The sequence below is a fragment of the Pleurodeles waltl genome, chromosome 4_2 (genome assembly GCF_031143425.1).
Source record: "Pleurodeles waltl isolate 20211129_DDA chromosome 4_2, aPleWal1.hap1.20221129, whole genome shotgun sequence".
In the NCBI taxonomy this organism is placed as follows: domain Eukaryota; kingdom Metazoa; phylum Chordata; class Amphibia; order Caudata; family Salamandridae; genus Pleurodeles; species Pleurodeles waltl.
In genome coordinates, this window is record NC_090443.1 from 626,571,826 (window position 1) to 626,860,183 (window position 288,358).

The window sequence follows — 288,358 nt, forward strand, 5'->3', positions numbered from 1 at the left end:
ATACATAGAAATAAAGTATAAATACATACTAATAAAGTGCCAGATGCATGTTGAGGACAAAAACAATAAAGTACTGAGTGCACCTTACTTTCTCAAATCACAGAAAGGTATTAAAAACCGGAGACCACAGGTAATATAATACACAATACAATAAGCTGCTCAATGCATACAATCAATACAAAGAGTGTTTAGTGCAACTTAATGGCCCTGATTGCAATGAACCATTTGAGCAAAAGCTCATCTATCCATCTGTATCACTTCATGCCTACCAATATATCCAAAATGCATACAGTAAAGTAATAACAGTTCTTAAATATTAAACAACAGCTCCAACAGGAAATTGTAGGCAATAAAGTGCTTAATACCGTAAAATATTTGATACATCCTAATGACCATGATCTCAATTAGACAGTGGAACTGAAGACAAAACTCGTCTATACTTCAGTATCTCTCATTCCCCCTTGTATAGCCATAGTCCACACAGTGAAATACTGGCCTGTTTTTATAAATTGAAAAAAAAATCTAACATTGCATTCTTTCTGTAGTCACACTGCCCATTCCCTCTGAAAAAGACCCAGGCCAATGCTATTTAAACACTCAATCCACACCCCCTTTATAGCATAGAAGATACATAATCTATATGATGAAACCCTCATTAATCACAGCCTAAAGAAAAAGAAACAGAAATAAGGGAGAGAGTGCAAGCTCCCCTCTTCTTTCGTTACAAACATCAAGATTCTATAATCCATCCTTCCACATTATTCCTGCTTGTTAAGTGTCTCCAAGGGCTTAGACTGAGCTTGTCTCCTGTTTTGAAGTCTCAGGGCCATCAAAGACTTCCTCTTCCAGCACTTGGACTCTCTGCTGAGACTCCTGCCCTGCCAAGTGGTGCCCTATCCAGTCCTTGGGCCCTTGAAAGGTGAAGCTGGTAGAACCAAGGTGGAAATCCAAGCACAGGAGACATGCAGGGAAAATGTCAATGCACCAACTGTATCGCAGCTGAAGAAACGACACAACACCTGCTTGCAGCTGCTCAAATCGGCGTAAACCCCCATGCAGCCAGTTTTCCATCACTGTGAATTTTTGCATGCATTATCGTGTGGCGTCAAAATCAGAGTGAACCGGCACAGAACAGAGGTGCCATTCTGGAGATCTACACATTGCTCTCTTGAGGGAGAGAAAAACAATGCATTGCCTACCTGACTCATTTCGATGTATCCCTGACTTTTCTGGTGCATGCTCACCCGTGCAGCTTTAGTTTTGATGCAAACAAGGTACTTTGTGTACCAACGTTTCCATTGACTTCTATGGAGTAAGATTCTATTATTTTATAAATTCATAACTTTACTTGTGAATGTTGGATTTTTGACATTTTGGTCTTGTTTGATTTAGAAAAATATTGGCTTTTTCCCTAAACTGGTGTGGTGTCCATTTTGCAGTGTTTTCACTGTATTTCTGTGTGTGCTGGTACAAATACTTTACACATTGCCATATGAGATAAGCCTGACTGCTTGTGCCAAGCTACCAAGGGTGTGAGCAGGGGTTGTCTTGGGAGTGTAACACCCTTTCCTTGACTAGATCAAGGATCCCTGCTTGGACGGAGTGCAAACTGACTGCCAACAAGAGATCCCATTTCTCACAATTGTTCTCTCAAAGAGGGAGCTGCTTTAGCAGCTCTCTCTCTGTGACAGCATTGCTGGCTCCCACAGGAGGTGGGGAGCCAGATTGGTCTGGGGGACCTTCAGGCTTCCCCATGATTTCCAACATTGTGACTGGCCCCCCTATGGGAACCCAGGTCACATGGCCAGGTCAAGGGGATGGGATCCCAGGGTTAAGATCGGCTTTGGGAGGGGAGCTGCATGGATCCCCTCTTCCCCCAAAAAGGTGATAATTAGGCCACACCTGGGAGGTGAGGTCCATGGGGCTAGGATCGGATGGGTTGCTATAGGAGTTGGGAACAGGGCCTGGCCACAGGGCCAACTGCCACCATGCACGGCCTTCAGCTGCAAGGGATGAGGTCCCTGGGGGTGGGATTAGCATGTGGGGTGCATGAGGGATTGGTTGGTATAGGGGTTGGGTGCAGGCACTAGCCATATGCCTACTGTGCACGGCAGAAGGCCGAGCGCAGTGCAGGGTTGGATGCTTATCCCCTTCTGTGCCCAGGACGTAATGGTTACGTCCTGAGGCACAGTGCTTGTGTGTGTGCCCAGGACGTAACCATTACGTCCTGGGCACAGAGCCCAGGGTTCCCCCCCAGTGCCCCAAGGCAGGGATGGAAGGGGAAGCCCTTCCTCTTCCACCCCAACCCCACCCAAGAAGTCAGCGCGCGATCGCACGCTGATTGCCACAAGGCCTCCTCCCATCGTGCTGGAAGCTCAGCTTCCAGAGCGATCGGAAGAGAAATGCTTTGCATTTCTCTTCCAATCACGTGGAGGAGGCCCGGAGAGGCTTCAAAGGGAAGGAAATGTATTTCCTTCCATTTGAATGCTCTCTCAGCGTTTTAGAAGCCGGATTGCAAGCAATCGGGCAGCTAAAACGCCCACTTTTTTGTTGTTGAAATTGGCATGAGGGAGCGACCCCTTGGGCAAGGGTCGCTCCCAGGGGGGGCATTTTTTTGTAAAGGCCTTTTCTGCCACCCCTGGGGGCAGATCGGCCTATAATTAGGCCGATCGGGCAGAAACCTCTAGGCACCAGGGAGCATTTTTTTTTTGTTTTTGTTTTCTTTTGTATTTTTGAGGTGGGGAGCGACCCCTTAGGCAAGGGATGCTCCCTTAGGGGGCAAATTATATTTAGGCCATTTCTGCCCCCCTTGGGGCCGGCTGAGCTAGAGGCCAAAATCCACAGGTAGGCACTTTGCAAAAAACACCTCTGTTTTCTGTGAAAAAATGTGATGTGTCCACGTTGTGTTTTGGCCCATTTCCTTTCGTGGGCGCTAGGCCTACCCACACAAGTGAGGTATAATTTTTGTCGGAAGACTTGGGGGAACGCTGGGTGGAAGGAAATTTGTGGCTCCTCTCAGATTCCAGAACTTTCTGTCACCGAAATTTGAGGAAAACGTGTTTTTTTAGCCAAATGTTGAGGTTTGCAAAGAATTCTGGGTAACAGAACCTGGTCAGAGCCCCACAAGTCAACCCATCTTGGATTTCCCTAGGTGTCTAGTTTTCAAAAATGCGATGGTTTGCTAGGTTTCCCCAAGTGCTGGCTGAGCTAGAGGCCAAAATCCACAGGTAGGCACTTTGCAAAAAACACCTCTGTTTTCTGTGAAAAAATGTGACTTGTCCATGTTGTGTTTTGGGCCATTTCCTTATGTGGGCGCTAGGCCTACTCATACAAGTAAGGTACCATTTTTATCGAGAGACTTGGGGGAATGCTGGGTGGAAGACAATTTGTGGCTCCTCTCAGATTCCAGAACTTCCTGTTACCAAAATTAGAGGAAAAAGTGTTTTTTTGGTCAAAATTTAAGGTTTGCAAAGGATTCTGGGTAACAGAACCTGGTCAGAGCCGCACAAGTCACCCCATCTTGGATTCCCCTAGGTGTCTAGTTTTCAAAAATGTGCTGGTTTGCTAGGTTTCCCCAGGTGCCGGCTTAGCTAGAGGCCAAAATCCACAGGTAGGAACTTTGCAAAAAACACCTCTGTTTTCTGTGAAAAAATGTGATGTGCCCACTTTGTGTTTTGGGCCATTTCCTTTCGTGGGCGCTAGGCCTACCCACACAAGTGAGGTACCATTTTTATCGGGAGACTTGGGGGAACACAGAATAGCAAAACAAGTGTTATTGCCCCTTGTCTTTCTCTACATTTTTTCCTTCCAAATGTAAGGCAGTATGTAAAAAAGACGTCTAATTGAGAAATGCCATGTAATTCACATGCTAGTATGGGCACCCCGGGATTCAGAGATTTGCAAATAACCACTGCTTCTCAACACCTTATCTTGTGGCCATTTTGGAAATACAAACGTTTTCTTGATACCTATTTTTCACTTTTTATATTTCAGCAAATGAATTGCTGTATACCCAGTATAGAATGAAAACCCATTGCAAGGTGCAGCTGATTTATTGGCTCTGGGTACCTAGAGTTCTTGATGAACCTACAAGCCCTACATATCCCCGCAACCAGAAGAGTCCAGCTGACTTAACGGTATATTGCTTAAAATAATCTGACATTGCAGGAAAAAGTTACAGAGTAAAATGTGGAGAAAAATTGCTGTTTTTTTCACCTCAATTTCAATATTTTTTTATTTCAGCTGTTATTTTCTGTAGGAAACACTTGTAGGATGTACACAAATGACCCCTTGCTGAATTCAGTATTTTGTCTACTTTTCAGAAAGGTTTAGCTTTCTGGGATCCAGCATTGGTTTTATACCCATTTTGGTCACTAACTGAAAGGAGGCTGAAAGCACAAAAAATAGTAAAAATGGGGTATGTCCCAGTAAAATGTCAAAATTGTATTGAAAGATTGAGTTTTCCAATTCAAGTCTGCCTGTTGCTGAACGCTGGGAAGATGGTGATCTTGCCACCGCAAACCCTTTGCTGATGTTATTTTCAGGGAAAAAACCACGAGCTGCCTTCTGCAGCCCTTTTTTCCCATTTTTTTGAAAAAAACTAAATTTTCACTGTATTTTGGCTAATTTCTTGGTTTCCTTCAGGGGAACCCACAAAGTCTGGGTACCTCTAGAATCCATAGGATGTTGGAAAAAAAGGACGCAAATTTGACGTGGGTAGCTAATGTGAACAAAACGTTATGAGGGCCTAAGCGTGAACTTCCCCAAATAGCCCAAAAAAGGCTCATCACAGGAGGGGGAAAAGGCCTGGCAGCGAAGGGGTTATAGGGGTTTCCCACAGGGCCTGGCCACAGGCCAGCATGGGGTTAGGTTTTGATAGGGGTTGGCCGTAGTTCCTGGCTGCAGGACTAACTGCCCCCGTGCACAGCTGAAGACTGCACAGTGGTGGCTGAACTACCATATGGTAATGACAATTTTTTTATGTTTAAAAAAACATAGAAATTCACTGAAAAAAACAAAGGCCACAGATATGTTATAGTTAGGAAATAGAATTAAAAAGAACACAGAAATGTATTTAAAAAAAACAAGGGTTACAGGAACATTAAAGTTAGGCTCACATTTCAAACTTTCCAATCCATAGAAATTTTCCAGTTATAGTTAGAGGTATCTCAGGAAACTATAACTCTTGCCCTAAGTAAACTATAACTCATGCCCTCGCAATGCACTGCTAATTACCGCACAAATTACAGCACTCATGACATCTTCAATAGCATTACTGATAATATCAATGTAATATTTGCAGTAAAAAATAATTACAGAAATACTATGCATAGCAGGGACCCACGTTATAAGTTATACTTACTTGCGATAACTCCAACTATAACAGGTGAATTTCCATGGTTTGGTACGTTTAAAATGTGAGCCTAACTATAACGTCCCTGTAACCTTTGTTTTTTAAGTGAATTTCTATGTTTTTTTAATTCTGTTTCCTAACTATAACATCCCTGTAACCTTTATTTTTTCCAATGATATTAATATATATCTTTACTGCTTGGTTTCTACCATGCCTTGAAGCACCACATTGCCGGTGGTGCTGTCTTACCGCTTTGCCACTTTGACTTGTATAAACCACTTTCTTCCCACTGTCTTGAAAGGAAGACAGCACTCTGGATGCAAAAAATTGAGTTTTAATCCTAGAGCAAGGTACATGAACTTGTTTCGGCAAAAAATGCCTTTCTCATGAGTTGGAAATTACTTAGGTGAAAGTATAAGAAGTTGGCAGCATTGATGACAGCCCAGTTTTGGATTAAAAAAGAGGATAAATCATGCTGAGTGTGTAAGTGCGCTCAAATTTCTATGAGTCCATTTTGGCAGGAAAGTTCTGTCTGCGCTCAGCCGCAGTGGAGAGTATGACAACCAGTTGTGGGCTGTTGAGTGCTTAAAACAAGCAAAAGAAGAATGCACAGCCTGCTTACCTCTGCCTTCATAAAGCTTTTGCTCCCATTTGGTAAAGCAGTTTTTTTTCTCCGGTCAGGAAAACATGCCAAAGACTGGACAGGGGAGAGGGAGCTCGGTTAAACAGCGGCCATGTTGTACACGTCCAGCCATGCGCCTCCCTCAGGTATATAATTGTAATACCTCGAATGTTCACTCTCCAGATAATAAAAAAAATCTAGTGTTACCTTGATTCTTATGGACGGTAAAGAAGGTATGGACAGTGTTACCTATAAGCCATTTTCATTAAAAATGAGGACTTCAAAATTGCGATTGGGATCTGTAAGCTAGATCCCAATGTCTAAACAGGTTTCTAACATGGATGGGTTGGTTATGCAAACATTAAGCAGTTTATAAACATTATACAATTCGACAGATGCTCATAATGTACGATACACAGTTCAGAGACGTTTTAAGTCATGCGCAAATTGGTCAGTTGCCCAAAGCCCCCAACCTTCCAAGGACGACACCCCCAATACTCCCCCGGACACCCCTCCCCCCCCACCCCCTGAGAAGGTGAACTTCCTAATTGACCTCTGTCTCTTCTAGTTCGCTTTCACAATCTCTCTCCTTCTTTCTGCCTGCCTTTACCCCTGACTGCCTACCTTCTCCCTTGACTCTGTCGCTCTCTAACCACTGTTGCCTTAAAAGATTTTGGAGCGCAAGAAATGACAGATTTCAACTGGTTTTTTGTGATCCTGTTTCTGGAATTTCAGCCTACATTCAATATTGTTTGGTATCATGTAAACTTGAAAAAGCAGGAAATTGGTAATACAATTCAAAGTTGTTCTGAAAAGGAGCCCTCAAAATATTTCTTGTCCTCGGCTACCGGAAACTTTAGAATAGCACGGACTCTGTTTAGTTGCACACAAAGCATTTGACAATTGTAACGTAAATTATGTGTTTTGAATTCTTAATCGGATGAAGTTAGGCCCTCCGCTTCATAACCAGTGCTTAATTTGTGCTTGTGTTTCCGGTGCTGAGCACCTGCACTTATTTTTGGGGGCCAGCGCTTATTCTTCTGCCTCAAGCATTTGCTGCGAGCAAACGATACATATGGGAAAGACGGAGGAAGAGAAAAACGAAAAAGCGTCACAAAGGGAGAAAGTAGAAAAGCTGCAAGAGTGAGCTGAAGGGGTAGGGAGTGGCTTTATATGTATTGAAGATGCCAGAGATGGCTTCAGGATTACGCCGCCTCAGTATTCCGTGTTCAAACATTTAATTGCTTTGGGCACCTGCACCTTTTTATTTACAAATTAAGCACTGTTCATAACACTTAACAAGTACTGCATGAAGACTGAACTTTAATGATCTCCATCGATGGTGTTAAGTCAGGGGTTTTTACTCAGCACAAGAAGTGACTATACAGGAATGTACAATATTCCCCATCTGATATCTCTAAACTGTGAAGCGATGTTTTTGCAGATGACACACTCGAATACTTACCCTGGCACCTCTATGCTGACAGCACTGTTGACAACTTTGGGTCATTTGCTGTTTTACAATCAAAGCCTTGCTTCTGTCCAAAAAAACAAATAAAAATTGTAAGGAAATGCCTCCTTGGCATGGTTACCCCCTGACTTTTTGCCTTTGCTGATGCCAAGTTATGATTTGAAAGTGTGCTGAGGGCTGCTAACCAGGCCCCAGCGCCAGTGTTCCTTCCCTAACCTGTACTTTTGTTTCCACAATTGGCACACCCAGGCATCCAGGTAAGTCCCTTGTAACTGGTACCCCTGGTACCAAGGGCCCTGATGCCAGGGAAGGTCTCTAAGGGCTGCAGCATGTCTTATGCCACCCTGGAGACCCCTCAATCAGCACAGACACACTGCTTGCCAGCTTGTGTGTGCTGGTGGGGATAGAAAGACTAAGTCGACATGGCACTCCCCTCAGGGTGCCATGCCAACCTCACACTGCCTACAGGTATAGGTAAGTCACCCCTCTAGCAGGCCTTACAGCCCTAAGGCAGGGTGCACTATACCATAGGTGAGGGCATAAGTGCATGAGCACTATGCCCCTACAGTGTCTAAGCAAAACCTTAGACATTGTATGTGCAGGGTAGCCATAAGAGTATATGGTCTGGGAGTCTGTCATGCACGAACTCCACAGCACCATAATGGCTACACTGAAAACTGTGAAGTTTGGTATCAAACTTCTCAGCACAATAAATGCACACTGATGCCAGTGTACATTTTATTGTGAAATACACCCCAGAGGGCATCTTAGAGATGTCCCCTGAAACCATACCGACTACCAGTGTGGGCTGACTAGTTTTAGCAGCCTGCCCCACACCAGAAATGTTGCTGGCCACATGGGGAGAGTGCCTTTGTCACTCTGTGGCTAGTAACAAAGCCTGTACTGGGTGGAAGTGCTTCTCACCTCCCCCTTCAGGATCTGTAACACCTGGCGGTGAGCCTCAAAGGCTCACCCCCTTTGTTACAGCACCCCAGGGCACTCCAGCTAGTGGAGTTACCCACCCCCTCCGGCCACGGCCCCACTTTTGGCAGCAAGGCCGGAGGAGATAATGAGAAAAACAAGGAGGAGCCACTGGCCAGTCAGGACAGCTCCTAAGGTGTCCTAAGCTGAGGTGACTCTGACTTTTAGAAATCCTCCATCTTGCAGATGGAGGATTCCCCCAATAGGATTAGGGATGTGCCCCCCTCCCCTCAGGGAGGAGGCACAGAGAGGGTGTAGCCACCCTCAGGGCTAGTAGCCAATGGCTACTAACCCCCCAGACCTAAACACACCCCTAAATCGAGTATTTAGGGGCTCCCAGAACACAGCAAGATAGATTCCTGCAACCTAAGATGAAGAAGGACTGCTGAGCTAAAAAACCTGCAGAGAAGACGGAGACACCAACTGCTTTGGCCTCAGCTCTACCGGCCTGTCCCCCCACTTCAAAAGAACTGCTCCAGCGACGCGTTCCACAGGGTCCAGCGACCTCTGAAGCCTCAGAGGACTACCCTGCATCTAAAAGGACCAAGAACTCCCGAGGACAGCGGCTCTGCTCCAAGGAAGAAGCATCTTTGCAACAAAGAAGCAACTTTGAAAGAACACACGTTTCCCTCCGGAAGCATGAGACTTTGCACTCTGCCCCTGGCTCGACTTGTGGAGAACAAACACTACAGGGAGGACTCCCCGGCGACTGCGAGCCCGTGAGTAGCCAGAGTTGACCCCCCTGAGCCCCACAGCGACGCCTGCAGAGGGAATCCAGAGGCTTCCCCTGACCGCGACTGCCTGCTTCAAAGACCCGACGCCTGGTAAGGACACTGCACCCGCAGCCCCCAGGACCTGAAGGATCCGATCTCCAGTGCAGGAGCGACCCCCAGGTGGCCCTCTCCCTTGCCCAGGTGGTGGCTACCCTGAGGAGCCCCCCCCCTTGCCTGCCTGCATTGCTGAAGAGACCCCTTGGTCTCCCATTGAACTCCATTGCAAACCAGACGCCTGTTTGCACACTGCACCCGGCCGCCCCCGTGCAGCTGAGGGTATACTTTTTGTGCTGACTTGTGTCCCTCCCGGTGCCCTACAAAACCCCCCTGGTCTGCCCTCCGAAGACGCAGGTACTTGCCTGCTGGCAGACTGGAACCGGGGCACCCCCTTCTCCATTGAAGCCTATGTGTTTTGGGCACCACTTTGACCTCTGCACCTGAACGGCCCTGAGCTGCAGGTGTGGTAACTTTGGGGTTGATTGCTCTGAACCCCCAACAGTGGGCTACCTTGGACCCAAATTTGAACCCTGCAGGCGGTTTACTTACCTGCAAAACTAACAAACACTTACCTCCACCAGGAACTGTTGAAAATTGCACAGTGTCCAGTTTTAAAATAGCTTATTGCCATTTGTGTGAAAACTGTATATGCTATTTTGCTAATTCAAAGTTCCTAAAGTTCCTAAGTGAAATTCCTTTCATTTAAAGTATTGTTTGTAAATCTTGAACCTGTGGTTCTTAAAATAAACTAAGAAAATATATTTTTCTATATAAAAACCTATTGGCCTGCAATTGTCTTTGAGTGTGTGTTCCTCATTTATTGCCTGTGTGTGTACAACAAATGGTTAACACTACCCTCTGATAAGTCTACTGCTCGACCACACTACCACAAAATAGAGCATTAGAATTATCTCTTTTTGCCACTATCTTACCTCTAAGGGGAACCCTTGGACTCTGTGCATGCTATTTCTTACTTTGAAATAGTACATAGAGGGCCAACTTCCTAGAAACATGTTTTGATACTAGGAATTTTGTGTGGCCTAAGGGCAATATCCATTATTTATGTGTTTTTTTAATAGCAGAATTGACTACTTGATTTCATTTAACCTTAGCTCAATGCTGAATAAGTCAAAAGAAGCAACGACTAGTAGTGAAAATTAAATATTTCCTTTTGTGCTAAATTTAATTTCATGAAAATGTACCTTTGCCCAAATATGACTTATCAAAACCTCAGATTAAGGGCCTGATTACGATCTTGGCTGATGGAAAAACTCCATCACAAACATGAGGGAAATTCCCTCCACTGTATTACGACTTCCATAAGATATAATGGAATCATAATGCAGCGGAAGGGATGTCCTCCACGTTTGTGACAGATTAACCCCATACACCAAGATTGTTTTCAGGCCCTAAATGTCTTGAATGGGCACATTCTACTTTTGACTCAAAGTTAATGTCAAATCAGCTAAAATGCTTTTCGAAAAATAACAACATAGAATAAGTGCAAAATGTGCAGGTGTGTAAACGCTTCAAATTAATATAAAGCTTTTTAAAATCCAAAATAAACATTTTCATTGGTATTATTGAAGAGATCTAGTCATTGTTTATTTCAATCAAATAAGAATAAAAGATCATAAGAAACGTAAACCTTGCTAAAAATGTAATTTGGAATTCCCTTCAATTAAAATCTATACTTTCAGCAGTGTTAGTGCTTACTAACAAATGTCTTCATGCTTTATCAAGCTTCTTCTTAATGACACTGAATATTGAATGAACCTTCCCACATCTATTGAAAGTTTGGAAACACCACTAAGGGGGTCATTCCGACCCTGGCAGTAAAAATCGCCAGGGCCGTGACCGACGGAAAGCACCGCCAACAGGCTGGCGGTGCTTTCCTGCCCATTCTGACCGCGGCGGTAAAGCCGCGGTCAGAAAAGGGGATCCGGCGGTTTCCCGCCGGATTACCCCTGGCTGGGCTGAATCTCCATGGCGGCGCTGCTTGCAGCGCCACCATGGAGATTCTGACCCCCTTCCCGCCATCCTGTTTCTGGCGGTTTTTACCGCCAGGAACAGGATGGCGGGAACGGGTGTCGTGGGGCCCCTGGGGGCCCCTGCACTGCCCATGCCACTGGCATGGGCAGTGCAGGGGCCCCCTAACAGGGCCCCGCCATGATTTTCACTGTCTGCTTAGCAGACAGTGAAAATCGCGACGGGTGCAACTGCACCCGTCGCACCCCTGCAACACCGCCGGCTCCATTCGGAGCCGGCTCCTGTGTTGCAGGGCCTTTCCCACTGGGCCGGTGGGCGCTCCTTTGGCGGGTGCCCGCCGGCCCAGCGGGAAAGCCAGAATGGCCTCCGCGGTCTTTTGACCACGGAGCGGCCAAATGGCGGTGACCGCATGGCGGGCGGCTACCGTCGCCCGCCGCGGTCCGAATGACCGCCTAAATTGTGTTATGGGGCTTCACACCGAGAGAATGAGCACTGCAGGCTGCTGCTGTTGGTATCCTGTATCATTTAGGCCAATATTTATACTTTTTGACGCAAACCAGCGCTGGTGCTGGTTTGCGTCAAAACTTTTACCACCAGCTAACGCCATTCCTAAGCGTCATGCGGGCGCCATATTTAAGGATTGACGTTAGCCGGCGCTGTGGGCTGGTCAGATTAAAAAAAAAAGACTCAAACCAGGCAGCGTCGGCATAGGGGAAAATGGTGCAAATCAGGTTTGAGTAAAAAATCATGGCTCTAACCGGACTTGCCCCTTTTTTTTACGCCCAACCCCCATTGAAATTACTCCCGTCTTAGCAAAGACAGGAGTCATGCCCCCTTGCCCTGTGGCCATGCCCAGGGGACTTCTGTGCCCTGGGAATGGCCATTGGGCACACGTGGTATGCAAGGGAGGCAAATTAGGGCCCCCTATGCCACTTAAAAAAAAAAAAATACATACCTGAACTTACCTGTACTTACCTGGGATCGGTCCCCCCATCCATGGGAGTCCTCCAGGGGTGGGCGAGGGTGGCAGGGGTTGTCCCTGGGGGCAGGGAAGAGCACCTCTGGACTGCTTCCATGGTCAGAGACCATGGAAGTGAGCCCACAGGTCCCTTAACGCCAGCCCTCACCCAGGTGTTAAAAAATGGCACATATCAGGCTTGGCGCTATTTTTTAAGGCCCACCTCCTCCTGTGCGTCAAAATGACATGGGAGTATAAATAAGGCGCACAGGCCTTAAAGTCATTTTTTGGGCGGGAACACCTACCTTGCATGTCATTAACACAAGGCGGTTTCCCGCATCCCAAAAATTACGCACACAGAGGAATTTTTACGTCCGCGGGGTCGGGCGTCAAAGTTTAAATATGGGGCAAGGTTTGCGCTGAATGTGCGACACAATTTTTGACACACATTCGGCGCAAACAGAGTATATATATGCCCCTTAATCTGGGGGGCATTTAGCAGTAAGAAAATCTTGCTAAATGCTTGATTACACTTCTCACATAATTACGAGTAATTTTGCTGTAGAGATGAGTAATTACTCAAGAGTGAATTACACAAATTACGCCATTTACACATTCCTCTAGAAAATATATATTGTGGTTTTATATAAACTTTGTCCAGATCTCAAGCTCCCCATAATGCACCACAAAATCATTCTGAGAGTGTGTTGGACTCTACTGATGCTTCATAAACTGCATCAAAAAGGATAATTTAAGCCAGTGGAGATGCAATAATGAGTCCTAAGTACATATGCTTATTGCATGTCACTGCATGCTACACTAGTGGAAAAAGAACCTTGTCAGATTTTTTTTTCAAGAAATGCTTCCTATAGTATCCTGCATTTATTTATACACTGCGCCTGTTTAGAATAATGTATGCATTCAATCATCTCATCCTCCTTCCTCAAACCCAATTAGAGCCTCTGCATTATTATCACTATTGTTGTGTGCCTTCATGCTACATGAATGTTAATGTAAGGTATTGTTTTGCAACTAATAAAGATTTCATAATGGAAAAAGAACACAGGGAAGGCCCAGTGAAGTCACAGGCACATACGCAACACAGGGACCGCCCAGCACAATCTCCCACATGTACCAAAATGCAGCAGCAGAACAAAAAAGACATAAGCTAGGGAAGACAGCTAAGCAGGATTCCACAAGATCACTAAAGCACAAGGTACAATACAATGCCAAACCCTGAACATTACGAACGAAAGGAAGGGAAGGAAGGCTAAACATCCCAGCCAGCCAATGATGAAACTAAACCACACATCCCACAGAGCAACAGCCCAAATGCATCCTAAAAGCCAGAAAAAAGAGAGGAGCAACTCAACAGTACTGCAACAGAGGAGCTCCAATGGCAGACAAGGAGCCAGAAGGGAACCGTGGAAAGGCAGTCAATGCATTAGAAACCGTAGTGAGGAGCTCACAATAAGCCTTGCAGGGCAATAATGAACTAAACAAGATGCCATGAAAGTGGAGAAAGGGCACAGATCCTAGAATTTGCACCATGGCAGGGAGCAGAGTGAAGTACTTCAAGTTTGCCCACACCCCAGAAAAAAATGGGTGGCACTCATTAGTCATTCAATTGATTGGTGACCAGCATCACACTAAGAGCAGGTACACTCCTGGCCTAAACCCAGGAAAGATCAAAGAAGGAGGTCCAATTCCCTACTTCACAGCTGATGGTGAAGTTCACACATTCAATGAAAAAAGTGCACAGCATCATCAACGAGTAGCCACAAGCCAGCTGCTGCTATTACTCCTTTGCACAATCACCTTGTAAACTGTGGCATTTACATCAGTTCTAATATGATAAATTTATTATTTTATTCCTGAAGATTGACACCGCTTCCCAATTTCTCTATCTTGAGAGACAACAGAAGACTTTACGGCTCCAACATGACGTCATGGCATGGCTCACCTACTATTACTGTTCATTTTCCATCTAATACAGTTCACATCTTGCAGACCTAAGCTGCTTTAAAAGAAGGGTGTTTGTACAAAGGGTAGACAACTCTCAATTCGCAGAACGGCTACAGCGTGGGTGATGGATGCTCTACCTTTCAACCCATACAGGGAAGGCCTCGGAACTGGAAGTAAATCTTGTCAGTAAGGCATCCGTTGTGTCCCCCATGTAAAGGCCATAGATGTCATATTATCCCACAATGATGCTTTCAATATCATCGACAGTAATGAAATAGTTTCCTTTTGAGACAGGTAAATGCAAACACAGTGCACGGATGCAATATTTAGCACACTTTGTTCAGAAGGGATTTGAAATTTCTGTAATCTATTGTTATGTGATGGCATTGTTGCACGTTTGGGATTTTAGAACACCGACTTTTTTTGGTCTCAACTGCAGTTACACTCCTCCTTTCCATTATGTACTTGCTAATAAAGAACGGCTTGGGTCATTGAAATGGGAACCTTCATATAAAACCATCCAACACCTTCTTGCCAGGTGATGCTGGGAAGCCCCAATCAGACCCATACCAGTAAATATGTGAGAGTTATGGGAGACGCGGGGTCCCCTCATCACAGTCTGCAGACGGCCCCATCACTTTGCGTTACACCACAGTACTTGCAATGGTAGAAGCAGAGCTATCTCTTTGGTCATGCTAGTTACAGTGAAGAAACATTTCACTCTTTGAAATTAAGATGTTAATATTCTAGTGACGCCATCATTTATTTGCTTTTCCTTTGCTACTTCCATAAGGCACTCCCTTCCTGTCCGAACTCGAGAACTTCGTTTTTTAATTATAATTATCTGGGGCAAAGCAGCATTGTAACACAGGAAAGGAAATACTGTCGGATGTATCTAAAACTAAGTGATGACTAGAAAACTGTTCACACCATGCTTTCTCAAGTGACAATCAGGGAAGGTGATTTGTACTCACAAGATTGCATGAGACATTTACAATTTATATCACTTTCTTTCCAACCCCATTGCCGTTCCTTTCCCCTAACACGAAAGTCCCTGTGGGCGTAGAATAAGAAATATGAGTAATGTATCGTGTTGCATTATTTTTCATACCTGCCTTGACAGTGTGGCTGTCTGCATGAAATACGGCTACCAAATCTTTATGATTTGCATAATGTGTGCTCTGGCTCCACCCAGAAAATGTAGTAGTATAAAAAGTGTATTTACACTCTTGTCTATAAAACAGAATAAATACACCGCATATAAAATATTGAAATCCTATGGCCCTCAACCTTTTGCAGCCTTTACAAAGCATGATTTAAAAACTCGACCCATTACACGGGTCAGCTCTTCAAACACCACACTAAATATACGGAAATTCTTCTTTACAATTAGGGCCCGTATTTATACTTTTTGACGCTAAACTGCGCTAACGCAGTTTAGCGTCAAAAAATTTTGCGCCGGCTAACGCCATTCTGAAGCACCATGCGGGCGCCGTATTTATTGAATGGCGTTAGCCGGCGCAAGCAGACCGGTGCTGCCTGGTGTGCGTGGAAAAAAACCACGTACACCAGGCAGCGCCGGCGTTGGGAAAAATGGCGTTAGGGCGTCTTAAAAATGGTGCAAGTCAGGTTGACGCTAAAAAATCGTCTTAACCCGATTTGCGCCATTTTAAACGACGCCCAGACGCCATTTACATGACTCCTGTCTTAGTAAAGACAGGAGTCATGCCCCCTTGCCCAATGGCCATGCCCAGGGGACTTATGTCCCCTGGGCATGGTCATTGGGCATAGTGGCATGTAGGGGGGCACAAATAAGGCCCCCCTATGCCACCCAAAAAAAAAATATATATAAGACATTTATACTTACCTGAACTTACCTGAATGTCCCTGGGATGGGTCCCTCCATCCTTGGGTGTCCTCCTGGGGTGGGCAAGGGTGGCAGGGGGGGTCCCTGGGGGCAGGGGAGGGCACCTGTGGGCTCATTTTGAGCCCACAGGCCCCTTAAAGCCTACCCTGACCCAGGCGTTAAAAAGTGGCGCAAATGCGGGGTTTTTTGACCCGACCACTCCCGGGCGTGATTTTTGCCCGGGAGTATAAATACGACGCATTTGCGTCGCCGTCATTTTTTTAGACGGGAACGCCTTCCTTGCATCTCATTAACGCAAGGAAGGCGTTCACGCAAAAAAATGACGCTATTTGCCCATACTTTGGCGCTAGACGCGTCTAACGCCAAAGTATAAATATGACGTTAGTTTTGCGCCGAATTTGCGGCGAAAAAAACGACGCTAATTTGGCGCAAACGGAGTATAAATATGCCCCTAGGTTTCTTACATGGCGCAAAATAATTAGCAAACAGCTTCTATCACGGCGCAAAATCAGGCAGATTACTAACATGGAATTTAGTAGAATTAAATCAGATCCACAGATACAATGGACATTCTTATGCCAAGTTTGTTTTTAAAAATTCTCCCAAAGCACAGGTAATGTCTAAAAACTCCATGTATAGAAGTAGGGATAGCACCTCAATTTGATGATGAATGCTTTATTTTAAAAAGGTGGTTTCAAAATCAGACATCTAATTTTACGAAAATGCAGACATACTACTGATAAATGGACATTAAAACTGATGGACCATAAACCACAAGTACAGTTATTATCCATGTTTGAAAAGGCTACACAATTTCTCATACTTTAAAAACCGAAGATTAAAGGCTACACGAAATTTCAATAGCAATTAGCATAAACGGGAATTAGGAAACAATATACATATGGACATACCTGCTGATAATCCCAAATCTCCAATTTATAATTTGCTGAAGGTTTCATAAATAAGTAGCGTAAGTCAGCAATCCTTCCTTGCAGGCATTTTTGAAAACCCCCTTCAAAAGATGAAGGAGCTCCATGACCTTGAACTTCCTAATTTTCAGTTCCAAGATATATTTCCTAATCTGTTTCTAACCCCCTCTGTCAAATGAAACTCACTAATTGCTACTTCTTTGACACAGAGGGATGAATTATTTTGTTCATCTGCATCACAAAGTTTATGCTAAAAAATCCAAGGCCCGTAAATCCCCTTCAAATCTCCTGGCTGCACTCTTTGCACCCTTGCGTAACCCCAACAATTTTTTCAGGCATTTGCATTCACACTAATCCCCCTATAAATCGCAGCTAAGGCACAGTAGTTCGGCCCTATAAATACATTGTGTAGGTACCATAGCCTTATATGCATTAAGTATAGGGCTAATGGACGGCCCTCCAAATGCGTTTTTAAATTTGACCATCCCTCTAATTGTGGGCGCTACCTGAGCATCCACAATTTCTCTGTGAAGGAACAAATATGGATTATCTTTAAACATCATCCCCTAATTCTTGTAGGAGGTTACTAACTCCACATATTTATCCCCCAATAACCACTTATAAGGTTGCAATTTCTTCCCGAAGTTTATTATTTTTGTCTTATCCATATTAATGATATTAATGATAAGCTTATTTGAAGAAAATTTCCAATTTTCTTTAGAGTTCCACCTAGTTCATGTCAATAATTGCCAGGTCATCCGCTTAGAGGAGGCAGGCTTTACATGTGTCTTCTCCCCATTTCTGGTGAATAGGATTTAGATTTTTAAAGGACGTGTGGCAAACAGAGAAAACAACATGGGAGCTCATGCACATACCTATGTCAGCCCATTTTACAAGTGGGATTCTCCTTGATAAGGCACAGCTTAAGTCTAATTCCCCTCAAGCCTAATTCTCTCAATGTAATTCTTCTAGGATGCCAAGGAGGTTTTGAGGAATATCCATATTTTGCATCTTCGACCACAGGATTCTACTATTGACAAGGTCGAAGCTAGAACTAAAATCTACAAAACAACAGAAAGGATTCCCTGAAGTTTCCCTGGCCTTCTGACTTATGGCCCACAAGGTAAAGCAGTGGTCTACTGTTGAATCACCCTGCTTGAAGCCTCCTTCTGTAAACTACATTAAGGAGGGGGGCACCGACCCCCCCCCCAGACACAGTCAGGAGCTCTCAGGCCAGGGGCCTGCTGCCTGTACACAGTGGTGGATTTGCTGAGGCCCCCCCTGGAGCTCAGAGCCCCCATAGTGGGGGCTGTGGGACTAATGTTATGCCACTACTTGTTCCATAGGCACAAGCTTCTAGGCCTCTATCCATTCCTTCATGGACAATAAAACGGCTTTGGACTACAATTTTGCTAAAACATCACGCAAGGTTATCAAACAAAAATATCAGTTTATCAAACAAAAATTACTGGGATTGTCTAGATCCTTTTTATTTTGTTTGGGATTAATTTGTGCACCCTTCCAGCTAGCTGTGTAACAAAAACAAAAACGTTTGAAAAGAAGCTAGCCCACCATTTGGGAATGGATGTTAAAATAATTGCTGGTAGATTATCTGAACTGGCCACCTTTGCTAGCTTGATAAAGGATATTAATTTAGCCAAGGACTGTTCTGAAAATAACTTCAGTAACTCCTCCTGCGGGGATATCCACATTCTTCTATCCATTACCTCCTGGGCCATATAGATATTGCTTAAATAGGCTACCCATATGTCTTCCAGGACAATCTTTTTCCTTATTGCACCCATCCTGAAGTTCCTTCCAATATGTTTTCATATCTGTGGCAAGGAAGGTGCTAACCAACAGTTGCCAATTCACGTTGGAAAATCGTGTATCTTTAATCAGGGCCTCATATTCCTTCTTTGCTACATTATATATTTCTCTCTCCCACATACCCACAGGAAACTCCTTTTTGGTTCTAACTTTCATCAACTTTTTATCCCTAGGCATTGATTATCACACCTGGGCAGATTGTATAACAAGGAGGATTTCTTTTTTTTAGCAACAAAATTACACTTTCTTTTCTCAGCAATGGTTTGGTTATACCAATTGAACACATCAACATTTGTAACCACCCCCCATCAAAAAGTGCCAAGATGCTTGATATTGTGCTAACTGTATAATGTACTTATCATCAACCCTAGTTGTCAACAATTTTAGGAAAGTCACTTCCAAAGGAATCACAATTTTCTTTTGGAGGGGGACTGAATCAAAAGACATTTTGCAGCCCCAATGATCGCTACCCATGATTCTTACCAGAGTAAAAAGTTTTTACATACCTCAAAATACCCAATTGTATAAGCATACAGTCTATGGGGCAACTCTGATTACTATGTACAAATGTTTGAGCAACCAGGGTATCCTCCTTAAAATGCCCATTTAGACAGATAAACCCTAACTTGGAAATGTGCTTAATTAACCTAATGTCTTGCTTTGTCTGGAAGCATTTGGGAAATATTGCATGTGGGATTTGGGAAATATTGCATGTTGGATCCCATAACTCTCAAGCACCTCTCTGCATATCAAATCTGCCTGGACTGGAGACGAACAATGGCTAAGTCGCCCACCAAAAGGATTTCCTCAACTGATGCCAAAGTCTCTTATAAAGAGTTCCCATTGCCAGAACTCCTTTCGCGCCTCCCCTTGAATCACGAACATTCACAACTATTAGAAGATTTGATGAGAGATAACCATCAAACAGGTCTAAGAGACATGCCAGTACCGAATCACAATTTGTCTGAATCACACTTGCTTCTTTTATACGTTTTGTTGAGATCATTGTCAACAACCCCCCTTTTAAGTGTCCTGCCCCCCATTTAGATGCCTGTATTAAAAACTGCTTAAAAACATAAATTAGATGTTTCACCTATTAATTAGGTCTTCTGGAAGCAGACCGTCTCATAATATCCTCTCAAGCATTTGTAAGATCAACTGCCCTTGCCAAATGCTCTAACCAATGTACATTCCAGGAGAAAACACCAAGGTTAGCCCTGGGGCCCTCTATCTAATCCACCTGCCCATCCCATGAAGAGACACTCTCTTGACCAGCTCTTAAATTAACAAATATGTTACCTAGAGGGTGAGAGTCCGCTACCCTATCTCTTGAGGAGGAGGCTCTGATTACTTATAGGCTTTCCTACCTATATCCCGCTTAGAGACAGAGAACACACCATTCCAAATGCCAGATGTAACTGCTCTAAGTTGAAGCTAGCATATTTCTTTAATAGGGGGTTATTAGGCTGATAGATCACCAGTTCCAATTCAGGCACCATACATAATTCAACCTCTTTAAGTTCACGTTCACCTTTTAAGATCAATTTAACAAACACAGGGAGCTGAAACTAACTTTTGTGATATAGGTTTATCATTTCGGTCTTCAGATGTTTTCTGCTCTGACTCATCTTGAGTAGTAACTGTGGTGCATAAGGGATATTTGTACTGAGAGCTATCTAACCAGGACAGAGAGAAGTTCCTACAAGACAGACAGGCAGTTCTCCCAACTGTAGGTGAATTACACTTGCTTTTAGCAACAGACATATTCAGTTATAAGACCAGCCCTCCCCAGACCTTATTGCCTTATGTCTTCCCTTTTCTCCTGTATTTTCTCTTTTATTTCTCCCCACCTTTACTTCTACCCAAGGTGCCTCATCCTCAACCAGTTCTTTGGCAGGACTAACCTTCTTAGACCCCTGAGTGAACTTCCTAGCACCTTTTTTTCCTGGAAGATTTTTCCTCTCCCTCTGAGGCAGAAAACGTGCCTATTCTCTAGCCATCTCTTTACCAACATTGGCCATCTGGACACATATGCAGAGGGGCTTTTCCTCAAACTCCCAGGATCAGCTCCTCCCTCCCTCCTCCCAGGGCTCAGGATCTTAAGGGGACACAGGCCTTACTAATAAGAGCATACATGATTTTTTTTACTTAATGCCTGATTTAGAGTTTGGCGGATGAGGTTACTTTATCACAAAGGTGATGGATATCCTGTTCACCATATTACAATGCCATTATATCCTATGGTAATCATAGTACGGCAGCTGGGATATTCACCACATTTGTGACAAAGTAGCCCATCCACTAAACTTTAAATCAGACCCTTAGTTCATAAAGAATCTCCTTTAAAATGGAAGCCTCAGAATTCAAATACTTTTTTTGTTGTAACTGCTGATTCCAGAAGGCCATTTAGCATCTTGAGAATTAGTAGAAGGATATCCAACATTGGCCAAGGGCCAGAGACAGAGGATCATAAGTTTGAGGAAGAAAGAACTGAATTTCTTCCCCCCCACGACCCCCCGGGGGACTCTGTCCTATTCAACCAGTGTCCCTAATTATCATTCCAAGAGAAATATTTGTATTTGTGATATCAGTTACAGACATTTCCTCCTCCATCTCACACCCCTTTTCCTACCCCACACTACTCCAGACTCGTCCTCAAAAACAGCAAAATTTAGAAGAGAAGGGCAGATCAAACAAGGGAGTGAAGATAGGCAGGGATTCATTATAGCAATGCCCTCTACCTTAAAGGCTCCTCCCTCTCATTCACAACCTGCTCCTTCATTTTCTATGCTGTATTATTTAAGTGTTTCCCCACAAAATCCTTTATAGAGGCAGGTGATGCCTTGACAGAGAATGTTTCATAGTTGATAGATTGCCAGAAAACTAACGAAAATGTGGGAAACTCGAATCAATGTAATTCATGAAAAAATAAAGATTCTCCAGTCCATGGACTTCAGACTCCTTCACACTAACTGCTCCTTTTACTGTCTTAGAGGTAGCATGAGACTGGCCCCACTTTTTCTTTGTGGAGGCATCTCTTCGCCCTTTCCTGCAAGTAGTAGTACTCTTCACCACACCAACTACCGGGGAATCAGAGAAAATAAATGCCTTCATAAAGGCTCTAATCTTCTTGGGTCAGATGGCTAGAATAATGAGAAGTAAAACACACTCAGAAATAGTAATTGTACGAGGATGGCCCGGCTTATAGTAGGTAACTTGTGGTACTTACACCTTGTGCCAGGTCCAGTTATCCCTTATTAGTAGATTAGAGGTGTTCTAGCAGCTTAGACTGATAGAGGTAGCTATAGCAGAGCAGCTTAGGCTGAACTAGGAGACATGAAAAGCTCCTACTGTACCACTTATATCACTTAGCACTATATCAAAGAAAACACAAAACTCGGAGTTACTAAAAATAAAGGTACTTTATTTTAGTGACGATATGCCAAAAGTATCTCAGAGGATATACTCCCTTAGGAGGTAAGTAATATACACAAAATATACACACACAAACCAAATCAGGTAAGTAAACAGTTAGAAAAGTAGTGCAAACACTGTAGAACACAATAGAATGCAATAGGGAGAAATAGGCCTAGGGGCAACACAAATCATATACTCCAAAAGTAGAATGCAAACCACGAATGGACCCCAGGCCTAGTGTAGTGTGTAGAGGGTCACTTGGAGTGTAAGAAAACACTAAGGGTGTCCAAGATACCCCACCCCAAGACCCTGAAAAGTAGGAGTAAAGTTACCCTACTACCCCAGAAAGACAGTTAAGTCGAGATAGGGGATTCTGCAAGGACAACACTGACTGCAAAACACTGAAGACAGATTCCTGGACCTGAGGACCTGTAAATGAAGGGGACCAAGTCCAAGAGTCACGCAAGTGTACAGGGGGGGCAGGAGCCCACTAAACTCCAGAGGAAGGTGCAAAAGGGCTGACTCTGGGTGGAAGAAGACGAAGATTCTGCAACAAATTAAGGTGCCAGGAACTTCTCCTTTAGTCAGAAGATGTCCTACGGCGTGCTGGGAGATGCAGAGTTGTTTCCACGCAGAAAGACTACAAACAAGCCTTGCTAACTGCAAGAGTCACGGTTAAGGATTTTGGGTGCTGCTAGGGCCCAGGAAGGACCAGAAGGTCGCCCCTTGGAGGAGGAGACAGAGGGGGCGCTCAGCCACACAAAAAGCCCATGCAGAAGCATGCAGCACCCGCAGAAGCACCTGAAGCGGCACTTAGAAGATCTGAGGATGACAGTCGACTCAGAGCAACAAAAGAGGGTCCCACAATGTGGGAATCCAACTCAGTGAGTTGGGCACTGCAGGACGCAGTGCTGGGGACCTGGGCTAGGCTGTGCACAAACGAAGCCTTGCAAAAGTGCACAGAAGCCCGAGCAGCTGCAGTTTACGCAGAACACAGGTTTACTGTCTGGCGTGGGGAAGCAAGGACTTACCTCCACCAAATTTGGACAGAAGGGCCACTGGACTGTCGGGGACACTGAGATCCAGCTCTTGTGTTCAGGGACCACCCTCGTCAAGATGAGAGGGGCCCCAGAGGACTGGTGATGCAGAAGTTTGGTGCCTGCGTTGGCAGGGGGAAGATTCCGTCGACCCACAGGAGATTTCTTCTTGGCTTCCAGTGCAGGGTGAAGGCAGACAGCCCTCAGAGCATGCACCACCAAGAAACAGTAGAGAAAGATGGCAGGATGAGGCGCTACGATGTTGCTGGTAGTCTTCTTGCTACTTTGTTGCGGTTATGCAGGCGTCCTGGAGCAGTCAGTCCTTGGCAGAAGTCAAAGAGGGAAGTGCAGAGGAACTCTGGTGAACTCTTGCATTCGTTATCTAGTGAGATACCCACAGGAGAGACCCTAAATAGCCCTCAGAGGAGGTTTGCCTACAGAGGAAGGTAAGCACCTATCAGGAGGGGTCTCTGATGTCACCTGCTAGCACTGGCCAATCAGAGCTGTCCATTGTGCCCTCACACCTCTACATCAAAGATGGCAGAGGTCTGGGGCGGACTGGAGGAGCTCTGGGCACCACCCCTGGGAGGTGCTGGTCAGGGGAGTGGTCACTCCCCTTTCCTTTGTCCAGTTTCCTGCCAGAGCAGGGCTGGGGGGATCCCTGAACCAGTGTAGACTGGCTTATGCAAGGAGGGCACCATCTGTGCCCTTCAAAGCACTTCCAGAGGCCGGGAGAGGCTACTCCTCCCAGACCCTAACACCCTCTCTCAGAGGAAATCCAAGGTTCTGCCTTCCTGGGACCAGGCTGCCAAGGCCCCAGGGGGTCAGAAACTTGTCTGAAGGTTGGCAGCAGTGGTAGCTGCAGAGAAAACCCCGGGAAGTTAGTTTGGCAGTACCTGGGCTCTATGCTGGAGCCCCGGGGATGCATGGAATTTACAATTCCATGATCCTAGACATGTTGCATGTCCATGTTCGGAGTTACCATTGTGACGCTACATATAGGTATCGACCTAGATGTAGTGCACGCGTGTAATGGTGTTCCCGCACTCACAAAGTCCAGGGAATTTGCCCTGAACAATATGGGAGCACCTTGGCTAGTGCCAGGGTGCCCTCACACTAAGTAACTTTGCACCTAACCTTCACTAAGTGAGGATTAGACATACAGGTGACTTATAAGTTAAGTGCAGTGTAAAATGGCTGTGAAATAACGTGGACGTTATTTCACTCAGGCTGCAGTGGCAGTCCTGTGTAAGAATTGTCTGAGCTCCCTATGGGTGGCAAAAGAAATGCTGAAGCCCATAGGGATCTCCTGGAACCCCAATACCCTGGGTACCAAGGTACCATATACTAGGGAATTGTAAGGGTGTTCCAATGTGCCAATCAGAATTGGTAAAATTAGTCAATAGCTTGCAGTGACAATGTTAAAAGCAGAAAGTGCATAAACACTAAGGTCCTGGTTAGCAGAGCCTCAGTGATACAGTTAGGCACCACACAGGGAACACATATAGGCCACAAACATATGAGCACTTGGGTCCTGGCTAGCAGGATCCCAGTGACACATATCAAACATAGTGACAACATAGGGTTTTCAATATGAGCAACGGGCCCTAGCTTGCAGGATCCTAGTGAGACAGTAAAAACACCCTGACACATACTCACAAACAGGCCAAAAGTGGGGTTAACAAGGCTAGAAAGAGGCTACCTTCCTACAGTAATTGTGACTGTTTCAGCACATACTTTCTCCTCCAGTCCGCTACAGTGATCGCTTTTTGAAGCAACCGCCATCAACCATAAGTAATAATGCTTAAGGTTTCAGACACGTTCCGTAGATTAGACTCAACCCCACAGTGTGATTGACCTCCCTCTCACTAACAGCTGCACACTGCATTCTCCCACCTCCCAGGAGAACAGCTGGTACACAAGAGAGGAGTGGTGAGGGTTCCCAGGTTCTGGGGGCCACCAAAAACAACAGCGATCAGCCACTGACAGGCTGAAACCGCAAGACACAATGGATCAGAAGACACCTTCACCAGGTCAAGCAAGGCTCTCTAATAACACCGGAAGCTGGCGACCAACTTTCCCATATTGGCTTGGAAATGATCTGCATATCCACTGGAGAGTAATGAGCTTTCAGCATTTCAGACTGTTCCAGGCCAAGAAAAGCAGAGGGTTTGGTAGCTCGGGAGTTCAGCAGTCAGCAGCACAGCGGGTGGGCAAGCGGGCTGGCATGAGCACAGCCACTGAGCATCCACAGGGCTGCGTCAGATATCTGAGCGCGCAAAGGAGAAGGAGAGTTGTCAATCAGTTTTCCTGTGTAATACACAGACAGAGAAGTTATACTCTCCCACCTCATGCTATTAACTATAAGGTGTATTATTCCATCTTCCAGCAATGTTTCCATTCAAATGCATGAGAGACTATTTTAAATGTGAATAGTACACTCAATCATCAATCTGTCATGGTCACTTTATCCCCACCGGCATTCAATACCGAAAGCTATCCCTTTCAGCTACCTTGCTTCTGCAGCACTGGCAAAATGAATAGGGTGCAGGCTTTCATGTAAAGAATAGGATGTGGGTTTACAACACAAGTAAACTTTATTTGTGAATGCCTTTGTTTAACTGTGCTCCGGGGTATAGCTGAGTCAGTGAGATTCGTGGGGGGTGTATCAAAAATTACCCAACTAAAAAACTGTATACAGAAGGGTGGAGGGTTGAACACGGTTTGGAACAGGTTTGATGCTGATTTAGGTCCAGGCCCGTGTCTCAGTTCCTGATTAAATAAAATAACAAGTTAAAACCTTTTATTTAAGTGAGGGCAATAAGATCAAGCATTTGTTATACAATAGGTCTTGCATTTACCTGAGTTAGAGCTATTGGCATTGTAAATTCATAACTGGACTTTTCTTGCCACATAAATTGGTCAACCCTGCCTCCTAATTTCGTCGGTTTCCTGAATATAACTAAAGCACTTCCATTTACCTTCTTCCTCTTTCTGCAACAAAAAATGAAAATGTTGCCATTTAACATCCTAATTTAAACCACCTGCCAAAACAACACCTACTGGCTTGCATAACTCAATAATGTATTTAATTTGTTTTACAAACACAAAATACGTTTGCACAATATTAATGTACATTTGAAGTACATCTTTATTGTGTAAGCAATAATGAACATTGTTCACACACTCTGTAAACCAAACTTCTCTCACCAGAATTTAAGGAGGCCTGAATTGGTCTCTCCTTCCTTTGCCTTATGTGCTGTTGTTGTTGCTCCACCTACCAAAACACAGATGAATGAAGTAGATGTTGTTTGGTTTAAAATAGGAATGTTCTATGGTTTAAGAATGTTGGGGTTGAATGTTCTAAAATTTGTTATGGTTTCATGAAATGGATTGGGAGACATCCAGTGAGATGGTTTGTGTAGCAGAAGGATGGGACGTGCAATGCCTGTGGGTTTGAGCTCCATGAAAAAACTTGTACAAAGAGCAGCGGTTTCAGAGTTGTCTGTGTATTTACCCGACACAACAGCAATATGCTGGTTCCAATGTAAATGCATGTTCCTCACACACAAACAGCTGAGATTCGGTGAAAGGTGATAACTGAGAGTGCCACACAGCTTAGAAATTGCCTTAGTGCGGGAAAGACCTATATAAAGCAAGATTTTCCCTTTCCCTCAGTTCTTACAACACAATCCTGTTACTTCATTTTCTGGGCTTGCTATATTACTTTATAAAGCGCTGGTGTATACTCATTGTTAGGAGCTAACAGGCATGTTTACAAGGAAACGGAGTAGCTGTAAATGATCATATGACAGAGATTCAGATCAGCCGCAGATATAATCAATGGCTTTCCCAAGGCAATCAGGAGATCAACATTAAGTTCAGGTTCACTTTAATTGGATTTCTGTCAGAAACTGTTTTGATAAAAGTCCTTCTACGAAGTGGGGAAAATGAACTAGATGTAATTTACTGGTATGCATGATGTTTATCAATCACGTACACACCTAACTTCAAAAGGAGATGTTAGAGAAACAATCTCTATAGCACCATTGTCTGTTCTCCTTTATAGTGCAAGCTTGGTAGATGGGAGGGCCAGAGGGGGCGTTGGGGGTATGGGACAGCATTCGGTGGAGTAAGGCAGAACAGGGAAGCAATACTATAGGGGGATTGAAGGAGGAAGGATCGGGAAAAACTAGAGGTGGTGGGAGGGTGTCTGGAAAAGCACAGACAGTGGTCTTGGGTGGAAGGACTGTTAGAGAGTGCATTTATAAAAGTAAAAACAAGCAACTTAATGTAGTATCTGATTGTTAAGTAGCATTAAACCAGATGATATGAAACAGCAACCCAGTGAATTCCTTTCTGTTGTTCTGCACACTTTCAGGCGGCCAGAATACCTCACCATAAACTTCATACTAACAACTGTCCCCTAGTAAAAAAAAGAAAAAAAACTTTATTTGGAACTTCTGGCATAGAGGTCTGCAGTACTTAAACACCTGCTGACCCTATGTCCAAAAAAAGCAACTGTTTATAACCGCCCACTTAAGTACAGTATCGACTGCTGGCTGTGCCGTGGAGCTCCTGCTATCGCCTCTAAAGTGGATGGAATGTATTCTACAGTGAGGCTGTGTAAATTATTAAACATTCCATTGCATCTGAAAGCCTCTTCCTTTGGCATGTTGAAAGTTGCATCCCGTTTTCAGCGATTCTGGATGCCAGAGGCTTTACTTCAAAAGACCATTAGATGGTGCTGTTTGATCTATGTCCAAGCAATTATTTGCAGCTTTCCATGTGACCTTGTGAACGAGGTGCATCAAAAGTATACAACAAGAACATAAAAATAAAAAAAACAGACCAGCTCACTTCCTGATAAGGAAAGGTGGCCTGGTGCCGCCTCCTGACATAGAAACGAACCTGACACTGCCTCTGCTGGTCACTTCTCAAACTACTCACCTGCTGGCACCACCGGAAAATAGGGATGAGTAATAGCGAGAGAAAGGCAGGGTGAAGAAGTGTGAAAAACATGCAGTCAACAAGGGTACCTGCTGTGTGTGAGACAGGGATACTCAGGATATCTGTAAATTAGTGCCAAAACACCATAGTTGGTGGCACTGTGTTGTAGTTGGACTCTAGCTCCTAGGTGAGACTGCTGGTTTAGGGATGATAGCATTTTTTTTTTGCAGGTGACCAAGCCATTCCTACAACAAGTCACAACTGTTGGCCCAACCCTCCCTGCTCACAAGAAGTACCTCATCAAAACCTAAACATAAAAGGTGATTTCTGGCAGCCATACGCATGGCCTCTAGATTGCGACATCTCAGGGAAGTCGTGATGGAACAGATATTTACCCTTTTCCTTCATTACCAATAAGTCTTAGTCATACACAGGCAATGAAGTAGATGCAGGAAAGGTTTCAATGGGTTTATTGAAAAGACTGCAATCTACGATAAAATGCATGAGCTGCAATGATTAGAATAGCAAACAATAAAAGAAGCGTAATTGTAAAGAGGAGAGTTGTGAATACAAAGACCCCCACCAGCTTGCAATAAACATGAAATGTAAAATCCACAGCATGGAGATCCTAATCTCTAACCTATTGAGAGCTAGGTATGATAAACCTAATCTGCCAGTATTCTTTCCATAAGAAGCGACCCCATAACCCTCATTACCGTGGAATGAGGTCTTAAGGTCAGACTCCTTGGTGACACAAAGGCTGATTTCTGCAGCTAGGTGATGAGCAGTGTAGATGGCATCTGGAAGGAATCCTTCTAATGACCTTGTCCATGTGAGATGTATTTATACAGATCATGTAGGACCTGTGATGCAGGTATGTTCCCAAACAATTGATAAGGAGGCAGACTTGTGGCAGCAATTATACAAACAATTCCCAACTAGTTTAAATTATGTTCTTGTCGCACGTAAGTGGAAAAGGGACATCACTTGATGCTGACATGAATGAGGCATCAGCGCACAAGCTTTAAAAGAAACAAGAGAAAGCATGGAATATAAAACTAAAAGGAATCAGTGCTCTGAAGGGAGATGATATTAAGGTAAAGTATCTGGTACTCATGCAAAGCGCTCCAAAACTGCCAGTTCGCACTGTGTAATAATTGAAAGCGACATGGAGCACGAAGAGGAGAGGCAAGAGAGAAACTCAAACTAAAATTTTTGAAAAAGTAGCCAAGAAACCATGCATAAAACACAGATGTTAACAGTAGTTTGCCGGTGCTCTCTAGGAGGGTCAAACACTGGAAAAGGAATGGCGTATGCATGCCTTTGATCTATGAAATCAAGGGAGTTCTAAAAGGCAAGCCCACAAATGAATGAAAGTGATGGGCATGACATGAATGTGATTAAAGCCCACAGAATAGATCACAACAGGTTGAATGCGCTTGAATGCCTGACATGAAAACCAATAATGACATAGGAGAACCAACTAAAAACTCCCACAGCCGACTCTCAAGTCAAGAATGCATTTATTTGTGAGGATTTCACACTCCAACTGAATCCCTTCTCGAAGCTACACCCCTGCCTGTGCTGCTACATTTGAACCAAATGTATTGGCTTTGACAATGCTTGTTTATATGCTACTTTACCTGCGGATTAAAGCGATGCATGCAGCTTGTTTTCCAATCCTTCGATACGACTGCACATTACTTTAATTTTTCTGCAAACATCCTAAATACTAGCATTGAAGGCTGACTGGCGCAACTGGCACCATAAAAATGCCCTCTGTGCTTTTTTAACCACTGGACACTTTTTCAATGTGACCGGTAACTTCTGCTGCACCGCTGCTCCTGTCAAGAAACTTTTGGAAAGACTTAAGAGTAAATCATACATATATTTTTTTAGTTTGAATCCCATTTACAGTATACCTTCAAGAATCATCTTTCTCAAACAGCTCATGCGCATTCACCTGGGACTTCCAGTCACTGCCCCAAACATACTATCGGTGGAAATGCACTTCAGACGTCATCTGCTGAAAATGGACGTTAAGTAGTTCTGCTGATTAGGGCCGGATAGTCCATAAGGTAATGTTTTGTGTTGCAGCTTTCCATAGCTCTTGCCGAGGTCCTAGAGCGCATAGTCCAGAAAAGTACTTTCCTCCAAATGGCCCCAAAAGGCCTTATGGCGCCATCAACAGATGGCAGCAAAAAGGGGGGTATTGCAACTGGTTGCCCAGAAATAAAATGACTGAGGCAGATTTCTTCTCAGCAAAATTGAATGATTCACAGACTAGTAAAACAGTAATCTAGTCTCATCCTACATAGGAGAAAAATCGCATTTACTAATTGTGAACCTGAATGGACCACAGTGTAAATACATCTACCTAACGTACATTCAAGGCTAGATCACGTTGAATATTTATGCATATTGCATAGTCTATTATTTTGTACACACTTTTCATCTTATGAAGTTAGTAGTAAGAACAACACCATCCAGTCTTATCTATTGCGCTATTCCCTGTAAACAAAACTAGTAATGTATTTTAATTAGATATCGCTTGGTTGTGGCCACGGGTCATTATTTAGAATTGTGGCCGTTCTTACTCAGCCCTTTACTCTTCAGAGGTTGACACTTTAAGTTTCATTAAGTTGGATAATAGTAACTTCTCTTACACAGATCTACAGCTCTGCATCAGTGTCGAAGCAACCGTTACATAAAGAGTAAGTTATTTTTATATTTCGCGGAGGCTGTGCTACTTTTTTACCGACTATATATATAAAAAACTACTCTGCTGCAGTTTTTTTTTTTGTTTTAAACCTCAGAGCTATATTGTTCTGATGGTAATAATGAACTGTCCACAGGCAGCCCCTGTGCAAGTTTGTTGCAAGGAATATGAATTGAGCCTTGATTCAAACATTTCTAGACAGAAGGAAATGTAAAACCTTGCCAATTGAATTTTGCTCCAGGCATTATGGAAGAAGTGCTGTAACTAATGCGCATAGGTGGTACCACCATTTAATGTATGGCTTCTGTTGATTTCACCCTCCGTTTGTTGACAATTTGTTTGACATATATGTTCAAATAAAAAAATGCCAGCCCACATTGCATGCTTATTAAAATACCTAAAGTGCTCCAAGGCATAGGAACATTTCTCCATTTAATATTGTAGGTTGTCAAGGCGTGTTATCAGCATGCCTCTTTTTTCTTACATGGCTGTTGTTTGTCCTATTGAGAGGCTTGACGTTGTCAGGATTTTTAAAACTTTGCTTGTTTGTGTGTGGAAAAACTAGATGGAAATGGTAGGGTTGTGGAGCTCTATATTGCTGAAATAAAAATCTACAAATTGCCTGAGCAACACTCATTTTTAACAAGGCATCATTATATTCTGAAAGTCAAGGACTCCACAAAGTAAATGACCACAGTGTATGAACATTAGTGATGTGATTTCATTTCCTACATCATACTGATTTTTCGCCTTACAGGTCTTATAAAATTGAGGGGCTCAGTTACAAAGAAATGATGCAGCATGGTGTTGACGATGCATCCCTATACTTTCCTCTGTGCTGGTGCACAATTGGCAGTCTAGCACCAACGCTGGCACCCTTGTGCATGGTGCAAAGCTATCTGCGCGCAGGGATGATTGTTTATGTGCAGAAAGGGATACCTTCCTGCATATAAATAACCATTAATGGTGTTTTCCTCTTTCTGAGTGTGCTGCACAAAGCACCACACATAGATGAAAAAACAAGAATAAATGATGTTATTTCTCCTTGTTGCTCCACTTTAACTCCACCCCTGAGGTGGCATAGGAATCTGGCGCATTCCCAACCTTGTAAATCTGCGAATGCACCAGACTCCTTAGGTGTTGTGTGGGAACACCCATAGCAACACCCTTGACCGTCCCTTTCATGCAGAGTTGTGCGCGAAAGGGGGCTATATTTACAAAGCATTGCATTGCCTTATAAATATGTGCGGACACACTACATCACAGGTGGCACAGTGTGCCATAGGGGCATGTAGATGAAGCCCTGAGGGCTTGATTCATGAATCTAGTTGAAAGTACAGTACAGCCCTGAGGTTGGGATTGGTTGGTACTGCAATTCTCAAGAAATATTTCACAGTCCCCAGCCAAACCTGCATATCCTTGGGCCTGCCTTGAAAGACATTTCTCCTTGGGAAATATACATGTTAGAGTTAGCTGTGCTGGCTGGCCCAGCAGTCATCCAGACAACCAGCCATTGACTGGTCCTGTGGTTGGCCAACCCAGTGCCTACATGTCTAGGGCTGACTTGGTGACCAAAGTTTCCAGGAGACAACCACTCAGGATTCTCCTTTCTAGAGCCACCCACCAGGTTCTTACCTCCAGGTGACTCGATTGGTACACATTCCAGCCATCTTGTCATTCTGATTACTTGTGAGAGATTTTGCCCCCATTGCTGTATCCTACGATGCAGAGTGAGAGGTGTTGGCCCCTTGCCACCCTGCGTGTGGGGTAGGCAGCCTACTTAGAACCTGTACCCATTTGCTCAATCTGCCCTGGTAACAGAGGGCACCCAAGAGGGACATGGGCACTCAGAGATGGAGGCAAAAGCCTGAACTGTCCCAGATAATTAGTAAATCTATGAATGATTTAGTACCAAGTGCCCCTATGATCATGCAGTGCATGAAGGGAAATGGAGGCAGACCCCTTCCGTCCTGCTCCAGTTCTTGAATAAGTGACTCTATGCACAAACCCAGAAGCTGGCTTTCCCAGGTCAACCAAGGTTCTGCGACACTGTGGTATTTTCAGGGTTTAGAGAGAATTCTGATTCTCACTCCATTTGCTCCTCGTTGAAGCACATACAACATGTCTAAACCTGCTGTTCTTCTTGTTCTCAGCAGGATTACTACTGCAACAAAACATCATCAGTATGGTGAAACTAACCTGTCTCACAATGGTCTAATTACAGCTCATATTCCCTATTAATGTGTGAACAATCGATTGCTTGATAATCTACACTTAACAATGATATGAAGAGCTGACATTGAAGTATCAAAAAGTTATTTTACTATGAACGCTTGGCTGCCACTATTGTGAGCTTATTCTAGCATCATTTTATGGGCGCAGTATTTTAGCAATAGGACTGCAGCGTGTGTCCTTTAGCTTAGAAACAATTATTTTCATTAATTTAGCAGAAGCTTCTTTCTGTAGTGTTGTTTTTTATTCTCTTATCTATTACACTTTTAGCCTAGAAACTATTTTCATTTCTTAGCATGACATCTTCACCTTGTGCTTGCTCAAGGCTGTAAACGATAATGTTATTGGTACAAAATAAAATGTCATAGTCCCTGTCATTTCATGGAAACATGCATGTTTTTACATCAGGACAGTTTTCGTAGAACACCAGCTGTTTTATCATTAAAAAAAATCTCTCTTTCCCCTGTACGTTGAAGGGAAATTCCAACAAAAATTTGCCACCACATGCTGTGGCTTCATTGCAGCTGTCTGCTGAGACTAATCATCTTTTCCCCTACATAGAAGAAGACTTTTGGTAGACCAACAGCCCTCTTCACTACTACCATATTCAGGTATGGGGGTAATAGGTATGTGTCTTCCCAGAGGTCCTAAAGGGCAGATTATGGGTAACACTGCTGTGATCTAGTATAGAACCTTAGTGGTGTAGGTTGGAATTTTGACACTTAACACTGCAACACTATAGTGGGACTTTTCTTATGTCTCACTTTCTTGGTTACTGCTCTGCTAATATTATGGTTCATTACCTTATTATTGCATTCTATTCCTTTTTATCTAGGATGCAGTTGTTTCACTAAAATTCATTGAACCAATTCCTGCTTCTGTTTGTCTTTGCATGTGTGAGACAAATGTAACTGAGCAAAATCGGTAAGATGCATTCCACCATGATTTCCCTGAGAAATCAGAATGTCATGTGCATTGCTGCCACAAATCACCTCTACTATTGGTAATAGTGAAGTACTGCTAGCTGGCCAGAGGGGTAGGGCCAGGAGCTGTCACACAGTGTGAGATTGGACTCAGTTCCCCCAATCCGGTGGTGCTGCCACCCCAATTCAGCATTGTCATGGGTACAATGAGAGTCAACATGAAATGGCACCGCCAACGCTTAGTCAGGCACTGAATTACAGATCTGCCTCAGTATCTCAGTCTCACTATGTGATAAAGGCATCCCAATACTATATACCGAGATGCCCGTGGTATTGAAGATTTCCTCCTCAGCTTGATAGATAGTACCTATTTAAGACTGTAGGATGTTCAAGCTTGAACCTTAAAAGGATTAATCTCCAATTGGTGTCCTTATATCTGAATAAGTGCATTCAACATAGCAAACTCACAACAGGTGATAATTGCAGTAAATATGAGGCCCCTTTCACTAATTATTTATTAAATAATGGCCTCACAGCTCAGGGGGTAGATGTTACATTTTTGATTGAGGCACATCCAGCTGATAAAACAAATTCTTTTACTCTTGGGTTAATTTTCCAACAGTTGATGGGAATACTAAAACATTTCATCATCATACATATGCGAATGCACTATACAGAGCATACACATACATAGAGATACCTCTATCATTTCAAGACCACCAGAACTTGCTTGATGGCACCCTATCACAAACAACACTTCATACAAGGCTATGTCTTTTGAACAATGAAGGTCCTATCTGGCCCCAATTGGCCACATCCACACCACATTCTGATACAGGCATCTTGGTGGTAGCTGAGATTCACCGCTTATTTATAGAGCTTGTAACAATATATAGCCTACTAGTAAAATTTGTAATGCAAACCTTAAATGCTAAGACAGCACAGACTACTCCAGCACAAGTGCATGTATTCACACCAGGCATTAACCCTGTGACAGTGCATTCGATTATGGGTAAGGTACATGCAAAACATGAAGAAATTTCATTTTTGTTAGCTCAAAAAACAACCTGAAAGCAATGTTTACTCAGATAGGACCTGAAGATAAACTCTGAATTTTCACAATGTGCTTGCCGTTTGGGATGGTTCCCTCGGTGGAGAACTGCACCACCTGGGACATGGTATTTGTCTTGCTCTACACTACTACACATGGTACACTAGCACATGTCAATCTTAAGGAAGTGTTAAAACAAATTCAAGATGAATACGGGATTGCCCTGGATTCAGGGATGCATCTAATGGGTAGTTTTGCTACAGTGTCCTCAAAAACATTGAGTAAGCTGGCACTGTAAGTGCACATGCAGCTCCGGGATGTTCCTCCACAGGATCAAGACCGTGAGTGGCCTAAGATTATTGCTGAAACCTAATCAAGTATATGTCAGGTTAGTTTAGGAGCCAGACCTAGTAAACCACAATTACAAGGTGTTAGAATCAGAGTATCTAGTTGGCAGAGGTATACACCTTTGGCGAAGTACAGACCACAATCCTAGTCAGGGTGAGACACACAACCCAAATTATCCTCTGCCCACCTCTGGTAGCTTGGCACTGAGCAGTCAAGCATAACTTAGAAGACAATGTGTAAAATAGTTGTGTGAAAATGCCACAAAAATACACAAATAGATAATATTTATCTGATTAAAATAAGGTCAAAATGACAAAGATCGAAAAGCATAAGTTGAAATATCATTTTTAAAAGGTTAAAAAGAGTCCTAATCCTTAGAAATAAACAGTTACCTCTTTGTTATACACAGTACCTGGTATGCGTCAAAACATAACAACGCACAGAGACCACAGAGGTGAAGACGAATGGAAAAACTGGGTGTTGTGTAAAATTTTCCAATGTGACACAGACAATGTGTGGTTTCTTTTCAGGCTGCAAGAGGTTTGTGTCATTTTTTGGCGTGCTGTCTTGGTTCCTGTAGGAAGGTAGCTCTTTCTAGCCTTGTTAGCCCCTCTTTTGGCCCGTTTGAGAGTATATGTCAGGGTGTTTTTACTGTCTCACTGGGATCCTGCTAGCCAGGCCCCAGTGCTCATAGTGAAAACCCTATGTTGTCAGTATGTTTGATATGTGTCACTGGGATCCTGCTAGCCAGGACTCCAGTGCTCATACGTTTGTGGCCTATATGTGTTCCCTGTGTGGTGCCTAGCTGTATCACTGAGGCTCTTCTAACCAGAACCTCAGTGTTTATGCTCTCTCTGCTTTCAAAATTATCACTGTAGCCTAGTGACTAATTTTACCAATTCACTGGACAAAGGAAAGGGGAGTGACCACTCCCCTGACCAGCACCTCCCAAGGGGAGGTGCCCAGATCTCCTCCAGTGTGTTCCAGACCTCTGCCATCTTGGATGCAGAGGTGTGAGGGGACAATGGACACCTCTGAGTGGCCAGTGCCAGCAGGTGACGTCAGAGACCCCTCCTGATAGGTGCTTACCTTTCTCTGTAGCCAATCCTCCTCTGAGGGCTATTTAGGGTCTCCCCTGTGTTTTTCTCATCAGATAACGAATGCAAGAGCTCACCAGAGTTCCTCTGCACTTCCCTCTTCGACTTCTGCCAAGAATCGACTGCTGACTGCTCCAGGACGCCTGCAAAACCTCAACAAAGTAGCAAGAAGACTACCAGCAACATCGCAGCGCCTCATCCTGACGGCTTTCTCAACTGTTTCCTGGTGGTGCATGCTCTGAGGGCTGTCTGCCTTCACCCTGCACTGGAAGCAAAGAAGAAATCTCCTGTGGGTCAACGGAATCTTCCCCCTGCCAACGCAGGCACCAAACTTCCGCATCACTGGTCCTCTGGCTAAATCCAAGTCTCCCCAACAGTCCAGTTGCCCTTCTGTCCAAATTCGGTGGAAGTAAGTCCTTGCCTCCCCATGCCAGACAGTAATCCTGTGTACTGCATGAACTTCAGCTGCTAGGGCTTCTGTGTACTTTTGCAAGACTTCCTTTGTGCACAGCCTAGCCCAGGTCCCCAGCACTCTGCCCTGCATTGCCCAACTCTCTGAGTTGGACTCCGCCTTTGTGGGACCCTCTTTTGTTGTGCTGAGTCGACCATTGTGCTCAGATCTTCTTAATGCCTGTTCAGGTGCTTCTGTGAGTGCTGCCTGCTTCTGCATGCACTCACCATATTGCTGAGTGCCCCCTTTGTCTCCTCCTCCAAAAGGCGATCTCCTGGTCCTTCCTGGGCCCTGGCAGCACCCAAAAGCTTTAACCGCGACTCTTGCAGCTAGCAAGGCTTGTTTGTGGTATTTATGCGTGGAAACAACTCTGCATCCTCCAGCACGCCGTGGGACATCTTCTGACCAATGGAGAAGTTCCTGGCACCTTCCGTTGTTGCTGGATATTTTGCTTCTTCCAGCCAGAAGCAGCCCTTTTGCCCCTTCATCTGGGGTTTAGTGGGCTCCTGCCCCCCCGGACACTTGTGTGACTCTTGGACTTGGTCCCCCTCCTTTACAGGTCCTCAGGTCCAGGAATCTGTCTTCAGTGCTTTTCAGTCAATTGTTGTCTTTGCAGAATCCCCTATCTTGACTTTACTGTCTTTCTGGGGTAGTAGGGTAACTTTACTCCTACTTTTCAGGGCCTTGGGGTTAGGTATCTTGGACACCCTTAGTGTTTTCTTACACTCCCAGCAACCCTCTACACACTACACTAGACCTGGGGTCCATTTGTGGTTCGCGTTCCACTTTTGGAGTACAGGATTTGTGTCACCCCTAGGCCTATTGTCTCCTATTGCATTCTATTGTGTACTACTTTTCTAACTGTTTACTTACCTGATGTTGGTCTGTGTGTATATTTTGTTTATTTTACTTACCTCCTAAGGGAGTATATCCTCTGATATACTTTTGGCATATGGTCACTAAAATAAAGTACCTTTATTTTTAGTAACTCTCAGTATTGCGTTTCTTATGATAGAGTGCTAAGTGATATAAGTGGTATAGTAGGAGCTTTGCATGTCTCCTAGTTCAGCCAAAGCTGCTCTGCTATAGCTACCTCTTTCAGCCTAAGCTGCTAGAACACTACTAATCTACTAATAAGGGATAACTGGACCTGGCACAAGGTGTAAGTACCATCAGGTACCCACTATAAGCCAGGCCAGCCTCCTACAGTTCCTCACTGCAATGCTGGGATATTTTGATGCCCTGGGATGATGCGTGAAAATCCTTGATGCGCTGGAAGAAGCCACGGAGCTGCGTCGATCCGGTAGTCAATGCGTCTAATTTTCCCATCGCAAGGCAGACGCTGCGTCAAATTTCCACTCAGGAAGTTGGGCTTCGTTGTTCCGGTCAGCTGTGCGGGGATTCCTCCATGGCAAGGCAGGCTTCACTTCATTTTCAGCAGGTGTTGCACCGATTTTCAATGCACAAGGAATTTCCTGAAGAGATAAAGGCCCTCATTACAACCCTGCAGAAGACTGCCAACATACTGCTGCGGCCGCGGAATTCCGCTACAGCTATTACGACCCACAGCTCGTAATCCACCATAATACAGACACCCACACAAATCCGCCACACCAAAGGTCAGTGATAAACTGGCAATAACACAACCGACACGGTCATGCCAACAGGAATATGCCCACACTATCATGACCCATGAATCAATGCGGCGGTCTTTCAACTGCGGTATTCCATTGGCGGTACACACTGCCGCACTCAAAATACACACACATTTACAAAACACAACCACATTGGACAAATCAAAATACACATACCTGACACAAATAGATACACCACACCCACACTCCCAATCCAATATAAAACACACACCCACAAACCCTTACTACCAGAATTCTGAAACCACGCCAGAGAGAGACACCACCATAATCAACACCAGCATCACCAGACACACAACACCATCACATACACAACATGCTTGCACCTCAAACAACACACACCAACACATCTCCTCACACATCACAACACACACACCTTACGGATCACCCACACCACTTCATGGAACCTCAATGACACCCCAGGTTCTCTGAAGAGGAGCTCAGGGTCATGGTGGAGGAAATCATCTGGGTAGAGCCACAGCTATTCGGATCACAGGTGCAGCACACCTCCATTGCAAGGAAGATGGAGCTATGGCGAAGGATTGTCGACATGGTCAACACAGTGGGACAGCATCCAAGAACTAGGGATGACATCAGGGAGAGGTGGAACGACCTGGGGGGAAGGTGCATTCCGTGGTCTCAAGACACCAGATTGCTGTACAGAGGGCTGACGGTGGACCCCCACCTCTTCTGCCACAACTAACAACATGGGAGGAGCACGTCTTGGCAATACTGCATTCTAAGGGCCTCGCAGGAGTAGCAGGAGGACTGGACTCTGGTAAATCAACTCTTTACTACCTTATCCCCCCACCCTACCTGCATGCCATCACATACTCCCACCCTCACCCCATCACTCCAACACCTCACATATGCCCCACTATCACAACCCACCCATCCCAATACCAAGCCCTGCATGCAACACCAAAGCATGGACACCCATCACCAAAGCATGTCCACTACAGATACCCACACAGACCCCAAACCAAATATCACACAAGGACCAAGCCAAGAATGCGAGCACTGGAGTACAGGGTCACTCACCCATCGCACACAATGGCACACACAGATGCAATAATCATGCATTTACACCCCTGCAGGACCCCTACCTAACGTCACCGGACAAGAGGTACCAGACATATCCAGTCCCCCCACAGAAGAGACCCATAGTGATGACAGCAGCTCAGCACAACTGGATCAAGATGACCAGCCCGGCCCATCAGGGACCTGGGGACAGTCGGTTCCCCTGACACTGGCACAAGCCACCACAGAGCCTCCCTCCTCAGGAAACACCACCACAGCACCCACCCAGCGGGCCCATGCCTCTGTCCCCAGGACACGGCAATCAGCAGTGTGTCCACCACTACAGGGAACCCAGGCAAACCCACCAACCCAAGAAAATCAGGGACCTGGGGGCAGTGGCAGTGGGCACACGGTTCAGGGGACAGAGGCACAGGATAACAGGGAAGCTGGGAGAACTGGTGTGCGACAGGGGGAGGACAGGCCCAGGAAGTCCACTATCCACAAGGCACTCTCCAACATCATGGGAGCTTACCAGTATTCCCAGGAGACAATGGCAACAGTACTGGCCAAGTTTCTTGAGACCCAGCGGCTGCAGGAGGAACACTATCTGGGGATCAGAGAGGACCTGAAGTCCATTAACAACACCCTGGTATCCATTGCAGGGGTGCTGCAAGACCTTGTCAACACCAGGAGGGACACTGTGGCACAACAAGGGGCCCCTGACACTAGCCTGGATGATGAACAGCCCTCCACCTCTGCCGGCGCTAGTGGACAAAAGGCACCGCCACAGGAACACGACACCAGCACCCCACGCCCTGCAGATGGAGAACCACCCTGCAAACGGTCCCTGAGATCCAGGAACAAGACAGAGAACATTGCCAAGACCCCACCAGGAAATGAGACCCCCCTGAATGTCTCCCTTCTGTCCCACTTTGTCACCCTGTCCATCTTCCAACTCCCATTGCTCCACTTCCTATGCCCCTTTGCACAATGCACCTGTGAAACAAATAGACTGGACTCTGCCATGGACATTCCTCCACCATCCCCCTGCCCATTATACAACCCCCTCCACTTATTTGCACAGAAATAAACACACTTCAATCACAAAACAATCTGGAGTCAGTCTGTGCTTTCACAAACGTGTAATTGCAATAACCATGGAATATAGGAATGTCAATTTACTTGTGCACATACTGATGTAACACAGCTGTAGGCCTGGAGGAAATATAGCAGAGGGTACAAAGTGGGACCCACATCTGTGAAATGGAAAGGCAAAGTTACGCGTTAGGGTCCATAAACTGAGTGTAAAAGACAGACTTATGCTAGCTCCAATAATAGTATGAGAAATGGGAGGCAGTGACATCTTCTTATCTGTGTCTCACTGGACGTATTGCATGATTATGTTGTTTCTGTTGTCAATCTCCTCTTCTTCTGCCTCCTCTTCTTCACTGTCCAATCAATCAATCAATCTCTGCATTTCTAAAGCGCGCTACATACCCGTGAGGGTTTCAAGGCGCTGGGAGGGGGGGCTACTACTGATCGAAGAGCCAGGTCTTGAGAAGTCTTCTGAAGGCCAGCAGGTCCTGAGTCTGTCGTAGGTTGGTAGGGAGAGTGTTCCAGGTCTTGGCGGCGAGGTAGGAGAACGATCTGACGCTGGTGGTGGTTTTCCGGATACGGGGAATTGTGGCGAGGGTGAGGTTGGCTGAGCGGAGGCTTCGGGTCGGGGTGTGGAAACTGAGTCGGTTGTTGAGGTATGTAGGTCCGGTGTTGTGTAGTGCTTTGTGTGCGTGGGTGAGGAGTTTGAAGGTGATCCTCTTGTCGACGGGGAGCCAGTGCAGGCCTCTTAGGTGGGGTGTGATGTGGCTGCATCGGGGGACGTTGAGGATTAGTCGTGCCGAGGCATTCTGGATTCGTTGTAGTCGTCTCAGGACCTTGGTAGTTGTTCCTGAGTAGAGGGTGTTCCCGTAGTCGAGTCTGCTGGTGATGAGGGCCTGGGTGACAGTTTTCCTCGTGTCAGGGGGAATCCATTTGCAGATCCTGCGGAGCATCCGCAGGGTGTTGAAGCAGGACGCAGAGACGTCGTTGACTTGCCTGGTCATGGAGAGGGTGGAGTCGAGGATGACCCCCAGGTTGCGAGTGTGGTCTGTGGGTTCCGGGGCTGTCCCTAGCGATGTGGGCCACCAAGAGTCGTAACATGCGGATGGGGTGGGTCCGGGAATAAGGATCTCCGTTTTATCTGAGTTCAGCTTCAGTCTGCTTTCCTTCATCCAGTCGGTTACGGCCTTCATTCCTCTGTGGAGGTTGGCTTTGGCGGTGTGGGGGTCTTCGGTGAGGGATATGATCAGTTGGGTGTCATCGGCGTAAGAGATGATGTTGAGGTTATGTTGTCGTGCGACGTGGGCGATCGGTGCCATGTGGATATTGAACAGCGTCGGGCTGAGGGAGGATCCCTGTGGGACGCCGCAGATGCTCTTGGTGGTTTTTGAGCGAAAGTGTGGGAGGCTGACGCTCTGGGTTTTGCCGGAGAGGAAGGATTTGGTCCAGGCCAGGGCCTTCTCTTGAATTCCGGCATCATGGAGGCGTGCTGATAGGGTGCGGTGGCAGACTGTGTCCACAGGCTCCACATCTGCCACAAGACCACCATCTGGCCCATCCTCCTGCAGAAAAGGCACCTGGCGTCGCAAAGCCAGGTTGTGCAGCATACAGAGGGCCACGATGATCTGGCACACCTTCATTGGTGAGTAGTAGAGAGAACCACCTGTCATATGGAGGCACCAGAATCTGGCCTTCAGGAGGTCGAAGGTTCGTTCAATCACCCTCTTAGTTCCCCCATGTGCCTCATTGTAGTGTTCCTCTGCCTTTGTCCTGGGATTCCTCACTGGGGTCAGTAGCCATGACAGGTTGTGGTAACCAGAGTCACCTGCAAATATCGAGGGCCAACTGCTAAACACACGCTAACCCTTAGGGACAACCCCATCCAAGACACCTATTCACACTGTATAGGGTCCTTGTCTTCACCTATAAGCCACACTGGAGTTTCCCCACCACATAAGGTATGCTGCTATTTCTCAAAATGTAAGCATCATGCACTGAGCCAGGAAACTTGGCATTCACATGGGAGATGTACTGATCTGCCAAACACACCATCTGCACATTCATAGAATGGTAGCTCTTCCGGTTTCTCTACACCTGTTCACTCCTGCGTGGGGGTACCAATGCCACATGTGTCCCTTCAATGGCACCAATGGTGTTGGGGATAAGTACCGGGGCATAGAAGTCACCTTTCATTGTGGGCAAATCCTCCACCTGAGGGAACACGATGTAGCTGCGCATGTGTTTCAGCAGGACCGACAACACTCTGGACAACCCGTTAGAGAACATAGGCTGGGACATCCCTGATGCAATGGCCACTGTTCTTTGAAAGGAACCACTTGCCAGGATATGGAATAATGACAGGACCTGCACTGGAGGGGGTATCCCTGTGGGATGGCGGATAGCTGACATCAGGTCTGGTTCCAACTGGGCACACAGTTTCTGGATTGTTGCACGATCAAGTCTGTAGGTGACTATGATGTGTCTCTCTTCCATTGTCAACAGGTCCACCAGCAGTCTGTACACTGGGGGATGCCGCCATCTCATCACCTGCCTCAGCAGATGTGCCCTATGGAGGAGAACAGCGAGCAGAGAGTCAGCCAACACTGAGGAATCACAAATGTAATTTGCACACATTAATTAATCCGCAATGTGCCTGTAACTGTGTGTATTGAAGGCCTACATTGGTATGACGCAGTTATTATTAATGACATGTGGCCCTCTGAAATTGCGACTGCCTGACCTCTAAGGTGGGACAAGAGGATATGAGGTAACTGCTCTGGCGTTGTACACCGTCGCAGTGGGTGGTCGAAGACCGCGGCGCAATTCTGCATTGGTTAACATTCAACCCTATGGGTCTGAGAAGCCAATGATGATGTACTCTGGTGGTGACGGTATGCAGTGCCGCAGACGTGCCAAGGTACGCACCGCCGCGGACGTGACCACCATTTTCTGTCTGTTCACTCACTTGATACCTGACCTTCAACAGGAGCGGACCTACACTGCAAGTGCTGCTGTGACCTGTGTCTGGGAGCGACGATGGCTCATGTGTCTGGAGAAAGGGCCCCTGCCTTCACTTCAGAGGAGTTGGAGAAATTAGTGGATGGGGTCCTCCCCCAGTACACACAACTGTACGTTCCTCCAGACAAACAGGTGAGTACACTGTGAGCATGCTGCATGGGCAATGCCTGTTTGGAGTGGTGTGGATGGAAGATACATGGGGGGGGCTGAGGCCTGCATGTGCGGACGGTGAGTGCATGTGCGTCAGGGCAAGGGTTGGAACGGGGGCAAATGAGTATGACGGTCCAGACAGGTAAAGAATTTCCTTTCCCCCTGTACCATTCTTCTAGGTCAGCGCCCACCAGAAGAAGGCTATTTGACGTGCCATTGCCAAAGATGTCTGGACCCTGGGGGTCCACCACAGACGGAGCACCCACTGCCGTAAAAGATGGGAGGACCTGCGCCACTGGAGCAAGAAGACGGCGGAGGCCCAGCTGAGGATGGCCTCCCAATGTGGGAGGGGTGCCCGTCGCACCATGACCTCCCTGATGTTCTAGATCCTGGTGGTTTACATATCCGAAGTTGGATGGGCACTTGAGGGCATCACAGCAGCCACAAGGGGGTGAGTACACTCTCTTTCAGCTGACTCTACGCGCATTACGAGGGGGAGCTTGGTAGGCAATGTCCCTTGTGAGGCAGGCTATGTGGCACCCCAACACCACTAGTGGTTAGTGACATCTACACCTAGTCAGTCTCCTTTGACTTCCAGGTGTGCAGCAATCAGGCTTAGGCCTTGTACCCCATGGGCAAGTGATTAATCTAGGAACTATGGGCCAGATGTACCATCACGGCCCATTGCGATTCGGTAATAGAGATTTTTAAGAAATCGCTATTACCGACTCGCAAAGGGCCATGTATCACATTTGCGAATCGGTAATAGCGATTTCTGAAAAATCGCAAATGCTATTACCGAATCGCAAATTGCGATACCGGCCCCATTCGCAGCTATGGGCCTGTTGGCCCATAGATGCGAATATTTAGCATTTCCAAAATTGCGATTTCTGAACCAGGAATCGCAATTTTGGAAATGCAAAAGGCCAGGGTGCTGGGGGCCTAAGGCCCCCTCTCCTGCACCCCAAAAACTTTTTTTTCAACATGTAAGGTACACACATGCCACACATGCCAAAAGGACATGTGTGCTTTACATGTTGAAGTTAAAAATGCAGTTTGACTGCATTTTTAAATTTTGCACCAGGTTACCACCTGGTTGCAAAGCATGGTATTTTGCAAGTGCAAAATGCCAGTTTTGGAAAAATCGCAATTTGCGATTTTTTCCAGAATAGCCTTGCGACCTGGAAATTGCAAATCGCAAATTGCGATTCGCAATTTCCAGAACGCAAGAAATCGCTATTTTTGCGATTTCTTAGTTGTGGTCTGCGAATGCATTTCATGCATCACAGACCACGGATTTGCACTCGCAAGCCGACGATTTTGCCGTTTGCGAGTGTAAAATAATTTCATACATCTGGCCCTATAAGTGCATGGCATAGTGCAGAGGGCTGCTGTGTCTGTTGTGTCCACCAACGGTATTGGTATTGCATGCAATGAACATGTCTTTACTGGTCACCCCCCCCTTTTTGTGGTCTCCCTGTTCTTGTTTGCAATAGCATCATCAGGCGGAGGAGCGTTGGTTGGAGGAGCATTGGTTGGCTCAGCGGAGGCTTCGGGTCGGGGTGTGGAAACTGAGTCGGTTGTTGAGGTATGTAGGTCCGGTGTTGTGTAGTGCTTTGTGTGCGTGGGTGAGGAGTTTGAAGGTGATCCTCTTGTCGACGGGGAGCCAGTGCAGGCCTCTTAGGTGGGGTGTGATGTGGCTGCATCGGGGGACGTTGAGGATTAGTCGTGCCGAGGCATTCTGGATTCGTTGTAGTCGTCTCAGGACCTTGGTAGTTGTTCCTGAGTAGAGGGTGTTCCCGTAGTCGAGTCTGCTGGTGATGAGGGCCTGGGTGACGGTTTTCCTCGTGTCAGGGGGAATCCATTTGCAGATCCTGCGGAGCATCCGCAGGGTGTTGAAGCAGGACGCAGAGACGTCGTTGACTTGCCTGGTCATGGAGAGGGTGGAGTCGAGGATGACCCCCAGGTTGCGAGTGTGGTCTGTGGGTTCCGGGGCTGTGCCTAGCGATGTGGGCCACCAAGGGTCGTCCCATGCTGATGGGGTGGGTCCGAGAATAAGGATCTCCGTTTTATCTGAGTTCAGCTTCAGTCTGCTTTCCTTCATCCAGTCGGCTACGGCCTTCATTCCTCTGTGGAGGTTGGCTTTGGCGGTGTGGGGGTCTTCAGTGAGGGATATGATCAGTTGGGTGTCATCGGCGTAAGAGATGATGTTGAGGTTATGTTGTCGTGCGACGTGGGCGATCGGTGCCATGTAGATATTGAACAGCGTCGGGCTGAGGGAGGATCCCTGTGGGACGACGCCGATGATCTTGGTGGATTTTGAGCAAAAGGGTGGGAGGCTGACGCCCTGGGTTTTGCCGGAGAGGAAGGATTTGGTCCAGGCCAGGGCCTTCTCTTGAATTCCGGCATCATGGAGGCGTGCTGATAGGGTGCGGTGGCAGACTGTGTCCACAGGCTCCACATCTGCCACAAGACCACCATCTGGCCCATCCTCCTGCAGAAAAGGCACCTGGCGTCGCAAAGCCAGGTTGTGCAGCATACAGAAGGCCACGATGATCTGGCACACCTTCATGGGTGAGTAGTAGAGAGAACCACCTGTCATATGGAGGCACCAGAATCTGGCCTTCAGGAGGTCGAAGGTTCGTTCAATCACCCTCCTAGTTCCCCCATGTGCCTCATTGTAGTGTTCCTCTGCCCTTGTCCTGGGATTCCTCACTGGGGTCAGTAGCCATGACAGGTTGGGGTAACCAGAGTCACCTGCAAATATCGAGGGCCAACTGCTAAACACACGCTAACCCTTAGGGACAACCCCATCCAAGACACCTATTCACACTGTATAGGGTCCTTGTCTTCACCTATAAGCCACACTGGAGTTTCCCCACCACATAAGGTATGCTGCTATTTCTCAAAATGTAAGCATCATGCACTGAGCCAGGAAACTTGGCATTCACATGGGAGATGTACTGATCTGCCAAACACACCATCTGCACATTCATAGAATGGTAGCTCTTCCAGTTTCTCTGCACCTGTTCACTCCTGCGTGGGGGTACCAATGCCACATGTGTCCCTTCAATGGCACCGATGGTGTTGGGGATAAGTCCCGGGGCATAGAAGTCACCTTTCATTGTGGGCAAATCCTCCACCTGAGGGAACACGATGTAGCTGCGCATGTGTTTCAGCAGGACCGACAACACTCTGGACAACCCGTTAGAGAACATAGGCTGGGACATCCCTGATGCAATGGCCACTGTTCTTTGAAAGGAACCACTTGCCAGGATATGGAATAATGACAGGACCTGCACTGGAGGGGGTATCCCTGTGGGATGGCGGATAGCTGACATCAGGTCTGGTTCCAACTGGGCACACAGTTTCTGGATTGTTGCACGATCAAGTCTGTAGGTGACTATGATGTGTCTCTCTTCCATTGTCAACAGGTCCACCAGCAGTCTGTACACTGGGGGATGCCGCCATCTCATCACCTGCCTCAGCAGACGTGCCCTATGGAGGAGAACAGCGAGCAGAGAGTCAGCCAACACTGAGGAATCACAAATGTAATTTGCACACATTAATTAATCCGCAATGTGCCTGTAACTGTGTGTATTGAAGGCCTACATTGGTATGACGCAGTTATTATTAATGACATGTGGCCCTCTGAAATTGCGACTGCCTGACCTCTAAGGTGGGACAAGGGGATATGAGGTAACTGCTCTGGCGTTGTACACTGTCGCAGTGGGTGGTCGAAGACCGCGGCGCAATTCTGCATTGGTTAACATTCAACCCTATGGGTCTGAGAAGCCAATTATGATGTACTCTGGCGGTGACGGTATGCAGTGCCGCAGACGTGACCAGGTACGCACCGCCGCGGACGTGACCACCATTTTCTGTCTGTTCACTCACTTGATACCTTACCTTCAACAGGAGCGGACTTACACTGCAAGTGCTGCTGTGACCTGTGTCTGGGAGCGACGATGGCTCATGTGTCTGGAGAAAGGGCCCCTGCCTTCACTTCAGAGGAGTTGGAGAAATTAGTGGATGGGGTCCTCCCCCAGTACACACAACTGTACGTTCCTCCAGACAAACAGGTGAGTACACTGTAAGCATGCTGCATGGGCAATGCCTGTTTGGAGTGGTGTGGATGGAAGATACATGGGGGGGCTGAGGCCTGCATGTGCGGACGGTGAGTGCATGTGCGTCAGGGCAAGGGTTGGAACGGGGGCAAATGAGTATGACGGTCCAGACGGGTAAAGAATTTCCTTTCCCCCTGTACCATTCTTCTAGGTCAGCGCCCACCAGAAGAAGGCTATTTGACGTGCCATTGCCAAAGATGTCTGGACCCTGGGGGTCCACCACAGACGGAGCACCCACTGCCGTAAAAGATGGGAGGACCTGCGCCACTGGAGCAAGAAGACGGTGGAGGCCCAGCTGAGGATGGCCTCCCAATGTGGGAGGGGTGCCCGTCGCACCATGACCTCCCTGATGTTCTAGATCCTGGTGGTTTACATATCCGAAGTTGGATGGGCACTTGAGGGCATCACAGCAGCCACAAGGGGGTGAGTACACTCTCTTTCAGCTGACTCTACGCGCATTACGAGGGGGAGCTTGGTAGGCAATGTCCCTTGTGAGGCAGGCTATGTGGCACCCCAACACCACTAGTGGTTAGTGACATCTACACCTAGTCAGTCTCCTTTGACTTCCAGGTGTGCAGCAATCAGGCTTAGGCCTTGTACCCCATGGGCAAGTGATTAATCTAGGAACTATGGGCCAGATGTACCATCACGGCCCATTGCGATTCGGTAATAGAGATTTTTAAGAAATCGCTATTACAGACTCGCAAAGGGCCATGTATCACATTTGCGAATCGGTAATAGCGATTTCTGAAAAATCGCAAATGCTATTACCGAATCGCAAATTGCGATACCGGCCCCATTCGCAGCTATGGGCCTGTTGGCCCATAGATGCGAATATTTAGCATTTCCAAAATTGCGATTTCTGAACCAGGAATCGCAATTTTGGAAATGCAAAAGGCCAGGGTGCTGGGGGCCTAAGGCCCCCTCTCCTGCACCCCAAAAACTTTTTTTTCAACATGTAAGGTACACACATGCCAAAAGGGCATGTGTGCTTTACATGTTGAAGTTAAAAATGCAGTTTGACTGCATTTTTAAATTTTGCACCAGGTTACCACCTGGTTGCAAAGCATGGTTTTTTGCAAGTGCAAAATGCCAGTTTTGGAAAAATCGCAATTTGCGATTTTTTCCAGAATAGCCTTGCGACCTGGAAATTGCAAATCGCAAATTGCGATTCGCAATTTCCAGAACGCAAGAAATCGCTATTTTAGCGATTTCTTAGTTGTGGTCTGCGAATGCATTTCATGTATCGCAGACCACGGATTTGCACTCGCAAACGGCCGATTTTGCCGTTTGCGAGTGCAAAATAATTTCATACATCTGGCCCTATAAGTGCATGGCATAGTGCAGAGGGCTGCTGTGTCTGTTGTGTCCACCAACGGTATTGGTATTGCATGCACTGAACATGTCTTTACCTATCACCCCCCTCTTTTTGTGGTCTCCCTGTTCTTGTTTGCAATAGCATCATCAGGCGGAGGAGCATTGGCACCTGAGCAGGGGTGAGATGCATCTCACTTGGCCCTGGGGGGTGAAACAACGGAGTCTGAAGCTACCAGTGGAACAGAGGGCGAGGGGAGCTCCACGGTGGGAAAAGGAGCAGAGACCAGCGACAGCTACTCCTCCTCTGATGGGAGCTCCCTTGCGGTGGCGGGCCCCTATGTGCCCACTGCATCAACAGGTACAGCCACCACCCCCCACCAGCACTGCCCTCCCAGCAGCCCCTCATCGTATGCCACGTGCCCGCTCACCCAGGAGGGTGGGCATCTCTTTCGCCCCAGGCACCTCAGGCCCTGCCTCAGTCAGCCCTGCTGCCCTCAGTGAGAAGGCTATTGACCTCCTGAGATACCTCACTGTTGGGCAGACTACCGTTCTGAATGCCATCCAGGGTGTTGAGAGGCATTTGCAACAAACAAATGCATACCTGGAGGGCATTCATTCTGGCCAGGCAGCCCAACAGAAAGCATTTCACGCTCTGGCCTCAGCACTGATGGCAGCCATTGTCCCTGTGTCCAGCCTCCCGCCTCCAACCTCCTCCACCCAGTCCCAATCCCCAGTACCTCAGCCTATCCCAAGCACACCACCAGACCTGCATGCACACACATCAACACACAAGAGTGGCTCAGGCAAACATAAGCTCCACACATCCCACAGGCACTCACACAAGCATCATACCCATGCACACATACAAACATCCACTCCCCCCACTGTGTCCCCCTCCTCCACGTCTCCCTCCTCCCTCCCAGTCTCGATTCCACTCACACCTGCATGCACTACATCCTCAGCCACTACCTCCATCACCAGCACGCCCATCACCACACACCGCTCACATGCACTCACCACCACCACTACCATTCACACTTCCCCAGTGTCCTCTCCCAGTGTGTCTGTGAGCCCTCCTCCCATAGTACACAAACGCAGGCACACACCCACCCAACAGCCATCCACCTCACAACAGCCTCCAGCCCATGCACCTTCACCCAAATTCAGCAGACGTACACCTCCTACAACCACTACCTCTTCCTCCACTCCCAAACCCCCTCCATCTACCCATCCCAGTGTGTTTATAAAACATTTCCTGGCTAACATTGACCTCTTCCCTACACCTCCTCCTCCGTCCTTCCCCTAGGGCCAGGCTATCCAGGTCCCAGCCCAGCACCTCAGCCACCACATCCCCAGGCACAGTGGTGCCAGCAACTGTGGGGTCATGGAGTGTGCCAACCATCAGGGCTGCCAGTCTGCCATGGAGCGAGGGCAAGGACATTCCACCACCTGCCAAGGTTAAAAAGGTGCCCACATCCCAGAGGGAGAAGCTGAAAACACCTGCCACCAAGGGTCAGCGAAAAGGAAAGGGGATAGTGGCAAGACAACTGCGCCACCATCAAAGGTGGGGAAGGGCCAAGAACAGAAGGACAGGTCAGGAGAGGGCATGGTTGCACAGACTGAGGGACCAGTGTGACACCTTCTGTCCACGTCCACGCCAACCTGTACGGCAGAGAACACCGCCACCTGCACCGCCACCAGCACCGCTACCTGCACCTCCTCCGGCCCGTCTACAGCTGCTACGACAGCCCCCAGCCTCTTCCCCGGTGGGCAGCTGTCCGAGGCTGCAGGAGACATCCTCCACCGCCACAGACCCCGCCGCCAGCACCGCCACCACAGACCCCGCAGCCAGCACCGCAGCCACAGACCCCACCGCCAGCACTGCCACCACAGACCCCGCTGCCAGCACTGCCGCCACAGACCCCGCAGCCAGCACTGCAGCCACAGACCCCGCAGCCAGCACCGTCGCCACAGACCCCACAGCCAGCACCGCCATGACTGACACCGCCGCAAGCACCACGAGTGGCCCGTGACGTCCTCAGACAGTGGCACTACCGCAGACATGGCTACCATCCCCAATGGTCAGTCGTCCGAGGCTGGTGGTGAGTTCAAGGACCCTGGGCAGCTTCCATGAAGCATCACTGTCATCACAGTTGTCACCTGCATATGGAATGCGAAGCCGCAGCAGTGTGGGGTATGTCTATGCCTCCATGGCATATCATGCAACCAGTACCTCGGCAATATCGTGGCACACACACCCAGGAGAGTGTATTGTTCCAGCCACACTGCACATGGAGCACTCTGGGCACCATGCCCCGTCCAGAACCAGCAGAGAGATACATTCACTACCCCAGTCCTTGGCAGGATGAAGCACTCTGGGCACCATGCCCCCTCCAGAACCAGTGGAGAGATACATCCACTACCCCAGTCCTTGGCAGGATAAAGCACTCTGGGCACAAAGCCCCCTCCAGAACCAGTGGAGAGATACATCCACTACCTCAGTCCTTGGCAGGATGAAGCACTCTGGGCACCATGCCCCCTCCAGAACCAGTGGATAGATACATCGAATACCCCAGTCCTTGGCTGGATGAAGCACTCTGGGCATCATGCCCCCTCCAGAACCAGTGGAGAGATACATCCACTACCTCAGTCCTTGGCAGGATGAAGAACTCTGGGCACCATGCCCCCTCCAGAACCAGTGGAGAGATACATCCACTACCTAAGTCCTTGGCAGGATGAAGCACTCTGGGCACAAAGCCCCCTCCAGAACCAGTGGAGACTGTTATCCACTTGAGAGACTGTGGCTTTGGACTCCCCAGGATACAGCAGTGGACAAACTACCCACTGGAAAGACTTGAGAGACTGTGGATTTGCACTTCCCAGGATACAGCAGTGGGCAAACTACCCACTGGAAAGACTTGAGAGACTGTGGCTTTGCACTCCCCAGGACCAAACTGTGGGCATGGAGCCCCCTCGCGGAGCAGTGGTATAGTGCGTTCATCAGGCTGAGGTGCCCCCCCTCCCCCTGAGGTGCCTGTATATTTTCTATCTGATGCCCCTCCAGTGTTCTCTCAGTTTGGAGTCGGGTATCATGTGTGGGCCTCGGCCATGCATTTTGGGCCCAGTGGTCCACGGACAATGATTGGTGCACTATCCGGACTTGTGTAGTTGGTGTACATAATTGTATATACTGGAGTCAGAATTTTGATGATGATATTTCACATGATTGCAGTCGTTCAAATCAATTCCTTTTGTCCTTGCGTTCTTCTAGGGGGTGGAAGGGTGTATATGTAATGTTGTAGCATGTATTTGTGTGTGGTGTTGTGGGTGGGGGTGGGGATGTTGCGTGTTGCATGTGTATGTCACTCTCTTTTCCCTCCCCCTCCCCTGTGTTGTAGGTGCAGTACTCACCGTGGTCATCGCCGCCGTCGTTGGAGCTCCTGATAGAGGAGCAGGAAGACCATCATCGGCAGTATCTGCAATTCGGGCTCCATGGCGTACTGGTTCCTCGTGGGGTGTGGAAAAGGTGAGTGTTTTCCCTTCTGTGTACTGTTTCCGCCGTGTTTTTGTTTGCGTTGGTTCTGCCCCGGAAAAGGTGGCGGATAGGCCTGTTGTGATAGGGTGGGCGGTACATTGTCTTCAGCCTGTCTGTTGGCGGTGTCCGCCGCGCTGTTTGTTTCTACCGCCTGGGCACATGTAGTGTACTTTACTAGGGGCTTATAATTAAATCAAATATGCCAATTTGGGATGAATCAATGTTATCATGCTTAAGTGGAGAGCATCTGCACTTTAGCACTGGGTGGCAGTGGTAAAGTGCACAGTCTCAAAACCAGCAAAAACAGTGTCAGAAAAGTAGAGAGAAGCAGGCAACAAATTGGGGGAAGACCACCCTAAGGCTGTCATGTCTAACACAAGGTAAATCCAATAAGGATTCTACCAAGCAAGCAGCTGAGGGTTCTAAAGAACGCTGCTTTAAACAAAAACAAACATCTAAAAAAGACAATGGATAATCTCCACATTTGGAGACCCCTAAGAAATGCTATAATTGAAGAAATAAGGATAAAATGAAAACTCTTGATAGATTACAATATATTAATACACGCCAATCTTGTTCCTTTCAAGACTCACTGGACAATTGTAGGGAGTGAGGTGGGCAATCAGAATAATGAACAGAGTACATGAAATCGGAAAAAGATTTACAGTGCTTACTAGAATTTTCAATTCAAAAAGAAGAGAAACTTCAATAACAAATGTAAAAAGAAGAAGGTGGCAGCTATTTTTACAAGAAATATCATGCAAGATGAGGGTTTTATTGAAGAACAGGAGCGGGGCACTGGCTCTGCTAAACAGCACAGCAGAGGTCACAATAGTTCACCGGAGTCTTCAAGAGCATCTGGTGGTGATATCAACTGACGACTTTTTAGAAGTCGAAACTGTGGACATGAGTATCTCCCCTCCCAATAGGGTATATAAAATGAAAATATAATTAGAGGGATACATTGCGCGCATGATTGATAACATATTCAGGAAACAACTAACTGGCATTTATGAAACTTTATTGCCCAAAAACGATTGACCACCAGAATTTGTCCATAATGTTTTATGGGTGGAAGAGATCATTAAACCCGCTTTCTCAGCCCTGGCTCCTGTAGAATTAAGAGAGGCTTAAGCATTTAATTGAGTATTTACACATGCCCCACGCTGTATTGCAATCATGTGTGGTGGGATAGAGATTCTTCCTGCCACATAATACCAGTTAGGTCCCAATGACAGCCTCAAACTCAATATCCTATTACACATAAAACTAAAGCACCTGTGAGCGAGATTCTCACACAGCTAGAGTACCATGGTGTAATTGAGTCCTGCGTCTCAAAATCTGAATGATCCCCTATTTCCCGTTGCTAAATCGGACGCGGCTTTCCACTCTGACCAGGGAGCTGCCTTTGCCTCAAAGGTATTCAGGGACACCAATGCTTTGTGTAGAATAGTCTTAGATTACAGGCATTTTAACAGTCATACAGGCACATTCGCTATCCAAAATACACAGAGCACAGCACTCGTTAACATTATAGCGCACCAAAATACAAAATAAAGTTGGATATTTTGAACTTTTTCTTCTGCCAAAATATAGGGCCTGAAAGTAGGGATCTAACAACATTTAGCACTTTAGGCTCCCACAAGGATATGGGCTGTTCTCAGCATGTCTAACATCCATTTTACATGACATTTACCCTGTGGCGTTGTCCCATGTAGATAACATGTACCTTATGGATGATCTTGTTCAACATCTAAGATGGATGGCCCACATTGTTGTGGGATTTTCCAAAATCGGCTACAAATTCAATTTTAAGTAAACAAAAATTGCCTTTGTCAGTGTCCAATTTTTAAGATATGAGTTATCAGATGAAGGAAAGATCCCACTTTCTAGAAAAATGCACACAATTGCAACCACCAAATGCCATAAAAAAACTATAGTCCTTAGTGGGTTATTAAACTTTGACAGCACCTACATTCCAGATTATACACAATGCATTAAACCATTAGGATTTAATACGTCCTGACTTTTCAAGAAAATATTGCACAGTTAAACACACACCCATTCTTACAGCATTGCCACAAGACATGCGTGCAGCAAAACATTTACACACAAGGTACAACAAAACACATTTGGTCAACAGACTAATGGCTGGTGCATTGGCTTCGCCTGTAACATTTAATGAGGGTGATACCTTTACTATTGCATACAAATCGCATTTGTATTCCGCAGTGGAAAAACACTTTGCTCCCACTGGAAGGTTTTTGACTGATGTTCAGGTGGCTATCATTAAAGAGAGACCTCTGGCTCAGGGGAAACGCATCATTGTTGTGTCCCCGATCTCAGCCCTTGAGGCTGTCACAAAGGCCAGCGAAAGCATTACATCCATGCTGGATCAAATGGGCAATGCCTCCGACAGCCGTTGATGTAGATTATATTTTTGACTCAAATTTAGAATCTCAAGAATTCCTTTAATACAAAATGGAATATCCACTACCAGCAAACACTTTGCCTATTGATCAACATCAAACAATTATTTACACTGACGGCTCAGTCCAACCAGCCGTAGGCACGAAACACCAATACTCTGTCGCTTGAGTAGCTGTGACTAGCTACATGAGAGATGGTGATTTCGATCCAGAAGATACTTACACTCAGTCCTTAGGGGAGTGTACTGCTCAACTAGCAAAGCTCAAGGCTCTGGTGATGGCACTGAAGCACACAGATTCAGAAGAACTGTCCTTTAATGAATATATGCATTATTGGTATCAAAATGGCTTCAAACACAGATTACTGTGGGTGAGAGTAGTAGACCTGAAAGAAACATTACCCAATGCTCATGTAGTTCATACATTGGGACATCAACATGTAGGAATACACGTCGCAGGCAATAGCTTCACTGACAAAACAGCCAAGTCAGCAGTAAGTATGGTTTCTGTTGCTGCAATTAATTGTTCATGAATGAGGCTGTATGATGAAACACAGACTGCTGTAAAAACTTCGACCATGCCAGCAAAACACTGCCTACTGTATCATGTTCCATGATACGGCCTGGCAGTGTTTTGCTAGCGGACTCTGCTGCTGACAGCAGCCCACGTCCCATCTCCTGCCGGAGGACCCCCTGCAAGCAGGTAAGTCAGGTTCTCCGACAGGACAGGGGGGTGGAGAGTGTTGTGCGCATGTGTGGGGGTGTGTGTGACTGTGTTTGAATGCGTGCATGCGTGGGTAATGTGTGTGTCCAAGTGTGGATATGTGTGTACGTGCATGTTGTGTCCTGTGATTGCGTGTGTGCCTGGATATATGTTCGTGAGTGCTGCTGTGAGTGTGAATGAATGTATGCATGTGTGGGTGAATGTGTGTATGCATGTGTGTATGGGTGTGTATGTATGTGTATGTGTGTGTGTAAATGTGGGTGGGTGCAAGGGGGAGGACTCTGGGAAGGGGGCAGGGGAGACCCCTATCAGTGCCAGGGAAGGAATTCCCTGGCACTGATAGTTCCTACCGCCATGGATTCCGTGGCTGAACAGAAACCACAGAAACCATGGAGGTGGCCTAGTGACGGCCCTTACCGCCGTGGCGGTCGGGTTGTTGACATGGCAGTTTGGCTTTGACCAAACCACCAGTGTCATAATAGTGGAGGTATGTACCGCCAGCCTGTTGGTGGTAATACCCCACTATTACACCGACCTCGGGGTCGTAATGACCCCCTATGTCCTTTGCTGTGACATGTGTCATCAAATAAAAGGGTCCACCATCAAATGCCCATCACAGACACACCTTCTTATTTCAAACAAACCACTGCAATGTGTGTACCAGGACCATTGCGGCCCTCTGACTCCTGATAGTGCATACAAATGCATTTTAGTTGCTGTTGTCTCATTCTTTAGATTTCTATGGGCATGGCCACAAGGGTCAGCTGACACTTGAACTGTTATTAAAGATTTGTGAGTCTTTATCAGTGCATATGCAGTTGTGGCTTTCCACTCCAACCAGGGCCCTGCCTTTGCCTCAAGGGTATTCAGGGGCACCATGACTTAGTTAGGGTCCAACTACATTTCTCATCCCCCTACCATTCTACAGTGTAGTGGAACGGAAGAACCAAGACTTAAGCACTTCCTAAGAGCAGGAGAATTAGGCATGGGTTGTAGTTGGCTTAATCACCTGTATGGAGTCCAGAGAGCACATAATAATCTAATTGGAAGGTCCCACGTAGGGCGCACCCCATATGAGGTGCTGTTTGGAACTCAAATGTAGTTTTTTAGATATTGGTTGCCCTGTACGGAGGCCGCTGACACACCTTTTGACATAAATGAATATGTCACTGTCTTGCAGGAACTACAACAGTTCTGTGATGAAAGCACATCTGCCTGTGCCGTCTCCTAGGGAATAAGGGATGTACCAATAACATTTATGGGCTGGATTCCAAATGTTGGGGATCTAGTGTAAGAAAAGATTGCTGTGAAAAAGGAGTTGGGTCCTTCAGATGGTGCACCAATTCCAGTCCTGGGAATACACAATACCAGAACTGTTATTCTACCACCGCTGCCTGGGTCAAAAGAAAACTTCTTTGTCTCCATGATAATGTCAAGTTACACCATGTGCACCACACAGCATACCTAGAGGACTTCCGGCTAGTTCCTGAATCACTCTCAATACAGACCAAGAAGTTCCTCTACAGGTTTTGAGCAGAGATGCTGACACTTCCTCGGCTTGGAGAGGTTGGAAAATTATCTTTCATTAGTACCACTATCTTTATCTGTGACAAGAAACGGCCAAAATAACAAGCAATACTACTTAAATTCATGTCAAACTGATGGAATATTTTACTACGAACCGCCAAGGGAGACTTATGCCAGTTCTCCACTTCCTCACACAGCTCCAGCTTTCACATGAAGTGCTTCTGGATATTTTTCTGACATCTATGAGTCTTTCAACGACTCACCTGCTTCTTCTGCAACACCATTGTCAAGACCACGTAAGCTGCTAAATTGAGTAAAAATTAACTGATTAACTATTTTTTTGTCCACGGAACTATCAATGGGTATAACTAACTGTACTTGCTTTTCTCCTTTGAATTGGTCTTGTCATCGTCTTTTTCTTACTCATACATGATCTTCACTATCTTCCTGAATCCTTTGCAGTCAAACTGGGGGATGAGATCCTAAAACTGCATCGTTCCTCACATAAGGTCCATCAAGACTTGTCCCTAGTAAACAAGTAAACATTTCAGATATACCAATTCCTGATGGGCTTGTTTGGGATAAGGTATCTTTTGATAAATTTGGCCCAAAGGAGTTTCTTCAAATTTCATACTTTTTAAAAATGTAATTGAATGATGTGATAACACCTGTGGTTGTTTCTTATGACTGGGATATAAAAACAGTTGATTCTACGCTTTCTGAGGTAGAGTATTTTACTGTAGTTGAAAGTGAAGATATTTACCAAAAGAAAACTATGGTGATATGCTATGTTATAATTATCATGGACATCATTTCATTCATAGAGTCAGCATCCCTGAAAGACTGTTTTTAATTAAACACAGAGGGAGCATTTTCCTACCCCACCAGTGGGGAGTTCTAAAACATATATGGAAAAAGTTGCATATTTTTCTGGTATAATGTCAAAAATGCGGCATCCAATTACTTTAAATTCTTTCTAATTTACATGAACAACGTACTACTAATGGATATAAAATTGATTTATTTTGATTCCTTTGTTGGATATAGAAGGCTATGAATTTTGGATAGCGTTGACTGACTTAAAGAGTGTTTGGGGAAAGAAAAATTGGGAAATACAGGGAAGAGAAGCTTTATTTAGAGCATGCCTGATACCTTTTTTAGAAATGATATTTTTTAAATGAAACAGTGCAGCAGATAGGTTGTCTAGGCTTGGCAACAATGAAATAGTTTAATGTAGCAAGTATTTCCACTCCTGCAAACTTTTACAATTGACATAAATATATTAATGCAACTGAATAACAGCTCGATGGGTGGGTCCACAATGAAAATTTAACACAACCCTTACAAGTCCTGGTGGGTGGTATTTGTAGCCAATGGACACAAATGGTTGTCATGCCTGTTTTGTAAACTCAATGGGAGTTTTAGAGTGATCAGAACAGACCCTGGTTATGTGTTGTCAGATCATTCAGTATTATGACAACATACAGTGTAGGAAAATTATGCCACCAATGGTTAAAAAGTCCCTCACTAGATGCTGTAACAGAACACCTCAGTCTCCTGTCAAATAACACAGATTAACAAGATTTCCTATTAGGCCTCAGAAAACAATGTAAAAAGCGCTTCTTCTTAGCAATTTACAACAAAATTTGGAAAACTTTCACAAGCAAATGCTGCCAGGTTAAGGCAAAAAGATCAGGAAAACATACAGAAAGCATTAGCTGTTGTAGATAATGTGATTAATACCTTTTCTGACCGCATATACATTCCTAACAACATGATTTCTTTTGCAATTGACATTATGCAAACTGAAATGTTATCTTTACCATATTGGCAGAGTCAACTTTTGTCCATTATGCAGTTAGGTTGGACACTTCAGACATTAAAAAGTGGTCGAGTCCCATGGCAATACCTTAGAACAAAAGACCTGTTTGCCTCATTTAATTTGACATGTAAGCAAGAAAGAAGGGCCAGATGTAGGTAAGTTGAAAATTGCGACTTGCAATTTGCGAGTCATAGCGACTCGCAAATTGCAACTCGCAATCCGAGGTGCAGAAAGGTGTCTCAGATACCTTCTGCGACTCGCTATAGGGTCGCAAAGACCCACCTCATGAATATTAATGAGGTGGGTCGCAGTTTGCGACCCCATAGCGAGTCTAGACACTCACAGGGATGATGGCCTGCTGGAGACAGCAGACCACCATGTCCGTGACTGCTTTTTTTAATAAAGCAGTTTTTTTTTCTTTTTGCAGCCTGTTTTCCTTAAAGGAAAACGAGCTGCAAAAAGAAAAAATACCAAAACCATTTAGGACCACTGTCTGATCTGAAAAAATATTTTTGTGGCCATTCACAAAGGGGAAGGGGTCCCATGGGGACCCCTTCCCTTTTGCGAATGAGTTACCATCCACTTCAAGTGGATGGTAACTGCGAGTTGGTTTGCGACCGCTTTCGCGGTCCCAAAGCAACTCTGCATCGCGATGCGCTCGCAAATAGGAAGGGAACACCTCTTCCTATTTGCGAGTCGGAATCACATTTTGCGAGTCGGTACCGTATCGCGTAAGGCCTTTTGCGCCTCGCAAACAGCGTTTTTCGCCGTTTGCGAGGCGCAAAAGGCTTACTACATCTGGCCCGAAGTGACTTATGTTATGTTGAACATTGAAAAGTTACCTTTTACTATGGCAGAAATTCCATCCTTGTATGGTTAATTCATGGGGTTATCCGCCTATTTCAACAATACAGTTTACATCTTGTTTGAAACACATTCCCACGGGCAGATATGAAAGGCTAGAAGATAGCTAAATTAATGAGATGTGGGAGCTACCCTTCTTGTGCAAATGTTTCAGTGGCATGAAAGAGGTCTTTCTTAGTGGCAGCGAATGCGAGACCTCTGTGAGGCATTTAATGGTTTGCAAACAGCTGTCCCTACACAGAGCATGTAATGCTCTTGTAGCAAATTCAGCATGTTATCTGAAGGGAGTTCCTGTCACCTTGGTTTGACCAGCGTTCTAGGTACCCTCAAATGTATATTATGTACTTCTAAACAGTGAGAGCTGTTGTGGTATGCGAGCCAGAATTGCCTATGTTGTTTTGGTCTCCAACAGTAACATGCTTCCCCCCCCACACAACAGACTAAAGTAGCAGACATTTGGCCGGATATTGCTCCTTCTAATGTACATTTTGGGAAGCTAATCACAGTAAAAGCTCTGTTGTTTCAGAAACATGTAGCTCTGACATCTGCCTGCAAGGCCTATGCACTCCAAGTAGCAAAGTCATCTGCAGAGATACATTCCCTTTTAAATACAAACTTTTCGAGACACTTCGATGAACTTGTGAGATTAAGTTTTAACACGTCCGGTACAGCTGGGATTGTGCATTTCTTAAAGGCTGTTGGTTCTGGGTTCATTAGCACCTTTTCTTCTATATTTTCTATAATACCTTCAGCAATACACTCAATATTTTCAGGCATTTTTTGGAGATTCCCAAATACCTTGGCCTTATTTGGTGGTATTTTGCTGTTACTATTTTTTATTCGTAATGGCTTGCTCCTCTCAGCAATGAGGACTGATGGCGCTTCCACCAGCACAACTCTGTCATGAACGCATGATGCAGTATTTCGGAGCACCATTCCTTGAGAAACTGGAGTGCAACTGGTCTTTATCATTTACACCAGTCCTAGACTGAGTGCTGTACCATGTTTCGTTGCTTTTGGTCCCTTTTCGAATGTATACTGAAATTGTGTCTTTCTACGTGGCGCTTACTTTCATTGGACGCTGATCTGTTGATATTCTCGCTGAGGGCTCATTAACAAACATGTGCATTGAGGGTGTGTTTGCTACAGGAAGAGTACTATGAGTTGCCCTTTGTGGGATCAAGTGGTTTTTGGTACTTTAACATCTGGAACTACATGGAATGCTGCTGCCTTGGGTGGAGATGATGCTTTGGAACACAAGTGCTCTTTGGTTTTTCTTGGCACGGATTTGGCAACATTAACACCTGCCAAAGTGGGATCTTTCCTTGATTCAATTGTCATGGATACAATTGGCGATTTTCTAAATGACAATGACTTTTGATATCATTTTGACATTTGGATTTTCCACAAGAATGCTAAACTCTAAATTGAACATTTCATTTGGCCTGCTTCAGTCTGTTTCGCTTGTCGATTTGGACTTTATGTACATATTAAGCTTATTTTTTAACATATTACACTTAGGCTAATCTCTACACTTTGAACCGACAAGGGGAGAGTGTCATGAAGTTATTTTAGCATAATTTTATTTGCATGTTATTTTAGCCATAGGCCTGCAGCTTGTGCTCTTTAGCCTTGAAACAATTAATTTTATGCTTTTAGCAGAATCTTCATTCTGTGGTGATGTTTTTTATTCTTTTATCTATTGCACTTTGAGCCTAGAAGTTTTTATTTCTCAGCACAACATATTCACTCTGTTCTTGCTCAAGGCTGTTTACAACAATACTGTTGCTAGAACATCATATTCCCTGTCATTTCATGGAAACATGCATATTTTTACATTAGTGCAAAAAAAAGGGAATTATTACTGTGGCAGAAACCGCCAACAAAGACAGCCACTTTAACACTCCGACCGCCACGGCGGTACAGACAAACAGCGCGGCGGTCACCGCCAACAGACAGGCCGGAGAAAAAGTACCGCCCACAGTATCCCAACCTATCAATCCGCCACCTTTTCTGGGGCGGATTCACCGTGGATAAAAACACGGCGGAAACAGCCATTTCAATGGAAAAATGCTCACCTCTACACACTCCATGAGGAACGACTACACCATGGAGCCGGAACTCCAAATACTCTCTGCGATTGTCTTCCTGCTCCTGTATGATCATCATCAACGCCAGTGCCGAAGACAACGGTGACTACTGCACCTACGACATAGGGGGGGTGGGAAGCAAAAGTCAGGGACACACACACGCAACACCCCCACCCCGACCCTCACCCACTACAACACACACACCAATTCATATCCAAACATAACAGTAACAACCCCAATACCCCCCGGAAGAATGCAAAGCCAAAAGGAAATGATTGCAACCATTGTAATGTATCAAAATACAGTGAGCAAATATATACAGATATAATTTCACATTCAACAAAATAAACATCATGATTAGTAGTGCAGGTATGCACCAATCAATGTCCGTGGACCACTGGGCCCAAAATGCATGGGCGAGGACCACACACGATGCCTGAGCAAAACGGAGAGAACACTGCAGGGGCATCAGATCGAAATACAACAGGCACCTCAGGGGTAAGGGAAGGGGGGGCACCTCAGCCGGATGAGAGCACCACGCCAGATCCACGAGGGGGCTCCATGCCCATTGATGTATCCTGGGGAGTGCAAAGCCACAGTCTCTCAAGTCTCTACAGTGGGTGGTTTCCCCACTGTACCATCCTGGGGAGTGCAAAGCCACAGTCTCTCAAGTCTCTACAGTGGGTGGGTTGCCCACTGTACCATCCTGGAGAGTGCAAAGCCACAGTCTCTCAAGTCTCTACAGTGGGTGGGTTGCCCACTGTTCAATCTTGGGGAGTGCAAAGCCACAGTCTCTCAAGTCTCTACAGTGGGTGGCTTGCCCACTGTACCATCCTGGGGAGTGCAAAGCCACAGTCTCTCAAGTCTCTACAGTGGGTGGGTTGCCTACTGTACCATCCTGGGGAGTGCAAAGCCACAGTCTCTCAAGTCTCTACAGTGGGTGGGTTGCCCACTGTACCATCCTGGGGAGTGCAAAGCCACAGTCTCTCAAGTCTCTACAGTGGGTGGCTTGCCCGCTGTTCAATCCTGGGGAGTGCAAAGCCACAGTCTCTCAAGTCGATAACAGTCTCCACTGGTTCTGGAGGGGGACTGGTGCCCAGAGTGCTTCATCCTGTTAAGGACTGAGGTAGTGGATGCTGTTCTCCACTGGTTCTGGAGGGGGACTGGTGCACAGAGTGCTTCATCCTGTTAAGGACTGAGGTAGTGGATGCTGTTCTCCACTGGTTCTGGAGGGGGACTGGTGCCCAGAGTGCATCACTCTCCCCTTGACGGTCCCAGTTCCGTCACCACCCCTGCCGCACATGGGCTAGCGGTGCTTGAGTCGGCGGTGCTTGCCCTGTTCAGCGGTGCTTGACTTTGCTGTCCCTGACCTGTTCAGCTGTGCTTGCCATGGCGGTCTTTGCCCTGTTCAGCGGTGCTTGCCCTGTTCAACGGTGCTTGACTTTGCTGTCTCTGACCTGTTCAGCGGTGCTTGCCATGGCAGCCTTTGCCCTGTTCAGCAGTGCATGCCATGGCGGTCTTTGCCCTGTTCAGTGGTAATTGCCCTGTTCAGCGGTGCTTGACTTTGCTGTCTCTGACCTGTTCAGCCGTGCTTGCCATGGCAGTCTTTGCCCTCTTCAGCGGTGCATGCTATGGCGGTCTTTGCCCTCTTCAGCGGTGCTTGCCCTGTTCAGCGGTGCTTGACTTTGCTGTCTCTGACCTGTTCAGCAGTGCATGCCATGGCGGTCTTTGCCCTGTTCAGCAGTGCTTGCCCTGTTCAGCGGTGCTTGACTTTGCTGTCTCTGACCTGTGCAGCGGTGTTTGCCATGGCGGTCCCTCATTGCCCAGCGAGGCAGTGGCTGCCGGGGCCCTCCTGGGCACTGACTCTGGCGGTGGCCTCCTGGCCAGTGACGATGGGACTGCCCTCCTGGGCACTGACTCTGGCGGTGGCCTCCTGGCCAGTGACGATGGGGCTGGCGGTGGCATCCTGGGCAGCCGGGATGATGGCGGGCTTCTCCGCCGTGCTGCTCTTCCCAGACTTTGGTGCTGTCTTCTGCCCCTTCCCCACCTTGGGAGGAGTCACAGCTGAGTGGACAGTCCCCCCGGGACCCTTGTGAGCGGCTTTGCCAGCTGGAGTCTTCCCCCTATCCCGTCTGGCACTGTCCAACTTCTGGTGCTTCACGGGGGGGACTGGCTGTGCTGTGGCTCCATGTCACACTGGCTGCCCTGGTGCCCGGTGCACTCCACATACCTCTAACAGGCACCACTGGTACCGGAGATTTTTTGACTGAGGTGCTAGTACGGGACCTATGAATCGGAGGGGGGGTGGTGGGAAAGAGGTCAAGATTGCTCAGGAAAAGTTTCTGACAAACACTGGGACGGATAGCTGGAGGGGGTCTGGGAGTGGAGGAAGAGGAGGTGGTTGTAGGAGGTGTAACTTTTGTTGATTTGGGTGCAAGTACATGCGCTGGAGGCTGTCGTGAGGTGGGTGGCTGTTGGGTGGGTATGTGGCTGCGTTTGTGTACTTTGGGAGGGGGCGTCACAGACACACTGGGAGAGGACACAGGGGACGTGTAAATGGTAGTGAGGGTGGTGAGTGCAGATGAGCGGGGTGTGGTGGTGGGTGTGCTGGTGCGGGACGTAGTGGCTATAGTGGTAGTGCATGCAGGTGAGAGTGTAGACGATACTGGGAGGGAGGAGGGAGACGACGAGGAGGGGGACACAGTGGAGGCAGTGGATGTTGCTGTGTCTGTGTGTGGGTGATGCTTGTGGGAGTGCCTGTAGGATGTGTGGTGCTTATGTTTGCCTGAGCTTCCCTTGTGTGTTGACGTGTGTGCAGGCTGGTCTGATGGTGTGCTTGGGATAGGCTGGGGTACAGGGGATTGGGTCTGGGTGGAGGAAGTTGGAGGGGGAGGCTAGAGACAGGGACAATGGCTGCCATCAGTGCTGAGGCCAGAGATTGCAGGGTTCGATGATGGGCAGCCTGACCAGAATGAATGCCCTCCAGGAATGCATTAGTTTGTTGCATCTCCCTTTCTACACCCTGGATGGCATTCACAATGGTAGACTGCCCAACAGTGAGTGACCTGAGGAGGTCAATGGCCTCCTCACTGAGGGCAGCAGAGGTGACAGGGGCAGGGGCTGAGGTGCCTGGGGGGAAGGTGATGCCCACCCTCCTGGGTGAGCGGGCACGGGGCAAAGGCTGAGGGGCTACTGGGAGGGTGGTGCTGATAGTGGGGGTGGCGGCTGTACCTGTAGAAGTGGGGGGCACAGATTTTGCCGCCACCACAAGGGAGCTCCCATCGGAGGACGAGTCCGTGTCGCTGGTTGCTGATCCTGTGACCGCCGTGAAGCTCCCCTCGCCCTCCGTCCCACTGATGTATTCAGAGTCCGTGGTGTGGCCCTCCATGGCCATGTGGGATGCAGCTCCCTCGTGCTCCGGTGCCACTGTACCTCCCCCTGATGATGCTGATGCACAAAAGAACAGGGAAAGCACAAAAAGGGGGGGGGAACGACAGAAGAAAGGCAGGTTGAATGCATGGCTTACCGCTACCGTTGGCGGACAATACAGACACAGCAGCCCCCTGCACTACGCCGCACTGTTGGGCTCTACTGATGCAGATCCTGGGATATGGCCTACATGGCTATGGTGGACATCAGCACACATAGATGACAGAGGGGCATGTATACCTCTACTTGGCACTTTACAGAGGTGGGGTGGAGTGCCACATGGCCTGCATTACGGAGGGGCAAAGCCTACGGAACTCGCCCTGGCCTAGGGAAACCCACAGCCCTCCTCCCCCACCCAGACACCTTCACTGCGTGCAAAGTCCACTGCATGAGAGTGTACTCACCCCCTTGTGTCTGCTGTGATGCCCTCAAGCGCCCATCCAACTCAGGGTAGGCCACTGCCAGGATCCGGAACATCAGGGGGGTCATGGTGCGACGGGCACCCCTCCCACGTTGGGAGGCCATCCCCAGCTGAGCCGCCACTGTCTTCTTGCTCCAGCAGCGAATGTCCTCCCATCTTTTACGGCAGTGGGTGCTCCGTCTCTGGTGGACCCCCAGGGTCCAGACGTCCTTGGCGATGGCACGCCAAATCTCCTTCTTCTGGTGGGCGCTGACCTACATGAAATGTACAGGGGAAGAAGAGAAGTCAATACCAACTGCACCGTCGAAGTGAGTGGCCCACATCCTTACCCTTGCCATGTGGCACATGCATTCACAGTCCTTCATGCTCGCAGAACTCTGCCCCCTTCCTTCTTACAACCAGCCCTCTCCACCCAGGCATAGCCCATACAACTTGCTCCCTGTGTACTCACCTGTTGGTTTGGAGGACCGTAGAGTAGCGTGTACTGAGGGAGGACCCCGTCCACGAGCTTCTCCAACTCCTGTGCAGTGAAGGCAGGGGCCCTTTCCCCAGACGCACGAGCCATTGATTCTTTCAGACTGAGGTCACAGCAGCACTTGCAGTATAGGTCCTCTCCTGTCGAAGATCAGGTATCGAGTGATTCAACAGATAGAAAATGGCGGTGACGTCCGTGGCAGTGACGTCCGCGGCGGTGCGTATCATCACCGCCGGCGCACTTCGTCATTGGCTCCTGGGACCCATAGGGTCCAAAGTTGACCAATGCAGCATTGCGCAGCGGTCTTCGACCGCCTACCGCGACGGTGTACAACGCCAGCACAGTTACCTCACATCCCATTGTCCCAGTTTAGAGGTCAGGCAACCGCCATTTCAGGGGCCCACATGGCTTCATTTTCAACTGCGTCACACATACCTAGGCCTGGACTCAACACACATACAGACAACTTTTTGGATTATGTTTCGTGTTCTGTCCAGCTGTGGGTACATACCTCTGAGTTGTTTGACTCTGTGGTCGCTGATGTCCTTCCTAGGCACCGTCAGCTGGGACATGTGAGGAGGTGGCGGAATCCTCTGGTGTACCGTCCGCTGGTAGACTTGTTGACCATGGAGGAGCGACATTTAATCATCACTTACAGGTTTGACCGTGCCACAATCCAGGAACTGTGTACCCAGTTGGAGTCTGACCTGATGTCAGCAATCCGCCATCCCACAGGAATCCCCCCTCAAGTGCAGGTGCTATCAGTGCTCCATTTCCTTGTAAGTGGGTCATTTCAAACAACAGTGGCCATGGCATCAGGGATGTCCCAGCCTATGTTTTCCAACGTGTTGTCCAGAGTGTTGTCTGCCCTGCTGAAACACATGAGGAGCTACATCGTTTTCCCTCAGGTGGAGGATTTGGCTACTGTTAAAGGTGACTTCTATGCTCTTGGACATATCCCTAACATCATAGGTGCCATTGATGGGACCCATGTGGCTTTGGTCCCCCCCCACAGGAGTGAACAGGTGTACAGGAACCGGAAGAGTTATCATTCCATGAATGTACAGATGGTATGTTTGGCAGACTAGTACATCTCCCAGGTAAATGCTATGGTCCCTGGCTCTGTGCATGATGCCTACATCCTGCGGAATAGCAGCATCCCATATGTGATGGGTCAACTCCAGAGGCACCATGTGTGGCTATTAGGGGACTCTGGTTACCCCATCCTGTCATGGCTATTGACCCCAGTGAGGACTCCCAGGACCAAGGCAGAGGAATGCTACAATGAGGTCCATGGGCGGACTAGGAGGGTGATGGAATGCACCTTCGGCCTCCTGAAGGCCAGGTTCAGGTGCCTCCATATGACAGGTGGTTCCCTATTCTACTCACCAAGGAAGGTGTGCCAGATCATCATCGCCTGCTGTATGCTTCACAATCTGGCTTTGCGACGCCAGGTGCCTTTTCTGCCGGAGGATGGTCCAGATGATGGTGTTGTGGCAGCTGTGGAGCCTGTGGACAGTGATGAGGAGGAAGCAGAGGAAGAAGACATTGACAACAGGGACTCAGTCATCCAGCAATATTTCCAGTGACACACAGGTGAGAACACTTTCACACTTCTACCTCTATCCTGTCTGTCAATTTCAAGCAGTATTTGGTAACTGAGTTGTACATTTCCGCTACAGTTTCACAGGTGTGGTTACCAACGTGTGTCATCTGCTTGCATTCTTCATGGACTTGTGATGTGTGACATAGGTATGTTGACATTACATTTGAGTATGGATTTTGTCACTGTCATAGCTAATACACATTTTCTAAATCACAGACTGACTCCAGATTGTTTTGTGCTTCAAGGGTGTTTATTGAAGTGCTAATTATTGGAGAGGGTGGTAAAATGGTGAGGGGAGATGGTGGAGGAATGTCCTTTGCAGAGTCCAGTCTATTAGTCTCACAGGTGCACTGCCCATATGGGCATAGGAAGTGGAGCTGGGGCAGTTCCAATATGGACAGGGTTACAAAGTGGGACAGTGGGATGACAATCAGGGTGGTTTCATTTCTTGGCGGGCTCTGTCCTGTTCCTGGATCTCAGGGACCGCTTGCGGGGTGGTTCTCCGTCTGCAGGGGGTTGGGTGCTGGTGTGGTGGTCCTGTGGCGGGGCGTCCTGTCCACTAGCGCCAGCGGAGGTGGTGGGCAGTTCATTGTCCATGCTAGTGTCAGGGGCCCCTTGGAGTTTCACTGTGTCCCTCATGGTGTTTTGTATGTCCTTCAGCACCCCTACGATGGTGCCCAGGGCGGAGCTGATGGTTCTGAGTTCCTCCCTGAACTCCAAATACTGTTCCTCCTGCAGGCGCTGGGTCTCCTGAAACTTGGCCAGGACCGTAGCCATCGTCTCCTGGGAGTGGTGGTATGCTCCCATGATGGAGGAGAGGGCCTCGTTGAGACTGGGTTCCCTTGGCCTGTCCGCCCCCTGTCGCACAGCAGCCCTCCCAGTTCCCCTGTGTTCCTGTGCCTCCATCCCCTGGACCGTGTGCCCACTACCACTGCCCCCAGGTCCCTGTTGTTGTTGGGGTGGTGGGTTATCCTGGGTTCCCTGTAGTGGTGGACACACAGCTGATTGACGTGTCCTGGGTATGGAGGTATGGGCCTGCTGGGTGGGTGCTGCGCTAGTGTTTCCAGAGGGTGGAAGGTCTGTGTTGGGCTGTGCCTGTGCGAGGGGAACCGACTGTCCCGAGGCCCACGATGGTCCGGGCTGGTCATCTGGATCCAGTTGGCCAGAGCTGCTGTCATCACTGTGTGCCTCTTCTGTGGGTGGGGTAGAGATGTCTGGACCCTCCTGTCTGGTGACATTGGGTAGTGGTCCTACAGGGGTGTAAAAGCATGATTATTGCATCTGTGTGTGTCATGGTGTGCAATGGGTGGGTGAGCGTGTACCCCAGTGCTAGCCCCCTGTGTGGGGGTTTGGGTGATGATGGTTGGGGGGTGTTATGGGTATGTGCAGTGGGCATGCTTTAATGAGGGGTGTCCATGTTTTGTTGTGTCATGCAGGGCTTGGTGTTGGGATGGGTGGTTTGTGTTATTAGTTCATCAGTGAGGAGTTGGAGTGATAGGGGAGGGGGTAAGGGTGGGGGTCTGTGATAGCATGCAGGTAGGGTGGGGAATATGATAGTTAAGATTTGACTTACCAGAGTCAATTCCTCCACCGACTCCTCCGAGGCCCTCAGGATGCATAATGGTCAAGACCTGCTCCTCCCATGTTGTTAGTTGTGGGGGAGGAGGTGGAGGTCCACCGCCAGTCCGCTGTACCGCGATGTTGTGTCTGGAGACCACGGAACGCACCTTTCCCCGTAGTTCGTTCCACCTCTTCCTGATGTCCTCCCGATTTCTTGGGTGCTGTCCCACTGCATGTACCCTATCAACTATTCTTCGCCATAGCTCCATCTTCCTAGCTATGGAGGTGTGCTGCACCTGTGATCCAAATAGCTGTGGCTCTACCCGTACGATTTCTTCCACCATGACCCTGAGCTCCTCCTCGGAGAACCTGGGGTGTCTTTGCTGTGCCATGGGGTGGTGTAGGTGATGTGTGGGGTGGTGTATGTGGTGATGAGTGTGGTGATGTGTAGTGGTGTGTGGTGTTTTGTGCGTGGATGTTGTGTGGGTTATGGTGTTGTGTGCCTCTGTGTGGTGGGGTTGTCTATGCTGTGCTGTCTCTCGTCTAAATTTTTGGTCGTAGGGGTTTGTGGGTGATGTGGGTGGGTGTTTTATATAGTACTGATTGTGTGGGAGTGGTGTGTGTATGTGTATCAGGTATGTGTATTTGGAACTGTCCAATGTGGTGGTGTTTTGGAGATGTATGTGTATTTTGAGCGCTGCGGTGTGTACCGCCAATGGAATACCGCGGTTAAAAGACCGCTGCGTGGATTCGTGGGTCGTGATAGCATGGGCGTATTTCTGTTGGCGTGACGGTGGAGGTATTGTTTTCGCCAGTTTATCACTGACCTTTGGTGTGGCGGACTTGTGTGGGTGTCTGAATTTCGGCGGATTCCGAGATGTGGATCATAATAGCTGTGGCGGATTTCCGCGGCCGTGGCGGTGTATTGGCGGTCTTCTGCACGGCGGTAAGCGGCTTTTACCACTAATGTTGTAATGACCCCCTAGCTGTTTTACTACAAAACACCTGTCTGCCTCTATACGTTAGAGGGAAATTACAGCCAGAAGTTGCACACTGCATGCTGTTGCTTCTTTGCACCTATCTGATGAGACTAAACATCTTTTCCACCTACATTGGAGAAGGCTCTTGGTAGGCCAACAGCCCACTTCCCTATTATCAGATTCAGGTCTGAAAGGTGATTTAGGGTTACCACTGCTGTGCTGTAATATAAGACCTTAGTGGTGTGGTTTTGAATTCTGACACTTAGCACTGTGACACCATGGTGGGACTTTTCTTGTGTTTCACTTTCTTTGTCACTGCTTTTCTATTATTATGTTTCATTATCTTTATTATTGCAGTAGATGCCTTTTTATCTAGGATGCAGTTGATTCAATAAAATTCATTGAACCAAGGTCTCCTTCTGTTTGCCTTTGCATGTGTTAAAAGAATGTAACTGAGAAAAACATGTAAGATCTGTTCAACCACAATTTCCCTGAGAACTCAGAATGGCATGCACATGGTTGACATAAATCACCTCTATTCTTGGGCACTGGTGAGGTACTGCTAGCTGCTCTTAAAGTTTAGACCAACAGTTATCACACTGTATGGGATTGGACTCAGTTTCCCACAATACGGTGGTGCTGCTGCCCGAATTCCGCAGTCTCATTGGTACAATGAGAGCCAACATGACACCAAAGGCTGATTATCCCTGTGGTAACTATTCTGACAACTCCTGCTTGAATCTCAACAAAGATTGTGAGGCCCTACTTTCATAGTCTGTATTCATACTGATAATCAAGTTTCTGTCCTGCCCAAACTCACCCTAGGACTTGCATTATCATTTGACAGGTGTATCGCTCAACTCAAACTCCCTACCTGCCACTGTCCCCAGAGCAGTTTGTGTCCAGTGGGCGATGGGGCCTTGGAGCTAGAAGCAAGCGCCCCATAGGGTTTGCTCTCTGCCTCAGCTGGTAAGTGAAACAAGGGCCTACCACTTATCCAACATTTTCCATGTCTTATCAAAGTAGTAGGCTAGAGTCAAGCTTAAAAGGGACTCCTTTCCTTGCTGATTCTGCCAAGCCCATTCCCTTGGCTACTACTTCACTAGATTGTAATTAGAGACAGAAATCACATTGGCGGTCATTACAACATTGTCGGTAAAAGCCGCTTACGTCCGTGCAGAAGACCGCCAACACACCGCCGCGGCAGCGGAATTCCGCCATGGTCATTATGACCCACAGCACGGAATCTGCCAAAATTCAGACACCCACAGAAGTCCGCCACACCAAAGGTCAGTGATAAACTGGCGAAAACAAAACCTTCACCATCACGGCAACAGAAATACGCCCACACTATCATGACCCATGAATCCATGCGGCGGTCTTTTAACCGTGGTATTCCATTGGCGGTACACACCACCACGCTCAAAATACACACACTCTTACAAAACACAGCCACAATGGACAAATCGAAATACACACACCTGATACACATACACACACCACTCCCACACACCCAATACAATATAAAACACACACCCACATCACCCACAAACCCCTACAACAACAATTACTGAGAGAAGGCCAGAGAGATATACCACCATCAACAATACTAGCATCCACAGGCACACAACACCATCACCCACATAACTTCTACGTACCTCACACTACACACCACTACATATCAGCACACTTATCACCACACACACCACCCCACACATCACCTACACCACCCCATGGCACAGCAAAGGCACCCCATCTTCTCGGAGGAGGAGCTCAGGGTCATGGTAGAGGAAATCATCCGGGTAGAGCCACAGCTATTCGGATCACAGGTGCAGCACACCTCAATTGCAAGGAAGATAGAGCTATGGCGAAGAATAGTGGACAGGGTCAACGCAGTGGGACAGCACCCAAGAAATCACGACCTAAGGGGGAAGGTGCGTTCCGTGGTCTCAAAACACCACCTTGCGGTTCAGCGGACTGGCGGCGGACCCCCACCTCCTCCCCCACAACTAACAACATGGGAGGAGCAGGTCTTGGCGATTCTGCATCCTGACGGCCTCACAGGAGTAGGTGGAGGAATGGACTCTGGTAAGTCAAATCTTAACTATTACATCCCCCACCCTATCTGCATGCCATCACATACCCCCACCCTCACCTTCACCCCCATCACTCCAACTCCTCACAAATGTCCCAACATCACAAACCACACATCCTAACAGCAAGCCCTGCATTCAACAACAAAGCATGGACACCCAGCACTAAAGCATGGCCACTGCACATAACCATACACCCCCTAAACCATCATCACACAAGGTCCCACACACGAATGCAAGCCCTGGGGTACACAGTCACCCACCCATTGCACACCATGCCACAAACGAATGTAATAAACATCCTTTTATACCCCTGCAGGACCCCTACCCAACATCACCGGACAGGAGGGTCCACACGTGTCCACACCACCAACAGAAGAGGCCCACAGTGATGACAGCACCTCTGTCCAACTGGATCTAGATGACCAGCCCGGCCCATCGGGGACCACGGGACAGTTGGTTCCCCTCACCCAGTCACAGGCCATCACAGAGCTTCCACCCTCTGGAAACACCAGCACAGCACCCACCCAGCGGGCCCATACCTCCATCCCCAGGACACGTCAATCAGCAGTGTGTCCACCACTGCAGGGAACACAGGCTAACCCACCACCCCAACAACAACAGGGACCTGGGGGCACTGGTAGTGGGCACACGGTCCTGGGGACGGAGGCCCAAGAACACAGGGGAACTGGGAGGGCTGCTGTGCGACAGGGGTCGGACAGGCCCAGGGAACCCACTCTCCACGAGGCCCTCTCCAACATCATGGGAGCCTACCACCACTCCCAGGAGACGATGGAAACAGTACTGGCCAAGTTTCAGGAGACCCAGCGCCTGCAGGAGTAACAGTATTTGGGCTTCAGTGAGGAACTCAGAGCCATCAATTCCACCCTGGGCACCATCATAAGGGTGCTGAAGGAAGTACTCAACACCAGGAGGGACACTGTGGCACTACTAGGGGCCCCTGACACTAACCTGGACGATAAAATGCCCACCACCTCCACCGGCACTATTGGACAGGAGGCACCGCCACAGGACCACCACACCAGCACTCCACCCCTGCAGAGGGAGAACCAACGCGCAAACGGTCCCTGAGATCCAGGACAAAGACAGAGAACGATGCCAAGACCCCCGCCAAGAAATGAGACCACTCTGATTGTCATCCTACTGTCCCACTTTGTCACCCTGTCCATCCTTAAACTGCCCCAGCTCCACTTCCTATGCCCATTTGGGCAATGCACCTGTGAGTCTAATAGACTGGACTCTGCCATGGACATTCCTCCACCATCACCCATATCCATTTTGCTCCCCTCTCCAATATTGAGCACTAAAATAAACACCCTTAAAGCACAAAACAAACTGGAGTCAGTCTGTGATTTCGGAATTCTGTATTAGCAATTACTGTGGCAAAAAGCTCTTTCATTTGTAATATCAACATACCTATGTCAAACAGCTCTAGTCCAGAGGAATCAAAGCAGATGTCACACATTGGGACCCACATCTGTGAAATCATAAGGGAAAGTGACAACTCAGTGACCATACACTGGGTGAAAACGACAGACAGTAGAGAGGTAGCCGTGTTTAAGTACATGTAGTAGGCAGGTTTGTATTCTTACCTGTTTTTCACTGGAAACATTGCTGGATCACTGAGTCCCTGTTGTCCATGTCTGCTTCCTCATCTTCACTGTCCACAGGCTCCACAGCTGCAACAACACCGCCTTCTGGACCATCCTCCTGCAGAAAAGGCACCTGTCGTCGCAAAGCCAAGTTGTGAAGCATACAGCAGGCCACGATGATCTGGCACACCTTCTTTGGTGGGTAGAATAGGGATCCACCTGTCATATGGAGGCACCGGAACCTGGCCTTCAGGAGGCCAAAGGTCTGTTCGATCACCCTCCTAGTTCGCCCATATGCCTCATTGTAGCGTTCCTCTGCCCTTGTCCTGGAATTCCTCACTGGGGTCAGTAGCCGTGACAGGTTGGGGTAACCAGAGCCACCTGCAAATGGCGAGGGACAACTGTTAGACACACACTAACCTGTAGGGATATCCCCAGACCCAGACAACCATTCCCAATGTCTTCCTTCCAGGTGCTCACCTAATAGCCACACACTGTGCCTCTGGAGTTGACCCATCACATAAGGGATGCTGCTATTCCGCAGGATGGAGGCGTCATGCACTGAGCCAGGGAACTTGGCCTTCACATGGGAGATGTACTGGTCGGCCAAACATACCATCTGTACATTCATCGAATGATAACTCTTCTGGTTTCTGTACACCTATTAACTCCTGTGGGGGGGGACCATAGCCACATGGGTCCCATCAATGGCACCTATGGTGTTGGGGATATGTCCCAGGGCATAGAAATCACCTTTCACTGTAGGCAATTCCTCTACCTGAGGGAAAACGATGTAGCTCCGCATGTGTTTCAGCAGGGCAGACAACACTCTGGACAACACGTTGGAAAACATAGGCTGGGACATCCCTGATGCTATGGCCATTGTTGTTTAAAATGACCCACTTGCAAGGAAATGGAGAACTGACAGCACCTGCACTTGAGGGGGGATTCCTGTGGGATGGCAGATAGCTGACATTAGGTCTGGCTCCAGCTGGGTACACAGTTCCTGGATTGTGGCACGGTCAAACCTGTAGGTGATGATCACATGTCTTTCCTCCATTGTCGACAGGTCCACCAACGGTCGGTACACCGGAAGATGCTGCCATCTCCTCACAATTCCCAGCAGACGGTGCCTATGAAGGACAACAACGAGCACAGAGTCAAACAACTCAGAGGTACGTACCTACAGCTTACACAGAACACGATTCCTAATCCAAAAAGTGTCCTGAATGTGTGTTGAGTCTAGGCCTAGGTATGTGTGACGCAGTTAAGAATTAAGCCATGTGGGCCCTTGAAATGGCGGCTGCCTGACCTGTAAAGTGGGACAATGGGATGTGAGGTAACTGCGCTGGCGTTGTACACCGTCGTGGTACGCGGTCGAAGACCACAGCGCAATGCTGCATTGGTTAACATTGGACTCTATGGGTCCCAGGAGCCAATGACGATGTACGCCGGCGGTGACGGTACGCACCGCCGCGGACGTGACCGCCATTTTCTATCTGTTCAATCACTCGATACCTGATCTTCGACAGAAGAGGACCTACACTGCAAGTGCTGCTGTGACCTCAGTCTGGAAGAGACAATGGCTCGAGTGTCTGGTGAAAGGGCCCCTGCCTTCAAATCGGAGGAGTTGGTGAAACTCGTGGATGAGGTCCTCCCCCAGTACACGCTACTCTACAGTCCTCCAGACAAACAGGTAAGTACACTGGGAGCATGCTGTATGGGCTATGCCTGTGTGTAGAGGGGTGGATGTGAGAAGGAAGGGGGGAGAGTGCTGCGTGCATGAAACAACGGTGAGCGCATGTGCCACATGTCAAGGGTAGGGATGGGGGCCAATGACTGTGACGGTGCAGTTGGTAATAAGTTTCTCTTCCCCCGGTACAAATCATGTAGGTCAGTACCCACCAGAAAAAAGATATTTGGCGTGCCATCGCCAAGGACGTCCGGACCCTGGGGGTCTACCACAGACAGAGCACCCACTGCTGGAAAAGATGGGAGGACATTCGCCGCTAGAGCAAGAAGACGGCGGAGGCTCAGCTGGGGATGGCGTCCCAACGTGGGAGGGGTGCCCATCGCACCATGACACCCCTGATGTTCAGGATTCTGGTGGTGGCGTACCCGGAGTTGGATGGGCACTTGAGGGCATCACAGCAGCCACAAGGGGGTGAGTACACTCTCATTCTGCTGATATTGCGCGCAGTGGAGCGGTCTGGGTGGTGGAGGTGGGCTGTGGGTTTCCCTAGGCCAGGGCGAGTTCCGTAGCTAAGGTCCCTCCATAAGGCAGGCCATGTGGCATCCCACCGCACCTCTGTAGAGTGCCAAGTACACCTAGTCATGCCCCTGTGTCATCCATGTGTGCAGATGTCGTCCATAGCCTAGTAGGCCATTTCCCAGGAATTGAACAGTGGAGCCCAAGAGCGCGGAGTAGTGCAGGGGGCTTGTGTGTCTGTCATGTCCGCTAACGGTAGCGGTAATGCATGCACTCAACATGTCTTTCTTCTTTCTCCACCCCCCCCTTTTTGTGGTCTCCCTGTTCTTGTGTGCATTAGCATCATCAGGCGGAGGAGCAGTGGCACTGGTGCATGAGGGGGTTGAATCCCACATGGCCATGGAGGGCCACACTACGGAATCGGACTTAACCAGTGGGACGGAGGGCGAGGGGAGCTCCACGGCGGGCACAGGAGCTGAGACCAGCGACACGGACTCGTCCTCTGATGGGTGCTCCCTTGTGGTGGCGGCAACATTTGTGCCCCCCCATCTACAGGTACAGCCGATACCCCCCCTTCCAGCACCGCCCTCCCAGCAGCCCCTAACCCCTTGCCCCGTGCCCCCTCACCCTGAGGGTGGGCATCCCCTTCGCCCCAGGCACCTCAGGCCCTGCCCCAGTCACCCCTGCTGCCCTCAGTGAGGAGGCCATTGACCTCCTCAGGTCCCTCACTGTTGGGCACTCTAGCATTTTGAATGCCATCCAGGTTGCAGAAAGGCAGGTGCAACAAACCAATGCATTCCTGGAGGGCATTCATTCTGGCCAGGCGGCCCTTCAGAGAGCTTTTCCGACTCTGGCCTCAGCACTGATGGCAGCCATTGTCCCTGTGCCTAGCCTCCCCCCTCCAATTTCCTCCACCCAGACCCAATCCCCTGTACCCCAGCCTATCCCAAGCACACCATCAGACCAGCATGCACACACGTCAACACACAAGGGAAGCTCTGGCAAACATAAGCACCACACATCCCACAGGCACTCACGCAAGCATCAGATACATGCAGACACACCAACTCGACTCCCTCCTCCCTCCCAGTCTCGTCTACACTCACACCTGCATGTGCTACCTCTACAGCCACTGCTGCCATCACCAGCACACCCACCACCACACCCCGCTCACATGCAGTCACCACCCCCACTACCATTCACACGTCCCCTGTGTCCTCTCCCAGTGTGTCTGTGACGCCACCTCCCAAGATACACAAACGCAGGCACACACCCACCCAACAGCCATCCACCTCACGACAGCTTCCAGCGCATGCACCTTCACCCAAGTCAGCAAACGAACACCTCCTACAACCACAACCTCTTCCTCCACTCCCAAAACCCCTCCAACTACCTGTCCCAGTGTTTCCCAAAAACTGTTGCTGTCCAACCTTGACCTCTTTCCCACACCTCCCCCACCCCGTCTGTCTCCTAGGTCCTGAACTAGCACCTCAGCCACAACATCTCTGGGACTAGTGGTGCCTGAAGTCAACAGAATCTGGAGTGCACTAGCCACTAGGGCAGCCAGTGTGGCACGGAGCCACAGCACACACAGTCCACCACCTGTGAAGCATCAGAAGTTGGCCAGTGCCTGGCGGGAGAGGGGGAAGACTCCAGCCACCAAAGCGTCTCCCAGGGGTCCCGGTAGGAGTGTGGAATCAGCTGCCAAACCTTCCAAGGTGGGGAAGGGCCACAAGAAACCAGGAAAGTCTGGGAAGAGCAGCACGGCGGAGGACACCCCCATCATCCCCGCTGCCCATGAGGCCACAGAGGTCATCCCTGCTGCCCAGGAGGCCACAGCCATCATCCCCGCTGACCAGGAGGCCACAACCATCATCCCTGCTGACCGGGAGGCCACAGCCATCATCCCCGCTGGGACAGAGAGAACTGCCAGCACAAGCCCCGCTGGGCTAGAGAGGACCGCCAGCACAAGCCCCGCTGGGCTAGCGAGGACCGCCAGCACAAGCCCCGCTGGGACAGAGAGGACCGCCAGCACAAGCCCCGCTGGGCTAGAGAGGACCGCCAGCACAAGCCCCGCTGGGCCATGAAGGACCGCCAGCACAAGCCCCGCTGGGCCATGAAGGACCGCCAGCAGCTGAGTCACTGCAAAGGAGCCCGCCGCTCCAAGCACCGCTGATCAGGGCATCGCCGTCTCAAACACCGGTGAACAGGGCACCGCCGTCTCAAGCACCGCTGAACAGGGCACCACCGTCTCAAGAACCTCTGGACAAGGCACCGCCGTCTCAAGCACCGCTGAACAGGGCACCGCCACTCCAAGCATCGCTGAACAGGGCACCGACGTCTCAAGTACCGCTGAACAGGGCACCGCCGTCTCAAGCAACGCTGAACTGGGCACCGCCACCTCAAGCAACGCTGAACAGGGCACCGCCACCTCAAGCAACGCTGAACAGGGCACCGCCATCTCAAGCACTGCTGAACAGGGCACTGCCACTCCAAGCACCGCTGAACAGGGCACCGCCAACTCTAGCACCGCTGAACAGGGCACCGCTAACTCAAGCACCGCTGGCCCATGAGCGCCAAGGGCACTGACGCTGCTGAGTCCGTCACGGGAAGAATGAAGCACTCTGGGCACCATGCCCCCTCCAGAACCAGTGGAGAGATCCATCCACTACCTCTGTCCTTAGCAGGATGAAGCACTCTGGGCACCATGCCCCCTCCAGAACCAGTAGAGAGATCCATCTACTACCTCTCTCCTTAGCAGGATGAAGCACTCTGGGCACAATGCCCTCTCCAGAAGCAGTGGCGAGATCGATCCACTACCTCTGTCCTTGGCAGGATGAAGCACTTTGGGAACAATGCCCCCTCCAGAACGAGTGGAGACTGTTATCCACTTGAGTGACTGTGGCTTTGCACTCCGCAGGATGGAACAGTGGGCAACCCACCCACTATAGAGACTTGAGAGACTGTGGCTTTGCACTCCCAAGGATTGAACAGTAGGCAACCCACCCACTGTAGAGACTAGAGACTTGAGAGACTGTGGCTTTGCACTCCCCAGGATTGAACAGTGGGCAACCCACCCACTGTAGAGACTTGAGAGACTGTGGATTTGCACTCCCCAGGATTGAACAGTGGGCATGTGGCCCTCTCGTGGATTTGGCGTTGTGCACTCAACCAGCTGTGGTTCCCCCCCCCTTAACTCCCCCTGAGGTGCCTGTTTTCTTGCTCTCTGATGCCCCTGCAGTGTTCTCTCTGTCATGGTCGGGGCCCTTGTGTGGGCCTCACCCATACCGTGTGGGCCCAGTGTTCCACGGATTTAATTGGAGTACTACCTGGACTACTATGCTTGGTGTATATTTTGTTAATGGTGTATATATATATATATATATATATATATATATATATATATATATATTTGCATACTTGCTTTTAATACATTACAATGGTTACAATCATTTCCTTTTGTCTTTGCATTCTTCCGGGCGGGTTGAGGGGTGTGCCGATCATGTATTAATATGTATTAGTGTGTGTTGTAGTGGGTGAGGGTGGGGGTGGGGGTGTTGCATGTGTGTGTCCCTGTTTTTCCCTCCCCCTTCCCCTGTGTTGTAGGTGCAGTACTCACCGTGGTCTTCGCCGCCGGCGTTCGTGCTCCTGGTAGAGTATGGCAGGGAGAATTTGGAGTTCCGGCTCCATGGTGTCCTCGTTCCTCGTGGGGTGTGTAGAGGTGAGCGTTTTCCCTTCGGAATCCTGTTTCCGCCGTGAGAGCTAGTTTGGCAGTAGCCGGGGTCCATGCTGGAGCCCGTGTATGCTTGGGATTGGCACCCCAATACCAGATTTGGCATGGAGGGACAATTCCATGATCTTAGACATGTTACATGGCCATATTCGGAGTTACCATTGTGAAGCAACATATAGGTATTGACCTATATGCATTGCACACGAGTAATTGTGTCCCCACACACACAAAGTCCAGCGAAATTGCCCTGAACAATGTGGGGGTACCTTGACTAACTTTGCACCTGACCTTCACCAAGTGAGGGTTAGACATATAGGTGACTTATAAGTTACTTAAGTGCAGTGTAAAATGGCTGTGAAATAACGTGGACGTTATTTCACTCAGGCTGCAGTGGCAGTCCCGTGTAAGAATTGTCTGAGCTCCCTATGGGTGGCAAAAGAAATGCTGCAGCCCATAGGGATCTCCTGGAACCCCAATACCCTTGGTGCCTAGGTACCATATACTAGGGGATTATAAGGGTGTTCCAGTGTGAGAATCAGAATTGGTAAAAATGGTCACTAGCCTGGCAGGATGAAATCACAGGAGATGCATCTATCCGGTGGGCGTTGCGTCAAATTTTCTACAGCACAAAAGGCGCTGCATTGATTCCTCTCTGGAAGTCGGGCTGCATCGTTCCGGATCGCCTGAGCGTAGATCCAGTGGGCAGTGCGTCGAATTTCCGCTCGCTACGCTGGTGCTGTGTCGATCTTCTAGTTGTGAAGATTGGGCTACATCATTCCGGTTCGGCGTGCAGTGAATTTTTCACTGCGGTGCAGGCTGTGCGTCATTTCTGACAGGCTGTGCATCGAATTTCATCACACAAGGAGTCCTTCTTGAAGAGATGAAAGTGCTCAGAGTCTTAAAACCAGCAAAAACAGTGTCTAAAAAGTGGAGGGAGGCAGGCAAAAAGTTAGGGGTGACCACCCTAAGGCTGTCAGGTCTAACATGTGTCCCCCCAGCTGAAAGTGGGGAGAGCTACCCAACCTCCTGGGAGCTCCCATCACTAAGGCGGAAGTATCTGGAGAGACCATCAGCGTTGGCGTGGTCAATCCCCGGGTGATGCTCCATTGTAAAGTCCATCCCCTGTAGGGAAATGAACCACCTCAATAGTTTTGGATTCTCACCCCTCATCTGCATGAGCCATCTGAGGGGCCTGTCATCTGTCTGAACCCGGAAGTGAGTCCCAAACTGGTATGGTCGCTGCTTCTTCAATGCCCAGACCACAGCCCAGACCACAGCAAATGCTTCTCTCTCAATAGCACTCCACCTCTGTTCCTGTGGTAATAGTTTTCTGCTAATATAGACTACTGGTTGGTCTGAACCCCTCTCATTTTGCTGCCCCTATGCAATGCTCTGAAGCGTCTATCTGCACAATAAATTCCTGGGAGTAGTCAGAGGCCTTGATCACAGGGCCGTGCACAGGGCTTCCTTCAGAGAATCAAAGGCTTTCTGACAAGCCTCTGTCCAATTCACCAACCTAGGTTGCTTTTTGGAAATAAGTTCTGTTAAGAGTGACACAATGGTACCATAGCACTTGACAAATCTGTGGTAGTATCCAGTGAGGCCTAAAAAGGTTCTCACTTCAGTCTGTGTTCTAGGTGGTTGCCAGGCCTTGATAGTCTCAGTCTTGGCCTTGAGTGGCTGCACCTTGCCACCACCTACTAGATGCCACAAGTACACCACGGAACCCTGCCCAATCTGGCACTTACTAGCCTTGATGGTCAGGCTTGACTGTTGCAGAGCCAGAAGCACCTCCTTGAGGTGGAGCAGGTGTTCCTCCCAGCTGGAACTATAGACAGCTATGTCATCTATGTAGGCATCCTTGCCAGCTAAGGCTCCGTTAACCAACCGTTAGAAGGTAGAAGGGGCATTTTTCAACCCAAAGGGCATCACCCGGAACTGGTAATGGCCATCAGATGTGGAGAATGCAGATCTCTCATTAGCCCCCTCAGTCAGGGCGATCTGCCAGTACCCTGATGTAAGATCAAACGTACTCAGGAACTTGGCAGTGCCTAGCCTGTCAACGAGCTTATCAGCTCAGGGGATGGGGTGAGCATCAGTCTGTGTGACTGAGTTGAGACCCCAGTAGTCCACACAGAACTGGAGCTCTGGCTTCGCAACAGGGGCAGCAGCCTTAGGAACCAGCACCGCAGGGCTGGCCCAGGGCTACTGGATTTCTCAATAACCCCTAAGGTCAACATCTTGGAGACCTCCTCCTTGATGCGCGCCTTTACCTTATCCGACAACCTGTACATTTTATTCTTCACAGGGGGACTGTCTCCTATGTCAATATCATGGACACACAGATGGGTAAGTCCAGGAGTAAAGGAAGAGAACTGCTCTAACAACTCATAGTAGTCTCCTCTCTGGTCTAGAGTCAGGGAATCAGAGAGAATGACACCCTCCACTGACTCATCACCTTCATTGGCAGAGAGGAAGTCGGGGAGAGGTTCACTCTCCTCTTCCATGCCCTCATCTGTGACTAGGATACTTCTGACCTCAGACCTCTCAAAGTAAAGTTTGAGTCGGTTGTGATGGAGGACCCTTAGGGGGTGCCTAGGGGTCTTGAGGCCCACTAGGTAAGTGGCCTCTCCCTTACGCTCCTTAATCTCAAATGGGCCAGTCCAGCGGTCCTGGAGTGCCCTAGGCTCTACTAGCTCCATCACCCAAACCTTTTCTCCAGGTGAGAACTCAACCAGAGTGGTCTTCCAGTCCTTCATCACCTCTTGACTGGCCTCAAGGTTACTTTACGCCTGCTTCCAGAAGCGTTGGGTTTAGTTGCGGAGGGCCAGCATGTAGCTGACCACATCCTGGCGAGGTGTCTTTGGAGCTTTCTCCCAGCCTTCTTTAACTATGCTCAGTGGTCCCCTGACAGGGTGACCATAGAGAAGTTCAAAGGGTCTGAACCCCACCCCTTTCTGTGGCACCTTCCTGTAGCAAACAACAGGCATGGTAAGAGGACGTCCCACTTACGCCTCATGTCTTCAGTCAGGCACTAATCATGCCAGTAAGGGTCTTGTTGAATGTCTCAACAAGCCCATTGGATTGAGAATGATAAGGGGTGGTAAACCGGTAGGTCATCCCACACTCTTCCCACATGGACTCCATGTACGCTGACATGAAGTTTGTGCCCCTGTCAGATGCAACTTCCTTAGGGAATCCCACACGGGTAAATATTCCCAGCAGGGCTCTGGTCACAACCAGTGCAGTCAATGTTCTCAGGGGGATTGCCTCTGGATAGTGGAGTGGCATGGTCCACCAAACCCAGGATAAACCTGTTGCCCAAGGCAGGTTTTTGGGTCCAAGGGACCAACAATGTTGATGCCCACTCTTTCAAAGGGGGTGCCAACGATGGGTAGAGGGATCAGGGGAGCTTTAAGCTTTTTCCCTGCCTTCCTACTAGCCTTGCAGGTGGGCAATCTCTGCAGAAATTATCCAAGGCTAACCTCATTCTGGGCCAATGGAAGTGGGTGACAAGCCTGTTAAAGTTCTTGTCTTGGCCCAGATGTCTTGCCAGGGGAATTTCGTGAGCCAGACCCAGTAGGAAGGCTCAGTAATACCGGGGACCACCAGCACACGTGCTGCCCTATGGCCCGGAACCTTAGGCTCACTGTAAAGGAGATCATTCTCCCACTAAATATGGTGAGTGCCAGAGGCTTCACCTGCTGCTTGGGCTGTGGCCTCTTGCCTCAGACCCTCAAGGGTGGGGCATTCTTTCTGCACCTTGCAGAATTCTGCCCTGGTTGGCCCACCCTCTACTTGCCAGCCAGCAAGTTCAGGTAGGTTGCCCAGGTCAGCTATGTCCTCTCCAGTTGGCTCAGGGGCCTTCTCCTCTTCATGGGCCCCGTCCACCACCATATGAACTTCTGAGGCGGGTTTCCTGTGACTCTTGCCCTTCCTCTTCACAGCTGTCTGGGCCATTGTTCCAGGATCCAGACGCCCTTGACTCCCTTCCCGGGCAGCCATGGACCTTGTGGTCATGTAGACCCACTCAGGCAAACCTAACATCTCCAGGTGGGATCTGAGTTCTACCTCCTTCCAGGCAGTATGCGCAAGATCACTGCCTAACAGACAATCTACAGGCATGGCAGGAATCACAGCTACTTTCAGAGTACCAGAGAACCTCCCTCACTCAAAGGGAACCAAGAGCCGCCGGTAGGTGACTATCACGATTGTCAGTGACTATGACCTGGTGGAATGTATTTGGGACTATCTGGTCTGCTGACCCCAGCTCACTCTTGACAGTAGTCATACTGGCTCCTGTGTCACACAGTGCCTCCACCCTTTGCCCATCAATGGTAACCCACTGTCTATACTTTGACGTATTTTCTGGCATGTGGGCTTTAGGCACCATCTCTCTTTCTCCCAGGGATACTAGGGAAACCTCTGCTTGCCCCCCCAAAGCTAACCGGGACTGTCTCCCCCCGAGCGCTACACTAGCCAACCCAGGTATCTGTCCAGTGGTGGACTGTGCTCTTTTGGAACACTGGGAGATGCCTTTAGAGTGTTCATGTTGGTAGCACTCTAAGCATTTGGGGATGAATTTCCCTAATGTTCTATCAAAGTACCCTGGCTTCTTCCCAAATCTGGAAGAGGAATGGTTACCACCCACCCCTTGGGAATTCTTTTGGTGGCCTTTTGAGAACTCCTTATCTTTAAGTTTTTCTCCCCCCTCTTTCTTCTGTTAGGAACCCTAACCACCTTTGTGGGTGTTCTCCTCAGGTGCCTTCTTGGACACTCTGGTTCTAACCCAGAGGTCCGCCTCCTCAGCAAGCTACCTGGGATCAGTCAGCTTACTATCTACTAAGTGCTGGCACAACTCTGTACAAGAAATACTGAGCATATGCTCTCTCAGAATCAAGTCATATAACCCTTTGTAATCATCTACTTTGCTGCCCCGCACCCATCCATTCAGTGACTTATTGGAGAAACCAAAACAATCTACCCAAGTTTGTGTGAACGTTTGTAGCTGTCCCTAAACCTCTGACGGTATTTCTCAGGGGTCAGCCCAAACTTGGCCAACAAAGCGGCTTTGATGAGTACATAGACATTCTGATCACTTAGAGCTAGTGTAAGAAGTGTGTCCCTCCCCACTGCTGGTACATAAAACCACAAGGCCACCCCCCATTGCTCCTCAGAGGTCCCATGGGCCCTTAGTGCAACTTCATAGGCAGCCATCAACTTGTCAATGTCATCTCCCACCACAGAACTTGGCACCACATTCTTGAGTATACAAACCTTTTTCTCCCCAACAGGTACTGCATGTATGCTGCCAACATCACTGCTGGACTCAGACAGTCTCGCCTTGATGTCCAGCTTCTTGAGACTCAGTTCATGAGCCAACAACTTTGTTTTCTCAGCCAAGGCTCTCTCAGCTGCAGTTTCAGCTCTCTCAGCTTCAATCTCTTTGGCTGCCCTTTCAGACTCAGCTTAATTGGCTTCTCTCTCTGCTCTCCTTTCCTCCTGTTGAACCTCAATTTTTAGCCTTGCCATATGCAATTGAAACTCTCTCTCCTTTCCTCTGCGGTCAGGCCTTGTTCAGAGACACTGCTCCCTGGTTTGACAGAGGGCACAATTGCAGTGGTAACATCATCCACTGATGGCAAAAAATCTTCTGGGATGGCATCTTCTGGCTCCTCCTCCACAGCATCCTCCTCTGAATGGGCTTCTTCCCAGGCCCCTCAGCGCCATTTGAAATTCCTCCTTTCTGGAGGCACCTTGGGTAGGTACTTCCATATCCCTGCAGAACTCTGTCAGCTGTTTGACAGTATATGTCTCCAACAGGGCCAGGTCAAAATCTCCTCCTTGAGACCCAGGCTGAGACACGTTGAGTGAGGATGTTAGTCAAACATTAACAAAAAAAATAAAAATTGCAAAAAAGAGATACAAATCAAGTTGACCTTCAATTGTGGGTAGGTAGTGAAATACTTAGCTACTGTATGTCACTGTAGAAATACAAGCCCTATCCTCACCACTGATCACCAATGTTAGAAATGGGGTCTTTGGATGGCAGTCCCGTTATCCCCTGTCCAAGCAAGGACCCACATTCTAGACAGGGTAAGTTACTCACAATCCAAATTATCTTGTGCCCACCCTTTGGTAGCTTGGCACTGAGCAGTCAGGCTTAACTTAGAAGGCAATGTGTAAAGTATTTGTACAATAAATCACACACTAACACCATATAGCTCCACAAAAATACACCACATAGTGTTCAGAAAAAATATATAATATTTATCTGGATAAATGTATGTCAAAACGATAAAAAATGCAATAAGTAAATGTAGAGATATCACTGAAAAGTGATATAAAGGTGGTCATTACAACCCTGGTGGACGGTGTTAAAGCGGCGGTAAGACCGCCAACAGGCCGGCGGTAAAGAAATTGCAATTACGACTGTGCCGGAAACCGCCAACAAAGACAGCCACTTTAACACTCCGACCGCCACGGCGGTACAAACAGCGCGGTGGTCACCGCCAACTAACAGGTGGGAGACAATGTACCGCCCACACTATAATGACAGGCCAATCCGCCACCTTTTCCGGGGTGGATTCACTGCGGATAAAAACACGGCGGAAACAGGAATTTCGAAGGAAAAACGCTCACCTCTACACACTCCACGAGGAACGAGGACACCATGGAACCGGAACTCCAAATTCTACCTGCGATAGTCTTCCTGCTCCTCTACCTGGAGCACAAAAGCCGGCGGCGAAGACCACGGTGAGTACTGCACCTACGACACAGGGGAGGGGGAGGCAAAAAACAGGGACACACACACGCAACACCCCACACCCACCCCCACCCTCACCCACTACAACACACACACTAATGCATATCAATACATCACAGTTACACCACCCCAGATCCCCCCCGGAAGAATGCAAAGACCAAAGAAAATGAGTGTAACCATCGGAATATATTACAAACAAGTAGGCAGAAATATATATATATATACACCATGTACAAAATATATACCAGGCATAGTAGTCCAGGTACTGCACATAGAAAGTCCGTGGAACACTGGGACCACACGGTATGGGCGAGGCCCACATAAGATCCCCGACCATGACGGAGAGAACACTGCAGGGGCATCAGACAGCAACTAAACAGGCAACTCAGGGGGAGGGAAAGGGGGGGGACCTCAGCCGCTTGAGTGCACGACGCCAAATCCACGAGAGGGCCACATGCCCACTGTTCAATCCTGGGGAGTGCAAAGCCACAGTCTCTCAAGTCTCTACAGTGGGTGGTTTGCCCACTGTTCCATCCTGGGGAGTGCAAACCACAGTCTCTCAAGTCTCTACAGTGGGTGGGTTGCCCACTGTTCCATCCTGGGGAGTGCAAAGCCACAGTCTCTCAAGTCTCTACAGTGGGTGGGTTGCCCACTGCTGCATCCTGGGGAGTGCAAAGCCACAGTCTCTCAAGTGGATAACAGACTCCACTGGTTCTGGAGGGGGACTGGTGCCCAGAGTGCATCATCCTGTGCAGGACAGAGGTAATGGATGGATGTCTCCACTGGTTCTGGAGGGGGACTGGTGCCCAGAGTGCTTCATCCTGTGAAGGACAGAGGTAGTGGATGGATGTCTCCACTGGTTCTGGAGGGGGACTGGTGCCCAGAGTGCTTCATCCTGTGAAGGACAGAGGTAGTGGATGGATGTCTCCACTGGTTCTGGAGGGGGACTGGTGCCCAGAGTGCTTCATCCTGTGTAGGACAGAGGTAGTGGATGGATGTCTCCACTGGTTCTGGAGGGGGAATGGTGCCCAGAGTGCATCACTCACCCCGTGACGGACCCAGTTGCGTCAGTGCCCCTGCCGCTCATGGGCTAGCGGTGCTTGAGATGGCAGTACCCTGTGCAGCTGTGCTTGAATTGGCGGTGCCCTGTGCAGTGGTGCTTGAGTTGGCGGTGCCCTGTGCAGTGGTGCTTGAGTTGGCGGTGTCCTGTTCAGCTGTGCTTGAGTTGGCTGTGCCCTGTGCAGCGGTGCTTGAGTTGGCGGTGCCCTGTTCAGCGGTGCTTGAGTTGGCGGTGTCCTGTGCAGCGGTGCTTGGAAAGGCGGTGCCCTGTGCAGCGGTGCTTGAGTTGGCGGTGCCCTGTTCAGCGGTGCTTGAGTTGGCTGGGTCCTGTGCAGCGGTGCTTGAGTTGGCGGTGCTCTGTTCAGCGGTGCTTGAGTTGGCGGTGCCGTGTGCAGCGGTGCTTGAGTTGGTGGTGCCCTGTTCAGCGGTGCTTGAGTTAGCGGTGCCCTGTTCAGCGGTGCTTGAGTTGGCGGTGCTCTGTTCAGCCGTGCTTGAGATGGCGGTGCCCTGTTCAGCGGTGCTTGTGCTGGCGGTGCCCTGTTCAGCGGTGCATGTGCTGGCGGTCCTTCATGGCCCAGCGGGGCTTGTCCTGGCGGTCCTTCATGGCCCAGCGGGGCTGGTGCTGGCGGTCCTTCATGGCCCAGCGGGGCTTGTGCTGGCGGTCCTTCATGGATCAGCGGGGCTGGGGCTGGCAGTGGCCTCCTGGGCAGCTGGGCTGGGACTGGCGGTGGCCTCCTGGGCAGCTGGGCTCGGGCTGGCGGTGGCCTCCTGGGCAGCAGGGCAGGGGCTGGCGGTGGCCTCCTGGCCAGCGGGGATGATGGTGGTCTTCTCCGCCGTGCAGCTCTTCCCAGACTTGCCGGGTTTCTTTTGGCCCTTCCCCACCTTGGAAGGTGTCACAGCTGACTCCACACTCCCAACGGGAACCCTGGGAGTGGCTTTGGTGACTGGAGTCTTCCCCCTCTCCTGCTGGACACTGGCCAACTTCTGATGCTTCACAGGTGGGGGACTGTCTGTGCTGTGGCTCCGTGCCATACTGGCTGTCCTGGTGGCCGGTGCACTCCACATACCGGTGACTACAGGCACCACTGGTCCCGGAGATGTTGTGGCTGAGGTGTTAGTTTGGGACCTATGAGATGGACGGGGTGGGGGACGCGTGGGAAAAAGGTCAAGGCTGGACAGGAAAAGTTTTTGGGACACACTGGGACGGGTAGCTGGAGCGGGTTTGGGAGTGGAGGAAGAGGTTGTGGTAGTAGGAGGTGTACGTTTGGAGTCTTTGGGTACAGGTGCAGGTGCATGCGCTGGAGGCTGTCGTGAGGTGGATGGCTGTTGGGTGGATGTGTGCCTGCGTTTGTGTATCTTGGAAGGGGGCGTCACAGACACTGGGAGAGGACACAGGAGATGTGTGAATGGTAGTGGGGGTGGTGACTGCACGTGAGTGGGGTGTGCTGGTGGGTGTGCTGGTGAGGAACGTAGTGGCTGTAGAGGTAGTGCATGAAGGTGTGAGTGTAGACGAGACTGGGAGGGAGGAGGGAGACGAGGAGGAGGGGTACACAGTGGAGGCAGTAGATCTTGGTGTGTCTGCATATGTGTATTGCTTGCGTGAGTGCCTGTGGGGTGTGTGGTGCTTATGTTTGCCTGAGCTTCCCTTGCGTGTTGACGTGTGTGCATGCTGGTCTGATGGTGTGCTTGGGATAGGCAGAGGTACAGAGGATTGGGTCTGGGTGGAGGTAGTTGGAGTGGGGAGGCTAGAGACGGGGACAATGCCTGCCATCAGTGCTGTGGCCAGAGTTTGAAAAGCTCAGTAAAGGGCTGCCTGACCAGAATGAATGCCCTCCAGGAATGCATTAGTTTGTTGCAACTGCCTTTCTGCACCCTGGATGGCATTCAAAATGGTAGACTGCCCAACAGTGAGGGACCTGAGGAGGTCAATGGCCTCCTCACTGAGGGCAGCAGGGGTGACTGGGGCAGGGCCTGAGGTGCCTGGGACGAAGGTGATGCCCACCCTCCTGGGTGAGCAGGCACGGGGCGAAGGCTGAGGGGTTGCTGGGAGGGCGGTGCTGATAGGGGGGGTGGGCGGCTGTACCTGTAGATGCGGGGGCACAGATGTTGCTGCCACCACAAGGGAGCTCCCATCAGAGGACGTGTCTGTGTCGCTGGTCTCAGCTCCTGTCCCGCCGTGAAGCTCCCCTCACCCTCCGTCCCACTGGTGAATTCCAAGTCCGTGGTCTCACCCTCCAGGGCCATGTGGGATGCAGCTCCCTCGTGCTCCGGTGCCACTGCTCCTCCGCCTGATGATGCTAATGCAGAGAAGAACAGGGAGACCACAAAAAGGGGGGGGGGGGACAGAAGAAAGACATGTTGAGTGCATGGATTACCGCTACTGTTGGCGGACAAGACAGACACAGAAGCCCCCTGCACTACCCCGCGCCCTTGGGCTCCACTGTTCAATTCCTGGGAAATGGCCTACAAGGCTATGGACAACATCTGCAGACACAGAGGCATGAATAGCTGTACTTGGCAGTCTACAGAGGTGGGCTGGGGTGCCACATGGCCTGCCTTATGGAGGGGCCTTGCCTACGGAACTCGCCCTGGCCTAGGGAAGCCCACAGCCCTCCTCCCCCACCCAGACAACTCCACTGCGCGCAAAGTCAGCAGAATGAGAGTGTACTCACCCCCTTGTGTCTGCTGTGATGCCCTCATTCGCCCATCCAACTCCGGGTAGGCCACCGCCAGGATCCTGAACATCAGGGGGGTCATGGTGCGATGGGCACCCCTCCCACGTTGGGAGGCCATCCCCAGCTGAGCCTCCGCCATCTCCTTGCTCCCTCGGCGAATGTCCTCCCATCTTTTCCGGCAGTGGGTGCTCCGTCTGTGGTATACCCCAGGGTCCGGACGTCCTTGGCGATGGCACGCCAAATATCTTTCTTCTGGTGGGCGCTGACCTACATGAAATGTACAGGGTAAAAAGAGAAGTCATTACCAACTGCACCGTCAAAGTGATTGGCCCCATCCCTACCCTTGCCATGTGGAACATGCATTCACCGTCTATCATGCACGCAGCACTAGGCCCCCTTCCTTCTTACATCCAGCCCTCTCCACACAGGCATAGCCCATACAACATGCTCCCTGTGTACTTACCTGTTTGTCTGGAGGACCGTAGAGTAGCGTTTACTAGGGGAGGACCCCATCCAGGAGCTTCTCCAACCCCTCCGATGTGAAGGCAGGGGCCCTATCCCCATAAGTACGAGCCATTGTATCTTCCAGACTGAGGTCACAGCAGCACTTACAGTGTAGGTCCTCTCCTGTCGAAGTTCAGGTATTGAGTGATGGAACAGATAGAAAATGGCGGTCACGTCTGCGGCGGTGCGTACCGTCACCGCCGGCGTACATCGTCATTTGCTCCTGGGACCCATAGGGTCCAATGTTAACCAATGCAGCATTGCGCCGCGGTCTTCGACCACCTACTACGACGGTGTACAGCGCCAGTGCAGTTACCTCACATCCCATTGTCCCACTTTACAGGTCAGGCAGCCGCCATTTCAGGGGCCCACATGGCTTCATTTTCAACTGCGTCACACATACCTAGGCCTAGTCTCAACACACATACAGGCCACCTTTTGTGTATGATTGGTGTTCTGGGTAAACTGTGGGTACGTACCTCTGAGTTGTTTGACTCTGTGCTTGCTGTTGTCCTTCATAGGCAATGTCCGCTGGGACATGTGAGGAGATGGCAGCATCCTCCAGTGTACCGACCGTTGGTGGACCTGTCAACAATGGAGGTGCGACATTTGATAATCACCGACAGGTTTGGCCATGCCACAATCCAGGAACTGTGTACCCAGTTAGAGCCAGACCTGATGTCAGCAATCCGCCATCCCACAGGAATCCCCCTCAAGTGCAGGTGCTGTCAGTGCTCCATTTCCTTGCAAGTGGCTCTTTTCAAACAACTGTGGCCATGGCATCAGGGATGTCCCAGCCTATGTTTTCCAACGTATTGTCCAGAGTGTTGTCTGCCCTTCTGAAACACATGCGGAGCTACATCGTTTTCCCTCAGGTGGAGGATTTGCCTACAGTGAAAGGTGATTTCTATGCCCAGGGACATATCCCCAACATCATAGGGGCCATTGATGGGACCCATGTGGCTTTGGTCCCCCCCCCACAGGAGTGAACAGGTGTACAGAAACCAGAAGAGTTATCATTCTATGAATGTACAGATGGTATGTTTGGCAGATCAGTACATCTCCCACGTGAATGCCATGTTCCCTGGCTCAGTGCATGATGCCTACATCCTGTGGAATAGCAGCATCCCTTATGTGATGGGTCAACTCCAGAGGCACCGTGTGTGGCTATTAGGTGAGCACCTGGAAGCAAGTCAGTGGGAATGGTTGTCTGGGTCTGGGGTTATCGCTACAGGTTAGTGTGTGTCTAATAGTTGCCCCTCACCATTTGCAGGTGACTCTGGTTACCCCAACCTGTCATGGCTACTGATGAATCCCAGGACCAGGGCAGAGGAACGCTACATGAGGCCCATGGCCGAACTAGGAGGGTGATCGAGCGGACCTTTGGCCTCCTGAAGGCCAGGTTCAGGTGCCTCCATCCAGGTGGATCCCTATTCAACTCACCAAAGAAGGTGTGCCAGATCATCGTGGCCCGCTGTATGCTTCACAACTTGGCTTTGCGACGCCAGGTGCCTTTTCTGCAGGAGGATGGTCCAGATGGCGGTGTTGTTGAGCTGTGGAGCCTGTGGACAGTGATGAGGAGGAAGCAGAGGAAGAAGACATGCACAACAGGGACTCAGTGATCCAGCAATATTTCCAGTGAGACACAGGTAAGAATACAATCCTGCCTACTACATGTACTTTAACACTACTACTTCTCTCCTGTCTGTTGTTTTCACCCAGTGTATGGTCACTGAGTTGTCACTTTCACTTACGGTTTCAAAGATGTGGGTCACACTGTGTGACATCTGTTTAGATTCCTCACAGACTAGAGCTGTGTGACATAGGTATGTTGACATTACTATTTCAAAAACATTTTGTCAATGTAATTGCTAATACACTATTTCAAAATCACAGACAGACTCCAGATCATTTTGTGCTTTAGGTGTGTTTATTTAAAGGCTCAAAATTGGAGGGGGTAGAGAAATGGTGAGGGGTGATGGCGAAGGAGTGTCCATGGCAGAGTCCAGTCCATTAGTCTCACAGATGCATTGCCCACATGGGCATTGGAAGTGGAGCTGGGGCAGTTTAATTATGGACAGGGTGACAAAGTGGGACAGTAGGATGACAATCAGGGTGGTCTCATTTCTTGGCGGGGTCTTGGCATCATTCTCTGCCTTGTTCCTGGATCTCAGGGACCCTTTGCGGGGTGGTACTCCCTCTGCAGGGGGTGGGGTGCTGGTGTGGTGGTCCTGTGGCGGGGCGTCCTGTCCACTAGCGCTGGCGGAGGTGGTGGGCAGTTCATCGTCCATGCTAGTGTCAGGGGCCCCTTGTAGTGCCACAGTGTTCCTCCTGGTGTTGAGTACTTCCTTCAGCACCCCTACGATGGTGCCCAGGGTGGAGCTGATGGTTCTGAGTTCCTCCCTGAAGCCCATATACTGTTCCTCCTGCATGCGCTGGGTCTCCTGAAACATGGCCAATACCGTTGCCATCGTCTCCTGGGAGTGGTGGTATGCTTCCATGATGGAGGAGAGGGCCTCGTGGAGAGTGGGTTCCCTTGTCCTGTCTACCCTCTGTCTCACAGCAGCCCTCACAGTTCCCCTGTGTTCCAGTGCCTCTGTCCCCTGGACCGTGTGCCCACTACCACTGCCCCCAGGTCCCTGTTGTTGTTGGGGTGGTGGGTTATCCTGGGTTCCCTGTAGTGGTGGACACACAGCTGATTGACGTGTCCTGGGGATGGAGGTATGGGCCCGCTGGGTGGGTGCTGTGCTGGTGTTTCCAGAGGGGGGAAGGTCTGTGGTGGCCTGTGCCTGTGTGAGGGGAACCGACTGTCCAGAGGTCCCCGATGGTCCGAGCTGGTCATCTAGATCCAGGTGGACAGAGGTGCTGTCATCACTGTGGGCCTCTTCTGTTGGTGGTGTGGACATGTGTGTACCCTCCAGTCCGGTGACATTGGATAGGGGTCTTTCAGGGGTATAAAAGGATGTTTGTTAAATCTGTGTGGGTAATGGTGTGCAATGGGTGGGTGACCGTGTACCCCAGTGCTAGCATTCCTGTGTGGGAGCTTGTGTGATGGTGGTTTAGGGGGGTGTATGGGTATATGCAGTGGCCATGCTTTTGTGATGGATGTCCATGCTTTGTAGTTGAATGCAAAGCTTGGTGTTGGGATGTGTGGTTTATGATGTTGAGACATTTGTGAGGAGTTGGGGTGCTGGGGGTTAGGGTGAGGGTGGGGGTATGTGACAGCATGCAGGTAGGGTGGGGGATGTAATAGTAAAGCTTTGACTTACCAGAGTCCATTCCTCCAGCTACTCCTGCGAGGCCCTCAGGTTGCAGAATCGCCAAGACCTGCTCCTCCCATGTTGTTAGTTGTAGGGAGGAGGTGGGGGTCCGCCACCAGTCCGCTGAACCGCCAGGTGGTGTTTTGAGACCACGGAACGCACCTTCCCCCGTAGGTCGTTCCACCTCTTCCTGATGTCCTCCCGATTTCTTGGGAGTTGTCCCACTGCGTTGACCCTGTCCACTATTCTGCGCCATAGCTCCATCTTCCTAGCTATGGAGGTGTGCTGCACCTGTGCTCTGAATAGCTGTGGCTATACCCGGACCATTTCCTCCACCATGACCCTGAGCTCCTCCTCCGAGAACCTGGGGTGTCTTTGCCATGCCATGGGGTGGTGTAGGTGATGTGTGGGGTGGAGTGTGTGGTGATAAGTGTGGTGATATGTAGTGGTGTGTTGTGTGAGGTGCGTGGAAGTTGTGTGGGTGATGGTGTTGTGTGCCTGTGGATGCTGTTGTTCTTGCTGGTGGTGTCTCTCTCTGGCCTTCTTTCTGAATTTTATGTTGTGGGAGTTTGTGGGTGATGTGGGTGTGTGTTTTATATTGTATTGGGTGTGTGGGAGTGGTGTGTGTATGTGTCTCAGTTGTGTGTATTTTGAATTGTCCAATGTGGGGATGTTTTGTAAGAGTGTGTGTATTGTGAGCGCGGCCAATGGAGTACCGCGGATGAAAGACCGCCGAGTGGATTCGTGTGTCGTGATAGTGTGGGCGTATTTCTGTTGCTGTGACGGTGGAGGTTTTGTTTTCGCCAGTTTATCACTGACCTTTGTTGTGGCGGACTTGTGTGGGTGTCTGACTTTTGGCAGATTCCGAGATGTGGGTCATAATAGCTCTGGCGGAATTCCGCGGCGGCGTGTTGGTGGTCTTCTGCACGGCAGTAAGCGGCTTTTACCGCCAATGTTGTAATGAGGGCCAAAGTGTCTTAAGTCTTTTTAAAGCAAACAAAGGGCCTGATTACAACTTTGGAGGAGGTGTAAATCCGTCCCAAAAGTGACGGTAAAGTGACGGATATACCACCAGCCGTATTACGAGTCCATTATATCCTATGGAACTCGTAATACGGCTGGTGGTATATCCGTCACATTTGGGATGGATTAACACCTCCTCCAAAGTTGTAATCAGGCCCAAAGTCTCTTTCAAGCACAAAGAACCTGGTTCATGTGAAAAATGTCAGCAAAGGGTCGCAGAGAAGAAGCGTTGAAACAAAGGAGTCTGCGCCAATTTCTTGGGCACACATGGCTATTTGTCATTCAGTTTCCATGCAGGGATGGGTGTGCGTCGATTTCTGGTGCTCGGTTGTGGATCCTCTTCGGGATGCAGGGTTTTCAGATGACCCGGGGACGGTGCATGAATTTCCTCTGCTGGCAGGACGAAGTCACAGGAGGTGCATCAATCTGGTGTGCGTTGCGTCAAATTGTCTACCGCACGCCAGGCGCTGCGTTGATTCCTCTCTGGAAGTCGTGTTGCGTCGTTCCAGCTCGGCTGTGCGTCGATCCAGTGGCCCGTGCGTCGAATTTCTAGTCGCTACACTGGCGCTGCGTCGATCTTCTCGTTGGGAAGTTGGGCTGCGTCGTTCCGGTTTCAACGCAGTGCAGGCTGTGCATCATTTCTGGCAGGCTGTGCATCGAATTTGGCCGCACAAGGAATCCTTCTTGAAGACATGAAGGCGGTCATTCCGACCCCGGCGGGCGGCGGGCGCTGCCCGCCGGGCGGAGACCACCAAAAGACCGTACCGCGGTCAAATGACCGCGACGGTCATTCTGACTTTCCTGCTGGGCGGGCGGGCGACCGCCAAAAGGCCACCTGCCGACCCAGCGGGAAAGCCCCAGCAACGATGAAGCGGGCTCCGAATGGAGCCGGCGGAGTTGCTGATGTGCGACGGGTGCAGTGGCACCCGTTGCGATTTTCAGTGTCTGCTTTGCAGACACTGAAAATCTGAATGGGGCCCTGTTAGGGGGCCCCTGCAGTGCCCATGCCAGTGGCATGGGCACTGCAGGGGCCCCCAGGGGCCCCACGACACCCGTTCCTGCCAGCCTCTTCCTGGCGGTGTAAACCACCAGGAACAGGCTGGCGGGAAGGGGGTCGAAATCCCCACGGCGGCGCTGCTTGCAGCACCGCCGTGGAGGATTCCCTGGGGCAGGGGAAAACTGGCAGGAAACCGCTGGTTTCCCTTTTCTGACGCGGCTTTACCGCCGCGGTCAGAATTGCCCCAGAAGCACCGCCAGCCTGTTGGCAGTGCTTCCTCCCTCCCCGGCCCTGGTGGTCCATGACCGCCAGGGTCGGAATGACCCCCGAAGTCTTTTTGGTCCTGAGACTTCAGGGAACAGGAGGCAAGCTCTATCCAAACACTTGGAGAGCACTTCTTCACCTCAACAAGAGAGCAGCAAGGCAGCAAGGCAGCAGGGAAACAGCAAAGCAACAGTCCTTAACAGAAAGCAGTCGGTGAGTCCTTTGGGCAGCCAGGCAGTTCTTCTAAGCAGGATGCAGGTTCTGGTTACAAGTTTCTTCTCCAGGAAGTGTCTGAGTTGGTAGGGGTAGAGGCCCTGTCTATATACCCAAATGTGCCTTTGAAGTGGGGGATACTCTAAAGTGTGGCTTAGAAGTGCACCAGATCCCCTTTCAGTTGAATCCTGTCTGCCAGGGTCCTAGTAGGGGGAGTGGCAGTCCTGTGTGTGAGAGCAGACCCTCCACCCTCTCAGCCCAGGAAGACACATTCAAAATGCAGATGTATGCAAGTGAGGCTGAGTATCCTGTATTTGAGGTGTGTCTGAGTAAATGCACGAGGAGCTGTCAACTAGACCCAGCCAGACGTGGATTGTAAGGCACAGAAAGATTTAAGTGCAGAGAAATGCTCACTTTCTAAAAGTGGCATTTCTAAAATAGTAATATTAAGTCCAACTTTACCAGTCAGCAGGATTTTATGTCACCATTCTGGCCATACTAAATATGAACTTCCTACTCCTTTCAGATCAGCAGCTACCACTCAAACAGTGTGTTAGGGCAGCCCCAATGTTAGCCTATGAAGGGAGCAGGCCCCACAGCAGTGTAAAAACAAATTTAGCAGTTTTACACTACCAGGACATGTAAACTACATAGGTACATGTCCTGCCTTTTGCCTACACAGCACCCTGTCCTATGAGTTACCTAGGGCATACCTTAGGGGTGTCTTATATGTAGAAAAAGGGGAGTTTTAGGCTTGGCAAGTACATTTAAATGCCAAGTCGAATTGGCAGTGAAACTGCACACACAGGTCTTGCAAAGGCAGGCCTGAGACAAGGTTCAGGGGCTACGTAAGTGGGTGGCACAATCAGTGCTGCAGGCCACTAGTAGCATTTAATCTACAGGCCCTGGACATACATAGTGCACTCTACTAGGGACTTATAAGTCAATTAAATAGTCCAAGTGGGTATGATCCAATGTTACCATGTTTAAAGGGAGGGAGCATATGCACTTTAGCACTGGTTAGCAGTGATAAAGTGCACAGAGTCTTAAAACCAGCAAAAACATGGCTAAAAAGTGGAGGGATGGAAGCAAAAAGTTAGGGATGACCATCATGAGGCTCTCAGGTCTAACAGTCGTCATCGAGTCGCACAGGCTCAGAATCCACTATCATCGAGTAGCCTCTGCTTCAGCATCGAGTAAGTGATGCATCTGAATTTTTTCCACACTTAAGGCGATGCATCGGTTTTTGCTCAAATCAGCTGCAAAACCAACTTCTTAGGCCCAGGACTGAACAGGGGCACAGAAGGCGAAAGGTAAGACTTACAGATTGCAGAGTCCAGCAGCACCAGGAGAGTTGCAGGCAGTCTTTGATGTCTCTGAGACAGCAGGAGAACAAGGGGCAATCCAACAAGCCCTTGGAGAATCGTGGGTTCAAGGGTGTAGATAGCAGGTCCAGTCCTTCTCAGTGCAGGCAAGAAGTAGTAGGTAGAAAACACATCAAAGCAAGTAGCAAATTGGTAGTCCCTCCTACAGCAAAGCACACAGCAAGCAGTATGCCAACATGGCAATGTAGTTATGGAGTGGCAGTCCCTCCTGCCATCACAGCAGTCCTTCTTCTTGGTCAAATTTCATTGGTTCCAGTAGAGTTCTGATTCGGTGGGGTTTTGAGTCCAGTACTTATACCCAAATGTGCTTTTGAAGTGGGGGAGACTTCAAAGGGGCCTGTGAAAATCACAAGGTCCCAGCCCTTCCTTCTCTGGCTCCAGACAATCTAGAGGGGGCTATGCAGTCCTTTGTGTGGGGAGAGGCACAAAGCTATTAAGGTGTGAGCGTCAGCTCCTCCAACCCATCTGAATGAATGAATTAATAATTGTGTTGTACAGATAATAAAATCCAATATAATTAAAACAGGAAAAAGAAGACGAATAAGAATACAAGTGCAATCAAAAGCTGAGTTCATCCTAAAAACACACCATTATTTAAACACATATGCCATAATAAAAGAGAGACATTCCTGCCTAGCAGTATAAATCCATTGATGAATATAAAAATAGAGCCAAACTGCCAAAGCCGAGAACCCCACATAATACATAAAAACAAAAGTTGTCGCAATATACGGGCCCTAAAGTGCTTTAGTGCATTGAATTACCATTAAGTTAAATACCAATGGTGGTTGGAGTCCTACATACGACGTTAGGGTTTCACAATCTAACCAATAACGGGCAGTAGGGCAAGAGCAGGAGAGAATTCCAATTATGCTTATCCATTGCTCGCAGTGCCACTAAATTTAGTTTGGGCAATTTTGATATATGTAGTTATTAACACATTCAGCATTGAATTCGCTGGGTCCAGAGACTGAATGATAGCCTGTTGGCAGGACTGAATTCCCAGTTCACTCCATTTGCTCCAAAGCAGAAATCTACATTCCTTAAGTAAAGCTGGGCACAGACAGACCACATGTTCAATAGTTTAATCCGCATTGCCACATCCTCTGCACATCACGCCCTCCCCGGGAGTTAACTGCCATAGGGCTAGATGTTTCAGAAAACCCCAATCACCCATCCTTAAGGCCATGAAGGCCTTTTTCAACCGGAACCCATAAGAATAAGAGAGATAGCTTGAGGGCATACCTGACTTAAAGGATTTGATTACTAACCAGGCATGCTTACGTTTAGCAAGGAGGGAGCAATCAGAGTGATCCGAGTATAGTTGTATGATCTTCTTCACATCTAGGTTAAACTGGGAATGGGGGGTTGCTTGCCCAGAGATCGTCAGCTTCCAGTCGTCGTTTACATTCAACCAAAAATTGGGCGTAAGATCCCTTTGTTTTTTACTCACTGATTTCTTTCCACAAAACTGCCTTCAGGCAACCATCTGTAGCTCGACGTAGCTTATGACAAAGCTTCAAAAAAGCGCCGGCACCGACTGCCAGCTGATCCGGAAACCCAAATTCCAACTGTACTGGTGCGGGTGAAGCAAGGCGTGGTACATGGAAGAGTCTCTTGTAGATTTTATTTACCAGCCTATTTCATAGTCAGGAGCCTTGCCCAACAACATTTCTTGACCATAGGCCAGTGAAGGGATAATGTTTGCTCTTATAACTTCCATTAGGAGAAGAAGGTTCAGACCCTTTAAAACTTTGGATATTTTAGAAAAGGCTACCTGCAGTGCCACAGCTTTGAATTCAATCTCCTTCTTATGCTTAACAAAGCTTCCCCTAGAATCAAATTGCGCCCTAAATATTTATAAGACTGGTCTGAAATGAGTTTACAGCTTTTGTAATACCAACTGGATCCCAAATGTTTTTACCTTCAGAAGGACACCACTTTGGTTTTAAGCAAATTAACTTCCATTGATTTGCTGGAGTATAAGATGCAAGTTGGTTAAGCAGCCATTGAAGGTCAATCTTAGTGTAACTGAACAATGCAAGATCATCAGTGTAAAGGCCACCAATCTTAGGGGGGTGGGAATTAACAGTGTCAAAGGGTACATTGACATATCTGCAATGAACAGATTAAAAAGAAGGGGTGCAAGCACACAACCCTCTTTCACACCACAACTGGTAGGAATTTTTCTAGAAAGAGAACGCTTGTCGCCAAGCTTAATACGGACCCAAGTATTTGTGTCTAGTTCTAAGATGGCACCCAGGAGAACTGGAGGAATACCCCAGTTTTGTAGTTTGGCACACAGGGCACTCCGGGGGATCCAGTCAAATGCTTCCCTAAAGACCACAAAACAACAATGCAGCATCAAGCTAGACAAAATCGCCCTGTCAATCATAATAGAAAGAGCTAATACATTTGTTGATATGCCTGAACCAGCTGAGAACCATGTTTGAACCATGTTTGAACAATAGGGATTAATGCCTTTGATTTAGCCCAGGCACAAAGATCTTGCAACAAAAGACTAGCATGAAACTTGGCCTCATTATCAAGCAGGGCTGTCATCCTAAATTGGCAGGTCTGACCTTGACCCACTTTTATATAGCAGATAAAGGATGGCACCACACCAGGACTTGGGAATTGTTGAAGTCAGGAGGCAGTGCTCAAACAGATTGGCAGGATGATTAGCCCAAAAGGGGGAATCCTGTTTGAACAGCGTCTGTGGAAGACCGTTGGGACCGGGGGCTCCATATTCCTTAGTCCTTTAGATGATGTGAGGGAGACATAGCTGAAAGGACTTCTTCACTCCCTGAGAGGGAATCGAAAACCCAATGAGCAGGTGGCACGACTTAGACAAAACAGCGGTGGGGCAATAAGCCCCCTCATCCAACAGTTTCCCATCCTGCTCCCTTATGGAAAAGTGGGTAGTCAAGTAACATGTCGAAACTCCTTCTAGAGTATTGACATTGCCAATGCCCCTTTGATTGCTATTTAGATTGTTAATAAGGGACCACAATTTCTTAGGATCTTTACTCGCACTTAGAAGTTTAGCCCACAACTGATCCAACCCATTTTGCCCAGAAAGACCCATCAGCCTTGTGATGGACCATCAGGATATAAATGTCACCCTTAAGCTTCCTTTGTGTGTGACTGTCCAGAGGGGATGCACAAAGTCCAGCTGTCATCTACCCCAGACGTATAATGAGAGACTGGCAGATGCACTGAACGGTTAAAGTAAGAAAATGGCAACTTTCTTAAAGTGTTATTTTCAGACTTACAATTAAAATTCAGACTCCAACATAAGTTGTGATTTTAAGTTGTACATACAGAGACACCAAACTCCACATTTCTATTTTTTCTCAATTGAAAGTTACACTTCAAAGATGGTTTAAGTTAATCCCAATGTTATCCCATGGGAGAGATAGGCATTGAAATAGTAAAAAATGAATGTAAGAGTCCAACCTTTTAAATACACTGCACCCTGGCCTTGGGGTCAGCTAGGGCCAATCTTAGCTGTGACTTCGATTTAATAAAAGGGAAGGTTGCCAGGTCGAAATGGTTGTTGAACCTGCATACACAGGCTCTGCAGTGAGAGGCCTGAGACATGTTTGAAAAACTACTGTAGTGGGTGGCACAATCAGTGCTGCAGGCCCACTAGCAGCATTTAATTTCAAAGCTCTGGCAGATATAGCACACTTTACTAGGGACTTATAAGTAAATTATGTATGCCAACTGTGGAGAAATAAATGTTACCATGTTTAGTGTACAGAGCACCTGCCCTTTAGCACTGGTCAGTAGTGGTAAAGTGCCCAGAATCTTAAAGGCCAGCAATATTGAGTCAGAAAAGGAGATCAGAGAGCAAAATGTAAGGGGAAACAGTGCCAAGAATGCCTGTTCTAGCAGGAGGATATGAGCTGGAGGTCAGATGCATCATTCAATTAATAGAGTGAGAGCCCTCCTGGGGCCTGCAGGACTGCGGGATGGAGCCTTACCAGAGAAGGGAGTTCAACGCCTGGGGCCTTTCACCTCAGGGCCATCCAGAACTCTGACCCATGAACAGGTTAGAGCTTCTGAACTCAGACAATGGGAAACCTTCTGGTGTCTGCAGGATCCTATCCAATGTACCTTAGAGAAGGGAGCCCAAGGCTTAGGCCTTTCACCATGGGCCAGCCAGAGCTCTGACCCAGGTATGGTAAGATCTTCAGAACCCAGACGAATTTAGGATTCCCCATCCTGGATACTTTGTACAATATGGCTGGCCAGAAATGAGAGCCCAAGATCAAAGACACCCACGATGGGGCCAGCCGGAGCTCTGACTCATGGAACAGTCAGAACTTGTAGGAGGCTGGACTGGCTTGTAGTGAGTACCAAGGGGTACTTGCACCTTGCACCAGGCCCAGTTATCCCTTATTAGTGTATAGGGTGTCTAGCAGCTTAGGCTGATAGATAATGGTAGCTTAGCAGAGCAGCTTAGGCTGAACTAGGAGACGTGTGAAGCTACTACAGTACCACTTAGTGTCATATGCACAATATCATAAGAAAACACAATACACAGTTATACTAAAAATAAAGGTACTTTATTTTTATGACAATATGCCAAAGTATCTTAGAGTGTACCCTCAGTGAGAGGATAGGAAATATACACAAGATATATATACACAATAGCAAAAATATGCAGTATAGTCTTAGAAAACAGTGCAAACAATGTATAGTTACAATAGGATGCAATGGGGAAACATAGGGATAGGGGCAACACAAACCATATACTCCAGAAGTGGAATGCGAACCACGAATGGACCCCAAACCTATGTGACCTTGTAGAGGGTCGCTGGGACTATTGGAAAATAGTGAGAGTTAGAAAAATAACCCTCCCCAAGACCCTGAAAAGTGAGTGCAAAGTGCACTAAAGTTCCCCTAAGGACAAAATAGTCGTGTTAGAGGGAGAATGCAAGGAAAACACAAATCAGCAATGCAACCACGATGGATTCCTGTCTGAAGGTACCTGTGGAACAAGGGGACCAAGTCCAAAAGTCACAAGCAGCTCGGAGATGGGCAGATGCCCAAGAAATGCCAGCGGTTGGTGCAAAGAAGCTCTTACTAGGCTGAAGAACTGTGAATACTGCAGGAACGACAAGGGCTAGAGACTTCCCTTTTGGAGGATGGATCCCCCACGCCTTGGAAAGTTGTGCAGAAGTGTTTTCCCGCCGGATGGACGCCAACAAGCCTTGCTACATGCAAATCGTGCGTTTGGCGTATTTGGACGCTGCTGGGGCCCAGGAGGGACCAGAAGGTCGCAAATTGGACCTGCAGAGAGAGGGGACGTCGAGCAAGACAAAGAGCCCTCACTGAAGCAGGTAGCACCCGGAGAAATGCCAGAAACAGGCACTACGAGGATGCGTGAAACGGTGCTCGCCGAAGTTGCACAAAGGAGTCCCACGTCGCCGGAGACCAACTTAGAAAGTCGTGCAATGCAGGTTAGAGTGCCGTGGACGCAGGCTTGGCTGTGCACACAGGATTTCCGCCGGAAGTGCACAGGGGCCGGAGAAGCTTGCAAAGTCGCGGTTCCCAGCAATGCAGCCCAGCGAGGTGAGGCAAGGACTTACCTCCACCAAACTTGGGCTGAAGAGTCACTGGACTGTGGGGGTCACTTGGACGGTGTCGCTGGATTCGAGGGACCTCGCTCGTCGTGCTGAGAGGAGACCCAAGGGACCGGTAATGCAGCTTTTTGGTGCCTGCGGTTGCAGGGGGAAGATTCCGTCGACCCACGGGAGATTTCTTCGGAGCTTCTGGTGCAGAGAGGAGGCAGACTACCCCCACAGCATGCACAAGCAGGAAAACAGTCGAGAAGGCGGCAGGATCAGCGTTACAGAGTTGCAGTAGTCGTCTTTGCTACTATGTTGCAGGTTTGCAGGCTTCCAGCGCGGTCAGCGGTCGATTCCTTATCAGAAGGTGAAGAGGGAGATGCAGAGGAACTCGGCTGAGCTCATGCATTCGTTATCTAAAGTTTCCCCAGAGACAGAGACCCTAAATAGCCAGAAAAGAGGGTTTGGCTACTTAGGAGAGAGGAAAGGCTACTAACACCTGAAGGAGCCTATCAGCAGGAGTCTCTGACGTCACCTGGTGGCACTGGCCACTCAGAGCAGTCCAGTGTGCCAGCAGCACCTCTGTTTCCAAGATGGCAGAGGTCTGGAGCACACTGGAGGAGCTCTGGACACCTCCCAGGGGAGGTGCAGGTCAGGGGAGTGGTCACTCCCCTTTCCTTTGTCCAGTTTCGCGCCAGAGCAGGGGCTAAGGGGTCCCTGAACCGGTGTAGACTGGCTTATGCAGAATTGGGCACATCTGTGCCCAACAAAGCATTTCCAGAGGCTGGGGGAGGCTACTCCTCCCCTGCCTTCACACCATTTTCCAAAGGGAGAGGGTGTCACACCCTCTCTCAGAGGAAGTTCTTTGTTCTGCCATCCTGGGCCAGGCCTGGCTGGACCCCAGGAGGGCAGCTGCCTGTCTGAGGGGTTGGCAGCAGCAGCAGCTGCAGTGAAACCCCAGGAAGGGCAGTTTGGCAGTACCAGGGTCTGTGCTACAGACCACTGGGATCATGGGATTGTGCCAACTATGCCAGGATGGTATAGAGGGGGCAATTCCATGATCATAGACATGTTACATGGCCATATTCGGAGTTACCATGGTGAAGCTACATATAGGTAGTGACCTATATGTAGTGCACGCGTGTAATGGTGTCCCCGCACTCACAAAGTTCAGGGAATTGGTTCTGAACAATGTGGGGGCACCTTGGCTAGTGCCAGGGTGCCCTCACACTAAGTAACTTTGCACCTAACCTTTACCAGGTAAAGGTTAGACATATAGGTGACTTATAAGTTACTTAAGTGCAGTGTAAAATGGCTGTGAAATAACGTGGACGTTATTTCACTCAGGCTGCAGTGGCAGGCCTGTGTAAGAATTGTCAGAGCTCCCTATGGGTGGCAAAAGAAATGCTGCAGCCCATAGGGATCTCCTGGAACCCCAATACCCTGGGTACCTCAGTACCATATACTAGGGAATTATAAGGGTGTTCCAGTAAGCCAATGTAAATTGGTAAAATTGGTCACTAGCCTGTTAGTGACAATTTGAAAGTAATGAGAGAGCATAACCACTGAGGTTCTGGTTAGCAGGGCCTCAGTGAGACAGTTAGGCACCACACAGGGAACATATACATGCACACCTATGAGCACTGGGGCCCTGTGTGACAGGGTCCCAGTGACACATACATATAGGCCACAAACCTATGAGCACTGGGGTCCTGACCAGCAGGATCCCAGTGACACATAACAAACATACTGAAAACATAGTGTTTTCACTATGAGCACTGAGGCCTGGCTATCAGGATCCCAGTGAGACAGTGAAAACAGTGACAAACACCCTGACATACACTCACAAACAGGCCAAAAGTGGGGGTAACAAGGCTAGAAAGAGGCTACCTTCTCACAGAACTTCTGAACCCAGACAAGCAGAGGAGACCTCCCGGGACAGCAAGCCCATGTGCCTGGCACTTTGAGACACCTCAGGCTGGGCAATAGGGCTCAAGGCCGGAGTCTTCCACCACAACAAAAGCCCTGACCCGGTGCCCAGTAACAGCTCTTTCATTGGGGCAAGCAGGGGATCCCTCCACAGGCATGTGGGCCCTCATTCCAGGCACTTTGGAACATGGCAAGAAAGCACCCAGAAACCAGGTCCCCAGGGTCCTCACTCTTGGCCTGCCAAAGCACTACTCATTCATGTAATCTGTGCACACTGAGTTACAGAGGGGGAGCTTTTGAGAGAATGTGACCAACCTCCCTGAGTCCTGGCTAGGCTTGAATCTTCAAATGAGCGATCATAGTGAATTCTAGGGTAGCTACACATTCTGTGACAGGAATTAAGTTTTCTATTTACATATGTTAAGTACAAAATCTCATCAATAACATTTGCGTGCACACTTTGCACCCCCCAAGTAGGCTTGTAAAGTAACGATAATTTTAATTATGCCCAGGCCTTTAACAAAAAAGGCTCATTTGTGAAATGATGTTGTATGTTTACAATGATCTAATCAAAGCAATGTTTCTGTTAGACAGCATATAAATAAGGCCTAAATATATACCACAATTTGGGTTGGAGTGACACCTCATTCCAAATCATTGAGGACACTGTATTGATTTGTGATAGCCAAACACATTCTAGTTCTTTTGTTCTGGTTTTGCTTCCATTGAACTTATTAGACTAACACACCTAAAATCAATGATGTGTACGAGTTAATTTCAGGATTCAAGACAGCATCTGTCATGACCTGCAGTGAGGTGGTCACCTTGTGTCGTGGCCAAGAGGAAACTTTAGCATACAGGTAGATTTGTCTAAAAAAACACATTCAAAGGATAGATTGTGAATATTTTTTTAGTTTTTAAGTATGTGATTTTGAAGAGCTCATATTTTTCTTGTGATACCTTTAGCATATAGGTAACATTGATAGAACAAAAATCAGATTTTAAATATTTGTTTCAGTTTCAAGAGAATGGATTTGCAGCATTTGATATTTTTCTAAGCCAGAGATGAATTGCAGTGATATTTGAATCACCTTGGCTGCGGAAATTTCTAGCTGGCTTCTCGTAACACCCTTGTTGTTAGGCCTGCCTGCCCTGAGTTCAAAGACAAACACAAACTTGTTTGTTTCAAAATCACTGTGACATTCATATGTCAGGGAGACAATTGTGTCACACATGACTGGAGACACACTGGCCCAACATGCTTATCACACACATATTCAACTGTAATTGTGGTGTCATCATTCATTGCCAAATTAATGCGGGCAATGCAATGACGGTACACTCACACTGGACAACGGTGTTCATGTGTGCGCATTTCAAGAGACCTGTATGGGTAGGTGTGTGCTATCTGTTGTGTTTGTGAGTCAGAACATGTGTGTGTGTGTGTGTGTGTGTGTGTGTATATGTGTGTGTATGTGTGTTTGTGTGTGTGGATTGGCTGGTTGAGGTGGAGGGACCTGGAGTAGGTGATGTGATTGTGTCTGTATGTGTGCCACTTGTATGTGAGACTGATGTTGTTGTGTGTGTTGTGTTGCCATGTGACACGTTGAGGTGAGTGACGTTATGTGGCATATGTTGTACTGATGTATATACTAGTGCTTCTGTGTGTGTTTGTGTAGGTCAGTGTGTAGTTGTGTTCGTTGTTATGGCTGTGCCGCATGTGGGTGCAGTGTCAATGGTGTGTGTGTGTTGTGCCTTGGATGTGTGTCAATGTGTGTTTTCTGCATGTATGGGTTGTTTTGTGTTGGAATTATAATCAATAATGGGGTTTATGTAGTGTGTTGTGTAGTGTGTAGTGCAGGAGAACATGTATGGCTAAGGTATAGTGTGGGTCACTTATCTCTGTTCCATAGCCACTGCTGTTGTACAAAGTCTATTGGGTCCCGCTGACATCTCCCTCTGTCAGAAAGCCTCCACCAATACACCGCCTGCAGGACTGTAACATCTAGATGCGACAGGCGGAATACGGTCAACTTGGCGATCTTATCGGGATCACCGTCGACCAGGCTTGGCAATAACACCGCCGAGATCTAAATCAGGCCCTTAGTCTACTCTAGAAGTGGGGAAGCAATTTTCCCAATTTGGCATGATTAAATAATGATGCTGAAATTTGAGGTAGACAGTCTAATTTGTTTTTTAGGCAACTAGCTCCTAGAAGCTGTGTGCTTGGAAAATGTTCTGTGAAAACGGATGCAGCTGCTTGCCTGGTGAGGATTTCCAGCTAGCTGGAAGTGTTTAGGATACTTAGTAGATCTGTGAAGTTTGTACAGGCAGCAGGGCTCTGCTGTGACACTTAATTCATGAGGCTTGATATACGAGGTGCAATTCCTGTTTTTGCATGACAACCTGTAAGTATTTGAACTGATGCTGCTGGTTTTTCTACACTGAATTGCACTGAATCCTGCTAAACAGGCCTCACTGCAAGTGCTCCGGCACTTTAAGAGGATTATGTCTAATTGTCTCAACCACAATTGGTTGAAGCTAGCTTACTTATTAGTCTCTAGTACATGGTATCAGGAGCTGCCAGGGTCCGTAAGTTAAAGTATCCCTTGTAGACTGCAGCACTTCTTGTGTCACAATGTGTGTAACAATGCAAAGCATGGCTTCCAGCCCAGCATTGCAGGCTGGGGAAGTGGTTTCATAATGCTCACCTGACGTTGCCATTTAAAGTAATTGAAAGCCTAAACCTTCCTTTTCAATATATATGTTGCTCCTAAGGCAGGCCTAAGAAACCCCCATGGCAGGGTGTTGTATATTAGAAAGACGTGTTTTTACATGTCCCAACAGTAAAAACCCCACATTGACGTTTTTGTTGCAGAAAGGCTAGTAGCCCTGTTGGCAAGTACAGGGTTCCATGCTGGCAACTCAGCATTGCTAACTTCTGAATGGGATTACTAAATATTGTACTTCAAGATATCAGATGAATCATTGCAGGTAAACCCGAATTGTTGCTCATGAAGAATTTAACCATTTGACAAATGGAGACTTTAAATAGTTGCTACTTTGTTGCCCAAAGCTTTCCAGTGACTTCTTACCATTACACACAAGCTGTTGTTCTTGAGACAGCCTTTTCTCCTTCTGGAGAGAGATGTGAACGGCTCTCAGGAAAGGATACAGAGGATCTGCCCTAAAAAGATGTGTGACCTGGCAGGATGTCAAAAAAAGGGTCTGAGCCTAAAAGGCGAGCTTCAAAGAGGAAGCTGCCTTTGGAGGGCAAATGGTAGTTACACAAGAGAGAGGCTGCTCTTTTGTTGTAGCAATCAGGTCGGCATCTCAGACAGAGAGGGGGAAACCATTGGCAAATTGTTTTTCCCATCAGCATGTAACCTCCCAGGAGATCACACCTCTGGGATGGGAAAAGGAGCACCACACACCAAGTCCAGGGTTCTCCTATGTCGGGAAGTGGGCAGAATGGTGCATTCCAGGCTAGATGACACACTTCACAGAAAGTCATCACTAGACGGGGGAGTACCTGTTACGCCATTGGCTAGTAGTGTCCATATTCACTGGCCATGGACTCCTTGTGCCCAGACTTCAAATAACCTCTGGTACTGGAGAGAAGACTGAGGAAGGACTGCCCTTCTATTCTCTGGACTGAGCAAAGAGATGCTGTACCAAAGACTGGACTGCACCTACTTCACCTTGGGCTAGCAAAGAATGGACTGTGTTTCTAGTGTCCTTCTCAAGGTAAAAGTCGTCCTTAAGCCTCAGGCAGAGACGATATCTCCAAAAGTCAGTTGGAAAATAACTATTTTATGGATAATGAATGCACTTATAGACAGATTTGAGGGACCTGCGTTGAAGCCACATTTTCTCCCGGTATAGCTAGTCTGTATGTTGGTGCCTATAAGGAGAAACACATTTATAATGTGCTTGCCCTTTCTATAAGATTACATTCTTCTGGTCATGTTACATCAATTACATTTTTTTTAAGTTGAAGGAAAGAAAGGGAAATTCAGCAAGAATTGATACAATGGTTGAATTTGGACAATGTGAGTCTGAAATTCTTTGCTAATTTCAGTGAACAGTAGAATTCTTAGACATGTCTTTTTCTTATGAGGGCCCAATACAAGAGGGATTATTCACCAACTCTACTGCAAGAAATACCCTACTTTATTTCACAAGCTGTCATCCTAAAAGTCAGTGACAATCATTACCAGTTAGCATTATCTGGCTGGAGATGGGTGATGCCTTAAAACCGGTCCCAGGATGCTTGTTTTTCAGTCCAGAGAGGAGCTAGCCTGGCAGTTCGGGCTGGACGTTTCCCATGGGGAGCAGAGTCAAGACTGATTTGCATGTGGCTGGGTCCAAACTGGGGTGGCAAGGTGGGCAAAAGAACAATGGATCAAATCCAGATCTGTGATTGGGGTTGAATGTTTTAAAGGTTTTACCAGTTAGTCCGTTCAAGTGTTTAAGTAGGAACTGTCCCAAATTTCACTGATGTTTGACAAACATTTGGCTGTTCTGAAAAATAAACTCAAAATGAGATGCCATCCAAAGAGGTTGATCAGCCACTTGTACAAATGGCACAATTCTATAATCGAGAGTGCAAGTTTGAACCGGCTGTCCTACAAAGGTAGATGGATAAAATTGCTTGTCCTGCTAATATCAGTAACATTTCAAATCAGGTAAAAAACCTAATAATGTCAAAATGGCATAACTTTAACATAGATTCAGATAAAATCATTGAACAGTCCATGTTTGCCTTCCACAGGAACAAGAAATTAAGAGATCAACTTGTGCATGCTCTCCTGCCAAGCAGTATAAGTAGACAAACTACCTCAACAAGTGAGGATAACCTGAGAGGAAATTACCGGTGTGACACATGTCATGCATACTTAACACCCTTACTGACTGATTGCTTTCTTTATCAGAACAAGGAGAAAGTAATCTTAGATGTACTAATATAACAAACAAACAATTGGCGAAAGAGATGTTCAATCTGAAAACATATGAGCCAGGTCTCAATCAAAAATATATAACGGGAAAAACTATTTCCTAATAGTAGTGCCTTCGATCTAGGTTCCTGTGTGATCTATTAGGGAGCAGCCCTCTTTCTCGTGTGGCATTTGAGGGATGATGTGTTGTTTTCTATTGCTTCATCGATTAGCTAATTTTTGTTTTCTTCATTCTTTTATCTTTTTTAATTTTGAGGTGAATCATGTTTATACTTTAAGTCATATTCATTTTGGCCAATGGTGAGTTTTTAATACTTAATCTATTTTCCAGGTTTAGTTTGAAGTTTCATTAATGCATCAAGATGTTAGCATTCGAGCTACCATTCTTGTTGCTGTGACATATGCATGCGTGTATGTTTGAATGTTATGAGTGTTAATGGATGTGTGTGCGTAAGAATGAGTGTGTGTGATGTTTTAAAATGAATGTTTGGTGCGTGCTTGCATGTTTGAATGCTATGAGTGTTGGTAATGGATGTGCGTGTGTGAGAATGAGTGTGTGTGTGTGCTTCCCGATGCCCCCTCCCTCCTAGCCCTGACAACAGGTCTCTCCACCACCACCACAGCAACCCCAAACACCACCACAGAAGCTACAAAGTCAGCACAGAAGGCAGGAGAGGCTCTTTCGATGGTGTACAACCATCCTTGGGTACAGGGAAAAAGATGTCATCAGGACTTACCGTCTGAACCTAAAGTAAGTTGTACGCCTGCTGGACAACATTGTGGCAGACATCACTACAAGGGTGGCAATACCACCCATGACCAAACTCCTCACTGTCCTCCATATGCTGAGGTCAGGATCTTTTCAAACAATGGGTACACAAGTGGCTGGTATCTCCCAGCCATCCTTCTTGGTCTTCCTTCCAAAGGTTCTGGAGGCAATTATATACCTCCTCCACATCTGCTTCCCTAACATCCAGCAACTGCAGAAGGAGACCAAGCAAGATTTCTATATAATTGCTGGGTACCCGCATGTGCTGGGTGCAATGGACTGCACCCGTTGGACCTGGCCCTTTTGGTGGGTTCATCCCCTGACTTTTTTTACTCCTTTCTCTTATTTTTTCTGACCCCATGCCATTGGCGCTAGGACTCTGAGCACTTTCTTGCTGCTGATCATTGCTGAAGTGCAGATGCTCTCCCTTCCAAAGTTGGTATAATTGGCATATACTTAATTGGTATATTTAATTTACCTGTAAATCTCTTGTAGAGTGGTATCCCTATAACCATGGCCTGTAAATTAAATGCTACTAATGGGCCTGCAGCGCTGCTTGGGCCACCCACTGAGGGAGCCTTTCAAACCTGTCTCAGGCCTGCTAGCGCAGGGCCTTCGTGCACAATTGTCTGCCACAGGGACCTGGCATCTAAATTTACTTGCCAGGCCCAGAACTCCCCTTTTACTACACGTAAGTCATCCCTAAGGTAGGCCCTAGCTAGCCCTCTGGGTAGGGTGCTATGTATGTAGAAGGCAGGACAGGTGCCTGGTTGCGTAGCATGTCCTAGTAGTGACAAGCAGCCTATTTGGTTTCTCACTGCTGTGAGTGCTGCCTTCTCATAAGAATGCATTGGAAATGCCTTGCCTTGTGTGTCGGGGATATTGTCTGATTTATGAGTGGTAGCGTAGGAATGTTTGGTACGGTTGTAATGGTAGTAAGAAATGCTGCTTTCTGGTGTAGGTGGATTTTTTATTATCATTACAGAAATGCCACTTCTCTGTGCTCATGACTGTTGTTTTGCAGCTTGACTCCAATCCTTGTCTGGGCACAGTGACAGTTGGGCTTCGTGCATACTTTTCAGACAGCCTGTACCCAGGGAGAGTGGAGGTGTCACAGCGGTGCCTCTGCAGTTTGAATAGTCTTCCTGGGCTAAGGAAGGGGGAGGCGGGCCAAACCTGCATCTGTAAAGGTTGTGCATGGCCTCACACAAAAGGGTAATATACCCCCAAATGATGTTTGGAGCCTGTGCTGGAGGAGAGAAAGGACACTCCCATGACCAGTTGGAACTGGTTGGAACTGGTTGGAACTGGTTGGAACCTCCTCTCCCCTTCTTTGTTAAACCTTTGCAAAACTGAGTATATGTACAGGGGGGTTTGCCCTACAATTTGGAGACACTTTGAACTTACTTTAAACTGGACACAGAATGCTGCTGGAGGGGCTCACCAGGAACTGCCTTCGACTGCTGCTGCTGTGCTGAACTGTGACCTGCCTGGTCACTTAGAGGAACTGTCAACTGCCTGCATCCACCTTTTGCTGCCTTTTGCCCTGTGCTCCATTGTGCTTTCTCCCCCAGAGGCTGTGTGCTGTGGACCCTGACTCTGGCAACTGTATGCTCAAGCACAAGAGAAGCGCCTCTTCACTTTGAAATAATGAAGTGCCTGGAGAGTGCTTTACTTGTTCCCCCAAGCGCCTTGTGAGTGCTTTACTTTTATGCCCTTTGTGCTTTTATAGCGCTCTGCCAACATGGGAATCACAGACGCAGCCCGAGTGGGCTATTTCTGCTAAATGCTAGTGGATCGCACTTCTTGGTGCCTCCAGGGCATGAACAAAGGGAATTCAGAGCAAGCGTGCTTCTATCTGTATCCCCGGGGCGAGGTACTCTCCGAGCATTGCCCCTGGAGCAACAGAAGGCCATTACTTAGGCCCGATCACCGTCGCAGCCCAGGCAAGCCTTCTCTCCCTTGTTTTGGGATCGGGTGGGGAAGGAAGCCCCATTGGAGGCTCCCCACCTCACCGGGCCCCTCAAGTGTCTTAAGATGGGCAGGGGAAGGAAGCCTCATTGGAGACTTCCCACTGCCCCACCGGGGCCCTTTGCTGTGTGTTGCAAGACGGGTGGGGACGGAAGCCTCACAGAGGCTCCCCGCCCCACTAGAGACTTAATTGTGTTTTTGGAGACCACAGGTGGGGTGGAAGCCTCACCAGAGCCCCCCACACTGCAAGGTCCCCCCTTTTGGCCCCAAATTGCTGATTTGCCCACCCTTCTGGAGGGCCAGTTGCGGTCTGGGGGGGCCCCCAGAGATCACGGGCCCCAGGAGGGGTCCGATATAAAACCCAGAGGGTGTGGGTGCCAGACCCCTCTCCCTAACATCAGCCCAAGGCACCACTTTTGCACAGAAGAGTGCCAGGCCCCCTTATTTTACATCATGGCGCTGGAAGTACCCTCTCCTCAAAATACAGGTACTCTTTTGGTAATACACGATTTCTAATGTTCCTGGTATGGACATTATAAACTGGTATGCTAACCTGTTTCCATTATGATGTGACATTTGTGCTGATGTTCCTTTTCTGGACATTCTTTGCTAATGTGTTTTTATGACTTGCCATATGTTTGCTAATGTTCCTGGTATGGGCATTTATGATATTGTTATGATAAGTGCAATTCTTTAATAATGTTTTCCTGGCTACTGCTTATGTTGCAGAATAATAAGTAAATTATGTGTTATGTGTGACTACTGTTCGTTTCTGCAGAGTAACTATTGTGAAACGTTCTGACAACTGCTTGGGTAGCAGGGTATTATTGACATTTTGTGTTTGGTCTAATTATGTTGTGTACAACACAGTTTATTTTAATAAACTTGGTGTTGTGTTTCCTTTCTGGTGGGGATAGTGCGACACGTGTGTTGTGTGTGTTGTATGAACGCTTTACACATTGCCTCTGGGACTGGCCTGAGTGCTCGTGCCAAGCTACCAAGAGGGTAAGTAGGGGTTATCTCGGACTTGTAACTTCCTTGCCCTGTCTAAAGTGGATGGGATCTGCCTGACTTAGGTACATAACCTAGCCAACCAGACACCCCATTTCTAACACACCCATGTTCAATTTGTGCCATGTTCAACAACCGAAAAACTATACAGGAACCATAAGCACATCCATTCTATAAATGTGCAGGCCATTGTGCACCACCGTGGGCTTTGCTAAAAGATCCTTGCCAAATACCAGGGCAGCGTCCATGAGGCCTACATATTCCAGGATTCCGCCATCAACAAAGCGTTTCAGGATGACCAATATGGCAATGGCCTACTCGTAGGTAAGCCACCATGCCTAACAGTAGGCAGACAACACACCCACCATGTAGAACAACCAAGACATACACCACACTAAACACACATAGGTAGGGGAATACAGATGTACAGGCAACAACACATATGCCACATGCCATTATACCACAATCATTGCACATCACAAACACATGGACACCTACATGTACATAATATAGCCACAACCTGACTGGCACACCACATGAGGACAGGTGGAGCTATGTCCCCTTTGCATACAGAAGCTGGGCACAAACCACTAAAGTGTCCACTGGTTGGCAACTAAATACAGATTCCACACACATTACACCTAATAATGTTTAGTTCAGCAGTGTGAATGGCATGGGTCATGTCAATGTAAAGAAAGTCACAGATAGGCACAGCCCCACATCAGTCATGGGGTTGAAGCATCAATATTAAATGTCACCCAAGTGTTGCCATGACCACCTACATATTACCTGCACATACCTGACAAACCTTCTGTATGTACATTCACATAGGAATACAACATTACCTGTCATGAAAGACCATGGGGCAAAATGATGAAAGGTCATGCAGCACCTAGTGCAGTGCCACCTGACATGCACTCCTTAATGCCCCCTAATAACACCATGTGTGTGCAGTATACAAGAACATGTCCACCATTGGACAGAGTTTGTGCAATACTGTAAAGATGCCCTTGAAGGGCTCTGTAGAGTATAGTGGGCACACTTGACCGTTCATACACCGTACATAGGGACCCATGCAAAATAATGGTTTTCACCCTCCCAATGCCAGAACTGTGCATGTGTTGAAAGTGTCAGTAATAACTCATGTATAGGAATTTTGGAGCTTCCACTGTACCAACTTTTGATCATCCTACAAATGTGTGATTCACACCCTAGTACACTTAATGACTGGCACACTCATCACCTGCCACAGAGGGCCACTAATGTGTTGCACTGCATGAGTAGTGCCACATGGTAAAATGGAGTCCAAAGTTTGGCTTTGTAGGGCTACCATAGTGCCTCATCATATAACACCACTTTGGTGCAAGGAGGTGGAACTTTCCACCACTAATAGGGCACTGGCACAATTATGGACAACACAACACATATTTGCAAGGGCACAACCATCTGTTTAGATTGAATATTACAATCCCCTGGTCCCTGAGCCTCAACCCAAGATTGTCATGTCCTTTAATACAGACCTATGAAACTATTCACAAAACAAGAACATCCGCTACACCAGAAGCAAGTCTGAGTCACTACTCCACCTCAAACTAATAACTGCCAAGATATATACCAGACCACTATCAACATTTACCAACAGATCATCTCTAATTCCTTTGCAGCCGACCAAAGTTACAGCATACAGCCATGGGTCATGACTCAATTTGGCAATCCCACAATGGTGGAAGAGCGTGCATACAATGAAGGGCACAGAAGAACACGCAATATGGATGAGAGGGCATTTGGGCTTCTGAAGTAAAGGTTAAGGTGGCTGGCCCTGACAGAAGGAAGCCTGTTGTTTGCTCCACCACTGGTATGTAAGATGATACTGGTATGTGCAATCCTACATAAAATATGTATATGGACCAGTAATCCCTGGGATGAACAGGTAGATATTCGCAACAAGGAGGAGGATGACAATGGTGCAGCACATTTGGAGGGGGAACTACAAAACACTGCTGCAGGAGTTTTGCGGGAGACTACAAATTGTACAGAACTTCCACACATAGTCACTGTACAAATATAATCACTTCGTAAATATCACCAATAAATTACTTTTTACCTAAATCTCCTTGGTCTACTCATTCTCCACCACATATACCATTGGAATGTAACTCATACTTCAGAGAGCAGGAAATAAACACAGCAGTTACAAGTATGCTAGCAACATGGTTTGAGATGTAATAGGGTCTAGTGCTTCCATGTGGCATATCGGTGTCACTTGCCTCATGGGCATGTGGCTCTTGAAGGCATATATCCATGCACCACAACATATAACGTGCCGTCCAGTGGGCAACATGCAAATTCCTAGCCCTTTCCCCACATCATCACCACGCTTGGCAGGATGTATGCAAGGGTGGCATGCATAAGGTAGTGGCTGCTATAAAATGGTGTTTAAGTAATGAAGGAACAGAACAGTGTCACATCCCAGGCGAATTGCTGCTTCACCGGCATTGTGCACGTCTGACAGGAATGGGACATCATTGGTAACTATGGACATTCAGTTACTGCACAGGGTTTGTATCCAATGTTATATGCAGAGCCTGCGCTGTGTATCCATGGGCTTCTTTCATGGCACTGCCATAGGACACAACCCTAACACATGAAGCGCTGTACCTCACTTATGACACACACACGTTGGCTGTGGAATGCGCTAGGGGTTGCCAGACAAATTAATAAATGGGACAATGTACCACCAAATTATTGTCTGGTGGGTTCCACTCCCTTGTATGTTATATACACACTTGTCACACAAACCTACTGTCTTGACACATGCCTACAGTAAATCCAGATATACATGTGAAGACTGATGTACGGGTGGATGGCCTAGGTAGCAAACGGTTTGCAAATACCAACAATGGTTGACATTTGTCAGCATGGTAACCTACTATGGTCTGTAATACACCATAACACAGCACATAGCAAGACACGCCACTCATTGTCACTCACATGCCAGACCAAGAGCAAGGTACCAACAGTGATAATTTCCCTAATATGTTTCGGTCATGCCAATCAGGTGTGGGATATGCAAGTATGTTCAGCAATGCCCAAACATATCACAGAGTTAGAAATGGGGTCTTTGGTTGACAGTCAGGTTACCCCCTGTTCAAGGAAGGACCCTCACTCTAGTCAGGATAAAAGAGAATCACCCTAAGCTAACCCCTGCTTACCCCCTGGGTAGCTTGGCAGAGCAGTAGTCTTAACTTCAGAGTGCGAGGTGTAAATAATTTGTACCGACACACAAAGTAACTCAATGAAAACACTACAAAATGACACAACACCAGTTTAGAAATTAGGAAATATTCATCTAAACAAAACAAGACCAAAACAACAAAATCTACAATGCACAAGTCAAGTTATCAATGAAAAAATCAAAAAGAGTCTTTCAGTAGTTTCAAACGCACACTAACGCTGTCAGCGTGAAAAAGTAACATGGGCGCATCAAAAATAACCCAGCACGTACGAGTGCGCGTCAAAAAGGGCTTGTGATGCGTTGATTCCACTCACGAGCTGGACCGTGCGTCGTTTCTCCTTTCGCCGGGTCGGGCGCTTAATTTCTTCTCTCCGCATGAGAGCGATGCACCGATCCGGCCAGCACTCTCGGGTCCGGGCAGGCCTTGCGTTGTTTTTCCAAGCCCAGCAGTACTTGAGTCGGAAATCCTGCTGCACGATGATCCGAAAACACTGTAGTGTGGGTTGTGGTCTCCAAGCCTCCGTCAGCGATGCTGCACGTTGTTTCTCCTGCTCTGTGCATCAATTCTTCGGTCACGTTTCCTGCGAGTGTCGTTTCTCAGCTGTTGAGCTGGCAGAGCATAATTTCTTTAGCCGCAGATTGGAGTCGCGTTGATCTTTTCCCCACACGGTGCTCTGTGCGTGGATTCCTTGTCTTTAGGCTGCCAGCTTCTCCTTTCAGGGTCCCAGGAACTGGATGGGCACCACAGGGCAGAGTCGGAGTCTCTCCAGAGACTCCAGGTGCTGGCAGTGAGAAGTCGTTGCTGTCCCTGAATCTTCAAACAACAGGAGGCAAGCTCTACATCAAGCCATTGGAGATTTCTTCTCAAGATGGAAGGTACACAAAGTTCAGTTTTTGCCCTCTTACTCTGGCAGAAGCAGCAACTGCAGGATAGCTCCACAAAGCACAGTCACAGGCAGGGCAGCTCTTCTTCCTCAACTCTTCAGCTCTTCTCAGGAAGAGGTTCCTCTTGTTTCCAGAAGGGTTTCTAAAGTCTGTGGTTTTGGGTGCCTGTCTTATACCCAATTTCTCCTTTGAAGTAGACCTACTTCAAAGCTAAGTCTCTTGAATGTGAAATCCTGCCTTGCCCAGGCCAGGCCCCAGACACTCACCAGGGGGTTGGAGACTGCATTGTGTGAGGACAGGCACAGCCCTTTCAGGTGCAAGTGACCACTCCTCCCCTCCCTCCTAGCACAGATGGCTCATCAGGATATGCAGGCTACACTCCAGCTCCCTTTGTGTCACTGTCTAGTATGAGGTGCAACCAGCCCAACTGTCAAACTGACCCAGACAGGGAATCCACGAACAGGCAGAGTGACAGAAATGGTATAGGCAAGAAAAAACACCCACTTTCTAAAAGTGGCATTTTCAAACACACAATCTTAAAATCAACTTTACTAAAAGATGTATTTTTAAATTGTGAGCTCAGAGACCCCAAACTCCACATGTCCATCCACTCCCAAAGGGAATCTACACTTTAATCTGATTTGAAGGTAGCCCCTATGTTAACCTATGAGAGGGACAGGTCTTGCAACAGTGAAAAAATGAAATTAGCAGTATTTCACTGTCAGGACATATAAAACACATCACTATGGGGGTCATTACAACCCTGGTGGATGGCGGAGAACCAGCGGTAAGACCGCCAACAGGCTGGCGGTTTTACCTAGGTGAATTATGGTCATCCGGCGGTTCTCCGTCCCACCCGCCAGGGTGGAAACGACCACCGGGCTGGAGACCTGGGTCTCCAGCCCTGCGGCCATCAGTATACCGCCGGCGGTATTTGGACCCGGCTTACCGCCGTGGATTTCCAGCGGTTTGAACCGCCATGAAATCCATGGCGGTAAGCACTATCAGTGCCAGGGAATTCCTTCCCTGGCATTGATAGGGGTCTCCCCCACCCCACACCCCACCCCGATCCCTCCCCTACAACCCCCACCACCCCTGCCACCCCCCAAAGGTGGCAGGGCCCCCCTCCCCACCCCTCCCCCCAACATAACATTACTGACACACACCCGACATGCATGCAGGCACCACCAACGCACACACGCACACACCCCGACATACATGCCCACAGCCACACACACTGTCAGGCACGCACATCCACATTCAAACATACACGCACACATCCACACAGACATACCCACAGACATACACGCACTCATTCCCATACACACAACACCCCGCAAGCATACACGCACTCACACACCCCCTCTACATACAGACATGCACACCCCCATGCACGCACACAACACACAAAACACCCCCACCCCCATCCCCTAACGGACGATCGACTTACCTGTTCCGTCGATTCTCCGGGAGGGGACGGGAGCCATGGGGGCAGCTCCGCCGACACCGCCACGCCAACAGAACACCGCCACAGCGAATCACAGGACGTGATTCGCTGGGCGGTGTTCTGTTGGCGTGGCGGTGGAGGTGGAGCAACCTCCACTTCCCCGCCGCCCGCAAGTAAGGCTGTTGGCGGCTCTCCGTCGGAATAACGACGGAGAGCAGCCAACAGTCATAATACGCCGAGCGTCAAACCGCCGGTCCCTCGGCGGTCTTGCAAAAAGACCGCCAAGGTCGTAATGACCCCCTATATGTCCTACCTTAACCATACACTGCACCCTGCGCTTGGGGCTACATAGGGCCTACCTCAGGGGTGCCTTACATGTAAGAAAAGGGAAGGTTTAGGCCTGGCAAGTGGGTACACTTGCCAAGTCGAATTTACAGTTAAACCTGCACACACAGACACTGCAATGGCAGGTCTGAGACATGATTAAAGAGTACTTATGTGGGTGGCACAACCAGTGCTGCAAGCCCACTAGTAGCATTTGATTTACAGGCCTTGGCACCTCCAGTGCACTTTACTAGGGACTTACTAGTAAATCAAATATGGCAATCATGGAGAAGCCAATTACATACACATTTTGTAAAGGAACACTTGCACTTTAGCACTGGTTAGCAGTGGTAAAGTGCCCAGAGTAACAAAAACAGAAATATTTGAGTCCAGCACACATCAACAACCTGGGGAACAGAGGCAAAAAGTTAAGGGAGACTAAGCCAAGGATGAAAAGTCTAACACACAGACCCATTAAAATATGAATGGAAGTAGAAGTAGACAAATATGTTGCATGTGACTAATGAAAAAAGCAGTACTCAGATGATTTCACACATCAACATCATATAGTCATGGCAAGAGTGACATACGTTGTGGAATGCAGGAATAAATGCATACTCATGTTCAACGAAGGATGTGGATGGGCAGCTAAGAGATACCCACAGATACTTGGAAATACAAAATGGGAGGTCACTTGGAGATGGCACTAGTGCTGTGGCAGGTGTAATATCATGTGTTTGTGGCACTCATTAAATCTCGTAAAGCCAAACAATGGGACGTCACTTTTCATGTAGCCAGTAGTAGAAGATGTGTACATCTACAATCTACACTAATCACACACTGCATGTTGTCAGTGTATGACCTGACAATGTTGCTGTAGAAGATGTGTACAAAGTGTAGTCAGCCAAAAGAATGGCAGCAGTGTGGAACACCAAATATTCCTAAGAAGTAATGGGGTAAAATGTGGAGAAGAAACACACATAGACCAATACTGACTTTTCAACAGATTAATGTCTGCATGTGATCACCCAACATATGTACAGAGAGGGTGGCTAGGTCAGTACATAACCCAGTCATGTATGCCACTACTATAACCCGACAGTTTCCCATCGCATACCAACATGACAGGAGGCAGTGACAGGTAACACCTCCAGTCCCATGGCACGTTCTCAAAATAGAAGTCACAACAGAGATAAAATCCTTAACCAAGCTGCCTATAGAAATTACTAAGGACATCAAATCATGTCTGTGAGATCATGCCAAATGATGAGACATGTCCTGCATGTGCAAGTAGCCAGTCCTCAGTAAATGATAGGGGAAGGCTGACATCAAGTACTCAGATGAAAAATGTATGTCCCAGTCTGTTCAATCACAATTGTGCACGTGTCTGTCTGCAGGGGGCTGTGTATTGCACTGCTGATTAGCAATCATGAAGAGGCTAGATCCCCCTCTAAAACACCCTAACACCACTGCTCTGGCTATATAGACTATTGACATTGTCAGGGGCCGGATGCATGTACACAGTGGACTGAGTAGTCTGAAGCTCCATATACCTGCGCTTTCACATGCAAACATGGGTCTCTGATGGCACAAAAACTCCCACAGTAGAGAAGAAGTGTAGGCTACCATCTTTACCAGACTGCAACACTGCTACACAGTGGTATGCCATTGTATGCGACAGTCATATCCAACATGCTGTGGACAATTGTGAGTACACAAGTTGGTGGCATGCACACATATGCCAGATATCTCAGCACACATGTACCACTTAAATGGCACATGCCTGGTATTGTGTATTGGAGTCTGAACAAAAGGCAACTTACCACAAATGTAAGTGCATATGTTTCACAAGATCATTGACAGAAATAAATGACCTTCACATGTGTTCCGACATTCGGAAACATAGGTGGCACTGAAATTACTGCACAGGGATTTGTCAAATTCCAACATGTCTCCATGCAGGAAGATAGATATGTGAGGTTTCATATCCCATGAACACATTGCTGTGGTCATATGTTACTGAAATGACTTTACACATATATTTACACACATACGACGCATAGCAAACTTCATTGACACATGTATACACACCATCTTCGGGAACTAAGATGCATGGGAACTATTTGTCACAAATGTAGCAGACCATCATGAAGGTGAAACCAACAACATCCACAGAGAGGACACACATGCAAACACATTGCCAGGGGTAATGTGATTTCAACTCAGCTATACTCCACTGCATCCACTGAGTACAATTTTTGTATGCCTTACCATTTATTGGACATTGGCCATCATATCTATTGTGTTGTGGGTATGTGTACATTTATATATCAGACATAACAATGTGGTACACCCACAAATATGTGTTAGAACACATATGTACACTCATAATACACATGTGCTAACATGTATGTGGACACAGTCTAGCTACACATGTACAGATGCAAAAAGTATTAGTCATCACATGCATCATACACATAAAAAAACATATAGGTTGAACATACCAATGTCACCGTCAAGATATGAACAGACATGCATACACATGTAGCCATACCATACTGACAACATATTTGCATAGCCCCTGTGACATGGTATGTTTATCTGGGTGCACTTAAATTTAGGCCCATCTAATCAATTTCGATGCATTCCCATCATGCGTCAAACTTTTGATTCAAACCAGTAAATTCCATATTCTGCAAGCCAAGGAAAATGACGCCTGGCCCTTGCACGTCAAACGCACAACCACAGGCATTGTCAGCCAGTATGGGAAAGAATACTACGCATGACTGTCATGTGTCAAAAATCTAGACAGAAATGACTCAACTTCATACTTTCCTATGTAGAAAAAAGAATCCTGCCCCCTGAGCGTCTATCGCAAGTCTACAGCCTTGTCACGCACAATGGAACAAAATTGATGCATGACCCTCATGTGGCAAAAAAATGACGCATAACTGAAAAAATTATGCACAGGCCCAAAAAGTGATGAAACAGGACATCCTGCCTGAGGTGGGGCAAGGTGATCCCCCAACTGACAAGAATATTTGTTGCGTACGCAATGACCACCAACTTAAACACCATTTGACTGATCTGATCTGAAGAGAGCAATATCTACTGGATCACCTGGGGATTGAGATTGGTGGAGCAGTTGGTAAGTATCCCATTGCATAATAACACCATTATTTGGATGTGCATGACAGGTGTCAGCTTGTTTTGTTAAAGGATCTGGACATGTAGTATTGTGCCTGTATTAAAAGCCCCTGCACCACCTTAGGGCTGCCATTGTAATTAACATTTATAAAGCAGAGCCAGAGCAGAAGTGTTATCTTCCCTACACAATCATAACAAAGTGGTGCAGCGCATGCATAGTGCCACTCTGTTTAGACCAGCACAACATGAGACCTGCAACAGGCATCATGAATGGGAGGGGGGCCCTACGCTTGCTTGAGGAGCTAAAGTACATACCTCTCAGAAGTATGTCCTAGTGCCACATTTCCTGCACTTTGAAAGGCTGCTCAGAGCAGGTGTTAAAAGGGGGCATATAATTGTATATGATGGCCCCTATGTATTGAGCAGAAGTCGTGCTAATCTTTTTGTTGCTACACCTGCTGAGTACATCATTTACGTCCATATAAATAGATGCAGTTTCCTCCTACCTGCACCATGCTGTGCTGTATTTCTCATAAGGCACACACATGGTGGGAAAAAGGGTACACTAAGGGCCACATGGACCGTAGTGATGCACTTGGTACAGCACCACTTTCCTTTAATCAACCCCTTTGTGCCATTGGCCAATGCTATTTAAGAGAGCTTGACTATGCACTGAGTCCAGACTACTAGCACTTTCTTCTTCCTGTCCATTGTGTATCACATATACCCCAAACTTTGTCTATTTCCCCACACATATGTGCTGATTTTGTACCACAGGCCTACTGCGTCTTACTGACAGTATGGGAAAAGCCTGCATCTGCACCAGCAGTAGCACATTAATCAAGAACCTGCACCCACAAAGGCATCCTTGGACCACAGAGCAAGCGTGTATGTGTTGAGGCATACGTCTATGCACATGTTGGTATCCCTTCCTGGACAAATAATTTAATATCATGGCAACAATATCTGGCCACACAGTATTGGTAAGGCATCTATAATTTCAATCAGATAATGTGCAGGTAGAAACAACTTAATAAACATATGTAAACTGCCATGGCATTATTGCTCGCATGTGTGTACCTTGTAATGGCACACACATAGTAGTAACTAGAAGTAAGGATGTATCACAGCATTCCTCAATACTTTGGAATACTCACAAAACCCCTGGGCAGTTCTCCGTCTGTTTGTGGTGACAATGAGTTAGATGTCTTTAATATCTGGGGCAGGGTCAAAAGCTAAAGGGATCACAATGGGGTGGTCACTGCAACAACCATTGAATGCCCCTTAGATGCAGACTACAGTGTCATGTAGCCCCATATGGTCATGGAGGTATAGAGCTACAAAACATGTGCATGACCCATGTACATAGGGTGCAGTGAAATGCACCACAGGAGTGTCATAGAAAGTGATAATTTGTAGGTACCAGGGTCTCCATTAATTGAGACTATGGCCCTCATTCCAACCCTGGCGGTGTCCGACGGCCAGGGCGGAGGGCAGGGGAAGCACCGCCAACAGGCTGGCGGTGCTTCCAGGGCTATTCTGACCGCGGCGGTAAAGCCGCGGTCAGAAAAGGGGAACCGGCGGTTTCCCGCCGGTTTTCCCCTGGCCCAGGGAATCCAGCGCCGCCATGGGGATTCCGACCCCCTTCCCGCCAGCCTGTTTCTGGCGGTTTTCACCGCCAGAACCAGGATGGCAGGAACGGGTGTCGTGGGGCCCTTGTGGGCCCCTGCACTGCCCATGCCACTGGCATGGGCAGTGCAGGGGCCCCCTAACAGACAGTTTTGTCTGTCAGCTTTGCAGACAGTGAAAATCGCGACGGGTGCCACTGCACCCGTCGCACCCCTGCAACTCCGCTGGCTCCATTCGGAGCCGGCTTCCTTGTTGCAGGGTCTTTCCCGCTGGGCCGGCGGGCGGCCTTTTGGCAGTCGCCCGCCGGCTCAGCGGGAAAGCCAGAATGGCATCCGCGGTCTCCTGACCGCGGAGCGGCCATTTGGCGGTGACCGCATGGCGGGTGGCGACCGCCGCCCGCCGCGGTCAGAATGACCGCCTATGTGTGATTGACTGACCATAGATGTTTGAGAGCTGGTCTAATCTACCACTTGGTTTACTTGCTCACTCTGCCTTACAGGTTGATTTTTAACAATGTGAACCATGCACAGAAATGTCCAAATATCACAAAGCTATGTTTTCCTTTTATGTATTGCAGGTGGACCTCCACCCTACACCAGTGGAGAGGTGTCCAGATTTGAAGACCCCAATGCTGCCAGTAAGTGTCACCTTGTGCATCATGTGTGGCAATCCAGGGTTTGGTGTAATACAGCACGATGTGTGCAATGCAATAAATAAAAGTTTTGCGTGACCAATGCTATGATATCATTGGAGTTAGGATGGTGACATCATGTCTGTTGTAAATTTGAGCATTGAGAATGGCTTGATTGTTGCACAAGTGGCAATATGTGCTGGTATGGAATTGTGCGTGTTAGGAAATGGAAAGCATGGCCACGTATACATTGATGTCAATCATGATAGGTGTCAAAGCAGCTGTTTATGTAATTAGCATGCCTGTTGACAACAACTTTGTCACAGCACTTTTGACAGCACTGTGTGCCAGACATAGCTGACAGTTACTCACGAAACTGTACAGATGAAGGAAATGTAAAGGGGTCTCTAGGGGGCTTATGTAGGAGATACTTGCACCACTGTTGCCTCAGTACCCTTCAGATATAAATTGAGGCTGCAGTTGTGCAAGGAACAAGATTGTGCTGGGCAACAGTCAGTAGAGTACACAATTAGTGTATACCTCAACTCGAGATGGTTGTGGGAAATGTTTATGGATTGTCCCAATCTAGATCTCAGCAGAATTACTAACATAATCTTGCTATCATGATATTTGTGAGTCATCTTGATCATATCACATATGCAAATGATGTGAATGCTGAGTGTGTACCTGGTACTTTGGTGATGTCTGACATGCATGCCAGTTACCAGAGGATGGAGAGGAGGTTCTGGAAGGAAAAGGCCCCAGGGGTATGGTGTGATTTCCCACATGGGGGCCCTCCGCAGCAATGTCAAAAAAAGAAGGCCACATTGGGGAAAACATCAGGGGTTCAAGGGGCCTCTGCGCGTCAGACCCCCTCCATATCAGCTCCACCTGTCACAAGCCAGGCACCCGTACAGCCACCTGCTGCAGCCATGACACCTAACTTTGAAAGTGACATGAGACGGGACATGGCTGCCATAATGGCCAGATTGGAACATTTAGAGAAGGAGAGTGCTGAGAGCCACAAGATGTTGAAGTACATAAAGAAATTGAAGAAGATGTGAATTGGCAGTGCCACAACTTCTCAGTTCCTTCCTTCCCTCTCCCTTTTACAACTGATATTTTATTTAGGTTGGGTTTATATTATATATTATATATTTACCCTAACATAACCCCAACCAAACCGCCCCAATTAAAAAAAAAGAACTAAAACCCACCCCCAACTATACTTACTTTAACCTATGAGTACCCTAACTATCACTATTTCGCTAACCTCACCCTACCCATCTTAAACCCAACCTATATATAATATATATATTAATAGGTACCCTATATGCACAAAAACAATTTCCTCCTCAATGCATTCATCCTAGCACTATGGTGCAAGGCTTGCTGCTTTTGCCCACATCAGTTAATTTAGGCCCGGAATAGGGAGTGACACAGAGGTGCTCCGTATTCTAGTGAATACTGGCCGTCAGAGAGTTTTGAAAATGACAGTGTGCAACCCTGCCAAATCTGGGGTAGAGTGCTGCACCATCATTTTCTATTGCATCTGGCCCTTTGTGATTTTATCCCACAACTCTGACTTCCTTGCAGGCTCCTTGTCCCTGCCACTGACACCATGGTTGCATGTAATTAGACTTCCTATTCACCATGGTGGACATTGCCACTGTAGTGTAATGTGTTCTGCCACTCCTTTGGTGCAATGATCCATTGGCACCATGAATGATGGGGCTAGTGCAGAATAGCACAGGTAAGTCAATTGCATACAATGCTTTTGTTACATTCTCATCTGCCTGTAGCAGGCCCCACACATGTGCTAATTGGAAGGGGCAGTGAAATCATTATGGATTTTCTGCACCATTAGAATGTCCCTCCCTAAATTTTGAACAATTCCTTGCACACAAGATATCAGCAACAGGCATGTGCTTGTGTAAGGATGTTGAATGTAGATCAGTGCATGCATTTTGTGACTTTGTAGATGTGGCACAAGGGGAATGTGCAGCTTGGTTCCACATGGGCTATTATTAGAATGATGATACAGTTGCATATGGGCTAGTGACATTTAGTTGGTAGTGCTACATTGATGCCACCTGTGCCAGTTCTTTGATTGTTCCATTAAGTAGTAGACCAACCTTTCACACAAGACTCTCTGGCCCTCATTACAACCCTGGTAGTCGGTGATAAAGTGTTGGTAATACCACCTACAGGTGGGTAGTAAATAATGCCAAATTATGACCATGGCGTAAAGATCTCAGACAGACAGACACTTTACCAGACCGACCACCAGGGTGGAAACAGCAGGCACCACAGTGGTAGCCACCTACAGCCAGGTGGAAGTCAATGTTCCGCCTACCATATTAAGACCCTGGAAAACGCCACCTTTTCCGGGATGGTACCAACGACATCAAAAGCTTGCCAGAAACACTGCACAGAAGGGAAACCACTTACCTATGGAGACTCATGGAAGAACCATGCTTCCATGGAGCCTGAACTGTACATATTCCCAATGCTGTTCTACGTCCTGCTCAACCAAGAACACTAACAGCGGCGAAGATATACCACGGTGAGCACAGCCGCCTAGCACACAGGGGAGAGGGAGAAAAAATTAGAGTGACACACCCACACACACACAACATACACCCCACACACACACACACACTATACACACAAGCAGATGCACTAAGAAAACAAATACACCCTGTACCCCTCTGGAAAAATGCACGGACAACAGGAATAGATAAAAGTGACTGTAATAAGATAAATAAAGTAGTAATACGTGCATCCAATCTACAAGTATATACATATTTACAAATCAAGGAACACTGCCCAGTCCTCAATGTTCGTTGGCCACTGGGCCACATCACAAAGTCCAGTGCACCACTTGACTCCTGCAACAACACGGAGAGAACACTTCAGGGGCATCAGTTCGAAAATAGGCAGGCACCTCAGGGGGACTGGGAATGGGGGGGCACCTCAGCCGACAGATGGAACAACATGACTGGTCCTAGAGTGGGCAACATGCTCTGTGTTTGGTCCTGGGGAGTGTAAGGCTACAGTCTCTCAAGTGGGTGACTTGTCCACATGCTCTGGAGGGGGCAACATGCTTTGTGCTTGGTCCTGGGGAGCACAAGGCCACAGTCTCTCAAGTGGGTGACTTGCCCACATGCTCTGAAGGGGGCAGCATGCCCTGTGCTTGGTCTTGGGGAGTGCAAGGCCACAGTCTCTCAAGTGGGTGACTCGCCCACATGCTCTGGAGGGGGCAACATGCCCTTCGCTCTTCATCCTGGGGAGGATGGGGTGAGTGGGTGGCTTACCCACTGGTTCTGGAGGGGCATTGTGCCCTGTGATCTTCATCCTGGGGAGGATGGTGTGAGTGGGTGGCTTACCCACTGGTTCTTTAGCAGGCATTGTGCCCTGTGATCTTCATCCCGGGTAGGATTGAGTGAGTGGATGGCTTCTCCACTAGTTCTGGAGGGGGCATCGTGCCCTGTGAGCTTCATCCTGGGGAGGATGGGGTGACTGGGTGGCTTACCCACTGGTTCTGGAGGGGGCATCATGCCCTGTGCTCTTCATCCTGGGGAGAATGGAGTGAGTGGATGGCTTCTCCACTGGTTCTGGAGGGAGCATCATGCCCTGTGCTGCAGGTTTTGGGAGTGCAAGGTCATAGTCTCTCAGCTGGGTGTCAATCCCACAGGATTTCCAAGGGCAGCCCACACAACAGCCAATGGATGCAGGACTACACAATGTCCGCTGGCGGTGATGACTGCTCAGTGGTGGTGATGGTTATGTTGCCTCTGGTGGCGGGGGGAAACACCAGCCCATCCCCTGCAGCCTAGGACGGCTGCCCACTGGGGCTGGTGGTGGTGCTGCTGCTGCTAGTGGTTGTGGGGGGAAGCACCTGCCCATCCCCTGCAGCCTCGGACGGCTGCCCACTGCTGGTGGTGGTGCTGCTACTGGTGGTTGTGGGGGGAAGATCCTGCCCATCCCCTGCAGCCTCGGACAGCTGCACCATCATGGTGGGTGGTGGGGGCTCTGACTGAGTCCCTGCACCAGGCCCATTGTCCTTTCTACCTGCTGGTGCAGGGCCCTTGCCCTTCCTGGCAGCAGCTGCGGATGGCTGCTTGGTCCTCTTGGCAGCAGCTGGGGATAGCTCCTTGCTCCTCTTGGCAGCATCTGGGGATGGCTCCTTGCTCCTCTTGGCAGTAGCTGGGGGTGGCACCTTTACCTTCATAGTAGCAGCTGGGGGTGGCACCTTGACCTTCATGGTAGCAGTTGGGGGTGGCACCTTGACCTTCCTGGCAGCACTTGGGGCAGGCACCCTTTCCGTGTGGCTGCCTGGTGCCCCAGAATCTCTGTTTGGCCTCCAAGCCAGTGTGAATGCCCTCCAGAAATGCATTGGACTGTTGCATTTGGGCCACCAGCCCCTGGATGGCATTCACAATGGTTGACTGCCAAACAGAGATGGATTGCAGGAGGTCAACAGCCTCCTAATTCAGGGCAGCAGGGCTAACTGGGGCAGGGCCTGAGGTGCCTGGGGCGAAGGAGATGCCCACCCGTCTGGGTGAGCGGCACCAGCAACTCGCTGAGGGGCTGCTGGGAGGGCAGTGCTGGTATGGGGGTGGCGGCTGTACCTGTTGCTGGGGTGGTCACAAAGGTGTCCGCCACCACCAGGGACCTTCCATCGGAGGAGGTATCCATGTCCGAACTGTCCCCTCCTGTCACCGCCGTGGTGTTCCCCTCGCCCTCCATCCCACTGGTGCCCTCACGGTCGGTGGACTCTGACTCGTGGGCCCTGTGGGATGCAGCTCCCTCCGTCACCGGTGCCTCTGCTTCTGCACCAGATGATGCTAATGCACAAAAGGACAGGATGACAAAACAAAACGGGGGGGAAGAGACAAAGGATACACTTGTTCAATGGCTGCACCAATGCCACCGTTAGCGTACACAGCATCCTCAAACACAGGGAACTGCCCTAGGCACTATGCAATCCACTACCAGTAACAATGCTAGTCACCAGGGCATGGGGAGAGACACATACCACCAACTGCAGCATACCTGGGTCCCACACCCCTGCCCAGTAGCGGATGCCTACTAGCTAGGTTGGAGGAATATCACATCAGAACCCTGCCCAACATGGGACTTACACTGCAATGTCAGCCCTGGCCTAGGGGCACCCATAGGCACACTTCCCCCACCCGGTTAACCACCCCACCAGGTGTAAGTAGTAATGATGGGCACTGTACTCACCCCCTTGTTGATGCTGTGATGCCCCCAAGTGCCCATCCAGTTAGGCCACCACCAGTAGGTGGGCCATCAGGGGGCTCGGGGTTCGACAGGCACCCCTTTGTCTTTGGGAGGCCATCCCAAGCTGGCCCTCCGGCATCTTCGGCGCCCAGCGACTCAGGTTCTCCCACCATTTCTGACAATGGGTGCTCCACCTGCCGTAGACCCCCAGGGTCCTCACGTCCTTGGCAATGGCACGCCATATACCCTTCTTTCGATGAGTGCTGAGCTGCAGAGGAAATATACACAGGGAAAGGTATTATTTAGACCATCCTGCCTGTTGCACTCATGGCCCACCATAGCCCTCCCATCCCCTTACGCACAGACATGGCCCAGCATACATGCTGCACGCTGCACCAGCCCCACTACCCGAGGCCTTCATACACAGCACTCCATGCATTCATGCCCCATGCATCGTGCTCACAGTGTACTCACCTGTTGGTCTGGAGGCCCATACAGCAGTCCGTACTGGGGTAGGACCCCATCCACTGGTCTCTCCAACTCTGCAGAGGTGAAGGCAGGGGCCCTTTCCACATTAACTCAGGGCATGGTAAGTTCCAGACACAGGTCACAGCAGCACATGCAGTGTCGGTCCTTTCCTGTTGTGGGTCAGGTAGCAAGTGAGTAAACAGATAGAAAATGGCGGTGACGTCCACGGCAGTGCATACCGTCACCACCAGCATACATCACCATTGGCCTCAGTACCAAATAGGGCCCAAGAATAACCAATCAGGAGTTGCATGGCGGTTCCCGACCACTTCCCCCAACAGCGCACAACGTCATTGGAATTACCTCACTTTCACCTGTCCCTTTATACAGGACAGGCGGATGCCATTTCAGGGGAGTGGACCATGGATTATAACTGTGTCACAGAACACAATTGTACATTCAAGACATATGCCACTAATACATTAAAAAATCACATCATGCATTGAACTGTAGTGGCTACAATGTACAGATTATGACTGGCTCCTCACTCTTTTGCCCCATAGATTGCAACAGCTGCGGAAAAATAGGAGATGGATACATCCCCCCGTGTACAGACCCCTGGTGGACTTGGCAACAATGGAGGACAGGTACATTATTCTCATCTACAGATTTGACAAGGCTACAATCCCGGATCTGTGTGCCCAACTGGAGCCTGACCTGATATCTGCTATCCATCACCCCACTGGGATCCCCCCTCTTGTGCAAGTGTAGCAGTGCTCCATTTCTTGGCAACTGGTTCTTTCCAAGTGACAATGGGCTTGGCAGCAAGAATGTCACAGCCAATGTTCTCAATATTGCTGACCAGAGTTTTGGCTGCCCTGATTTAACACTTGTACAGCTACATTGTTTTCCACCCAAATGGAGGATTTGGCCACACTGAAGGCTGACTTCTATGCAATGGGACATATCCCCAACATCATTAGGGTGATTGATGGAACACATATTGCACTAGTCCCCCTGGGCAAAATGAACAGGTCTTCAGAAATCGAAAAAGTTTTCACTCGATGAATGTGCAGATGGTGTGTTTGGCGTGCCAATACACCTGCCATGTCAATGCTAAGTATCCAGGCTTGGTGCATGATGCTTTTATTCTGAGGAATAGCAGCATCCCAAATGTGATGGCCAACCTATTAGTGGCTAATAGGTGAGCCTTGGTTCCCACCCAGTGGAAGTTGGTGTATGGGTATGGTCTGGGACATATAGCATAGTGTGTGGCTAACAGTTGTCCCTCGATATTTGGAGGTGACTCTGGTTATCCCAACCTCTCATGGCTACTGACCCCTGTGAGGAATGCCAGGAAAAGGACAGAGGAACGTTACAATGAGGCACAATGGTGAACACGAAGGTCAATAGAATGTACCTTTGGCCTCCTGAAGGCCAGGTTTCAATGCCTCCATCCTGAAGGTGGATCCTTGTGCTACTCACCCAAGATGGTCTGCCAGATAATCATGGCATGCTGCATGTTGCACAACCTTGCCTTGTGACGCCATGTGCCTTTTCTGCAGGAGGAGGAGGCTGGAAATGGCTGTGTGGCAGCTGTGGACCCTGTGGACAGTGAAGATGAGGAGACAGAGGATGAGGACAACAGAGCTGCATTAATACATCAATACTTCCAAAGACACACAAGTAAGACAGTGTAACTTCACATTTCAATGACAGTTTTGTGTTTGACATTGTCACTGACAGGCTGTGAATTCCCACTTCTAAGGTCACTCACTTTACCCTTTGGCAACTCCTTTTGCAGATGTTGCTACCTCACTATCGCTCCTGGTGTGTTCACTGCAGCCAACCACATGTCTTTCCTATGTATACATTACTGTACAGTTGAATTGCAATGTTTAACCTTGTTAAATGAATACATACTTAAATCATTTGACATGTTCCATAGTTGTATTTTTTCAAAGTGTGTTTATTGCAGTGCTCTGAAGAAAAGTGGGAAGTGCAATGGGCTGGGGTGATGATGGAAGAAAGTCCAGGGTTGAGTCCAGTCTATTGGTAGCACAGGTGCATTGTCCAAGGGGGCGTAGGAAGGGGAGCAATGGCAGTACAAGGTGGACAGGGTGACAGAGTGGGACACAAGGGTGACAATCAGGAGAGTCTTATTTCGTGGTGGGGGCCTTGGTAATAGTCTCTGGCTTCTGACTGGATCGCAGGGAATGCTTGCGGGGTGGTTCTCCTTCTGCAGGAGAAGGGTGCTGGTGGCCTGTTGGTCCTGTGGTGGGGCCTCCTATCCACTAGCGGCAGCGGAGGTGGAGGGCTGTTCAGTAGTCTGGCTAGTGGCAGGGGCCCGCTGGTGTGAGACCAGGGTGGTGTTAATGGACTTTAAGTCCTCCCTGATCCCCTGGTACTGTCCCTCCTGCAGCCGCATGTTCTCCTGCAACTTGTCCAGGATCTGGTCCAGCGTATCCTGGGAATGTTGGTATGCTCCCAGGATTGTGGTAAGTGCCTCCTGGAAAGTCGGTTCCCTGGGCCTGTCCTCCCCCTGGTGCACAGCAGTCCTCCCAGCTTTCCTGTTGTCCTGCGCCTCTGTCCCCTGAACAATGTGCCCACTGTCACTGACCCCAGGTCCCTGATTGTCTTGGGTTTGTGGTGTGCCCTGGGGTCCCTATAGTGGTGGCCATACTGCTGATTGATGTGTCCTGGGGACAGACGAATGGGCATGCTGGGTGGGTGCGTTGGCGATGTTTCCTGAGGTGGGAGGCTCTGTGGTGGTGTGGGACTGTGCCTGGGTAACCGACTGTCCGGAGGTCCCTGAAGGGCTAGGTTAGTCATCCAGATCCAAGCGAGTAGAGCCGCTGTTATCACTGTGGGCCTCTTCTATCGGGTGACTGGATGTTGCTGGCACCTCTTTTCCAGTGACATTGGCTGGGATACTTGTGGGGATGTATATGCATTGTTATTATTTCTGTGTGTGACATATTGTGCATTGGTGGGTTGCCCTCTATGGATGTTATTGCCCTGCAGCTTTTCCTTGTGTGAGTTGTTATGTGGTGGGCTAGGTAATTCTCTAGTGTGCATGCTTTATTGATAAGTGTCCATGCAGGGCTGTGAGTGGTCTCCATGCATTGGTGGTGCATGCTGGGCTTGGCATTGGGATAAGTGGGTTGTGATGGTGGAGTGTGTGGGAGGTGGTGGAGTGATGGGAGTGAGGGTGGGGTAGGGGTATGTGATGGCATGCAGGTGGGGGGTGAGAGTAATAGAGAGTTGACTTACCAGAGTCCAGTCCTCCTGCTACTCCTGCCAGGCCCTCAGGATGCATGATTGCCAAGACTTGCTCCTCCCATGTTGTTAGTTGTGGGGTAGGAGGTAGAGGTCCTCCGCCAGTCCCCCAAGCTGGTGTCTTGCTGCAATGGAACGCACATTCCCCCGTAGGTCATTCCACCTCTTCCTGATGTCATCCCTTGTTCTGGGGTGCTGTACCACGGCGTTGACCCTGTCCACGATCCTTCGTTATAGCTCCATCTTCTTAGCAATGAATATCTGCTGCACCTGTGATCCAAATAGCGGTGGTTCTACCTGGATGATTTCCTCCACCATGACCCTTAGCTCCTCCTCAGAGAATCTGGGGTGTTGTTGTGGTGCCATGAGTGTAGTGTGAGTGGTGTGGGTGAGGGTGTGTAGGGTGAGGTGTTGGGGTGTGCGATGTAAGGTGCGTGGGTGGTGTATAGGTGATGGTGGTATGTGGCTCTGGTTGTGTGAGTGCTCTTGCTGTCTCTCTCTGTTGGCAATGGTTTGTAGTCGTAAAGGGTTGTGGGTAGTGTGGGTGTGTGTTTTATAGTGTTGTGGGTGTGGTGTGTGTATGGGTGTCAGGTGTATGTAGTTCAAATTGTCCAATATGGTGTTGTTTTGTATGTGTGTGTATATTTTCAGCTCAGTGGTATGTACCGCCAATGGTTTATAGCCATTAAATGTCTGCTGTGGTAATTCGTGGGTCATAATGTTGTGGGTGTTGTTCTGTTGACGTAATGGTGTGGTTTTGGATACCGACAGTTTATCACTGACCTTTGGTGTGGTGGACTTGTGTGTGTGGCTGAATAGTGACGGATTGGTGTGTGCGTGTCATAAAATTGTGAATGGATATCCGCCGCCGCAGCGGTATGTTGGTGGCAGTCAGCATGGCGGTAAGTGGGATTTACCGTCAATGTCATAATGAGGGCCTCTATCTTGTCAGATAGTGAGATTGCAGCTATTTGTACAGCTGCACACATGATGTTCACAGACATGCTCATGTGTTGTATGTGTTTGATTTTGTGGGCATTCCTACATGACGCATGTGTAGTTGTGTGTGAGTTGTTGTGGGTTCATCCTGTATTGTTTGCGTTCCACAGGTTGCACACTTTAGAACAGATTTTTTTCTCAAGTGGCACAGCTCAGTACAACAACATTATGTGTTGCACAATGCTGCATCAGTTTAGAAATGAAGGGATGTTGCATTGTTTCTTGAAATACGGTATACCTCAGCAATTCTCCCTGAACCTGCACAGATTTGTTTCCCTGCACCAACACAGGCATCGTTGCAGCATGATGAAGGGGTGCCTGTCTTGATGGGATGCATTGTTATGTGAAGGGAGGTGTCCCTTCTTGCACATGTGCTGCAAGATGCAGTTCACATGAGAAGGGCAATGAGACAAGGAGGAAGGGAAGAATGTTGGCCTGTTACACCACCCTGACACCACTCTTGGGGTGGTATTGACTTCAGTCCTAGTCTCTGATGTGCAATTTATGTAGGACCAGGGGCTCTGACAATATGCAATGGGTGTTGTTGTGGCACAGCCACAGCCACACCAATTGCACATCACTGGTGGAGTATAGCCATAGTGAGTGGCTTATGTCCACGTTGTGTATATGTTGGAGTGCATTGTGCAACCAAAGCATCAGTGCATGTGTGGCTTGGGTGGTGATGGAGGGTTTTGACCCAGGGCCCACGTGTCCCTTTGCTAACCTTTATCATGTATTGAGTGTATTCCATGTGCCATTTGTGGATTTCCAGATATTCTCCCACTGCAACTTACCCTGCATTTGGGGTAGTCCTTGGTAGTCTGTGCTGTCCTGCAATTTCAGTGACAAGCTTCTCAGAGATGACTGCTGCAACAATCTCCTATCGCTCATCCAAGTCCTCCTGTGGTGTTTGACTTCCACCTCTAGTCTGCAGTGCTGCCTTTTAGTTCCTGGCCAATTTCTCCTTAGTTCTGCGCTTGCAATCGTGCCAGCCATTCTTGCAATCAGTGACATTCTTCCTCACCTCTGCCAAGCTGTTGACTTTGACTTCTGTTGCCTGCCATATTGCGTCTCTCCTACCGACTTGCAATATGGAGGTGGCGAAGAGATGGTGTTGGTGCTTCGTCACATCTCTGACTAGGATGTCATGCTACTCCGCACTAAAGCAACACTTGTGCTTCCTCTTCTCTTTCTCATGGGACTTTGCTGGACCCTCCTGGCTGGTACATGGGTGATTGGGGTCTCCCTGGAGTCTCTGCTGGCCTGCAAGCTCCATCTTGTCTTCCAATTTGCTTTTTTCTTGCTTGTGTTTTTTGTTTACGCTAATGCAGTAAAAAATGGTGCTAACCCATTTGCATCAAAAATACGTGCTGCAAAACTGTCTAGCTCTACTTTTACAGCATTAGCGTAATGTTTCCTTACAGCATGCCAAAATGGTTAGCATCACGGTGTTTGGTGCTAGCTATTCCTTAGCGCCATTGTGCATCATTTTTTAAATATGGTGCATGGATAGTGCAAGGGAATGACAGTAGCCCACGTTAGAAATTTTGACACATAACTGCGCTAGCGCATTTGTGCATCATTTTTCATTAACATGGGCCAATGTGTTTACAATTTGTATTAGCACCTTGTGAGAATTTTTCTGGTTAATTTCTATTGATGACAATCACAGGGTCATCACAACCCTGGCGGTCGGTGTTAAAGCGGCGGTAAAACTGCCAACAGGCCAGCAGTAAAAATCACGACCTTGGCGGAAACCGCCAACATAGACAGCCACTTTAACACTCCGACCGCCGCGGCGGTACAAACAAACACCGTGGCGGTAACCGCCAACAGACAGACCGAAGACAAGGTTCTGCCCACTGTATTACAACAGGCCAATCTGCCACCTTTTCCGGGACGGATTCACCGCAAACAAAAACATGGTAGAAACAGGACTTGGAAGGGAAAACACTCACCTCTACACACCCCACGTGGAACCAGGACTCCATGGAACCCGAGCTCCAGATACTCTCAGCCTTTATCTTCCTGCTCCTCTACCAGGAACAACAAAGACGGTGGCGAAGACCACGGTGAGTACTGCACCTACGACACAGGGGAGGGGGGAGGGAAAAAAGAGTGACACACACACACGCAACACTCCCACCCCCACCCTCACCCATTACAACACACACACAAGTACATGTAGATACATTACATTTACAACCCCCAAACCCCCCTGGAAGAATGCAAGGACAAAAGGAAATGACTCTAACGTTTGTAATCTATTCAAATACAGTAATCAAAAATATATATATAAATATTTACACTATAAACAAATATATACACCAAGAATACAAGTCCAAGGTAATCCACCATCATAGTCTGTGGACCACTGGGCCCGAAATGCATGGGCGAGGCCCACACTCAGTACCCGATCAAAACGGAGAGAACACTGCTGGGGCATCAGATAGAAATAAAACAGGCACCTCAGGGGGAAGGGAAGGGGGGGCACCACAGCCGGATGAGTGCACGACGCCAGATCCACGAGGGGGATCCATGCCCACTGCTGTATCCTGGGGAGTGCAAAGCCACAGTCTCACAAGTCTTTCCAGTGGGTGGGTTGCCCACTGCTTCATCCTGGGGAGTGCAAAGCCACAGTCTCACAAGTCTCTCAAGTGGGTGGTTTGCCCACTGCTTTATCCTGGGGAGGCAAAGCCACAGTCTCACAAGTCTTTCCAGTGGGTGGGTTGCCCACTGCTGCATCCTGGGGAGTGCAAAGCCACAGTCTCTCAAGTCTTTCCAGTGGGTGTGTTGCCCACTGCTTTATCCTGGGGAGTGCAAAGCCACAGTCTCACAAGTCTTTCCAGTGGGTGGGTTGCCCACTGCTGCATCCTGGGGAGTGCAAAGCCACAGTCTCACAAGTCTTTATAGAGGGTGGGTTGCCCACTGCTGCATCCTGGGGATTGCAAAGCCACAGCCTCTCAAGTGGATGCCTTACTCCACTGATTCTGGAGGGGGCTTTCTGCCCAGAGTGCTTCATCCTGCCAAGGACTAAGGTAGTGGATGGGAAACTACACTGGTTCTGGAGGGGGCTTTGTGCCCAGAGTGCTTCATCCTGCCAAGGACTGAGGTAATGGATGGGATACTCCACTGGTTCTGGAGGGGGCTTTGTGCCCAGAGTGCTTCATCATGCCAAGGACTGAGGTAGTGGATGGGATACTCCGCTGGTTCTGGAGAGGGCTTTGTGCCCAGAGTGCTTCATCCTGCCAAGGACTAAGGTAGTGGATGCCTTTCTCCACTGGTTCTGGAGGGGGCTTTGTGCCCAGAGTGCTTCATCCTGCCAAGGACTGAGGTAGTGGCTGCCTTTCTCCACTGGTTCTGGAGGGGGATTTGTGCCCAGAGTGCTTCATCCTGCCAAGGACTGAGTTAGTGAATGGGATACTCCACTGATTCTGAAGGGGGCCTTGTGCCCAGCGTGATTCATCCTGCTCGTGGTGGCCTCAGTAGCGTCGGAAGCTTTGGCGCTCATTGGCCTGCGGTGCTGGTGGTGGCGGTGTCCTTTTCAGCGGTGCTGGTGGCGGCGGTGTCCTATTCAGCGGTGCTGGTGGTGGCGGTGTCCTGTTCAGCGGTGCTGGTGGCGGCCGTGTCCTGTTCAGCGGTGCTGGTGGTGGCGGTGTCCTGTTCAGCGGTGCTGGTGGCGGCGGTTTCCTTGGCAGCGGTGCTGGTGGCGGCGGTGTCCTATTCAGCGGTGCTGGTGGCGGCGGTGTCCTTGGCAGCGGTGCTGGTGGCGGCAGTGTCCTTGGCAGCGGTGCTGGTGGCGGCGGTGTCCTTGGAAGCGGTGCTGGTGGTGGTCTTGTCCGCCATGCAGGTTTTTGCCGACTTGCCTGTTTTTCTGTGCCCCTTGCCCACCTTGGATGGTGGCACAGCTGTCTTCCCACTCCCAACTGTACCCCTGGGAGAGGCTTTGGTGGTAGATGTTTTACCTTTCTCCCATCGGGCACTGGCCAACTTTTTGTGCTTTTGAGGTGGGGGACTGTCCGTGGTCTGGCTCCTTGGCACACTGGCTGCCCTGCTGTTTGGTGCACTCCAGAATCCGGTTACTACTAGCACCACTATTCCCGCAGATGTTGTGGCTGAGGTGCTGGGTTGGGACCTGGAGAGGAGGGCCCTAGGAGACTGAAGGGGTGGGGGAGGTGAGGGGAAGAAGTCAAGGTTGGACAGAAAAAGTTTTTTGGACACACTGGGACGGGTAGATGGAGGGGGTTTGGGAGTGGAGGAAGAGGTAGTGGTTGTAGGAGGTGTACCTTTGCTGACTTTGGGTGAAGGTGCATGGGCTGGAGGCTGACGTGAGGTGGATGTCTGTTGGGTGGGTGTGTGGCTGCGTTTGTGTACCTTGGGAGGCTGGCTCACAGACACACTGGATGAGGACACAGGTGATGTGTGAATGGTGGTGGGGGTGGTGACTGCACGTGAGCGGGGTGTGGTGGTGGGTGTGCTGGTGATGGAGGTAGTGGCTGAAGATGTAGTGCATGCAGTTGTGAGTGGAGATGAGACTGGGAGGGAGGAGGGAGACGAGGAGGAGGGGGACAGAGTGGAGGCAGTGGATGTTGGTATGTCTGCATGTGTATGATGCTTGCGTGAGTGCCTGTGGGGTGTGTGGTGCTTCTGTTTTCCTGAGCTTCCCTTGTGTGTTGACGTGTGTGCATGCTGGTCTGGTGGTGTGCTTGGGATAGGCTGAGTTACAGGGGTTTGGGTCTGGGTGGAGGAAGTTGGAGGGGGGAGGCTAGAGACAGGGACAATGGCTGCCATTGGTGCTGAGGCCAGAGTCTGAAAAGCTCGCTGTTGGGCTGCCTGACCGAAATGAATGCCCTCCAGGTATGCATTGGTCTGTTGCAACTGCCTCTCCACACCCTGGATGGCATTCTAAATGGTAGACAGCCCAACAGTGAGGGACCTGAGGAGGTCAATGGCCTACTCACTGAGGGCAGCAGGGCTGACTGGGGCAGGGCCTGAGGGGCCTGAGGTGCCTGGGGCAAAGGAGATGCCCACCCTCCTGGGTGAGCGGCCATGGGCACATGCTGAGGGGCTGCTGGGAGGGCGGTGCTGGTGGGGGGTGGCGGCTGTACCTGTAGATGTGGTAGGCACAGAGGGGCCCGCCACCACAAGGGAGCTCCCATCAGAGTAGGAGTCCGTGTCGCTGGTCTCAGCTCCTGTCCCCGCCGTGGAGCTCCCCTCACCCTCCGTCCCACTGGTGGCTTCTGACTCCATTGTGTCGCCCTCCAGGGCCATGTGGGATGCAGCTCCCGCCTGCTCCGCTGGCACTGCTTCTCCGCCTGATGATGCTAATGCACACAAGAACAGGGAGACCATAAAAAGGGGGGGAAGACAGAAGAAAGACATGTTGAGTGCATCCAATACCGCTACCGTTGGCGGACACTACAGAAACAGAAGCCCCCTGCACTACGCCGTGCACTTAGAGTTTTCTAATTAATCACAGGGACACGGGTTACAAGGCCTATGCCCGATTGCTGCACACATGGAAGTCACAGGAGCCTGACTAGGTGTAGTTGGCTCTGAACACATGTGGGGTGGGGTGCCACAGGGCCTGCCTTAAGAAGGGACCTTGCCTACTAAACTCGCCCTGGCCTAGGGGAACCCACAGCCCACCTCTCCCACCCAGACACCTACAATGCGCGCTGAATCAGCAGAATGAAAGTGTACTCACCCCCTTGGGGCTGCTGTGATGCCTTCAAGCACCCATCCAACTCCGGATACGCCACTGCCAGGATCGTGAACATCAGGGGGGTCATGGTGTGATGGGCACCCCTCCTACGATGGGAGGCCATCCCCAGCTGGGCCTCTGCCGTCTTCTTGCTCCAGCGGCGAATGTCCTCCCATCTTTTACAGCAGTGGGTGCTCCGTCTGTGGTGGACCCCCAGGGTCCGGACTTCCTTGACGATGGCACGTCAAATATCCTTCTTCTGGTGGACGCTGACCTACATGAATAGTACAGGGGAAAAGGAGAAGATATAACCGTCCCTACCATCACAGTCATTGGCCTGCATCCCTACCCTTGCCATGACGCATATGCACTCACCGTCGTATCATGCACACCTCATTCTCCACCCCCCTATCTTTCATCAACACCACTCCACACAGGCATTGCCCATTCGGCATGCACACAGTGTACTTACCTGTTTGTCTGGAGGACTGTATCGTATCGTGTACTGGGGGAGGACCCCATCCAATAGTTTCTCCAACCTCTCCATGCTGAAGGCAGGAGCCCTTTCCCCAGACACATGAGCCATTGTCTCTTCCAGACTGAGGTCACAGCAGCACTTGCAGTGTAGGTCTTCTCCTGTCGAAGATCAGGTATCAAGTGATTGAACAGAGAGAAAATGGCGGTGACGTCCGCGGCGGAGCATGCCGTCACCGCCGGCGTACATCGTCATTGGCTCCTGGAACCCATAGGGTCCAATGATAACCAATGCAGGATTGCACCGCGGTCTTCGACCACCTACTGCGACGGTGTACAACGCCAGCGCAGTTACCTCATATCCCCTTGTCCCACATTCCAGGTCAGGCAGCCGCCATTTCAGGGGGCCACATGGCATTAATTTTGACTGTGTCACACATATCTATGCCTTGCTTAAACACTAATACAGCCATAGATCGATTTTCAAACATTTTGCTATAAAGTTGTGTCTACGTACCTAAGTGTTGGTTGACTCTGTGCTCGCTGTTCTCCTCCATAGAGCACGTTCGCTGGGGCAGGTGAGGAGATGGTGGCATCCTCTGGTGTACAGAGCGCTGGTGGACCTGTCGACAATGGAGGAGCGACATGTAATTGTCAGATACAGACTTGATTGTACCACAATCCTGGAACTGTGTGCCCAGTAGGAGCGAGACCTGATGTCAGCTATCCGCCATCTCACAGGAATCCCCCCTCTAGTGCAGGTCCTGTCAGTTCTCCATTTCCTAGCAAGTGGGCCTTTTCAAATAACAGTGGCCATTGCATCAGTGATGTCCCAGCCTATGTTCTCCAACGTGTTGTCCAGAGTGTTGTCTGCCCAGCTGAAACACATGCGCAGCTATATCGTATTCCCTCAGGTGGAGGATTTGCCTACAGTGACTTCTATGCCCTGGGACATATCCCCAACATCATAGGTGCCGTTGATGGGACACATGTGGCCTTGGTCCCCCGCCCGCAGGAGTGAACAGGTGTAAAGAAACCGGAAGAGTTACCATTCTATGAATGTGCAGATGGTGTGTTTGGCCGACCAGTACATCTCCCATGTAAATGCCAAGTTTCCTGGCTCAGTGCATGACACTTACATTCTGCGGAATAGCAACATCCCTTATGTGATGGGGCAACTCCAGAGGCACCGTGTGTGGCTATTAGGTGAGGACATGGCCCCAATACAGTGTGACTAGGTGTCTGGGTCTGGGGATGTCCCTAAGAGTTAGTAGGTGTCTAACAGTTGTCCGTCGCCATTTGAAGGTGACTCTGGTTACCTCAACCTGTCATGGCTACTGACCCCAGTGTGGAATCTCAGGACAAGGGCAGAGGAAGGCTACAATGAGGCCCATGGGTGAACTAGGTCGATTATAGAAAGGACCTTCGGCCTCCTGAAGGCCAGGTTCCGGTGCCTCCATATTACAGGTGGTTCCCTATTCTACTCACCAAAGAAGGTGTGCCAGATCATTGTGGCCTGCTGTATGCTTCACAACTTGGCTTTGCGACGACAGGTGCCTTTTCTGCAGGAGGATGGTCCAGATGGAGGTGTTTTGGCAGCTGTGGAGCCTGTGGACAGTGAAGATGAGGAAGCAGAAGAAGAGGACCTAGACAACAGGAACACGATGATCCAGCAATACTTCCAGTGAGACACAGGTAAGAAGACAACACTGCCTGCTACATCTGATTTAATTCTTCTACCTCTAATCTGTCTGTCATTTTCACCCAGTGTATGGACACTGAGTTGTCACTTTCCCTTTCGATTTCACAGATGTGGGTCCCACTGTGTGACCTCTGCTTTGTTTCCGAATGGACTAGAGCTGTGTGACATAGGTATGTTGACATTACATTGAATATAGCATTTTTCCACAGTTATTGCAAATACACATTTTCGAAAGCACAGACTGACTCCAGATTGTTTTGTGATTTAAGGGTGTTTATTTAAGTGCTAAATAGTGGAGGGGGTTCTAAAATGGTCAGGGGTGATGGTAGAGGAATGTCCATGGCAGAGTCCAGTCTATTAGTCTCACAGGTGCATTGTCCAAAGGGGCATAGGAAGTGGAGCTAGGGCAGTTTAAGTATGGACAGGGTGACAAAGTGGGACAGAAGGATGACAATCAGGGTGGTCTCATTTCTCTTGGCATTGTTCTCTGTCTTTTTCCTGGATCTCAGGGACCGCTTGTGGGGTGGTTCTCCATCTGCATGGTATGGGGTGCTGGTGTTGTGGTCCTGTAGTGGTGCCTTCTGTCCACTAGCGCCAGCTGAGGTGGTGGGAAGTTCATCGTCCAGGCTAGTGTCAGGGGCCCTTTGTTGTGCCACAGTGTGCCTCCTGGTGTTGACGAGTTCCTTCAGCACCACTACAATGGTGCCCATGGTGGAATTGATGGATTTGAGTTCCTCCCTGAACCCCAAATACTGTTCCTCCTGCAGCCGCTGGGTCTCCTGAAACTTGGCCAGTACCGTTGCCATTGTCTCCTGGGAATGGTGGTAGGCTCCCATTATGTTGGAGAGGGCTTCGTGGAGAGTGGGTTCCATGGGCTTGTTCTCCACCTGTCGCACAGCAGCCCTCCCAGTTCCCCTGTGTTCCTGGGCCTCTGTCCCCTGAACCGTGTGCCCACTACCACTGCCCCCAGGTCCCTGGTGTTGTTGTGGTGGTGGGTTAGCCTGGGTTCCCTGTAGTGGTGGACACACTACTGCTTGACTTGTCCTGGGGACAGAGGGATGGGCCCGCTGGGTGGGTGCTGTGCTGGTGTTTCCAGAGGGGGAAAGCTCTGTAGTGGCCTGTGCCAGTGTGAAGGGAACCGACTGTCCTGAGGTCCCAGATGGGCCGTGCTGGTCATCTTGATCCAGTTGGACACAGCTGCTGTCATCACTGTGGGCCTCTTCTGTGGGTGGAGTGGACATGTCTGGACTCTCCTGTTCGGTGACGTTGGGTAGGGGTCCTGCAGGGGTGTAAAGGCATGATTATTGCATTTGTGTGTGCCATGGTGTGCAGTGGGTGGGTCACCCTGTACCCCAGTGCTTTCATTCTTGTGTGGGACCTTAGGTGATAATGGTTTAGGGGGGTGTATGCGTATGTGCAGTGGCCATGCTTTGGTGATGGGTGTCCATGCTTTGGTGTTGCATGCAGGGCTTGAGTTTGTGATGTGTGGTTTGTGATAGTGGGACATGTGTGAGGAGTTGGAGTGATAGGGGTGAGGGCGAGGGTGGGGGTATGTGATAGCATGCAGGTAGGGTGGGGGATATGGTAGTTATAGGTTTGACTTATCAGAGTACATTCCTCCAGCTACTCCTGTGAGGCCCTCAGGATGCAGTATAGCCAAGACCTGCTCCTCCCAAGTTGTTAGTTCTAGGGGAGGAGGTAGGGGTCCGCCGCCAGTCATCTGAACCGCTATCTGGTGTCTTGAGACCACGGAATACACCTTCCCCCGTAGGTCATTCCATCTCTTCCTGATGTCATCCCTAGTTCTTGGGTGCTGTCCCACTGCGTTGACCCTGTCCACGATTCTGCGCCATAGCTCCATCTTCCTAGCTATGGTGGTATGCTGCACCGGTGGAGAAGTGTGGCACAATGGTTAGAGCGGCAGACCCTGATGCAGAGATCTGGCCCAGGACCAGGGTTCAATTCCTACATTGGTAGGTCTTGGGCTCAATTCCCTCAGACCAGATAATTCTCGCCTCAGTGCCTAATCTAATTAATGGGTCCCACTCTGTAACTCTGGGCAATAGCTTGCTTAATCTCCACAATGGCCCTCACAGCACTTGGATGCCTGGCTTCACCCTGGGGGTGCCTAGGAGTGGGTGCCTCACAGGGAAAAGCCAGGTTCCACAGCGGTATGTGTACAATGCCTTGAGACCCTAACAGGTGATGAGTGTGCTATGCAAGTGTGAAGTTTACAGTTTTTTTAATCCAAATAGCTGTGGCTCTACCCGGGTGATTTCCTCCACCATGACCCTGAGCTCCTCCTCAGAAAACCTGGGGTGTCTTTGTGGTGCCATGGGTTGGTGTGGGTGATGTGTGGGGTGGTGTGTGTTGTGATGTGTGGAGTGATATTGAGAGATGTGTTGTGTGAGGTGCGTGTATGTTGTGTGAGTGATGGTGTTGAGTGCTTGTGGATGCTAGTGTTGTTTCTGGTGGTGTCTCTCTCTGGCCTTCTGTCGCAATTGTTGTCGTAGGGGTTTGTGGGTGATGTGGGTGTGTGTTTTATATTGTATTGGGTGTGTGGGAGTGGTTTGTGTATGTGTATCGTGTGTGATTATTTTGATTTGTCCAATGTGGTTATGTTTTGTAAATGTGTGTGTATTTTGAGTGCAGCGGTGTGTACCGTCAGTGGAATACCGCGGTTGAAAGACTGCTGCGTGGGTTTGTGGGCCGTAATAGTCTGGGCGTATTCCTGTTTGCGTGACAGTGGACGTTTTGTTATCGCCAGTTTATCACTGACCTTTGGTGTGGCAGACTTGTGTGGGTGTCTAGATTTTGGCGGATTCCGAGCTGTGGGTCATAATAGCTGTGGCGGAATTCCGCTGCTGCGGTGGTGTGTTGGCGGTCTTCTGCACGGCGGTAAGTGGCTTTTACCACCAATGTTGTAATGACCCCCCTAGTGCCAGATCGATGGGCTTCCTTCATTAGACTGCTGGCGTGAAGCTTTTAAATGACTCTTATTGTGGGCAGAGGACCCTTTTTTAAATTTCCTACCAACTGTGGTTTATCTTTTTTTGAGTTTTCATTTAGGACTTTGGGGTATGCCAGTATGCTAGCTTGCTAACGCTCTTTGTTAGTACGCTGGAGTTCAGGTGTTTTGTAACAGTGAGGTTACACTATATGAGCTGTGTTATTCTAATTTTAGGTTTGTTGTTTCTTATTATAGGTTATTAGCTCAATAACGATTTTAAATTTTACCTCAATGGAGTGTAATAAATAGTAAATGTGTTCTGTCGTTTTTGAAAATAAGGATTTTATCACTCCTTTTGTGATGTGGGATTTGTTCAATAACATAATATTGATGCATACAATATTGATATACAAAAATATCTGAACTTAAATAACGTTTCCAAAAATATTGCCCTCCCATATTTGAATACAAAGAACACACAAAATGAGACACAAATATCTCATTAAAAAAACACAAAAAATGAGACACAAATATCTCTGTTAAAAATGATGTTTTTCACTAATCCTGAAAATAAAAAAATTGAAAACAAAAATATTGTTACCTTTAAATAAACATATAAATAGTCAAAAATATAGCCTCACACATCTTCAACTACAAAATATTAAAATAAAAAATGAAAAAAATCATATTACCAAAGTAATTATAAATCATCCAGAGTAAACACATAACTCAATAGATAACAACAGGAGTTAAAAATATTTACATAACTTACAAACTTATAAACAATTATACATATATATATGTGTGTGTGTAACATACAGCTCTAAATTATGAAACAACATATTGTTGTGTAGCCATTTTAGAAATAGCTCCATGCACGTTAGTGACACATTAGGCCGCTGTCCACTTTAACCTAGATATATTTTATTCAGGTTTGCATTGTTATTTTTACAATAACCAGTTTTACAGTCTTGTTTTATTTTCATCTATCTAACTGTTTTTGCTTAATTCAGCACTGTGTTCTCAAACAAGACATTCTTTATCACTCTGTGCTTCATTCAAGGCTACAGTTTGGTACATTGCCGGTGAACATGGTAGAAGTTTAGTCTCCAACATTCGTAGAAAACACACATCCTTAGGTAGGGACATTGTCTTAGAACATCAGCTGTGTTATTATAAAAACACTTCCTAGTCCCATTACATGTTAAGAAGGAGATTCCAACCAGGGAACCACGACTGTATGCTGATTGCTGAATGCTTTGCTACAGATGCTAACGCAGACTACAGGCCTTTGCTCAGGTATGAGGGTTAATGTCCTCCCCGGGGAACCTGAAAGGCAGAATTAGAGCTTAACATGCTGTGCTCAGATTATGACTTAGATAGGAAATAGTCCATCAATCCTAGTGACAATATGATAGCGTTATTCTTATGCCTCACTCTTCTCATCACTATTTTAATATTGTCATGTTGTGTCGTCCTGGTTATTGCAGCTCACGCTTTGCTATCTAAGATGCAGTCGTTTTATTAAACCTGTTATTGAAACATATACTGCTTCTGTCTATCATTTGTAAATGAGACTGTATTGTGAATGAGAGAACCGGATGTGACCTGAGTGACCACGACTTCCCTGAGAAGCCTAATATGTCATGCTCTCGGCTGCCCAATTGTCCCTGTCTTCAGGCAGAGATAAGGCACTGCTAGTTAGCCAGAGCAAAACCTGGATTTGGAGCAACAGGTGTCACCCACCGTGGGTCAGACTCAGTCTCCCACACCGTGGACGATCTTGCTGCTCAAAATCCAGTAGTCTCATTAGAATAATGAGAGCCTGTGGGTCAATATTAAACATTAGAAATAAAAAGTAAATTAGTATTTACTATTGATGGAACTAACCGAAACAAAAATTCAACCAAAACAGAACTAACCAATAAAATGAAACCATAATCAACCTTCACTAATAAAAATCATACAAGCAATTAAACCACCAATCTTGAAGGCACACAAGTCTTATCAACTTATTACTACAAAACAGACAAAAGCTGCAATAAGAGGAAACTCTCAAGGATCCTCTGAGAAGACCAAAAAACAGAAGTTTATATATATTGTCAACTATCTTACAAAGTAAGTAAAACTTATAATTCAAATAAATCTTATTTTTTAATTAAAATAGTAAAATAACAAATAATTAACAAAACACTCTACTACTTCTATCTCTTCACATGTACGTACTAAAAGAAAATACTACAGTATTGAGAACAAAAAAACATCACTGTTCACAAACCAGGAAAAGACATAAAAAGGTAAGTGAATGTAAACTACTATTCAAAAGCAAGTCACCCTAAAACTGAAAACAAACAAAACCTAGCAACCTCAACCTCCACAAACTACAAACAAATAAACATTTGCAATGAAACAAGTGTTATTTTTTCTACTAACAGAAAGAAAACACCTACTCCACATTACAACACCCCAAAGGAAAAGGTACAAATAAAGTGTGAAACTTCTAAGAAGAACATACATGTAAGTATAAATGAGAAAACTAGTTGCATAATTGTATATGTAAATAACAAATGATTAAACATTTAAAATGTTCAGACATAATGAGAGAAAAAGCAAGATATATAACATCACAGAAAGGAAAGCAATTATTAAGTCACATGGACTACATCTACAACCAAGAAAGTGTATTGATGGAAATTGTGAATTGGAAATATACTGAATATTACTCTAATGCATGGCATGGGAGGGCTATTATAAAAACTGATGTTATAGTTAATGTAAGGGAACATTACCACCCCCAAATGTGACAGAAATAGAAGTAAGAGAGGCATTGCAGTATTTAAGAGAGGCAAGCTCTAGCACCCAGGAGCACCACAACAACATTTTTTAAAGTTATACTCCCTCAAGTCCCCGAACACATGAGAGGCCAACTACCACCTATATCCACCTTAAAATGTTTAATTGCATGAACTAAAAAGCAAACATTGATACACCACCTGCCTGTAATAGATACTGAGATATCGAATTACATGAACACCTAAAAATACCACATAATGAGGTACCCTTCCTAATATGTGAAAACCTAAACAGTGATAAACGAATCCTAATAATTTCTACAGCAACTAACGTAATAACACTAAGCCACTTCTGCACCTGGTGAAGGATGGGATTTTCAAAATGTGCCTCAAAGAATTCACTCAGATATATATCATATATGGTGAATGTCACAGCTGAAACATCTGATTTACATATATGACCTACTACAAATTCACAAAGCAACACTTACTGCAAACTCTTAAACCATAATGAACATAAAATAAATAATACTACCTGTACAAAATAACCATGGACTTTGAACAACCCATGATTCAAACCATATTAAAAGTTTATCCAAATACACCCTTGAAAGAGTGTTGATACCATTTTATTTAAAGCATGAGGAGGCCTCTACAACAATCTACACTAAGTGTGAAGTATGCTACAAACAATCAATTTACCTTTGGACTGAAAAAGATGGCAGCACTAGCCTATGTCCCTCTCACAGAAGTATCTACCCACTACAATTTACTAATAGAAAGCCCTTTCTACCAAAAAAATGAACACACTAAGCCCATAATAGATTATTTGAAGATACTTGGGGTGGAAGAGTACATCTCTCCTAACAGTGGTGCTAGCCCAAATTCCAAATACCAGGGTGGAATGTCTATGAGAGAACTTAGGCACAGGAAGCCAAAACAAACACAATGGAAGGAAGGCACAAAATATGAAAACAAATTACAACACCATATAACAATCACATAACCACCGAAAACAAATACATTAAATATAACTTACTGTTCTGTAGCAGCAGATCATCCTCTGTATCCATGTAGCCAAAATGTAAAATCCATCATAAACTGTAAAAATAATCTTGAAAAAACTGAAAAAAGGTGAAAATAAAACCAATCCAATAGAGATCCATGAAGCAACCCAAAGTATCCAGAAACCACAAAAAACAGCAAAAGTTTCTAAAAAAAAGAAATACTCCTGGAAGCCCAAAAAAGTAATACGTGTAAAAAATATTGGTTTATTAGAAATCTAAGCAGATTTCCTTTAACTTTAAAAAAAAAAACACTAAATCCAAATGTTCACAGGACACATTTATAAAGAAAAATCTACAAAGTATAGCAGAATACTAACCTTCAAACAAATTACATAACCATTACTTAGGGCCGGATTACGAGTTTGGTGGTCCCTACATACCATGGTGGTGGCGGAAGTTCAACAGCCATCAGCTTTGCGGTTGGATCACTGTATTATGATGCTGGCGGGTGTATAGAGCAAAGACCCCACGGTCCTGCCAGAACTGCCAGACAGCACAGAACGCTTCAATGATGAGGCAAGATAAACACAGTGACATAACATCTACAAATACAACTGACACCCCCACATTGCACACATGCCATGAAATATAGTCAGATTGAATAAACATATGTATGGATGTGTCATAGAAAACAAACACCCCTTCCATGAAGCAGCCCTGCAATATACCCACACATCACCCACATTGCAACACATGGAACAAATATCCAAAGCTCACTATGCAAACAATGCCTACAAAATATGGATGTGGGGCATCAGGAGCACTCAGGGAAGGATGCCACACTAGGACACATTACACTTTGCACACACCCCTAAAACAACATTTGCATAGGAGCTGGCCCTGAGTGTATCTCAGGGACAAACAAATAGTAATACTAAGTGACATGCCTAGCAGCAGAATGTGGAGGTGCAAGCCAGGAAAGCAAGCACAACTGCAACAGCATGAGACATACATCTAGATGTAGTGGCTGCAAGGTACACACATCAAAAAGGACACATGCATAGTCAAATTCAAAGAAAGGTAGCACAATTGAACACTCTCCATGTGTGGGCAAGCAAAACTCTAGCTTCCACACATGAGACAAATGTACAATCCATATCAGGAGGACAAGTCTTACACCATACATGCTGACATTGGACAACACAAGATAAAATACTTACCATACCAAACAGAACACAGAGCAACAACAACCCAATTAGATGAACACCCGCAAAAGCATACAGTCAACATCTACCCTTGTCCTGGGTGACACCAGCACTGCCCACAAATTCAGCTTTTGCAAACCACAGCAAATGTATCAGCAATCAGAGTGAAACACACCCAACTGTGGGCATACAACTCAAGTTACTCAGTAAGTAACTCCATGATACATGCCAAGAGTCAGGTAACAAACCTTCCCCATTACATATGTGTAGTGACGTTTCCACATGCTGCCAAATCAATGGTATGAAAGTGCACATTGTGGGTATAAACCTTAGTCCTACCCTATATGTGCCTCATTGCTACTACAGTTGTACATGCCAAATTACATGTTATGATGGTAAGGGCATATGTGAGCCAAAAATCAATGGTGATACACTCCTGTCTGTGGTACCACATTAATGGGGTCATTCTGACCCTGGCGGTCAGTGTTAAAGCGGCGGCCAACCCGCCAACAGGCTGGCGGCCAAAAAAATTGAATTCTGACCCTGGCGGGAACCGCCAACACAGGCCGCCGCATTAACACTCCGACCGCCACGGCGGTACAAACAAACAGCGCGGCGGTCACCGCCAACAGGCAGGCGGCAGACAATGTACCGCCCACCCTATCACGACTCACCAATCCGCCACCTTTTCCGGGGAGGGAGCCCCGCCGATAAAAACACGGCGGAAACAGACATCTCCAATGGAAAACGCTTACCTCAACACACTCCACGCGGAATCGGAACAACATGGAACCCGAACTCCACATCCTCCCAGCCATTGCCTTCCTGCTCTTCTTCCAGGATCACGAACCTCGCCGCAGACGACAACGGTGAGTACTGCACCTACGACACAGGGGAGGGGGGGAGGAGGAAATGTTATGGGCACACACATACGCCACACACCCACCCCCACCCTCACCCCCACCGAAATACCTACACACCTATGCAGATAAAAAAGTCAGAGTGACACCCCCAAACCCCTCCCCAAAAAAGCAAAGACAAAAGGCAATGAATGTAAAAGTAGAACTATATTATTGCAACAATAAAGTATAGCGACCTTAGCAATATATGAAGAATTAATACACATCTAGAACTATATCCATACAAGTAGCAAAAGTCCGGCCCAGTCTTTCAAAGTCCAAATGTCCGTTGGCCAATGTGCAGCAACACATGGGCAAAGCCCACACACGAGATCGAGTCCATTGGAGAGAACACTGCTGGGGCATCACAAAAATAAAAAACAGGCACCTCAGGGGGAAGGGAAGGGGGGGCACCTCAGCCACATGAGTCCACGACGCCAGATCCACGAAGGCCCTCCATGCCCACTGTGCCATCCTGGGGAGTGCAAAGCCACAGTCTCACAAGTCTCTACAGTGGGTGGATTGCCCACTGTGCCATCCTGGGGAGTGCAAAGCCACAGTCCATCAGGTGGATTACAGAGACCATTGGTCATGGAGGAGGCATGGTGGGCAGAGTGCGTCGTGAAGGCCTGCCCGACACAGAACCGGGACTGCCAATGGGCCAGCGGTGCTTGACAGGGAGGGCCCAGCAGAGCGGTGCTTGAGACGGCGGTGCCCAGCGGAGCGGTGCTTGACAGGAAGGGCCCAGCGGAGCGGTGCTTAACAGGAAGGGCCCAGCGGAGCGGTGCTTGACAGGAAGGGCCCAGCGGAGCGCTGCTTGACAGGAAGGGCCCAGCGGAGCGGTGCTTGACAGGAAGGGCCCAGCGGAGCGGTGCTTGAGACGGCGGTGCCCAGCGGAGCGGTGCTTGACAGGAAGGGCCCAGCGGAGCGGTGATTGACAGGAAGGGCCCAGCGGAGCGGTGCTTGAGACGGCAGTGCCCAGCGGAGCGGTGCTTGACAGGAAGGGCCCAGCAGAGCGGTGCTTGAGACGGCGGTGCCCAGCGGAGCGGTGCTTGACAGGAAGGGCCCAGCGGAGCGGTGCTTGACAGGAAGGGCCCAGCGGAGCGGTGCTTGAGACGGCGGTGCCCAGCGGAGCGGTGCTTGACAGGAAGGGCCCAGTGGAGCGGTACTTGACAGGAAGGGCCCAGCGGAGCGGTGCTTGACAGGAAGGGCCCAGCGGAGCGGTGCTTGAGACGGCGGTGCCCAGCGGAGCGGTGCTTGACAGGAAGGGCCCAGCGGAGCGGTGCTTGAGACGGCGGTGCCCAGCAAAGCGGTGCTTGACAGGAAGGGCCCAGCAGAGCGGTGCTTGACAGGAAGGGCCCAGCGGAGCGGTGCTTGAGACGGCGGTGCCCAGCGGAGCGGTGCTTGACAGGAAGGGCCCAGCGGAGCGGTGCTTGAGACGGCGGTGCCCAGCGGAGCGGTGCTTGACAGGAAGGGCCCAGCGGAGCGGTGCTTAACAGGAAGGGCCCAGCGGAGCGGTGCTTGACAGGAAGGGCCCAGCGGAGCGGTGCTTGACAGGAAGGGCCCAGCGGAGCGGTGCTTGACAGGAAGGGCCCAGCGGAGCGGTGCTTGACAGGAAGGGCCCAGCGGAGCGGTGCTTGAGACGGCGGTGCCCAGCGGAGCGGTGCTTGACAGGAAGGGCCCAGCGGAGCGGTGATTGACAGGAAGGGCCCAGCGGAGCGGTGCTTGAGACGGCAGTGCCCAGCGGAGCGGTGCTTGACAGGAAGGGCCCAGCGGAGCGGTGCTTGAGACGGCGGTGCCCAGCGGAGCGGTGCTTGACAGGAAGGGCCCAGCGGAGCGGTGCTTGAGACGGCGGTGCCCAGCGGAGCGGTGCTTGACAGGAAGGGCCCAGTGGAGCGGTACTTGACAGGAAGGGCCCAGCGGAGCGGTGCTTGACAGGAAGGGCCCAGCGGAGCGGTGCTTGAGACGGCGGTGCCCAGCGGAGCGGTGCTTGACAGGAAGGGCCCAGCGGAGCGGTGCTTGAGACGGCGGTGCCCAGCAAAGCGGTGCTTGACAGGAAGGGCCCAGCAGAGCGGTGCTTGACAGGAAGGGCCCAGCGGAGCGGTGCTTGAGACGGCGGTGCCCAGCGGAGCGGTGCTTGACAGGAAGGGCCCAGCGGAGCGGTGCTTGAGACGGCGGTGCCCAGTGGAGCGGTGCTTGACAGGAAGGGCCCAGCGGAGCGGTGCTTGAGACGGCGGTGCCCAGCGGAGCGGTGCTTGACAGGAAGGGCCCAGCGGAGCAGTGCTTGACAGGAAGGACACAGCGGAGCAGTGCTTGACAGGAAGGGCCCAGCGGAGCGGTGCTTGACAGGAAGGGCTCAGCGGAGCGGTGCTTGAGACGGCGGTGCCCAGCGGAGTGGTGCTTGACAGGAAGGGCCCAGCGGAGCGGTGCTTGACAGGAAGCGCCCAGCGGAGCGGTGCTTGACAGGAAGGGCCCAGCGGAGCGGTGCTTGAGACGGCGGGCCCTGTTCAGCGGTGCCTGTCTTGGCTGGCCCCTGTTCAGCGGTGCTTCTCACGGCGGGGCCCTGTTCAGCGGTGCTTGAGATGGCGGGGCCCTGTTCAGCGGTGCCTGTCTTGGCTGGCCCTTGTTCAGCGGTGCTTCTCACGGCGGGGCCCTGTTCAGCGGTGCTTGAGACAGTGGGGCCCTGTTCAGCGGTGCTTCTCATGGCGGGGCCCTGTTCAGCGGTGCTTGAGACGGCGGGGCCCTGTTCAGCGGTGCTTCTCACGGCGGGGCCCTGTTCAGCGGTGCCTGTCTTGGCTGGCCCTTGTTCAGCGGTGCTTCTCACGGCGGGGCCCTGTTCAGCGGTGCTTGAGACGGCGGGGCCCTGTTCAGCGGTGCTTCTCACGGCGGGGCCCTGTTCACCGGTGCCTGTCTTGGCTGGCCCTTGTTCAGCGGTGCTTCTCACGGCGGGGCCCTGTTCAGCGGTGCCTGTCTTGGCTGGCCCTTGTTCAGCGGTGCTTCTCACGGGTGGGCCCTGTTCAGCAGTGCTTGATACGGCGGGGCCCTGTTCAGCGGTGCCTGTCTTGTGTTTCCAGTGAACCACACCTGGCCAATACTTGCCGCTCAGTCTGCATCGGACCTTTCCGTTGCGGGGCCCTCCTGTGATGGAGTCCTGGGGCCCTGGGTCTCCTCCGATACCCCCGGAATGGAGCTGGTGGGGCCCTCATGTCCAGGTCGGCTGCTCCCTGCCTTTTGCTCCTTGCTGCCCTTGCCCTCCTTGGCAGACTGTCCGTGGCCCTTGGCTCCCTTACCCGATGTGGCAGGTGACGGTGCAAGGCTCCCCTCCTTGGGGGCAGGCGTATCAGGCCTGTTGCGCCTGCCCTTCAGTTTTTTGCTCCTCTTCCGGGGGGGGGCTGGCTGTGCCTTTGCTGCTGGACGATGTCCCAGCCCAAGGAAAGGGCGGACTCCAAAAACCAGGCACGACGTTCTTGGGAGTTGCTGGGCTGGTGGTGGCTGAGGTGTTTGTGGAACTCTTACGGGATGGAGGGGGTGGGTCAGGTGAGGAAAAGAGGTCAAGTTTAGAGAGGAACATTTTCTTTGGAGCCATGGGAAGGGTAGCTGGAGTGGGTATGGGAGTGGAGGAAGAGGATGTGGTTGTAGGAGAGTCAAGTGTGCTGTCTTTTGGTGCAGGTGCTTGGGCAGGAGGCTGACGTGAGGTGGATGGCTGTTGTTTGGGTGCCTGCCTGCGTTTGTGTGGTTGGGAAGCGGGGGTGACAGACACACTGGGAGAGGACACAGGGGACGTGTACATGGCAGTGGGGGTGGTGACTGCACGTGTGCGGACTGGTCTGGAGGGTGTGCTGGTGATGGGTGCAATGGCTGATGGTGGTGTGCTTGCAGGTGTGTGTGGAGACGTCACAGGGAGGGAGGAGGGAGACGAGGAGGTGGGGGACACAGAGGAGGTAGTGACTGTTGGCATGTCTGCATCTGGATGTTGCTTGGGTGAATGCTTTTGTGTCCTGTGGTGCTTATGTCTGGATGAGCTGCCCTTGGGTGTTGAGGTGTGTGCAGGCTGGTCTGTAGGTGTGGATGGGATAGGCAGAGGAACAGGGGAGTGGGACTGGGTGGAGGGAGTCAGAAGAGGGAGGCTGGAGACAGGGACAATCGCTGCCGTCAGTGCTGAGGCCAGAGCGTTGAACGATCGTTGATGGGCAGCCTGACCCGAATGAAGGCCCTCCAGGTATGCATTGCTTTGATGCACCTCCCTCTCCACACCCTGGATGGCATTCAAAAGGGTAGACTGCCCAACAATGATGGTCCTCAGGAGGTCAATGACCTCCTCACTGAGGGCAGCAGGGGTGACTGGGGCAGGGCCTGAGGTGCCTGGGGCGAAGGAGATGGCCGGCTTCCTGGTCTTGCGGGCACGGGCCGAAGGCCGAGGGGCTGCTGGGAGGGCAGAGCTGGTGCGCTGGGTGGCGGCTGTACCTGTAGGATTGGTGGGCACGGATGTTGCTGCCACCGCAAGGGAGCTCCCTTCTGAGGACGTGTCGGTGTCGCTGACGTCTCCACGGGTCCCCGTGGTGGAGCCCCCCTCGCCCTCCGTCTCACTGGTCATGTCGGAGTCCGTTGCATGGCCCTCCGGGGCCATGTGAGATGCAGCTCCCTCTTGCGCCGATGCCACTTCTCCTCCGCCTGATGATGCTAATGCACACATTCCCAGAAAAACAAAGCAAATGGGGGGGGTTGGAAAACATAAAGACAAGTTGAGTGCATGCATTGGGGACACCGTTGGCGGAGAGGACAGACACAGAAGCCCCCTGCACTACGCTGCGCACTTGGGGTACACTACTCATTCACTGGGACATGCCCTACAAGCCTATGGGCGACAACTGCCCACACAGTATACACTGGTCCATGAATCGCGTTACTAGGCACCCTACAGAGGTGGGGGGCGGGGCACAGGACCATACCTCACGGACGGGCCTATCCTACAGAAATCGCCTTGGCCTAGGGATACCCACAGCCCTCCTCCCCCACCCAGGCACCTCCACCGGCGCAAAATAGCAGAATGTGCTGGTACTCACCCCCTTGTGTCTGCTGTGATGTCCTCAAGCGCCCATCTAAATCGGGGTAGGCCACCGCCAGGATCCGGGGTATCAGGGGGGTCAAGGTACGACTGGCACCCCTCCTATGTTGGGAGGCCATCCCCAGCAGAGCCTCCGCGGTCTTCCTGCTCCCGCGGCGGATGTCCTCCCACCTCTTGCGGCAGTGGGTGCCCCTTCTGTTGTGGACCCCCAGGGCCTGGACGTCCTTGGCGATGGAACGCCAAATGTCAATCTTCTGATGGGCGCTGACCTATGTGACATGTACAGGGGGGAAGAGAAACATCATCACTTTTCTGCATGCTCGATGTGAGTGGCCCCCCCTCCCCAACCTTGCCATGTGGCACATGCTCTCATCTGTCGTGCCATGCATTCGTCATTCGCTGCCCTCCCCTCCATCGTACATCCTCCCCACTCAACCCAGGCATTGGGCACTATGCATTGCCCCCCGTGTACTCACCTGTTGGTCTGGAGGCCCGTAGAGTAGCGCATACTGGGGGAGGACCCCGTCCACGAGCTTCTCCAACTCCTCGGAACTGAAGGCGGGGGCCCTTTCCCCAGTCGCAGCAGCCATTGTCACTTCCAGACCGAGGTCACAGCAGCACTTGCAGTATAGGTTCTCTCCTGTGGATGCTCAGGTCTCGTGTGATCAAGCAGAGAGAAAATGGCGGTTACGGCCGCAGCGGTGCGTACCGCGGCGGTGCGTACCGCGACCGCCGGCGCTCACCGCCATTGGCTCCTGAAACCCATATGGTTCAATGTTGTCCAATGCGCCTTTGCGCCGCGGACTGCGACCGCCTACCGCCACGGTGTGCCACGCTTGCGCAATGACCTCACTTCACATTGTCACACTTCACAGGTCAGGCAGCCGCCATTTCATGGGCCCACATGGCTTAATTCCTACTGCGTCACACATGGCTAGGCCTTGCACTGACAATCATACTAGCAATTCAATCCCGAGAGATTTGTGTACTGTGCATGCTGTGGGCACTTACCTGTGGGTTGCTTGACTCTGTGCTCCATGTTGTCCTTCCTAGGCATCGTCCGCTGGGACTTGCGAGGAGACGGAGGAATCTTCCTGTGTACAGACCGCTGGTGGACCTGTCGACAATGGAAGAAAGACACGTCATACTCACCTACAGACTCAACCGTGCCACTATACAGGAACTGTGTGCCCAGCTGGAGCCAGACCTGATGTCACCCATCCGCCAACCCACAGGGATTCCGCCTCTAGGGCAGGTGCTGTCAGTACTGCATTTTTTTGCCAGTGGATCATTTCAAACTACCGTGGCCATTTCATCTGGGATGTCTCAGCCTATGTTTTCAAAGGTGTTGTCCAGAGTGTTGTCTGCCCTGATGAAATACATGCGGAGCTACATCATTTTCCCTGAGGTGGGTGACTTGCCTACAGTGAAGGGTGATTTCTATGCCCTTGGACACATTCCCAATATCATTGGTGCCATTGATGGTACCCATGTGGCTTTGGTTCCCCCAAAAGACGATGAGCAGGTGTACAGGAACCGAAAAAATTATCATTCGATGAATGTCCAGGTGGTCTGTTTGGCTGACCAGTACATCTCCTATTTAAATGCCAAGTTCCCAAGGTCAGTGCATGACGTCTACATCATGCGAAATAGCAGCATCCCTTATGTGATGGAACAGCTACAGAGACACCGTGTGTGGCTAATTGGTGACTCTGGTTACCCAAACCTGCCTTGGCTATTGACCCCAGTAGGGAATCCCAGGACCAGGGCAGAGGAACGGTACAATGAGGCCCATGGGCGTACCAGGAGGGTGATTGAGCGGACCTTCGGCCTCCTGAAGGCCAGGTTTAGGTGCCTGCATATGACTGGTGGATCCCTAATGTACTCACCAAGGAAGGTGTGTCATATCATCGTGGCCTGCTGCATGCTTCACAACCTGGCTTTGCGACGCCAGGTGCCTTTCCTGCAGGAGGATGGTCCAGATGGTGGTGTTGTGGCCGCTGTGGAGCCTGCGGAGAGTGAAGAGGAGGAAGACGAAGAAGACGACACAGACAACAGGGACAGAGTGATACTGCAGTATTTCCTGTGACACACAGGTAATAATCTACTCCTGCATTGTATTATATCTGTGACTCTAGTGGCTCTCTACTGTCTGACCTTTCACCCCAATGAATGGTAACTTAGTTGTGTATATCACTTCCTATTACAGTGATCTGATCCCCACGGAGTGCCCTCTGGTTTTTTTCCCCATGGACTACCGCTGTGTGACACTGGTATGTTGTCATCACAATGTAACTAGAAATGTTTTGTTGGTTCTATCGAATACATTTGGTTTAAATAAATAGATAGCAGAATCCAGTTGGTTTTTGTGCAATAATTGTGTTTATTGAAGTTTTCAAATAGGTGTATAGTTCAAAAAGGGTGATGGGGGATGGTGGAGGCATGTCCATGGCAGTGTCCAGACTGTCGTTCCTACAGGTCCATTGTCCATATGCCTGTGGAAGGTGGAGCAGGGGCAGTTCAAGGTTGGACAGGGTGAACAAGTGGGACAGTGGGATGGCATCCGTGGGTTTCCGTGCATGGCGGGGGTCTTGACATCCTACTCTGTCTTCTTCCTAGATCTCAGGCCTTTCTTGCGGGGTGGTTCTTGTTCTGCAGGGGGTGGGGTCCGGGTGGGCCGTTGCTGTTGTGTCGGGGCCTCCTGAACACTAGCGCCGGCGGAGGTGGTGGGCTGTTCTTCCTCCATGCTAGTGGCAGGGGCCCTTTGGGGGGCCACATGGTCCCGCAATGTGGTGACAATCTGGTTGAGTGCCACCACGATTGTACCCATTGCGGAACTGATGCTGCGCAGTTCTTCCCGGAACCCCATGTACTGGCCCTCCTGCATGGCCTGGATCTCCTGGAACCTGGCCAGGACCGTCGCCATCGTCTCTTGGGAGTGGTGGTATGCTCCCATGATGGTGGTGAGGGCCTCTTGGACAGTGGGTTCCCTAGGCCTGTCCTCCCTCTGTCGCACAGCAGCCCTCCCAGTTCCTCTTTGTTCCTGGGCCTCTGTCCTCTGGACGGTGTGCCCACTACCAGTGCCCCCAGGTCCCTGTTGTTGTTGGGGCTGTGGGTTACCCTGGGTGCCCTGTACTGGTAGACACACCGCTGCTTGACCTGTCCTGGAGACAGAAGCATGGGTGGGTGCTGTGCTGGTGTTTCCAGAGGGGGGTAGGTCTGCTGTGGCCTGTGGCTGACTGAGGGTAACCGACTGTCCAGAGGTCCTTGATGGTCCGGGCTGGTCATCAGGTTCTAGGTCGACAGAGCTGCTGTCATCACTGGGGGCCTGTTCTGGGGGTGGGATTGACAAATCTGGACCCTCCTGGCCGGTGTGTTGGCGTTCGGGCCCTGCAGGGGCAAAATAGTATGGTTATTGATTTTGTGTGTGCCATGGCGTGCGATTTGTGGGTGCCCTTGTCCCCCAGTGCTGGCAGTCCCATGTGGGAGGAGTTGTGAGGGTGGTTTGTGGGGGGGGATGGATATGTGCAGTGGTCATGCTTAGGTGATGGGTGTCCATGGTTTGTGTTGGCATTCAGGGGTTGGGGTTGGGTTGGGTGGGTTGTGCTGGTGAGACATTAACAGGGAGTATGTGTGCTTGGGGGGTTAGGGGTGAGGGTGGGGGTGTGGGTTGGCATGCTGGTGGTTGTGGGGGGTGAAGTAGTTGAGATTAGACTTACCAGAGTCCATTCCTCCACCTACTCCAGCGAGGCCCTCAGGATGCAGGATGTTCAAGACCTCTTGCTCCCATGCTGTGAATTCGGGTGGAGTGGGTGGGGGTCCGCCACCAGTCTTCTGCACAGCGATGTTGTGTCTTGACACCATCAACCGCACCTTCCCCCGTAGGTCGTTCCAGCGCTTTCGGATGTCTTCCCGATTTCTGGGATGCTGTCCCACAGCGTTGACCCTGTCGACGATCCTTTGCCATAGCTCCGCCTTCCTGGCTATTGTGGTGTGCTGCACCTGTGTGCCGAAGAGCTGGGGCTCTACCCTAATTATTTCCTCCACCATGACCCTGAGTTCTTGGTCCGAGAACCTGGGGTGTCTTTGGGGTGCCATGGGGTGGTGTGGATGAGGTGTGGGGTGGTGTTTGTGGTGATGAGTGTGGTGGTGTTTGGTGTTTTGTGCGTAGATGTGGTGTGGGTGATGATGTTGGGTTCCTGTGTGTGTTGCGTTCCCTGTGCTCTCTCTCTGTGTATGGCGCCTTGTCTCTGAATTTCGATTTGTGGGGGTTTGTGGGTGATGTGGGTGTGTGTTTTATATGGTGATGGGTGTGTGGGTGTGTTGTTTGTATGTGTATCAGGTGTGTGTATTTAGAATTGTCCAATGTGGCTGTGTTTTGTAAAGGTGTGTGTATTTTGAGCGCGGCGGTGTGTACCGCCAATGGAATACCGCGGTTGAAAGACCGCCGCGTGGATTCGTGGGTCGTAATGGCATGGGCGTGTTTGTGTTGGCGTGACGGTGGAGGTTTGGTCATCTCCAGTTTATCGCTGACCGCTGATGAGGCGGCCTTCAGTGGATGTCGGGTTTTTGGCGGTTTGGCAGTTGTGGGTCAGAATGACCGTGGCGGTTTACCGCGGCCGTGGCGGTATGATGGCGGTCTTCTGACCGGCGGTAAGAGCCTTTTACCGCCGAGGTCAGAATGACCCCCTAAATGTAGTCCCATTGCAAATATCCTATTCCAAACACAGGTTGGCATGCACATGTATGTGAGGGAATACAGAAATTATACCATTAACACAGGTTGACAATGCATGAAACAACAGTGTACACATTCTGTCAAAAGAGTAAGGGTGACATTTTAACAAATAGGCACAAAGAATTTTGGCAATAGTGTTGGCATATAAATCATGTCAATGGACATTCCCCACTTACCAAGGGAAAGTTCTGATCTGTAGCTCACCCAAAGAACAATGTATGCTCAGTCACATGCATGATGACCACATTCACATAACAGATAGTAGTCACACATGGCCCATCTCTAATCATAAGGGGGGATGTCAGAACCTAACACATTAACTTGACTATGTGACAGTCAGGAATATGCCCTGTACTCACCACCTTGTGGCTTCTGTGTTCCTGTCAAACGCCCATCAAGGTTCTGGTACACCATCCCCAGAATGTGGGCCATTAGTTGTGTATGGTCTGATGTGCGCCCTGCCCACGATGGGATGACAGCCTCAGCTGGACCTCCGCGATCTTCCAGACTCAGTATCTCAGGTACTCCCATCTCATGTGAAAGTGGGTGCTCTGTCGGCTATGGATCCCTAGGGTCTGCACCTTACAGGCAATGGCTCTCCATATCTCCTTCTTCTGATGGACATTTACCTCTATGGAAGCAAGAGACAAATCAAGTGATTACAATTACACATTTTTGCCAAAATATTTGTGTCATATACATGTCAGCAACACCAAGCAAACAATGGGCCATTTGTCAACACACCACAAGTGTAAAGCACACATGCTGATAGATACAGGGGCATGACTACACACTTTCGTATCCATCTGCAAACTAACGTAATACCCTGCTCATGGCCTCCAATGACCAAGCAAGTCTGCTCACATCAGGTAGCCCAGGCTCCAGTAACATGTGTTATGATGTGAGCCTCAATGAAACACTGCACACATATGTGGCTTTGGAAGAGTAAACTCCCTAGGCCTGACTGGACAAACACATTTACACTCTGAGAGGTTGACTCACTTCATAAGTCCCTATAGGGAACTCCCATAGTACAGACTCCCCCCTTTCACTTGAGTGAAAATGAAGGGGCTGGCATGGTGGGTACAGAACTTGTCTTCCCTGTGCATGTGTGGCCATGTGGGCTACCCAAATGCTGAATCAGACCACTTAAGGGGGGAAGTTTCTGTGGTTTGTGCCAATAGCGCAAAACATTCCTTTGGACAAATGTGTCTAAGCTACAGAGATGGCATCCAACCTACAAAGGTACGCATTGTACAATTTCTGCTATTTGCCCAAGCTATTGAGTCACATGGCATGAACTCCCAGGAATCTTCACACTGTCTGCACTGTAGGTCTGTAATTTGTGCAATAAGCCTGTACAGGATAATTATGACTTATGTGAGTGTGTCACTAGAGCTCTGGGAGTAACGGACCTGTCATGAGACACACATTGACAATGATGGAAAATGCACATAGGGATTAGTTCAATAATGTATCTCTGTATCCATTCCTCATCTAGTCAATGTACTGCGGCATTCGGGGCAAGTTTTGCCACTAGAGCATCATATTGGCCACATGACAGGATCTACTGGTGTACAAGGAGTGGGGACAGTGCCACAGCTGCATGGCCACAGTGACTCGCCCACAGTCTGGACTACGTCCCATACTTGGAGATACATTTGACAGGCCTTGGTCTCTACAAGCTGAGCATACAGAACCTACATGACATTCACATTTCCATCACTTCCATTTATGACTGTACATCATGTGGCCATCATCAATGTGGCTTGTGGTTTGTGTGACAACCTGAAGGGCAGAGAGAGTCATGGTATGCCTTGCTGACAACAGTATTGCAAGGCCAGATGTAGGTTGAAGGTTCTGTGACACTATACACATTGTTTACAAGATCCTCAAATGTCTCAGGCAAGATGTGTACACAGCTCATGCTATCATGCACATACATGTTATCTAACATTTACAACCTTAATAGAGAAAGAAATGTCATTGGATGGCAGGAAAGTCTCTTTGCCTAGCAATGTCCATCCAACACTAGGAGGACCTAGGACCTCACACATTACACAACACAATGTTAATGAACACAACATCTAGGGCCAGATGTTCGACCCAGAGTTTTGCGACTTGCAATTTTCTACTCATTTGCGAGTCACAAATTGGGAATCGCAAACCCATATGTACAACAGTGCACCTCACACTGTTTGCGATTTCCAATGGGGTCGCAAATGACCTTCCTCATTACTATCCATGAGGTAGGTCGTAATTTGCGACCCCATTGGGAATGGCTGCACTCACAAGGATGGTGGCCTACTGGGAACAGCAGACCACCATGTCTGTGACTGCTTTTAATTTTGCTTTTAAATGCAGCCCGTTTTCCTTGAAGGAAAATGGGATGCATTTCAAAAACAAAAATGAAAAACGTTATTTTCATTTTTTCACTGCTCTGAAAAAATATCTTCGCTACGATTCACAAAGGGGAAGGGGTCCCTTGGGGAACCCTTCCCGTTTGAGAATGGGTTAGCACCAATTTGAAGTTGGTGCTAACTGCAATTGTTTTGTGACCGCATTCACAAAAAAATCATACATCGCACTGTGACTGTGCATCTTCCAAATTGCAACACGCAAACCCTATTTGCCATTCGGTAAAGAGCTTACTGAATTGCAAAATTTGGTTTGTACATCACCAAATGCTTTTTTCTTGTTGCAAACTGCCCAATTCTGCAAATCGGGCTGTTTGCAAGGAGAAAAAAGCTTTGTACATGTGGCCCATAGTACTGTTCACCAGTACCTGCACCATGTGCATGCCGTTGATGCCAGACAGACTGCAACTACAGGCACACAGGAAGTCCAACTGAAACACAAGGGGACATTGTAGCCAGTGAGGGGGGAAGGGTTGTGTTTTGCAGAGTCAATTGTGCATATGAGGTACTGACCTGCTCCTCTGGTGAGCCTTAGAGCTGTCCATACAAGGAAAGGACCTGATTTAGAAGCCTCTCCAGCTCTTGAAAGAAGGATGGGGCCCTATCACCTCCTGGGTATGGCATGATTGCTCCCAGAGGCGACACACTGCAGCTCAAGTAGTAGAGCTGTTGCTGACAGCAGTGTCAGGAGTCAAGTGAGTGAATTTGCACAACATGGTGATCACATCTGCCATGTAGGTGGCCATCAATCAATCAATCAAACAAACAATGGTTCCTACATGGTCTCAAAGCATGGGGGGGGTGCAGTTCAGTCAAAGAACCAGGTCTTGAGGTCCTTCCTAAATTGATACAGTGAGGGTGATTGCCTGAGATGTAGTGGTAGAGACATCCAGGTCTGTGCAGCGAGGTAGGAGAAGGATCTTCCTTCGGCTGAGATCTTGCAGATCCTTGAGATAGTGGACAGGGCCAAGTTGGCGGAGCATAGATGTCTGGGGGGTGTGTAGAAGGAGAGGCGGTGAAAGGTATGCAGGTTCGATGTTCTGGAGGGCCTTGTAGGCATGCGTGAGGGGCTTGAAAATGATTCTTTTGTTGATTGAGAGCCAGAGAAAGTCTCTCAAATTACCAGAGATGTGGCTGTGACTGGGGATGTCCAGGATGACTGAGGTGTTCTGTATTCTCTGCAATTTCTTTTTCAGTCTTTGGGTGGTGCCAGCGTAGAGTGTGTTTCTGTAATCGAGCTTGTTGCTGACGAGCGGATGGGTGACTGTTGTCCTGGACTTGGTGGGTATCCACTTGAAAATCTTCCAAAGCAGGTGGAGCTTACAAAAGCAGGAGGATGAGGCTGTCTTGATTTGTTGGTTCATTGAGACTGAGCAGGAGGGTGAGACATCCTTGATTTGGAGGTTCATTGAGAGTGAAGAGTCAAGGAAGTTACATGCGTGGTCAGTGGGTGTGTGGGGGGTTCCGTGTGCTGCAGGCCACCAGGGGTTGTCCCAGGCAGAGGGGGTGGTGCCCAGGATGAGGACTTCAGTTTTGTCGGAGTTGAGTTTGAGGCAGCTGTCCTTCATCTCAGTGGCAAATGCCTTCATTCTGTTGTGAAAGTTGCTCTTAGCGGCTGTAGATTCGTTGGTGAAGGAGAGAATCAGCTTGGTGTTCTCAGCGTAGGAGACAATCTTGAGGTTGTGTCTCTTGATCATGTCTGCAAGCGAGGCCATGTTGAAGAGGGTGGGGCTCAGAAAGGAGACCTGAGGAACTCCGCAGCTGATCTCTATAGGTTGTGAGGAGAACGGTGGGAGCTTGAGTCTCTGGGGGTGGCCGGTGAGAAAGGACAGGATCCATTCAAAGGCTTTGCTGTGGATGCCAGAGTCGTGGAGTCTTGTGCAGAGGGTGTAGTGGGGGATGGTGTCAAAGGTGGCAGAAAGGTCCAGGAGGATGAGGGATGTGGTTTCACCCCAGTCGAGGAGAATTCAAATGTCCTCTGATGCGGCGAGTAGTGCAGTCTCAGTGCTATGGTTTCTTCTGAAGCCTGATTGGGAGGGATCCAGTGTGTGGCTAGTTTTTATGAATTTGGTGATTTAGGCGTAGATGGCCTTCTCAATGACTTTTGCTGGGAAGGGGAGAAGAAGAATAGGTCTGTAATTTGTGAGGTCTGTCGGGTAGGCAGAGGGTTTTTTCAGCAGGGGGTTGATTTCTGCATGTTTCCGGTCTTCAGAGGAGGTGTTGGACTTGATAGTACAGTAGATGGTGTGGCAGAGTTCAGGGGCAATGTTGGCGCCGGCTCAGTTGAAGATGTGGTGGCGGCAGGAGATCGAGGGGGGCTTGGGAGTGAATGGTTTTCATGATCCTTAGGGTGTTGTCAGTGGTGAGGGTGCTCCATTTGCCAGTTGAGCAGGGTCGGCTGAGAACTAGAGTATTTGGGTGTAGTGGTTACAGGTGGAGTAGGTGGATCCTGGGTTGTAAAGCTCTCATAGATGTCTATGATCTTGCGGTGGAAGAAGGTGGTGAGTTTGTCACAGAGGTCGTGGGAGGGAGGACGTATGTGGTATTCGTGCTGGGTTTGGCGAATTCTTTGATCACAGTGAAGAGTTCTTTGCTGTTGTGTACGTTGGTGTTGATATGGTCCTGTATGACAGTTTTCTTAGTGGCTCTGATCAGATGGTGGTGTGTGGTGATGGCAGTTTTGAAGGCTGGGTCATCAGCTGGGACCTTGCTGCTCCTCCATTTTCTCTTGACCGTCTGCAGATACGCTTGGGCTCTTGAAGGGTGGAGGAGAACGAGCTGGCTTTATCGGAGGGTTGTTTGCCAGAGGGTTTCTTGAGGGGTGCTAGTGTGTTGGCACTTTTGGAGATCAATAGGTGGAGCTGACGTGCTGATTTGTTGACGTCCGTGGAGGTCGGCATGGTGTTTTGCAGAGGCTGATAGCGAGTTAATCTTCGGAAACCTTGTTCCAGATTCTGCACGGGTTGTAGTGGGTGCAGTGGTATTCCATGGGTTTGGTGCAGAAGAAGTGGACTCAGAAGGGGTCGGTCCAATATAGTTCAGAGGTGTGGGTGAAGGAGATGTTGTAACTAGTGGAGGAGATGGGGTCAAATGTGTGTCCTGCTGAGTGGGTTGGGGAGATGGGCAGTTGTTTGAGTCCGATGGTGGTGTGGTTCTCCAGTAGGGATGATGTGTTGTAGTCTTTGAGGTTGTCCAGGTGAAAATTGAGGTCGCCAAGGAGGATGTAGTCAATTGAGGTGAGAGCATGGTGTGCAAAGACATCGACTATGGATTCCCTGAAAGGGGGACGTGGTCCTCTAGGTCTGTAGGGCGCTATGGAGGGTGGCATTCAGGTTGGTCTGGACCTGGAATTGGAGGTGCTCCATGTCGGTGACATCACTGCCAACAGACACAGCCATTGACTCATGACTGGCACAGGCAACAACGTTAGCTTATTGCTGTGTATGCTGTGGTTGGAACTGCCTACCCCATGGACGACTTCCGCCGGTAGTCACGGACAGTGGAACTGGGTCATGCATCTGCCATTCTGGCAGCTTAAAATAGTGGGAATGGCTGGCTAAACTACATCCCAAACAGAATATGTGTAGAAGCATCACAAACATCCTCATGTGGTCTTGTTATGTAGATCCAACTACACAACCACAAGTGTAGTGTGTTGCAGGACACAAATGGCAAATAACAGCGGTGCACAGGCCACAACCACCAACTGTAGTTTTGACAGTCGGAAAATGCAGTAAACATTTCAAGGGGCAAATGTGTAGCAAATAGTTGGGCATTGCCAAAATCCATGTAGTGGACTCGTGAGGACAGTGATGGGATCACATATTACCCTTGTGTAGTTGCCAGCTGGGATGTGTACTGTGTGTCATGTCTATCCCATCAGAAATGATTTGTCACATGATATATTTGGCATACATCCCTCATTGTTGCTGTGGACACACTGACTAATGTTACAAATCATGTTTTGTCACACATAGGTACCCCTGGAGAGGGAGAATCTAACAACCTCATGTCTACTATCCACTGCCAGACCTTCAGACCATGGAAGAATGCCACATATACAGTTGTATCATGTGAAGAGGCAAAAAATAGGGGACTTATGCTGTCAATTTGAGCCAGTTCTGATGTCAGCTAACAGTAATCCAACATGCCACCCATTGTACAAGTCATGTCAGCATTGCACTTCCTACCCACAGGTTCCTTTAAACATACAGTGGGCCTATCTGGTGGTATGTCCCAAACGATGTTCTTTTGAGTGTTGAAGGATTTTAGCTCAGCAATGTTGAAACACATTGACAGCTATAGCATGTCCCCCCGATATAAAGATTTAGCCAAGGTGAAGTCTGACTTCTATGGTTTTGCCCATCTCCATCATGTGGTGGGGGCCATTGATGGCACACATGTTGGCTTGGTGCCACCACAGGCCATTGAACAAGTCTATCACAACAGAAAGAACTTCCATTCCATCAACGTGCAAGTTGTATGTTTGGTGGATCTCTGCATCTCAAAAGTGTGTGCCCATACCCTGGATCATCCCATGATTCATTCATAATGCGGAACAACACCAAACCCCAGCTGAGGTCACATCTGCACCCAGCGAGGGCCTGGCTGGTTGGTAAATCATATCTGTCCTGAATGTGTGTGAGCAATGTCAGGTGCTACAATCATGAAGTCAGTGACTCATTGTTGCGCTTATGTCCCATTCCTTAACTTAACAGGAGACTCAGCATAACAAAACCATCCATGGTTATTGATGCCACTGAGGAATCCAACTACACCAGGGGAAGTCTGCTTCGGTGAGGCCCATGGAAGAACACAGTGCCAGTGGAGTGACCTTTCGTCCCCTGAAGGCCAGATTGTGTTGTCTGGACTGGACAGGGGGAGGCCTCCTCTACTCACCCAGGAATGTATGTCAGATCACTGTGGCATGCTCCACAACATAGCCCTGCAAAGGAATATCTCATACTTCTGAGAGGAGGGTGAGCCTTCAGTGTCACTGTGTGAGAATCCTGAAATGGCAACTGAAGATGACAGTGGTGAAGAGAATGGAACTGACTTGCAAGAAGATCTCATCAACAGCTACTTCTCATCAGATGTAAGTTTGCCATGTAATGATGTGGCTGTGACTGTACAATGAACTGTAGTTGTGAAAATGTGTGGAGTTGAGTGTTTTGGGAACAGCGTGGGGGCTGATACTGTGCAATATTCAGCCAAAGTCTGCTTGATAAGATAGCTTTTGACACATCCCCACCTTGATGAAGCTGCTTTGTTTGTGTCAGTTTCCTTACAATGCAGTTTTTTCCAGATGCTTGCTATGTGACTAGTGTCAAAGGCATGGTTTCAAGCCTATACTACTTGTTTTGTTCTTTGTACAGCTACCTTCACCTTGACATCTTAATGTGGGCATTTCAGAGTTGTGACATTGGCAGGTATGTGATGTTGTTCTGACATACAAAGTAGACATGGATTGTTCCAGTTTGCACAGTGTTTTGGTGGAGGTTCAGAAGTGCCCATTGAACTTATGTTGTGTTCTGTGGTGGGCCTGATGCATCATGTGTGTCATCACATGGCCATCAAATATGTCTTCCAAGCTTAAGACCAAGTCATTTTTTCTTCACATTCTAAACACTTTTTGTCTGACCTGTATGTAGCTGTAGATATGTTTCATCATGGTAGGCCACAGTGCCTGTGCCACACAGACATATGTTTGTGTCATACCACCAGATGCATGGGAATCATATTATAATGGCCCTGTGATCAGGGGCTCTTGTACTGTCATCTATCTGTATCTTGGATTATGTAATGTTGAATTACTTTGGTGTGGTATGTGATAAGACTTAAGCTGTCGATATCAACCACATCAATGTTTTCCTATTTTACAAGACAATGTCTGACAAATCCCTTACTTCAGTGGTCTGGGGGTCTTTACCTGTCAATAAGTTCATTTACTCAATATGAGTCAATCAAACTTGATTTCCAATACTTCAAACATGTTGGCAGCCTTTTTAGCTGAACACTGTAATTGCATATTTGGTTTAACTAGACACTTGTATGTATGTGTTTATATGGGAGGGTTGTAATCCTGAGCTGGACAATGTGTACTTGCAACATGTAGCATGTCCCATCTTGAACAAGTACCTTGGTTCATCATTGTATGGTTCACATAGTCTGACATATCCACATGGCTTAACATGAAATCCAAATCAGCAGACAAAGAGTCAGTGAAGGGTCATTTTATTGTGTAGCTATGACTAACATAAAAGATACTTGATGTGACAAAAATTCAAATGTGAAGGAGTTAGTCATAGTCACTGAAATTACTGGAGTAAATGCCACACCATTGGGAGTTAAAAATTCCAGAGTGCTCCTCGCATTGAAAATGGTAGGTGGTTCAGGATCAGCCCAGAGTGAATGTGTAACACACAAAGGAGGTCCTTAAGGAAGAAGGTTATTACTGGCAGTGGTGGGCGTCTTCCCATCTCCACCTCCTGGATTAATTGCTGGGCATCCCAGGATGCACAGCCTTCCTTGTGATGAGAAAATCACCACATGGCCGGACCAGAACGATGGAGCCCAACTTTCCAAGTAGAGATTCAATGCAGCACCTGCCTTGCAAATGGAAATTCGATGCTGAGCCCTACCGGATCAATGCACAGCCGAACCAGAATGATGAAGCCAGACTTCCTGAGTGAAGAATGAACGCAGCGCCTGCTGTGCGACAGAAAATTCAATGCATCGCCTACCGGATCAATGCAACACCTGTGACTTCTTCCCGCACGCCAAGGATTTTCCTACAAGAACATTTTTAATCTTGCAAAAGTGACCTCTCACCTGGTGCTTATTGAATCTTTATAGTTTTGACCTTATTTTAAGCACATAAATATCATATATTTTTTTACACCTGTGTGGTATATTTTTGTGGTGTTTTCACAGTGATACTGTATGATTTACTGCACAAATACTTTACACATTGCCTTCTAAGTTAAGCCAGACTGCTCAATGGCAAGCTACTAGAGGGTGGACACAGGATAATTTGGATTGTGTGTGACTTACTCTGACTGATATCGTGGTCCCTATTTGGACAAAGGTGTATACCTCTGCCAACTAGAGGCACTTCATTACGAGGAAGGTTTTGGACCCTAAAGGGGTCATGTTTACTATTGCAACAATTATTATTCCCATACCAAATTAAACCAATTTAATGGAAATTGTTGGACACTAAAGAGGTTTATATGCCCACTCAATACTCTATATTGACACATAGGGCTAATGGCAATTTTGATGATCTTTTCGGAAGACTGTTGCGGTGTCGGCTGTCAAAAGACTGCCAAGTTGGCATTGATTCGACTGCCGTCTTATGATTCACACTGATAACACAGCCAAAAAACAGTCAAATTTCCGAAACCGCCAGGACATTGTAGTATAGAAAAAAGACGGTCCCACCACTAGTACCGCCAGCCCGACAAAATTCCTCCCATCATATTCCGATCCACAAATCATGACAGCGGTTCTTCCATGGTGGAAAAACATTGGCGGTCTCAAATCACTTCAGTCAGAACACAAAACCACATTGGATAGATAAAACGCCCCATATCTGACACATATCGACATTCCCAACACACCTACTCACTGCACCATGTTACACAACCCTACACATCCCACAATCCTTTGCATCTAGAAGGCCTTTTATAATGCCCAATTACCCAAACCCATTAGTTTTTTCTCTCTACACCATATGCACGCACAGCACATTTCACTCAGCACTCAACCCACAGCAGCACAACCTTCACAATACAAACATCACTAGCACACACAATCCGCTTAAACCTTACCTACTCACATCACAACACCTAAACCACTGAAGAGGAGATGTATGGAAAAATAGGATGTGCATCGGAATTTCTGGCGCGGCACAGATGATGTGTCATTTCTTTCCACGATGCAGGGATCTTTTTGATGCCCATGGACGATGCAGGGAAACTCCTCGGTGTGCTGGAAGAAGTCACAGGCATTGTATTGATCAGGTAGGCACTGCAATGAATTTTATGTCACACGGCAAGCTCTGCATCAATTCTTCACTCAGGAAGTTTGGCAGCGTCATTCCGGCAGGCGCTGTGTTGAATCTCCACTTGGGAAGTTGGGCTGTGTCGTTTGGGTCCGGCTGTGCAACAATTTTCTCATCATTAGACAGGCTGTGCGAAGCATCCGGCAGGCTGAGCGTCAATTTTCTGTGCACAAGGAGTTTCCTCAAGAGATGAAGTCTTTTTGGCCCTGAGACTTCAGAAAACAGGAGGCAAGCTCAATCCAAGCCCTTGGAGAACACTTCTTAGCAAAGTCAGAAGGCAAAAAGGCAGTGGGACAACAGCAGGGCAGCAGTCCTTCTCAGCAAAGCAGTTGAGATGAGTCCTTTTGGCAGCCTGGCAGTTCCTCTTCACAGGTTGCAGGTTCAGGTCCATAAGTGTCTGATTTGGAGGAGTGAGGGACCCAGTTTATATACCCAAAAATGCCTTTGAAATGGGGGAGACTTCAAAGAGTGGTTTTGAAATGCACAAGGTCACTTTTTAGTACAGGTCTGTCTGTCAGGGTCCCAGTAGGGGGTGTAGCAGTCCATTGTGTGAGGGCAGGCCACTAGCCTTTGAAATGTAAGTGTCAGACCGTCCACCCTTCTATCCCAGGAATACCCGTTCATTATGCAGCTAAATGCAGATATGTCTGAGTATCCTGTGTTTGTGGTTGTCTGGGTGGAATGCACAAGGGAACTATCAACCAGCCCAGCCCAGATGTGGATTGGAGACCGGCTGTAAGGCACAGATGGATTTCAAGTGCAGTGAAATGTTCTCTTTCTAAAAATGACATTTCTAATATAGTGATCTAAAATCCAACCTCACCAAGAAGCTGGATTTTCTATTACAATTCAGACCATACTAAACATGATCTATTTACCCCTTTCTGATCAGAATCTACCACTTAACCAGTATGCGAGGGCAGACCTAATGCTAGCCTATGAAAGGAGCAGGCCTCACAGTAGTGAAAAACGAATGTAGCAGTTTTCCACTACCAGGACATGTACAACACACCTGTTATGTCCTCCCTTATACCTACATAGCACCCTGCCCTATGGGCTACCAAGGGCATACTTCAGGGGTGACTTATGTGTAGGAAAAGGGGAGTTTGAGGCTTGGCAAGTACTTTTAAATGCCAAGTCAAAGTGTCAGTGAAACTGCACTGAGAGGCCTTGCAATGGCAGGTTAAGGGGCTACTTATGTGGATAGTACAACCAGTGCTCCAGGCCCACTAGTAGCATTCAATTTACAGGCCATGGGTACATGCAGTGCACTTTACTAGGGACTCACAAGTAAATCAAATATGCCAATTGGCATATCCGTGAGTGAAGGGAATAAGGGATAGGACATAGCAGAATACATGCCTCACTCATGTCGACAAGTGTAACTTTGCATCTGCAGTTGCAATATAATATACAATAGACCTCGCTGTCTTATAGACAATTTCAGACTTTCAGTCTGCATTCTCAAATCAATCATAGCCACCACATCCCCACAGATGATGCAAGGAAAGAGGTGACATGCTAGCCATAAACTTCTGGTTCCACAATTACATTGTGACAATCAGTAAACTACTCATACCTATTTGTCAGTTGAAGTACTAATTGATGAGATCTACCCTGCAGTTTCCTGCTTTTTCTTTCTCTGGCTCTTCATCACTAGGCATATCTGCATTTCCACCCACAGGTCCTGCTGCCTCCTCCTCATCTGGTCTAAATGGTATTTGACTTCTCAGGGCAAGAATGTGGAGCATGCAATAGGCAACTATTATTTGACATACCTTGTTGGGTGCGTAGAGGAGGTTCAAGCACCTAAATCTTGCCTTTGTGAGACTAAAGGTTCGCTCAACTACATGCCTTGTCCTCCAGTGGGCCTCATTGTAGTGGAGATCACCTGGCATGGTTGGGTAACTCACAGGTATCAACAGCCAAAGAAGGTTTGGATAGCCAGAGTCACCTGAGAACAAAATGGTTGAACAACACATACATATATGTGGGCCATGCAACTTTGTAATCTCAGGAGTAATACCTTACAAACACACATTACAAATCTAACTTACCCACTAGCCAGGCCCTCTCTTAGTAGAGTTGTGTCATCAACAGTGGGACATTGCTGTTGTGCATTCTTTGACTGATCCAGGATATTTGGCAGTGACTTGTGAAATGTATTGCTCTCCCAGACACACCACTTGCACTTGATGGAGTGGTAGGTTTTTTTCCGAGTCTTAAACACCTGTTTATTGGCATTGGGGGGGGAACCAAAGCTACATGTGTGCCCTCTATGGCTACTAACACATGTGGAATGTGTCCCATGGCATAAAAGTGTACCTCCACATATGCCAAATCCACTCGATGTGGAAACCTGGTGTGGCTGTCCAGGTGTTTCAACAATGAACACAGTACATCACTTAAAACCATACTGAACATGGGCTGAAACATCCCTGCAGTTAAAGCCACTGTATTCTGAAAGGAGCCAGTGGCCAGAAAGTGGAGCACTGACAAGACTTGAACGATGGGAGATATGCTATAGGGATTCCGATTTGCAGACATCAAATCTGGTTCCAAATATTTACATAGATCCATGATAGTACGATGATTTAGACGATATGTCAGTATGCAATGTCTTTCTTCCATTGTGTGCAGGTCAACTAGTGGAGGATACACTGGTGGTTGTCTTCCCCTCTCATGGCAGGGTAACTATGTGAAAAGAGGAAAATATAGTGTGTGACATGCAGCATGCACACATCAAGTACAGTTAATTAACTTATTTACACATAACATCTGTTGGTGACATCTACTACTTTTGACATATATAGTACAGCACATAGCTAGGCATCTGATTACATCCTCCTTAGTGCTGATTCCTTCAGCCAAATATGGGATTGAACTTTCCAAATTCATCTGTCTCTGTATATGTAGGTAAGACCAATCATTTACACATGTTTCACACGTATTATAGGGCATTGTGGACATTATCGACAGACATAGGAACCTCAGAGTAGTTGTACATTGGTATGACCACATGTCCTGTATTAATGCAGAATTTATAGCATTCATGCACAAGACGTTACCTTAACATGAGGGAAATACTTACAGATGTACTGCACAATATGGGGTATAGTTCTTGACCCAGATTATAAAACACTTCCATACACTAAAAGTGCTTAAAATGTCTGCAACCTGTCCTTTTGTACTGGAAATGTGGGAGTGACCTAAGTCCGCTGGTGGAAGTCGTCATGCAGTAGACCTCACAACCACAGTGTTATTTGCCATTGGAAGACATTGCTGCCTTTTGGCGGATTTGGGCTAATGGCGATGTTCGCCGGTGGTGACGGTCATGTACATTGCGGTCGTGGCTGCCATTTACTGCTGTATTGCTCACTCTACTCCTGACACTGCTGCCAGCAAGACCTCCAAGACCTTAGCTGATGCGTACTACCTCTGGGAGCTATCATGCCATGTCCTGTAGGTGATAGGGTGCCAGCCTTCACTCCGAAAGAGCTTAATAAGCTAGTGGAGGAGGTACTACCGCTGTATGGACAGCTACATGGAGCATCAGAGGATCAGGTGAGTCCAATGTAATACCAATGTGTGGTAGGTGTGGTATAAGAAGGAGTACTGTTAATGTAAATTAGTGAAGGTGTTGATGCATACGAATGGCATATTGTTAAGGAGTGTGAGATGAGAGGAGGTGGGATGTTTGTCTAACTGCTGTTACTGAAGTGTTATAACCACTGCTATTAGTTTGGTTCATGTGGACATGATTTTCTCCTTTTGCATGCGTCATCCATGTAGGTCAACTCCCACCAGAAGAAGGGAAATTGGCATGCCATTGCCAAGCAAGTGCAGACCCTGGGGGTCCACAGCTGGTGGAGAGCCCATTGTAGGAAGTGGTGTGAGGACCTGAGATGCTGGGCCCAGAAGTCCACAGAAGCCCAGATGGGGATGTCCTCCTAATGAGGGAGGGTTGCCTGTTGGACCCTGACCCCACTAATGTCCAGCATTTTGGGTGGTACCCATGTAATTGCCTCTGCCAGTAAAGTGTATGATGTCAATGTATTGCAGCTGTGACAATGCGGTAAGTGCTTCAGTTGAAGTGTCACCTAGGAAGACATGGTACTACAGTTTGCAACATAGAAACACAGATCTGGCCATTGTATTGTGTTTGTGGACATGTTAACCAACTATGTCAACTAATTAGTATGACTGCATGTGGAGATACACATGTGACTGTGTCATATGTGTGACTCAACTCAGCCATAAATATTATTTATCTCCTGTGTCATTGTTCCCACTTAGTGTCCCCAAGTCCATTCAACCAATGGGTGAGTTATGTAGCTCAAAGATGTATGAGCACTCCTATTTCACTGGATCTGGTCTATGTGCAACATGGGATCTGACAGATGACTTACAGGGTCAAGTAATTATGTGTCCTGAAATAATTGGACACTTCATTTGAGTGTGGCATGAAAGTCAGGCTTTTGCAAAAGGCAACTCAGTACTGTCCCTATAAGGTCTGAGGAGGGGACCCCATTGTCATGTGATTTGATTAGGCTGGTTATCCTACTATGTTGAACTTATTTTACCTTCACATTTCATGGTGTGGCTTTGACATCTGTACAAAACAGTTATATCACAATGTCTTTGTTGTAGAGAAAGCAAGTGGCTAAACTGCTTACCCCTTAGCCCATGTGTAATGTCCATACTGGACAGGCCAATGCCATACCCATATGAGTGCTACATATGCCATTTGCTGCCTACATCATGTGTCAAATGATACTTTGGGGCTGAATAGATATTTAAGGCTATTTTATCCCAGACTGGTTCTGGGTCAGATCATTTCTGCCTGACTTAATGGTGTTGTAGATGTTCATTGTCACATATACCTGTTGGTGTTGTGGGATGTTGTTGTTAATATTTTACCTTGACTCTAGGTGTATGTGTCAATCATGATTACAATGGTATTCAGTTGTGTAAGTGTTAAGTCTGAATGTAGGTAGTGGGAATCACATCAGAACAGTTGTTAGAGATGCAGGTGTTCTGATGTTGTCATCTAGATGCTTCTATTCAGCATGTCTGGTGGAATGGTATGAGCCCTTCTAGCACATTGGTGTCCATAGTTTTGTTTTTGTAACCTTTCTCCCTGTAGCAGTGTGTGGATGTATCCTGTGTGCTAGGTAGGCCACAATTGCAGTACATAGAGGTAATGTGTATGTGACAATGTATCTGATTAGTGGGTGCTGAGGTCCCTGTTGTTTCTTTTACTAGTAAATAGATAGATGTTTCCCTGACATGTAGTGTAAATTTGTGATAGGCACTGTGTGTCAATGCCACATGTACTGTAATTTTCTGACATATTAGTCACAGTGTAAGTTATATACAGAATGGTCAGTTAGGCATTTGAATGGAAGGCATCATGCTGTGTCAAATGTGATGTGAGAAGACTTACCTTCCATGAAATCTGACTTTTGGTGATGATCAGCACGGGTTTCTTATCAGTCATTTGCATTTCCTTAGACTGATGTGATGATAGGCAGTGATAAACTGTATGTGGACGTGAATATATACATCGGTTTAGCCAATCCTCCATCAAGCATGATGCTTTTGAGTTACAGCTGAATAGATGGGATGGTCAAGGAGTGGTCAGATGGTTGGCTTGGGTGAGACTGTTGTCAGAAAGAAAACCTGGAAGTATCTTGTTGTGATGTGATGTAGGCTTTGAATGTTTTTTAAGTGGGATTTTCATAGAAGGAAATGTATAGCTACTGTTATACCTGTTGTAATGTTTGTGTGTGTGAAGAATGTGGTGACCCCCATCCCCTCTCTCTATCTCTCTCACTCTCTCTCCCTCACTCTCTCTCTCTCTCTGTGCATCAGCAACGGCAGGTGACAGAGAAGGGAACAGGCGAGTGGGGAAGCTGCCTGCCACAGAACCTGGAGTGCTGACACCACCGACAGCAAGGGACCCAGTGGCCCAAAGGGCGAGGGGTGTGCCACAGGGGAGACAGGATCCAGTTCTTATTCATCATCTGAATCCTTCTCCAGTGGACAATCCCTGGCAGTGGTGGACCCATCTGGGACAAACCCAGCACCATCTTTGTCCTCCACACCCCTTTCTACCACTGCCCTCCCTGTAGCTCCCCACCCAATTGTCAGTGCCTGCTTACCCAAGAGTGTGAGCGTCTCCTTTGTGGCAGGCACATCTCCCCATGCCCCTGTTAGCCCTGCTGCCCTCAGTGAGGAGGATCTTGACCTCATGAGGTCCATCTCCATGGGTCAGTCAACCATTGTGAATTCCATCCAGGGACTGGCAACTCAAGTCCAACAGAGTAATGCGTTCCTGAAGGGCATTCATGGTGCACTGCCTGGCCTACAGAGAACCTTCTAGGCTCTGGACTCCATACTGACGGCAGCCAGTCAACCTTTGTCTTCCGTTCCCCCTTCCTCTTCCCAATCCCAAAGCCTTCTTCCCTGACCCAGCCTAAGCACACAGACAGACAAGCATGCATCCACCTCAACATCCAAGGGTAGATCAGACAAACACAAGCAATACAAGACACACCACCGGCATGCACACATGCAACATCAACCTGCAGATGCAGCAACAGTCACAACTTGCACTGATACCCCCACCACCCCCAGCATCACAGACAGTACATTAGACATACCTGCAGACACCACAGTAACATTCACAGATCCAGCCACTATATCTATCTTACCCACAGACAGCTCAACAGCAGACCCTCTGACATCCACCCCGTCACCACATCAGCAGACACCACAACTACAGACATTCCTACATGCAGCACATTCACCATACCTGCAGTCACCACCGCAACAGACAGTCATCCACCCACCACAGCATCTCCCAGCACCTCCACCCCCTCCTCCCAAGGCACATAAATGCCCACACTCACCCACTCATCAGACACCCACCACCCGCAAGCTTATGTCACACAAACATGCACCCAAGACATCCACAACCACACCTCTTACAACCACTCCCTCTCCCTCCACACCCAAACCCTTTTGCTATGTCTCTCCCCATGTGAGTTAGAAAGCTTTTCTTTCTGAGTTTTCCTTTTTCCCTACTCCTTTCCCACCTTGTCATACCCCCAACTCTCCGGGTCCGTCCCCAAATCCAGCCCTGCCACCCCTGCAAGTACCCATGCCCCTCCCCCACTAAGAAGTCCACTGCTCCTAAGAGTACCCAACCATCCCCTAAGCCTAGATCTAATCCCCCCTCCCAAGCCAAATCCCAAAGGTCCCCCTCCTAATCCTAAACCAATACCCCCACCCTCTAATCCCTGAGGTGCCTGCCTGTCCCCTTGATGCCCCTACCTGTGGAGGCTACATGGCTGTCAGGAGTCAAGTTGAGGGCACACACATGTTCACTGTGTGCATACTACACTTTAATCGTGGACTTCCCTCTGGCCTTTGAGTTATAATCCAAAATTTTCATGGTTAATATATTTTAACCAACATGTTGGTAGTTCACAGCTTCAGTTTTTATGTGTGTGTGTGGTACTTGGGCTACATGTGTTGTTTAGCCAGTATGTGAGGTTAAGTGCAGTGCATTTGTCTTGCACTGATACCTGTGTGCTGCGTGATGGCCATGTGTATGTTGGGGACCAATTGTTGTGAGGGTATTGAGTGATGTCTGTGTTGACATGTGTTTTTTGCAGTTTTGTGTGCCTTAGTCTGCTTGGACTGTGTGAGTGAGCACGTGTGGTGAATGATATGTCAGATACGTTGTGATATGTGTTTGCGGGGTATGTCTACGGCTGGTTGAGTGATAGTGTGTGTGCATTCCCTGTTGGTGGTATGTTGTGTTGTATGAGTGATCTTTCAATGGGTCTATTGTGGGTGCCCGTAAATGCCTTGATAATTTTGCGGTTGTGTAGTTTGGTGGTGAGTGTTGTTGTCTGTGTGTGTGCCAGTGCTGTGTTTCTGGGGATAGTTGTGTGTTGTTGACATGTGTATGTGATAGCCGTAGTGTGTATACTGTTGTATGTATGTGGCTGTGTATGAGTGTGCATGTCAGTGTGAGGTTACAAATGTGTGTTGCCCTCGCCACCCGTTCCCGATTGGTATGTTGTGTGGGCGTACGTACTTTGCAACAGTGACAGGTAAGTGTGTGTACTTACGGTTGATGTCGTTGTCACTGATTCCAAAGTTGTTGGGCAAGCAGGGGCAGTGGGAAGATGTGTAGTTCTGGTTCCAGGGCAGCTTGGATGAGTGTGGCTTCCTGGAGATGAGTGCCTCCTTTTATACAGTTGGTTTCCGCTGGGTTTATGTGGTGGTGCAACCATGACAGAAACCTTGGCGATGTGCTGCATCGTAATCTGTCTGGCAGAAACATGTTCTCCGCTGGCTTGCAGGTGGGTACCATTGTCTGTGGCAGCCTAACAGCACTGGTGGTGGTATGGCTGTATTCAGTAGGTAATAATTTGTGGGTCTTCTCTTCCAGCCTGTAGACGGAATGAACGCCACCACCAACATGGCAGTCCTCAGACCACCAGGTTCATAATAAGTTCATAATAAGGCCCATAAGTTATATACACTGTAACAAATCACACATACCATAACAAAAAAAAACACACGATCAGCAACAACTCACCACCCCGACCTACTACTCACCTGGACCCCTACCAACGATGAAGAAACTGAAAAAACTATGAATGCAATCCACTCAGGCTTCCCCTTGACCCCTGCCCCCACCGCATTTTCAACAAAGCCAGCCCAAACATCGCCCCCAAGCTTTGCGCCGTTAGTAACAGCTCTTTCGACGACGACACCTTTCCAGACTCCTGGAAGCACGCAGAAGTCACCGCTCTCCTGAAAAAGCCCAAAGCAGACCCTGATGACCTTACCAACTACCGTCCAATATCGCTTCTCCCATTCCCCGCCAAGGTCGCTGAAAAACTAGTGAACACCAGCCTGTCTCACTTCCTAAAGGAAAGCAACACTCTCGACACCTCCCAGTCTGGATTCCGCAACAACCACAGCACTGAGACCGCCCTCATCGCATGTACTAAGGAGATCAGAACCAGAGTCGACAACGGCGAGACCGCCGCACTCATCCTCCTGGACCTCTCCACTGCCTTCGATACTGTCTGCCACCAAATACTCCGCACACGCCTCCACAACTCAGGAATTCGACACAAGGCCCTAGACTGGCTTGCCTCCTTCTTCACTGAAAGAACCCAGAAATTCCGCCTCCCCCTTCCACTCCACAGCCACCAAGATCTTCTGCGGAGTCCCCAAAGGTTCCTCCCTCAGCTCCACCCTTTTCAACGTTTACATGGCCCCACTCGCCAACATCCTCGGCCACACGGAATCACCATCATATCCTAAGCCGACAACGCCCAGCTCGTCATCTCCCTCACCCGAAACCATACCACTGCCAAAACCAACCTCCACGCCAGACTCCTTGACACCGCCAAATGGATGACAGCAAACCACCTCAAGCTAAACTCCAACAAAACCGAAATCATCATCTTCGGCCCCAACATAACTATATGGGACGACTCCTGGTGGCCCACTGCCCTAGTATCTCCACCAACACCCGCAACCCACGCATGCAACTTAGGCATCATCTTAGACTCCTCCCTCTCCATGACCCATCAAATCAACGCCATCACCTCCTCCTACTTCAACACCCTCCGCATGCTGCGAAAAAACCTTCAAATGGATTCCCACAGAGACCAGAAAGACCGTCACCCATGCACTCATCAGCAGCAGGCTAGACTACGGAAACACCCTCTGCGCTGGCACCACAGTCAAGCTCAAGTGAAAACTCCAGAGGATCCAGTACGCAGCCGCCCGCCTCATCCTGGCCCTCCCACACCATGAACACATCACCTCACACCTCAGATCCCTTCACTGGCTTCCGATCGACAAGAGGATCACCTTCAAAATCCTCATCCACGAACACAAATCCCTCCACAACACTGGACCAACCTACCTCAACGAAAGAGTGAACTTCCACACTCCCACTCACCCCATCTGCTCTGCCAACCTCACACTCGCTACAGTCCCCTGTATCCAACGCACCACCACTGGAGGCAGATCCTTCTTGTACCTCGCCTCCAAAACCTGGAATTCCCTCCCCACCAACCTCCGCAAGACTCAGAACCTCCTGCTCTTCAGAAAACAGCTCCAGACATGGCTTTTCGAACAGTAAATCATCCTCCTCCCCCCCTCTTCTCTCCCCCCAATCACCTTGAGACCCTTACGGGTGAGTAGCACGCTCTATACATTTTTTGATTGATTGATTGATTGATGAAATAAAGCCTACATAGAAGGCACATCAACCTAAACTAAAAACATATATTTAAAATGAAATATAAAATAATGTGTTGATCACTATAAAAATAATAATAATTGTATTATCAAATTATTAGTATTGCTAAATTTTAAAACATAACATAAAAACTAAATACATAATCCAAACTTGAAAATCATTGAATATGTTAAAACAAGTAAAACACATTTTATGATGATATAATAAACACAAATTATATTAAATTTAAATTAATAAATATAAGAATACAGATGCCCAACAACAGATCTTATTCCCATAATATAATTAATACATTGTCATTGTTAATTTGTTTATTAAAATGTAAATGTATAAACTTGTAACATATAACTTTACAAATATGTTTTAATTGATGCATCTTAGACTATACAAACTTTATTCTATTTGCATAATTTAAGTGGACATGCTTTTGAATATTTTTTATGTAAACTTTTTCAAAAATGAAAAAACTAATAATGATGTCATTATAATTTTCTGCATTCACCAATTATACAATTTCAAAGAAACATTAATAAAAATACATTTATCTAATCAAGAATATGTAAAAAATATTTGCACTAAAATACACTTTTTTTAAATTAATTATGTTTCAATATAGTAACATTAATTATTTAAAAGTTCTTTATAAAAATAATGCAAGTATTGCATTAATTGTACACTATTTTCATATCATGATAAAATATAAATTACATATCAAATAAAATATTCACTTTTTAAAAATCTCTCACCCTTATCTTCTAAAAACCTAACACTTGCTACTAAACTAACGTACACATACATTAATTGCACATTAATATAATTTAAAAAAACAATTTCAAAATGTTTAAATTATCTTACTAAACACACAAATTAAACAAATTACTTATGAAAAATCAAACACACTAAAATAAAATACATATAAAATACCACTTACAAATTATATTTTGTACAAATATATTTTCTCAAATGATACACTTAAAACATATTTCTTACCTTTGATATTTCCGTCCATGATATTTTTTAATTACAATATTTTTTATTCAATATTTCGTACAAACACTGCAGGATTTTATATGGCAGATTCTGTTTATGGATACTAATTGTTTACTGTTTGGATAAACTGCCAGGTTTGTATGTGTGAATTTCTTGCATTTTCACAAAGTTTGAGATTCTAGCGATTGGACCTCATCCCAGATAGCAGATAGAGTATTATACAGTATTATTTGCTTTCTTGTCCATCCATAAATTAGTTGCAAATGTATTTTTCTGAATTACATGCAACTAAGCTAGTTTTGTTCCAACTGCTTTTTTAATGACTAAAGTTAGTTTTGGGGATGAAATAATGAGTGTATGTTGTGGTGCATTTATAATTTGATGATTGAAGAATTGCTCTGTCACAGAGAATGTGCAATATTGATGTCCATGAAATTCATTTTCTTTCTACTGATAGATCCCTGATTATAACAGAATGTACTTGAGAGTTTCAAGCTTTATCATCAAGCAAATTAATTAGTGGTCCTGATTAAGGCAGCTTAGTAATCAAGACTGTCCAGTAAAACGTGTCGAATTTTCTAAATGTCAACTGCTGTCTGTACTGACAAGGCATTGTGAATTCTGAACATTCTCCTTTCTAGGACTGTTGTTATACAGCAGCGATCTTGTTTTTTATTATTTTAGACTATATTGATTTATGAGTAATATTTGTTTTGGGGGGCACAACATTTTTTATGATATCTTAATTTAATTATTTTTGTAGTTTGTATGTCAATTTTAATAGCTTTTTATCATAACAAATTGACAGTCTAGAGAGACGCGTTTATTGAGGATAACTGAGTTCATCTTGGAATAAAGCTGAAAAGATTTCCTTCTGTGTTTATAATGTCAGTTTACAGGCCTTGAAGAGTTTTGTGCAATTGTTTTGGTGGGGACTCTTTCACACTTATTCTTTCCACTTTCTGTTGATTTTTCCAGGAAGACCCACATCAGTGGCTCAGCATCCTCGAGCATCTTCAGCATTCTGCATCTCTTCCATCAGGGCAACTCTCTTGAGTCTTACGACAGGTCACCCATATACTCTAAAAAGGGATTGCAAAACTGCTTATTGGTCCCTGTGACTGGTTCTTTCTCAGAGCTGGTCACCCCAAATGTGCCTTTAAAACCACTTTCAAACTACTTGTCATGGCTAACCCTAAACCACAAATCTTGGTAGATTATAATGGTTTATTATTCTAAGTAAAAATCTATAATTGATTGTTTATTTAAAAAATTCGTAACTCTGGAATCCTCTGGTGGATTTTTGTCATTGAGATGCAAATTTAAAGATAAAGGGCCTCATTACGAGTTTTCCGGTCGTACCAACTTACCGCCATAGTGGCAGCCGCCAAAAGAAAGCCATGTTAGCTGTCATACAGACTGCAATATTATGAGTTTCACAGGCAGGACCACCAAAAGTCAGCCAAAAATGCCTGGCTGCCAGCCCAGTGGAGGGCAGGAAATAGGCAGTCCATCCACCAGCAGTGACAGCCCGTCGACCAATCACCGGCCATATTACAAGTTAAAAGTCGCAGTGGCGCTTCAGACATGGTGATATACCAATAGCATCCTGAATCATGGAGGCTTGCGATCACCACAGTAATTCAGAACACCACATTGGATGAATTTGAAAACAAAACAGCTGACATACATTACCACACTCGACACACCTAAGCAGCACACTACAAAACACACCCCTTCACAGGCCACAATCCTTTGCATCTGCAACACAAAACACTGGAGCCAGAGCACACAATAGAAAAAAGATATATGATTAAAATAGGCACCCCTGCTAATTTTCTCACACCACATCCATATCCTTCACACATTTGTTTCCAGTAACATCCATTTGCACTTCCACCTTCACAAACTCACTGTCATCAGTTAATTTAAGTTCTTTCCCTGAGCACCACCATGTCACTCTAGAAAAATCCCCATTTCACTGACGATGAGTTAACAGTCATGGTGGATGAAATCATGAAAGTAGAGTCACAATTATTTGGAGCACAAATCCAGCACACCACTTTCAGCAGGAAATGTGGCAAAGGATAGTCAACAGCGTGAATTCTGTAGTTACCACCCCATGCACAAGGGACGACATCAGGAAAAGGTGGAACGCACTCAGGGGAAGGGTGCATTGCATGACATCCAGGCACCAGCTGCAGGTCCAGAAGACTGGCGGTGCCCCCCCTCATTACAACTTACATCCTGGGAGGAGAAGGTTTTGGCCATCTTGCATCCTGAGGGCTTGGAGTGAGGAGTGGAGTTGCGTAAGTCACAACACTAAAATATCTCACAAAAATGTATTGTCATGCGTTCTCACTGCTCACTTTTGGCCACCTTCACTGTCACCCCACTCATCAGCCCAGTGTCCACCTGTGTATAGACTATTATCTGGCATTTGACATGTTAAGTAAACTCACCTGGGGGAACAATAGCTATGTACATTGTGTGTAGTACAAGGATTGATAGCACTACAATTCCCAGCAGGCACTGTTCTACAATTACAAAAGCCAGAACAGTGTATCAGACTCAAAATTAACTTGTTTTGCAAATCTCTATGAAAGTGTACCCACCTGAGAGAATGAAATTTGTGTACTGTGTGGGTAATTCAGGCACTGATAGGACTGCTAAGGACAGGAGGCACTGGTGCTGTCACTCCACTCAGCTATCACAGTGTCCTCTGCTCAAATGACCCTTGCACCTGAACTCACCAATGAAGTGTACCCACTTAAGAGATTGATATCTGTGTATTGTGTGGTTAGCACGAGCACTGACAGGACTGATAATCCCAGGAGGTACTACTACTGTCACTACAAACACTAGAAGATTGTAACCTTCCCTCAAGACAGCAGTATTTTTAAAAGCTCACATGCTGTGCGCTCACTGGGGTAGTTGGCAACTGTCAGGTATTGTGAAGCAGTGAGAGTGACAGGACTCTAACTCACAGGAGGCATTGCTTCCCCAAATCAAGACACCAAACCTGTGCCCTCCCCAAAATACACCTTTGTACCAAATCATCACTGAAGTGTACTCACCTGGATGCAAATCATCAGTATATTGTGCTTAATACAGAGAGGTACATGGCTGCAAGATAGAGGAGGCTCCCTTACAGTCACTCCAAACATCAGTCCAGTGTACTCTTGCTAAAATACCCTTCTTGGGTTATCCACCATGAAGTGGACTCATCTGGGGGTTGACATATGACAACCGCATGAAGTACAGGGAGTGAGTTGACTGCTAAGGCCAGGAAGCTCTGTCTCACAAAATACAAATACAAGCCCAGTGTGCATCTGTCCCAATATCCTTGTTTGTGAACTTGCAATGGTAGTTTACACACCTAGGAGGATAGCTTATGTATGTTGTGTAGTACTTGGAGTAACATGACTGTAAATTCCAGGAGGGACAGTCCCTATAACTCAAACACCACTGCATTGTATATGTGTCACAATGCATCTTTCTGTGAAGTCACATACGAACTTTGCTCACCTGGGAAGGACCAGGAGACAGATCATGGTACACCCCACTATGCGGCTAAACATTTAAATCCATGTTGAGCAGCTAAGCGAAGATGAAATTATTGTGGACAGGAAGGACACCTCAACTCGTGTGAACCAAATAAAAAACATGAACAAAAGGCCCCAAGATGCATCACCTGAATGGTATTAGCAGCAGACACATTCACAATGCACTGACCAAATGATAATTACAATCACATATACAATGTCCAGGGGTCGACTGCATAACAGCCAAATAGGACTTAAAAAGGATCAAAGCCACATCCTGCCCAGCCACTGTTTTGCCTGCACTGCTGGCAATATGTAAATATGTGACCTCATACATTCTGCGGCTGGTTGACTGAAATTAAATTGGTATACCTCAGAAATGTCAGGTCCATACAATTGATAGCATGTGTACAAGTCACATAGGGAAAATCTGTCAATCTAAAGTATACAAAGCCTTGGCCAAATGTCACTGCAAACTATTGGAGGCAGATATCACAATACAACCTGTAACATTGTATCTCTCACATCAACAGGTTGGCTGGCACTCTGAGCACTGAGACCACTGTAGAGACTGACACTACCCCTACGGATGAAGCCCTCAGTGACAACAACACTCCTGGACATACAGACATTGAGGACGGTTCTGGCCCATCAGGGCAATCTAGTCAGATGACACCAGTAAGCCTCACGATGACCACATCAACTCCTCCCAGCCCGTTAGCATCTACATTTCAGGTAGCCATTTGCCCCTCCTATCTATGCTGTGAGGACAGTTACTACCATCTAATGCCCCTAGTACAAGATCCTGAGTCACAGCAACACACCTACGACAATGACTGTCTTGGAACCAGTGGTAGGGGGCAAGCTGTGCCAAGGGTATAGGCAAATGGAAGTAGGGTGTGTGGGAGGGATGTTGTGGGCCAGAAGCATGAGTCCACTGGGGATGGTCCTGGCCAGGATACTAGCAGACAAATCTTGGGAGCCTATCAACAATCCCAAGGCATGATGGACCAGGTACTTACCAAACTCAAGAAAATCAAGCAGCTGCAGAGGTACTTCGATCAACAGTCATTGGATACGTGGGAGGTCACAAACACCATCCTGGCATCCTTAATAAGGGTGTTCAGGGAGATTAGCAGTACCCTGATCAAGAACTGTGAGTTTAAGACTTGGCATCCTTGCCGTGGCCTCCCCTAACTTTTTGCCTGTTTCCCAGGTTGTTGATGTATGCTGGACTTTGTTTTTGCTGTTATGGTTACTCTGGGAACAGAGGCAAAAAGTTAAGGGAGACCACGCCAAGGATGAAAATTCTAACACCAGGCCTAAACCTTCCCTTTTTATACATGTAAGGCAGCCCTAAGGTAGGCCCTAGGTAGCCCCCTGGACATGGTGCAGTGTATGTAAAAGGTGGGACAATTACTTATTTGTTTTGCATGTTCTGAGAGTGAAATACTGCCAAATTCAATTTTCACTGATGCAAGGCCTATCTCTCTCACAGGTTAACATGGGGGCTGCCTTTAAATATTATTAAAGTGTAGATTCCCTTTGGTAACAGATAAAAATATAGAGTTCAGGATCTCAGAACTCACTTTAAAAATACATCTTTTAATAAAGTTTGTTTTTAGATTGTGTGTTTGAAAATGCCACTTTTAGAATGTAGGCATTTTTCTTGCTTAAACAATTCTGTGACTCTTCTTGTTTGTGGATTTCCTGTCTGGGTCAATTTGACAGTTGGACTGTTTGCACCTCTCGGCTAGACAGTGACACAAAGGGAGCTGGGGTGTAGCCTGCATATCCTGATGGGCCATCTGTGTTTAGGGGAGTGGAGGAGTGGTTAATTACACCTGAAAGGGCTGTGCCTTCTCTCACACAATGCAGTCTCCTACCCCCGGGTGTCAGGAGGAACCTCTGCCAAGAAGAGCTGAAGAGATTAGGAGAAGTGCTGCCCCTGCCTGTGACTGTACTTTGTTGGGCTATCCTGCAGTTGCTGCTTCTGCTTGTGCTTGTGAACGGGGACAAAGACTGGAATTTGTTATTCATTCCTGCTTGAGAAGAATCTCCAAGGGCTTCAACTGAGCATGCCTCCTGTTGTTGAAGTCTCAGGGACATCAAAGACTTTCCCTGCCATCACCTGGACTCTCTGCTGAGACTCCTGCCCTACCAAGTGGTGCCCTATCCAGTCCCTGGGCCCTTGAGAGGTGAAGCTGGCAGCTAAGAAATGAAAATCCATGCAAAGAAGGCTTTTCAGGGAAATAGTTGATGCACCACCAGCCTCACAGCTAATAAACTACGCTCTTCCAGCCTCGCGGCTAAAATTGATGCTCCACCTGCCTCGCGGCTGGAAGATCGACGTAACACGGCTGGAGAAACAACACACAACACCTGCAGTGGCTGCTGTTAATGATGCAAGCAACCACTCAGCGCAGTTTCTTGACACGGTGTGACTGGATTTCAATGCAACATTACTGGGTGCAGCAAATCAACGCAAATCCTGCCCGGATCTGAGGTGCCCATCCAGATTGATGTATTGCTCTCTCGCGGGAGAAAAAAAAAATGACACACACCGACCCGACCGAAGGAGGAACGATGCACATTCTCGCTTGTGGGTGAGAAATCGGTACATCGCTGACCTTTCTTAATGCACACTCACCCATGCTGCTTTATTTTGACGCTACCCAGGTACTTTTGTGAAATAACAGCGTTCTCATTGTTTTCTAAGGATCATTATGACCCTGGTGGTGAGTGATAAAGTGGCAGTAGTACCGCCAACAGCCTGGCAGTAAGTTCCACCAAATTATGACTGTGGCGGTGATAACTCCCATAGACAGCCAATGTACCACACAAACCCCCACAGCGGAAACAACAGTTACCACAGTGGTAGTGAACAACAGCGAGGAGGGAGACAAAGTACCTCCCTCCATTTTATGACACACGAACCACCACCTTTTCTGGGGCGGTACCAACACCCACAAAAGCCTGGCAGAAGCAGAGCTCGGAAGTGAAAGGATCCACCATTGGGGACACAAGGAAGAACCACGATTCCATGAAACCCGAACCACAAGTCTTCCCGATGATCTTCTATGTCATGTTCCACCTGGAACACCAATGCTGACGAAGACGATGACGGTGAGCATAGCCGCCTAGCACACAAGGGAGGGTGGGAGGAAAATGACAGTTACACACACATGCACAACACACACCCGACACACACATACCATACACACAACCAGCTGCACATGTAAACCAATGGCACACAACACATGGCATGATAAAACATGGACCACAATACTGGAGTACCAACAATGTATTAGCATAGCAAAACCCATCACACAAACCAAATATATACAAATGTCCTTAAAGGGCCAATGCCCAGTCCAAAGTCATGATGGCACACAAGGCCACAGGGCACAGTCCAAGGCCCAACCTGTATCCTGACACATCCGGAGAGAACACTGCCGTGGCATCATTTTGCAAGTGGTAAGGCACCTCAGGGGATGGTGGCACGTCAGCTGAAAATAGGAACGTCCCCACTGGTTCTGGATGGGGCTCCATGTCCATTGCTTTGTCCAGGGGAGTGCAAATCCACAGTGCCTGAAGTGGGCGACTTGTCCACTGGTTCTGGAGGGGGCAACATGCCCATTGCTTTGACCTGGGGAGTGCAAGGCCACAGTCTCTGAAGTGGGTGACTTGCGCACTGGTTCTGGAGGGGGCAGCACGCCCATTACTTTGTCCTGGGAAGTGGAAGGCCACATTCTCAGGAGTGGGTGACATGCCCACTGGTTCTGGAGGGAGCAACATGCCCATTGCTTGGTCCTGGGAAGTGCAAGGCCACAGTCTCTGAAGTGGGTGACTTGCCCACTGCTCCTGGAGGGGGCAGCCCGCACAGCAGCCCCTCAAGGATGGCCTGCATTGCATCCTCTAGTGGTGACGGATGCACTGTAGTGGTGTTTGGAGGAGCCTCCTGGGCAGCCCGTGCACTGTCTGATGGCTGCACTGTGGTGGTGTTTGGAGGAGCCTCCTGGGCAGCCTCTGCACTATCCGATGGCTGCAATGTGGTGGTGGCTGGAGGAGCCTCCTGGGCAGCCACAGCTGGTGTTGGGGGCCCGTGACAGCTGGTAGTGGTGGTGGTGTCAGCCTGACAGCCTGACGGAGAGTGCCTCCTCTCCTCCTGTATATGGGGCATGGATCCCTTACCCTTCCTGGCAGGGATGGATGGGCACTTCCCCTCTCTGCATGGTCGTGCAGGCTCCTTCCCCTTATTCACAGGTGGTGCAGGCCCCTTTCCCTTCTTCACAGGTGGTGCAGACCCCTTCACACTCTTCCCTAGTGGTGCAGGCCCTTTCACACTCTTCCCTGGTGGTGCAGGCCCCTTCACACTCTTCCCTGGTGGTGCAGGCCCTTTCACACTTTTCCCTGGTGGTGCCAGCTCCTTCCACTTCTGTGATGGGAGTCTGGTATCCTTACCACCACAAGTAGGTGGTGCTACCACTGTCCCCATGGACTGTTTGGCTGAGGTGCTGAGCTGTCTCCTTGGTACCCTGCCTATATATTCAGGACGGGGGAGGGGTAGGGAAGAGGTCAAATTGGGAAAGGAAAAGCTTTTTAGGGACGGTGGGGTGGGAGTGGAGGATGAGGGTGTGGTTGCTGGACTTGGGTGCAGGTGGTTGATTGCCCTACAGATCTCAGGAGGTCAATAGCCTCCTCACACAGGGCAGCAGGGCTCACTGGGGCAGGGCCTGAGGTGCCTGGGTCGAAGGTGATGCCCACCCTCCTGGCTGAGCGGGCAAGGGCAACTTGCTCAGGGGCCACTGAGAGGGCAGTGCTGGTACAGGGGTGGTGGCTGTATCTTCAGCTGGGGTGGTCACAGAGGTGTCTGCCACCACCAGAGAGCTCCCATCGGAGGAGGTATCTGAGTCTGTGAAGTCCCCTCCTGTCTCCGCCTTGGTGCTCCCCTCACCCTCTGTCCCACTGGTTCCCTCTGCGTCAGTGGACTCAGCCTCCAGGGCCCTATGGGAGGCAGCTCCCTCTGTCGCTGGTGCCCCTACTCCTCCGCCAGATGATGCTAATGCACACAAGGACAGGATGACAGAACAAAAAAAGGGGGGAGAGAAAGGAAATACTGGGTAAATTACTGTGCCAACACCACCTTTGGCGTATACAGCACCCTCACACTCAGGTAACAGGCCTAGTCAATATGCATTGCACTACCAGTGATATGGCTGGTCACCAAGGCATAATGAGAAACACACACCGCCAACTGCAGCACAGCTGTGACCCACGATGCCCTGCATGAAAGTGACTAGTAACAATCAAGGTTACCTGTATTTGAAATGCAACCATTACCCTAGAGATGACCCATGCTGCAATGTTTGGCCTGGCTTTAGGGCCACCCACTAACACACAACCACCACCCGGAAACCACCCCAACAGGCCAAATATGTAATGATAACCACTGTACTCACCCCCTTTTGGCTGCTGTGATTCCGTCAAGAGTCCACCCAACTCATGGTCCGCCACCGCCATTATGTGGACCATCAAGGGGGTCTGGTTCCGACAGGCACCCGTTCCTTGTTGGAGGCCATCCCCAGGTGGGCATCCACAGTCTTCCGTGCCCAGCGTCTCAGGTCCTCCCACCGTTTCTGACAGTGGGTGCTCCACCTGCCATGGAACCCCAGTGTCCGCACGTCCTTGGCAATTGCACACCATAAGTCCTTCTTTTGCTGGGCGCTGACCTACAGAGGCAATAAAGATAGGAGAACACCATTATAGTAACAGTCCAGCCTGTCACAGACATGGCCCACCATACCCGTTTCCATCACCATTGGCACATACATAGCCCAGCTCACTACATGTACACCGCCAACGATCATACATCCCCTTACACAATGCCATCACACACATCTCCATGCATCCATACCACATGCATTGTGCCCACAGTGTACTCACCTGTTGGTCCAAAATCCCATATTGCAGTCCGTACTGGGGTAGGACCCCCTCCACCCGTCACTCCAACTCCTCCAAAGTCAACGCTGTGACCCTTTCCCTGGTCACGCGGGCCATGGTAGGTTCCAGACACAGGTCACAGAAGCACATGCAGTGTAGGTCTTCTCCTCTTGAAGGTCAGGAAACAAGTGAGGAATCAGATAGAAAATGGCGGTGACGTCCGTGGTGTTGTCCCCATTGGCCACTGTACTCCATCTGGCCCAATGTTATCCAATGAGAAATTGTACAGCGGTGCACAGCCGCCTACCGCCACGACGCCCAACGTTGGCGGAATTACCTCACTTCTACCTGTCCCTCCACACAGGACAGGCAGACGCCATTTCAGAGGGGGGGTGAACAGGCCTATCGAGAATTGCTGCGTCACAGGATAAATAGGCACATACTTTGAAATTTACACTGTCCCAAACCATAAGTGCACGATGTGGACAGCTGTTGTGGTTTAGTTGTTCAAATTTTGACAGCTTACTCACTCTTGTGTCCCTTAGATACCTACTGCTGTGGATGAATAGGAGATGGAGACATGCCCCATGTACAGACCCCTGGTGGACTTAGCTACATGGGAGGAAAGGCACATTATACTCACCTATAGACTGGACAGGACCACAATCATAGAGCTGTGTGCCCAGTTTTAGCCATACCTGATCTCATCTATCCCTCATCGGACTGAGATCCCCCATCTTGTGCAAGTGCTATCAGTTCTCCATTTCCTAGTAACTGGTTCTTTCCAAGTGACAGTGGGCTTGGCAGCAGGAATGTCACAGCCAATGTTCCTAGTTGTGCTGGCAAGAGTGTTGTCTGCACTGGTAAAACACACGTGCAGCTACTTAGCTTTCCCCCAGGTAGAAGATCTGGCCACTGTGAAGGCTGGATTATATGCATTGGGACATATCCCCAATATTATTGGGGCGATTGATGGGACACATATTGTGTTTGCCCCTCCCCCTGCCAGAATCAACAGGTGTACAGGAATCGTAAGAGTATCCACTCCATGAATATGCAGATGGTGTGCCTGGCAGACCAGTACATCTCCCATGTCAATGCTAAATATCCTGGGTCAGTGCATGATGTCTTTGTCCTGAAGAATAGCAGCATCTCAAATGTGATGGCCCAACTACAGAGGCACAGGGTGTGGCTAATAGTTGAGCCTTGGTCCCCACCCACTGTATGTTAGTGTATGCCTCTGATGTTAACCTCATAGGATAGTGTGGCTAAATGTTGTCCCTCACTATTTGCAGGTGACTCTGGTTACCTAAACCTATTGTGGCTGCTGACCACTGTGAGGAGTGGTAGGACAAGGGCTGAAGAACGTTATAATGAGGCACATGGGCAAACCAGAAGGATCATTGAGAGGACCTTTGGCCTCCTGAAGGCCAGGTTCAGGTGCCTCCATCTGACAGGTGGATCCCTGTGCTATTCACCTGAAAAGGTCTTCCAGATAGTAGTTGCATGCTGCATGTTACACACCCTGTCTCTCAGACGCCATGTAGCTTTTCTGCAGGAGGAAGAGACTGGAAATGCCCCTGTGGCTGCAGTGGACCCTGAGGACATTGAGGATGAGGAGGCAGATGATGAGGATGTGGACAACAGAACATCAGTTATCCGTCAGTACTTCCAATGACATACAGGTGAGACTTCACATTTCTATGACTATTGGTGTATTCTGTGTGGCTGTGGCATGATGCATTACCCACCTTTTACCTCTTCTTACTGTCACCTATGGAGTATCATTTTACAGATGTTGGTGATAGGACAACAATGTTCTGATGTGATCACTACTGCCAACTACAGGTCGTCATTTCTAAGTTCTCACAATGTACAGTTAATTTGCAATTGATGTAGCTGTTTCCATCAATATACATTTTCAATACATGAAATGCTAGTAGGTGAGTTTTTTCCAAGGGTGTTTATTGTAGTACTTAGAAATAGAGGGGAAGTGCAATGGAATGGGGTGATGATGGAGGAAAGTCCAAGGTATCGTTCAACTTTGTTTGTAGCACAGGTGCAGTGTCCATGGGGGCATAGGAAGGGGAGCAATGACAGTTCCAGGTGGACAAGGTGACTGAGTGGGACTCAAGGAAGACAATCAGAAGAGTCTCATTTCCTGGCAGTGGTCTTGGCAAATGTCTCTGGCTTCTGTCTGGTTCACAGGGGAACGTTTGCGGGGTGGTTCACCTCTGCAGGGGGAGGGGTGCTGGTGGTCTGTGGGTCCTGTGGTGGGGCCTCCTTCCCACTAGCGGCAACAGAAGTGGAGGGCTGTTCAGTTGACTGGCTAGTGGTAGGGGCCCACTGGTGTGTTGTTGCATTCCTCATGATGTTAGCCATGTCTGCCAGCACCCCTCCTATGAAGATCAGGGTGTTGTTAATGGCCTGCAAGTCCTCCCTGATCCCCTGAAACAGTCCCTCCTGCAGCCACCTTTTCTCCTGCACGTTGTCAAAGATCTGGCCCATTGTGTCCTGGTAATGTTCGTAGGCTTCCAGGATTTCAGGGAGTGCCTCCTGGAGAGTCGGTTCCCTGGTCCTGTCCTCCCCCTGTCACACAGCAGTCCTCCCAGTTTACCTGTTGGCCTGAGCCCCTGTCCCCTGAACGGTGTGCCCACTGCCACTGACCCCAGGTCCCTGATTGTCTTGGGTATGAGGTATGGCCTGGGGTCCCTGTGCTGGTGGGCACACTGCTGATTGACGTGCCCTGGGGACAGACGTGTGCAACACTGGGTGGTTGCTGTGGTGTTGGTTCCTGATGGGGAGGCTCTGTGGTGGTCTGTGATTGTGCTTGGGTGACCGACTGTCCAGTGGTCCCTGATGGGCCAGGTAGGTCCTCCAGATGCAGAAGTCCAGAGTTACTGTCATCACTGGGGGCCTCTTCTGTTGGGGGACTGGATAGTGGTGGCACCTCCTCTCCACTGACATTGTCTGGGGTACCTTTGTGCATCCCTGTCTTCCCCTCTATCGTTGGTGTTGCCCTGCCAGCTGTTGCTTGTGTATGGTGATGTATTGTGGGTATGTTAGTTTCCCTATGCTGTGCATGCTTTAATGATGGGTGTCCATGCAGGGCTGGGAGGGGTGTCCATGCATTGGTATGGAATGCAGTGCTTGGCATTTGGGTTAGTCATATGTGTAGGTGCAGTGTGTGGGTTGGAGTGGAGTGATGGGAGTGACGGTGTGGATGTGAGATGGCATGCAGGTATTGAGGGGAGATAAGTACTAAATGTTGACTCACCAGTGTCCAGTCCTCCAACAACTCCAGTGAGTCCCTGAGGATGCAGTAATGCCAGTACTTGCTCTTCCCATGCTGTGAGCTGTGGGGGAGGAGGTTGGGGTCCACTGCCAGTCCTCTGTATGGGGAGCTGGTGTCTTGCTGCTATGGAACGTACCTTCCCCTGTAAGTCGTTCCACCTCTTCCTGATGACGTCCCTTGTTCTTGAGTGCTGTCCCACGGCATTGACTCTGTCCACGATTCTCCACCATAGCTCCATGTTCCTTGCAATGGAAATCTGCTGTACCTGTGGTCCAAAAAGCTGTGGCTCTACCCTGACAATTTCCTCCACCATGACCCTTATCTCCTCCTCAGTGAAATGGGGGTGCCATGGGTGTTGTGTGATGTGTGTTGGTGAGGGTGTGTTGGGTAATGTAGTGGGGTGTGTGAAGTAGAGTGCATGAGGGGTGTATGGGTGTGAGTGGTATGTGTGTCTAGTTGACTCTGTACTCTTCTTCTCAGTTTCCTGGTAGCAATTGGTGTTCGTAAGGTGTTGTGGGTAATGTGGGTGTGTGTTTTATAGTGGTGTTCGTGTGTTGTGTGTATGAATGTCAGTTGTGTGTTTTTCGTATTGGCCAATGTGGTGTTGTTTGTATGTGGGTGTCCATTCTGAGCGCCGCAGTATATGCCGCCAATGGTTTACCGCTGTTGAATGTCCACCGTGGTGACTCGTGGGTCATAATGTGATGGGTGTTGTTCTGTTGGCGTAACGGCATGGGTGTTGGGACCGCCACTTTAGCACTGACCTTTGGTCTGGCATATTTGTGTTTGTGGCAGTATTCTGTCAGATTGGTGTGTGTGTGTCATAATATGGTGAATGGATATCCGCCACCGCAGCGGTATGTTGGCGGCCATCAGCGTGGCGGTAAGCAGGATTTACCACCAATATCATAATGAGAGGCCTAAGACTTTTATTCTGTTTAAAATTCATAACTTGACTCGTGTATGTCGATTTTTTTGCCGTTTTGGTCTTGTTTTGTTTAGACAAATATTATCTGTTTTTCTGTGTCATTTTGTAGTGCTTTCACTGAGTTACTGTGTGTTGGTACAAATACTTTACACATTGCTTCTGAAGTTAAGCCTGCTTGCTCGTGCTGAGCTACCAAGGGGGTGAGTTGGTGTTAAATGAGGGTGATTCTCCTTTACTCTGACTAGTGAGGGTCCTTGCTGAGACAGGGGGTAACCTGATTGCCAACCAAAGACCCCATTTCTAACATTGGTGATTAGTGGTGAGGATTGGACTTGTATTTTTTACTTAACATACAGGGATTAAGTGTACACTACTGTTTTCAGTCACGTGACCACAATCTAATTGTCTTTGTGATTTTTGCTTTTTTTCTCTGTGTGGTTTTTTCCAAACGTCCATATTTTTTCTGATCTTTGATTGACTTTTTGTACTTCATTGGGAACTCGTTTTTCTGCCTTTGAAATTTGCACTTTTAACTCTTCATCATGTCTCTATCTGGAGATGTATCAGCTGGAGCTGCTTTTGATTTAGGGAAACTGGAGAACTATACAGTTGCTCAGTTGAGGCAGTTCTGCAAAAGCCTTGATTATCCCATTAAAGGCTTCGCCAGGAAGGAGGAGCTACAGAAGGCACTGAGGACTTGGGTGACAGCCAAGGAAGCTGAAGGGCACACAGAGGGTGAGGAGGTGCAATCCATACACAATAGTATAGTGGGTGTGCCTGTTATGTCCAGAGAAAGAGTCTCCAGGGCAGGTAGCAGTGTGTCATTCATGAGTCTGACCTCATGAAGAGTTACAGGACAGACAGGCAGAGTTGGCCTACCAGACAGAGTTGGAAGAGTTAAGGATGCAAAGGGAGATTGAAGAAGAGTATGACAATAGAGGAAAAGATTATACTGCTGGTTCATGAGTTTAGCTTGACGGAGCTGAATCAGAGGAGCTAGTCCAGTAGAGATGGTTGCAGTAATATCACAGTGCCGCCTGAGAGGAAGGTGCACATTCCTAAAGATCTTGTGAAGGATTACAAAAGAGAGGATGACATATTCTTGTGTTTCAAGGGGTATGATCTGCTCTCCATATGAATCTGATCCCTGAAGCTCATTGTGGGGCGGGTCTGTGTTAGCAGTTTGAGGAAGAGGGGAGGAACACCCTGGCATCCTTAGGGGATCCTCAGGGGCTCACCTACTCTATCATGAAGGATTCTCTACTCACAAGGTATGGTCTCACCACTGAGTAGCATAAGGACAAGTTTAGGTCCTACAAGAAAAAGGAATCCCAAACATGGTTGGAATGAGTTGATTCTTTTTGCAGGTCACTGGATGGTTTGGTGAAGGGCGGTAAGGTGACAACGTATGAGGGGTTGTACAATTTAATTGTTTGTGAGCACTTGTACAGTTTATGTTTTCCAGAGCTGTGCCAGCACCTAATTGACAGTAAGCTGACTGACCCATGGAAGTGTCGCGTAGGCTCTCATTATTCTAATGAGACTACTGTATTTTGAACAGCAAGATCGTCCACAGTGTGGGAGACTGAGTCTGATCCACAGTGGGTGACACCTGTCGCTCTAAATCCTGGTTTTGTTCCAGCTAACTAGCAGTGCCTCGTCTTTCCCGAAAGGTAGAGATGATTGGGCAGCTGAGCGCATGACATATCATACTTCTTAGGGAAGTCGTGGTCACTCAGGGCACATCCAGTTCTCTCATTCGCAATTCGGTCTCATATATAAATGACAATGAAAGCAGTATAAGTTTTAAAGACTGGTTTAATAAAATGTCTGCATTTTAAATAGCAAAGCGTGAGCTGCAATAACCAGAATGACACAACATGACAACATTAAAATGGTGACAATGAGAGTGAAGCATAAGAATAACGCTATCATATTGCCACTAGAATCGATGGACTATTTTCTTTCTGAATCATAATTTGAGCACAGCATGTTAGGCTATAATCCTGCCTTTCAGGTTCCCCCGTGAGGACCTCGACCCTCATACCCGAGCAAAGGCCTGTAGTCTGCGTTTGCATCTGCAGCAAAGCATCCAGCAATCAGCATACAGTTGTGGTTCCCTGGCTGCAATCTCCCTCTTAACATGTAATGGGACTAGGAAGTGTTTTTATAATAACACAGCTGATGTTCTAAGAAAATGTCCCTATGTAAGGATGTGTATTTTCTATGAATGTTGGAGACTAAACTTCTACCATGTTCACCGGCAATGTACCAAACTGTAGCCTTGACTAAAGCACAAGGTGATCAAGAATGTCTTGTTTGAGAACACAGTGCTGGGCTAAGCAAAACAGTTAGATCCAAGAAATTAAAATAAGACTGTCAAACTGGTCATTGTAAAAATAACAATGCAAAGCCAAATAAAATATATCTAGGTCAAAGTGCACAGCGGGCTAGTGTATTAAACTAACATGCATGGAGCTATAGCTAAAATGGCAACACAACACCCTCCCCTTGTCGGTTGAAAGTAGTTCAAGCCAAAACTAACATTTTTCAACCTAAGATATATATAAAACCCTAGTCAATTTTGACAAGTTAAAAGGACACACAAGCACACTACTTGGCAATTTAAAACATGAGCATGTGGCTTCTAACCGAATTCAATGATAATGTCAATTTAGAAAAGTTCCAAATTAAGTACGAGTCATGGAAAGCAGGAGATCTTCCACTTTGGCAGGTGACAGAACCGGAAAGTCTGCACCAAAAATGATCAAGCTGCAAGTGTGTTCCATAGCCCCAGTGTCTTCCAAGGCAGCATCCTGTGCAGTGCTCATTGATGAGTTGGTGGCAACTTCCTCCAGGAAGGGTAACTCATAATTAGCTTCACGTAGCAAGCGCATGTCTGGTAATGAACCCTCAGCGAGAACATCAACAGATCAGCATCTATTGCTGGGGGGCGCTGCTGTGAAAAACAAACTTCCAGTGCATGTGCGAAAGAGCACCAGAGGCACCGGACACAGGCTGCACACAATACAAAACCGGTCTGAATGACAAAGATCAGTCACACTCCAAATGCTCCAGGAGTATTGCTCCAAAATGCTGCATCATACGTTCACGACGCAGCTGTGCTGATGGGAGCGCCATCATTTGTCCTCATTGTGGCGGGATAGCCATTGCCCATAAACAACAGTAACAGCAGGATGCCAGCTAATAAAGCCAAAGTTATCCGAAATCCCCCCAAAATACTACCGGAAATTGAGTGGATAGCTGAAGGTATAAAACCTAATATGGAGGAAAAGGTGTGAACAAAACCAGAACCAACAGCTTTGAAAAAATTTGCTATTCCAGTCGTGCTGGACACATTAAGGGCCATATTTATACTTTTTGACGCAAAACTGCGCCAATGCAGTTTTGCGCCAAAAAAAATTAGCGCCGGCTAACGCCATTCTGAAGCGCCATGCGGGCTCCGTATTTATTGAATGACGTAAGCCGGCGTTAGCCGCCGGCGCTGTCTGGTGTGCGTTAAAAAAAACGACGTACACCAGGCAGCGCCGGCGTAGGGGGAAAATGGCGTTTGGGCGTCCACAAATGGTGCAAGTCAGGCTGAGGCAAAAAAATCGCCTCAACCCGATTTGCGCCATTTTTTTACGACGCCCAACCCCCATTGAAATGACTCCTGTCTTAGCAAAGACAGGAGTCATGCCCCCTTGCCCAATGGCCATGCCCAGGGGACTTCTGTCCCCTGGGCATGGTCATTGGGCATAGTGGCATGTAGGGGGGCACAAATCAGGCCCCCCTATGTCACACATTTTTTTTTTAAAAAATACTTACCTGAACTTACCTTAATGTCCCTGGGGTGGGTCCCTCCATCCTTGGGTGTCCTCCTGGGGTGGGCAAGGGTGGCAGGGGGTGTCCCTGGGGGCAGGGGAGGGCACCTCTGGGCTCATTCTGAGCCCCCAATGGTCCCTTAACGCCTCCCCTGACCCAGGTGCTAAAATCCGGCGCTAATGCGGGTTTTTTAGACCCGCCCACTCCCGGGCGTCATTTTTGCCCGGGAGTATAAATACGACGCATATGCATCGGAGTCATTTTTTAAGACGGGAACGCCTACCTTGCATATCATTAACGCAAGGAAGGTGTTCACGCAAAAAAATGACGCTAACTCCATGAACTTTGGCGCTAGACGCATCTAACGCCAAAGTATAAATATGGAGTTAGTTTTGCGTCGAATTTGCGTTGAAAAAAACGACGCAAATTCGGCGCAAACGGAGTATAAATATGCCCCTAAATATTCAAACCACAAATTCACTGAAGTGCCTCGGAAAGTTTGTATTTAACAGGGACTGTATTTCTGCTGGTGACCTTGCCACTTGAAGTGCGTAGGTCTTGCATGCAGATGTAAGGGCGACATGCTTTTGAAGCAATAAAGCATTGAGTCTACTTAACTTGTCAAAATTCACGTTTGAAGTAGCAATGTGAGGCCAGATGTCAGCTACCTCCTTAAATTTAGTGGGGGGAAACAGTACGTTCCCGCAGCATGCAACAACCTTACAGACCGAAACAACGTAAACTATTCCGGCTCGCATGCCACAACAGTCTTCACTGTTATGAAGGACATAGCTGCTGTTTGAAAGCACCTGAAACGTAGGTCTAATCAAGGGAACTGGAACTCCCTTAAGATAACAAGCCAAGTTTGCAGCCAAGGCGTTACACGCCCCATGCAAGGATAGCTGTTTACAAATCATCGAATGGCTGACTGAAGTCTCGCATTCACTACCGCTAAGAAAGACTTCTTTCATACCATTGAAGCATTTGTATGAGAAGGGAAGCTCCCACATCTCATGGAAGTAACTATCTCCCAGCTTTTCATATCTGCCTACCGGAATGTGTTTCAAACCGGAGGTAAATTGTAGTGTTGGAATAGGCAGATTAATAACCCCGTGTATTAACCACTCTGCCAAATGGTATTTCGGCCAGGGTAAAAGGCAACCTTTCTAATTTCTCAATGTTAAGCATGACATAATTTGTTTCTTTCTCAGCCATTAGTTGTTGTTGTCACGTTAGATTAAAAGAAGAAAATATCTCCCTTGCACTCAATGTTTGAAGCGTCCAACCCAACTGGATAATGGACCTGATCTGACTCTCTCCATGGTATAAAGAAGACATATCAGATAGTATAATGTCTATAGCAGAAGAAACAATATTGTTAATTGTATATATCCAGTCGGACAAGGTATTAATCTCATTATTCACAACAGCTAATGCCTTTTTTTGATTTTCCAGATCTATTTGCCTTAACCGGGCAGCAGCATCTTGTTGGGAAAGTTTCCATATTTCATTTATACTGCATATAAGAAACGTTTCCTACGTGGTGTTCTGGGGCCTGACAAGAAATCTTGTAAGTCAGTGGAGTTAGGCAGGAGATTGAGGTGTTCTTTAACCACGTTCAGTGAGGATGATTTTAGCCACTGTTGGCATAATTTTCCTACACTATGGCCCTCATTACAACATTGGCGGTAAATGCCGCTTACCGCCATGTAGACGACCGCCAACACACCGCTGCAGCGGCGGAATTCTGCTACAGCTATTACGACCCACAGCTCGGAATCCACCATAATATAGACACCGACACAAGTCTGCCACACCAAAGGTCAGTGATAAAATGGTGAAAACCAAAACCTCCACTGTCACGCCAACAGGAATACGCCCACATTATCACGACCCATGAATCCACCCAGTGGTCTGCCAACCGTGGTATTCCATTGGCGGTACACACCGCTGCGATCAAAGTACACACACATTTACAAAACACAACCACATTGGACAAATCGAAATACACACATCTGATACACATACACACACCACTCCCACACACCCAATCCAATATAAAACACACACCCACAAACCCTTAATACCAAAAATTACGAAAGAAGGCCGGAGAGAGACACCACCAGAAACAACACCAGCAGACACACAACATCATCACTCACACAACATCCACGCACCTCAAACAACACACAAGAACACATCCCCTCAAACATCACAACACACACCTCCTCACACATCACCAAAACCACCTCATGGCACCACAACGACACCCCAGGTTCTCTGAGGAGGAGCTCAGGGTCATGGTGGAGGAAGTCGTCCGGGTAGAGCCTCAGCTATTCGGAGCACAGGTGCAGCACACCCATTGCTAGGAAGATGGAGCTGTGGCGCAGAATCGTCGACAGGGTCAACGCAGTGGGACAGCAACCAAGAACATGGGATGACATCAGGAAGAGGTGGAACGACCGACGGGGGAAGGTACAGAGGACTGGCGGTGGAATCCCACCTCCTCCCCCACAACTAACAACATGGGAGGAGCAAGTCTTTGCAATACTGCATCCTGAGGGCCTCGCAGGAGTAGCAGGAGGAATGGACTCTGGTAAGTCAACTCTTAACTATTATATCCCCAACCCTACCTGCATGCCATCACATACCCACACCCTCACCCCCATCACTCCAACACCTCACATATGTCCCACTATCACAACCCACCCATCCCAACACCAAGCCCTGCATGCAACACCAAAGCAGGGACACCAATCACCAAAGCATGTCCACTACAGATACCCACACAGACCCCAAACCAAATATCACACAAGGACCTAGACAAGAATGCAAACACTGGAGTACAGGGTCACTCACCCATTGCACACAATGGCACACACAGATGTAATAATCATACCTTTACACCCCTGCAGGACCCCTACCCAACGTCACTGGACAGGAGGTTCCAGACATATCCAGTCCCCCCACAGAAGAGGCCCACAGTGATGACAGCACCTATGCACAACTGGATCAAGATGACCAGCCCGGCCTATCTGGGACCGCGGGACAGTTGGTTCCCCTGACACCGGCACAAGCCACCACAGAGCCTCCCCCCTCAGGAAACACCAGCACAGCAGCCAGCCAGCGGGCCAATCCCTCTGTCCCCAGGACAAGTCAAGCAGCAGTGTGTCCACCACAACAGGGAACCCAGGCAAGCCCACCACCCCAAGAAAATCAGTGGTGGGCCACGGTTCAGGGGACAGAGGAACAGGAAAACAGGGGAACTGGGAGGACAGCTGTGCAACAGGGAGAGGACAGGCCCAGAGAAGCCACTCTCCACGAGGCCCTCTCCAACATCATAGGAGCGTACCATCAGTCCCAGGAGAAAATGGCAACGGTACTGGCCAACTTTCAGGAGACCCAGCGGCTGCAGGAGGAACACTTTCTGGGGATCAGGGAGGAACTGAAGTCTATTACACCACCCTGGTCACCATTGTAGGGGTGCTGAAGGACATTGTCAACACCAGGAGGTACACTGTGGCACAACAAGGGGCCCCTGACACTAGCCTGGATGATGAACAGCCCTCCACCTCTGCTGGCGCTAGTGGACAGGAGGCACCGCCACAGGACCACGACACCAGCACCCCACCCACTGCAGATGGAGAGCCACCCCGCAAACGGTCCCTGAAATCCAGGAACAAGACAGAGAACATTGCCAAGACCCCCGTCAGGAAATGAGACCCCCCCTGAATGTCACCCATCTGTCCCACTTTGTCACCATGTCCATCCTTCAACTGCCTTGCTCCACTTCCTATGCCCTTTTGGACAACGCACCTGTGAAACAAATAGACTGGACTCTGCCATGGACATTCCTCGATCATCACCCCTGCCCATTTTACAACCCCCTCAACATATTTGCACAGAAATAAACACACATCAATCACAAAACAATCTGGAGTCAGTCTGTGCTTTCACTAATGTGTAATTGCAATAACTATGGAATATAGCAATGTCAATTTACTTGTCCACATACCGATGAAACACAGCTGTGGGGCTGGAGGAAATATAGCTGGTGGTGAGCTCCAGGAGCCTGGGCAGCTTCCATGAAGCATCACTTTCAGTGGAGAAAGGCATCCACTACCTCAGTCCTTGGCAGGATGAAGAACTCTGGGCACAAAGCCCCCTCCAGAACCAGTGGAGACTGTTATCCACTTGAGAGACTGTGGCTTTGCACTCCCAAGGATGAAGCAGTGGGCAACCCATCCACTGAAAAGACTTGAGAGACTGTGGCTTTACACTCCCCAGGATGAAGCAGTGGGCAACCCACACACTGAAAAGACTTGAGAGACTGTGGCTTTGCACTCCCCAGGATGAAGCATTGGGCAACCCACACACTGAAAGGACTTGAGGAACTGTGGCTTTGCACTCCCCAGGATGAAGCAGTGGGCAACCCACCCACTGAAAAGACTTGAGAGACTGTGGCTTTGCACTCCCCAGGATAAAGCAGTGGGCAACCCACACACTGAAAAGACTTGAGAGAATGTGGCTTTGCACTCCCCAGAATACGTCAATGGGCATGGAGCCCCCTCATGGAGCAGTGGCGTTGTGCGTTCATCAGGCTGAGGTGCTCCCCCTCCCCCTGAGGTGCCTGTATATTTTCGGTCTGATGCCCCAGCAGTGTTCTCTCCGTTTGAAGTCAGGTGTCTAGTGTGGGCCTTGCCCATGCATTTTGGGCCCAGTGGTCCACGGACAATGATTGGTGCACTATCCAGACTTGTGTAGTTGGTGTACATAATTGTATATACTGGATTTGGAGTTTTGACTACTGGATTTTTATTGATTACAATCGTTCAAATCATTTCCTTTTGTCCTTGCGTTCTTCAAGGGGGTTGGGGGGGGTGTAAATGTAATGTTGCAGCATGTATTTGTGTGTATGGTGTTGTGGGTCAGGGTGGGGGTGGGGGTGTTGTGTGTTGCCTGTGTGTGTCACTCTCTTTTCCCTCCCCCCTCCCCTGTCTTGTAGGTGCAGTACTCACCGTGGTCGTCACCGCTGTCGTTGGAGCTCCAATATTAAATTGGAGACGATGAGAGTGAAGCATAAGAATGACGCTATCATATTGCCACTAGAATCAATGGACTCATAATTTGAGCCCAGCATGTTAAGCTCTAATCCTGCCTTTCAGTTTCCTCTGGGAGGACATCGACCCTCATACCTGAGCAAAGGCCTGTAGTCTGCGTTAGCATCTGCACGAAGCATTCAGCAATCAGCATACAGTCGTGGTTCCCTGGCTGGATTCTCCTTCTTAACGTGTAATGGGACTAGGAAGTGTTTTTATAATAACACAGCTAATGTTCTAAGAAAATGTCCCTACGTAAGGATGTGTATTTTCTAAGAATGTTGGAGACTAAACCTCTACCAAGTTCACACGCAATGTAGCAACCTGTAGCCTTGACTGAAGCACAAAGTGATCAAGAATGTCTTGTTTGAGAACACAGTGCTGGGCTAAGCAAAACAGTTAAATACACGAAATTAAAACAAGACCGTAAAACTGGTTATTGTAAAAATAACAATGCGAAGCTGAATAAAATATGTCTAGGTCAAAGTGCACAGCTGCCTAGTGTATTAAACTAACGTGCATGGAGCTATAACTAAAATGGCTACACAACAGAAGCTTGGACAGGAAGCGGACTACTGTGAGAGCACCAAGGTCCAGAAGAGGTATGGGGAGACCACACCAAGAGTGGGCAGGGTCCCTCTCAGAAGAAAGGGGGCAAGGGTAAACAGGGGGAGTTCTTTAAGGAACCCCAACCTAGTTCCCAGTGTAAGGATTCCCAGCCCCTCAGAGAAAAGAAGCCATGGTTCTCCAAAGGCAAAGCTGTGGAAGTGGGTCCCCCACGTAAGTGCTATGCATGTGAAGAGGCGGGTCATGTGAGGGAGAGCTCCCAAATGCCCCAAGAGTACACTGGCATCCACTGGTGCTCAGTCCCAGGGTTTGGCTAGTGTAGTGCTTGAGGAGGAGTTGGCTCCATGTGGGTGGAAGTTAGCTGAGATGACCATTGTTTCACTAGGGGAAATTGAAATGTCAGGAGAACCCTAGTGCCTGAAAACACTAAAAAGTACAGGCAGTGGATGACCATTAATGGACAGAGGGTGGAGGCTCTGAGAGACACAGGAGCCAGTGTGACTACAGTAAGGAGTCACCTGGTGTGTGTAGAGAAAATAGATCCTCGTGTACTTCACCAAGTAGTAGCAGTTGACAAATCAGAGTGCCTCTGCAGAGTGATGCAGTTTCCCTTTGAATGGGGGGGGTTCTCAGGTTCCTTGAAGGTAGCTGTGAGTCCAACCATGCCTGTGGATTGTTTGCTTGGCAGTGACCTGGATGATTCCCCTTGGAAGGAGGTGGAACACAGGTCACACTTGGAGATGTTGAGTTTGTCTGGGTGGGTATGCGTATCCACCAGGTCAATGCAACCCGTCATGGTGGTCAGGAGCCACTGGACCCTGACACAGTGGCCCAGGGGACTGGCAAAAAGAGGAAGGGTAAGGGGCACGGAAAACCAGCCCCAGAAGTTCCCACAGTCAGTTAGGAGGTGGAGCCTGAGGGTGACACCTTGGAGCCTACAGGGGAACAGGAGGCTGAGCCAGAGGAGGTCCCTGAGCTGTCACAGTGGCAGCAGGAAGGGAGACCCACCAGGGGGGCATTCTGTGAGGCACAGAGGACATGCCCTACTCTAGTGGGTTTGCAGCAGCAGGCTGCAGTCCAAGTGGCAAGCAAGGAGCCAGGATCTCACCTGATTTATTTAGAGGACTGCCTCCTGTATAGTGAGCCTAAAGCTGCTGAACCTGGGTCAGCCCATATGTTAGTGGTACCCCAGTGCATCAGAGCCATCCTACTGGGTCTAGCTCATGATGTGCCTTTAGCTGGACATTTGGGGCAGGACAAGACCTTTGAACCACTTTTCAGGCACTTTTACTGGCCCCCAATGCGCAGGCACTCAGATGCTCATTGCCGGTTTCACCAGACTTGTCTGGCAAGTGGCAAGAGAGGGGAGAAATGTAAGGCTCCCCTCCAACCTTTTCCAGTGGTTAGTACACCCTTTGAAAGGGTCAGTGTTGACATTGTGGGGCCTCTGGATCCTAAGACAATCATGGGCAAAAGGTTCATCCTGGTCTTGGTAGACCATGCCACCCAGTACCCAGAAGCCATTCCTCTGAGGTCAATCACTTCCCCTGTAGTGGGTCGTGCATTGATGTTTTTTTTTCCCCGCATGGAGTTCCCCAAGGAAGTGGTTTCTGATAGGGGTACCAACTTCATATCTACTTATGTGAAGTCTCTGTGGCAAAAGTGTGGAGTAACGGATAAGTTCACCACTCCTTACCACCCCCAAAGCAACGGTCTGGTTGAAAGATTCAACTGCACCTTGAAAGGCATGATCATGGGCCTGTGAGAACCCTTGAGGCAGAAGTGGGACGTTCCCTTGCCATGCCTTCTGTTTGCCTACAGAGAGGTGCCTCAAAAAGGGTGTGGATTTAGTCATTTTGAGTTACTGTATGGCCACCCTGTTAGGGGACCTTTGAGTTTGGTGAAGGATGGCTTAGAGAAAGCCCCAGTAAACCTCCCCAGGATGTATTTAGCTACATGCTGGCCTTCAGAAATCAAACTGCCTGCTTCAGAGCTCTTGCGCAAGAGAACCTGGAAGCAAGCCAGATGGACATGAAACAGTGGTATGACCAGAATGCCACTCTGGTTGAGTTTCAGACAGGGTAAAAAGTGTGGGTAATGTCACTAGTGGTGTCCAGAGTGCTACAGGACAAGTGGACTGGGCCATTTGAGGTGGTGGAGTGCAAGAGCGAAGTCACCTACCTGATGGACTTTCAGACACCCTTAAGGGTCCTGCATGTGAAGTCTCTCAAGACACACTTTGAGCGGACTGAATTGTCCATGCTCCTAGCAACAGATGATGGGGTGGAGGAAGAGAGTGAGCCACTTCCTGACCTCCTGTCTGCTGGAAAGATGGGTCTGTGGAGGAAGGGAACCTCTCCCCCTCCCTGACCTCAGAACAACAGACGGACTATCGCCAGGTATTGGGTCAGTTTGCCTCCCTGTTCTCCATGATCCCAGGGGGCACACCCTTGTGGACACATGATATGGGCACTGGGGACAGTCCACCCATTAAACAGAAGGTTTAAAGGGTGACTGACAATGTCAGGAACAGTGTCAAAGAAGAGGTGTCTAAGATGTTACCCCTAGGGTTGATTGAGTTTTCTAGCAGTCCTTGGGCCAGCTCTGGGTTCTTGGTCCCAAAGGCTGCCACCACAGAACTCCGATTCTGTGTGGACTACCGGGCTCTCAATGCGGTCATTAAAACTGATGCACACTTCATCCTTGAGCTGATGAACTCATAGATCGGTTAGGAGCTGCCAAATACCTGTTGATTTCTGGGTATTGGCAGATTGCTCTAACTGAGGGGGCGAAGGAGAGGTCAGCATTTTCTATACCAGATTTACACTTCCAGTTCAGAGTGATGCCATTTGGGATGAAAAATGCCCCAGCCACATTCCAGAGGTCTGCCAACCAGCTGTTGACTGAGCTGGATGACTTTAGCGCAGCATACCTGGATGACACTGCAGTGTTAAGTTCCACTTGGGAGGAACACTTGCAGCACCTCTGCAGAGTGTTGGAGGCCCTGCAAAAGGCAGGACTCACTATTAAGGCAAACAAGTGTAAATAAGGCACGGCTCAGTTGTGTATTTGAGACAGAGAGGCAGTGGCCAGGTGGCACCCCTACAGCCCAAAATTGACACCATTCTGTCTTGGGAGCCCCCAAGACCCAGACTGAGGTGAGGTCCTTTTAAGGCCTCACCGGCTATTACAGGAGTTTCATCAAGAAGTATGGCAACATTGTTGCCCCTTTGAATGAGTTGACTTCCAAGAAGCAACCAAAGAAGGTGATCTGGACAGAGGCTTGCCAGACCTCGTTTGATGCTATGAAGGTTGCTATGTGCACAGCACTTGTGCTGAAGGCACCTAACTACTCCAAAGGGTTTGTTGTGCAAACAGATATCCCAGAGAATGGTATAGGAGCAGTACTCTCACAGCTTAATGAAGAGGGCCTGGATCAACCTGTAGCCTTCATTAGCAGACGGTACTTCCCAGTGAATGTAGGTGGAGTGCAATAGTGTGAAGCTGTTGCTATGGTCTGGGTACTGAAGAATCTAAGAACCTACTTGCTTTGGACTCACTTCCAGGTTCAGACCGACAACAGGCCCCTCAGATGGTTAATGCAGATTGACTTTACCGTGGAACACTGCCCTGGCACAGAACACACCAATGCTGATGGTCTGTCTGGATTCTTCTGCCTTAGTGATGAGAACTCCCATCAGATCGGGTAGCTGCTCCCCACTTTCGGCTGTGGGGGACATATGTTAGACTTGGCATCCTTGGCTTGGTCTCCCCTAACTTTTTGCCTCTGTCTCCCGGGTTGTTGATGTATGCTGGACTCTGTTTTTACTGTTTTTGTTGCTCTGGGCACTTTACCACTGCCATCCAGTGCTACAGTGCACGCACGCCGATGCCAAATGTATGTGTAATTAACTTTCCATGATTGACACACTTGATTTACTGATAAATCCCTAGTACAGTGCACTAGAGGTGCCCAGGGCCTGTAAATCAAATGCTACTAGTAGGCCTGCAGAACTGGTTGTGCCACCCACATTAGTATCCCTGTAAACATGGCTCAGACCTGCTACTGCAGTGTCTGTGTGTGCAGTTTTCAACTGACAATTCGACTTAGCAAGTATACTCATTTGCCAGGCCTACACCTTCCCTTTTTATAAATGTAATGCACCCCTAAGGTAGGCCATAGGTAGCCACATAGGCAGGGTGCAGTGTATGTAAGAGGTGGGATATGTACTATACTGCCAAATTAGGTTTTGACTGTTGCAAGGCCTATCTCTCCATTAGGTTCACAGGGGGGCTGCCTTTAAATATTAAAGTGCGCATTCCCTTTAGGAGCAGAAATATGGAGTTTAGGGTCTCTGAACTCACAATTTAAAAATACATCTTTTAGAAAGGTTTGTTTTTAGATTGTGTGTTTGAAAATGGCACTATTAGAAAGTATAAACTGTAAAGCACACAGACCCTAATTACCACCCTGGCGGTCGGTGGTAACTTGGGGAAAAGTACTGCCAACAGGCTGGCGGTACCTTTTCCCACATTATGACATTGGTGGTTTGGCTCAACCAAAACTGCCAATGTACCACTCTGACCGCCAGAGTGGTAATGGCCGCTGGGTTGAAGACTACAGTCTCCAGCCAGGCAGCCGTCACAATCCCCCCCTCTGGATTACAACCCCGCCTACTTCCATGGTTTTCGTGGCCAGCGTACCGCCACGAAAACCATGGCGATAGGCACTATCAGTGCCAGGGAATTCCTTCCCTGACAGTGATAGGAGTCTCCCCTTCCTCAGAGTCCTCCCCCACCCTCCCTCTCCTGCCCCTCGCACATTTACACATGCACACGTGCACGCATACACAATCATACACACATGCATACCCATATCCAGCCACTCATGCACACATACATACACACACACCGCAACGCACACCAACATACATTGTCACACAGACACATTCACAATACACAACATACACGTACACTTACATTCAGTCATTCATGCACGCATTCAACGCGACTTACACCCGCAAGCATGCATACAAAAACAGACACACCCCCATACACTACAACCCCAGAAACACACACACCACCCCCCAACCCTCTCTCCTGTCAGAGAACCCAACTTACCTGCTTGCAGGGGGTCCTCTGGCAGGAGACAGGATGCGGCGCTGCTACCAGCAGCAGCGTCCGCCAGCAAAACACCACCAGGCTGTATCATGGCTCATGATACGGTTGGCAGTGTTTTGCTGGCGAGGCACTGCTACTGGCAGCAGTGCCACCTTACCGCTGTCTGCCGGTATTCTGCCGCCTACTGGCGGAATTCTGTCTACGGTTATAATGTGGGTGGGCGGTTGGTAGCCATGGCATGTTGGCTCCCATCGTTGTGGAGGTAGGCGGCAGTTACCGCCCAAAGTTTTAATGAGGGCCACAATGTTCATGGAGGAATCATTGCATACAAATATTTTGGCAATATTAAATACTATTGATGTTGTAATTAACCATAGATTAAATTCCATAAATTAATAAATCTTCAAACAGCGTGTAACCTGTTTCTGGGAAAATGAAGAATTTTCATATATTCAACAATAATATATACATCAACATAGCAAAGCAACAGAGAGATTTTTTGTGTTTTTATACAAATTCACTGGTGAACCCTCGTTGTGCACAATCACTTTACATCCAAGGGACAGAAGGAGAGCATCAACGCTCCTGACTCTCCATCCACAAAAGGATGGAGTCCTATATGCAGTCTTTCAAATAGTCAGAAAATCACTCTTAAGGGACGCCAGCAGCTCATGCGAAGAAGTGCATCAGTGAGAGTATAAGGTCGACGTTTCGGTCTCGTAAGGCTCAATCCCTCCATGAGACCATCCTCAGGACAATGTGTCAAAGTAGATTAAATCACAATAGTTTTTGCTCTACAACACAATAAATAACCCACATTAAAACAGGGTTACATGGACAGTGGTTGAGTCAGAATGAATTTGACTACTTGAATAGAGATGATTATACTATACCAGTTTTTTACACACTCCCCAAAATTCATAAAGATGAGAAAAAGTGCCCTGGAAGACCTATTGTGGTGGGTTGCCAATCTGTTTTACAACCTTTAGCTGAATATGTAGATTTGTTTATTAAACCATTTGTCACATCTACAAGATCTTATACACAAGATAGTTTGGCAGCGATTACGAAAATAGAGGGACTGGAGTTTGACCATTTAAATGATATTTTGGTTACTATGGACATTGAAAGTCTTTATACCAACATTCCACAGACAGAGGCCTTAGCAGTCATTGCTACAATAATAGATATGAGACCATATCCCCATAATGTGCCTACTGACTTTATCAAAAATTGTGCCAGGATGGCCTTAGAGCATATTTTTTTAATGTTTAATGGGGAATTCTTTGGCCAGATTAAGGGTGTAGCTATGGCAGCTATTTGTGCCCCAGATATTGCAAACCTGTATGTAGCCAAAGTTGAAGAAAAAGTTATACTCAGTGGACCCAGTCCTTATTTGAACAGCATGAAACTTTGGCTAAAATATAGATGATACTTTATTAATATGGCATGGCTCTATGACCCATCTTTTGGAATTCCACAAGTGGCTGAATGTACAGAACATTAATCTTCATTTTATAATGGAACAATCAAGCAGTTGGATGGTTTTAAGTATTGAAACTGCATTGAATCATATTGAGTACATTAAAAAAGAGCTGATAATCTCTGAAAATGTAAACGTTTTATCCACCAGCAAACCGCATGCCTATTTTCTTAACTTGAAAATCTTTCATGAAGATGGTCATTTGTTTGTGACTCTATATATAAAACCAGCTTCAAGGAATACTCTTCTCAAATACACTAGCCATCACCTTCGTAATTTGAGAGATAATCTCCCATTTGGGCAGTTTTTACGTATTAGATGTAACTTTACCAAATAAGATGATCATTTCAAAGAAGCAAAAGTATTGTGTTCTAAATTGGTCAATGGAGGGTATTCCTACCAATTAATTAAACACTCATTGAAAAGACCATGATATTATGACCGTGGGACCTTATTACAAGTGAAGGAGAAACAAGTTTAGTCCAAGCTCACATGATTAACGACCTTTGGTACAGAGTGTAATATGATCAAATGAATTATCCTCAAAAATTGGCACTTGTTGAGTACAGGTCAGATTTATCAGGTCAGACACTTATTTGCTTTTTAAAGAGGCAAGAATTTAAGGGATCGACTGATCTGAGCCTACAATGATCCTGAACCATTTTCACTGCACCAGTTATGGGGTTTGGAAAGTGTTATTGGGCATTTCCCATGTGGTAATTGCAATGCATGTGGCACAACTGAAATTGTGAAAATATACAAGAGAATGATATTACCTGGACTATCATACACCATTCAAATTTTGGTACTAAAAATGTGGTGTGTTGTATTGAATGCCCATGTAAATTATTTTACATTGGGAAAAACTACCCAGGAGGTAAGGATACGTATTACACAACATTAGTCGCACATGAGATGCAAGGTACAGCATGCTCCCCTTGTTGGACACTATTTGAAAATGTCTCACGCACCTAATGCAATGAAATTGTTTGTGTTAGAAGTTGTGACATGCCCTAAGGGCAGACATGATGTGGATCGGCTGCTTACAATGCCCGAAAAGAGATGGATTTGGATGGCCATACTGTGAAGGAAAGATTAAATCAACAGGTGGAATGGCAGTTGTTGGCAACTTTATAGTGTTTGATTGGTATCTAGATGGTATATGATTGTTGGTATGTGCTGCAATTCTTCTTCCTTGGTTGGATACCTTTTGGCTGGAGGTTGAGTGTGGTGGCTCTGGCTTTACTTACTGGAAAATTGTGTATTGGTAGTTTGCTTTTTTGAGTGTGATTCAGTATTTATGTGCTCCGGGTATATGATCCTTTATGGAGCTCCTCACAAAGGTCTCAGTATTAGGACTTGGACTATTTGAGCACTGAGGTAGATATGACTGCATAGCTATTAGTAATAAGATCCACATTTACTTTGATATTTGAGTGGCCTCTGGCTGTTACAGATTTGATTTGTGTTTCACATTTATTGTATGGAATTTTTTGGATGGAATAGGAATTTGTTAGATGGTAAGATACTCAGTTCCAAAATGGCCACCACAGTTTTGTGGACTGGTCAGGTGATTTTTAGGGGGTAAGGACTTCCAAGCATTGGGTTAAGAGGGACCATTTGGCCAACAACTTAGTTATGGCTGTATACCTGTGTTTAATAAGTTCAGCATTCACTTGAATGCATCATATTGTTGCCCATTTTTTGTATGAAATGTTTGGACTGATCAGAACTCCAATAACTATGATGAAAGATATTCTGTTCCAAGATGGCCCCACAGTTGTATGTATAGGTCATGTGATGTCTAAGGGGCCATGCCCACCAGGCGTTTGGTCATAAGGGACTGTTTGTTTGCACGCCTGAGCTTTATGATTGATTCAAGCCTGGTGGGAGTTGATGTATCTGTGGTGAAGTAAGTAATATTTGTAGGGAAAATGGTTAATGGGTTTACATTTATTTAGTCTTCATGAAGATTACATCGTCCTTTCTTTATACTGGAGTAAGTTACTAGCGGTAAGCATGGTCCTGTGGGAGTCCTACTACTGTAGATCGGATGTTAGAATTTTACTCTTGACTTGGTATGTTTTTTTTAGCTGTATGTGCTGGATGAAAAGGATTAAGCAGTGCTGTTCTAGCAAGTTGATGTTGAAGCAAGTATTAATATGCTGTGTTGCTTTATTCTTGGAATTGGTTTTGGGTATTAGTTGGTTCACTTTGCTTGGAGGTATTTAACTTTTGTCAGTTGTTTGAGGAGCACTGGTGGGTGATTTTATTTTTACTTTATGTATGTGTATATGCATGTGTGTATGTATGTTTGCATGTATATATATATATATATATATGTATATATATATATATATATATATGAAACAATGTCCTGCAGCAGCTGACTGCGACCACCAACGGGGCCGGTGCATGGCTCCGGATGCAGGCTCCGTAATAAATGGCAAGGATTTCCTCCCAATCCACAATCCTGAAGGAGAACACCGGCACTCCGTACTGCTGCATAATGCTAAATTTATTTCAAACCGATAACACGAAACTGAAATCCATCCTAAAACTCGGGCAAAGCATTTCAGCCTAAACGGTCTTCTTCATAGCCCATCTCATTTCAAAAAGACACATATACAAGTTGCACCACCCTCCCCCTCCTCATTTTATGTCCTGTTTTACAATAGACATAGAAGAAATCCTACCATTTAACAGTCCTGAATATCAAAAAACCAACAATACATCAACTATACTAATCAAAGTGTTAGCTTCACTGTTAATACATTGTTACATTACTTCACCCAAAATAAATTTCCTAATAAAGACTTTTCATCATTTACCATTTTTGCCAAATAAATAACCCAAATGTCACCCTTTAATACATCGTGCTACCATCCCCAGCAGGGAATTTATTACATAATTTCATCACTATTCATAATACTTACAACACTTCCTACTCACTACTACAACTAAATTAATTGATACTCAGAAAAATAATTACTAATAACACAAAAATACTCTAATAAAAAACAATTAATCCAATAAATTTCACTATTCGAGGTGATGGTGTCAACTGATTAGATCAAACAGCGCCTGGCTATCATCATTGACCCACATGTACATACAGTTCTTCATCCTGGTTCAACCCCCACAGTATTCTGCTATTGAGTCTGATAATATATTCCGATTCCATTTTTCTCAAAATCCGTTCCCTGTCTCCTCCTCGAGGGGATAGTATGGCCCTGTCAATTCCAAAAAATAACATATCATCAACTCTCCCCTCATGGGTTTGTTTACAGTGTCGAGCTATGGGGTAATTGACATCATTGTTCTTAATCGCCCTCCAATGTTCCAATATCCGTTTCTTGACAGGGAAGATTGTACTGCCCACGTACCAGAGGTTATACGGACACTTAATGACATATACAGTATAATCCGAGTTACAATTAATAAACTTGTTAATCTTTTTCTCCTCCCCTCTGGGTAGCGTGTATGCTTTACAGTTCTTACTATACTAACATGCCTTACATTTCATACTTTTGTAAAAGCCTGTCTGCTTCATAAATCCCACATTTTCATTTCTACTTCTATCCATGTAGCTATGTACTAGAATATCCCACAGGGATCTGTTCTTCCTATATGTTATCCTCGGATAAGGGCCTACCAATGAGCCTATGACTTTATCTATTTTGATTAAATGCCAATATTGCTTTAAAATATTCACCATTGCTTTAGAGCCGGCATTATAGGTAGTGATACATCTTATCACTTTCTCATCACTTTCTCGTTTTCTCTGAAACAGGATGCTGTCCAGATTAATATTTTCTGCCTTCCTACAAGCATCCCTAACAACACTGCCAGGATAATCTCTGGCTCTGAACCTAGCAATCATGTTCCTTCGTTTTTTCTCAAACCCACAATTTGTACTGCAATTTCTTCTTGCCCTTAACAGTTCCCCATAGGCTCCATTTCAGTCTGGTGGGATGGGCACTCCTAGCATGCAAAATGCTATTATCTGCTGTACTCTTCCTATATAAATCCGTCTGTACCTTGTCACCCTCTATTGTCACTAAAACATCCAAAAAATCCTTTACCCGTCTGTCCATTTTATATGTGAATCTTAGGTTCAACTCATTCCTTTGTAAACCCTCCACAAACTCCAATAAGACATCTTCCGTGCCATACCATATTATGAAGATGTTATCTATAAATCTTGTCCAATAAATCAAATATTGCATCCACCTCTCATCTTCTGTCATCACATGTTGGGTTTCCCACCAGCCCATAAAAAGACATGCAAAACTCGGAGCAAAACAGCTCCCCATCGCAGTCCCTGTAGTCTGCCTGAACCACTTGTCATCATATACAAATACATTATTTTCCAAACAAAATTTCAACATTTCTGATAACATTTTTGTGTGAGCATACATCTTCAAGGGTTTGTCCCTAAAAAAGTATTCGCAAGCCTCAATCCCCTGATTGATACTGGTATAAAGGGATACCACATCTATGGTTGCCATAATGTAACTCTGCTTCCATGGAATGTCTTTAATTTTAGTAATAAAATCCATACTATCTCTACAATACGAAGACAAATTCTAAACATATGGACCTAAAAAATGATCCAGGTAAATAGATGTATTTTCTAAGAGACTGTCTTTTGCTGATACTATTGGTCTTCCTGGCGGATTAACTTTATCTTTATGAATCTTAGGCAGCATATAAAAACATGGTGCTATTGGTTTTTTCACCATCAAAAATTCAAATTCATCTTTACTCACTAAGCCTCGATCATACCAATCCAAAAGCATAGAATGATAGGTCTTAATTGAGGCCTTATACGCCATTACGGTTGATCCCTCATAACAACTCGAAAACTCTAACTGTTTCCTTGCTTCCTGCTTATACTTGTTCACATCCCACAATACCACATTACCTCCTTTGTCAGCAGGCTTTATGATAAAAGATGTTGCATTTCTCAAAGTTTCAAGTGCTCGTTTTTGCCCCATTGACAAGTTATTTGCCCAACATTTCACACTATTTTTCCATTATTGTAATAGATCAAATCCTACTGCCTCATGAAAGGCATCAATAAAATCATGTGGAGTAATCGGATTACATCTTGACTTGGGTTTAAAACCACTTCCATTTGAGCTCTCACAACCCAATCCTAATTCATCTAACAAATCTTTTTCAGTCTCTCACATTCTTTCTCCTACTTCCAATTCCCTTAAAGCCGCTAAACCCTCAAGGTCTCCTATACACAATTCCTCAGATGTTAAAACCTCACCCCATCCTCTTCCTGCGACACCTGTCCTTTAACCTTCTTTCTTTGTTGCGTGAATATTTTTAACAATTTTAATTTCCTTACAAATTGAAAAATATCTATTCCTGCTCTAACATAATCAAATTCCCCCATAGGACAAAATGAAAGACCCAATTCCAATACAGAAAGCTCATCCTCAGTTAAAACATGGGAGGAAATATCCACCACTGTTAACTTATTCACACTTACTACTTCTTCTTTCGAGTCTGTCGCAGAAACCTCCCCTGTTGTTCAAAGTCTCCTCCCACACAACCTCCCTCTCCTCCTCCTTCTCCGTTGTTGCTTCCTCTTCCTCCTGGAGGTTTTCTCCGGGGTCGTTGGTTTAATTGTAAAAAACAATATTCCTCAGCTGTTGTTAATGGTACACCTACACTTCCACCTGGGCCTGATTGGCCATCAACATCTGATATGTTATCTGAGCTCGATCCCCCCGAGATTAGCTCCTGTTGTTGCAACGACTCACTGCGTCGAAATTCCTGTCTTGCCAAATCAAATCTTCCAAAAGTAAGAACCCTTCCCATAGCATAATCCGTATTATTCCTCAAAAATTTCCGCTTTTTCCTTAATTTAATTTCATCTTCATATTTGATCAGTCTCACTTCCATTTCTTTCATAAAGCCATTGACTTCCTCCTTTTCCGGGCTATTCTCCAGGTTCCCTTTCAATTTAATAATTTCCTCACTTGTTTCCTTCAATTCCATTGCTGCATACAGTATTTAGACAGCAACTCCAACATGCCCTTACCAGTAGATGCCATTAAACACGACCATTCTTCCAACAATTTCGGATGAGGGTTCGCATACGTAGGAGTTATCAAAATCCGAAGCCCCAGAGGGATCCTGCCCACCTCAATATAGTTATTTAAAGAAATGACCTCCCAGCTTCTATTTATCTCTTTTTTAGATAAACGCTCCAATTGCCACAGTTGTTGCTTCGTGTTCATACTACCATTTATGCCGGCATTTCTTTTCCGTTTATCAAAAGGTGAAACTAATTCATTCTCAGATTACGTGCCGACTCCATTCTCACTTTTACGGCTTCCTCCATCTCCATTCTGTTACCTTTCCTGCTCATTAGTTCACCCTATCCACCGTACGTAACGTGGGTCACCCTTTCCCACTAATCCTGTGATTATCAACAGATTATGCGGCTTCGAGGAAATACTTAACACATCTAATTGGAAAAAATAATAATAAAAAAGAGATTTGTCCTCGTTTCCTCCGTTTCTATATAAGTATTCAGCACAAAGTATTATGTGCCACCATTTATGCATATAAATTTGGTGTTGCATGTTATGATAATGTGAACAATGCATGTTTTACACTGAGGTTTATGTAGGCTATTTTTCGGGGTGCCCTGTAAGAGAGCTATTCACTTGCACGTTCAGCGGGGTTTGATGTTCTGCTGCCTTTTAGTGTTTGTTTAGCATTTTATTAATGTGGGTTATTTATTTTGTTGTAGAGCAACAATTATTGTGATTTAATCCACTTTGACACATTGTCCTGAGGATGTTCTCATGGACAATTTGAGCCTTGGGAGACCAAAACGTCAACCTTATACTCTCCATGACGCAATTCTTTGCATGAGCTGCTGGAGTCCATTAGAAGGGATTTTCTGATTGTTTGAAAGACTGCCTTTGGGACTCAAACCCATAGCGGCTAGAGAGTCAGGAGGGTTGGTGCTCTCCTTCTGTCTCTTGGATGTAAATGGATTGTGGGCAAGAGGGTTCACCAGTGAATTTGTATAAAAACACAAAAAATGTCTTTGTTGCATTGCTATGTTGATTTATATATTATTGTTGAATATATAAAAATTCTTCATTTTCCCTGAAACAAGTTACACCCTGTTTGAAGATTTATTCATTTATGGAATTTAATCTATGATTAATTACAACATTAATAGTATTTAATATTGGCAAAATATTTGTGTGCAAATGATTCCTCCATGAACATTGTGTGCTTTACAGTTTAGATTACCCAGTTTTGTGGTGAATAGTGAGTTACCCTGTTTATTTGTAACTATTAGGAAGTAGGCATTTTTCTTGCTTAAACCATTCTGTGACTCTGCTTGTTTGTGGATTCCCTGTCTGGGTCAGTTTGACCGTTGGGCTGTGTAGGAGGCTGGCCTGGTTTGCAGTGGGTACCTTGGGTACTTATGCCTTATACCAGGTCCAGTTATCCCTTATTAGTGAAATGTAGTAGTGTTCTAGCAGCTTAGGCTGATAGAGGTAACTATAGAAGAGCAGCTTAGGCTGAACTAGGAGACATGCAAAGCTCATGCAATACCACTTATAGTTACACAGTACTTATACACAAGTAAAAACAATACTCAGTGTTACCAAAAATAAAGGTATTTATTTGGGTGACACAGTACCAAAAATATGTTAAGGACAATACTCCTTCTGGAGGTAAGTATTATACACAATATATACACTAGACACCAAAATTAGATAAGTAAATAGTCATAGAACAATGCAAATAGAAGGAAATCCTTTATAATGCAATGGGAGAAAATAGGTCTAGTGACAACACAAACCATATACTAAAAAAGTGGAATGTGAATCACGAATTCCCCCCTAGACAAGTGTTGTGTGTGCAGAATTGCTGAGAGAGTAAGAATACAATAAAGGTAAGTAAATTACCCCACCCCAGAGCCTAGAAAAGCAGGTGTAATGTATTGCAGGTTTCCTTGGGACACACTACACCTCGTTTTGGGGATTTTGCAGCAGCCAACCAAGTCTGCAAAGAACAACTGCTGGATAATTGGACCTGAAGACCTGCAAAGGAAGGGGACCAAGTCCAGAAGTCAAAAGAAGTTCCAGGAAGGACAGGAGCCCCTGCCAACCCAGAAGAGGGTGCAAAAGAAGACTCCCGGTTAGTCGAAGACTACAGGAATGCCCCCTAGAAAGAATCCAGCAGATTCCTGCATGATGCAAAAGATGTCCCACGGCGTGAAGATTGTTGCAGATGAGATTTCGTGTTGGAAGGCGCCAACTAGCCTTTGCTACGACAAAAGTGTGTTTTTCATATAAATGGTCTGCATGAACCCAGGACGGACCTAGGGGCCTAAGCTCTGTGTGAGGAGGAAGAGGGGTCTCTCAGCACTTTAGATAGACCTCAGGATGCCAGCCAACACCCCCAGAAGCCACAGGATCTGAGTTCAAAGGAGGTGCAAAACACAGTTGATGCAGCACAACAAAAGAAGGTCCCACGCAGCCAGCGAACAACTCAGCGAGTTGAGCATCGCAGTGTGGAGTGCTGGGGACCTGGACCAGGCTGTGCATGAAGGAATTTTGCAAAGAGTGCACAGAGGCCTCAGGAGGTGAAGAAGACACAGTACACAGGGGTACTGTTGTTCTCGGGGAAGGCAAAGTCTTACCTCCTCCAAATTGTGTCAGCAGGCCTTCAGGACAGTCTGTGTTTTTAGGAGCATCCTCTTCATTGTGAGAGGAGTCCCAGGGTACCGGTCATCGTCTTGGAAGATGCCTGCCTGGAGCAGAGGAGTGACTCCGTCACTCCACAGGAGATTTCGTCAGTCCTTCGGTGCAGGATGAAGACAGGAAGTCCCCAGACCATGCACACTGTGGAAACTGTTGCAGTTGCTGAGTTGAAGCTGAGGTTGCAGAAGAAAAGTGTCTCTTGTAGACACTTTGTCACAGTTACAGCGTTTCTTGGAACATGCTGCAGTTGATCTTAGGTCAGAAGAGTCTGAAGTTGTTGCAGAGGATTCCTGAATGAAACCTGCAAGTAGAATCTAAAGAGAACCCACAGGAGAGACCCTAACTAGCCCTGAGAGGGGGATTTTGGCTACCTTATCAGCTAAGGACCTATCAGGAGGGGTCTCTAACGTCACCTGCTGGCACTGGCTGCTCAGAGGCCTCCAGAGTGCCCCCAAACCTTGCAAAGCAACATGGTTGAAGTCTGGGATACACTGAAGGAGTTCTGGGCACCACCCCTGGGATGGTGATGGACAGGGGAGTGGTCACCACCCTTTCCTTTGTCCAGTTTCCCACCAGAGCAGGGAAAAGCCTGTACCACCTATTTCCAAAGGGAGAGGGTTTAACACCATGCTCTCAGAGGAAATGCTTTGTTCAGCCTTCCTCGGACTGAGCTCCCCAGGCCCCAGGAGGGCAGAACCATGTCTGTGGGGTGGCAGCAACTGTAGATGCAGATAAAACCCCAGAGAGCTGGTTTGGCAGTACTGGGGGTCCATAGTGGAGCCCCCAGGATGCATGGAATTGGCTCCCCAATACCAGATTCGGAATGGGGGGACAATTCTATGATCTTAGACATGTTACATGGCCATATTCGGAGTTACCATCGTGAAGCTACATGTAGGTATTGACCTATATGTAGTGCCCGTGTGTAATGACGTCCCCGCACTCACAAAGTCCGGGGAAATGGCCCTGAACTATGTGGGGGTACCTTTGCTAACATGCCAAGGAAGATGGTACTTTTCTACACCCCCCTCCAAACGAGGGACAATAAGACTAACCTAGCCCAGATGAGTCTTCATTGTCTAAGTGGAAATATCTGGAGAGTCTGTCTGCTTTGGAGTGAATACTCCCAGGTCTATGTTTCACTGTATAGTCCATTCCCTGTAGGGAGATGGACCACCTCAACAATTTGGGGTTTTCACCTTTCATTTGTTTAAGCCATAATAGAGGTTTGTGGTCTGTCTGAACAATAAAGTGAGTCCCAAACAAGTATGGTCTCAGCTTTTTCAGTGCCCAGACCACAGCAAAGGCCTCCCTCTCTATGGCAGACCAACGCTTTTCTCTAGGGGTCAACCTCCTCATAATGAAAACAACAGGTTGATCCTGACTCTCTGAGTTAAGTTGTGATAGTACAGCCCGACCCCAAATTCAGAAGCATCTGTTTGGACAATTATTTTTTTGGAGTAGTTAGGGCTCTTTAAGACAGGTGCAGTGCACATTGCCTGCTTAAGGTCCTCAAACGCTTTTTGACAGCTAGCTGTCCTCAATACCTTTTTAGGCATTTTCTTGATGGTGAGATCATTAAAAGGAGCTGCAATGGAGCCATAGTTCTTAATGAACCTCCTGTAATGACCTAAGAAGGCTCTGACCTTGGTCTGAGTTGTAGAGGTAGCCCAGTCCATAATGGTCTGAATCGTCCCCTGAAGTGGTGCAATCTCTTCCTCACCTACTAGGTGGCCCAGATAAACCACTTTCCCCTGCCCTATATGGCACTTTGAAGCCTTGATAGTTAGGCCTGCCTTTTGCAGGGCCTCTATAACTTTCCAGTGGTAGACCAGGTGATCATCCCAGGTGGAGCTAAAGACAGCAATATCGTCCAAATATGCTGCACTAAAAGCTTCCAAACCTTGCACGACTTTATTCACCAGCCTCTGAAAAGTGGCAGGTCCATTTTTCAAGGAAAGGACATCACTGTGAAGTGATAATGCCCTCCTATGGTAGAAAATGCAGTTTTTGCTTTAGCATCTTCTGACATTTTGATGTGTCAATACCCTGCAGGCAAGTCAAAAGTGCTTAGATACTTGGCAGATGCCAGTGTATCAATTAGCTTATCTGCCCTGGGTATAGGGTGTGTATCTGTTTTGGCTACTGTATTGAGACCCCTATAGTCCACACATAACTGCATTTCTCTCGTTCCTTCTCTGTTATGAGGTTTGGGGACAGCCACCACTGGGTTAGGCCACGGGCTATCAGAAGGCTCAATAACTCCAAGGTCTAACATTTTCTGAACTTCAGCTATTATGCAATCTCTGACATGGTCAGGTTGCATGTACATTTTAATTTTGACAGGTAAACTGTCTCCAGTGTAATTTGTATGTTCACAGCAAGTAGTTGTACCAGGTGTGAGTGAGAAGAGTTCAGAAAGCTGATCAAGGAGAGTTTTACAGACTTCCTTCTGCTCAGCAGTAAGGCAGTCTGCCAGAACCACTCCCTCCACTAAACCCTCAGTTTCAGTGGTGGAGAAGAGATCGGGGAGAAGGGCACTCTCTTCTTCCTGTCCCTCATCTGTAGCTATGAGCAGGGTCAAGTCATCCCTGTCATCGTAAGGCTTTAGGCGATTGACATGAAGCACCCTAAGGGGGCTTCTGGCAGTGCCCAAGACCACCAAGTAGGTGACCTCACCTTTTTTCTCTACAATTAGATGGGGTCCACTCCATTTGTCCTGGAGTGCTCTTGGAGCCACAGGCTCCAATACCCACACCTTCTGTCCTGGGTGATACTCTGTCAGGACAGCCTTCCGGTCACACCATTGCTTTTGGAGCTCTTGGCTGGCCTGAAGGTTTTTTATGGTGTTTTTCATGTACTTAGCCGTCCTACTTCTCAGGCCAAGTACATAGTCCACTACGTCCTCTTTTGGAGCTTTTAAAGGTTGCTCCCAACCCTCCTTAACAAGAGCAAGTGGACCTCTACCAGGGTGACCAAATAGGAGTTCAAAGGGGCTATAGCCTACTCCTTTTTGGGGTACCTCCCTATAGGCGAAAAGGAGGCATGGTAATAGGACATCCCATCTCCTTCTGAGTTTTTCAGTGAGTCCCGTAATCATACCTGCTGGCACTGGCCACTCAGAGGCCTCCAGAGTGCCCCCACACCTTGCAAAGCAAGATGGCTGGAGTCTGGGACACACTGGAGGAGCTCTGGGCCTGGCGGTAGTGATAGACAGGGGAGTGGCCATTCTCCTTTTCTTTGTCCAGTTTCCCACCAGAGCAGGGGAGAAGGGGTCCCTGAACCGGTGTAGACTGATTTATGCCAGGAGGGCACCATCTGTGCCCTTCAAAGCATTTCCAGAGGCTGGGGGAGGCTACCCCTCTCCAGTCTGTAACACATATTTCCAAAGGGAGAGGGTGTAACACCCTGCTCTCAGAGGAAATGCTTTGTTCTGCCTTCCTGGCACAGGGCTCCCAGACCCCAGGAGAGTCAGAACCCTGTCTGTGAAGTGGCAGCAGTTGCAGTGCAAGCCTTAGAGAGCTGGTTTGCAGTACTGGGGTCCATGGTGGAGCCCCCAGGATGCATGGAGTTGGCTCCCCAATACCAGATTTGGAATGGGGGGCAATTCAATGATCTTAGACCTGTTACATGGCCATATTCGGAGTAGCCATTGTGAAGTTACATATAGGTATTGACCTATATGTAGTGCACGCGTGTAATGGCGACCCGCAGTCACAAAGTCTGGGGAAATGGCCGTGAACTATGTGGGGGCACCTTTGCTAGTGCAAGGGTTCCCTCACACTTAGTAACTTTGCACCTAACCTTCAGCAAGTGAAGGTTAGACCTATAGGTGACTTATAAGTTACTTAAGTGCAGTGAAAATGGCTGTGAAATAGTGTGTGCATTATTTCACGCAGGCTGCAATGGCAGTCCTGTGTAAGGGTTTGTCTGAGCTCCCTATGGGTGGCAAAAGAAATGATGCAGCCCATATGGATCTCCTGGAACCCCAATGCCCTGGGTACCTAGGAACCATATACTAGAGACATATAAGGGAGGTCCAGTGTGCCAATTGAAATTGGTAAATGAGGTCACTGGCCTACAGTGACAATTTTAAAAAGAGAGAGAGCAGAAGCACTGAGGTTCTGGTTAGCAGAGTCTTAGTGACACAGTTAGGCACTACACAGGCATGCACATTAGGCTATAAATTATGAGCACTGGGGTCCTGTCCAGCAGGATCCCATTGAGGCAGGCAAAAACATACTGACATACATGTGAAAAATGGGGGTAACATGCCAAGGAAGATGGTACTTTCCTACAGGCTGTTTGCACTTCTCCTCTAGACTGTGACACTCAGGTAGCTGGGGTGTAGCCTGCATATCCTGATGGGCCATATGTGCTCAGGGGAGGGGAGGAGTGGTCACTTACACCTGAAAGGGCTTGACCTACCCTCACAAAATGCAGTCTCCAACCCCCTGGTGTGTGTCTTGTGCCTGGCCTGGGCACAGTAGGATCTTCAAAACAACAGAGACTTCTCTTTGAAGTACGCCTTCTTGAAAGGCAGAAAGAGGTATAAGAAAAGCACCCAAACTTCTGAAAATTAGATTACTTCTGGAATCAAGAGGAACCTCTGCCAAGGGGAAGAGCTTAAGAGCCGAGGAGAAGTGCTGCCCCTGCATGTGACTATGCTTTGTTGGGCTATCCTGCATTTGCTACTTATGCCTGTGAAAGGGGACAAAGACTGGACTTTGTTGTACATTCTTGCTTGAGAAGAATCTCCAAGGGCTTGATCTGAGCTTGCCTCTTGTTGTTGAAGTCTCAGGGCCATCAAAGACTTCCCCTGCCCTGCCAAGTGGTGCCCTATCCAGTCCCTGAGACCTTGAGAGGTGAAACTGGCAGCTAAGAACTGAAAATCTTTGCAACAACTGCAGTGCTGGGAAACTTTCGCCGCACCACTGACCTCCCGGCCGATAAACAATACACCGGCAGCCTCGCGGCTAAAATCCACACTCCACCTACATCACAGCTGGAAGATTGACACAACGTGGCTAGAGAAAGATGCACAACACCTGCAGCGGCTGCTGTTAATGACACAAGCCCCCACGCAGTGCGGTTTGACCGTATGACCGGATTTCAAAGCAACATCGCTGGGCGCGGAAAATCAATGCAAAGCTTGCCTGGACTGGAGGTGCCCGTCCTGATCAATGCATCGCTGTTTTGCGGGAGAGAAGAAACAACGCACTCCGACCCGACCAAAAAAGGAACAACGCACTTTCTCACTTACAGGTGAGAAATCAACACATTGCTGACCTTTTTCAAAACACACTCGCCCGTGCAGCTTTGTTTCGATGCTATCCAGGTACTTTTGTGAAATAACAGTGTTCTCATTGTTTTCTAAGGATTAAGGGCCTGATTACAACTTTGAAGGAGGTGTTAATCGGCCCCAAAAGTTACGGTAAAGTGACGGATATACCACCAGCCATATTACAAGTCCATTATATCCTATGGAACTCGTAATACGGCTGGTGGTATATCCGTCTCATTTGGGACGGATTAACACCTCCTCCAAAGTTGTAATCAGGCCCTAAGACTCTTATTCTTTTTTTAAATTCATAACTTGATTCGTGTATGTCAGATTTGTTTGCCGTTTTTGTCTTGTTTTATTTAGAGAAATATTATCTACTTTTCTAAATCTGTGTTGTGTCATTTTATAGTGTTTGCACTGAGTTACTGTGTGTGTTGGTACAAATACTTTATACATTGCTTCTGAAGTTAAGACTGCCTGCTCATGCCAAACTACCAATGAGGTGAGCGGGGTTAACTGAGGGTGATTCTTCTTTATCCTGAATAGAGTGAGGGTCCTTGCTTCGACAGGGAGTAACCTGACTGCTAACCAAATACCCCATTTCTAACACAGAGCAACACCACACCCCTTCCTTTGGCCCAGCAACACGAGGCCCCATATTGGTGGCAGCCAGTGGAAATGAGGCCCTGTCAGAGGAAGCACAAGCCTCAGACACCCCTACCTGTATCTGCAGAACCCCCCCCTCCTTACAAGCAGGAATGCCCACTCAAGACTTAAGAAGGTGCGGATGGCAAGACAGTAAGTGACCTCCTCCTGATTTCACTCCTTTGTGTGCCAATTATTCACTCTATTGGCTGTTCTCCAACCACATCCCATCTTCCATGGTAGTAGGACACTGGGCTTTGGACTTCAAATGTCATGGCATCTACTAATATGATTTCATCCACCATTACTGATCCCCTCACTTTCATTTTCTGTAGCATCAGTTTTTTTTATTTTTTATTTCCGGCGCCTATGTAAATGTACTCACCAATCAGAAAAGCATTGCCTGTTTGCTTCGGTTACACATGTTGAAATGTTGAGATCTAAGCCCTTGTGATGCACATGAGGAAGACACAAGAATGTAATGGAAGGAGGGATATGTCACAAGTAGTGTCATGCTGAGGATTAATAGCAACACAATGGTACAAGTGTCTGGTCACACCAAACATTTTATTACACTGTACAGCACATAGGCTGTCAAAATGTCTAGGCTATCTTAGTTAAGAATGTCTGAACCATATTAAATCAGGCTAGATATGCAAAGGTGCCATCCCCCAGACCACAGAAGAAAGGGCTTTGTCAGACCTTATCCCGTAGAACAAGCTAACAGATTAGTAGATGTTATCACTAGCTTGAGCCTTATCACATACCAAAACATGGTCTGCCAACATAACATAAGCCATGGCACAGACAGAGGACACTAAAACAGTTCCTGATCATGGGTCCATCCCATTAAAATGACAAAGCATCTGGGGGTATGATACAACCTGTATCAGTGTTGTGGCACTGGCACTCTGGCCTGCAATCAGGAACAACATCTACAGATATAAACAGGTCATACACAATCATTGTCAACACAATGTGAAGGGAGAATGCATGGATTGCACTTGATTAGGACATGTATCAAGGACATATGATCCCACACATATGACAACTGGACCACTGCACCATAGCATACCAGTGTATCCTGCACATCAGATTTCCATCCACACACTGTCCAAGTTGCCTTGGCACACAACTCATACACCCTAAATCTGTGACCAACATTACCTGTCTCTTTCCATGTTCTCTTCATATGTAAGAACAGCATCAAATACCAGCCAATGTCACAACTCTGAAATGCCCATATGAGGATGGCATGGTGAAGGTACCTGGATAATAAACAAAACAAGGAGTTCAGCGTAGGAATGTATACCTATGGCCATGAGCTCATACCAAACAGTGGATATACTTACATTGCAATGTTACTGACACAAACCTCGCAGATAATCAAGGTAGTGAAATGTTCAAGTCTGACTTAGCAGGCAAAGCCTAGATGTATAGTGTTAAGCATACCATACACAATCTGTAGGAAAAACACCCTACTCTACATATCCTGACAATTATAGTTCCTCATCCAATCACAGTAATAACATAACAATACTTACGTACACTCAGATAAAGTAGTGATTGATAACATCTGCCAGCAAGTCTCTACCTCCCTCTTCATCACTGTTATCCTCACTTGGAATTTCAGGATTCTCACCTGTAGCATTTCTGGCTCTCTATCATCCGGGATGTATGGGATATTCCTCTGCAGGGCAATGTTGTGAAGTACGCTGCAGGCCACAATGATCTTACCCACCTTTTTGGGTGAGTAGAGGAGTGCTCCACCTGTCTTGTGCAGACAACTAAACGGAGCTTTCAGGAGCCCAAAAGCCCGCTCCACAACTTGCCATATTCTTCCATGGAGTTCACTGAAGCCGAATTCCCCTGACGTAATTGGGTTCCTCACCGGCATCAACAACCACAGGCGGTTTGGGTATGCAGAGTCCCCTGTAATGGAATGGAACATATGTGCAACTATAAGTCCCTCTCCTTGGATTTGTTGCAGCAGATACTGCACACACACAAACAGGACAGATTTGACTTACCAACCAGCCCGGCCCTCTCTGGGTACAGCTGTGATATCAGTTGGGGGATTGCGTTGTTCCGCATAATGAAGGCATCATGGACTGAACCCGGAAAATGGGCACAGACTTGTGAATTGTAGAGATCCTTAAAAAAAACACTTGGACATAAATGGAATGGTAGCTCTTTCTGTTTCTGTATACTTGCTCATTGCCATGTGGTAGGACCAAGGAAACATGTGAGCCATTAATGGCTCCCACCACATATCACATGTGTGCCAAACCATAGATGTCACCCTTCACATGGGGCAAATCCTCACGTTGAGAAAAGCAGATATAGCTGTCCAAGTGTTTCAACATTGCTGAGAGTACATCCTTGTATACCAGACTGAACATGGATTGGGCCATCCCAGCAGATAGGGTTACTGTATTTCTATGGCCAGAAAGTGCAAAACTTCCATACCATGTGTAGTGGGTGGTATGCGATTTGGATGACTAATGGCAGGCATCAGATCAGGCTCCAACTGACATGACATGATTATTACTGCAACATACAGGATGCAAGTCAATGTTAAAATTTGACAAGGCATGTATTGAGGTATGAACATGATACACAGTGCACATCACAACTGATAATCACACAGCAGACACATCACACCTGTGCCTTGCCATACCGGTGTACACATCATGTAACTGGCTTGATGTCCCAGGCATTAAAATGACCTTTGTCGGGAGTGGGGACTGTGCCACACTGCAAATCACAATGTAGGCCTAGTAACGTACAACAATGGAGTTTGAGTAATAAAAGCTACATGACAGGAAAAGACAAGCAGTTAATGATGCAAAACCCAACTATTTCAGAGTTTGTGACACATTTGTGGGAGCCATAGCACTCATTTTAGGCCTCTAAAATGGCAGATGCCTGACCCACTCAATTGGACATTAGGACCTCCTGTGACCGACGGCGGAAGCCTTAATGGTGGTAGGAGGTTGTAATCGTGGCAAACACAACCATAGTGTTGGGAAATGGGTTATTGGTAAGGGCAGGTAAGTACCTACACTTAGCAGTAGGCCACCAACCTCCACTTAGGTCCAGTTAGGTCTCAGTAAATTAAACCCAGCTCAACCCTTGGTATCTTGGCAACGAGCGACAAGGCTTAACTTAGGAGACAGAGTGTAAAGCATTCAAATATCACAAAACAGTAATTAAATAAAACACAGGAAACAGTTTAAAAATTCAAAACAAATTTATGAAAATAGATTATATTTTTATCTTCAAAATGACACAAAAACAAATAGAATCGGATAAAGGGAACCGGAGATATGAATTTTTAAAGAATTATTGTTTTTTTAACGTCTAGAAACAAAAAGCGCCAATAGGGTCATCTGGTTGCACCTCCACCGGGGCAAAGTCAAAGTTTAAGGCCGACCGCGATGGAGCCCTGCTCGGCTACAGCTCGCGGGAGGCCTTGGTCAAAAGTTTACCTTTGGACTTAGGGGGTCATTACAACATTGGCGGTAAAAGCCGCTTACCGCCGTGCAGAAGACCACCAATACACTGCTGCGGCCGCGGAATTCCACCACAGCTATTATGACCCACATCTCGGAATCCACCGAAATTCAGACACCCCCACAAGTCCGCCACACCAAAGGTCAGTGATAAACTGGTGAAAACAATTCCTCCACCATCACGGCAACAGAAACACGCCCATGCTATCACGACCCATGAATCCACGCTGCGGTCTTTCAACCGCGGTATTCCATTGGCGGTAAACACCGCCGCGCTCAAAATACACACACATCTTCAAAACACCGCCACATTGGACTATTCAAAATACACACACCTGATACACATACAAACACCACTCCCACACACCCAACACAATATAAAACACACACCCACATCACCCACAAACCCCTACAACCAAAAATCTTGAGGAAGCCGAGAGACAGAGAGCACAGCAATTGAGAACCCCACCACGCAGAGGCACACAACACCATCACCCATACAACATTCCATGCACAAAACACCACACACCACTACACATCACCACACACATCAACACTTACACCACACGACACATCACCCACATCACCCCATGTCCCGCCAAAGACACCCCAGGTTTTCCGAGGAGGAGCTCAGGGTCATGGTGGAGGAAATCCTACGGGTAGAGCCACAGCTATTTGGCTCACAGGTGCAGCACACCTCCATAGCCAGGAAGATGGAGCTATGGCGAAGAATCGTGGACAGGGTCAACGCTGTGGGACAGCATCCAAGAAATCGGGAGGACATCAGGAAGAGGTGGAACGACCTACGGGGGAAAGTGCGTTCAGTGGTCTTCAGGCACAATATCGCGGTACAGCGGACTGTCAGCAGACCCCCACCTCCTCCCCCACAACTAACAACATGGGAGGAGCAAGTCTTGACCATCATGCATCCAGAGGGCCTCGGAGGAGTCGGTGGAGGAATGGACACTGATAAATCAAATCTTAACTATCATATCCCCCACCCTACCTGCATGCTATCACACCCCCCCACCCTCACCCCCTCCCCTATCACTCCAACTCCTCACTAATGTACTAATAACACAAACCACACATCCCAACACCAAGCCCTGCATGACACAACTAAGCATGGTCACCCCTCACTAAAGCATGCTCACTGCACATACCCATAACAACCCCCTAAACCATCATCACACAAACCTCCACACTGGAATGCTTGCACTGGGGTACACGCACACCCACCCATTGCACACCATGACACACACACATGCAATAATCCTGCTCTTATACCCCTGCAGGACCACTACGGAACGTCACCACAGAAGAGGGTCCAGACATCTTCACTCCACCCACAGAAGAGGCCCACAGTGATGACAGCAGCTCTGGCCAACTGGATCCAGATGATCAGCCCGGACCATGGTGGGCCTCGGGACAGTCGGTTCCCCTTGCACAGGCAAAGCCCAACACTGACCTTCCACCCTCTGGTAACACCAGCACAGCACCCACCCAGTGGGCCCATACCTCCGTACCCAGGACACGTCAATCAGCAGTGTGTCCACCACTACAGGGAACCCAGGATAACCCACCACCCCAACAACAACAGGGACCTGGGGGCAGTGGTAGTGGGGACGGAGGCACAGGAACACAGGGGAACTGGGAGGGCTGCTGTGCGACAGGGGGCGGACAGGCCAAGGGAACCCACTCTCCATGAGGCCCTCTTCTCCATCATGGGAGCATACCACCACTCCCAGGAGATGATGGCGACGGTCCTGGCCAAGTTTCAGGAGACCCAGCGCCTGCCGGAGGAGCAGTATTTGGGCTTCAGGGAGGAGCTCAGAACCATCAGCTCTGCCCTGGGCACCATCGTAGGGGTGCTGAAGGACATACAAAAGACCATGAGGGACACCGTGGCACTCCAAGGGGCCCCTGACACTAGCATAGACGATGAACTGCCCACCACCTCCGCCGGCGCTAGTGGACAGGACGCCTGCCACAGGACCACCACACCAGCACCCCACCCCCTGCAGATGGAGAACCACCCCGCAAGCGGTGCCTGAGATCCAGGAACAGGACAAAGCACAATGGCAAGACCCCCGCCAGGAAATGAGACCACCCTGATTATCCTCCCACTGTCCCACTTTGTTACCCTGTCCACATTGGAACTGCCCCAGCTCCACTTCCTATGCCCATATGGGCAAAGCACCTGTGTGACGAATAGACTGGACTGTGCCATGGACATTCCTCCACCATCACCCATCACCATTTTACAACCCCCCTCCATTTTTTCAGCACTTAAATAAACACCCTTGAAGCACAAAACAATCTGGAGTCAGTCTGTGATTTGGTAAATTTGTATTATCAATGACAGTGTCAAAATGCGTGTTCAATTATAATTTCAACATACCTATGTCACACATCACAAGTCCATGAAGGATGCAAGCAGATGACACACGTTGGTAACCACACCTCTGAAACCGTAATGGAAAGGTACAACTCAGTTACCAAATACTGCTACTAAATGACAGACAGGATAGAGGTAGAAGTGTGAAAGTGAATGTAATACTAAAAAAAAATATTCTCACCTCTGTGTCACTGGAAATATTGCTGTATGACTGACTCCCTGTTGTCTATGTCTTCTTCCTCAGCTTCCTCCTCATCACTGTCCACAGGCTCCACAGCTGCCACAACACTGCCATCTGGACCATCCTCCTGCAGAAAAGACTCCTGGCGTCGCAAAGCAAGATTGTGAAGCATTGAGCAGGCGATGATGATCTGGCACACCTTCTTTGGTGAGTAGAATAGGGAACCACCTGTCATAGGGAGGCACCTGAACCTGGCCTTCAGGAGGCCGAAGGTGGGTTCGATCACCCTCCTAGTCCGCCCATGGGCCTCATTGTAGCGTTCCTCTGCCCTGGTCCTGGAATTCCTCACTGGGGTCAATAGCCATGACAGGTTGGGGTAACCAGAGTCCCCTAATAGCCACACACGGTGCCTCTGGAGTTGACCCATCACATACGGGATGCTGCTATTCCGCAGGATGTAGGCGTCATGCACTGAGCCAGGGAACATAGCATTTACCTGCGAGATGTACTGGTCTGCTAAACCTACCATCTGTACATTCATTGAATGATAACTCTTCCGGTTCCTGTACACCTGTTCACTCCTGCGGGGGGGACCAGAGCTACATGGGTCCCATCAATAGCACCTATGATGTTGGGGATATGTCCAAGGGCATAGAAGTCACCTTTCACTGTAGCCAAATCCTCCACCTGTGTGAAAACGATGTGGCTCCTTACGTGTTTCAGCAGGGCAGACAACACTCTGGACAACACATTGGAAAACATAGGCTGGGACATCCCTGATGCCATGGCCACTGTTGTTTGAAATGACCCACTTGCAAGGAAATGGAGCACTGATAGGACCTGCACGTCAGGGGGGATTCCTGTGGGATGGCGGATTGGTGACATCAGGTCTGGCTCCAACTTGGTACACAGTTCCTGGATTGTGGCATGGTCAAACCTGTAGGTGATGATTAAATGTCGCTCCTCCATTGTCAACAGGTCCACCAGCGGTCGGTACACAGGAGGATTCCGCCATCTCCTCACATGTCCCAGCTGACAGTGCCTAGGAAGGACAACAGCGACCACAGAGTCAACAAATTCCCAGGTATGTACCCACAGCTACACAGAACACGACACCAAATACAAAACTCTTCCTGTATGTGTGTTGAGTGTAGGCCTAGGTATGTGTGACGCAGAAGTAAATGAAGCCATGTGGGCCCCTGAAATGGCGTCTGCCTGACCTCTAAAGTGGGACAATGGGATGTGAGGTATCTGCGCTGGCGTTGCACACCGTCGCAGTAGGCGGTCGTATACCGCGGCGCAATGCTGCATTGGTTAACATTGGACCCTATGGGTCCCAGGAGCCAATGATGAAGTGCGCCGGCGGTGATGATACGCACCGCCGCGGACGTCACCGCTGCGGACGTGACTGCCATTTTCTATCTGTTCAATCACTCGATACCTGATCTTCGCCAGGAGAGGGCCTACACTGCAAGTGCTGCTGTGACCTCGGTCTGGAAGAGACAATGGCTGCTGCGTCTGGGGAAAGGGCCCCTGCCTTCACTGCTCAGGAGCTGGAGAAGCTCTTGGACGGGGTCCTCCCCCAGTACACGCTACTCTATGGTACTCCAGACCAGCAGGTAAGTACACAGGGAGCATGTTGTATGGGCTATGCTGGGTGGAGAGGGCTGGATGTCAGTAGGAAGGGGGCACAGTTCTGCGACCATGAAGGAGTGTGAATGCATGTGCCACATGGCAAAGATAGGGATGTGGGCCACCCACTTCAATGGTGCTGTTGTTAATGACTTCTCTTCTTTCCCTGTACATGTCATGTAGGTCAGCGTCCACCAGAAGAAGGACATTTGGCGTGCCATCGCCAAGGACGTCCGGACCCTGGGGGTCCACCAGAGACGGGGCACCCACTGCCGGAAAAGATGGGAGGACATTCGCAGCTGGGGCAAGAAGACGGCGGAGGCTCAGCTGGGGATGGCCTCCCAACGTGGGAGGGGTGCCCGTCGCACCATGACCCCCCTGATGTTCCGGATCCTTGCGGTGGCCTACCCTGAGTTGGATGGGCACTTGAGAGCATCACAGCAGACACAAGGGGGTGAGTACACTCTCATTCTGCGGACTTTGCGCGCAGTGGAGGGGTCTGGGTGGGGGAGGAGGGCTGTGGGTTTCCCTAGGCCAGGGCGAGTTCCGTAGGCTAGGCCCCTCCATAATGCAGGCCATGTGCCACTCCACCCCACCTCTGTAGAGTGCCAAGTACAGGTAGACATGCCCCTGTGTCGTCTATGTGTGCAGATGACCACCATAGCCATGTAGGCCAGATCCCAGAAATTGCATCTGTAGAGGCCAAGAGCACGTCATAGTGCAGGGGGCTGCTGTGTCTGTATTGTCCGCCAGCTGTAGCGGTAAGCCATGCACTCAACCTGTCTTTGTTCTGTCGGCCCCCCCCCCTTTTTGTGCTCTCCCTGTTCTTGTGTGCATCAGCATCATCAGGCGGAGGTACAGTGGCACCGGATCACGAGGGAGCTGCATCCCACATGGCCATGGAGGGCCACACCACAGGCCACACCAGTGGGACGGAGGGCGAGGGGAGCTTCACGTCGGTCACCGGATCGCCAAACAGCGACACGGACTCGTACGCCAATGGGAGTTCCCTTGTGGTGGCGGCACCCTCTGTGCCCCCCACTTCTACAGGTACAGCCGCCACCTCCCCTACCAGCACCGCCCTCCCAGCAGCCCCCCAGCCTTCGCCCCGTGCCCGCTCATCCAGGAGGGTGGGCATCACCTTCGCCCCAGGCACCTCAGCCCCTGCCCCAGTCACCCCTGCTGCCCTCAGTGAGGAGGCCATTGACCTCCTCAGGTCACTCACTGTTGGGCAGTCTACCATTGTGAATGCCATCCAGGGTGTAGAAAGGGAGTTGCAACACAGTAATGCATTCCTGGAGGGCATTCATTCTGGTCAGGCTGCCCTTCATCGAACCCTGCAATCTCTGGCCTCAGCACTGATGGCAGCCATTGTCCCTGTGTCTAGCCTCCCCCCTCCAACTTCCTCCACCCAGACCCAGTCCCCTGTATCCCAGCCTATCCCAAGCACACCATCAGACAAGCATGCATACACCTCAACACACAAAAGTAGCTCAGGCAAACATAAGCACCACACAACCCACAGGCACTCAAAGAAGCATCACCCACATACAGACACAACAACATCCACTGCCTCCACTGTGTCCCCCTCCTCGTCGTCTCCCTCCTCCCTCCCAGTCTAGTCTACACTCTCACCTGCATGCACTACATCTACAGGCACTAGGACTCGCACCAGAACACCCAGCACCACACCCCGCTCACCTGCACTCACCATCCCCACTACCATTTACACGTCCCCTGTGTCCACTCCCAGTGTGTCTGTGACGCCCCCTCCCAAAGTACACAAACGCGGGCACCCACACACCCAACATCCATCCACCTCACGACAGCCTCCAGTACCTGCACCTGCACCCAAATCATCTAAAGTTACACCTCCTACAACCACCTCCTCTTCCTCCACTCCCAGATCCCCTCCAGCTACCCATCCCAGTCTTCGTCAGCAACTCTTTCTCAGCAACGTTGACCTCTTTGCCACCACCCTCACCCCTCCAATTCATAGGTCCCGTACTAGCACCTCAGCCCAAAAAAGTCCAGTACCAGTGGTGCGTGTTAAAGGTGTGTGGAGTGCACCAGCCACCAGGGCAGCCAGTGTGACACGGAGCCAAAGCACTGCCAGTCCACCCCCTGTAAAGCACCTTAAGTTGGAAAGTGGCCGACGGGACAGGGTGAAGACTCCTGGCGGCAAAACTGCTCACAAGGGTCCCAGGGGGAGTGCCGAGTCAGCTGTGACTCCTCCAAAGGTGCTGAAGGGCGCCATCCTCCCCGGCGGACGGGACGCCACCGCTAGCACTATCGTCACTGGTCAGGAGACCACCGCCGGAGTCATTGCCCAGGAGGGCAGCACAAACGTCACTGGTCCGGAGACCACCGCCGGAGTCATTGCCCAGGAGGGCAGCACAATCGTCACTGGTCCGGAGACCACCGCCAGAGTCATTGCCCAGGAGGGCAGCACAATCGTCACTGGTCCGGAGACCACCGCCAGAGTCAGTGCCCTGGAGGGCAGCACTGTAGTCACTGGTCCAGAGAGCACCGCCAGCATCAGTGCCCTGGAGGGCCCCAGCAGCCACAGCCCCGCTGGGCAATGAGGGACCGTCATGCCACACACCTATGCACAGGTCAGACAGCAAAGTCAAGCACCGCTGAACAGGGCACAGACCGCCATGGCAAAGCACCACTGAACAGGGAAAAGACCGCCATGGTGAAGACCGCTGAACAGGGCAAAGCACCGCTGAACAGGTCAGAAACTGGAAAGTCAAGCACCGCTGAACAGGGCACAGACGCCATGGCAAAGCACCGCTGAACAGGGAAAAGACCGCCATGGTGAAGACCACTGAACAGGGAAAAGACCGCCATGGTGAAGACCGCTGAACAGGGCAAAGCACCGCTGAACAGGTCAGAAACTGCAAAGTCAAGCACCGCTGAACAGGGCACAGACGCCATGGCAAAGCACCGCTGAACAGGGAAAAGACCGCCATGGTGAAGACCGCTGAACAGGGCAAAGCACCGCTGAACAGGTCAGAAACTGCAAAGTCAAGCACCGCTGAACAGGCCACAGAACGCCATGGCAAAGCACTGCTGAACAGGGAAAAGACCGCCATGGTGAAGACCGCTGAACAGGGCAAAGCACCGCTGAACAGGTCAGAAACTGCAAAGTCAAGCACCACTGAACAGGGCAAAGACCGACATGGCAAAGCACCGCTGGGCAGGGAAAAGACCGCCAAATCAAGCATCGTTAGCCCATGTGCACCTGGGACAGTGACGTAACGGGAACCGTCACGGGGAGCCTGATGCAGTCTGGGCACCAGTCCCCATCCAGAACCAGTGGAGACTGTTATCCACTTGAGAGACTGTGGCTTTGCACTCCCCCAGGATGTTACAGTGGGCAACCCACCCACTGTAGAGACTTGAGAGACTGTGGCTTTGCACTCCCCAGGATACATCAATGGGCATGGAGCCCCGTTGTGGATCTGGCGTGGTGCTGTCATCCGGCTGAGGTGCCCCCCCCTTCCCTTCCCCCTGAGGTGCCTGTTGTATTTCTATCTGTTGCCCCTGCAGTGTTCTCTCCGTTTGTGGACAGGTATCTAGTGTGGGCCTCGCCCATGCATTTTGGGCCCAGTGGTGCACGGACATTGATATGTGCATACCTGCACTTCTAATCGTCATGTATCAATTCTGGAATGTGTAAATATATCTGTATATATAGCTTAATGTATTTTGATACATTACAATGTTTGACCTGATTTCCTTTTGTCTTTGCATTCTTCCAGGGGGGGGGGGGGTTGTTCCTGTGCTGTTTGGACATGCACTGGTGTGTGTGTTGTAGTGGGTGAGGGTCGGGGTGGGGGTGTTGCGTGTGTGTGTCCCTGACTTTTGCCTCCCCAATGTCATAGGTGCAGTATTCACCGTTGTCTTCGGCGCCTACGTAGATGGTGATCGTAGAGGAGCAGAAAGACAAGCGCAGGGAGTATTTGTAGTTCGGGCTCCATGGTGGCCTCCTTCCTCATGGAGTGTGTTAAGGTGAGCATTTTCCCATTGCAAAAGCTGTTTCCGCCGTGTTTTTATCCACGGTGAATCCGCCCCGGAAAAGGTGGCGGATTGGCGGGTTGTGATACTGTGGTCGGTACATTGTCTTCCGCCTGTCTGTTGGCTGTGACCGCCGCGCTGCTTGTCTGTATCGCCGTGGCGGTAGGAATGTTAAAGTGGCTGTCTATGTTGAGTGTTTCCGCCACGGTCATAATTCCCTTTTTTTTTCGCCGGCCTGTTTGCGGTATTACCCCAGCTTTAACACCGTCCGCCAGGGTTGTAATGACCACCTTAGTCTCCTTTCTAAAGATTTTCTTCAGTGGGACGAACCTGCCAGTCCAATCTGACCTCCTGGAACTATTCTCCTGATACGGGTCGCGGTAATCCTCGGTGGAGATTATTACCTTCGGACTTAGTCGTTTTTCAAGGTGAAAATCCTTCGACCAGGGTAAACCTGGATCTTGATCCGACGTCCCTGGAGCCCTCCTCGGATATGCTGGCTGGGAGGTCCCGCTCAACATTTTACCTTCAGACTTAGTATCTTTTTTGGAGATTTTCTTCACCGGGACGAAACTGCAAATCAGGCCGGGTCGCGGTTGAGGCAAGCTAGAGTTGCCGCGGCGGGTCGGTCCCTCTATGAAACTTTTTTTCAAAAGTTTTCCAACCTTCTCCAAACTTCTGGGGCTTCTCCCAGATGTTCTTTTAAGGTTCCTTTGGGGTCCATAGCTCACCCCAAGGGTCCAGAAGTTCTGAGATGATCCTTGGGGGTGTGGTCAACAACTCCCAGAATGCACCTGGCACAAACTCCTTTTTGGCCACAGGGTAGTGGTCAGCTAGTTGATTTCTTCAGGAGTTGGTGCAGGGGACTCTGGTTAGCACTTTTTCACCTGTAGCAAACAGGGAGTCCCTCCTTGAACCAGTTGAAGCCAGGCAAAGTCCTTCTTGTGGTGAGGCCCAAATGTGCAGCTGGTGCAGTCCTTCTGAGTGCAGGTTCCAGGTGCAGGCCAGGGGTCCAGCAGGGCAGTCCTTCTTCTCCTTTTGGTTCTTCTTTGTTGGAATCTGATGGGGATCTGAGGTGTGGGTGCAGGTCTGCCAGTTTTATCCTTGCTCCTGGGTGAAAAACAGGGGGGTCCTGATTCTCCAATCAGGTGCAGGGTCCTTCCCCCTGTGATGACCACTTCCTGGGAAGTGTGGCAAAAATCAATCCCAGGAGGCAACATTCTTCAAATATCCATCATGGCTGAATCTGATTTTTGGAGGATACATCTGGCTGACCCCACCCACAGGTGTGGCTAAAAATCATAAACACACCCTTCTCCTGTCCTCTCCTAATCTAATCAAGGGGGCACCTAGTTGTCTGGGGTTGCAGGATGTGGGGATGTTGCTGGGTTGCTCCAAATGTCCTTCTCTGACTTTGAAGACCAGTTTGGCAGCCTTCCCCCTTCCTGCCTCACCATGTGCTGAGGGGAGATTCCCTCCCACAGGCACATCTCTTTGTGTGAAGCCAGGCCACTTCACACCTCATCAAGGGAGCCTGGCCAGGCTGCCAGAGGCTGGCCAATCAGGGCACAGCAGCAAAAACAATGCAGGGCTGACATTGGCAACTTTTCAGGTAAAGTTTACAACTCTTTACCTGAACAAGTTATATTAAATCCAACAACTGGAAGTTGTAGGATTTATTATAACAATTAATTTGATGCCAAACTCTTGGTATCCATTACTTAAGGGGACTTTTAAAATTAAAATAAAGTCTCCCCATTCTTGCCTATGAAGGCCATTCACTACAATGAGGGAAAAACGAATTGGGCTGTTTTTACCTCACCAGGGCTTATAAAACTATTGTTATAAGGTCCCTACTTATAGTTACATGGCGCACCCAGCCCTAGGGGCACATAGGGCACACCTTAGGGGTGACTTATATGTAAAAATAAGGTTGTTTAAGGCTTTGAAACTACTTTTAATTCCAAAGTTGAATTTGCATATAACTTTAATTTAAAAGCAGCCAGCAAGGCAGGCCTGCCTTTAAAATGATACTGGGCACCTCAGCAGTGCACCTATGGGTGCATTACCTATGCTGTGGTCCCTAAACCTACATGCCCTACCATATACTAGGGACTTATAGGTAGGTTGACTTAGCCAATTATAATTAGTCTAATTTGCATATTGATTTTACACAGAGAGCACAGGCCCTGGGACTGGTGAGCAGTACCCAGGGCACCATCAGAGTCAGGAAAACACCAGCAAAAAGTGGAAAATGGTGGCAAAAAGTTAGGGAGCTTCTGCAATCAGCCCTGTTTTCTCACATATAGGTTAACGTTGATGCTAGTGGTGGTCATAGGCCACCAGTGTGACAGCTGAGTATGTGCAGATGTGACCACCATGTTCTGAAAAAATCCCTCACTTGACTCCTGACACTGCTGCCAGCAACACCTCCACTACCTAAGCTGCTGTGTTCTGCCTCTGGGAGCAATCATACCATGTCCCGCAGGTGATAGGGCCCCAGCCTTCTCACCAGAGGAGTTGCATCAGCTGGTGCACCAGAAGAACAGGTATGTACCTTATGTGCACAGATTTATCTGTACTTCGACATGTAGTCCCTGCTCACAGTGACTATGTGTGGCAGAATGTGAACTCAAAGCCCTGTAGGTGCAGTCAGTGTGCATCAAAGGGAGAGTCAATGTGAATGTATTTGTGGTCAGTGCCAGGTGTTGAGTTCTGTTACTCTGTGGTGTGTGTGTATTGAGTGCTCCCTGATCCACCTTGTGTTGGATGCACATAACTAGGTGATGTGACATAACAGCCATCCCCAGGCATCTCTTACCTCATGGATGTTATCAGTTTGGGAGCACATGTATTTGAATGGCAGCATGAGCTGTGCATGCATGCTGTGTGTATCAGTTGTGTGGAATGTGAGCTATGTGTATGGTGCCACAGACATTTCAACCCACATCTGCCCTTGCTATACTGTTATTTGGAATGCATATCCTGCCTTACTCTGTCTCTCAGGTTGGCCACAAAAACACCACATGGCAATTGCCTGTTGGCTACATGTTGTATTGTCATCCATGGAAGTGTTGGGAATGGAGTTTCATGTAGGTCTGTCTGTTCAGACTGCAGAGATTGGGGCCTGTTAAATGTATCCAACTCTGTCCAAGACTGAGCTGGTGTCAAATGGCGTTTGCTATGCAACTGTGGCCCTGTGCCCACTCCTTTTATCCCAGCACATCATGTTATGTATCCAAATCTTGCCTCAGTACTAATAAGCAGCATATTGAGCCTCTATCCTCTGATAAGAATGTAAATGGTATTAAGGGAGAGTTTATGATCTGTGACTAATGTGTACTTGGCATCTTTGTCAGTGTGTGTTTCACAGATTTGACAGGTCCATTGATCCCACAGCCATGTTGTCACCTTCATACAGGTCACATGAGTCCTGTGCAGGCTCATTTTTTTTTGTCCTCATTCCCTTAATCCCCTTGTCACCACAGCCTCCAAACGCCTTATCTAGTTTATCTCGAAAGTGTCTTGCCCTGGGCAAAGTCCGTCTTCGGGCTGGGTAACCCTCTGAAATAGTAGATAAACCACTTCTTGGACCTCCAAGAGTATAATCATAGGACCAGCTACAAGTTACTACTTCGCAAACCAGTTAACTAATGGCTCCCAAAATCCCAAACCTTTACTAGTACCGCCTTCTTTAGTGTCACATACTAAATTATAGAATAACAAGCCTTTCCAGTCTTCCAAAGTTGCCGGCAACAGGTTAATCCACTTCCTACATATCTCCCTTCTGGCCAACAAATTCATATAAAACAGTAGCTTAACACAGTCTTTTTTTATCCTGTTATCTCCTTGAGAACAACCAAAAATTATCAAGGAAGGGCTTACCTTGCAGTTCATGAGTAAAATCTGGTCAATACTTTCACCCACCTCAAACCAAAAGCTTTGGAGACAGGGACAGTTGTCACACATATGCAGGTCCTCTACCGACTCGGCCCCATACTTGTGACAGCATATCTTATTGCCCAATTCCAATCTTGATAGCTTCTCCGGGGTCCAAAAAACCCTGTAGATTGTAAATAAATGGTTCCTTCTTAAACAAGCTGGCTTGACTGAAGAATACAACAAAGCTAGAGATACTTGCCATAATTCTGAAATCTGCACTCCTGGGAGATGATCTTTCCAAGTATCTTCTGGCAGCACAAAGTTGCAATCCAGCATTTCCAGGAGGGTCCAATACCATCTTGAAAGTTCTTTTGTACCAACTTCCTCCTCCTGTAATAACTCCTCCATTGGGTTTGTGCTGCCCACTTCTCCCTTGACTTGCATCACCCATCTCCTCATTTGCCAGTATTTCAATGTAGATAAATTCCCTGCTGTACCCCTTAAAAGTTCACTATGAGGAGTCAAACCTTCTTCCGTACACAATTGGCCCCATTGTGAAAGCCCAGACTCCCACAACGGAACAGCCAGGATATCCTTTGTCCATTCAGGTGATCCAGGAGAATTCCAAATGGGTGCCCATTTACTATAATATGGCAGGTTAGTACCTCTCCTTATTTCATACCAAATCTGTGCTGAGTCGGCTAATACTCTAAGCCTCACTTTCTTGAAGAATTTAGGGTCCCCAAATTTGTACAAAAAGCCCTCCTCTGGAACTTTTGCCACCTTCATCATTACCATGAAAAGTCACCCAAGATCAGAGGAGGCAGCACCGCTGCAAGCCTTCCTCATATTCTTAAAAAAATGTGCCCATGCATCCAACTGTACATCTGGCAGTGCTAAACCCCCTTTCTCCTTCCTCCGCCTCAACTTTCTCCATGCTATACGAGCACTTTTGTTGCCCCAAAAAAAACTACCAATTTTACCTTGAAATTTCTGTATCCATTCCTTATTAAATCTCAATGGTAGTGCATTAAAAATAAACAGCACCCTTGGCAGGAGCATCATCTTAACCAGGTTGATCCTACCTAAAATTGTAAGACACAGATTGATCCACTTCTTCATTTGCTTACATGCTTCACTCGTAACCCTCACAAAGTTTCTTTCCACAATCACCCCCAAGTCTTCTGTAATCAAAATGCCCAAATACTTCACCTCTCTATTTATCCTGATGTTCCCCAGAGCGGTGAGCTCGGGCATGTTCCAGACCATGGCCTCTGTTTTATCTTTGTTGACCATATAACCCGCTATGTCCACAAATTCTATAACCAATTCTTCTAATACAGGTAGGGATTGACTTAATTGCTTGTAAAAACGAACAAGTCATCTGCATATAAAGCTACTTTCTTATACCAGCTCCCATACTGGAAGGGGAGTATCGAAGAGTTATGCCTAATGAAATTAGCCAGGGGCTCAATATATAAATTAAATAACAAGGGGGATAGCGGACATCCCTGTCTTGTTCCTCTGCCAATCCTAACAGGACTGGTTAGGGAGCGGTTAACTAAAACCCTTGCCACTGGGTCATGATATATTATCCGTAATATCCTTATGAATCTGTTCCCAAATTAAAGTGTTCACAGAGCGTAACCAAGAAGGGCCAGTTAACCATGCCAAATGCCTTGGCGGCGTCAATCATCACAACCGCCAGAGGAAGCCTACATGCACTTGCTAAGTCTATAGTGCACATCAAACCATGTGTTAGCTCTTGCATGTAGTTACCCTTCATAAGCCCCTTTTGATCTGCATGAATCAATTTACCAACAATCTTACCCAATCTATTTGCCAGGACTTTTGCAAAAGTTTTATAGTCACTATTCATAGGGAGATGGGTCTCTATGATTCACACCTTGTGGGTCTTTCCCTGGCTTAGCGATTAAAGTAATAGTTGCCTCTCTCCTAGAAGGAGGAAACCGTGCCCACTCCTTAAAAATGCCATCACACAATTCTACCAGAGAATCAATTATACTGTCTACTAAAACGTTATACACTTCTAGAGGTAATCCATCTGGGCTTGCCGCCTGCCCAGATTTCCCAGCAGTAATCACTCCTTCCACTTCATCCCGCCTAATTCCTTCATTCAAATTCCCTCTATCCTCATCTTCATTACCCAGGGACAAGAGATCTACACCCTGCAATTAGGCTTGGACCCATCCTGGAGGCCCCTTTAACTTTTTCCCATGAAGATCCCGAAAGTACTCCCAGAACGCCTCCTCTATTTCCTTATTCCCTGTACTGGAAGGTCCTCCATTTCCCACCTGAATCTCCACTACACTATTCCTCGTCTGCTTAGCTTTTGTTTGCCACTCTAGTATTTTTCAGCAATTTTCCCCATATTCAAAGAAGATCCTCTTGTTGACCTCACACCTCTCTTATATGATATGAGTTTATTGCAGTATTCTTGGAGTACCTTGACTAATTTTTCCTTTTCTTCCACTTGACCATCTTTGCCTAATAGTCGTTCCTCTGCTATCTGTATAATCTCTTCCAAGCCTGTAATCTTTTTTCTGTATACTCTCCTTTATCTGCCTCGCACAAACACCTTATAGGCATCCCAAACCACCTCTGGTGCTGCTGAGCCTTCATTTAGCCTAAAATACACTTCTGTGTCCTTTTTCAACTCTCCCACAATAACTTCATCTAAGAGGAGAGTCCTATCTAACGTCCACCTAAACTGCCTGACACTCCAGCCAAACTTGAAGCACACCCTCAATGCTGAGTGGTCAGACAAATGCACTCCCACATGCAGAACCTCTTCATCGCACTCCCTAACTCTCATGTCCACTAATAAATAGTCAATCCTGGATTGATGTTTATACTTCTTGTTATTAAAAGTATAACCCCGCCTGGCTCCCATCCTCTCTCTCCAGATATCATGCAAACCAAAATGGGACATCATATTAATTACCAGAGATCTCATTTTCACATTCATTGTCGCCCTGCTCGACTTAGACCGATCAATGTCATAGTCCAATCCAATATTAAATCTCCTGCCCATATTATTGGATCTGTATATTGGAGCAGGTGGTAATATATTCCTCGCAAAGGCCGGATATCATCTCTATTTGGCCCATAATATCCCACTAATGTGAGGGGCTGATTAAAAGCCAGCAACTTCGCAATTACCCATCTCCCGGCTCTGTCCGCTATTCCTCCCTGGAAAGAAATCTCGGGATGATTCTTAATGAATAGAGCCACCCTCTTGCTTCCCCCCGCCTGGGAGGAGCATAGAATATGCTGAATCCAACCAAGTGGTTTAAACAACTTACCGCACTCATCCCGGGACAGATGCGTCTCTTGTAAAATTATCACTGTAGCTTGGGAGTCCCTGCAGTATTGCAGTAACCTCTGTTGTCTGGCCCTTACTCTCAAACCATTTACGTTCCAAGAAAGAAGCCTTAATTCTTTATCCTTCCTCTCCTCACGCACGCTCTCACCCTTGCCCTAGAATATAGTAGCCATTTCCTAACTGAATCAGGACATAACATTTGTTTTTGTTTTTCCCACATGCTCCCCACCCTGTGCTCTTCTCCATCTTCCCCCGAGCCCCCATCTCCCCCTAACCCCACCACCCTCTCCCTGAGAGAACCCACCCTTTCTCCTCACATGGCTCCTTGCTTTAGGAAGGCTCCACCGACCTGGAGATAATCAAAAAAGAAAAACAAACAAATAAATGCATACACACGCTCCTATCCCAAAGGCTGGTAGTCCTTATCCAATGACTTAATCAGACCATCTACCTCTTGAATATCTCTAAATGCATACATTGGTTCATCTCTTGAGGAGTGGGTGGGAGCTACCTTGTCGTGGTGTTGAGCCACCTCCTCCCCTTGCCTCTCTATCGACATCCCATCTTGCCACATCATGGGACCTTCAACAGAGAGTATAAGACTTGCCTCTTGATTTGAGACCCTACCACTCTCGTTTCTCTGTTGTAGATTATGAGATTCAAGCACCTGAAACCTATTAGGGGAGAGTTCAATGTGTGAGACCAGACTGCCCCCCACCGCACCTACTGGACTATCAAAATTTTTTTTTTTTCCAATAAATGCCTATGCTATTCTGAAGGTAATCTATGTATTATGGACATATATGTCAAAAAGTGTGTTTTGTTTTGATGATGGGACACACAGATCCCTACCCCCTAAGGTGATATGAATCTGCATCTGTATTTGCACATGTCCACACATGAACAGGCCAGACTCTTTCTGTGCCCCCCATGCCAATCCCTTCATTGTTACCCATGTGTGATGTTAGAGTTTGTACCCTGGCAGTAGCTGGTATGAACTGTATGCTGAGGATTATTCTCACAGATTATGAGTGTTTTGATGCATTCATGGCTGAGGAGTTTACCTTCCAGAAGCCACATAGGTGATGTATCTCGTAGTTTTTCTGATCTCTATCAGATTGCAAGATCATGTCCCACAAGATGTAAACATGGCTCAGACCTGCCACTGCAGTGTCTGTGTGTGCTTATCTAAACTGCCAATTCGACCTGGCAAGTGTACCCACTTGCCAGGCCCAAACCTTCCCTTTTTGTACATGTGAGGTAATCCTAAACTTGGTCCTGGGTATCTCCATGGGCAGGGTGCAGTGTATGTTAAATGTGGGCCATGTACTTGTGTGTTATAAATGTCCTAACTGTGAAATACTGCCAAATTCGGTTTTCACTGTGGCAAGGCCTATCTCTTTCATAGGTTAACATGGGGGCCACCTTTAAATATTGTTAAAGTGAAGTTTCCCTTTGAGAGCAGAAAGAAATGGGGGCTGCCTTTAAGTATCCTTATACTGCAGTTTCCCTTTGAGAGCAGGAAGAAATGGGGGCTGCCTTTAAATATTCTTATAGTGCAGTTTCCCTTTGAGAGCAGAAAGAAATGTGGAGGTTGGGGTCTCTAAACTCACAATTTAAAAATACATCTTTTAATCAGGGTGGTGTTAGATTGTTAGTTTGAAAATTCCACTTTTAGAAAGTGGGCATTTTCTTGCCTACCCATTTTGTGACTGTTTGTGGATTCCTTGTCTGGGTCAGACTGAAAGGTAGGTTGTTCACTAGACAGTGTCACAAAGGAAGCTGGGGGTGTAGCCTGCATATCTTGATGGGCCATCTGGGCTAGAGTGTAAGTATTGTACCCAAAACACAAGGCTTTAGATTACTTCAAGATTCAAAAGGAACCTCTGCCAAGGAAGGAGCTGATGAGCTGGAGAAGGAGTGCTGCCCCTTTGCCTGCGACTGTGCTTTGCTGGGTTCCTCTACCAGCACCTGGAATCTCTGCTAAGACTCCTACCCTGCCAAGTGGTGCCTCATCCAGTCCCTGGGCTCTTGAAAGGAGAAGATGGTGAAAAACCAAGAAGAACCAAGTGCACCGACTTCAGACAACTCGAACTGACTCTGCTGCCATATCCCGTGACGCTGCCTGCAACTGAAGCTGTGGTCATTGCTGTAGTGCGACAACCCCGCAGGTCTGACACCACCACAGCCTCGCTCAAGTCCGCAACTCCGTGAAGTCCCGAAGTGTTGTTCAATGTGGGCATGTATGGTGTTAGAATTGTCCCCCAAATATATTCATGTGATGTGTGTCATCTTGAGGTTTGTTTGTGCAGACATAGGCCCTCATTACAACCCTAGCGGTCGGTGTTAAAGCGGCGGTAATACCGCCAACAGGCTGGCGGCAATCAAAATGGGATTACGACCGTGGCATAAACTGCCAACTTAACAGCCACTTTAACACTCCAACCGCCACGGCGGTAGAAACAAACAGTGCAGCGGACACCGCCAACAGATAGGCGGGAGACAAAGTACCGTCCACTGTATTACAAGAGGCCTATCTACCACCTTTTCCGGGACAGAACCAACGTGATCCAAAGCACATCGGAAACAGTACACAGAAGGGAAAACACTCACCTCTCGACACCCAACGAGGAACCAGGACGCCATATAGCCCGAACTTCATGTGTTACCCATGTTGGTTTACCTCCTCTTCTACCAGTAGTACGAACGGCGGCGGTGACCACAGTGAGTACTGCACCTACAACACAGGGGAGGGGGGAAAGAGAGTGACACACACACGCAACACCCCCACCCTCACCCTCACACATAACAACATACACACACATACATGCAACATTACATATACACCCCCTGGAAGAACGCAAGGACAAAAGGAAATTATTGTAACAATTGTAATCAAGAAAAATCCATTAGTCAATATTCAAAATTCAGTATGTACAAATATGTACACCAACTACACAAGTCCGGATAGTGTACTAATCATTGTCGATGGACCACTGGGCCCAAAATGCATGGGCGAGGCCCGCACATGATACCTGACTGGAAACGGAGAGAACGCTGCTGGGGCATCAGATCGAAAATAAACAGGCACCTCAGGGGGAGGGGGAGGAGGATCTCCTCAGCATGATGAACGCACAACGCCACTGCTGCACGAGGGGCTTCATGCCCATTGATGTATCCTCAATCAATCAGTCAATTTATGAAGCGCGCTACTCACCTGTCAGGGTCTCATGCGCTGGGGGGGAGCGGAGCTGGCGGACGGGGGTGTGGAAGGTGAGTCTGTAATTGAGGTGGGCCGGACATGTGTTGTGGAGGGCTTTGTGTGAGTGGGTGAGTAGTTTGGGGGTAATCCTCTTCGATACGGGTAGCCAGTGTAGTTCTCTGAGGTGGTAGAGATGTGGTTGCGGTGTGGGACGTCAAGGATGAGTCGGGCGGAGGCGTTTTGGATGCGTTACATTTTTTTTTGTGGTTTGGCCATGCTTCCTGCATAGAGAGGGTTGCCGAAGTCCAGTCGGCTGCTGACTAGGGAGTGGGTGACTGTTTTTCTGGTTTCGATAGGAATCCATTTGAAGATCTTGCGGAGCATGCAGAGGGTGTTGTAACAGGAAGAGGAGACTGCATTGACCTGCTGAGTCATATTGCGTGCTGAGTCAAGGATGATGCCCAGGTTCCGTACTTGGGTGGTAGGGGTGGGGGCAGTTCCGAGGGATGTAGGCCACTAGGCGGAGGTGTTGCTGCCGAGGATGAGGACCTCTATTTTGTCTGTGTTTAGCTTGATGCAACTTGATTCCATCCAGTTGGAGATGGCGTGATGTCCCTTGTGGAGGTTGTTTCTTGCCGTTGTGGGGTCTTTTGTGAGGGAGATGATCAGCTGGGTGTCATCTGCGTAGGATACTATGTTGAAGTGGTGGGATCATGCGATGTTGGCGAGGGGAGCCATGTAAACGTTGAAAACTGTTGGGTTGAGAGTGGATCCCTGTGGGACGCCACAGATGGTTTTGGAGGATTCATACAGGTAGGGCGGAAGGCAGACTCTCTGGGTTCTGCCGGAGAAGAAGGAGGAGATCCAGTCGGGGGCCTTGCCGCAGATCCCGGTGTTGTGAAGGCATGTTCGAAGGGTGTGGTGACAGACGGTGTCGAAAGCTACGGAAATGTCCAGGAGGATGAGCGTTGCGGTTTCGCCTTTGTCGAGCATGGTCCTGATGTCATCTGTGGTGGCAATGAGTGCGGTCTCTGTACTGTGGTTCTTGCGAAATCCGGATTGGGAGGTATTGAGCGCTTTGCTGTCTTCCAGGTAGCGGGATAGTTGGCTCCTGGGAGTGCAAAGCCACAGTCTCTCAAGTGGGTAGTTTGCCCACTGCTTTATCCTGGGGAGTGCAAAGCGACAGTCTCTCAAGTCTCTCAAGTGGGTGGGTTGCCCACTGCTTTATCCTGGGTAGTGCAAAGCCACAGTCTCTCAAGTCTCTCAAGTGGGTGGGTTGCCCACTGCTTTATCCTGGGTAGTGCAAAGCCACAGTCTCTCAAGTCTCTCAAGTGGGTGGTTTGCCTACTGCTTTATCCTGGGGTGTGCAAAGCCACAGTCTCTAAAGTCTCTCAAGTGGGTGGTTTGCCCACTGCTTTATCCTGGGAAGTGCAAAGCCACAGTCTTTCAAGTCTCTCAAGTGGGTGGTTTGCCCACTGCTTTATCCTGGGGAGTTCAAAGCCACAGTCTCTCAAGTCTCTCCAGTGGGTGGGTTTCCACTGCTTTATCCTGGGGAGTGAAATGCCACAGTCTCTCAAGTCTCTCCATTGGGTGGTTTGACCACTGCTTTATCCTGAGGAGTGCAAAGCCACAGTCTCTCAAGTCTCTCAAGTGGGTAGTTTGCCCACTGCTTCATCCTGGGGAGTGCAAAGCCACAGTCTCTCAGGTCTCTCAAGTGGGTGGCTTGCCCATTGCCTTATCCTGGGGAGTGCAAAGCCACAGTCTCTCAAGTCTCTCCAGTGGGTGGTTTGCCCACAGCTTTATCCTGGGGAGTGCAAAGCCACAGCCTCTCAAGTGGATACCATTCTCCACTGGTTCTGGAGGGGGCTTTGGGCCCAGAGTGCTTCATCCTGCCAAGGAGTGAGGTAGTGGATGTGATACTCCACTGGTCCTGGAGGGGGCTTTGTGCCCAGAGTGCTTCGTCCTGCCAAGGACTGAGGCAGTGGATGTGATACTCCACTGGTCCTGGAGGGGGCTTTGTGCCCAGAGTGCTCCACGTGCAGTGTGGCCGGTACAATTCCCTCACCTGGGTGTTCGTGCCATGAGATTTGCGAGGTTCAGGTAGCATGATACGCCATGGAAGTAGCGTCATGGAAGCTGCCCAGTGTCCAGGAGCTCTCCTCCAGCCTCAGATGACTGACCACTGCGGATGGTAGCCATGTCAGCGGTGGTATCTGTGTCCGAGGACGCCGCGGGGCGGGTGCTGTGCTTGCGGCGGTGTCTGTTGCGGTGGTGCTCGCGGTGGTGCATGGCTCAGCACCTGCTGAGGGACACAGCAGGACGTCTCCTGCAGCCTAGGACGGCTGCTCACTGGGGAAGAGGCTGGGGACTGTTGCTGAGGCTGTTGTCGTGCCAGGAGCGGGGCAGGTGACGGTGCATGTGGTGGTGTCTGTTGCGGCGGTGCTTGCCGCGGTGTCTGTTGCGGCGGTGCTGGCAGCGGTGCATGGGTCAGCACCTGCTGAGGGACACAGCAGGAGGGCTCCTGCAGCCTTGGACGGCTGCCCACTGGGGAAGAGGCTGGGGACTGTCGTAGAGGCTGTAGACATGCCGGGCGGTACAGGTGGTGGTGCAGGTGGCGGGGCCGCTAGCGGTGTTCGCCACCGTACAGGTTGATGTGGTCATGGACAGAAAGTGTGACACTGGTTCCTCAGTCGGTGCCACCATGCCCTCTCCTGACCAGCTCTTCAGCTTTTGGCCCTTCCCCAGCTTTGATGGTGCCGCAGTTGTCTTTCCACTATCCCCTTTGTTTTTTGCTGCTGGTGGCTGGTACTTTTGGCTTCCTCCTCTGGGATGTGGGCACCTTTTTCACCTTGGCAGGTGGCAGAATGTCCTTGCCCTCGCTACGTGGCACACTGGCAGCCCTGATCAGTGGCACACTCCATGACTCCGCAGTTGCTGGCACCACTGTGCCTGGGGATTTGGTGGCTGAGGTGCTGGGCTGGGACCTGGAAAGACTGGCCCTAGGGGAAGGATGGAGGGGAGGTGAAGGGAAGAGGTCAAGGTTTGCCAGGAAAAGTTTTTTAGACACACTGGGATGGGAAGATGGAGGGGTTTGGGAGTGGAGGTAGAGGTAGTGGTTGCAGGAGGTGTACGTCTGCTGAATTTGGGTGAAGGTGCATGGGCCGAAGACTGTTGTGAGGTGGATGGCTGTTGGGTGGGTGTGTGCCTGCATTTGTGGACTTTGGAGGAGGGCTCACTGACACACTGGGAGAGGACACTGGGGATGTGTGAATGGTAGTGGGGGTGGTGAGTGCACGTGAGTGGTGTGTGGTGATGGATGTGCTGGTGATGGAGTGGCTGAGGTGTAGTGCATGCAGATGTGAGTGGAGACGAGACAGAGAGGGAGGAGGAGGACATGGAGGGGGGACACAGTGGAGGCAGTGGATGTTGCTGTGTCTGTATGGGGATGGTGCTTGTGTGAGTGCCTGTGGGATGTGTGGAGCTTATGTTTGCCTGAGCCACTCTTGTGTGTTGATGAGTGAGCATGCTGGTCTGATAGTGTGCTTGGGATAGGCTGAGGTACATGGGATTGGGTCTGGGTGGAGGAAGTTGGAGGGGGGAGGCTGGACACAGGGATAATGGCTGCCATCAGTGCTGAGGCCAGAGCCTGAAATGCTCTCTGTTGGGATGCCTGCCCAGAATGAATGCCCTTCAGGTATGCATTTGTTTGTTGCAAATGCCCCTCAACGCCCAGGATTGCATTCACAATGGTAGATTGCCCCACAGTGAGGGATCTCAGGAGGTCAATAGCCTCCTCACTGAGGGCAGCAGGGCTGACTGGGGCAGGGCCTGGGGCGAAGGAGATGCCCACCCTCCTGGGTGAGCGGGTACGGGACACACGCTGAGAGGCAGCTGGGAGGGCAGTGCTGGTAGGGGGGGTGGCAGCTGTACCTGTTGATGTGGTGGGCACAGAGGTGCCCGTCACAGCAAGGGAGCTCCCATCAGAGGAGGAGTCGCTGTCACTGCTGTCTGCTCCTGTCCCTGCCATGGAGCTCCCCTTTCCCTCCGTCCCACTGGTGGCTTCAGACTCTGTTGTTTCGCCCTCCAGGGCCAAGTGGGTTGCAGCTCCCTCCTGCTCCGGTGCCAATGCTCCTCCGCCTGATGATGCTATTGCACACAAGAACAGGGAGACCACAAAAAGGGGGGGAAGACAGAAGAAAGACATGTTCAGTGCATGCAACACCACTACAGTTGGTGGACACAACACACTGGGAGCAGCCCTCTGCACTACACCATGCACTGGCAGTTCCTAGAAATTTCAGCTGACCATGGGGTACTAGGCCTAAGACCAATTGCTGCACACCTGGAAGTCACAGGAGCCTGACTAGGTGTTGATGGCTATTACCACTGGCGGGTTTTGGGTGCCACATGGCCTGCCTCACAAGGGACCTTGCCTACCAAGTTCGCCCTGGCCTAGGGGAATCCACTGCCCACCTCCCTCACCAAGGCACCTCGTAAGGCGTGCAGAGTCAGCTGAATGAGAGTGTACTCACCCCCTTGTGGTTGCTGTGATGCCCTCAAGCGCCCATCCAACTCCGGATACACCACCGCCAGGATCCGGAACATCAGGGGGGTCATGGTGCGACAGGCACCCCTTCCATGTTTGGAGGCCAACCCCAGCTGGGCCTCCGCTGTCTTCGTGCTCCAGCGGGTCAGGTCCTCCCATCTTCTCCGGCAGTGGGTGCTCCGTCTGTGGTAGACCCCGAGGGTCCGAACGTCCTTGGCGATGGTACGCCAAATACCCTTCTTCTGGTGGGCGCTAACCTAGAGGAATGATACAGGGGGAAAGGAAATTACTTACCTGTCTGGACCATCATACTCATTGCCCCCCAGTTCTCACCCTTGCGCTGATGCACATACACTCCCCCTCCGCACATGCAGGCCTCAGCCCCCCCCCATGTATCTTCCATCCACACCACTCCAAACAGGCATTGCCCATGCAGCATGCTCACAGTGTACTCACCTCTTTGTCTGGAGGACCGTACAGTTGCATGTACTTGGGGAGGACACCATCCACTAGTTTCTCCAACTCCTCCGAAGTGAAGGCAGGGGCCCTTTCCCCAGACACATGAGCCATCTTCGCTTCCAGACACAGGTCACAGCAGCACTTGCAGTGTGGGTCATATCCTGTTGAATGTCAGGTATCAAGTGAGTGAACAGACAGAAAATGGCAGTCACATCCACTGCGGTGCGTACCGTCACCGCCGGCTTACATCATCATTGGCTCCAGGCACACATTGGGCCCAATGTTAACCAATGCAGAATTGCGCCGCAGTCTTCAACCGCCCACCGCAACGGTGTAGAACGCCAGCACAGTTAACTGATATCCCCTTGTCCCACCTTACAGGTCAGGCAGCCGCCATTTCAGGTGGCCACATGGGATGGATGTTCACTGTGTCACACCTATCTAGGCCGGGAATATAGACAGATACTGGCACATTGCGGATTAATAACATTTCTGCAAATAACACATTGTGATACCTCAGTGTTGGATGACTCTCTGCTCGCTGTTCTCCTCCATAGGGCATGTCCGCTGGGGCAGGTGATGAGATGGCGCATCCTCCAGTGTACAGACCCCTGGTGGACCTGTCGACAATGGAAGAGAGACACATCCTAGTCACCTACCAGGAACTGTGTGCCCAGTTGCATCCGGACCTGATGTCAGCAATCTGCCATCCCCCAGGAATCCCCCCTCTAGTGCAGGTCCTGTCTGTCCTCCATTTCCTGGCAGGTGGGTCTTTTCAAACAACAGTGGCCATGGCATCAGGGATGTCCCAGCCAATGTTCTCAAACGTGTTGTCCAGAGTGTTGTTGCCCTGCTGAAACACATGCGCAGCTACATCGTGTTCCCTCTGGTGGAGGATTTGCCCACAGTGAAAGGTGACTTTTATGCCCTGGGACATATCCCCAACATCATTGGTGCCATTGATGGTACACATGTGGCATTTGTCCCCCCGCAGGAATGAACAGGTGTACAGAAACCGGAAGAGCTACCGTTCTATGAATGTGCAGATGGTGTGTTTGGCAGACCAGAACATCTCCCATGTCAATGCCAAGTGTCCTGGCTCAGTCCGCTTACATTTTGAGGAATAGCAGCATCCCTTATGTGATGGGGCAACTCCATAGGCACCGTTTGTGGCTAATAGATGAGGACAAGGTCCCAATGCAGTTGACATAGGTGTCTGGGTATGTGGTTGTCCCCAAGGGATAGTGTGTGTCTAACAGTTGTTGCTTGACATTTGCAGGTGACTCTGGCTACCCCAACTTGTCATGGCTACTGACCCCAGTGCGGAATAACAGGACAAGGGCAGAGGAACGCTACAATGAGGCACATGGGCGAACTAGGAGGGTGATCGAACGCACCTTCGGCCTCCTGAAGGCCAGATTCCGGCGCCTCCATCTGACAGGTGGCTCCCTATACTACTCACCAAGAAGGTGTGCCAGATAATCGTGGCCTGCTGTATGCTGCACAACCTGGCTTTGCGACAGCAGGTGCCTTTTCCGCAGGAGGATGGGCCATATGGTCGTCTTGTGGCAACTGTGGAGCCTGTGGATAGTGAAGAAGAGGAGACAGAAGAAGAGGATATCGACAACCGAAACAACATCATCATGCAATACTTCCAGTGAGACACAGGTAAGAAGATGCCACTGCTTCCCACATCTCATTCTATTGTTGGAACTAGCATAAGTCTGTCATTTTCATTTAGTGTATGGACACTGACTTGTCACTTTGACTTTCCATTTCACAGATCTGGCTCCCACTTTGTGCCCTCTGCTATGTTTACTGCTGGCCTACAGCTGTATTACATTGGTATGTGAACAAGTAAATTGACATTGCTATATTCCATAGTTATTGCAATTACACATTTGTGAAAGCACAGACTGACTCCAGATTGTTTTGTGATTGAAGTGTTTTTATTTCTGTGCTAATAAGTGGAGGGGGTGTAAAATGGGCTGGGAGGATTGAGGAGGATTGTCCATGACAGAGTCCAGTCTATTTGTTTCACAGGTGCATTATCCAATAGGCCATAGGAAGGGGAGCAAAGGCAGTTTAAGGTGGACAGGGTGACAAAGTGGGACAGAAGGGTGACATTCAGGAGGGTCTTATTTCCTGGCGGGGTCTTGGCAATGTTCTCTGTCTTATTCCTGGAGCTCCGGGACCGTTTGTGGCGTGGTTCTCCATCTGCAGGGGTTGGGGTGCTGGTGTCCTGTTGTTCCTGTGGCAGTGCCTCCTGTCCACTAGCACCGGCGGAGGGCTGTTCATCGTCCAGGCTAGTGTCAGGGGCCCCTTGTTGTACCACTGTATCCCTCCTGGTGTTGACAAGGTCTGCAGCACCCTTGCAAAGGTGACCAGGGTGGTGTTAATGGACTTCAATTCCTCCCTGATCCCAAGGTAGTGTTCCTCCTGAAGCCCCTGGGTCTCCTGAAACTTGGCCAGTACTGTTGCCATCATCTCTTGGGAATGATGGTAAGCTCCCATGATGTTGGAGAGTGCCTCATGGAGAGTGGGTTCCCTGGGCCTGTCCTCCCCCTGTCGCACAGCAGTCCTCCCAGTTTCCCTGTTATCCTGTGCCTCTGACCCCTGAACCGTGTGCCCACTGTCACTGCCCCCAGGTCCCTGATTTTCTTGGGTTGGTGGGTTTGCCTGGGTTCCCTGTAGTGGTGGACACACTGCTGCTTGACGTGTCCTGGGGACAGAGGGATGGGCCCGCTGGGTGGGTGCTGTGCTGGTGTTTCCTGAGGGGGGAGGCTCTGTGGTGGCTTGTGACCGTGTCAGTGGAGCCGACTGCCCCGAGATCCCTGATAGGCTGGGCTGGTCATCTTTATCCAGTTGTGCAGAGCTGCTGTCATCACTGTGGAGGGATTGGATGTCTTGCACCTCCTGTCCGGTGACGTTGGGTACGGGTCCTGTTGGGGTGTAAATGCATATTTATTGTTTCTGTGTGTGCCATCGTGTGCAATGGGTAGTTGACCCTCTACTCCAGTGCTTGCATTATTGGCTTGGTCCTTGAGTGATTGGTGATTATGGGGCATGAGTGAGTCTCTGTAGTGGACATGCTTGGGTGATGGGTGTCCATGCATTGGCGTTACATGCAGGGCTTGGTTTTGGGATGTGTGGGTTCTGTTGGTGGGGTATCTGTGGGTTGTTGGGGTGATGGGTGTGAAGGTAAGGGTGGGAGTATGTGATGGCATGCAGGTGGGGGGGATAAGGTAGTAAAGATTTGCCTTACCAGAGTCCAGTTCTCCTGCTGCTCCTGCAAGGCCCTCAGGATGCAGTATTGCCAAGACTTGCTCCTCCCATGTTGTTAGTTGTGGGGGTCCACCTCCAGTCCTCTGTACAGCAATGTGTTGTCTGGAGACCACGAAACGCACATTCCCCGTAGGTCGTTTCACCTCTTTCTGATGTCATTCCATGTTCTTGGATGCTGTCCCACTGCGTTGACCCTGTCGACAATTCTGCGCCATAGCTCCATCTTCCTAGCAATGGATGTCTGCTGCTCCTGTGATCCGAATAGCTGTGGCTCTACCCGGACAATTTCCTCCACCATGACCCTGAGCTCCTCCTCAGAAAACCTGGGGTGTCGTTGAGATGCCATGATGTGGTGTGGGTGATGTGTGAGGTGGTGTCTGTTGTGATGTGTGAGGGGGTGTGTTGATGTCTATTGTTTGAGGTGCGTGGATGTTGTGTAAGTGATGGTGTTGGGGGTCTGTGGATGCTAGTGTTGTTTTAGGTAGTGTCTCTCTCTGGCTTGCTTTCAAATTTCTGGTAGTAAGGGTTTGTGGGTAATGTGGGTGTGTGCTTTATATTGGATTGGGTGTGTGGGTGTGGTGTGTGTATGTGTATCAGGTGTGTGTATTTCGAATTGTCCAATGTGGTTGTGTTTTGTATATCTGTTTATTTTGAGCGCAGCGGTGTGTACCGCCAAGGAATTACCGCGTTTGAAAGACCGCTGTGTTGATTTGTGGGCCGTGATAGTGTGGGCGTATTCTTGTTGGCGTGACAGTGTCGGTTTTGTTATCGCCAGTTTATCACTGACCTTTGGTGTGGCGGACGTGTGTGGGTGTCTGTATTGTGGCGGATTCCGGGCCGTGGGTTGCAATACCTGTAGCAGAATTCCGCGGCCGCAGCGGTATGTTGGCGGTCTTCTGCACGGCGGTAAACGTGATTTACCGCCAGGGCTGTAATAAGATTCATAGTGTGTCAAGTTGTGCTAGCTGCATTTGCTTTAGACTGTGCATATGCCCATTTAAGTGTGTGTCCCTTGCAGCTAGTTCCTGTACAGGTATGCAGTAGAAGTTGTATATGCTTCGTTTACTTGCCCTTCCCAATTATGCAGCTGAGCATGACCTTTGGGTTTAGTATTGTTTGTCCCTGAAAATCATGTAGGGCCATTTCCTGTGCACATGTTGTTTGAGGGGCCTGTTTAAAATGATACATGCCCCACTGCAGTCTCCTTCCCTGGGTGTCTCCTATGAGCCCATCACAATTGTGCAGGTAGAGTTGGCTTAGTGTTCTTCGTCTATTTCCCTCTCTGTGTTTTGTGCATGCTATTGTCTTTCCATTGTGCTGTGACGTGTGTGTCCATTGCAGAGCTGTTTAGTCATGGTGTTTTTTGTGTTCCATGCCACATCGATACATATGTGTGTTGTATGTGAGGACACTCACTAACCAGTATGGAGTGTGAGTGGGTGAGTTGTATTTGTATATGGTGTGTTGTTGTTGATGTGTGTGACAATGTTGTGTAGCCTTCAGTCTCCCTGTGTCTAAGCTATGTGGTTGTGTGCATTTGTGTAGTGTTGCAGTTCAATGAGAGTGTGCTGACCAAAGGGGACATATTGTGACTGTGTACGTGTCCGTGTTGATGTATGATACTGAGTGTGTATAGGGTGAGGCGTCTACCTGCTGCCCAAGGCTTGCCCCCCCCCCCATAATGTGTAAGCTGGCACTACAAGCTGTTTTAAGGTTAATGACACAGGTAGGTGTGTGTATTTACAGTCATTCGTGTACACAGTGGTGTTGATTTTGCTGTCTTTCAATGATCAGCAGCAGCATGATGTTTGTGAAGGGCTCCAGGATGGCACCGGACGTGTAAGGCTGGCTGCCGGTGAATGTCTCCCTTTATACTATTTGTTCCTGCCAGCTTCTATATGGTGATTGGACTGCCACTGTCACGTTGGCTGTGTGCAACCTTGTAATGAGTCAGGCAGAAACACAGGCTCTGTCGGCCTGTTTGTGCTTCCTCATGACAGTGGCGGTCTGTGATACCTGGTGGTGCCAGTGTACTGCTGGCTGTCTTTTGTTGGTATATCCACCAAAACCCGTCATACGGCAGACCGACTACCAGACTAACTACAGTCGGACCACCAACTCTACCTTTGTGGTCCTGGGGCAGCCAAACTCATAATCATCCCCATTATCTCTTTCTATATTTTAAAATACAGTTTATATTGGTTGAATACATTTACAATATGTTTGCATTTTTTAATGACATAATACATATGCTGTGTTTTATTCTTCATTATAAATGTGTAATGTTATATTTTGCAAGAATTGTGTTTCTTTTTATAAAAATGCTTATATGATATTGTTCTGATAATTATTTTTCAAATGTAGCAAAATAAAAATATTATGTAAGTTTTATTTTACATTTTATTAATATTAATTATGGTTCATTATAGATACTTACCATTATATGTCAATGCCATGTACGTCATTACGAGTTTGGCTGTACCAGGACCGCCATGTTGGCTGTAGCAGTCGCATCGCCAAAGGACCATCGGGGAAGTTCCCCAAATTATGACCATGGCGGCATTCCCAACAGAAGACAGCCAAACCACTGCCAGTACCGCCAGTGCGGTCATGCTGCCCGGGCGGCAGTAGCCACTTTCAGGCCGGTGGACACCATGTTCCCGCCAGACATGTTACGAGGCTGCACACCACCAAGGTTTCCATCGTGGTCGTACCACCACGAAAACCCTGGCGGAAACCAACTCTATAAAAGGGGACACTTACCTTCTGGAGCACATACCTGTTTGGAGCCGCCCTGGAACTTGAACTGCACGTCTTCCCACTGCTCCTGCTCGCACAATGACTCCCGAACCAGCGACAACAAACATGAGAAAACACACTTAACTGACACTGTAGGGAAAACCCAAAGTACACATGCATACACAACATACACATCCTAGACGGCAGGCGACAGCGACACTCACACACACTCAAACACACACATGCACACCGATACTACGCACACCATGGCCAACACACACATACAATACACACACCAACTCGCAGACACACAGCAACTGCACAGTCCAACACAAAAATACACAACACCACTGATTCACACAACTACACCATAGCAGCAACAACACAAAGGCTTCATAAAGCTAACAAATGACACACCTCCACATGACACTACATACATACAACATGTAACAATACCTGACAACCAATATACACATTCACACAGCCATACAAACAAGCATAGGTCATATCACGCTAACACAATACACAACGCTTCTGACATACTCATCACCACACACAATGAAAACACACAAGGGTGCTGTTGGACTTTTTCCCTTATGCAGGGTCATCCCCAATCTGTTTGCCTCCTGCCTCCTATTTTCTCTGACCTGTTGTTGTTGGCTTTTGAATTGGCATATTTGATATACTGGCCTTGTTTTGTTTAGATAAATATTTTCTATTTTTCTAAACCTGTGTTGTGTCATTTTGTAGTGTTTCCATTAAGTTACTGTGTGTGCTGGTACAAGTACTTTACACCTAGAACTCTGAAGTTCAGCCTTCCCTCTCTTGCCAAGCTACCAAGGGAGTTAGCTGAGGGTGATTCTCCTTTGCCCTGACTAGAGTGAGGGTTCTTGCTTGGACAGGGGGTAACCTGACTGCCAACCAAAGACCCCATTTCTAACATTGGTGATCAACGTTTGGGATCGGACTTGTATTTGTACTTGACATACAGAGATTAAGGCCCGTATTTATACTTTTTTTAGCGCCGCATTTGCGCCGCTTTTTGATGCAAAACGGCGCAAAACTACAAAATACAATGGCATTTGGCAAGTTTGCGCCGTTTTTGAGTCAAAAAACAACTCAAATGCCGCGCAAAAAAAGTATAAATACGGGCCTAAGTGTACACTACTGTTTTCAAGGCAGACCACTACATGACCACATACTACTTGTTTTGTAATTTTTTCTTTTTTTCTTGTGGGACTCCTTTTTGTTCTACTTCCATGTTTTTTCTGATCCCTTTGGTAACTTTTCTTTGGACTTCATTGGGAACTTGTTTTCTGCCTTTGGAACTTTGCACTTGTTTGTCATCACGTCTCAATCTGAGGATGCACCAGCTGGGGCTGTGTTTGAATTAGGGAAACTGAATAGGTACTCAGTTGCTCAATTGAAACAGTTCTGTAAAGATCTTGCCTCTCCTGTTAAGAGCTTCACCAGGAAGGGGGCGCTGCAAAGGCACTGAGGGCCTGGGTGACATTCAAGGGGGTTGGGGGGGCACACAGAGGAGGAGGATGTGGATGGGGAAGTGCAGAGGATACACAGTGGTGTAGTGGATTACACCTGGGGAGAGGGTCCCCAGGAGGTGTAGCAGGGTGTCATCCAAGGGTCTGACTCCTGAAGAGTTACAGGACAGACAAGTAGAGAGGGCTCACCGGTTGAAGGGAGAGGAGTTGAGGATGCAACTGGAAAAGAAATTAGAAGAGATGAGGAGGGACTTAGAGATAAACAAAAGATGATTTTGGCTTATAAGCTAAAACTGAAAGAGCTGGAAGTCATGAGGACTGAGTCCAGCTAGAATGGTGGCAGCAACAATTCTATATCCAGTGCTGCTGAAGAAGTGCACATGCCCGGAGATGTGGTGCCCTACTTGAAGGAGGGAGTTAACACATACCAGGATGTTCAGGGGTATGAGGTAGCTCCAGTGATGCACAGAGTCCCTGAGGTGGATTTGGGAACTGGCACAGGGAGTCATATTACAAGTGATGTGAGGGACACTCTACTGGCTCTAGGTGAGAGAGACAGGGAGAGGGGTTCCCCCCAGGTAGGAGTCATGCTTATGGAGTGTGGAGACATCCCAGAAGAGTGTGGGTTGAGTGTCAGGGACAGTCAGGTACTGTCTCACCAGTTTCAGGATGGTGATGTGGGGTAATTTTTCAAGGCTGAGTCACTGGATGGTTGGGTGAATGGTAGCTTGGTTAATTCATGTGAGGGGCTGAGTGATGTAATTGCTGGAGAGCATATATCTAGTCCTTATTTTCCAGAGCTACACCAACACCAGGTGGAGTGTGAGTTCTCTGACCCCAGGGAACTGATACTGGAGGCAGACCTCTGGGTGAGTACCAGAGAGTCTGAAGAGGCATTTGGGGGGGGCTCCTGAGGGGAGTGGTCTAGGTATTTCCCAACTAAGTGCGGCAGGAGAGGATTGCAGTGTCCCAGGTAGGTCCCAGTGTAGTGTGAGGGACCCCATGTCCAGTCTCAGAGGAGAGGGAATGGGGATTGGCTGAGGCCCAAGGTGCCCGAGATCCGGTCCCAGGTCCTGGAGGGTTCCATGAGGGAACACCAGAAGGGGAGACTAGCCTGTACCGTAGGGCCATCTGCTGAGGGAGACGCCACAGTGTCAGGAGAACTTGGGGGGGGGGGCGGCTGTAGCCAGAGTCCCACCAGTTCTGGTGTCTGGCACTACCACTCCTAGTGAGAGGGTACAGAAGTCCAGACAGAGGGTTGAGAGGGGGTTGCCGACCCTAGTGGAGAACCTAGAGGGTCAAGGGTTAGATCTGAGGTCAGGGCACCCCAGGAATGACCTTGATGAGATGATTTCTGGGTTGGGAGGAATCCAGACTGCCAGATGGGCAGGGGTCAGGAGACCTGCGCCAGCCAGACTCTATGGGTTTAATGATCAGGTTCAGGGGTTAAAGTCTGACCTGATGGGGAGTAGGTGTGCTCCCAAGGAAGTTCTGGTGTGCCAGACAATGGTTCAATGCAGGGTGGTGACTCTGGGTTGAATGATCAGGTTTAGGGGGCACACTCTGACCTGATGAGGAGTAGGTGTGCTCCCAAGGAAGTCCTGATGCACCAGGCAGTGGTTCAACTACAGGGTGGTGACTTTGGGTTGGATTGTCAGGTTCAGGGGTTAAATGCTAACCTGGTGGGGGTAGGTGTGCCCCCCAGGAAGTCCTGGGTTACCAGGCAGTGGTCCAGTCTGAGGATACAGACCCTGAACTGGAATGGCAGGTTCAGGGTGCCCCCCTAACTTGGAGGGAGGGGCTACTGCTAACAGTGCCCCTACCATGTTGTCTTCTGGGGGGGGGGGGGCACTCCTAGTTGGGGGTTGCAGGACCCCAGATGGGAGGGCAGGGGGAGGGAAGCCTCACCCCTTGCCCTGGTCCAACCTGAAGGTACAGACTGCAAGTTGGAAGACCTGTTGCAGATTAACATCCCTGCACTGGTGGAAGAATTGTGCAGGACTGGTTCTATAAGGCCCCTGACAATTCTGGACTCTGGGATAGCTGCTCCTAGAGTGAGGGTACAGAGCCGCAGAGGGAATGACCAGGGTCAAGCTGTCATCCGTGACCTGGAGAGTGGTCAAAGGGTGCCAGGCACCTGGGGCTACCGCCCTCCACTCCCACAGCCAAAGTGGTTGGAGAGCCTTGAGAGGCCTGAGGCCAGGCTCTCATCCCTGACAGCTGTCAGTGGCCACTGTGGCTTGCTGTCCTGGTGGACAGAGTTGCCCCTGGGAGGGGACAAGAGTCACACCACTGGGGTGGAGTGGGCCACACCATTGTGTTGGCCCTGGTGGTACTATCTGCCCACTGGGATACATCTGTGAGCATAAGTAAAGTTAGGTGCTGCACATATTGTGAGAAAGTAGCCTCTTTCTAGCCTTGTTACCCCCACTTTTGGCCTGTTTGTGAGTGTATGTCAGGGTGTTTTCACTGTCTCACTGGGATCCTGCCAGCCAGGGCCCAGTGCTCATAGTGAAAACCCTATGTTTTCAGTATGTTTGTTATGTGTCACTGGGACCCTGCTAGTCAGGACCCCAGTGCTCATAAGTTTGTGGCCTATATGTATGTGTTCCCTGTGTAGTGCCTAACTGTCTCACTGAGGCTCTGCTAATCAGAACCTCAGTGGTTATGCTCTCTCATTACTTTCAAATTGTCACTAACAGGCTAGTGACCATTTTTACCAATTTACATTGGCTTACTGGAACACCCTTATAATTCCCTAGTATATGGTACTGAGGTACCCAGGGTATTGGGGTTCCAGGAGATCCCTATGGGCTGCAGCATTTCTTTTGCCACCCATAGGGAGCTCTGACAATTCTTACACAGGCCTGCCACTGCAGCCTGAGTGAAATAACGTCCACGTTATTTCACAGCCATTTTACACTGCACTTAAGTAACTTATAAGTCACCTATATGTCTAACCTTTACCTGGTAAAGGTTAGGTGCAAAGTTACTTAGTGTGAGGGCACCCTGGCACTAGCCAAGGTGCCCCCACATTGTTCAGAGCCAATTCCCTGAACTTTGTGAGTGCGGGGACACCATTACACGCGTGCACTACATATAGGTCACTACCTATATGTAGCTTCACAATGGTAACTCCGAATATGGCCATGTAACATGTCTATGATCATGGAATTGCCCCCTCTATGCCATCCTGGCATAGTTGGCACAATCCCATGATCCCAGTGGTCTGTAGCACAGACCCTGGTACTGCCAAACTGCCCTTCCTGGGGTTTCACTGCAGCTGCTGCTGCTGCCAACCCCTCAGACAGGCATCTGCCCTCCTGGGGTCCAGCCAGGCCTGGCCCAGGATGGCAGAACAAAGAACTTCCTCTGAGAGAGGATGTGACACCCTCTCCCTTTGGAAAATGGTGTGAAAGCAGGGGAGGAGTAGCCTCTGGAAATGCTTTGTTGGGCACAGATGTGCCCAATTCTGCATACGCCAGTCTACACCGGTTCAGGGGACCCCTTAGCCCTGCTCTGGCGCGAAACTGGACAAAGGAAAGGGGAGTGACCACTCCCCTGACCTGCACCTCCCCTGGGAGGTGTCCAGAGCTCCTCCAGTGTGCTCCAGACCTCTGCCATCTTGGAAACAGAGGTGCTGCTGGCACACTGGACTGCTCTGAGTGGCCAGTGCCACCAGGTGACGTCAGAGACTCCTTCTGATAGGCTCCTTCAGGTGTTAGTAGTCTATCCTCTCTCCTAGGTAGCCAAACCCTCTTTTCTGGCTATTTAGGGTCTCTGTCTCTGGGGAAACTTTAGATAACGAATGCAAGAGCTCAGCCGAGTTCCTCTGCATCTCTCTCTTCACCTTCTGATAAGGAATCGACTGCGCGCTGGAAGCCTGCAAAACTGCAACAAAGTAGCTAAGACGACTACTGCAACTCTGTAACGCTGATCCTGCCGCCTTCTCGACTGTTTTCCTGTTTGTGCATGCTGTGGGGGTAGTCTGCCTCCTCTCTACACCAGAAGCTCCGAAGAAATCTCCCGTGGGTCGACGGAATCTTCAACCTGCAACCGCAGGCACCAAAAAGCTGCATTACCGGTCCCTTGGGTCTCCTCTCAGCACAACGAGCGAGGTCCCTCGAATCCAGCGACTCTGTCCAAGTGACCCCCACAGTCCAGTGACTCTTCAGTCCAAGTTTGGTGGAGGTAAGTCCTTGCCTCACCTCGCTGGGCTGCATTGCTGGGAACCGCGACTTTTGCAGCTACTCCGGCCCCTGTGCACTTCCGGCAGAAATCCTTTGTGCACAGCCAAGCCTGGGTCCACGGCACTCTAACCTGCATTCCACGACTTTCTAAGTTGGTCTCCAGCGACGTGGGACTCCTTTGTGCAACTTTGGCGAGCACCGTTTCACGCATCCTTGTAGTGCCTGTTTCTAGCACTTCTCCGGGTGCTACCGGCTTCAAAGAGGGCTCCTTGTCTTGCTCGACATCCCTTCTCTCTGCTGGTCCAATTTGCGACCTCCTGGTCCCTCCTGGGCCTCAGCAGCGTCCAAAAACGCTAACCGCACGATTTGCAGCTAGCAAGGCTTGTTGGCATTTTTTCGGCAAGAAAACACTTTTGCACGACTCTCCACGGCGAGAGGGATCTGTCCACCAAAGGGGAAGTCTCTAGCCCTTTTTGTTCCTGCAGAAACCTCAGCTTCTTCTGTCCAGTAGAAGCTTCTTTGCACCCGCAGCTGGCATTTCCTGGGCATCTGCCCATCACCAACTTGCCTGTGACTTTTGGACTTGGTCCCCTTGTTCCACAGGTACCCTAGATTGGAAATCCACAGTTGTTGCATTGCTGGTTTGTGTCTTTCCTGCATTATTCCTCTAACACGACTTCTTTGTCCTTAGGGGAACTTTAGTGCACTTTGCACTCACTTTTCAGGGTCTTGGGTAGGGTTATTTTTCTAACTCTCACTATTTTCTAATAGTCCCAGCGACCCTCTACAAGGTCACATAGGTTTGGGGTCCATTCGTGGTTCGCATTCCACTTTTGTAGTATATGGTTTGTGTTGCCCTATCCCTATGTTTCCCCATTGCATCCTATTGTAACTATACATTGTTTGCACTGTTTTCTAAGACTATACTGCATATTTTTGCTATTGTGTATATATATCTTGTGTATATTTCCTATCCTCTCACTGAGGGTACACTCTAAGATACTTTGGCATATTGTCATAAAAATAAAGTACCTTTATTTTTAGTATAACTGTGTATTGTGTTTTCTTACGATATTGTGCATATGACACTAAGTGGTACTGTAGTAGCTTCACACGTCTCCTAGTTCAGCCTAAACTGCTCTGCTAAGCTACCATTATCTATCAGCCTAAGCTGCTAGACACCCTATACACTAATAAGGGATAACTGGGCCTGGTGCAAGGTGCAAGTACCCCTTGGTACTCACTACAAGCCAGTCCAGCCTCCTACACATATGGTATCTGCAGATGAGGAGAAGGGTCCCCCATAGGTTAGCTTAGTGTACCCTGAGAGTATGGACAGAGGGATCCAACAGGAATCAGGAAGGCGTAGAACTGGAACATGCCCTTGCTGTATTTGGCCCTGTTCCATTGCCCTAATCAGGGAAGTCCGTCAAGGTATTGATTGGTCTCCCCTGACTTTAGGCTGGTAGAGGGTCTTGTTTGATTTTTTCCCTTATGCAGGGTCATCCCCAATCATTTTGCCTCCAGCCTCCTATTTATTCTGACCTGTTGTTGTTGGCTTTTGAACTTTGAGCACTTTACCACTGCTAGCCAATGCTAAAGTGCATATGCTCTCTGTGTAAATTGCATGGTTGATTGGTTTATCCATGATTGGCATATTTGATTTACTAGTAAGTCCCTAGTACAGTGCACCAGAGGAACCCAGGACCTGTAAATCAAATGCTACTGATGGGGTTGCAGCGCTGGTTGTGTCACCCACATTAGTGGCCCTGTAATTATGTCTCAGACCTGGCACTGCAGTGTTTGTGTGCAGTTTTAAACTGCCAATTCGACTTGGCAAGTGTACCCACTTGCCAGGCCTAAACCTTCCCTTTTCTTACATGTAAGACACCCCTAAAGTTGGCCCTAGGTAGCCCGATGGGCAAGGTGCAGTGTATGTTTAAGGTAGGAAATATGCTAACATGTTTTATATGTCCTAACAGTGAAATACTGGCAAATTCAGTGTTCACTGTTGCAAGGCCTATCCCTCTCAGAGGTTAACATGGGAGCTGCCTTTAAATATGATTATAGTGTAGATTCCCCTTGGGAGTGGATAGACATGTGGAGCTTGGGGTCTCCGAACTCACCATTTAAAAATACATCTTTTAGTAAAGTTGGTTTTAAGATTGTGTGTTTGAAAATGTCATTTTTAGAAAGTGGCCATTTTCTTGCTTAAACCATTCTGTGACTCTGCCTGGTTGTGGATTACCTGTCTGGGTCAATGTGACAGTTGGGCTGTTTGCACCTCTCTCTAGACAGTGACACAAAGGGAGCTGGGGTGTAGCCTGCATATCCTGATGAGCGATCTGTGCTAGAAGGGAGGGGAGGAGTGGTCACTCACACCTGAAAGAGCTATGCCTGCCCTCCCACAATGCAGTCCCCAACCCTCTGGTGTGTGTCTGGGGCCTGGCCTGGGCAAGGCAGGATTTCACAAACAAGAGAGACTTTCCTTCAAAGGCCAAAATGAGTATAAAAAGGGCGCCCAAAACCACAGACTTTAGATCCCTTCTGGACATCAAGAGGAACCTCTGCCTGGAGAAGAGCTGAAGAGCTGAGGAGAAGTGCTGCACTGCCTATGACTGTGCTTTGTGGAGCTGTCCTGCAGTTGCTGATTCTGCCTGGTAAAAGGTGACACAGACTGGAAGTTGTTGTGCATTCCTGCTTGTGAAGAAATCTCCAAGGGCTTGTCCTGAGCTTGCCTCCTGTTGTTGAAGTCTCAGGGTCATCAAAGACTTCCCCTGGCAGTACCTGGAATCTCTGCTGAGACTAATGCCCTGCCATGTGGTGTCCTATCCAGTTCCTGGGCCCTTGACTGGAGAAGCTGGCAGACCAAGATTGAAAATCCATGCACAGACTGCCATGCGGGGAGATTTTCGACGCAACCTCCTGAGCGCGGCTGAGAAATGACACGCCTGGGCTTCGCGGCTGAAATCGACTCTCTGCTCACAGTGAAGCTGAAAGATCGATGCACGCGGCTGGAAAAACAATGCACAACACCGCTGCCAGATGCTGACAGGTCGCAACCCACACTGCGTGATTTTTCAGATACCGCGCAGCCGGATTTTTTATGCAAACCTTGCTGGGTGCGGAATAATGACACAACGCCTGCCCAGACCCGAGTGCTGCCCAGATCGATGCATCGCTCTCCTGTGGAGAGGAAAAACAACACACACCGACCAGAGCAGGGGAAATGATGCACGGTCTCGCTTGCAGGTGAGAAATCAATGCACACTCGCCCATGCATGTTATTTTGATGCTACCCAGGTACTTTTCAATGCTAACAGTGTTTTACCTATTTACAAAAGGATTTAAGACTCTTTTTGCTTTCCAAATTAATAACTTGACTTGTGTATGTTGGATTTTTGTCATTTTGGTCTTGTTTTCTTTAGATAAATATTTTCTATTTTTCTAAACCTGTCTTGTGTCATTTTGTAGTGTTTTCATTAAGTTACTGTGTGTGTTGGTACAAATACTTTACACCTAGAACTCTGAAGTTAAGGCTGCCTGCTCGTGCCATGCTACCAGGGAAGTGAGCGGGGGTTAGCTGAGGGTGATTCTCCTTGACCCTGACTAGATTGAGGGTCCTTGCTTGGACAGGGGGTAACCTGACTGGCAACCAAAGACCCCATTTCTAACAGGCGCACAACACCACCATTACACATGTCAAAGCAAACAATAGACAGATTATCAACATACTAGCATTTTCCCATCATTAACATATCCTACACACAATACACAGCCATCACAGATGGACAAATGGCAGGGCCAAACCCACACATGCTGCCCAGACACAATAACTAGCACAAGCAACACACACACATGCCAACAGCCATGTGTAAAGAAAAACACAAGAAAGTTACCACTGAACCAACAACTGGTTGGCCCAGATATAATATGTGTATATATATCAACAAATAATTATGTACAAAAAGAAGGCCATTGGCCAATCCAAATTTGAAAGTACTCAAGGCTCAAATAGCACGTCTGTGTCCCTACATGACTCCTGACTGCTATATGACCTCCACAGGGTAGGGGCATCAAGGGGGCAGGCAAGTACCAGAGGGATTGGGAGGGTGGAGGGGTGTTTGGGTTTGAGTTTGGGAGGGGGTCTTTGGGCTTGGCATGGAGGGCTTGGGAAAGGTTGATTTCTTGGCATGGGTAGGGGCTTAGGTACTAGCATGGGGCAGGGGAGGACTTGGAGGTGGAAGGGCTGGACTTGGGGAGAGACACAGACCACTTGTGGGTATCACAGGGTGGGAGAGGAATAGGGAACAGGAAAAACTGAATGAAAATGCTTCTTAGACACACGGGGTGGTCATGGCAAAAAGGATTGGGAGAGGAGGTAGAGGGAGTGGTTGTAGGAGGTGTCTTGGTGGATATCTTGGGTGCATGTGCGTGTGAGGAATGCATGTGGGTGCTGGGTGTCTGTTGAGTGGGTGAGTGCGGGTGTTGATGTCTCTTGGGAGGTGGGGGGGGCTGGGAGATGCCATGCTGGATGCGTGATTGTTTGCAGGTATGAAAGATGTACTGCATGTCGGTGTGTCAGTAGTTGTGGTGTCTGTGGATGTGGTAACTAGGGTGGAAGTCAGAGGGTCTGATATTGTGCTGATTGTGGGCAAGATAGGAGTTGTGGCTGGATCACTGAATGTTGGGTGGTGGCTGCAGGTAAGTCTGGTGTAGTGGCTGTGAAGGAGGGGTGGTGGGGTAGTCTGTGCAGGTACTGATTGTTGGTGTATCTGCAGGTGGGTTTTATTTGTGTGCATGCTGGTGGTCGTTGTTATGGTGCTTGTGTTTGTCTGTGCTACCCTTGGATGGTGGGGTGGATGCATGCTTGTCTGTTTGTGTGCTTTGGCTGGGTTTAGGAAGATGGGGTTGGGATTGAGAACAAGTAGGTGGAGGGGGTATGGTAAACAAAGGGTGACTGCCTGCCATCACTGTGGAGGCTACAGCCTGAAAGGATCTCTGTAGACTAGCTAGTACACTGTGAATGATCTCCAGCAACACATTGCTCTGCTAGACTTGAGCTGCCAGTCCCTGGATGGCATTCACTATGGTCGACTGACCCACAGATATTGACATCAGGAGGTCAATAGACTCCTCACTGAGGGTAGCAGGGCTGACTGGGGGGGCAGAAGTGCCTGCTGTGAAGGAGACACCTACCCTCTTGAGTAAGCAGGCACAGGCAACTTACAGGGAGGGTGGTGGTAGTAAGGATAGTGGTTGTGAACTGAGATGGTGCTGGGGTAGTCCCAAAAGGGTCTTCCACCACCAGGGAGTGTCTACCTGAGAAAGATTCCGATTTTGACAAGGATGATCTGGCCTCCCCTGTGGCACTCCCCCTCCCTCTGCGCCACTAGGTCCCTAGCTGTCACTGGTAGCAGCACTCCGGGTCCCATGGCCTGCAGCATCTCCACTCACCTGTGCCCCTTCTCCTTCACCTGCCGATGCTGATGCACATAAATAGAGAGCGTGAGGGAGAGAGAGAGACAGAGAGAATGAGTGAGAGAGGGTTAAAATATACCTTATGTACACACATGCAAACATGTACATCTGTGAGAATACATATCCTGGATAGGCTATCCCAGGTGCCAATACACATTTCTTACATCATGTAACAACATTTCATCACTACTGACCCCTGAATGCCAACCCTCACATCTACATCTAAATCCAAGTAGGTCAGCACGACTGAAGTCATCCACTTGATCACCACCAAGGTCATGTTTGCATGCACATCATGCCCTGGATGAAGAACAAATGACTCCCTGATTTCCCATCAGACCTCTCCATACTCCTTTCACCCATTGTAAGTGCAGCTGACTGAACAAAACACATCAGGATTGTATAGCTACAACAGCTGATCAGTCCATGTCCTTTGTGAAATATCCATGAAAATGAAGACTACTCCACTCCCACACCACACAGCATCTGCCTGTCACATTACATGATTGACCTAACACTCTGTACAGTAATGCCAATATAACGTAAATATATATATAAAGTAACTGATTTAGCCACTACATGTTAGACACTGTTACAGGTCATATCGGATGTGTACAATACAAGTCTGGTGTACAGGCATGTGATTAGTCTGATCCAATCACAGAGGAAGATCTGCAGACACCAAACACATGTATATCACAACTAATCATGCATCTAAGTGCACAACTACAAACAGAGAGGGCCTGGCTCCTTGGTGTGTATGCATATGAAGGTGTTTAACTGTTGTGTCACCTGTCATCACATTCTTCCCTGTCGCTGTACCTGTAATTTCACTGGTCCTATATTTTTTTTTAACTCAGGTGACTCTGGCTATCCTAACCTTCCCTGGCTGTTGATACCAGAGAGGTACCCTGCCACGGAAGGGGAACTCCGTTTCAATTAGGCCCACGGGAGGATGAAGCCTGTAATCAAAAGAACATTTGGCCTCCTGAAGGCCAGGTTCAGGTGCCTGGACCTATCTGGAGGTGCCCTCCTCTACGTGCCAAAAAATATATGCCAGATAATAGTGGCCTCCTGCATGCTCCACAATCTAGCCCTGAGTTGTCAGATACCATTGCTAGCTGAGCTGGACCAGGATCTGGTAATGCTGCCATGGCAAGTGATGAGAAGGCAGAGCAGGAAGGTGCAGCTGTCTCTAGGACTCAGCTCATCAATCAGTACTTCCAGTGACATACAGGTATGGGCAGTGTGGGTTTGAAAGTGTTGTATATTCACATGAATTGCTGACAATAGTCCTCCTGAGTTGAGTCTTCAGTGGGTGTGTAATGTGGTCCTATATATGTGTGTGTTGGGGAGCTGACTGATTGAATGTAAGGTGCACAGTAATGGTGTCTCAACTCTTGCAAGTGTACTCCCTGCAGTTTCCTACACTTGCATATCCATTGTACACACCAGTATTGAGCTATGTATGCTGCATTATCCTGTTCTCATGTCATTCCACCCACTGACAGTGGTACTGGACTATGTGCCTATGCTACATATGGCTTGAGGCAGTCACAGTCATTAGCAATTGCTAAAATAATTAGATAATTGAGGGTTGTATATGACAGATATCAGCTAAAGTGATTTGTGAAGACTAATCTGTGACTGGTGATGAATAGGTAATATCTGGGGGCCCGGCTTAGGAGGTATTCTACACTGGCCATGACATCTATGAGCTGCATTTGTCCTTTGTGTGGCTCCATGCGTTCCATCCCAGTGGTACTCTCTGTCATTGTCTTTTTGCAGGTTGGAATACTGACTATACACTTATGTTACCCTGGAATTTTGATAATCTGGCATCTGTCCTGGGAAACATATGTTGTACTGTGTCCCCTGCTGAGTTTTCCTCCCTGTGCTGTCCATTACACTGCCTGTTGGATGTAGTGGGTATAACCAAATCACATGTAGCAATCATGCCATTTATTGAAGACACATATACAGTAGCTGTGTCCCATGGGGTTTATTCTGCATTTAATGAAATTGTTACTAAAATATTATGGTCCATATATTGTCCAACAGTTTATGAGTGAGGTTATGGTAAATAACATCATCAGACTAGGTGGTACAGCTGTTGGTTACACTGGTCCAGTGTCCATGTGCCAATGGGACGATTGAGTTGTGTCATTGAACAGTCAACAGGGTGTCTCGGTGGTACACAAGGGAGACAAATCAGGTGAGGTTCACTTCCTGGCAGTGGGTGGGGTCTTGGCATCTGCTCCAGATGGATGTGTGGATGTACATCAACCTTTGCTGGGGGTTTGTTCAGCTACAGAGGGAGAGGTGTTTGAGGGCTGTAGTTTCCCTGGCATGATCTCCATTCCACTAACTGCCACTGATGTGGATGGCTCAGATGTTAGGTTGCTAGTGAAAGGGGCCTGCTGGTGGATGGAGGAAGCATGCAGGGTGGTGTTGATGTCCGTCAGCACTCCTGCAATAGAGGCCACGGTGACATTGTGTGCCTGCCACTGCTGCATGAACTCCTGGTGGTATTCCCTCTGCAGCCTTTGGTTTTCCCTCAATATGATCATGATCTGGCCCATTCTGTCCTGGGAATGTTGGTATTCCCAGAACTAGTGCGATGGTTCCCTGGTCAAGAGAGTCCCCTGGGGGCCCATCCTCTGGCCCACAGTTTCCATCCCATGCCCACTGCCCCATGTGCCTGTGCCCCTGGCATGGTGTGCCCACCTCCTCTATTTGCAGGACCTTCATTGTCTGTGGTGTGAAGGGTCGACTCAGGTCCCTGTACTGTGGGGCACACAATAGTTTGACCAGTCCTTGGGATACAGGTTTGGGGACAAAATGTTGGATATGATGTAAAAGCCACAGGGTTGGGGGCCATTGATGTGGGCAGGGTGAGGCAGGGAGTCATAGACTGACTAGGTGTCCCAGATGAACCAGGTAGATAGTCAGTGTCCAGACACCCAGGCATGTTTTCTTCACTGGGGCCTTTGTCCTGAGGTGGGCTGGCATTCTCTGGTATCCTCTCCATGATGGCACTGGCAGGGGAACCTGTGGATGGAGTGAGAGACAGAGTTAAACATTAAACATGTGTTTGTTTTTCTCTTCATCATATACACACAGTGGCTTGACATGATTCCCATTAATGACAATGACAAATGCTGCACAGCGTACCATTGATGGTAGATAGTGGTCTGTGACGTGTATCATACTCCATTTATGTTGGTGTCCTTCAGGTTTAGTAACTTTGGCTCTGGGGATGAGTTCTAGTACTGTTTATAGTTCACTTGGCTGTTCTGCACTGTAAGCTATTGACGATTCAGGCTTGCTAGTTGTGAGAGGTAATGGCTGTGCATTGCAGCATGGTGTCACAGTGGGAAGAGGGTATGTGAGTATGCAAGGTTATTTGTCCTGTCTGTGCATGTTGTGCATGTCCTTGGAGTCTAACATCTTACATTCCATACCATGCTGGGTCAATGCCGTCTCCGCGTCCTGCTTCAACACCCTGCAGATGCTCCACAGGATCTTCAAATGGATTTCCCCTGACATGAGGAAAACCGTCACCCAGGCCCTCATCACCAGCAGACTCGACTACGGGAACACCCTCTACTCAGGAACAACAACCAAGCTCCTGAGACGACTACAACGTATCCAGAACGCCTCGGCACAACTAATCCTCAACGTCCCCTGATGCAGCCACATCACACCCCACCTAAGAGGCCTGCACTGGCTCTCCGTCGACAAGAGGATCACCTTCAAACTCCTCACCCACGCACAGAAAGCGCTACACAACACCGGACCTACATACCTCAACAACCGACTCAGCTTCCACACCCCCACCCGAAGCCTCCGCTTAGCCAACCTTGCCCTCGCCACAATTCCCCGTATCCGGAAAACCACCACCGGCGGCAGATCCTTCTCCTACCTCGCCGCCAAGACCTGGAACACTCTCCCTACCAACCTACGACAGACTCAGGACATGCTGGCCTTCAGAAGACTTCTCAAGACCTGGCTCTTCGATCAGTAGCGCCCCCCCAGCGCCTTGAGACCCTAATGGGTATGTAGCGCGCTTTAGAAATGCAGTGATTGATTGATTGATTGATTGATTGAATTTCTGGGTTGTGGCTTAGTCACAGTCGCATGCAGGAGAAGGGCATTCAGTGGATGGGGGAGGTGTAGTGAGACATACAGTGAACTGGGAGGTAATTGGGTGGTGAGGAAGTATACAGGATGCAACAATTGTGTGACATGGAAGTTCCGGGTACTCACCAGAGTCTAATCACCCAGTTATTCCAGTCAGGCCCTCAGGATGCAGAATGTTCAAGACGTTCTCCTTCCAAGATGTGGACTGTGGGGGAGGAGGTGAGGGCCCAATGCTAGTCTTGTGCACGGCGACCTGGTGTTGTGATGCCATGGAATGCACCTTCCCCCTAAGGTCGCTCCACCTCTGATGTCCTCCCTTTTGCATGGATAGTTGCCTACTGAGGTGACCCTGTCAAGTATTCTCTGCCACAATGCCATTTTTCTGGCTATCGAGGTTTGCTGGACCAGTGCTCCAAACACTTGTGTCTCTACCCTGATGAATTTATCCAACATGACCCTCACTTGTCATCTGTGAATCATAGGTGCTTTGTGGGGATATGGTAGTGGTTGTGTTGAGAGTAGGGTGGTTGACGGGGTATGTGTGGTGCATTGTGAGTGATAGACTGTTAGACCTGACAGCCTTAGGGTAGTCACCCCTAACTTTTTGCCTGCCTCCCTCCACTTTTTGGACACTGTTTTTGCTGGCTTTTAGACTCTGCGCACTTTACCACTGCTAACCAGTGCTAAAGTGCATATGCTCTCTCCCTTTTTAAACATGGTAACTTTGGATCATACCTGATTGGACTATTTAATTTACTTATAAGTCCCTAGTAATGTGCACTATATGTGCCTAGGGCCTGTAGATTAATGGCTACTAGTGGACCTGCAGCACTGGTTGTGCCACCCACTTAAGTAGCCCCCTTAACCTTGTCTCAGGCTTGCCAATGCAAGGCCTGTGTGTGCAGTTTCACTGCCACTTCGACTTGGCATTTAAAAGTACTTGCCAAGCCTAGAACTCCCCTTTTTCTACATATAAGTCACCCCTAATGTGTGTCCTAGGTAACCCCTAGAGCAGGGTGCTGTGTAGGTAAAAGGCAGGACATGTACCTGTGTAGTTATATGCCCTGGTAGTGTAAAACTCCTAAATTCGTTTTTACACTACTGTGAGGCCTGCTCCCTTCATAGGCTAACATTGGGGCTGCCCTCATACATTGTTGAAGTGGCAGCTGCTGATCTGAAAGGAGCAGGAAGGTCATATTTAGTATGGCCAGAATGGTAATACAAAATCCTGCTGACTGGTGAAGTCGGATTTAATATTACTATTCTAGAAATGCCACTTTTAGAAAGTGAGCATTTCTTTGCACTTAAATCTTTCTGTGCCTTACAATCCACGTCTGGCTGGGCTTGGTTGACAGCTCCTTGTGCATTCACTCAGACACACCCCCAACACAGGGTACTCAGCCTCACTTGCATACATCTGCATTTTGAATGGGTCTTCCTGGGCTGGGAGGGTGGAGGGCCTGCTCTCACACAAAGGACTGCCACACCCCCTACTGGGACCCTGGCAGACAGGGTTGAACTGAAAGGGGACCTGGTGCACTTCTTAGCCACTCTTTGAAGTCTCCCCCACTTCAAAGGCACATTTGGGTATAAAACAGGGCCTCTGCCCTACCTCATCAGACACTTGCTGGAGAAGAAACCTGAACCAGAAACTACATCCTGCCAAGAAGAACTGCCTGGCTGCTCAAAGGACTCACCTGTCTGCTTTCTACAAAGGACTGCTGCCTTGCTGTTGGCCTGCTGCCTTGCTGAACTCTTGTCTGGCTGTGAAAGTGCTCTCCAAGGGCTTGGATAGAGCTTGCCTCCTGTTCCCTGAAGTCTCAGGACCAAAAAGACTTCTCTTTTTCACTTGGACGCTCCGTGCGCTGAAATTGTCGACGCACAGCTTGTTCCGCGGCACGAAAAACGCCGCACACCGACGCTGATCGACGCGACGCCTTCGGGACGATCGAAACTTTGACGCACGGCCTCGCAAGGACAACGCCGCCCGACTTCCAAGGAGAAATCGACGCGACGCCTGCCGTGAGATCGAAACTTTGACGCATGGCCTCGCAAGGACAACGCCGCCCGACTTCCAAGGAGAAAAAGACGCGACGCCTGCCGTGAGATCGAAACTTCGACGCGCAGCCCCGCAGAACGACGCGCAGCCGGAAAACAAGCAGGAAAATCCACGCACAGACCCGGGACATCTGGTAATCCCCGCGATCCACAGAAAGAGACTGTCCGCGCGCCGGAAAACGACGCACGACTCCCCCGCATGGAAAATAACGACGCAAGTCCGTGTGTGCTGGGGAGAAATCGACGCACACACCCTTTTTCCACGCACCTCTTCGTTTGTGGCCCTCTGAGGAGATTTTTCCACTCCAAACCAGGTACTTGTGCTTGAAAGAGACTTTTTATTCTAAAGACTTAAGACACTTTATATCACTTTTCAGTGATATCTCTACAATTTCACATTGCAACTTTATTCTTTTTGACCTACAATTATCCTGATAAAATATTATATATTTTTCTAAACCCTGTGTGGTGTATTTTTGGGGTGTTATATGGTGGTATTGTATGATTTATTGCACAAATACTTTACACATTGCCTTCTAAGTTAAGCCTGACTGCTGGTGCCAAGCTACCAGAGGGTGGGCACAGGATAATCTTGGATTGTGTGTGACTTACCCTGACTAGAGTGAGGGCTTTTGCTTGGACAGGGGGTAACCTGACTGCCAACCAAAACCCCCATTTCTAACATAGACAGTTGTGGTGTGTGTGCTCGTTATGTGTGTTTTGCATTGGTAGTGAAGTTGTGTGGTGTGTGCTGGGTGAGATGTGTATATGAGCCCATGGTGTAATGGTGCTATATAAGTGTATTTGCCTGCTCTTGGTGTATGTGAAAATCGATTTTGAAGCAAAGGATTGTGGGTTGTGGGGGGTATGTTATATATAGCACAGTGAGTAGGTATGTTTGGTGTGTGTCTGTGTGTCAGGTGTGGAATATACAAACCATCCGATGTGGTGTTGTGTGCTAACAATAGTGGGTTCTGAGCACGGTGGTTCGCACCGCCAATGGCATTCCAAAGTTACAGAACTGTTGTGGTGATTTGTCGCTCATATGGAATTGTGTCAGGTTGGCAGTGCTGGTGGTGGAAGCGCTTCTCTCCCGCCCTCCTCTCTCCTAGCTGTGTCAAATTTGTGGCTGTTTTTGGCTCTCTTCATGGTGTGGGTCATAATACAGTGGTCAGATTACAGCCAACATGGCAGTCTTTTGGTGGCTACAACCGCGGCAGTCTTCTGAAAGGACCGCCAAGGTCGTAATGAGGCCCTACATGTCTAAAGTCAGTTTTTTTGTGCCACTATATTTTTGTGGCTGATATTTTGTCGTACAACCATTTCAGATATACACACAACAGTTAATCCTCTATGCAACAGATCCCAGATCAAGAATATGTATTGTGAAATAGAAAATACCATGGCCTGGGGTCTCCTCCACAAGTAACTTATTGCATTATAAAACTACAAATAAAAGTTAAGGTAATCAAACTATAGGCTGCACAACACATCACTGTGACCAAATGTTTAAGGATGTCTAGGTTGTTCCCTTAGGGATAGTCACTCAAGAAGGACAGTGTGCTTCTGAATTGAATCTCAGGGCAGTCAGTGCTCATAAGCAGTCACCTCCAACTAGCTATATTACCTAGCAGATTCCATTTTATACAGCGTGGCATCAAATATGGCAGAATGGCTAAAACTACTGGGAAATATAGTCTCTTTTTTGGTTTTCCAATTGTTCACTGGAAAGCATCTTTTTCTTGATGTGCTTATTCTCTCTTGTGTCCCATATGCTATCACTAAGCAGCAAAGCATGCCAATCAATGAGACCTGGTACCTTGGCAGCAACTACACATAGCAAGGCTACTTGTCACTGCAGGCTTTTAGAGGGCTGCTTAATGGGCCCGAAAAAATGCTTGACACATTATATAATATTTATTTCAATCATAAATATGTTTCTTTTAAAAATGCTATCAAAAAAAATGTTCAGTATTTAGATTTAGTTTGAACAAGCAAATAATAAAGTTGGATTTTCATTGTTGATAAATATATTACTTTGAGAATACAACATATATCATGCTTCAGCTCTATTGTATACCTTCCAAATACTGCACACTTCTGTCGGGGATCTCACCTTTTTCGCATCTTCTGCCAACCTCGATCTAGCATCTGTTACTTTGAAATACCGGCATCAATACAGCCAAGAAGGGATAGATGAGATCTCTGATGACTCATAAAGGGATGCCCCGGGTTTCAATAGACATTTTTGGCCATTTTTCTAGTCAATTATTAAGAGGGTTTCTACCAGCTGCAATATAGTCAGGCACTTCTAGAGGCATGGGGGAGGTGGTGGCCTAAGGGTTGAGATTAACTTAGAAGCGTAGTGGGCTAAACCAGACAGACTAGGGATCCATTTATCCAGTAGCAGAAAACCCTTCACAGCTAAACCAGGGAAAAGGAATGTTTTGTGTACATGGAACTCTAGCATGGCATTGATGCAGAAACACATTCTTGGAAAAGTAATTGCACCACACTGCTGAAAAACTTAAGAGTGCTATTAGCATTGGTTGGCATTTATCACAAATCAACTAATTTACTGCTAAACTACACTGCTTCACCTACTCTCATGAAAAACTCTATCCAGGACTGAAGAATGGAGAAGTCTTCTCTGTCTTCTGCCACAGTGAAAATGTTTTGCTTCCCTACCTAAGAAGTGCAAACAGCTGTATGCATCTTTGTCTTGGATCTTCTGCTCCTCCTTTTTCCCAGGACTGGTGAAGCCAGCCTCCTGCTATATACTGCCAGCGAAGTCTGCTTGCTCCTGTGGAACTTCCTTTGGTTGGAGAGTGTAGAACGTCCAGAGAAAAAGGTTGTTTTTTATTACCTCCAGTGGACCAGTATGAACTGGATACTTTCTTTCAAACCTGAAAGGAAAGTTAGAGTAAGCCTCTTGAAAATATATATCCATGGACTGCATTTGGAAGAACCAATTTGGATGTTTTAAGAATGTCTCTTTAAGCTGTATTGCTCCCAGAATATCTGGAGAAGCATTGGTCTTTATGCAAAAACAACCAATTGTGGAATACTTTGCCATTTTATCAAATTTTGCTGAACTTGCCATAAGAAAATATAGCATTTTTGCCCGTGTTCACCATTCGAGAGGATCAGGATATTTTCCTTTAAATTGTATTCCTTTTATCCTTTGTTAAATGTGACATGGTTATTTGCTGCATTTATGTCATTTCTTCAACCTTGGTGTACTTCTTTTAAATTCTATATTTCTTAAATACATTGCTAATTTGCTCAATTATTGCACAAACAGCACAGGTGTTTCCCTGAGAAATGCCTTGCTTTGCCAAGCTACAAAGAATGATTCATGGATTCCTCTAGAACCTTTGTGGGTCATATACATTGGGCCCTGTGGGAACTTAGTCACATATCATTATAAGATCTCCGTTCTTACAACTTAGCAATTTGATTCCCTTCATGAATTGTCACCTTTTATGTATGATTACACCAGACATGTGGCTCCGTGCCTTCATCCTGAAAACAAAAAAGTGAGGGGTCAGAAGGGGTAATACCCTAACCCCCTTCCTCAGATGGAGGTGGTCCCCACAGCAAGTCAACCAAGTTCTTGAACCCAGATCACGGTGAACAAATCCAAAGTGTTGGTCTTTAGACCTTTGTTAGATCCCCTGTGGTATTCATGAATATAGTAGCAGATTTGCAATTCCCAGTAGAGATCCAACAAATGCCCACCAGTCCATAAAAAGGTATGCCTCTGCTTATTCACCATTCAGAAATATGTATGAGGGCTGGCTATATGGCCAAACCATGCTGGCCATATGTGATCAGAAATCAGTTATTGCACAAATTAAAATGGGAAAAAGAAAGATATCTGCAAGTTATGAATAACTCCCCAATTCATAAATCACATAATCGTCATGCAAACCATAATTCACTTGTCCTATGTAATGGTCATGACTTCACTGTATTTTTACCTACCAATAACTTTACATTACTGACAACACAGAAAAGCCCAAAATATTCAAATAGAAACATGTCCTTAAAAAAATAAATAGCTCTACATCCATAGATGTTTATTTTATAATGTTAAGGGTGAGGTGATATGTAATCACATTTGTAACATTATCCACATTTGTAGTTGCATCTATCACGTCAAAGGTGAGGTCATGAGCAATCCATTCTGTGTGCAAGTAATGTTTTGCACATGTTTGTGCTGTGGATTGCAGACCTAACTATAACTTTCAAACTTCAGTGGTTGTTCCATTTAACTTTGTAACTATAAATGTACTTTATCTATACCCAGAGGTGTGTGCCTCTCAATCGTAAAGTCTGTGCGCTCCTTTGCATAAAGCAGTCTCTAATATCTGACCTCCATTTTAACTAGAGCATCCACTGAAGACCTTAAAAAAAATTCCAGCTCCAGAATTGTGTCAGCAACTGCTGAGATTCTGTCAAAAGATCATCCCCACAGACCACCCCATCTTGGCTATCTTCAATACTCCACTGGGTACACCCTCTAGTTTCTGTTCCATGGCAGAAACTTGCCATTCATTCTTATCCGATCTCAAATGTAGGCCAGTCCTTACCTGGTTATATCTTTATCTTTTCCAAAGGTTGTGGCATGAGCTTTTTCTGTTACTCCTGGACTTCTCCATATGCAAAGAAAAGGATCCTCATCTTGTTTTCCTTTCCTGGCAATATGGCTTCCGGTGGTCTGCTGTGAGACCACTACTTGAAAAATATCCCCTAGAATCACAGTCTCACTTTTTCCACAGTCATGCTCTAAAGGAGTTGCCAGCGAGGTTCCAACAGGCTGCAGGCAAAGCAGATTGCCAGTGCAGAGGATACTGGTGGGACAAAATCCCATTTGTGAAGGCGTGCAGCCCGACCAACCATGGAGATTGCTACAATCTCACTAGCACATTACTACTCTCACTGCCAGCACATGGATCCCTTGAATTAGGCCGCTGTTCCTGTTAAACCACAGTCAGAGTGGTGTAATTTCCTGCCATTTGGCTGCCAATAAGCTGCAGGATCCTTTGCTTCCAAGACCACTTTTTTCTTCATCTGCTATGGAGGGCCTTTTTCAGGCCCCCATCACCAGTAAAGTCGGTTTGAACCTCAGCCTGACAAGTGAAGATGATTGTCAGCCATGAAGGATATACAGAGACACCCGTCATCTTGGCACGTCAAGTTTCACTCCTGAAAGAGTCCACCAGCAGCTTGATCTGAAGATCTCCCAGAATGCAATCATCTCAGAGACCAATCAGACCCGTGCCTTGGATCTTCCTTCTTAGGACAGGCCCACATCTTATTTGGATATTGGAATTTATTGATACTTATATGTTATTACAAAGGGGAGCTAAAAATCAAGCACTTACAGTGCTCCAGAGTGATTTCTAGTGACAGAAATAAAATTCAAGAACTCCATCTGTCACTTTTTGTGCTACCTAAGAAGATGAGTCTGAGAATAATTCAAACATTTCATCCATACCTTTGTGGACTTCCTTGTTGGGTGTCTCTAAGTAGAAATGTTTACCCAGACATTAGCCCAGAGCCTGATATGTGGAAGGACTTCATCTGAACCTTACTAAACCTTACTGACACTGCTAAGAACTGCTGAAACTGATCTGGTGCTACTTGGGGTCCTGTTCAGAAAAGAACTGGTCTGGCAGTTTTCACTGGAATATATCTCTGGGGAAGGGCCAAGCCTGATTTGAAAATGGAGGGCGATTGTTTAGAATGGCACAGATGAGTTACCCGTGGACTGCAACGTGGCTCAAAACTATTACCAGTTGCTGAAATGCATTTAAGTGTCCCCTTCCTAATGCTTTTCCTTAACTGTTTGAACTGCACAGAGGGTATTTGCTATGCAAACATTAAATAAAGTGCACCTTTTGCTGCCAGGGGTGGCTCCTCCATTAGAGGGGAGGAGTGTCGCCCCACAAACTAAAGTGTCCCCAAAAGACCCAGAGATGTTGTTAATTTATTACCATTTTATTTTTCATCCATCTGTCCCGAACCAAGTGTTAGGATGGGGCGGGGCCTGTTGAGTGGCAGCAGCATGGAGGAGGGTGAGCGACCTGGTCATTGCAGTTCAAAGTGTGCATTTCCCTTTGGCCTGCCGTCGACATTCAGCCAGGCATGCACACTTTGAAACCTCCCTAACAGAGCTGTCTTAAGACAGCTGGGTTAGAGCAAGCATAGGCCTCCAGTGTCTTTGGGAGCACCATGAGATGCCGCTCCCTCCAATCCTGGCACTTCAGAACCAGGATTGGCTAATGAACGTGGCTGGGGCCTGCTCTGAACACCTTACTGTAACGTCTCGCAGATCCAGTGAACTGCTTCTCAGTGGACCCCAGATAGGTTCCAATAGTATCTTTCTTTTATAATGTTTTATTGATTGGTTTCTGGTGTAAGTTTTAAGTGCTGTTCTCTGTGTTTGCTGCATTCTTCACAGGTACTTTACTGTTATAGAACCCACATGGTGCATTTGGGTCAGATAGAAGCCATTTACAACTCCACAACTGGACTTTCCTCAGGCTCATCCAACATGCCAGACGTCACGAATACTCGGGCCGTGATAGAGGTCAGCTCTAGATTCACAAACATACAACACGCATTCAAACCAGATGGGGCCAGCTCAGTCTATTATCGCTACTAGGCTGATAAAATGGTTGCTACTGAGTTTGGGGATGATGGCTCTTGCTATTTAAAGGAACACAAGAGACAATTTGGTTTGTAGTGTGAGCTATGCACACCGCTATAATTAATATAATAATAATTATCTACATTGTTTTACAAACAAATAAATAAAAACATGTGACTTACGTCAGACCCCATGAAAAAGATGGCGCTCACCAGCGATGCACTCTCCCTCTGTGCCGTATGGGAGTGATAGCAACTCAATGGGATTTTGCGTTTAGCTCCCAGTCAAGGCCTGTTCATATGCTGCCTCTGACAACATGGAGGTATCCTTCCTGCATGTCAGCGGCCTCGGATGCATTGGATGAAAGAGTGGTGATAACAAACCATGGGGCAGATTTAAGAAAAGTGGTGCTGCACCTCGTGTTCATGTGTTTGACCGGCCTGAGGCAGCCTGCCATTCACACATGTGTACTTAGGTGCACTATCTCCTCATCCCCCATCCTGGGACCCAGGCCGCCTGTCCCTGACCATGCTGCTAGCTGAGCCAGCAGCTGAAAGATAAAACAATAATTCAATATTGTTTTATCTTTCAACTCCTGGCTTAGTCATGGGGGTGATGCTCCTTTGCCTTTGCAAAGGAACCACCGCTCCCTGACAGTTGGTGCTACCACAGAAAGAAAAGTAGCCATTTTCCTCTGTGTTTAGCACGCACTCTTACACATTTGCAGCTTTCGAAATCTTTCTAAAGACGGTCACTTTGAATGTGGACACAAGAAAACCTTCCATATATAAGCTAGCTAAATAGTTTTTTCAGGATTTCCACTTTCTTCTGTCCAGTCATGAAAATGCAACAAAGCAGCATGAGCACCTAAGTGCTTAGTGCAATATGTGATTGTCACCACTAATAGATTTGTATATATAAAGAGACAAATGAACAAAACAACCCAATATTTTGCACCATATATTTCTAGACAAGTTGTTGGACATGGCCCTTTTACAGGGTCATTCCCCAAACTTTTTGCCCTTTTCCTCCTTATTTTTCTGACCCTTGTTGGCTGACGTCATGACTCTGAGCACTTTTTCACTGTTAATCATTGCTAACGTGCATGTGCTCTCCCTTCTGGTATGATTGGCTTATACCTAATTGGCATATTTAATTTACCTATAAGACCCTTGAAAAGTGGTATCTCTATACCCAGGGCATGTAAATTAAATGCTACTAATGGGCCTGCAAGTGCTGCTTGCGCCACCCACTGACATAGCCTTTCAAAACTGTCTCAGGTCTGCTAGCGCAGGGCCTGTGTGTGCAGTTTTCTGCCACAGGGACCTGGCATCTAAATGTACTTGCAAGGCCCAGAACTTCCCTTTTACTACATGTAAGTCACCCCTAAGGTACACCCTAGCTAGCCCTATGGGCAGGGTGCCATGTATGTAGAGTGCAGGACATGTACCTAGAAATGTGGCCTGTCCTGGTAGTGACAAACAGCCTATTTGGTTTCTCACTGCTGTGAGTGCTGCCTTCTCATAGGATTGCATTGGAAATGTCCTGCCTTATGTGTAAGGGGTATTGTCTAATTTATGAGGGATAACGTAGGCATGTTTGGCCTGGTTGTAATGGTGGGAAGAAATGCTGCTTACTGGTGTAGATGTATTTTTTTGATAACTAGTACAGAAATGCTACTTCCAGAAAGTGAGCATTTCTCTGTGCTTATGACTCTGGTGTCTTGCAGCCTGACTCCTATCCAGGACTTGGCAGAATGACAGCTGGGCTTTGTGCATACTTTTCAGACAGCCTGTACACCGGGAGGGTGGAGGTGTCACAGAGGTGCATCCACATACTGAATAGTCTTCCAGGGCTGAGAGAAGGGAAAGGCAGGACACACCTGCATTTGTAAAGGCTGTGCCCTGGCCTCACACAATAGGGTTGTTTACCCCCCACTGATGTTTGGAGCCTTTGCTGGAGGAGAGAATGGAACATTCCTAGAACCATTTGTAACTGGTTGAAACCCCCTCTCCTCCTCATTGTAAAACACACTGTAAACTGAGTATGAGTACAGCTAAACTTTCCCCACAATTTAGAAATTCTTGGGACTCCAGAGACTTACTTGAAACTGGACACGGGACGCTGCTGAATGGACTCACCAGGACCCACCTTAGACTGCTGCTGCTGTGCTGACCTGTGACCTGCCTGGTCACGAGGAGGAACTGTCACCATATG